Genomic DNA, 203470 nt, shown 5'->3' with positions numbered 1-203470 from the left:
CGGCGGCCCCGCGCCCGCCGCGGCCGCTCTGGCTCCGCGCACGCCCCGCGCTCAGAGCGGCGGCGCCGACGCTCCGGGCCCCGCGCGCACGCGCACCCCGCCCCGCCCCGCCCGTCGCGCGCGCATGCGCGGGTCCCCCCGCCCGCCCCGCGCCGCGCGCGCGGACCTGGCGCGGCGGCAGCGGCGGCGGCGGAGGGCGGGGGGCGAGGGGGGGGGACGGAACGCGACTCACGCGGCGCCAGCGCGCAGGCGCGAAGCCTCTCTTCGCCCTGTCTGGCTCCACCCTTTTCCCCGCCTGGCTCCGCCCGCTTTTCCTGCCTGGCTCCGCCCCTTTCTCGCGCAGGCGCGTGGCTGCCGTCACGTTCCAGGGCGGGAGTAGGGAGGGGTGTGGGAGTGTAGCGCGCGGACACCGGTGACGTAACGACGCAGGGCGGGGAGCGCGCGAGCGCCGGCAGGGGGCGCCCTGCGTGCGGCGCGCGGGGGAGCAGGGGGCGTGGTTTTTCTGTATGACGTCACACAGATGGAGGCCACGCCTCTTAAAGCGGCAGCGCCCCCCCTTAGGGGAGCACGGGGGCTCGAGGGGTCATGGGGGTCCTAGGGGGGTGGAGGTGCACCCCCAATGGGGGCTGCCCGGCCCCGCTGAAGAAGACGCCCATCGCTTCTTCTAAAACACCAGTTCTTTTTATTAATGAAACAACCAAAAGATGGGGAGGGGGCGGTGTCCCCTCCAGACAGGGGGCCGGGGTCACCAGCCCGGGCGGGACGCGGCGGTGGGGTGGGGGGGCATAGCCATGCGCGGTGCCCCTGCCCACCCCGTCACCCCCGGGACGCGCGGGGGAGGACGCGCTGGTGGCGGAGGGGACCCCCCCGGGAGGGCGAAGCAAGCGGGGGGCCGGGAGCACACGCAGCATGCTGGGGGGCACGGGGGGGACACGTCCCTGCGTGGCGGCGGTGGGAGACACGAGGGTGCGGGGGGACCAGCCCTTTGCTGGGGGCGGCGAGGGAGGGCGAGGGTGGGGGGGCACCCACATGGTACCCACATGGCCACTCAAGCCTCTGGCCCACCCCCCGGGGCTTTATCCCCTCCCCGCTGCAGCCCCGGGGAGCCCTGTCCTTACCTGGAGGTCCCCACAGCGCTGCTCCCCCTGCCTGGGTCCCTCCTCCATCGCGGGGGCTGGGGGGGCTGCTGTGCCCCTGCGGGGGAGGTCTGGGGGAAGGGTGGAGCCCCGGGGGGGGCAGAATGGGAGGCGAGGACTCTCATTGGCTCAGGGGGTGGGGGGGGCAGGATGGGGTCCAGGGACCCCCACTGGCTCAGCCTCCCATGAGCCCGGTGTGGGGGGCTGGGTGACAGTGGGGCTCGGACAGACCCCACAGGGGTCTGGGTGGGCTGGAGGTGGCAGGGGGGTGGCCGGTGCCCAGGTGGGTCCTGCCAAGCGCTCGGCTTGAGTCTCCTCGGGAGAGGTGTTCCCGGCCCGTGCCGGGGGCCGGTGGGCACGGGGAGGCCCGGGAGGGGTGGCTGCGGTGCCCAGCTCCACACTGCCCACGCCTAGATGGACACCTCATACTCTCTCGTGTCCTGCAAAGAAAACAGACTGCAAGGGGTTGGACACTCGGCAGCGTGACGGGTGCCTTGGGCAGGGACAGGGCATCTCCCACCCTGTAGGGACCTGGGGGCACATCCCAGACCACAGATGGCCCTGGGGATGCAGGTACCATCCCATGTGTGGTCCCTGGACAGACACTCAATCCCGTGTGTAGTTCCTGGATGGATGTCCAATCTAATGCATAGTCCCTGGGATGAATGTTCCAGCTGATGTGCTGTACATGGTCCCTTGATGGATATCCCAGCTGGATATCCCAGAATGATGTGTGGTGCCTAGATGGACGTCCCATCCTGTGAACAGCCCCTGGATAGGCATTCCATCCCACGTGTTATCCCTGTGCATGGTCCCTGGATGGACATCCCAGCTGATGTGTGGTCTCTGGATGCATGTCTCACCCCATGTGTGGTTCCTAGATTGATGTCCATCCTGTGAATGGTCCTGGGATGGTTGTCCCATCCCATGTGTGGTCCCTGGATGGATGTCCTATCTAATGCACTGTCCCTGGAACACAAGATCCCATCCCACACCTGCCCCACCCCATGCACAGCCCCTGACCCAGGTGCCTGTGAGATGTAGGGTCTCTGGGGTGCCCAGCCCCAGTCAAGGGGTGTGGGGGCCAGTACTTACTCCTGTCTCATAGGTGGGATTGTCGAAAGCTGACTCCACGGTGATATGGTCGTAGGGGTGGGAGCCAGCAAGGGGCAGCTGCAGGGCCGGCTTCCCCTGGAGCCTGTGGGGAGAGAGAGCAGCTGGGGCAGGCAGCAGGGGGGCCACGAGTACCCCACGGGGCGACAGGGGCCAGTGGGCCACTCACTTGGAGAAGTAGAGATAAATGCCCCCGATGAGCAGGGCCACCACCAGCACGGGCAGGAAGACAGCGATGGCAACGTTGGTGCCCTCCAGTGCCGTCCCCGAGGGCACGGCCTTGGCTACAGCTGTGTGGGAAAGTTGGGGGCTCACTGAGGGGACACCCCGCGACGGCTGCACCCCAGGTGCCCCTCTGCACCCCGGCACCCCAACACCCCCTTGCCCTTACCATCCAGGTTGCGGTTGCTGTAAAACTCATCATAAGAGGCTGCAGAGGGTGAAAGAAAGAAAGAAAGAAAGGGTGGAGTGAGAAGTGGGATGCCAAGCAGTGCCAACGGGGCGCTGGGGTGTGTGTGGGGGTCCTCTCACCCGCCTTGCAGATGGGAGGGGGGCCGCTCCAGCGTGAGGGGTGCCCGGGCAGGCAGCGCAGGCTGCCCTCGCCCAGCAGCGCCCGGCCGGCGGTGCAGGAGAAGTGTAAGGTGGCTCCTGCCGGGTACAGCCGCCGCTCCGGGTTCTGCCTCCCGCCCGCCGGCACACCAGGGTTGTGGCAGGGCTCGTATGTCTCTGCTGCAGGGCAGTGGTATGGTGGCATCAGTGCTCGCCATCAGCTTGGGTGACATGCCCAGGGAGGGGGTACCCAACTCACGGATGCACTTGGGGAGACGGTCGCTCCACTTGGGCCCCCCTGCAGCACGGTCATGGCAGGTGAGAGTCCCAGCACCCGCCAGGACATAGCCTTTGTCACAGACGTACTGCACGGTGGCTCCCACAGGGAATTTAGGGTTGGAGACCACCCTGCGGCTGTGCTCGGCATCCCCGGGGTCCCGGCAGGTTGTCACTGCAGGAGGGATTGACCAATGGTGACGGTGGCTGGGGACACACTGCAGGGCAGGGGGAGACTGGCGGGCCACTCACCCCGCTCGCAGGAGGGCAGATCACCGCTCCACGTCAGGTCCCAGTGGCACATCAGGAGGTCAGTGCCGGTCAGCTGGAAGCCAGGGTAGCAATGGAAGGTGACCACAGTGCCATGGAGAAGCTCCGGCTGCGAGGATGTCTTCCAGCCATTGGCAATTTCTGGCAGCTCGGGGCAGGTGTCGTTGCGGGGGACCTCTGTGGGGATGGAGGGGTGAGCAGGGCAGTGGGGACAGCAGGGACACTCATGATACTGTCCTGCCAGTGGGGCTCACCAGAAAAGTGGATGACAAAGCCCTGTCGATAGGCGAAGGGGCCGGCACCGGGGTCAGACTGGAACTGGACGGTGACGTCAGCGGTGGAGGCGTAAAGCTTGAAGCGTCCGCGGGCACCCGTGTACTGACCCAGGATTCGCGCCGTCAGGTCGTCCCCGTCGTAGAAGGTCAGCATGTCCCCCGAGCCAAGCCGCAGCCTGGGGCATTGGGGCCATGAGGGCGGGAGGTGCATGGACCCCTCCATCCCACCATCCCCATCCCAGGCCATCCCCGCACTCACACGCGGACATCCAGCATGATGCGCTTGTCCTCCTCCACGTGCAGCCCCCAGATGCAGTCCTGGCCCTTGCCATATGCCTCTGGCCAGTTGGGTGACAGCACCACACCAGCTGTGTCTGTCAGCTCCCCGCTGCACACCGCTGTGGGCAGACACCAGGCTCGGCACCGCCACGGGGCACCCACCACAGCACCCTCCACCCAGTGCCCACGACCTCCAGCACTTACCATTCCCACTGGCTCCAGCTCAAGCACGCGCCATGATATGGTGGTTCCAGCACCCACTGTAGCTCATCCCTGTCTCCAGCACCCACCATTCCCATTGTCTCCAGCTCCCACCGTGTCCCTCAGCTCCAGCAACAACACAGTGGCTCCAGCATCTCTCATGTCCCATCCTCGGCTCCAGCATCTCTCATGTCCCATCCTCAGCTCCAGTGTCCACAGCAACCCCCAGCACCCGTGGCACCCTCCAGCCCCGACACCCATCAAACCTCCAGTTTCAGCCCCCCTGGCCCCCCAGTCCTGGCACCCACCACGGCAAGCTGGTTCTGTCTCGTTCCACTGGGGGTCACTGGGGTCAACGCACTCGATGATGGTGGAGCCCTGCTCCAGCGTGTAGCCAGGGTCACAGCTGAACTCCACTGTGGTACCCACAGGGTACCGGGGGTCACTGGCCGTGAAGTTCCCATACTTGACGAAGGGCTCATAGCAATGCCCCTGCTCAAAGGCTGTGGGCACAGGAGCAAAGGTTTGCAGGGGCCAGGCAGGCACAGGGATGTTTGGGTGCCCCCCTACGCCCCAGCCCCATACCCTCATAGCGCAGTGCCATGCCCGCAGCAGCCCCGCTGCTGTCGGTGGTGAGCTCCACGAAGAAGTGGCGCCCAGTGCTGAGCAGCCCCTCGATGGGCAGGTACTCCACCTCGTAGGAGTCGTACACTGGTGGTGCCTCCACGTTGTTGCCATTGCGGATGATGAGCCTGCCAAGGCATGACAGGGGCAGGGTGCTGTGGTGGCCATAGCCAACAGCACCATCCTTGGGCATGGTGAATAGCACCCACCCTTGGGCATGGCCAGTGGTATCTTTCTTGAATATGGCCAACAGCACCCGTCCTTGACTGTAGCCAATGGCCAACAGTGGCCACACCTGGCCAACTACAGACATCTTTGAATATGACCAATGGTACCCACCCCTGGTCATGGCTGATGGATTCCATCCCGGGATATGGTCAGTGATACCCATCCACACGCATGACCAGCATCCCCCATCCTTGAATATGGCCAACAACACTCATCCTTGAACACAGCCCTGTGCAGGGCTGCCCCAGAGTGCCCCCACCCCTCAAGCCCCCCAGCCTCAGGGCCAAACCTGTCATCATCCTCTGCCAGCGACACCTTCTCAAAGTGGAGGTGCAGGCGGTGGCCATCGGGCGCCTCCAGTAGCCAGTGGCATGTCAGGTTGTTGCTGTAGTTCCCAGGGAAGCCGGGCGAGACGATGCGTCCCACTGTGGCATTCCGTACTACCCCGCCGCACGCGGCTGTGGGAGAGGGACCATCAGTGGCCAACTGTGCCGTGCCGGCTGTGCCGCGTCCCCACGGTGCCGGTGCTTACCGAGGCAGAGGGGCTCACGGGCGCTCCAGAAGGGGCGAGTGGCGTTGCGGCAGAGCAGCCGGCGGGCACCCTGCAGCTGGTACCCCGTGGTGCAGCGGAAGCGGGCGTCCCCACCGGGGTGCAGGCTGCTGACGGAGACCTCCCCGAAAGCCGGCCGTGCCGGGAAGGGACAGCTCAGCAGGTAGGCTGGGGGCAGGTGGTGATGTTACCAAGGGCAGGGGGGCAACATACCCCTCCAGATCCCAGCACCCACCTCCCCAGCCCCCCACAAAATGCCTGGGTGCTGCAGGACTGGGTGACATGGTGCTATTGCTGCCAGGAATTATGCCAAATGAGCCTGTAATTGCTCACACCAATTAGCTCTCCGTGAGTGTTCTTCACCCGGTCAGTGCCCCCTTAAACCTGCCAGTGGCACAGATAAACTCGTGGTGCATGACCACACTCCAAGTTAGTGCCATGTCAGTAGGGAAGGCCCCCAGGGGGTACAGGAGAGTCTCTGTTCCTATACCTTGGTAGTAAAAGTGGTAGGATCCAGGGCTGGGGGGCCGGGGACTCTGGAAGCGGAGGGTGAGGAGGTTGGCTGGGCTGCGGATGACCTGGCCCCGCAGCAGGAAGGACTCGTTGGCCAGAAGGATGGGCTCCAGGCCCCCTGCACTCTCCACTGTCAGCGTCTCCCCCTCTGCCAGGCTGATGTTCTCCACCTGCAGGGGACACAAGTGTCACCACCACAGCATCACCCCACATCCAGCTCGGAGCTGGTCCTTGAGTGGCTTCTCCATGGTCAATAGTGCACTGGAGCTTGTCTGCACAGGGCAGCACCTTTCAAACATGGTTAGCAGCACCATAAATCATCCTCCATGCCAAGAGAGGCTGGGACCAGCCAGCAGCCCTGCTGGAGCACCATGACACAGCCAGACCCACGCCGACAGCCTCGTCCACAGCCAGGTGTGTGTGTGTTCCAGCCCCTTGGAGCAATTTGCTATTAATGATCTTAATTAAGCTGTGCTGCATGGTGAGGAGCAGCAGCACTGGTGAGTGTGGGCTGGAGTGAGGCTGATGGTGGAGATGCTGCCTTTTGCTCACCACCAGCTTTCAGCAAGCCACAGCATTGCCCTGCGGCACCTTCAGCAGCAGGTCCAGCAGAGACAGGGACACATGGCCACGTGCCGCTGACAGCAGTAGCATGTACCCTCAGCACAGCAGGATTTGCTGTCAGCCTCTGCTCCTGGCAGATGGGCTCTGGGCGTTCCTGGCTCTGCACCACAGCATGGCACCTGCCGGCATTGCTTACACCTTCTCCATCAGGGCTTCGTTAATTAAATCTCACAGCACTTCTTTGTGATGGGTGCCAGCCACGGCAGCTGGTGGGCACGGAGCATCCTGGGGCATCCCATCAACTCATGCACCCACATTTCTGCGCTGGAGCCTGAGGATGGGCAATGCCCTGAGCCACTCTGCTGGCTTAGGGACACAGGAATGGGAACAAGGACATGGACAAGACCATGTGCTTGCTGCACCCTGCACAGCCACACAGCCATGGCAGGGAGCAGGGGACATCCCACACTTGTCTGCAGGCACTCGGCACCCTGTCCCACCCGCAACCCTCAGCTCACCTTGAGCTCCACACCATAGCCAGGGTAAACAGAGATGGTGTAGGTGCAGTCCAGGCTGCCATCATAGGGGACACCAGCTGGCTCCGGGGACACCAACCAACCCTCAGGACCCGCCAGCGTCCGGTTACAGGGAGCTGATGACAGACAAGATCCCGGCTCAGTCGCACTTCACCCCAGTTCCCCCCAACTTCCTCCCCAGTACTCACCTGGCCCCTGCAGCGTGGTGACGGTGGTGGTGGTGATGGTGGAGGTGGTTGTGGTTCCCTCCTCATCCCCAGGCACCACAGCAGCCCCAGTGCGGGGTGCCAGGGATGTGCCAGCAGTGGTGGGTGCCTGGCTGGGGGATGCAGTGCCTGACTCTGACACCCCAGGGGGGTACCATGAAGGATCAGCATCTGGCACAGCCCCCCACGCCTCCCCCCATGGCCCGGAGCGCCCTGCTGGCGTGGTCAGCGGGTCAGTGGGGAAGGCAGGCCGAGGCAGGGCAGGGGTGTGAGGTGAGGGCTTGGGGGCTGGGGGGCCAGGGGCCGGCTGGAGGGCACCAGAGGGGAGGAGGGGGCCAGCACCAGCGGGCAGGAATGGTGCCTGGGCCAGGTAGTCCTTCTTCAGGAAGGCTTCATGCAGCAGGTCCTCCAGCAGCGGGTGGTGGTTGAGGATCTTCAGCGTGGGTGCCGTGCTCACAAAGTGAGCCTCTGTCTCCCGCTCCGCCGGGGTGGGCAGCGCCGTTGGCTCAACTTCAGCACTCTCCCCAGTCTTCCTCGCCAGCCCGTTGAAGCCTGGAGGGAAGAAAGAACATGGGATGCTGGGAACAAGTGGACTGAAGCTGTACTGGGGACTGACAGGGAACGGGGAACTGGTGATGAACTAGGGACTGATGCTTCAGCATGGACCAAGAGTGTGCTCGATGTGACACCTGGGACCAACCCTTGGGCATGGACTGATGCTGTGTCAGGTATGGATGCAGCTCTGGGGACTGGTACCTCACTGGGGAATGATGCTGGGGCAGTATCACAGACCTGTGCTGCACTGGGAACTGATGCTGCACCAGGGATCAACATTTCCCCATGAACTAATCTTTGACCACAGGCCAGTGCCTCTGAGGTTTAATGCTTTCCTGCACACCAATATTCCATCAAAATCAGGATGGCAAGCAAGTACATCAAGCACATGCAGTGGGACACCACCAACCTTCTCCCAGCATACCCTTCACTGGGGCAGTCCTGGCAATTAAGCCCTGGCTAATTAATGCACAGCTGCAGCTTGTATCACGTGAAGGGGTGCACACCCCTGCCATGAGCCAGCTCTTCTGGGGACAGCCCTGGGGTTGGCGTTCCTAGTCACGGATTGTCCTTCTACACAGAGGTGGCCATGCTGTGCCAAGGGCTTCCCAGGACCCCACATCCCTGTGGTGTAGGCACACAGGTGATTAACATGACTGCCATGACCAGCTGCACCAGGAATGTCACTGGAGCCTGGGACCCTGCTCCAGGCCACCAGTGCAATGAGTCTGTGAGAACTCCTCTCCAGCCATGCTGTCTCTGAGTAACGTCAACCTGCAGGGGACCACCTCCACTTACGCTCCCCACCTCTCACCCACAGCCACAGGGATCCCCCCACCACAGCCCCATGTCCCTTCCTGAGCATTAGTCCCTGAGCAAACCCGCAGCGTGCCCAGCCCAGCCGCTTACAGCCTTCAGACCAAAAATTAAAAGGGAATTTCATCAGTCCTAATGAGTCACCCAGCATCTCCCGCTCCTGGATCTGGCACAGCACTATCCCCTCTCCTGCCGGGCACGGCTCCCCAGCCCCTCTGTGCTGCAGCAGGGGGGATGCCACGGTGGCACCCAGCATCCCTCTGAGGCCTGATGCGGGGCACGAGGCCACAGCAGCTTGTGGGCACGTCTCGCTGCCGTGCACAGGCACTGATGACACGATACTGCCAATTACTGGGTAATTATCCCGATCCGTAGCAGGGCAGGGCCCCGTGAAGATTAATTACTCTGCTACTGCTGCTTTTAAGGGACTATTAAGAGACATTATCTTGGGTGTGCAGCGTGGTGGGGAGACGCTGGATGCTGGGAGGCATCCTCACACCCCCCTGTCACCCACCCTGTGTCCCCACTCCCCCCCTGCCATCGCCCTGGGATGGTGATAATGCCCTGGGCACAGCAGGGAAGTGAACACCTGCCCACACTGGTTCTGAAAGGTTCACTTGCCCCCCAGCAAGGCCAGAATTATATTTTAATAGGATCCATTTATTTGAACATAAAAGTTAATGAGTTTATGCTGAAGGGCGCCAAAATCTCCGCTAGGCTTTAATAGCAGATTAGTGCTCAGGGCTGGGCCCTGCGCTGCCACGGCTGCCCCACACAGTGAAGGCTGGGGTAGAGATGCCCATCTCACCTTCCTGGACACCCCTGCCCATGGGCATCTCACCTGCCCGGAGTGCTGGGAGGCACAGTGGTCCCCATTGAGGCTACTGGGTGAGGCCAGACCCCACAGCAAGGATCCTAAAGCAGGTCCCATTTGGATACTGTGCATCCTGGCCTGGGGAGCGTGTAGGCACCAGACACTGCCCTGGGCTTCATGGATTGCTCTGAGTACCATGAGATGGTCCTGGCACCAGGGGATCCTCAGGACCCAGGATTGTCTTGACCCTCAAGGGATGCAGGATGCTCAGCCCTCTGTGGAAGGCACCGGATGCCCAGCTGCTGCCACTCATGCCCCGTGAACACCACAGGATTAGAGCCTCCACCTCCACAGATGTCTCTAAGCAGCTTATCTCCAGTGCCACAACTATGTCCCTCCCACGCCCCCAAGGTGACCAGGGACCTCTGACATGGGACTAGCTATCCATCAGCCACCCCTCCGGCCCCTGGCACCCACAGGAACCCTCCAGAGCTCACAGTGGGCACAGACCCTTGCAAAGGGGCTGTCAGGTCCCCACTGGCCATGTGCCTGCCGGTGTCCCTGGGCACGGCTGCCACGTGCCCATGGCTGCACCCAGGACGGGGTCCTAATCCCTCACATTGGCTTTGCTGGGCGGGAGTTTATTAACAGCAGCCGGGAGATGCCAGAGACTAATCCGGCTGTGGCGGGCGGCTGCCCCCCCAACGGGAATCGATGCTGCCTGCTGTCACAAATAAATAAATAAGGCAGCACGCGGCCGCCTGGGGAGCACCGATCGATGCTGCCCGCCAAGAAAGCAATAACAGAGTGCCCAGCTCGGGGAGGGGACAGGACAGGGCCCTTGGTGGCCCCAGGAGCATCACGGTGCCATGGCATGGTAGTATTCCTTGCCTCAGTTTCCCCTTCTGTAGGAGTGGGCAGGCAGGAGGCATCTTGGGCGCAGTGGGGAGGGCCTCACAGGATTCCAGGTTTATTTTCCAATTTAAAATCCAATCTGGCTTTACCCCCATGGCCAGGGCTGGCAGCCGTGATTAATGAGCTGTCAGGCAGCCAATGCCACGCTCCCCCACCCACAGCCTCCACACTCCGTCACCCACAGCCCCCAGCCCCCTGAACTGCTCCCAGATCCCAAAGCAGCCACAGGAGATGGAACGTGCACTGTTGATGCCAGATCCCCATCTGTCCCATCCTGGTGTCTCTGCAGACCCCTAGCAGGGAGCAAGGCTTGCTTTCAGCGGGAAGGCATGTGGGCAGGAGCAGGCAGGGAATACAGGTGGGTGCAGGTGGTGGTTGGGCAGGTGTAAGCAGCATGGGAATACAGGCAGTGTCAGGATGCAGGCAGGCATGGGCAGGCAGTGTAAGGATGCAGGCAGGGGTGGGTGGGCACAGGCAGGGCTGTGCAGCCAGCTCCCCTGACATCCAGCTGGCACCACTGCCATGCAGCCAAACAACTGGCACCCAGCTTGGTGAGCTGGGAACGCCTTTGGCACCTATGCTGGCATCCATGTCCTGCCACCCTGTGACCACCTCCATCCTGGCACTGCCAGTGACCCCAGATGCCCATGGCCAAGTTGAGACTGTTAGAGCAGCTGGGGAGGCAACCCAAGGGGTGTCCCGGTGGCCGGGGACACTGCCAGCGAGTATGGCCGCCAGCCCTGGCAGCTACCAGAGGAGCTCTGCTTTAATATTCATGGCAGCGCTGGTGGGGAAGCGTTTGACCTTGTATGTTTTGCGATTCTCCTTGAATTGAACAGTCATTTACCCGCTGACACATGTCACGTCACCGCAACCGGTTCCCTGGAGCATCACGGGGGCCGATCGCCGGCTGACACACCGAACACCCCGAGCGTCACCGACACCGGGTGGGCGCGAGGGCAGAGCGGGGCGAGCACCAGGGTGCCCATTCCTGGGGCTTTCCTCCCTCCCCACCCGGCGGATGCCAGTGGTGCCCTCATCCCCTCCCCATCACCCACGGTCCATGTAATCCCAGTTCCCCGCTCTCCCTGTGGAGCTAATGGGTTTGTACAGCAATTTCCCTGCACGGCGGCAGCGGGGATAAATTGTATGTCTGCTGCTATTTCGGACCCAAGCACTGTGTGGTGCCACGTCCCCCCTCTCTGTGCTGATCAGCCCCTCCAGCTCTGCATCAGGATCCCCTGTGACAGAGACCTCACTGCTATGCCACCCCGTAGTGCCCACGGTGTGGACAGGAGTCCCCCATGGGGCTCGGTGCAAGCTCTGAACCCCCCAGTGTCCATTACAGCTCACCCTGCTGCGTGACAGAGGAGCACCTAGCTCTCGGAGCACTCCTGGGTCCTGGAGGTGCCTGCCCAGCATGGGCAGGAATCAGGCAGGGAGAGCAGAGCCACGCTGCCCTCCCAGCTCCTATCTCCCCTTCCCTGCCCGCTGCCAGCAACAGTAATTGAAATCGGTTGCGGGAGGCGAGCGAGAGCTGCTTGTCGGGCTCTGCGTTGGGCTGCTCAGCCATGTCATCCTTCTCGCAGACACCATTCCCTCCCATCGCCGCCTGCTCCCGCTGGAGCCAGCATCCCAGCTGCCTCCAGCACCGGCTCCCTTCCAGTCAACCCCACACCCTGCCCCATCACCACTCTTCCTATAGGATGAACCATCCATTTCTAGAAGCCACCAGGGGCTGATGCCAAGGCCACATTCCCCCTTGCTGCCATCTCCCAGGGCAGCTGGGGACCACCGGAGCCCACCCTGCCTGAGCATCACCCTACACATCGCCCAGCATTGGCTGATCTGGCATTTCAAGCACCTCTCTCCATTTTCACAGGGTCAGAGCAGCGTTCTTGCGGCTGATTAATATTTGATCCCTTCAGCACAGCTCGTTACTGCATTTAAATTATATATGTAATAATTCCTACTGGCACAGTGAGCGTGCGGACTGGCTCCTGACGCTTCTCCTGCAGGCTGGGGATCGAGTGCATCCCCAGCCTTGGCCAGTGGGACCCCCCTGGCACCTTGGAAGATGTAATGAGCAGTGCCAGGTCTCAGCACAGGGCAGGCTGGCAGTAAGCCAGGCAGATAGAGGCATCCCCAGCTGCCTCTGGCAGGTCCAGGCAGCCTCTTCACCCACCCAAGGGTGGTTGTGGTGAGAGCAGTGCTGGTCCTCCGGCTCACCCCATCTCCCTGGCAGCAGGAGGAAGGGATGCTGCTGTTCCCGAGCTCCCTGCCTGCGACTGGAGGGAATCCATTACCTCCCTGGTTATAGGCAGCTTTCAGAGGCAATCTTTCAATTGTGCGCATTTAAAGAATTGATTGGAAGCGAAATTATCCTCTCCCGTCAGAGCCACTGGAGACACAACTTCATCCGCTTCCCCCAGGGGCTGTTGGTGCTCCCGGGGGACCCCGCAGTCAGGGTCAGCCCCAGCCTCCACCCTGGCATGGGGCTCCATATGGGGAAACAGCCCTAGAGAGCCCCATGCCAGCCTGGGGGTCTCACTGGCAGCACAGGGGGGGCATCTCCCCACTGCTCTGCACCAGGCCTGGGGGTGCCCTTGTCACGTCCTTGCCCAAGCTTCTTTGCGCCCCATTTTCCCCCACATTCCTCCTGCCCTGGCTCTGCCTGGCAGCCCTGCCTGGCACAGCACCCTGTGCTGAATTCATTCCCACCACCGCAAACCCACAGACGATCCCTGCGGCAATCAGGCTCCCGGGGGATGGTGGGGGTGGTTGGCTCAGCCTGCGCCCCACATCCCCACGGGACAGCCCTGCCCTCCCGCTCTCTGGCTTAAGAGCATTATCCAGATAATCCTGGCCTGGCGGCACGGCAGCGTGGCGGTGACGAACTCCTCCGAGGCATGCAGGGCACGGGCACACACGCCGTTAATTACTGTAGCAGACGCCTGCCTCCTCCCCCAGCCCCTTCCTCACACCGAGACCCCAGCCTGCACCCACATCCCCAGAGACACCATGTCCCCATAATACATCTTCCCCACGGTGCATCTGGCTGATGTTGGATGCTGTAGCACAGCTAAAGGGGGCACAGCCAGGCCTTGCCCCCTGCCACAACCCACTCTGCTTCTCGTTACCCCCAAGCTACCAGGACCCCAAATTACAAGGAGCTCCCTTCAGTGTGGCTAAGATGACCCCCTCAAAAAATGTCCGGTCTGCCATGGCTTTGGAGAGTTGAGGAGAGGGGCTGCAGTGGGGCAGGGTGAATGGAGACTTGCCTGGCACCACACCACCCAGCTGCAACAGTACTGCGGGGTCCAGAACCCACTCTCTGCTGAGGAAAATCCCTGTGGGCACCAGGGGCTGGTGCTGCCCCATGGCTGGGGGAGGAGAGATGCAGGATCAGATCTGCATTGCCATCACTCAGAGGCCATCACCAAGCCCCCAGCCTGACTGAGGGGTCCAAGATCCCCCGTGCCCGTGTCCTCCAGACCCATGGCTCATCCCCATCATGCACCAGCCCATCAATGCCAAGCCAAGGCCACAGTACCACTGAGCATGGTGGTGCTGCATGGAAATTGGGGTGCTCTGTGGAAGCCCTGCCTGATGAGGGACAGGGAGCTGGGGCCCACAGGCAGCTCCTACTACGTGACAGGGGGCACAGTGTGGACAGGACTCCATGGGTCCCAGCCCTAGGAAAACCTAAGCACCTCCCAGGGTATCCCTACTTCTAAGACACCGGGAAATGCACATGCAGAGTTTAATTAACTTTATTGATATTCAGAAATTAGGGGACTGACTAGAGGTAATTGCTCATTAGAAATCATTAAACTGACACAGTAAGCACCAACCTGCCTTGGGGGAAACCTGCCCTGCCCAGGGCTCTCCCCCCAGGACAGAGCCAGTGACACAGACCCCCTCCAGTCTCACCACCCCTCTGGCAGGGCAGGAGATGGGGGTGCTGTGCCATTGCCTCACTTGCTGCCCGCATTCACCCCCTCTCACAAGGAAGAAGGCTGTGGCAGCAGTCCCAGGCGGCAGAGCGAGCTGGGAATAGCAGCGGGCGCAGGGCCACGGCGCCCTTCCCCGGCTGGGCTCCGCTGCCAGATGGGGAGTTTATGTAACTCCCCGCACGGCTGCTGCCTGCAGCCGGTGCCCGCATCGTGCATCCAGCATCCCGCATCCCACCGGGGCCAGCGGGGCTGGACCATGGACCCGCCCATCGCCCTGTGCATGGCCACAGTGGTCCAGGGAACCCCAATCCCTGACAAGTCTCCCCAAGACTCAGAGGGTCCCCAATTCTATTTTTGGGGCAGTGGAGCCATGAGGCATCGAGGCTGCCGGTGCCCCATGGGTGGCAGAGCCAGGGAGCCGAGCTGGGTGTTGGCTGCTCTCCTTGGGAAGGACCAACACCAGCCATCCCCATGTTCCCCACACCCCTCCCGGAGACGGAGGTGTCACCCCAACAGAAGAAAGGGGGAAGAACCAAATGCCCCCGGTGCCCCGCGATGGGGACTGCACGGAGGGACCGGATCACGGCGCAGACAGACGAAGGGCGGCTCGAGGGGCTCGTTGACCGCGGGCACGGGTCCCGCCGGGCGCTGCCGTGCCTGCCAAGCCCCCGGTGCCGCGGTGCCCTCCCCATCGCCGGTAATACCGGGGGCGGCGTTGCACCAGCCCGGCTGCAAACCGCTCTGCGCGTCCCCGGTGCGGGTGATGGGGCGGATAACGGGAATGGGGGCGGGGGTGGTGGTGGGGGGATGAGATTCTCGGTTCACGGTGGGGGGGGCTCGCGGAGCGCCCCCGCCGCACCGGGGGCGAGCACGAGTTGGCAAAGTTTGGCGGCGACCGAGGTGGATTGAAGCCATCGGTACCGGGGAGGTGGTCGGTGTGTATGGCGGGGGGCGACCGGAGGGGGGGGGGGGTGTCGGCCGGCGCTTACCGTGTGCCGGGGCGCGGAGCAGCGCGGCGAGGAGCGGCAGGAGCAGGGCGGGCGGCGGGCCCATGGCCGGCGGCGGTCGGTCAGCACCGCGGACAGCTCCGCTGCGGGCGCGGCGGCGGCGGCGGCGGCGCCCTGAGCGGCGCCCGCCGATACCGGGGACGGCGGGGCGGCCGTAATGCTCCGAGCGCGGCGCACGCCAATCCCGCCGATGGAGGGGGGGGCTCTCCCCGCCTCTCCCTCACCCCCCCGCCGCCCCGCCGTAGTTCTCCGAGCGCGGCGCACACCAGTCTCGCCGATGGAGGGGGGGGGCTCTTCCTGCCTCTCCCTCAGCCCCCCCCGCCGTAACGCTCCGAGAGCGGCGCTCGCCAATCCCGAGGACAGGGCGGGGGGGCGGCTGTAATGTTCCAAGTGAGGCGCTCGCCAATCTCAGGGACAAGGCGAGGAGCCGGGGGGGCCTCCCCACCTTCCCCCGCCGCCGTAACTCTCCGAGCGCGGCACCCTCCAATCCCACAGGCTGGGAGGGGGGGGGTGCTCCTCCCTGCCACCCCACCCCCACGCCGTAACTCTCCGAGTGCAGCGCCTCAAAATGCTGGAGGATGAAGGATGGGGGAGGGGGACCTCCTACTCCCCCCGACCCCGAATCCCGGGCTGGGAGCCACGGAGGGCTGTGGGAATGGTCCTCGGTGTCCACCCCATCATATCCTGCCTCCCCGCCATGCTACACCCTCCAGGACGCCCATCACAACCCCCCTCAGCTGCTCTTCCCCATCCCTAAATAGCCCAAATTTGGGCTGGGCTCATCATTCCCCCCAAGCAGAGACACCTGGATGCGGGGCAGCCCCCACGGCACAGAGGGGGAACCCTTTTCCTTATGGTGGGGTGCAACACCCCCTCCCCAGCCCCCTGCCTCGAGGACCCGGGGGACAGCCAGCCCTGCGATGGGCAGATGGCATTGGCACCGGCACCAAGCGGCTCCACGCTGGCTGATGGACGGCTCTTGCGGGTGTTAAAAATATGAAAAACCAGCTCTTTGTTTAATAACCCCCCTCCCCATCCCTGCAAAAGCCCAGATGGCTTCGCCTCGCTGGATCCCCCGCAGCCTGGCCAGCCCCGCCGCACACACGGCCCACGCAGCCAGCGCCGGTGCGGGTTTATTTTTAATCCCAGGTCCTGCTTTGCTGACACACATCATTCCTGTCACGGAGAACGGCAAACCACGTGCCACACAGATTGGCATGGGGAGGAAAGGGCAGGGGCCAGGCCCATGGCACGGGCTGTGTGCCGCCAGCCCCACAGCTGCAGTGGGAACAGAACTGGCAGTGATGCCAGGATCCTTCTCATCCCAGGGGTGCTGCTGCCTCTCCCACAAAGCACTTCCAGCTCTAAACCCAAAACTTTGATCCGCCGGTAGCTCCATTAATGTTTAATGCAGCAAAGCCCTGGTAGGGCTCGGAAGACGAGCATTTTGAGGCCAAATTGAAGTTTCTAATATTATGATATTCAAATAATTTTAATCCACCCGATGCTTCCCCAGGCACGTACCCGGACTGCTAATGAGAGGCTTCCTTCAGAGGCTGTTGGTTTTGACAAAAAACAAACAATTCTTTGCAGGTGACATCAAAGCATCAGGAATGGCGAGGACTGGGGAGGAAAACGGGGCCGAAAATGGGGGCAAACGTGCCTGGAGCCAGCATGCTGTGGCCGGGTAGGAAGCATGCCATGGTTCCCTCAGCTCCTTGGGGAATGATGTTGCTCCCTAATTCTTTTTTAAGTGCTGATTTGTGCTTGATAGAGTGAAAGGCCAGCACAGCTGGATGATGGGACTTTGAGAAGCTTCAGCTGCCATTCCAGGATCCACCAGGTGCAATGGGTTCAGTGGGTGCAGAGTCCAGCACCTATCAAGCCACATTCTGACCTTTGCCAAAGTTCCTCATTCCACAGTTCCCCATCTCCACGTGGATCAGGTGGCTCCTGCAGCCTGTGGCAGTTCCCCAAACCCCCATCTCCCCCTCCCCATGCCATTGCCAGTCTCGAGTTTTCCCATCCATCCACCCAGCCCACACAGGGAATATTTCGTTTTTATTGAGCTCTCCTGACCCACACCAGCTGCTTAGGGAAATGGATTTCTTGCTGCCACGAGCACTGCTTCCAGTTAATATAAACACAGGTGAAGAGGACATGGCAGGGAAGATGGAGGCCCTGGCACAGGGCTGGGGGGACACCACAAAAATTCAGGCAAGATGAGGTCATGCAGCTGTTTTTTGGGGTCTGGGGGCACAGATTTCCCTGATGCCTGGGATCAGCCCTGGTTGAGTCACCCATGGAATGAAAGCAATGGCTTGAGGGGTCCCACAGAGCCATGGGGATGGTCGTCAGCACCACATCCATGATCTTCCCAGCTCTGTAGCATCACGAGCGAGGCTTTTCCATCCGTTCTATTAACACACCACTAACGGGAGAGGAGTTCATTTTTACCATTTAACGTTTCACGGATAATTAATTATTCCTCATCTTTCCAGCAAAAAAGCAAGAGCAGGTAGAGGGGCTATTCAAAGCGAATAAAGTGAGCTGAAACCTTGGGAAATTGGTGAATTATTTGTAACATCAAAGGCGAGTGAGGATGTGCTGATTTAACAGCGCCCTGCGCGATGCAGAGCCCTGGGCATTGCGGTGGTGCTGAGACTGGGACACGCTCATTGCAGCAGTGGTTGTAGGCAACAAGGCAGATGAGGGGCCTGGGGGGGACCCCAACCCTTGCCCGTGCTCCCCATCCTCCTCCTCTCACCTGCCCATCTCTGTGAGCTGCCAGTTCTGCCTTTGCATGATGCCTGGGTGTCCCCATAACCTGGTGGGGGCCTCCAGCACTTTCCAAATCTTCATTCATCACCAGAGGCGAGTGGCAAAATAAATAATGATATTTAACGTTTTGTAATAACGACGATTAACCAGTAAATAATGCCTTTTACACCACAGAAGCCAGAGTAAATTAATTCCCCTAATTAGCTGTCAGGCAGCACGGGGCAGTGTCAGCAGCGGACAAAGCTGGCAGTCCTTGCCTGCGTTATCCCTCACCCTGAGGCATCACTGAATGTCCCCAGTCCCAAATCAGACCCTAAAATTTTGCAGACTTGCAAAATCCACCACTGCCAGTGGGACACGAGGCTCTGTGCCACTTCCCAGCAGCTCTGGTGAGCCCTAAATCACTCCTATCTCCTGTTAAAAAACAAAACAAAACAACAAAAGATGGCAACAAAATGGTTTATGGCTGTAATAAATTGTGCTGGGGAAAAAAAAAATCTGTTTGCCTGGAATCAAGCGGGGGGTTTCCCATTGGCACTCAAATGGGAGCGTTACCAAGGCCCACGTCCCACTGCAGCCAGAGCCAGCAGTGACCAGTGGAGAGGGAAAGGAGGATTTATTAGAAGGAATTTTCTATCACATTTATCTCACCCACTTGCTCTGATCAGATGATCTCCCTGCAGTGGTGGGACCAGATGCTGGTGTTGGTGGGGGAATGGGAATGCTTCTGCCTGGCCAGCCCCAAGGGGTGGGAGGGATTTGGGCCCTGTGATCCCATAGGGCTGGAGGGTTGCCCATGGCTCCACCCGCTCGTCCCGGCTGGACTCTGCCCCATTCCTCCCCTTGGATCAACTCCCAGCTGCTGGAGGGGACAGGAACAGGAACAGGAACAGGGACGAGGACAGACATGGCTGCCCCAGGCCAGCCCCAGAAGGCCACCTATGATGCCATTGTCATCGGGGCTGGCATCCAGGGCTCTTTCACTGCCTACCACCTGGCCCAGCGCCACAGGGACACTCTGCTGCTGGAGCAGGTACAGGTGACCCCATTCTGCCACGTCCACAGTCCCCACAGGCGAGTGTGGCTGCCTGCAGACCTGGCTGCCCTCTGGCTGCCCTCTGCCACAGCACAGAGTGGAGCTGCTGCAGGCACCACAGCCCCCAGCGCCAGGACCCCCATGTCCCCACTGCCAAGACCCCCATCTCCTGCTGTTTCCTGGTGCCGTGGATGACAGGACAGCCTGTGTCCCCAGGTTCCCACCGCAGCACAGCACCAGTGCACGTAGGGATGGTGGGGTTGGGGGTGGGGTGGTGTCTGTGGTCACTTCCATGTCCCCTCTCCCCCACAGTTCCTCCTGCCCCACTCCAGGGGCAGCTCGCACGGGCAGAGCCGCATCATCCGCAGTGTCTACCCCGAGGAGTACTACTCCCGCATGATGCCCGACAGCTTCCGCCTCTGGCAGCAGCTGGAGGCTGAGGTCGGCGTCCGCCTCTACAGGTGACAGGGACGGGGACGCAGCCCCCACTGGGCACCATCCCCTCCCTGCTGGACTGGGGTCTGTGGCCACTGGGTGGCATGTGGCCGTCCTGACAGGCAGCTGCCGGCTCTGGGTAATTTATGGGGCTCCATAAAGATAATGTCATTAAGGAAATGAGCTTCCAAATGATCCTCCCGTGCCAGGGCCAGGGCTGATGGCACTCACTGTATTTGAGGGGGGAAGCACGATGCTGGCACCCAGACCCTCCTCATGCGTCACCCCATGCACCCAGCCCATATCTCCCAGCTTCCCACCATGGGGTGCCTCAGCATGTCCCAAGCATCACTGGTGCCACCGTGCCTCAGTTTCCTCCAGGGGCAAAGCAAGCAGGGAGTCTGCACAGGAAGGGGGAGTAGTGGGAGCTGACTTGACTGGTGGGGTGCAGGCAGACGGGACTGGTGGTGCTGGGGCCGGCGGGAAACGAGGAGCTGGAGGCCTGTCGGCGCAGCCTGGGTGACAGTCAAGTCCTTGACACCACGGCGCTGGCCCGGCACTTCCCTGGCTACCGGCTCCAGGCTGGCCAGGTGGCCGTGTTGGACAGCACCGGCGGGGTGCTCTTCGCTGACCGGGCACTGAGGGCAGTGCAGGTGAGTGCTGCCAAAGGGATGGGATGGAATATGTGGGACAGGATGGGCTGGGCTGAGCTGGGCTGGGCTGGGGGTCCCTTGGCTCCATCCCTGCAGCCACCTCCTGTTACCATTCCCATTCAGGAGGTCTTTCGCCGACACGGGGGCACCGTGCGGGATGGGGAGAAGGTGCTGCGCATTGAACCTGGGGCCATGGTCACTGTCACCACCACGGGTGGGGTGTACCAAGCCCCCCGGCTCATCATCACGGCCGGAGCCTGGACAGGTCCCCTTGTGGAACCCCTGGGTCTCCGCCTGCCGCTGCAGGTAAGGGCCGGTGGCAGGGTGGGGTGGCACAGACACAGCCAGAGCTAATGCAGTGACTGCAGCCCCTGCGCATTGACGTGTGCTACTGGAGGGAGAAGGAGCCTAAGAGCACCAACACGGGCAGTGTCAGTCCCTGCTTCCTGACTGTGGGGCTGAGCCAAGCCCCCCACGGCATCTACGGGCTGCCCGCCCTCGAGTACCCAGGGATGGTCAAGGTGAGCGGGTCACAGTGGTGGTTGGGGGGGATCCCTTAACCAGTCCACCCTGACCAGTTGTCCCCCAGCTGTGCCACCACCATGGCAGCCCCACTGACCCTGAGAAGCGGGATCAGGCCCCCTCGGGTGCCGACCGCCCTGACATCAGCCTCCTGAGCAGCTTCATCAGCAGCTATCTGCCTGGGCTGGAGACCCAGCCGGCTGTGATGGAGACCTGCCTCTACACGGTGAGACCCCTCCTAGGGCATGGATCCAAGCCTGTGGGGTCCTGAGCCCACTCCCATCCCAAGGTGGACCTTGCCATCCCTTCACCCCCCACACCTTGGGTCCAGGGTTGGACCCTTGGCCCCTCACCCTCACACTGTGGCTCCCCCAGAACACTCCAGATGAAGACTTCATCCTGGACCGGCACCCCAAGTTCAGCAACATCATCATTGGTGCTGGCTTCTCAGGTAGGCGAGGGCACCCACACCCCCCCGCTCAGCATCCCAGAGGTGAGGGTGGCTATGTCCCCCACCTTCCCTCTCCTTCCCACAGGTCATGGGTTCAAGCTGGCACCAGTGGTGGGGAAGTTGCTGTGTGAGCTGAGCCTGGGCGAGGAGCCATCCCACAACATGGCCCCCTTCGCCATCACCCGCTTCCATGATGTGCTCCAGTCTGTGCTGTAGGTGTGGGGCTCCAGATGTGCCCCCATAGCATCACACCAGACTGCAGCTGTGTCCCTGCATTCCAGTGACCTTATACCTCAGTAGGCCTGCATCAATACCCGTCTCCATCTCCTTGCACCCTGGTGTCCCAACATGCTACACTTCTCCAACTCTAGCTGTCCTTCATCCCCACATCCCTATATTCCACCATCACATCACCCAGTATCCTGGCATCAATCTATGCCAGCAGCCCTCCATCTGTGCATCCCAGCACCACTGCACCGGCACATCCCAGAACCTGGGTATCCCCATGCCCCTGCACCCCTGCTACCTGCATCCCAGCAGCCCTGCATCCCTATACCCTGCCTCCCCACATCCCAGCATCCCTGTCTCCCTGCATCCCAGCATCCCCCATGCCATGCGGTGCCAAGCTGTCTCTACCAAGCACCCGCTCCCTGGGAACAAATTAAGAAGCTTTGTCAGCCTCATGAAGATGGAGCTGGAGCAGCGCAGAGAGACACACTCGCTTAGGAGTCAAGTTAAATGTTTTAATGTTAAATGTGCCATTTTATTATCATTAGATCGCTCCCACTTAATGAAAGCGCATTAGCGCAGCGTGGCTTTATGGCAGCGAGCGCTGAGCTTGGCCCATGTTTTACCAAGAGATACTGGGAAAAGGGATCAAATAACCTGGTTTGCCAAGGTCCCAGGAGTGGGGGTGTCTCAGAGGGTCCCTGGGGCCGGGTTCAGGGGACAGCACATGGCACAGGCCACCAGGTGCCAGGGCCAAGCCATGCAGGCAGCCAGCAATGCACATCATCATCATCTCCTCCGCGTTAAATAATTAACGCCGGCAGGCAGCGGCTCTGTCCCGCTGCTCATCTCCATATTTATGAAGATTGATAAATGATTCAGTGCTGGCACCCACAAGGGCTGTCCCCCCTACCCTCCCCAGCACCCGTGGGTGCAGCAGACTCAGGGAAGGGGCCAGGCTTGGCCCTTCCAAACAGCCCCACATCCTTGCCAGGGCTGGATCCATTCCACCAGACCTTGCCACCATGCAAACACCCCTGCAAAATGGGGAGACCCCCCTGGCACATGGAGCAGGCAGCAGCCGGTGTCACCAGCCAGAAATGACGTTTATTTTCATACTGAAAGTAAAGGGGGTGTGGTGGGATGCACAGCTGGGCTAGTGCAAAACAGCCAGGCAGGAGTGGGGGGCTGGGGAGCTGTTGAAAACCCAGGTGGACACCTGGGACCCCGTCCCCACGTCCCCTTCCCAGCTGCCAGGCGGCTGCTCCCCAGGGCCCGGCCAGCGAGAGACGTCTTTGGCTCAACTAAAAGGGGTGCAAGAGGGGGGGAGTTTAAGTTATAAAATAAGGAGCCAGCAGGCACTGAGGAATGAATCCAGGGTGCCGGAGCAGCCGACTCCACCGCCAAGGACAGACAGGAGGTGGGAAGGTGGGGGGTGCAGCCAGCGAGCCGGCCGGGCTGCTCCCCCCATGGCCGGGGGACGGCCGAGTGTGTCCCCCCCACCCCGCACAGAAGAAATACCGGCTGCCCGGGGTGGCCCCGTGGAGCTGAGTGTTCCTGGGGCGGTGGGAAGTGGTGATGGGGGGCTAGGCAGGGGTCTCAGCAGCCCTGCTCTCCGCCTCGCTGGCACTGGGGGAGCTGCGGGAGGAGCGGCGTGTGCTGTCCCCGGCGTCCTGCTCCTCGTCCCATCTGTCATAGGTGAAGGTGTGCCGGGAGCTCGTGGGGCTGTGGGAGAGAGCAGGGTTAGTGAGGGTCCCGGGGGGCTCCATGGCTCAGCATGGCTCAGCTGCTGAGCACAACTCCCCTCCGGCTGCAGCAGGAGCTGTGGTGAGCCAGCACACTGGCAGCCAGCTGGATGGAGCCCTGATTGCCTCCTTTTTTATTATTTCCGAGATATTTGTGGCATGCTCCACTGCAACCAGCTCCTCGCTGTGCTGAGCTGAGCCCCTGCTCTGAGGTGGGGCTGAGCTGAGCCTGCCCAGGGGCTGCCACTCCCATGGGCACCCAGAACTCTGCACTCAGGAAAAGGGGGGCCCTGGATGCCAACACCAGCACTCATGGACACCCCTGCCTGAGGAACCTGGTTGTACCTGAGCCCAGGGCTGGGTGCTGGGGGTGTTTCTCCCCTTTGCCCCTGTGATGCCTTCCCTAGCCCTGGGAAAGGCAGCCCAATGGCAACCACATTTCCAAAAGGCTTCCTTCCCTTCCTTCAGTCATTCTCCTATTTAAGCCATCAGAAAGGATGGAATCTGCTTGGAAATCGCTGCCAGTGAGCCCCAGCACATCCACTCTTCTACATCAAACAGGGTGTGGAGACCCAAAGTCCTGCAGGCTGAGGCTGTTCACACCCCAAATTCCCATCACAGGCACCTGACAGGACACAGGACAGCAACTCTGAGCTCCAACTGCCCACCCCGGGTCACCTTCCCAGGTGCTGCCTCCCCCCATGATCACACACTGCAGTGGGTGCGTGTTAGTATCCGTCACACTCCTGCCCACTCCCAGGATGAGCGGGATGCTGTGCTGCCCAAAACTCCTTAAATTTCCTGAAGGAATAAATCCAGTTGTGTCCTGGCTGGTGGCTGGGGAGCCAGGAAGGCATTAGCACTTCCCGGTGCCCCACAGCCAATAATCCTGAACACGCTGCGTCCTGGCAGCCTGGGCAGTGCCGGTCCCGCTGCGGCCACGCTGGGAATCTCCCCACAGATGGAGATGAGTTGAGGATGCCCTGCAGCACCCCAAAAGCAGGGCTGCTGCAGGCACAGAGAGGTGCCCCATGCTGGCGGAGGTGGACTCCATGTCCGGAGTCAGGAGAGGGTTAGGGCGAGTGGTTAGTGGCACACAGGGAGGTTCATGCTGCACGGCACACACCGCTCCCACCTCCTGCCTCAGTCGCTCTCGGGCCGGTACAGGTACTTCATCATCAGGCTGTCCACCTGCTTCTTCCGCTGCTTCTCCTCCTTCTTGGCCCGGGCAGGACGTGTCGGCTCCTCGCCCCCCGCCGCCCGTGGGCCCTTCTTGACACTGGAAGTGCTGCGGTAGGAGCTGGTGGAGCCAGAGGAGGACTCGGAGGAGGAACTGGAGTCAGATGATGACTCCTGCTTCTTCTTCTTCTTTTTGGATTTCTTCTTGGATTTCTTGGCGTGCTTCTTGGCGCTCTTCTTCTTCTGCTCCTCCTCTTCCTCAGAGGAGCCCGAGCTGCTGCGGCACCGGCAGGTGTGCCGGCAGAAGTCAAGGGCGGATGCGGAGCGGCGCAGGCTACCAGAGGGGCGATCGGCAGCGCCCAGGGGGGCCGCGCTCCGGACACTCCGCACGCTCCGGCCGTCATCCCCTGAGTCGGCATCGGGGCTGGAGCAGCCCCTGGACCTCAGCGGGCGGTAGCTCAGCACCTCCTGGATGGCGGCTTCCAGGTCGGGGTCAAGGTAGGAGCGGCGCCCCACGGGGCGGGTGTCCCCAGGGCCCTCCTCCTCCGAGGCTGCACTGCGGGGCCGTGGGGGCACAGAGAAGCTGCGCCCCAAGAGGGGCTGCCCGCGGGACCCGTCGTCCGCCTCATCCAGGCGGCTGCGGGCCAGGGAGAGCCGTGATTCGGGACGACTCTCAGGCCCCCCACGCCTGCTCCGCAAGCTCCCGGGGCTGGAGAGGGCGAAGCTCAGCATGGAGCACCCCTCGTCCCCATCATCCCCATCCTCCAGCCCGCGCCAGGAGGTGGAAGAGACTCGGCTCACTGGAGCAGAGGCAACTGAAGCTTTCTCAACGTCGGTGGCCGAGAGGGACCACCGCTTGTCCAGCCCTTGCCGAGCCCGACCGCTGGCGTCGGCGAAGGCGCGGGCGATGACGGCCGCCCGGTCCTCGGGCTCGCCGCCGCGGGCCTTCCTGCGCGCCGGGCGCTCGGGGGACGGCGGCCGCTCGCCCAGAGCGCTGAACAGCGTCTGCTCATCCCCGCGGCCGCCTATGGAATCCTTGAGGCCCGGTCGCTTCCTGTAGCTGAGGGAGCTCAACACTGACACCGGTCGCTCCTCAGCCTCAGGACCGTCCGGGGGGGCTGACCTGTGCAGCGGCACCGCAGCCCCGCACGCACCGGGGAGACAAGAGAGAGAGGAAGATGAGCGGGCGAGGGGGGGACCAGCGAGGCGGCCTCGGCAATTTGCGTCAGCGGGAAATGGCATCGTGGAAAAATGTCATGTAAATGTGGGAATTGTTCTAGCCCAGCACTTTGATTCCCCTTTAAAGTGTTGCCTCCAATTTATTTCATTGTCAGCTACCTGGAGCCACTGCGTTTGATTCCCGACTTCAGAAAAGGTGGAATTATCTCCAATAACAAAATGTTTTACATCTGCACCGCTGAATAAATTAAACCAATTAACAGAAACCAGCTCAGATCTTTCCCCCCTGCTTGGCAGAGGGAGGGAGTCCCTCGGGACTCCTGGAGCCCTGCTAGGAAATTGGGTTTGGATAAAAGCAATCTGTGCTCAGCAGGCAAGCAATTTTCATGGAGAATGGAAGTGGGGATGTGTGCCCCAGCCCCACACTGTGGGGGCACCTGGGCACGTCTCCCACCTCTACTGTCATTTTCTGAGAGGTGTGGGGAGGGATGTGGTGGGGCTGCAGAGGAGGGTAGAATGGAGCAGGGAATCAGTCCTGGAGTGACGGAAGGCTGCAGAGCAATGGAAGGCTGCACAGAGCTAGAGCCCACCACTGTGAGCCCTGGGGAGGCAAATGGGGTGGGAGGTATGGATGCCCTTATGCCTCCAGGATGGGATGAGGGAAGGGGGACCAGAGAGGTCCCCTTAGCTGGGGGGACATGTGTCCCCAGTGGAGATCAAGCTGCTCACCAGCATTAACCCTTCCCTGGCCAACCACACAAGCACCAGGCGGGAACATGGCACCAAGCACCACATCCCACAAATGCCCAGCCACCCCCAGCCATGTCCCAGCACAGCTCATCCCGTCCTCTGCCCCACACCCAGCCCTGCACCCACCTGCTGCCCTTCAGGCTGCCGTCATCAGAGAGTGCTTTGGAGGAGCCTTTGTTCTTGGAGAGCCAAGACTTCACCCCATCCACGCGCTCCTCCAGCTCTGAGTCCACATCTGAGTCACCGTCGCTGCCAGAGGAGCGGGTCAGGGTGGAAGAAAGCAAGAGGTGAGCATGGGGCAGTGAGATTTTGGGTGCTGGAGAGGTGAAAGTGCACTGGAAAGCACCATAGCCCCCCCGGCACCCACTGCCTGGGTACCCTGGCATGAGTGAAACCCCATCCCATGATTCTACTCCATCGCTGGGGTGTAACCTGCATGCACAGAGCTCAGCCTGCATTTTAGGGTCTCCCTGAAGCACCCCCAAACCCCCAAACCACCTCCCTGCCTGCCCAAGGGGCTCCTGCATCCTCTGACCAATGTCCCCCCTCGCCATTGCGTGGGGCTGGAGACAGTTGGGGCAGCAGGCAGGGCACAGCTCCAGAAACCCAGGAGATTTCCAGCTCCGGGACTTGGAAGGAAATAAGTGGGTTCGTTTTATAGGCCGCCGTCGAGTGCAGAATTACAGCGAGGAAGAGCGATGCTGATGGCCCCGGGTAAACAGAAGTTTAGCAGGCGGAACAGGAACGACTCCGGCACGGCGGGCGCAGGAGCGCGGTGGGCAGATTTACAGCCCTGCCGTGCCCGAGAGCCCCTGATTTACGTCCCCGCGTAAAAAAAGTCCTATCTGGCTTAAACCATCTAATTTATAACGACCCTTCGTAACCATATTGATTGCCTTTAGAGAGAAGGTGCTGTCTGCATTGCAAAATCCATTCCTCCACGTTAAAAGCATCCCCGAATAAATCTCCCTTAATACCTCACCGCTCACTGCTTTCATTAGGGTTACGGCGGCACTGGCGGGATCTATACGGAAATCGAAGTGGTGTGGTCCCCTCTCCCCACCCCACTCCCACCAAACGAGGGCTCCCACTGGGCTGCTCCAGGGAAGGGATATATCGTAGGATCTTTAGCGGCCTTTTATCCGCCTGGTTTTGGGCTTATTCCCTGCCTGGTAATGATGGCAAACAGCACAAGGGACAGGCTGGGATAGGCCCTGTATATGAATCCTCCTTGTCAAATTCAAAGCAACGAGCCACACTCCATCCTGCGCATCTCCCTCCCCTGCAATACATCCAGGCAACGCTGGGCTTGGAAAAAAAAAAAAAAACCACAACAAAAAAATCCCACGGAACGACACCAAAAAAAACCCCAACGAGCCCCAGAAACAAGCTCTGGGGGCAGCTAAGGTTTTATAACCAGCAGAATTAAACTCCACATCAAACGCAGTTTATGTCCAGGCGAACGTGCCGTTAGTCAAGCAGGACTCGGGTCGTGGGAACGACCATGGATGGGGATATTAATTAGCAGGGCTCCATCGCTGCCCCATGCTGACACGTTCATCATCAGCCATGGCAGGACATCATTCCCCACCCCATCCCAGGGGCTCATCCCATCCCCCTGCGTGGGACACAGTTATGTGCCGTGCCATGCCGTGCCATGGGTGATGTTAGGGCATGCAGAGGTGGGCCAGTGGCATGCGGGACCCCGGCCCTCGGGGGTGAGGTGGGGGTTAGGGGAGGGGAGGAAGGAAAGAGATGCTCCTCACAGTTTACTCTTTCTTTTCTGATACTTTGCCACCATGTCCTGCAAACTGGGAGGGGTTGGAGGGAGGGTAGGAGGGGGGAGAAACACAACAGAAATCAAATGAAAATTAAAAAAAAAAATAAGACCAAGCGGGTGGAGAACGGATGGGGACAAATTAAATGGAGGGGAAGGGCCAGGGGAGGGAGGTGAGGCTGCCCTGCAACCCTGGAGTGGGGTTGCACCCAGGCTGGATTCCAGCATTCCAGGACGGTTGCCAGAACATGTTCAAAGAAAGGTAACGGAGCTGAGGAAGGGTCTGGAGCACAAGTCTGATAAGGATTGACTGAGGGAGCTGGAGGGGCTCAGCCTGGAGAAAAAGAGGCTCAGGGGCAACACTTTTGTTTTCTACAACTCCCTAGAAGGAGGCTGTAGCCTTTTGGGGGTCAGGCTCTGTTCCCAAGGAACAAGCGATAGGACAAGAGGACATGGCCTCAAAGTTGTGTTTAGATTGGATACTAGGGAAAATTTCTTCACCAAAAGGGTGGTCAGGCATTGGAACAGGCTTCCCAGGGAAGTGGTGGAGTCACCATCCCTGGAAGTGTTCAAAAAACATGTGGATGAGGTACTTGGGACCATGATCTAGTAGTAACATGGCAGTGCTGGGTTAATGGTTGGAGGTGGTGATCTCAGAGGTCTTTCCCAACCTAAACAATTGTAGGGTTCTATAATTCTATCTCTGGGCTGGGCTGGATCCCAGCATCCCAAACCTCCTGCCAGCTTGCGCTGCCCTGGCTCCTGGGGCTCCCTGGGCTGTTTCCAGCCAGCTGACACAGCCCTGAATGCATTTCAGGCAACTCCACAAGCGGGTGAAGCTCCCCGGGGCTGTGGGTGGACAGAGGGATGGATGCAGAGGTGCAGGGACTGATGCCCGTGTGCACAGGTGCCTGATGCACGGATGGCACATACACAGGTGCATGGACAGATGCACAGGTGCACAATGCACGGACAGATGGAGGGACAGCATCCTGCCAGGGCCAGGCAGAGCCGAGGGGTCCCGGTGGCATTTCTGAAGTGGCGAGGGGAAGCAGTGACCTCCGGGGATGTGCCTCGCGTGGGAGCCAGGCTCAGGTGTTCTCACCTGTTGATAAGGTCCTCGTTGCTGTCGCTCTCCATCTCATCCTCAATGGCCGCCTGCAGGTCCCCGATGCGCTTGAAGGCCAGCTTCAGGTCTGACTGCAGACTCTGGTTGGCAGCTTCCAGGCTCTCCAGGTCCATCTCCTGCGGGGAGGGAGTGGGATGAGCCAGGTACCTCAGGGAACACCCCCCTGCTCCCTGCCTGGCCCTATCACAGGTGCCTCACCAGCTCGTGCTTCTTGCGGCTGGCCTCTGCCTCCTTCTTGGCCAGCTCGCCCATCTCCTCCTTGACATCACGGAGCTGTCGCTGCAGCCTCTTGTTCTGCTCCTTCTCCCGGTTCTCGGCGGCTGCGCGCTGATCCCGCTCCTCCGTCAGCTTCTCCATGTTCTCCTTCAGCCGCGTGGCCAGGCTCTGCAGAGCAGTGGGGTCACCCCAGATCCCCCCATGGACCCCTCATCCTACAGGTCCACCCTCATCCTGCAGATCCACCCCAACACCCACCAAGGGCTGATGAGATGACCTCCCCATGACCCTATCCCCATGAATTTACACAAGGAGATGAAGGAGAAACCACCCCCTCCCAGGGCCAGGGAAGGGGCAGAACAACAGCAAGGGCTTTGTTGAATTGGAAAAATAGATTTAACTGTGTGTGAAGTAATTAAAACATGTAACATAAGGAAAAAATAGCTCCTGTTCTCCCCCATCCACTGAGCCAGCCGCTGCATATTTATGGCCCCGGCAGAGAGAGCGGGGAAGGAAATAATAGCTTGGAAAATATGAAGAGGAGAGCTAAGCTGCCGCGCTCCCCGGCAGAGCTGCGGAGGCAGAATATAAAACAGGCTGTGTTCGTGGGGCCGGGAGTCTATAATTTCCCTAAGTCGATGCAGGGAAAGAGCATCACTTTGCCGGGCCGGGTGGTGGATTACTGTTATCGGTGCTTGCAGGGAGCCTTCCCTGCGGAGACAGGGATGGGCTGCCGGAGGGGGAGGGCTGCAGCGTGGGGGGTCCTGGGGAGGGGATGCGCTCAGCAGACCTCTTGGGCAGCTTCATTACGCTCCTGTTGCATCCTTGTCCCAGGCAGATTGGAGGGAGAGCCCGGTGCCTACCTCCAGGCGCTTGACTTGCGTCCGCTCGAACTCCAGCCTGGTCTCCAGCTCGCGGATCTTGGCTTCTTGCCGGCTCACCAGCGACTTGTCCACCATGGATTGCTCCAGGAATTCCAGCTGGCTCTGCAGGCCTTGTAGCTGTGGGGGGTGGTGGGGGCACAGCTTCAGCCTTGACCACGACCTCCCTGCCCCCCTGACACGCCGTCCTGGAGCAGAGCTGCTGGCCATTCTGCTCCAATTCCCCGGGACTGCTCTGTGCCCCCACGGTGTATGGTATGGGCAGCAGGTCTCTGGGTGACCCCCATCCCCCCAGTTTCGCTCGGGGTGCATTCCCTGTCTGATGTTGGTGCTCCCCACCTTCTCCTGCAGCTCCTGCTTCTCCTTGCTGACCTCCTCCAGCTGTGCCTGGAGGTCATTCATCTGTGCCAGGTCTCGGGACGCCTGTGGGACACACCGAGGCCGTCAACAGGGATCCCACTGCGCTGGCTCCAAGAGGGGTGTTTTGGGGGGGTGGAGTGGGCACAGCTGCTGCTCTCCCTCACCTGGGCTACAGCTGCCTTGTGCTTCTTCATCAGCTCATTCATGTCCTCCTGGTCCTCCTCCAGCCGACTCTGCACCTCATTCTTTTCCCGCTGCAGTCGGCTCAGCTGCTCCTCCAGCTGCAGGGAGCAACACCTGTCTCCTGCTGCAGCGCAGGAGTGGGGCACTCACCCCCCCAAAGCACCCCAAACAGCATGGGGTCACCCTGCTGGCACCCTGGGAGCAAGTGGGGCATGGCCCCACCACGGCGCATCGCACCCCAAAACCACTCACCGCTGCCTTGGCCTTGGAGAGGTCGTCGATCTGCAGATGGAGGTCCTCGATCTCCACTTCCATGGATTTGCGGGCCTTGACAGCAGCTGCGCAGGTGAACTCCGACTCCTCCAGCTGCAGGGATAAAGCTCAGCACCTGGCCAGAGGACAGGGACACCCTGTGTCCCTGAAAGGCTGTGGTTTGGAGGGATCTGGATGCACACCTGGTTCTTGAGCTGGGTGATCTCCCTCTTGCTGGGTGCATTGTTCTTCAGGTGGTCCAGCATGATCTGAGCATCAGCCAGCAGTGCCTTCGTTCTCTTCAGGTCCCGGCGCAGGCGCTTTTCTGTCTCGAAGTCCCGCTGGTTGGCCTGTGGCAGGGGGGACCATGCCAGGGCTCTGTGCTGCAGGGGTGCCCACTCACTATGGCCACCTCAGGGTCCCCAAAGAAAGGCACGTGCCCAGTTGCCCTTCACCCCACCTGCTCGCTGACAGCAGATAACTTGCTCTCCAGCTCCCGTTTCTCTCTCAGCACCTTCTGCTTGTCCTCATACTCCTCTTCCAGCTGCACTTCCATCTGCTTCAGCTGTGGGACAGACAGGGGGCAGCTGGTCAGGGAGGCAGGGAGGGGTCATGACCCCCCTCCTTGCATGTCCCCACACACTGGGGACACTGGGTGACCCCACCAGATGAGTGTTTGCGCAACCAGAGGCACAAAGCCCGGCGTGCGCTGGCCCGGGCGGCAGAAGGACTGGTCGGACCCGCCGGGCCGGTGGAGCCGGGCTGTGGTCGGCTGCGTGGGAGCCAGGTGCTGCGTGACGGTGCCCAGCTGGCAGCTCCCGGCACCCAGCCGGGGCATGGGGAGGCATCCCAGGCCCTCCTGGGCAGAGGGGCTGCAGCTGAGCCCTACCTTCTTTTGGCACGACTGCCGGATCTCCTCCACCTCCTCGTCACGGCTCTCCACCTCCTTGGCGTGGGTCTGCCGCAGCCGCTCCATCTCCATCTCCAGCCGCAGCTTCGCCTACAAATGGTGGGGATGTGGTCAGAGTAAAGGGGATGTGGGGACCCCCCATGCCACTCCCCAGGCACCACTCACACAGAAAATGCCCCGGTCCGAGGCCGGCTGGGTCGCTCGCCCCATGGTGACCTGCCAGGCCATGGCACGGAGGGCCAGGAGCCGTGTCAGCCCAACACCGGGCTCAGAGCGACCGCCTCCTCTTCCTGGGCAAGCCCGGCCCAGGTAATAACAGCCCTGCATGAAACCACCCCACCCAGAAACCTCGCCCCTCCCCGCTGTACCTGCTCCAGCATCTGGATGGTCCCAGCCTGCTCATCCAGTTCCTCCTCCTGGTCTTTGACCTTCGCCTCCAGGTCCCTCAGCTGTTTCTTCACCTTGGCCAGGGAGGCTTCATCCTTTGACTCCTGGGAGGAGATGTCCTGCAGCTCTGCCTCCAGTGCCTCCGCCTTCTGCGTCAGCCCTGCGATGTCCGAGTCCTTGTCCTGTGAGAGACAGGGTCACCATGACCCTGGGGCACCTGGTGACTGGGGGACTGGGTCAGGGGCTGGGATCCACTCACCTCCAGCAGCTGCTTGAGGCCGAAGACCTCAGCCACCAGCACATCCTTCTCACGACTCAGCTTCTCCCGCTGCAGCCGTTCCCTCTGTGCCTCCTCATGTGCCTGAGAGAGCTCGCTGTCAAACCTACATGGGGAGAGCAGGGCAAACACTCAGCACCCGGGGGGCCAGTCCTCAGCCCTGTGCTAGGGACACTGTGCCAAGCATCCCCTTCCCATGGCAGCTGGCTTCGGGAAGGGCGGAATGGCGTCCAGTGCTTGTTTGAAACAGCCTGTTGATGAGCCTCTAATTGCTAGCACGGTGGCACGAGTCACTCCGAGAAACTCCTCCCGATGCCTTTACTCAGTGCTAATGAAGAGCACAGTGCCGACCCCGGCAGAACCATCAGCTGCACTGTGGGGCCAGCAGTGGCTGCTAACGGCAGGGGCTTGATACACCGAGGCAGCCAGGGACACCAAACCCTCCAAGCAGGACTCAGAGGGGCTTCAGGACATTGAGGGGTCTCCAGGAGAGACAGGATCTTGCGGCAGCGCAGCTCCCCCAGCTGCATCCCAGCTGCATCCCAGTGCCACGGCCCCACGTGGGATGGCACAGGTCCCATCCCCAGAGCGGACACGAGCCCCTGGAGGGGACACAAACCCCTGGTGGGGGAGTGCTCAGCACAGCCTGTAGCCAGGAAGTGCCGTGGCAGCTCTCCCAGTGCCCCTGGGATGGGATCAGCCGGGTTTGCTCCGAAATCACTGCCTTTGGGGCTTGGAAAACAACCCTATGCTTGAGTTTGTGACCTGAGTTAAACACCTCGGCAGCTAATCCCCGTTTTTCCTCGCGCTGGGTAATAAACAGCTGCATTAGCACAGACACCAATCCACGGAAATTGAAATTAATTAGATTGGATTCTCTCGCTGTATTTGTGTGTGTGATCATTACCATAATGAGATGAAAGCGTCCCTGCTGCTTAATAACGTTAGCAAACTTTGGGGCTGGGAGCGGGGACGGGGTGGCAGCACACGCCGAGCCGAGATGCAGGGCACCAGCAGCCTCCACCATGGGGCACCAGCAGCCTCCACCATGGGGCACGCCCCCATGGAGGGGGGGATCACTCAGCACCAGCTCCCCCAAAAGGGTATGAGGGACCCCCTCACAACTAACACATCCAACCTTGGCAACTCCATCCTGCTGGAGACACCCCAGCCAAGTAGGAGCTGGTGAAGTGCCCAAATCCCTGCTAAAATGGTAATGCCACTTCGCCAGGGGCTTGCTGCGCAGCAAGGATGACCCTCTGGCTCCAGCGTGCAGTCCCCACCTTCTCTGCTTCTTCTCCAGGTCATGGTTGCGTCCCTGCTGTCCCTCGAGGTGCAGCTTGGTGTCCTGTAGCTCAGCAGCCAGGCGCTGGCACTTCTTCTTCAGCTGCTGCAGCGCACGCTGGCTCTCCTCGCTGTCTGCTTGCAGGTCGGCCAGCTGCAGGCAGGAGCAGGCAGGGAGGTGAGGGCTCTGGGATCCCACCACATCCCTACTGTCCTGGCCATGGGCTCCCTCAGCTCCAAGCAGCCCACCCCATGCTGAGGGCACCAGGGGTTCCCCAGGGCTGAGCCCCACTCACCTTCCGCTCCAGCTGCCTCTTGCCCTGCTGCTCCACCTCCAGTTTGTCCTCCAGTTCCTGCTGCATCCGTTTCTTGGTGAAGTCGATCTCCCGCACTGCCCGCTCGTATTTCAGCCGCCATTCGCCGCCTGTGCAGGGAAATGGGGTCACCAAGGGGCTGTGGGGGTGGTGTGGGGCCACTGTGGAGAGGGGGACACTCAGTGTGTGCCAGCAGCCAGCACTGGAGGCAGGACAGTACCTGAATCATCATCATCGAGCTCCCCATTGAGCTCGGCCGCCCGGATGAGCCGAGCCTCCATCACCTCCATCTCCATTGACTCCATCTGCTTCTTCAGGGCATCGTACTTTGCCTGGGAGGGAACATGGCTTTTGTGAGTGCTGGGGGTAGGGGACAGGAAATGCTGTGAGGCCGGGGAGAGGTGCTTTTACCTGCAGGTCCTTCATCTCCTTCTCAGCCCGCAGCCTCTCGGCTGTCTCGGCGTCCAGCAGCTGGGAAGCTGACTCGCCGGTGTTCCGCTCGTCCGTCAGCTCCGATGTCAGCTCTGTGATCTGGGGGCAGCAGGAAAAACAGGATCATGGGCTGGGGCAGGCCAGAAGAGCACCATACCCCATCTTGGCACCAGCAAGGACCTACCCTGCTCTCCAGGCGGTCGCTGTTGAGCCTCAGCTCGTTACGCTCCTTCTCCACCTTCTCGAGTTTGCTCTTCAGCTGCTGGATCTCTTCCTGCAACAGAGCGGGCGGTGAGGGAGGGGGCAGGCGCAGGGAAGAGGTTGGTGGGCAGGAGCTTGGCAGTTCTCCACCCCCCACAGCACCCCCCCAACGCAGGATGGGCAGGGTGGGGGCTCCCCGAGGCCGCTCTCCCCTGCCAAGGGCTGGGCAGGGACTTTCCCCAACCCGCTCCTCCGCCGAGCTGACTCCAACCCCATAAATGGTGTCGAAACACCAGGCAGTCCCAGAAAAGCTGGAGAGGGGTCCCCCCATCCCCTCGGAGGGGGGTGGGAGCAAACCACTCATCAACAGCTCACTGAAGGATTTGGGTGCACCCAGCCCAGGTGAGGATAGAAAGGGCCCACCAGGATGCCTGGGGCCCATCAGCCAATTCTGGGGAGGTGTGTCTGGCTGCCAGCATCTTCCTCTTCTCTCCTCTGGTCCTAGTACAGGCTGGAGGGGGGCAGGAGGGACCCCAAGTGCCCCGCATCCAGGCACCCGTCCTTAGCAGGTCGGGGTGAAAGCTGAGACAGGCAGCGGCTCCGTGCTGAGCGGGCTCGGCGGGTGCACCAGTGTCTGGTTGCCAGCGCGAGCGGAGCCCCTGCATATGCCTCTCGGCACACGGTTTCATTTCCATTCTCCACGCTTGTAATTGGGCTCATGCAACAGCCGGCTCTCGGGATGCTAATGACATGCTGATTCGCAAATTAGGGAGCAATTTGAGCCTGGCGCTGACTGGGTGCAGGCAGACACGGTCCCACATCTCACCCCATCATGGGCTCCTGCATCCCACCCCACTGTGGAGTCCTGTATCCCAATCCACCACAGGATCCTGCATCCCACCCTTCCCTGGGTTCTGCATCCCACCTCACTGCAGAATACTGCCTCCCACCCCGCCACAGGATCCTGCATTCCACCCCACTGTTAGCTCCTGCATCTGACCCCACCATGGGGTCCTGCATCCCACCCCGCTGCGGGGCCCATGGCCAACACTCCCCCAAGCCCTCCCTGCTCCATCCAACATCCCCCAGCACAGATACCCACGTCTTTGCCACGGATCTGGTCCTCGGTGAGCTGCACCTCAATGAGGGGCCGCACAGTGGTGAAGAGCTTCCACCACGGCCAATCCTTCACCCCTTTGTTCTTCTTGATGTTCTTCTGCACGCACCGGATGGCCAAATCCTGGATCTGTGCAGGGCACGGGGTCAGCACAGGGTATGGGGTCAGCACGGGGTGCTGCCAGCAGGGCAAAGTGGGGCGGGTGGGCGCTCAGCACCCCCACCAGCACCCCAGCATGCTCCCCTTCGTTAGCATTTGGGCTAATTGCACCGGTGTATCTTCTGTTTGATCCTCTCCAGCCCCTCTAAGTGCTAATCCCGGGAAGGCGAGGCGCTGCCGAGACGCCTATTTTACGCCTTCTTTAATGATAAAAGTAGGAGCTGATGCGTCACTTCATCCTGCCGTGGCGATGCCCAGCAGCCTCCCTGCCGGCTCCCCCTGGCCCCCCGGTTCCCCCTGGCCCCCCACGGCTCCCGGGGAGGCGGGAGGAGGAGGTGCTGGCCCAGGAGGCGCAGAAAGACTGTGCTGCCCATTTTAGGCGAAATTGTGCAGCAGAGCGGGGAGGGGAGAGTTGCTGGGACGAACCTTTCTCTTCTTGAAGTGCTGCCGTGCCAGGAAGCCCCTGCACGCTGCCTGGAAGAGGGTGATGTTCCTGCTGGTTTGTGTGTCCCGCTGCTCCTCCAGCTTGGCCAGTGATCCAGCCCGGAAAAACACCTGTGGGAGGGGAGGGGGACGGGATGGTGATGGGTGCCGGCATCCCACCAGCCACACCGTGCCACCCGCCTGCTGGTAGGGATGCAGCTCTCCCATCCTGTCCCAGCCACTGGTCCTGTCCTGCCGTGGGGTTTTATTCCCCAGGCACAAGGAATGCCGGGGGTGGGAGCAAACAGTGATGCCCTTGTGCTGTCCCACCGCGCTGTGCCCAGCCATGACGCACACCCCTGCCCACACCCAGCGTCAGGCACCATACCCGGCTCAAGCCCATGTGGTAGCTGCTCTTCTCCAGGTCCAGTGACTCCAGGAGCTCCTCCACTGCCTGTGGGGAGGGAGGAGTGTCAGGACTGGGATGGTGGCACCCTGGGGCGCAGGGGACCTTGGACCACACACTGGCCCTGACACAGGACACGTACCCGCTTCTCATCCACCACAATGTAGTTGCGCCCGTGTTTCTTGGTCAGGTGTGGGGCCAGGACATCGAAGCGCCGCCTGAACTCCGCAAACACCATGTGGTCGGGGTAACCTGGGGGAGCAAGGGAGAATGGGGCTGTGGGGACAGCCAGGATGCCTGGGGGATGGCCAGGGACAGCCTTGTGTGCCCTGACATGCTGAGGCCCAACTTCTGGGAGAGTTGACAGGGTCACCCCACGTGGAACAAGCTCCCCATGGGGCCAAACACAGCTGGAATGCCCTGAGCCTCCCCGGGAGGTTTTCCTTGGCTGGGTCCTCCAGCAATTTTGGCTGGGATCTAGGGAGAAAGTGGCCAGATCCCATCATGGGGGTAGAGCAGGGACACATGTGCTGCCTGTGCAAGTCCTGCTCCGGCTTCACTTTGAGCTGCAGCCAACTCCTGCATCAGGCTCCAGCACTGAGCCTTCACATCTTAATTAACGACGAGGTATTGATGGGAACTCTGACCCCAGCACGGCCGGCTGGCCACAGCCACCAATCCAGGAGGTGTGTGGGTGGCATCGATTTCCAATCACGGCAGGAAGGGTTCGGCCTCCAAGCAATAAACCCTCGGCTGGGCAGCCGGCCATGCGTATCGATAAACGCTTTGCTGAGCACAACTCAGAGGCCCTCGTTCCAGTGGGACAGGGGCTGGATGCCAATGGGATTCCTGCCAGGAACCAGCGGCACCAGTGGAGACACCCAATTAAGGCTATGCCTGTCCCCAGCACAGATAACGGGCCCCCAGGGGAGGGGTGACAGGGACAGGACTGCCGTGGGGAGACAGCTGGAAGGTGCAGGGCTCAGAGCAAGGGCATGTGCTGAATGGGTTACCGAGGGCCTTTGGCTCCCCAGTAAGAAGATACAGCCAGGACCTCTGTGGCATCCTTCCCCTCACCCTGGTGCCGGTGCCACGGCTCACCTTGGCGGTACATGCGGAGGGCGTCGAGCAGGCGGGAGCCGCGGAGCTGTGCGCGCAGGAGGGGCACGTCCAGCTGCATGAGCCCGGCCTCGCAGTGCTCCGCTGGCAGCTCCAGCTCGCTGCCGCTCACCCGCCGGCACGGCAGAGCCTGGGGGTCCCCGCCGCCCCCCGCCGCCTTGGGCAGGAAGCAGTGCACAAAGTGGAGCTTGGACTTCTTGATGCTGTCAATGAGGGCATCCTGTAGACACGGCAGAGCAGGGTGAGTGGTGATGTGCAGCAGTGCCCCAGCCAGATGTGGGGACCTCCACTTGGCACCCTCTCACTCACCACTTGCAGCTTGATCTGGATGCAGAGGGATTTCTTCTTGACGGCGGCCACGCCGGTGGTGAAGGTCTTGCGCATGCTGGTGGCCCGGCGCAAGGCCAGCTGGGAGCCCCCCTCCAGCCCCGCCACCGAGCCCGACAGCACCAGCGCCGACCCACCACGGCCGGCAAAGAGGCTGCTGATCACCTTCCTGCAGGGCACAGAGGGGATGTCACCCCCCAACACCACCTCTTCCTCCCGCCATGCTCCCAACCCAGGACCCCACTCACTTCTGGGACTCCTGTAGCAGGACGGAGGCATTTTGGGAGGCTGGGTTGTGCTTGACATAGTTGAGCCATCCGGTGGCATCGTACTCCACCCAGTTAGTCCCCGAGCTGTGGCCCAGGAGGAAGTGTCGGGGTTTGTCACTGGGGAGCAGAGGGTTGTGCCCTGTGGGAAGACACAGAACCGCTGGGCACAGCCCCAGGGACCGGCACTTCACTGGTGCATGTCACAGAGTCACAGAATGGTAAATGGTTTGGGTTGGAAGGGAGCTTAAAGGTCACCAAGTTCCAACCCTCACTCCACGGGCAAGGACACCTTCCACTAGAAAAGTTGCTCTTGGTCTAGAGGACATATTCCCACAGTGCCAGGCTTCCCCATACCTTTCTTGCCCCCTTCCTGTGGGCCATAGTAGGAGAAGAGCCGCTCCAACAAGGTGTCCTCGTTGCCGCCCGGCTGCAGCGCCTCCTCCTCCAGCAGCCACAGCAGCCCCCGCGCCTCGTCTGTGCGGGCCAGTGACCGGACCTGCAGGGACACCGCACTGGCAGCTGTCCAGCATACCACTGTCCCCCAGAGCAGGGATAAGGGGTGACACAGGGGACCCAGGCCACCCAGGGAGCATGCAACCTCACATCATGCAAGAGGCCTCCTGCTTAATGGAGACCCAGCAGGAAAAGAGCCCATATGGGACACTCCAGCAGCGCATCTCGCTGGGAGATGCAGCGCTCAGGCACCCGAGGGCTGGAGCCACAAGCCCTCCTGGTCTCTGCAGCCACCTCCAAAAGGGACTGGAGGACCTCAGGGCTTAGAGAACCTTGGGAACCTGTGCACCCTGGGGACCTGAGCACCTTGGGGACCAGATCATTCCAGGGATCTCAAGGACTGGAGCACCCCAGGGATCACACACAGTCTCCAGGTCCCCTGCCTGCAGCACAGGCAGCTTCCAGGGCATGCAGGGAAAACCATGCTGGGGGATGCACCAAGGATGTGGGCTGCACACATACTCGCACCCGTGCTTTCACAGCCATTCAGGACAGCCCCTTTCCTTCCCCTCACTACCACCTAAGTGCCAAAATTCCACCCATCCGCTGCCGTGCTGTGGTTGGGAGGAAGCGCAGTGGGTGCTTACCAGTGCCTGGTGTGAGGACTGGTCTACAGCAGCTACGGAGCCAGAGGAGCTGGGCTCAGCATCAGCCAGGGTGAGCTCTATGTTCTCCTGGTGAGGGGGAACAGAGGCAGGTGAATGCCCACACCACGGAGTAGCAGTGATTGGGATCAGGAGCTGGTCAGGGTGTTGGTCTCAACGAGGTTTAGGATGATGTCGCATGCCAAGGGGGGACCAGGACATGTGGAAGGGTCCCCCTAGGCTGTCAGTGCCAAGATGGAGCAGCAGCAGTGATCTCACCACCACCACCACTCACAGCCACCCCATCACCTCCCAGCCCAGCTCTCCTCTGCCATGCTCCACAGCCAAAGAAATCAGAGGGGACACAGAGGAGATGTTCATGTGGGGACAGGAGGGCAGGAAGGGAGGAGGCAATGGTAGCCCTGGGTGTCCCCGATACCTCCTTGTATCGCTCCAGCTCGCGGGCGAAGGTGCGCTGGTGGAAGAGGAGCTGCAGGCGCTCCTGGGCATAGTTGTGGCAGAGCTCCTCGAAGGTGGCCCCCCGGCTCTGCCCTGCCAGCTCAGGGTTCTGCGCCCCGGGGGTGTCCACAACTGTCACCGAGCACACCGAGTGCTGACTCGACTTCAGCGCCCTGGAGGGGACACAAAAGGGACTCAGCGGGGCGAGTGGATGCTGCCACGCACCCCGCAGCTCTGCCCCCAGCCCTCCCAGCACATACCTGTTGAGGAGGGAGATGAGGAGGGTGAAGAGCTCCGAGTACAAACCAGATGCCATGCCCTCCAGGCACTCCAGTGCCGTCAGCTTGGGACCTGGCCAAGGCAACCCTGAGTGTCCCCTGGGGACACTGTCATCCCCTGGGGCCCACCCGCTGTCCCCCCAAACCTCACCCTACCTGTTCCACCATCCCCCAGGGGGGACTCATCGGGGCCCTGCCGGAAGGAGGTGGAGCGCTGCAGGGTGGCCTTGGGCTGGTGCTTGAAGATGGCAGAGGAGAGCTCCTCCAGGCTGCAGCCCAGCAGGTACGCGGCTTTCTGAGCCCACTCGTGACGTGCAAACTGCTTCCTCCCGGCTGGAGGGTGGAGAAGGGGGCTTCAGAGCCAGGCAGGGCATCCCCAAAGACGGGGAGCATTTCCAGACAGGCTTAGATGGTCTCAAGGACCCCCAGAGTATGCTGGGGATGCTGGGCACAGTGGGAGTACATGGCCAGGAAGCATGTTTTGAGGTGTAAGGAGACAGATATGTTTGGGGTGTAGAGGAGATGGGGGTGAATGGCTTCATGCCACTTCAGGGTTGAGCCCACAGCCACACCACGGTGTGTGGAGGTGAGGGTCCCCTTGCCATCACTACCTGGGGACCTCTGGGGCTCTGAGCCACCCTACACACAGGGACATGTCCCTGCTCGATGACACACTGAGCAGCCCAGCTGCAGCACAGCAGGACAGACCGTGGCGGACAGACAAAGACATGGATGCTGATGGAGGTGGGAACAGGTTAATGGTGACATGCAGGGACATGACAGCAGGATGGCGGTGGCACGTGGGAAGGGAAGCCAGAGACACGGGCGGAGAACAAGACTTTACCTTCGTCGGCGTCTGCATTGCAAAGGGCAGCATGCACCATGCGAACAGAGACAGGGGTTAGAAACAACGGCGCGTGACGGCGCGGGGACACGCGGCACGGGGGGCCCTCCTGCCAAAACGCACCGCCACGCCACGCACATGCCAAGCCTGCCCCTCCCCGGGCATTGCTGAAGTGTGTGAGGTCTTTCCTCTGTGAGCCCCCCTGCTCTGTGGGCACTGGTGGGGAGCAGCTCAGCTCTGCCCCAGAGCACAGAGAGCTGCTGTCAGATCCAGCTCGGTGCAAGTGTCAAAAAGATGAGGAAATCGGGAGGGTTGGTGCGACTGAGCTGGCTCTGAGCACCCCCAGTGTCCACGAGGTGCAGGGGAGGCTTCAGCAGCAGCACAGAGCCAGGGTTGGGATGTTCCCCCCCCCAGCAGGATCTGGGATTCCCTTCCAGCAGGGCCCCCGTTATAAAGAGACTCCAGAGCTGCCCGAGCATCCCGCTGTGGTGGCTGCGGCAGGGCCCTGCTGCCCTCTAGTGCCCTGAGAGCACCCCATGGGCCAGGACTGCACGCTGATAGCACGCCATGGGCCAGCACTGCACCCTGAGAGCACCCCATGGGCCAGGATTGCACCCCACTGTGCCCCAAGAGCACCCCACAGGTCAGCACTGCTCCCCACTACACCCCAAGAGCACCACATGCGCCAACCCTGCACCCCAGTGCACACTCAGACCCAACACATCTCTTTCCCCAGGGCTGAAAATTCCCTAAGTGCAGCCACCAGCTCCGGGTGCTCATTTTGGGGTTGCCATGCCCCAGCCCTCCTGCCAGTGTGCAGCACCACTGGGGCTTCCAGCATCGTGGGGAGAAAAGGAAGCCACAGGGGGAGAAGAGCAGCCCCCAAAGCCTAATTTGCCACCCCCAGGGATGGAGAGTGAAGCTGGTGCTGTTGGAGCCAGACCAAGCACCCACGGTGTACTCTGGGTGCCAGGGCAGCTCTGCCCCACACCACCAATATGCTGACAGGACTGGGTTGGGGGTGCTCATGGGCATCAGGAACCAGCTGGGGGTCAGGGTTGGTCCCAGCACACCAGCAGCATCCCAAGCCCCCATTTCAGCCCCAAAACCAGCACCGTGTGGCACCCCCCAAGAGCAGAGCCCTCCCCCCCATTACCGGCTCCATCTGCCAGTGGCTCTGTGAGGAGGATGAAGGGAGAGGTGTTACACTGGGAACGGGGGACACATGCACCCCCCAACTCCCTCAACCCCAGCCAGGCCCCCTCTGATGCACGTTGGTAGAAGCCAACCCAGAGACTGGGGTGTTCAATTCCCACCAGTTAATGGGACCACCCCAGCCATGGGGACAAAGCTGGGTGCCACAGAACACCCAGGGTGGCAGGGTACTGTCCCTGAGCTGACACAGCCCCCCACATACCCCCAGGACTCGGCTGCACTGGGGAGGGCTGTTTGCAAGGTGCCCAGGTGCCAGCAATGGCTCTGGGACCCCTTGCATTCATCAGTCCCAAACCTCCACCCGTTAACGGCTCCCAGCCTGGAGAAGCTCATTACCTTTGGTGGCCCCAGCAGCTCCCAGGTGGTAAATGGCCCCCAGAATGAGCCAGAAGGCTTTCTGCTCATCACCCGAGATGCCCATCACCTTCATGGCTGCCAGGAGCTTGCTGAACTGCTGGGTCGCCTTCTGCTTTTCCTCTGGCTGTGGGAAACAACAGGAGCCATCAGTCTGGGAGCCCGGCTCTGCCTCCCCCTGCACTCAAACGGGTCAGAGACCCCTGTCCCTCCCACAGTCCCCCACGGCAGCAACCTTGGAGGGGGGCACGATGCCGAAGACGTTGTTCTCTGCAAGGTGGTTGAAGTGAAGCTCAGTCCTGCGGGGATAAACACCATGATTGGCTCCATGTGGAAGACCTCAGAGACCCCCATGGGCTGGGGGCTGTGCCCTCGCCCCCCAGCTCACCGCAGGGTGCTGTCGGAGCAGGCCAGCAGGTAGTAGAAGATGTTGAAGGTGGTCTCTTTGGCCGGGCGCCTGGCCACACGCAGCTTCTCCAGCAGCAGTGTCTGGAGGAGGTGGGAGAGATGGGAACTGTCCCCAAGTGCCCCGCTCCCACTGAGACCCTTCAGCCCACCCTGGTCTCATCCTTGCTGCCTCTCCAGGGTCCTCACAGAGATGTGAGGGTCTCCCTCCCACCACAGGGCACCATGTGAATGCAATCATTCAAATAGCTCACAAGCATTTGCTCTCTGGTGAATACTACTATAGTAGCATGGACCAGCTCTCTTGGACTTTAAGGGCTCTGCTGTCATCACACCAGAGAGGCATCTGGAAGACAGCCCCTCCGATTTTGGGACTAACTCACCAGGGACAGGGAGCCCATCTGACCTAGGTGTGAACAAGGACAAGAGAAGGATGCCAGGCTGCTGAGTGCTGCAAGCATGGCTGGGCAGCTGGTGGAGGTCTGCAGCAGAGCTTGCAGCACAGGAAACATCATGAGAATCATAGAGTCCTGGAATGGTTTGGGTTGGAAGGGACCCTAAAGTTCAACAAGTTCCAACCCCCTGCCATGGGCAGGAACACCATCCACTAAACCAGGTTCCTCCACGTCCTGTCCAACCTGGCCTTGAACACTTTCCAGGGGTGACAGGGGCATCCACAGCTTCTTTGGGCAACATCCCGGTGAGGACAGACCGACTCCCACACTGAGGGAAGCCACACTGGTAAGGATGGACTGGCTTCCATGCTGGGGGGAGGCCATCCCAGCCCCCTCACCTGTACGGAGGCAGATGCCACCTGCCCAGCCTGGTCGAAGTCCAGAGAGATGATCTGGGAGAAGCGGGTGGCGTTGCCGTTCATGCTGGTGCTGCTATTGCCAAAAGCCTCCAGGATGGTGTAGAGAGCCTGCCACTTCTCCGCTGCAGGAAGAGAAGCAGGGCGGTGGGGTGCAGGGGCTGTGCGGCGGGCGGGCAGCTGGAGCTGGCACTGCCGGTGCTGCTGCTCCTGTGCCATGCTCCGCACCATGGCAGCCCTCAAGAGTGCGGCAAAGGCACCGGCGTGAGGCAGTGACAGCCCATGTGGTGCGTGTCCAGCCGCTGCCACGTGTGGGGGGCTGTGAGTGCAAAGCAAGGGGCTTGCGCAGGCAGCACACGGGGACCCCGCAACCTGCTGGGGACTCACCGGAGAAGACCTTGCCGGTGCTGCCGGCGATGGTGGCGAGGTACTGGACCAGGTGCTGGCAGTTGGTGGTCTTTCCGCTGCCGCTGGCGCCCAGCAGCACGACGGCCTGGTCCTGGCGGCTCATCAGCATGCTGCGGTACGCGGCCTGGGCCACCGCGTAGATGTGCGGGGACATGTCCTCCCTGCGGCACCCCTTGAACATGTGCATGACCTGGTGGGGACAGGGCAGTGAGGGTCAGCACCCTGCCACCCCACAGCTCCCTCTGCACGATGCCACGGCTCCCAGCTGCCTGTCCCCTCTGGTGTGCCCCCCGCAGCATGGTCACCTTCTCAGAGTACATGGAGGGGGAGCTCAGCGGGTTGATGATGACCATGGTGGGCCCGGCGTAGGTGTGCAGGAGGTTGCCGCCGTAGCGCTGCCGCAGCGTGTGCAGCACGCTGGACTCATTGAGGTAGAGGAGGCTGGCGAGGTCTTCCACGCGGTCACACGATGGGGGGTTCGCCTGGCAGCGAGGTCGAGGGGGGCGTCAGGCTGGGAACGGGGATCTGCCCCACCGTCCCCCCGCCCCGCAGCCCTACCTTCTCCACATCATCCTCCTCCACCTCCAGGATAGCTCCATCGTGGTCCAGTTTCACCTTCACCTTGCCCTCGGGCAGGGGACTGCCCGCCTCCGGCCGCAGCTGGCTGCCTGCAAGGGGCACAGGGCACTCAGTGGGGCCGTGCTGGCAGCCCCCTGGGGACACTGCATGGGGGATGTGCCGCGGGAAGGACAGGGCATGCCACGTCCCAGCAGTGCCCCGACTCACCCAAGGAGAAGCCATCCCTGTGCACCAGCCACACCTTCTCGGTCTCGTACCAGGCCTCCTCAGCCGCTATCTGCTCCTCTGATTTGGCCTGTGGAACAGCAGGATGTGGAGTGGTTGTGGTCACCTGCCCCTGCTCTGTCTTGCCCCCTCCCCACATCCCTGGGGCTGGAGGGAGCAGGCTGACTGGCCACGGGCCCTCATGTGGGCCAGCCACAGCCATTCTTCACAAGTGTTCCCAGCCCCAGTTCCCATTTGCCCACTGTCTCCAGGGACCCCAGTGGGATCGGGGCTGCAGAGACCACCAGGGCCCTGCTACAGCTCAGGGCAGACATAAAGCCAAGTGACCCACAGGCTCATTCACCACAGCCACCTTGGGCAAGCCTGGAGAGCCTGAGCTCCCAAACCACAGCCCTGACACAGGGCACCCATTCCAGCCACGTGTCAGGATGCAGGGACACTGGGTATGCTGTGGGGACATGGGACATGCTTCAGGGACATGCTGTAGGACACAAAGGACACACTGCAGGCACATAACGTGGGGACACAGGACATGGCACAGGACCACAGCATGGAAAATGTTGGGCTGGCGTAGCCGGCACCCGAGAGCAGGATAAGCCCTAAAGCCAAACCTGAGCTGCGGCAGGGACGGGGCCAAGGGGAGCTGCCGGCGCATCGTCCACTGGACCCTGGCAAGGTCGAGAGACAGGGCTGAAGGTGAGAAGGGCTCAGCCCTTCCCCGCAAACAGCACGGAAAGCGGCGAGGGGAGCGAGCAGGGGCAAAGCGCCACCTTGTCACACCCTGTGAGCACTCCTGGTGCCATGGCCACTGCTGTGGACAGCAGGGTGGCATGTCCAGTGCTGTGCTGGAGACACATGGAGCCGGGAAGGATGTTGGCCATGAGGCCATGCTGCCAAAGCCCTGGGGGCTGGGGGTCACTGCACTGACCCGCTCTGAGCTCTGCCAGCACTGCACTGCTTCGCCACAAGCCATGCGTCCTGCCTGTGCCAGTGCTCTGCCCCTGCACATCCTGCTCCATGTCCCTGCCCGCCCCAGCTGTGCCACCTCCACCAAGAGCACCCCCCCAGGATGCCCAGCTTCCCAGCACGGCCCCTCTGGGGAGAGGCACCCAGCCCTGGCTGCCCTGGCACCCTCCAGCCCCATGGGTGCCGTGGCAGCCCACAGAGCAGGGTGGGATGGGAAAGCCTTACGCTCCAGCACGAGGCGCGGGCGCAGACGCCAGCCCAGCGGGACACAGAGGATGGCGGGGGGTCGCTGGTGCAGGCAGAGGGTTCCTGAGGACGGGGGTACAGTACCTGGCTGGGTGCCGAGGCGGAGGCGGCGGGGTCCAGCTAACGGCAGCAAGGAAGCAGGAGAGAAAGAAGAGAAGGGGTGAGAGGCAGAGAGCAGAAGCAGCACCCTGACAGGCCAAAGGCCCTGGCACGGCCAGGATTCATATGGCACCACCAGGACATCATCCGTCCCAGCCACCACAATGTGCCTGGGCTCCCACGGGGATGCCAGCATTTCCCCACCCCCAGGCACACTGGTCTGGGCAGTGATCCCCAAACCCACCAACAGCCCTGGTTATCCATCCCCTGCTGCCACCCAGAGAGGGATCGTGGGGTTGGCAGCCAGGCACAGGGGTACAGTCACCATGTGCAGAGCACACGGCATGCCCAGGGCAGCCACATGCTGCCCATGCCTGCCTATCCTTGGGAAGGCAACACGCAAGCACCAACACCCCTGGAATTACAGAAGTAGTGAAGATCCTCTCCAGTCGGAGCTGCGCTTCCTCAGATGGGCTCAGCTGGGACGCAGGGCTGGGAGCAGCCTGGAGGCAGAGCACATTAGCCCCAGGCCGGCCACCCCACAGCCCCTGCAGCCCTGGCACGTGGGTATCAGCACAGCCATTGCAAAGGCTTCCCCCACCCTGCAGCCCAGCAGGGTGAAGGTGCTGACACTGGCACAGCTGGGGTACCAGCAGGTACCCACAGTGCCTGGGGACCTGGATCCCCGCTCCTACACACCTGCTTGGGGGGCGTCGGGGCAGTTTTCACAGGGGTCGGCCGCTTCTCGCTGGTCTGCTGCTTCTTCTCCATATGAAATGGAGGGGAGACAAGGGCCAGCGTGATGGGGTTGCCACAGCACACACCATTGCCCCAAAAAAGTGACCCCCACCCACACCACACAGCCCAAAAACACTGCAAACCATGCAGGTGAGCTCACACCATGCTGAGCTGGGGGCACAACCCGCTGCCGGGTTAGAGCATCCCCCGCCGTGCACACACCGGTACCTTGTGCCTCTCCAGGGCGGTGGGTTTCAGAGCAGATGCCTTTGCCGGCTCCGCTTTCCCTCCCGAAGGCTGCACCAGCGGCTCCGGCTTGGCTTCACTGCCCAGGGACAGGGACGGCTTCGCGTCCCCACCGGCCGGATCGGGGGACTTCTCCTGCCTGTCCCCCGGCCGGAGCCGCGGCCGGTGCTCCTTGGTTTTGCCCTTCGCCATGAGGGTTTTGAGCCCTGCTGAGATCTCATCCTTGGGTTCCGACTTGGCAGGAGCTGCCGGCACCACAGCAGGGGGAGGTGGTGGTGGGGCCGGGGGAGCCGGGACACCCGCACGGCCTGTCTCCTCCTTCCTGGGGGGTGGCACTGGCTCGGGAGACTTGGCATCTTGCCCTGGCTCCTTGGCACTGCCAGTGTCCTCCCCTGGCAGGACTTTGCGGACCACCTTGCGCACTACCCGAACCACCCTGCGGCGGGACAGGCCCTGGCTGTCGTCCTCCTGTGCCTCGGCAGCCGGGCCCTCCAGCCCGTTCACGGCCGCCCCATTCAGCACCGGCTCTGGGCTCTTCCCTTTTCCAGCAGGTGGCTCAGGGCTCTTCGCAGGCTGAGGTTTTGGGGGTTCAGATTTCGGGGGTTCAGGTTTTGGGGGCTCAGGTTTCGGGGGTGCAGATGCCACATCCTTCGGGCTCTCTGACTGCAGCCACAATGACACCTGTGTGAGTGGAGGTCCAGCCACGGACCCTCTGCTTGGGACATGGTGTGCCCAAAGCTCTGTGCCCTGCCACGGAGCACAGCTCCTGGCCAGACCCCAGTACTGGGGGACACAGCTTCCAGTCCCCTTCCCCAGCCAACCTACAGCTCCCCACCAGACCCCAGAGCAGGGAGCAGTGGTGACCTACCTTCCCCACACACAGGGACCCATCAACCCTCAGGCTGCCAGCATAGGGGTAAAACTCAGTGCTCAGGGCATCACTGAACCCATGACCCTCCATGGTGTCCCCAAGCCCTGGCATGGGGTCTGTTCCCACCAAGGGTGAGCCCCATCCCCAACACAGCTCCACCCTGTCCATGCCCTGCAACACTTACAGGCCCGTCCTCCTTCACGGGTCTTTTCACAGCTAAAGATTTGTCCTCGTCCTTGACCTGAGGGTCAGACAAACAAGAGGAGCACGTTTCAGCCCACTGTGAGGCCTTGCTGCCAGAAAACTCACCAGGACCATCACTCCATGCCAGCCCCAATCTGCAGCCCATTGCAGGGAAAAGGATGCAAAAGCCTCCTTCCAGGCTTCCAATCAGCCAAAAAAGCAGGAGGAAGCGCAGAGATGCGCCCCAGTTATGGCAAACCCCAAAGGTGGGAGAGGTACATGCTCTGCCTGCCTGGCCTGGGCCCTCTCATCACATGCAGTCAGTGAGTGAGCTGGTACAGAGGCCCATTACTGCTCCCACAGGGCTCTGTCCTTCTGCAAGTCACTCCCCAGGCGTCACAGCACATTTTAAGTGTCACCAGCTAATCTCTGCAGCAGACGCACATGGGGTGTGCCAGCTCCCTGCTGAGCGGGGCGACCAGGGGGCTCTGGGGGGTGGATGGTCAAACCCTGTCCTGAGCCGTGTCTCTGAGTGCCAGGACTCGCTTGACACTGCGGTGCATCCCATGGGATTGCCATCACACAGCTCCTGGGTGGCTGGTGGCACCGGGGTGGCTCGTGCCGTGTTAGGGGCTGCACCAGCCACTCGCAAAGCGGTTAGTGATGGTGTTAGTGATCGCATGCGTGGCCGCGTCGGTGACTCCGCTCCAAGCTCCCCATTTGCTCAGCACGGCCCCCGGCACAGCAGCACAGTGAGGCCAGGAGTGCTGCTCCAAACATGGTGCCAGTGCTGGGCAAACTGAGGGAACTAGTCAGCAGCGTAACCCGAATGTGGGGCGCAGGCAAACATGCGAGAGAGACTTCCCTTCTGCTCCCAGAACGCAAACCGGGATGAGAATGCCATGGTGATGTCTCATGGAGCTGCAGCCCTGGCTGGGGAGAGAGGCAGAGGTGAGATGGGCTGGGGACAGCACACAGAAAGCCAAACCATGGCACAGTCTACAGGGATGTGTCCTTCCCCACTTGGGATCCTCAGGAATGGGGGTCTGAGCCCACCTGGCCTTGCTCAGTGTACAAACAGTGCCCACAGGAGGGGCTCTGGGGACAGGCAGGTGACCAGTCTGACACCTGACAAAACTCATTGTGCAAAAAAAGCCCCTTCAGTCAGGCCTCAGGATCATGCCCCCATTCCCCTGAGCAGGCCAGCCTGCTGTAGTAAGCAAATGCCAGGGTGAGGGAAGGGATATTTTCTACCCCAGCTCTCTGCTTGCCCTGACAGTCAGGGTTTATTCTGAGCCTGACCCCGTGCCAATAGCCGGGCAGCCCTGATGGGACCCACTGCCCTGGCTGGCACCCACTCTCCAACCCAAAGGGGTTGTGCCTGGGGCCATCGGGGAGAAATCCCCCTCCCAGGGCCAGGCACCGTGAGGAGGAGCACCCGGTCGCCAAACCAACCCGCCTGTCTGGGCACACACCGCCTTGTCCCTGAGGAATCCCCTGTACCCCATCCCCCTCACCACAGTGATTGATACACCAGTGCCGGGAGCACAGGTTGAACACGGGGGTCCAGAAACCAACCTGCCTATGGGCCAAAGCTCCCAAACCCTCTGCTTCCACTTCCAGGCAGCCTGGCACCCCAAAGATCCCCAGAGAGCACCGGCATTGGAGTCCCCAAAACAAACAACCCCTGGCCACCAAAGAGCCCCGGGGGTGGGTTTGGCCTCGCAGCCCCCAATCCCAGTGCCAGGACTGTCTCCCACGTGCCCCCCTCGTGCTCCCCCAAGCTGTGCTAGCCACACTGGGGGTCCCCACCTTACCAGAGGGAGCCAGGAGCGGGGTTTCCGCCGGGGCGAGCGCGGCACAGCACGGTGGGAGAGGCACTAGCGGGGCGGCAGCCGCAGCACGGGGACAGCTGGGCTGATAGGGCCACCCTAAAAATAGCCGAGGAATGCGAGGGCCCCGCCGGCGCACGCAGCAGCCGGAGGGAGAGCTGGGGGGGACACGCGGGCAGTGGGGCCTCACCACCACCACCGTCACCGCCGCCACTGCCAGAGGAAGTGATGTGGGCTCTGCCGCGGGGGGAACTGCCCAGCCTCCGTCCACTGTCCGCCCGGAGGGAGTGGGGGAAGACACCCCCGGACTGAGTGCAGCTGTGGAACTGGAGGAGCCAGGGAGAGTTCTGTGCCACAAGGGACGGGGTTGCACGCTCCCGCAGCCCGGGGTGCCGTGGCAGGGTGCCCAGTGTAGGAGCAGTGTGCCTGGTGTCGTGCCAGGCGGCGCAGCCCTGACACTTCTTGCTCCTCCTTTGCCTTTCCCATGAACACAACAGCCCCCTCCAAAATGCTGCTGGGGATGGAGAGCACCCCAGCACGGCACGGCAGTCCACGGTAAAGACACTTTCATGGCAAAGCCACCTCTAGAAGTCCAAGGTCTCCCTGGAAAGAGCAGGAGCGGGGCGGTGGGCAAGGGGCCAGGGGTCAGGGGCCTCCCTGCGCGGGGGCTGCCGGGAGGAGGCCGGTGGCAGGGAGCCAGGCACGCCGGCATGGAGGGGCAGTGGTGACCGCTTGGGCACAGGCACAACGGGGACCCCAGCAGGCACTTGAGCAGGTCCAAGACAAACCAAACCGACACAGATGTGCCCTGAGCCAAAAAGCATTCCCTGGAGAAGCAGAAGGTCCTGGTCCAACTGGGACAGCTGTGCCAGTGGCAGGCTGGAAATCCCCATGCTGGGAACACCAGCACTAGGCCACATCCCTCTTGGCCCACAGGACTGGCACCCCGTGCTGCACAAGGGACAGGTCACAGCAAACACCCTTAGTAGGGCTGGCACAGCACAGCTGAGAGTGCCTGTAGTGACACCAGTGTCCCCAGGTAGTGTGGGCAAGGAGGCACCACCAGGGAGGAGCCCATCTCCCACAGGTCACCTCCACCAGGATGCCCAGCCCGGCCATTTGGTGATGAGGCATTTCTACCTGGCCAGCATATTCCTCTCATTCTCCTTCAGGAAGTTTGTCAGAGACGCACTGGCCTATAGATGAGCCCACTGGACACAAGCCCCGTCCCCAGGACCTCTTGGGACCCCCCCACACACTGGGGCACCCAGCAGCACCAACCCCACAGTGCGGACAGAAAACCAGCCAAACCAAGAACTTCCCAAGCATGGAAAAATGGAGACAGAGCCTCTGGCACAATGAGAGTCCCACATCCCCACCCCAGTGCAATATGGGGTACCCAGCCATGCCATAGCAGAGTGGCCTTGCACTCTGGGGACAGCAACCTCCAGGGACCTGGGTGCCCAAGGACAGTGGGCACACATGGTATGCAGGGTCCACCAGTGCAGCCTCTGGATGCCTGTGGTCCTGCTGAAGCACTGGAGTGGTCAGAGGCATTTCTGGAATATTTCTGCTGGGCCGGCGCATGCCTGGGCCCTGCCTGAGGAATTTCGCTGGTAAATAAATAAATACAGGCGTGGAGCTGAGCCAGCCCGGCTCCCCTACACCGGGAGCAAGGCTGGGACATGGAGGGGGTTACACCCGGCACCCAATGTCCAGCCACGCCGTGCCACCAGCTGGCCCCCCCATGCACCTCACAGGACCAACAACCCCCCAAGACACGGTGGGTGCTCCCCTTGGCCAGCCAGGTTCGTGGGGACAAGGGTGACTCAGCACAGACCCAGTGAGGGGGTGAAACCCCCCATGGTACACAGAGAACCCTGCACTGTCCCACTCCAGCCAGGGAGGGGCTTCCACAGCAACGGCCCAAAATATGTCTATAATTTCCTGTTTCAAAAAGGATCATTTTTATTTAAATTAGGACCAGAAACATTCCAGGGAGCTTAGTGGAGACTGGGGGAGAGCTGGGCCTCCCTGTGTGCCGGCACCTTGCATGAGGGACCCCCAACCGTACCCAGCACCCCTGCCTGTGCTCCCCAGCACCGGCAAAGGTGTGGTGCATGACGCAGGAGGAGAACAGCATCCTGCAGCAGGACATGCCCAACCTGCAGTGGCAACCAACGCGTCTCCACAACACAGTCAGTGCCAGCCCTCCAGTCAGCTCCCACCGGCTGATGCCATCAAACCACACCGTGTCCCGGCACAAGGCTGCACACTGCAGCCTCTCCCCTGCAGCCCCAAGGGCACCGGCATCTCCTCTCTCCTTCCCAGCCCAGCACCACACTTCTGGTAGGCACAAGTGCCTCGCCAGCCCCCGTGTGCCGGCATCCAACGCACACCTGCTTCCATGCCAAGGTCTGCAGCACGGGCACAGCCGTGCCCCGCCGGCCCCGCGGGGTTATCCGGCCAGGGGTTATCCCTGCAGCACCGCCGGCACTGGCCGGTGACGCCTGCCGGGCTCCGGGGAGGAGCTGTCAGAAAGCCACTGCTCCAGCTTGGCGCAGACTCCACCCCGCAGTGCCGGCATCTGCTCGAGGAGCACATGGAGCCCCTTGGCCACCCTTACTCCATCCTGGCCACCATCCTGTGGGCACGGGGCCCCGCCATGCTCAGCATAGCCCTCCCCGGTGCGGGCAACCTGCTCCACACCCTCCTACCCTAAGGAAGGCCTAAAAATACACTAAACGAGCCCAGTTACACACACTAAACAATGTCACACTGCTGCACCCCCTGTCACCACAGAGGGGGCTCAGCTTTGCAGGTTGTCGGTGTTTGGGGGCCTCTGCCAGGGTGCTGGCTGGCCGGGACACTGACTAGCCCGCGGCAGGGTCAGCAGTGCCGGGCAGCAGGAGTGAGGGATGTGGGTCACCCAGCCATTAAGTTTCTATTTATACACCACCAGCAGCAGTCGCGCACACAGGGCTGCACTCGCCAGCAGCAGCTCCCGGCCCCTGGCACACTGTGTGCCTGCCCCAGTCCCCAGGGAGGATCCCAGTTGAGGGAGGCCAATGTGGGCAATGGAGCAGGCAGTGTTGTCCTGCAAAGCAGCATTTGGAACTTCCTGGCAGTGAGGAGCAAAGCTCCCTTCCCTGCTGGACAGTGCTTCCTCAGCAAAGAGATGGGGACAGACTTCCCCCGGCAACGCAGAGTAGGGCTTTCCTGCAGCCCCTCTGGCAGGAGAAAGACCAAACCCAACAGCACACTGAGCATTTTGAGGGGCAAAACCCACCAGTGATGGTTTGTAAGACCTGATTAGGCTGCACCCCAGCCACAGCCTCCCACTCCTCTGTGCATTGCTCCCATCCAGAGCAGCCTCAGCACTCACTGGTTCCCACAGCTCCTGCCAACCCAAACACCCCCGCAAGGACGCTGGCACTGGCAGAACCCAGGCCCCAGCAGCACCCACGGCAAGGACAGCGTTACTCACATCCCAGGCAGCACGGCGTGTCCCCTGGCCGCCCCGCAGCCAGCACCGGCTCAGCTCGCTCAGCTCCAGGATGGGCTGCACCTTCAGCTGCACCGTCTCCCCCGACTGCCGGATCATCTCCACGATCTCATCCCGGGATTTGTTCTCCACGTTTAGTCCGTTGATTTCCACCAGACGGTCTCCCGGCACCAATCCCAACGCCAAATCTTTGGTGCCAGCTCCGGGCTCGGCGAAGTGCACGACACGCCGGTACACCTGCCCATCGGGCCCCCGGTCCAGCATGGTGGTGCGGCGCAGGGAGAAGCCAAAATCGCCGGTGTTGCGCCTTTGCAGCTCCAGCTGCCGTGGGGTGGGGGGCTGGGGGGGCACCAAGGCGGGCAGCCGCAGCTCAATGGGGAACCTCTTGCCGATGAGCTCCGGCACCCTGGCACGCAAGGAGGTGGCAGGAGGGGTGCAGGGCAGTCCAGGGGGAACCCCATGCTTGTCAAGTGGGGTCTCCAGCGTGCGCACCTCCACCTGCGGGGAGGGGGCTGCCGAGTGCTCAGAGGGGGTGGAGGTCTCCGAGGTGCTCTCATCTCGGCTTTTCTGGGAGAAAGAGAAGCGTTTGACGATCACCTGGGAGTTCTGCTTGGCCAAGGAGCCAAACTTGGCCGCCCGCTGCAGCACCGAGCCCTTGAAGTTGCCATCGTCCACCTTGAGATCGTCACTGGAGCTGGCCGTGCTCAGGTGGCCCGAGTCCAAGATGACACTGCCCCGGTTGCTGTCGGAGTCGATGTCCGTGAGGTGCAGTTCGGAGCCGCTGGCCACCTTGATGGGGATGGGGTTGGAGATCTCCAGGCGGGTCTTGGAGTCCCGCTTGGAGGCACGGTTAAGGTTGAAGAAGCCCCTGCGCATGCTCATCTCTTCCAGGCTCTTGAGCTCAGCTGCTGACATTCGCTCCTTCTTCTCCTTCTTTTTCTCCTTCCGGGCCCCATCCTTCTCTTTGTCTTTCTTCATCAGGTTGAACATGGTGGAGGGGGGCTTGGGGCACTCTTGCCCCCGTGGCAGGGCGCTGGGTCAGGGTGCTGGTCACGGCACAGCCGCCTGCACAGGACAGAGAGGCAAGGGTGCTATCAGACAGCAGCATGGCCAACACCCACTCACCACCCCTCAATCCACCCCACTGGTCATCCCAGCTGCCATCCCAAGCCCAAGGGGTCATGTCCCAGCATTTCCACCCTCCCTGGGGACAGCAGCACCACAGGGCTGAGACTGCCTCAGTCATTGTGTTCTCACCCCAGCTGGGCACAAAGTCCTAGAGATGCAACAAGGGTGGCCCTGCACCCACAGGGATGTCCCAAAAGAAGCCCAAAAGCCTTGCATCCCTGTGCATGCCCCTGCCAGCACCAGGACTGACTGCAGGTGAGACCCCCGGCATCTCCCGCAGCTCAGGAGCCGTTTCAGAGCTGCACGGGTGAGCAGCAAGGAACACATTCTGATTGCTTTTCCTGCCAGCACGGATACTCCCCAGGGTAAAACCCCCCATCCCAGCCAGCCACAGCACCACCAGCATCCTGCCTGCCGTTCAAAAGCCCCTTGTTGAGGAAACAGAGGCTCCTCTGCTGCTCATCCTGGCCCTGGCCACCGCAAACCGCAAGGGAGAGCCGCGGGCAGGGAGGGAGCCGGAAACATGGCCTGGAGCGAAGGTTGCTCTAATAAACAGGAACCTGTAAAATCACATCCCTCCCAACACTGATAAGTGTCTAATTTTAGCCAGGGCGACGTAGAAACTTGTGACGCCGACGGCGACCTCCAGGAACAGTCGCTCTTTCATTTGGGCATCCCGCACAGGGCGGGGGGAGCACCCAGCCAGTGGGAAAACTGTGGTTGGGCAGAAAACCCAGCTCCTTCCTGGAAAACCCCACATGCACCCAGTGCCTGGGAGCACCCACAGCCTCACCCCACACAGGGTGCTATGGGACCCGTCTGCCCCTGGGGTAACTGATAGCCCCTCCCTCCCCCAGCCTCCATCGAGTGCTCGGGATGAGGATAAACAATTCCAAAGTGAAGCAAGCGGCTGGCAGCGCCCACGGGATGGGCTGACAGCTATATATAACGGGTCAGGAAGCCGCACAGGAACTTAACCTCAGCACAAAGGACAACAGGAAAACTCCCCACGTTTGAAGCATCTGCTTTACAGCTCTCTGACGGGTGTGGGGGTGAGGTTTGGGTGGCCACAGGGATGGGTAGCACTGCCCATCATGTCAGCCCAGGCTCTGCAGGCATCCTGGGGTGCATGGATGTGCTGTGCCGTGCCAAGCTGCACCTTGGCTCCAGCACAGCATCAGTACTGCATCACCATCACTGCCTGGACCATCTCCCTGCAAGAGCACACAGTCCCCATTGCCCTTGAATGCACCCAGTGGGACACTGGGGAACTCAGTTTCCCCTTGGTAAAGCCACACGGGGATGGCAGGAAACTGCCTGAACACTGCTGCTCCTCAGGGCTGGGGCAGGAGCACACAAGCTCAGGAGAGGCCTGGCCACAGGGCAGGTGAAGACAGAGCTCTGCAAGCCATGGCACAGTGCTGGCCCCGAGCATGTGATGCCGCCGAGGCAGTGAGGGGAAGCAGCCGGAGGGACAAAGTCGGGTATGTAGCTCTGAGGCTCCTGGCCATGTCCAGAGCAGCTGCCATGACACCACCCAGCCCTGGGGCTCTGATTGCTCTGCCCTCCCTGCAGCACCTGGGGCTTTACCCAGACAAACAGCAGGACCTGGCCAGAGCAGGACCACAAAATTCATAAAAACAACCCAGTTCCTTTCTCCTCTCCCAGAACTGCTGGCTGCGAGGTGACCACTGACCCGAGTCAGGGGATAGCACAACTCCTTCCCATGACCCACAACAGGTGCTGCTGTGAAGGGCCCTGTGGCTCTGCCATCACAGGGGCTGCTCCCCACCAGCTCCTCCATGGCTCTGCCAGGGCCTCAGGGCAAACAATGGCAGGGAGGGAACCACCTGTGCCTGTCCCTGTCCCCACACATGCCACTGGTGCCACAGTTGCCTGGACATCCCTGAAGCTGTAGAAAGGGCTGTACCCCCAGGAGCACCCTGAGCTCACCCCATGGCAGGGAGGGGGCTGCTGGGACCCTTCCCGAGGATCCCCTGGGAGCAGAGCTGCTCACCAGGCAGGTGCTGCTTAGAGCTGAGGCACTGGGAGACAGGCGGCCAGCGCGCTCTTTGTCCTCGGCGGTTTCTCTCCCGGCACACACGCTGCCTCCCAGCCTTTGTACGCTCAACAAAAAGGGGGAACAGCCTTCCCAGCCGCATCACTAATCAGGCAGCACCGGCAGCTGCTGGTGCAGCCACGTGTGCCCCACACAGGGCCACAATGGGCAGGAGCAGGGCAAGGGGGACAGGAACCCCGGCACCCCCCCTGCACTGGTCCCCCAGTCCATGTAGAATGCCCTTGTGGTTTGTCCCCTTTTCCCCAAGGAGGCTCCCGCCATGGGGATGCTGGATGGGTGCAGCCCAATCCCACGAGCAGGAGGCGGCTGCTGAGCTTCTCCTTGCTCCTGATTCAGACCCAACACACCTTCCCTGACTCAGCCCAGGCTCACTCTGGGACTCTTCATGGCCAGGCGTGTTTGGGGTAGCGTGTATGAGCCATGACAGGGGAGGGAGAGGCACCCGCCGGCGCCAGCTGTGCTCTGGGATCGCACGCGAGGATGCTGCTGTGACACCCAGACTGGCAAGTGATTCTGGATGTCACTTCGGAAGGGCCAAGAGGCGAAAAAGAAGACCCAGCTTGAGGTTTCCCAACCCAGTAGCCCTCCCTGAGCCTCTCAAGCAGAAGCTCGGGGGGGATGCACCTTCTCCCTTGTCCCCCCATCATGACCATGAGCCCCCACATCCCTGCCAGGGCGCCGGGGAGTTCCAGGCAGGGAGGAAGGCGTTCACTGAAACTCCAGGCCACTCCTTCCCTCCCCGAGACGCAATCTCATCCGACACGCTCCCGCGCAGGGACCTGCACTGCAAGTTTCACAGTCGCCTGCCCTCCCCGCTCTGCTCCCCGACACAGCGTTGGCTGTAGGGCCCTGCTCACCCACGGCTTCAGCACAGGAGCTGGTGGCCATCACCTCCTTGGACACACCATGTTGGGGTGTCCCACATCCCCACTGTGCCCGGCTGGGCAGGGACAATGCTGTGCCAGGGAGCAGGAGCTGCTGGCATCGCTGCCAAGCAGCCAGGCCAGCTCCCACACAGAGGAAAGGGGGCTGATCTGCGTGATGGCTCCTTGCTGGACACAAGTTTTCCACAGAATAAGGAAATTTAGGGAGTTTCCAAATCCCTCTGCACTGCCTGCCCTTACAGACAACGCTGGGATGTGTCAGGAGGAAAACAATACCAGATATACATGAGTCACAGCCAGGATGTGCCACCAGGCTGTCACCAAAGCGGGATATTGGGTCCTCCTGCCACAGGAACCACATGTCCAACAGCAAAGGGGACCCAGACTGGCTGTGAGGTGTCCCCATGGGCCAGGAGGGTGCACAGGGTGTGTGAGGGGGGTTCAAGCACCCGCCTTGCCCTGAAGCTGGGCAATGACACAGCTCAAGAGGCCTTACAGGGCAAAGGTGGTGGGGCAGGATCCCAGCTGTGCTGACAGGTGGGAGACAGTTCAAAGAGCAGCCGGGGGTTAGGTGGGTTAGCTGCCCCCACACTATCTTGCACAGGTCTCCCCCACCACCTGTTTCTGGCCCCAAATTCACAGCCTGACACCCAGCACAGCCCAGCCCACAGCAAAGGTGAAGGGCTGAGCCCCGGCTCGTCGGCGGGCAAAGTCCAGGGCTGGTGCAAGCGCTATGGGAATGCTCGGCTCCCAAGAGGGATGGGGCGGTGAGTGGGGATCCCCCAGTGCCAGGGCCAGCCTTGGGGTGCAGGAACACACTGCCCTGAGCCCACACTTTCCTGTAATTGACCTAAGTTTAGCTTTGGCACTCATTGACCAGACAATTTGCATCTCACAGGCCAGCTGGAAACCACACAATTTAGGGATACGTGTCCTAGCCCTCACCCGACGCTCCATATATTCCTCTCTGGGAAAATTAACAGGCACTGGGGTGGCCACAGACCTGTGAGCCCCCCCTGTCCTCAGCACAGCAGTCTGCTGAGGGGCCACCCACCCCTGTCACCCCAAAAAGGTGCCCAGGTGCCAGTGCCTGCAGCCCCAGCACTGATGTGGTTAACGGTGAGCTGCGTTAATGGCTTTGGATACAATTCCCTGGCGTGTGGGAAAGGCCCTGGCCAGCGGGTTCTGCCTGGAAGCAGGACTGGCCCTGGGGAGCCCTACAGAGGGTGCTGAGGTCTCCCAACATGAGGCACCTGACATGAATAATCCTGCAGGGACAGGCTGGCTGTACCCACGGAGGGTCCCTGCCCACTCTGGAGGGGCACAGCTGCCCCCACGGCACCCACAGCTGGGTGCACACACCTCCAGCACCCCCGGCACGGGTGGGACACGCACAGGTGCCGCAAAACAACGAGGGGGTGGGCCTGTGGGCATGGGGACACAGAGGGACACAACACACAAAACACGCCCCACAGCGCAGCGGGGGCACACACAAGGTGACACACACATGCAGACACGCACACGCGTGACTCCGGGGGCTGCACACCCACAGGCGCTGCACGACAAGTGCGGGCCATGCGCACACCCGCACCCCGCAACCGGAGGGGGTGACACCGGGGAGCCCGCACACACACACACACACACACACACACACACACACGGTGGTTCTGCAACGCCGCGGAGGCGCGGGCGCGGGCACGAGCAGCGGGCACGAGCACGGTGCACGGCCCGGCCCGGCCCGGCCCGCCGCGGGGGGCGATGCAGCCGCGGCCCGCCCCGCGCCGGGAGGTGCGCGCCGGTGCCCCGGCCGCGGTGCCGGCCCTCGGTCCCCGCTCCCCGGTTCCCAGTCCCGGTGGGATGGCGGAGGTTACTCACCCAGCGGCGGCGGCGGAGCGGGGCCCGGTGCTGGCGGCGGCGGTGCCGGGCCCCGGCGGCGGCAGCGCGGGGCGGGGCGGGGCGGGGCGGCCCCGCACCGGGGCGGGCACTGCCGGCTGTGCGCGCGCCGCCCGCCGCGCCGGGCGCGGCTCCGGTCGGCTCGGAACGACGGCCCTGCCCACCCGCGAACCTGCGGGCGCTCAGCCCCGGTGCGCCCCGCACCGCCCCCACGGCGATATAACCACCGTACGGACCGGTGCCCGCAGGCCGGTGCGCGCCCGGGACCGGTGCAACCCCCGCGCCGCACACCCGTAACCTGCCCACGAAGCGGGGTGACCCCGCACCCCCCCGCGCACGCACAGCCCGTGTGCACCGGGGCACACGCGGTGTGCGCACACCCTGGTGTGACACGATGAGACACCGGCCGCCCGCACACCCTGCACGCACACGCACACCGGTCCTCGCCGTGCAACACACACACGCTGGGAAACGCACAGGTCGTGTGCTCACACTGCTGCAAGCACAGCTCCGAGCATCGCACCGGTGCACACAAACGAACTGCTGGGATTCCCCTTTGCGGAAGGATCTCATCAGGAGCAACACCGGATCCGGCACAGGGAAGGTTCCGGGATGCCGGGTGGAGCCGGAGCGTAGGGAATACAAAGCTGGACGTGCAGAGTTGCCCGCAGAGCCGTTTTGCAGCTGGTGCTTCTCCCCCTGCACCTGTCCCCAGGGAGGGCTGTCAGCCTGCAGGGACTGACTGTGAGGGCAGTGCCCGGCTGTGAGGAGGCAGCCTGTGGTTAATAATAAGCATTTTCCAGCACACCCAGCAGCAAAAGCCGCACAGCCTTTGTTCACCCTTTCCACTGTGTCCAGCTTTGAGACGTCACGCCAGAGTTGGTCACATATAGTTAGAATCCTGGGACAGATGGTTTCGGGACAAGCCCCACCATCTCTGTGCTGGGTCAGCCTTCACTGGCCATCAGGTGTGGGAGCAACTGGGTCCAGCACTTCACAGGACATGGGTGGCTTAGGGAACAGGGACCGTGGGGAGATACATCCAGAGTTCTTTCCAAAAGCATTTTTCAGGGAGAGCTCCATCTCTGCTGGGAAGCTCAGGACAGACAGAGGGATGACAAGGACAGGGGTCTGCCCCCAGCACCATCCCTTCATCCTCCAACGGCTCCTGTCCTGTCCCAAGGTACCCCAGAGGACTCACTCCAAACCTCTGCTACCATCCACTACAGGCTGAACTGCGTGGTCTTGTCTCTCCTGCCATCGGCCTGTGAGCCTGTCTCTTGGGACACACCTGCCTGGATGTCACAAGCCCTGCTCCCTCACAACAATAAGGCTGGCTGTGATTTCCAGCCCATGGCACGTGCCCAGGACACAGTCCCACCGCAGCAGCAGAGCAGGACACGTATGGGGCATGGTGGGAGCGAGCTGACAGCCAAGCAAGGAGCCCTGCGCTGGACCCTGGCCCGAGGGATGGGGCAGTGGAGGAGATGCAGCCCTTGCAGTGGCGGAGGACGGCGGCAGCGAGCGCAGCCGCCTGCTTTTGTCGCACTCTCCTTTGTCCCAGGCACGTGGCACCAAGCACAGGGAGCCACAGCCATCTGAAGAGCTGGGATGGAGACGGGTGAGCTGGAAGGGTGGCGAAGCCCCATCTCAGCTACCAGGCAGGTTTTCCGGATGCGGTGGCGAGGGGCCACGTTGTGTGACTGTACCTCTGCCCTGCTCCCCAGCACAGGTGGGTGAACAGCCAGTTACAGCCTGTGGCAGCTCCTGCTTCCTTATCGCACTGAGCAGGCGGCTGTGGGCTGATGCTGGTTGGAACCGCCAAGCTGTGGGACAGCGCAGGCTCCCCGGTGTCACACAGCTCTGCCACCAGCTACCCAGTGGGGCCACCTCCTGCCACCTCCCCAGGGATAAACACCCCGTGCTTCCCAGCGAGACAGCCAGCTGCTCATGTCCACATGATCCTGTCTGGCCTTGCCAGTCACAGGTTAGGCTGCCTTGAGCAGATCTCCCTGGCAGGTGGTTCCCCAGGCACCAGCAAATCCCACATCCAAGGGAAGTCTCTGTGTTGCCCGAAGTTTTCTATGGAGAAGCGGGACAGAGCTCCGGTGCCACTGGCATTTCGGGTGCTCCTGGCAGACGCAGATGGCTGGCCAGAGCCAGTGCCTGGAGCCGGGCTGGGAGGAGAAGCATCTGTTTTGCAGCACCGCGGGGTTCCCTAAATAGGTCACTGCGTTTTTATAGTCTCTTGGATCTAGAAAAACCAGTTGTTCCGGACAACCTGTGGACCTGCCAGCATCGTCGCAGCGGTGGCTCCCTGGGTGCTCCCCGTCGTGCCCCCAGGTCCTCACAGGGGGGGAGGACACCTGCCCCACCAGCATTGTGAGCAGGGGGAGGGGCTGGGGAGCTCGCAGCAGCCTGAGCTGTGCTGGAGGTCCTGTTGTATGCTGAGGGTGACCCGTCCCTGGCTGTGCCCAGTGTGGAGTCTGCAGGGGGGGCTTTCCTCCTCCCACCCTGCCCCTGGCTTGGGGTGGCTGCCAGCTCCAGGCTTTGCCCTGGGGTGGTTTCCAGCCAGAGCCAGTGTTTTCCCTTCGCAAGGAGAGGCAGGTGCCTGTGCGGGGGCAGGGGGGGTGCAGAGCCGCACACCCACCGTGCACCCGCATGCGCCGGAGGTGTCCCAGCCTGCTCGGGCTGAGCTCTCCCTCTAGTGGCACCAGACTCTTGGCAGAGCCTCCATACACATGGGGTGGCAGGAGCCGCGGCCAGGGCATGTCCGAGGGGCTGGACCGAGCTGGAGGGCGAACTCCAACCTGACCTCCTCCCTCAGCCCGGGTGCCCGTGGCAGGTGCACAGGGAGGGCTTCACAGGAGCGTCCCACCTCCAGACCCCTGTTCTGGGGCGAGTGCAGGGGGCAAGTGGTCCTGCTTTTCTCATTGTCTGACCCCACATTTGCTGGGATGTGGCAGTACGATCAGCCAGCGCGCCCCAGGAGCCAGCGTCAGGCCTTGGGGGTGCAGTCCCACAGCTCCGTGTCACAATGATCCCCATCAGGGCGACACCGTCCCCATCCCTGTCCTTATCCCACAGCAGCCAGCGAGGGGAAGGGCCCCCGCAAGCCCCAGCTTTCCCCTCGTCATGGCAGTGCCCTGCCCGCAGGAGGGGTCCCGCAGGACCGCGCTGAGCCCCCCGAGGCCCGTCTGGTCGGGTGCCACCCCGCCGCGCGTCCCCGCAGGGTCCCCCGGGCCGGGCGCCAGGCCCATGCCGCAGGCAGCGCTGACGGGGCGCTTTGTTTTGTGCGGCCGCGGCTGCCCAGCGGGGAGACAAAAGGGGCAGTCAGACGCGGGCATTGTGCCGGCAGCCATGCGCTGAGGCAGCAGCCCGCGCCGCCACGCTCGCCTCGTGACCCCCGACGGCCCGGGCTGTGCCCGCCATGGCGCCCCGGGGCCCGCGGGGCCTGCCCCACAGGAGCCCCACACGGGAAGAGGCCGCGGGGCTGGTGGCTGTGGTTGCCACAGGGATGAGGCCTCCCCAGACCCGTGTCGGGTCCCCCAGTGCGGGGCCGTGGCGGTGGCAGCGCTGTGTGGAGCGCTGTGGCTCTGTGTGCCCGTGGGGACATGTCTGCCAGGCCCACAGCAGCCCTCACCTCCAGCCCCCCTTGCCCGCCATGGGAGGAGGGTGTCTGCACTGACACGGTGAACAGAACCCACCTTGGCTGGAGGAGCAAGGTGACTGTGCCTGGTAGACACCCAGCCGAGCCCACCACCCGCAGGGTCTCACGGGGAGGTGTCCCCACTGTCCCCACGGTGCCAACTGGCGCCAGGGCCAGGCCAGCCCCCAGGCTCGCCCCGTGACGGCGCGGTGCATTGGCCCTGGAAAATGCCAGCGCGGTCAAATCGTTGAGTCATTTGTGACCAAGATTATCTGTGCAAACAGCCGCCCTGATTATTTTTTTTTTTTATTATCAAATTTTTTTCTTTTTCCCTAAGAATGTGGCTCAGACCATGGGGATGAGCAGCTGAAATCTCCGGGGATCAGCAGGACAATGCCAGAGCAAGCATTGTGCTGACGGCTCTGCAAACGCTGGCACCGGTTCCCGGCCAGCAGCACCCTATAAAAGCTGAGCCGCTGAAGTAGGCAAACATTACATGGGCGAAGCAGCAGTAACCGCCTGAGCTAGGTGAGTCCTGGGACCGATGCGCACCTCTCCCACCTCGCCCCTGCTCACCCCTTTGCTGCCAGCTGGCCAGGCAGACACCCTTCCTCTTGCCTGGTAGCAAAAGACACCCAGAGGGACCATCGCCATTTCCCGTGGCATAAGACAGGCTCACACATCCCCGCTGGCAGCCGGAGGGGCTGAGAGCCCCTCTACCGCAGGGCACCCCACTCCTGGCACCCACCGGCACGGCACACTGGTTGGCATCTCCCACCATTAGCCTGGGCCGTCCATGGGAACCCACTGCACCTCCCAAAGGAGGCAAGGCTGGGGCACCGGGCAGGGAAAGGGGAGCAGGCGGGTCTGTTGGACACCGCCAGGCACAGGGCAGCCTGTGCCCCCTGCTGCAGTTCCCGGCTCCGGGGTGTTTTTCCTAGCGATGGTCTGGCCCCAGGGAAGGAGAAAGGGGAATCGGGCACCATGCCCTGGCGGACGCGCAGGCTCTGTGCCATGGCCGGGAGGAGGGAAGGGGCACTGCAGCGGTGAGACGGGAGCACCTTGCTTTAGATGTGCCCCACAGCCCCCCTGCTGTGCCTCCTACCCCATCCTGTGGCCGGCAAGAGGGTTTCATTGTGACTGGTATGGCTTGTCCCCAGCAGTGGGGACAAGCTGTCCTCCAACAGGCACTGTGGGTGGTGGGCACAGAGCTGTCTCCCAGCCTTGTGAGCAGGCAGCAAGGATGCACAGGGACGCGCTGCAGTAAAAACGTCTTTTTCTTCCTTCTCCAGACACCGATCCAGCAGCAAAGATGGCTCAGACAAACCCTCTGCCTGTCCCCATGGGCCCGTGGAAGGTACGTCCTCACACCTCCTGTATCTCGCCTTTCCCTGCGTGTAGGTGGGAGACAGGGAGAAGGGCAAAGTGTGTCCTCCGGGGCCAGGAAAGCTGCACAGCAGGCAGTGAGGCAGGGACAAGCACAGGAAACAGTCACTCCTGTCCTCTACCCATGAGAATGTGACTCCTGCCTGTTCAAAAACCTCCCAGGTGTTTTTCATAAGGGTCTTCACAGCATCCTGGCCCAGCCATGCCCTGCTCTTACCAGCTGTCCCATGCCAGGCAGTCACAGAGTCCCTGAAAGCCACAGGCTGTTGTTTGCCCTACCCTGTCCATGCAGACAGGGTGAGCAGGGGCCATGGGCACTGTGGAGCAAGGTGGGGAGCAGCCCCAAAGGGTCTGGCAGTAGCTCCAGGGCCACAGGTCTAGGAGGGAGCTGAGAGGGAGAGGAGAAACACGTGCACGAGAGAGAGGCACATCCCGTCGAAGCCTGGAGCTGTCACGGGAGATTCCGTCAACCGCAGCCCCCCAGGGAGGTCCCGCTCGCCCTTTCCCCCGTTAATCCTCTTTGCCCTAGAGCGTTCGGAGCAGAGGCCGGGAGAACCGCCAGCCACAGCCCTGCCACCCGCCCGTCCCAGAACGGCTCCGCTCCTCTCTCCGGACGGCACCGCTGCCCCGGGAACTGATCTCCGCAGGGGTGAGCAGGAGAGTGGAGCGGGGGCCAGCCTGCGGCTCCCCCGACACCAAGGCAGGGCGTCGCGGGGCCAGCAGTGCAGGGACGCGGAGGCGTGTGCGGGGCTGTGTCCCAGCCCAGAGGGGTGCCTGGTGCAGCCTCCGCTGGCTCTCCCTGACGGAGTGTGACCCTCCGTCTCCAAGAGGCGCTGAATCGCCTGGGGCCACAGCTGGGCAGTTTCCAACTCGGCAGCTCACTCTCCGTTCCAGATCACCGTGTACGACCAAGAAAACTTCCAGGGCAAGAGGATGGAGTTCACTTCGGCCTGTCCAAACATCATGGAATGTGGCTTCGACAACATTCGCTCCCTGAAGGTGGAATGTGGCGCGTGAGTACCCAGCTGCCAGTGGCGGGGATGCTTTCCCAAGGCAGGCTGGCTGGGTGAGGGGTGCCCAAGTGTGGAGCAGGACCGGCTGTCCTTGCTCCGCTTGGCTGGAGCCAAGGAACACAGCCAGGGGAAGCCAGGCATGGGGGAATCCCACCCTGCCAGGGTAGAGCAGCCAGCCCTGGGCAGCACTGACACAGAGAGAGGGCCAGAGAACAGTGAGAATGCCTTTGGCATCATTCAAAACTGCCTCCCACGGTATTGGAGCAGCCAGGTTTGGAGCAGGGTTGCTGCCCAAGGATGTAGTGAGGATCGGTGCTCAGTGAGTAGCTCTTGAGCTCAGCCTGCTCTCCATCCTGCCTGTGTAACCCTGTGAAACACCACTAGAGAGCCACCTCTCTTGCCCTAGGGCCCAGCCCTGCTCTGCCTCAGGCTTTCCCTGCACTGCACAGCTCCCCAGGGCCGAGGCAGAACCTTCTCACAGCCTCCCCAGTCCTGAGAGGGTTAGGGAGTGGAGTCAGGCTACTCCCTGCACACGGGAATCTTCCCTGGCACACGCGAGGCATCTCCCGAGCAGCTCAGAAAGAGTGTGTCAGGATCGGTCCCCACAGCGAGCATCCCGCTGGGGCCAGCAGCAGACGAGATAGATTTGTGCTGCTATATTTAGGATGTGTAATGCTAATGGGATTACAGCAGCGTGCGTGCTCACGCCGTAATCAGCTCGCTGCTCCAGTTGACGTGTTCCTAATCAGTCTGTTCACCTTGCACAGGGTGGGCTGACTGCAGGACATGGGTTTGGGGCCCAGTTTAGGTCAGTGACTGGAAGCCCTTGACCCCCCCCCCCAGCTCAGCGTGCCCCTCAGCACCCTGCATACCCCATCAGCAGGAGCTCCATGGACTGCACAGCCTGTGGCACCCACCTTCCTGCCCTCAGCCCTGGCCTCCCTGTTCCACTGCAGCTGTCTCGTCCCCAGTCTCTTTAAGGGGATGTTCCCAGATGTCCCCACCCTGGGGACAGGCAGGTGCCATGTGGGCAGTACCAGGGCTTGCCAAATGTGTCCTACAGGGTGGAGGCATCCCACTCACCTCTCCTTGTTTTTAGTGAAGAGGGACACCCAGAGAGGGGAAAGGCCACAGCTCCCTGCCCTGCCCAGAGCCAGATGGGCGCTGCCTGCTTTGGGCATCAGGAATTCAGGTCTTTCCAGCCGTGTCAGGTTGTAATTGGGAAACAAGTAAGAAATGAGGCCTTTGGGAGAGAAGGGCAGTCAGGGCATCTGGAAGCGATGTTGGTCTGTATAGATAACGACAGAGCAGCCAGGGGGAAGAGCCACCTGTGCAGGATGGGCCCCTGGAGGGGGGACCCCATCTCCCACCACAGCTGGGCGGGTGCCTCCCCAGCACCAGATGTGGTCACACACTCCCCAGGTTCTCTGCCCACATCCAGCACCAGTTCTCTCCCCACATCCATCATCGCTTCCTCTCCTCCTGACCTGTGGGCAGCCCCCAACCTCCTCCTGGCACCTACATCCTGCCCCGGTGCCAGCTCCAAGCAGGAGGCCCTGAGTTGCCGCAGGAAGCCCTGGCAGCCCTCGCTCTGTTTTTGCAGCTGGGTCGGTTATGAGCACACCGGCTTCTGCGGGCAGCAGTTCATCCTGGAGAGGGGAGAGTACCCGCGCTGGGACGCCTGGAGCGGCAGCAACGCCTACCACATCGAGCGCCTGATGTCCTTCCGCCCCGTCTGCTCCGCTGTGAGTGTCCCGCCTCCCGCTCTGATCCCGGTAAAGCGTCCCAAGCTACAGCAGTGAGATTACGAAGGGCAAACACAGCTATGCTCAGCTCTTCTCCCCCGCTCCCAGCAGGATTTGCTCTGTCCTGTTTTTTAAAGCTTTTATGGGAACTTCCAGGCCAGATGTACCTGGCCAGAGCTGGGGGACAGCCAGCCTGAGACAGTAGTTGTGGCACAGCTGTCTCCAACACCTCCCACCGCCCCCAAAATAAAAACCCAGAGAGGGTCTGAACATCTCCCTCTCCGGGAAACCCTCCCAGCAATGCCATTAGGTAGGGACATTACCACCCATGCTGGGGAGGGAGCACTGCCTCCCCCTCAGCCCCTGCTCTCCCCTCCCAGAATCACAAGGAATCCAAGATCACCATTTTCGAGAAAGACAACTTCATTGGCCGCCAGTGGGAGATCAGTGACGACTACCCCTCGCTGCAGGCCATGGGCTGGGCCAACAATGAAGTGGGCTCCATGAAGATCCAGTGCGGCGCGTAAGTGATGGGCAAAGGACCGGGAGCAGCAGGGACAATCCGCTGCCACTGCTGTGCTACCACAGCAGGGGAGGGGGACACACCCTGTAAACCCCCTGCTTACCTCTTGTCCTTTTCTTCCAGCTGGGTGTGCTACCAGTATCCCGGGTACCGTGGCTACCAGTACGTCCTGGAGGCTGACCACCACGGTGGAGACTACAAGCACTGGAGAGAGTGGGGTTCACACGCCCAGACCTCCCAGATCCAATCCATCAGGCGTGTCCAGCAGTAGCTCCCCACCTTCCATCTCTGCAAGGTTTCAAAAGCTCACCGGCTCCCTCTTGGTGCTAATACTCCCCTCCCGAAATAACCACCCCCTCTCGTACTGCCACTGCTTATGGAACAACACTCCCAAACGGTACCGACTGCCACAATTGCCAATAAATGTGACTGAAAGAAAAAGATAAACCAGCTTGGTGTGTGTTTGCTCTTGGGTGTTTGGGGCTGAGGTTGCACATCCCCATGTGAGCAGGGGCCAGACTCTTTCCTGCCCATTTTAAGCAGGGCTGAAGCCCAGTGGGGCTCACATCGAGAGAGGTTCGTTGCCCCACTGTCTCACACACACAAACCCCTGGTTGCTGCAGCTCTGCAGCCACGTGGCTTCCTTCCCTCTCCTTCCCCTGACAAAGTAAAGGACATCTGGACCCCCACCCAACGGAGCCATGCTGGCACCTGGTACCCACGTACTCACAGCTCGTGGGCTCTGCAGCTGGCACTGCCAGGCCTTGGGGACCAAAACCCAAGCAGCATCCCTGGGGACAAGGGCTGCTCCCCGAAAACGCAAAGAAGAAAGTCACACTGACACCCACAAACTTTAAAATTTTTATTCAACAATTTACATCACTTATTGTCTGTCTTAACGTATTCGATCTACACAAATTTTTTCTTTTTTTCCTGATAAAATAATAAAATTTGGATAAATTTTGAAGACCTGTTGGTGCAGAATAAACAAAATTTCATTTTTTTTCTTTTTTTTTCCTTTTTTTAAACATTTAGTGTGAATTATGACATCATTGGTAAAGATACATCATGCCATTACAGCTCATGGACATTACCTATCCTTACAGTCCGTGACATCACCCACACCAGCGCAAGGGGCTGCGCCAGACACAGCTACAGCAGGTTTTACACTAACTCCTCTAGCCACCCTCTCACCACCAGGAAAACGCCTACGCTTTTCCAGCTGGGCACACAGAGTGCATTAACCTAATCAGAAATCACCGGGGAGGGGAGAAGGAAACAAAGACTACCTTTACCGATCGGTGTGGTCGCACACTACAACATCGACACCAAAGAGGGGCTGCCCCTCTCTGCAGGTCAGAGGTAATTCAGCTTCTGAGCAGGTAGAGCACAACCCCTCGCAGCGATTTTAATACAAACCAGGAACAAAATGAGAACTTATCGACGGGGAAGGGGGGGCAGGAGAGGAGACGCCCCGGCGGCTCCGCCTGCAGGGATCTCTCCAGCCCCAGCTCGCAGTCGAAGCACGCGGTTGTTTCGCACCGCCCTTAACACTGAAATATTCAGGGAAGGGGGAGAGAGGGGCATCCATCCCCCCAGTAAACAAGTCGAGGACCTTCAGAGGCTGGGAAGCCGCTGAAGGTGTGTAAGTACACGTGTGATGGTAGATAGAAAAGCAGCCCTGTTCTGTATGAAAAAAAGCTGTCAAGTTAGTACAAATTTCTGCCACGGCGAAGGGAACAGGAGGAGAAAGCTGTCAGGGCCCTTCTCCCGTCACCAAATCCTGACTCTCCCGCACACAGGCTCTGGGCTAAGCAACATGTTTCCAAAGGTGGTACCTGCAACCCAACGCATGAAAACAAAACCAAAATAAAGCTCTCACCCCCAAGGCCGAAGGGAGCCCACCCTTTGCTCCAGCCCTGCAGCAGGATAGTGAGGAAGGCTGTCCCTCCCGCCTCACAGTGGGAATACACAGCAGTAGGGTTCCTCTTGGTTTATTTTGTCATTAGAAGCTTCAAGTTTGCCCACACCACCAGCCTGCAGCGCAGTGGACTGGTCTCCACTCCCTCCCCAAAGCTGCTTTGCGTGGGGCCGAGCCCGCACTCCCTGTCCCCATGGGGACACCGGCAGGTACCACACCACGCTCTCACCAGAAACAAAAAGGGCACTGGTTCATCTGAGAGTACAAAGTGTATCTGAAACACAAGCCAGCACACCCCGCTCCCTCCGATTCAATTACTAAAGTAGGCTCTTTAAAATAAAAAAATAATATATATATTTATATAGCTATACAGAGAGATACAGAGAAAGCAAAGGAGAGAGAGAAAGAGAGAGAGGCTACTAAAATAATCAAGAAGCGCCAGTTTTCTGCTATAGCTGTCAGCAAAGAACTGTCACCTTACATCATACCCTCCAAGATGGTGAAGAGAATGCAGGCAATGACAGCACAGGAATGCAAAAGAGGGCAGATAAGTCACTTCTGGTAATGAGACACAAATTAAACTTTCAAAACATGTGCATAGCTTTATTCATCTGCTTCAAACTAACCTTTTCACGGAGCTTCAGCGAAACTCGAGTGTGCAAAATGCATTTCTAAAAAATAATGCAAGCAAGCTTTCACATTTACTGTGGCAGAAGTACAGAAAGACTCGGACAGAATCACACGCTGGGGCGGGAGATGGAGAACCCAGAATTGCACAGCTTGGAGTTCTGAGTCACTGACTGCAAACACAAGCATTTCGATTTTGCGAACTTTAAGCAAGCTGTGTTTACTTCTCCTTTACAAAAAAACTCAAAAACCCCACAGAAACAAGAGCCACAACCTGGTAGGGAATAAATCCCTTGGATAATGGGATCCTGGTGCTGCAGAGGCTGAACTCCAGCAAAGCTGGTTCCAGACCTTGGCTTGTTTTGGCTCTGCAGGCAAACCACGGCAATGCTGATTTTTGTCCACAGGAGAAGAGCGAAGCAGCTTCTCTTTCTCTCCCTCCCACTCGCCTCCAAAGTCACAGGTGCCACCCCACAGGACACCATCCCAAAACTCTAAGACAGCCACTAACACAGGCTGGATTCCAGGTCTCATTTCGATCCAGAGGGTCGCTGGGACACTAAGGAACCTGTTGATGGGGTGCGGCCATCGCGCTGCCAGCGGGAGCCCGGCCCTCCCAGCCACGTCCCCCCAGCTCACACACCACCAAATCTCTTCAGAAAGACTAAGCACACATGCAAGGCACATTGAGTCAGATGTACACACACACATGGGTGTGTAAAAGAGCAAACGCTGGCCAAAAAAATAAAAAATTGATGCTGAACAAAGTACTTAAACAGGCAGAGAGCTCTGGCCTATGTATTTATAGACTATTTTCCAGGCAGTTGTAATCCCCAGGTGTTTTTCCTACACGACTTCAGACCTTCCTTACTCTTCCCTCACTTTTATTTTCCTAAAGGATCTTCTATAAATAGTCAAGTAAATTCCCTTTTTTTCCCCTTCAGTAAACTCTTCCTTCAGGGTACACATGCCCCCTGTGGTCCAGGTGTGACCCATGCTAAGAAGAGGTTGTGGACCTGCCTGTGCCCCACAGCAGTGCCTTGATGGAGCGAGACCTCCCTCCACTACTCCCTAAGCCTTTTGCTGACAGGTTTTGGCTGGGTGGATGCCTTCACTTTGCTTTTTTCTTGGAAAACATCCGATCCCAAGTGCTCTCCAGCACCCAAGGGCAGCTGGAGAAGGAATTGGGGGTGCAGACAGGATGGAGGCAATGCAATCTTTAATACTGCTGGTTAACTTCACATTGAGATAAAGCATTCAAAAGATCTTTTCGTAGAGATGAGCAATTTCCTTCTAAAGATAAATTCAAATAGAAAACAAATATATTAAAACCGGAGACAAGAGCTGACTGAGATTTTTCTACCTTACAAGTTACTCAGGCACCTTTCCTGCACCACCAGCCACGGAGGAAGAAGTTGAAAACCTCAGGGATTTGCACTACCCTTCCAATAGCAGCTTGAGAAAAGGAAGGAGGGGGGAGGGGGAGGAAAAAAAAAAAAACCAAACCAAAAAAATGCACAGTGTTCTCTCAAGTTAAAAGAGTTCTCCTTTGCTTGCGTTTGCATAGAAATTCCCGTAGGTCAGCACCAAGATCAGGTACACCCCTGTCCTACACCCCAGCTCCCCCAGGTCCAACACTCCCCGCAGTCAGTGGCTGTGTTACAGGAGGGTTCAACTATCCGCAGAGGAACTACATGGTCATGTTAAAAAAAACAAAACAAAACAAAACAAAACAACAAAAACGAAAACAAAAGTGCATCACACATTCTTGATTTTCAGGGTTATACTTATAGCAGCAGCAGCATTAATCCAAGACAATGAACAGTTGTAGATTCGTTCTTAAAATGCAGCAACACTCAATGAAATGTCTTCGGGGAAGGGCATAAGAGGGTCCTTCTCAAAAGGATAAAAAATGAAAATTAGACTATTCAATGTGGACAAAAAGGAGATACAACAAAAATTAAAGACACAATCTTATTTACATTAAAAAAACCCCCAAACATTCTTGTTAAAATATCTTTACAACACCTAAGCAAAAAAATATGTATTTTAAGAATAAAGCAGAAACTCCTAAAGCAGTATCCATTTTTGGAACCCTTATTTAGCACCTGAGGAAAGACCGTATGGAAAGCAGACAGGTTGGGTTTTTTTGTTGTTTTTTTTTTTTTGTTTGTTTGTTTTTTAAGAAAACTGTAAATTGTCTTTTTACTAAACAGAAATTTGCAGTACACGAGTTTCATACCACAGAAAGAAATGAGCAATTTTTGTTGTTGTTTTCTTTTTAAAGATACTCTACTCATTAATAAGGCTGTAGAAAAGGGACACTGCTATCTTACAAAATGGCTTTAGAGCTCTGGACACGTTATATGAAGCTTTCTCATTAACAGTCAAGACAAATCCAGCTCAGCATCCCCCGGTGAGGGCACAGGCAGGACTCCTGCTCCTGTCCCGGGACAGGGAGCAGGCTCATGCCCTGGACATGAGGCCACCACAGGGTTCTTGTATCTCCCCAGACATCCATGGCTCTGCAATGCCACTTTTGAGGATCTCGGACAGGACAGAGGCAGCCAGCCTGACCCTTGGGTGTAACATGCACTGGGCAAACCTCTAAAGCTCTGTAATCCCTGGGAGGCAGCACATCCACAGTGCACACCGAGATCTCCTCCTTCCCACCAGCCCAGGTTCCTGCTTTCCAATTGCTTCCACTAGGGCTTTTCCACATGGAAAAATGCTCTGGTGGTGGCCAAAGCTAGAATTACTCTGGCTTTTTCAGCTACTCCATGACACCAGCCCTTTTCCTGCCTTCCTCACCACTGTGAAAATGTGTAGAAGCTTTAAATTGGGTGAATCCTTGCTCTCTTCCCTCCTGACCTCGACCATCTCCCTTGTAAACAGCCTCTGTAAGGAAAACAAATCACAACGGATGGATGGAAGAAAAATCTTCTAGGGATGAGAGGAATAAGACTCCTGAAAGCTTGGGACACCATAGCAATTTACTGAAGATGCTGAATCAAGATCAGAAACAATGCACAGGAAAACTACCAGCAGTTCTGAAACACGGCTGCGAATGCCATCGCTCCCAGATGTCCCCAGGGTCACCCACTGGCCACTTGGGAAAGGATGTGATGGTGCTACAGTGTGAAAGCACTAATTACAAGCACAACTGGGAGGACAACTTCCATCTCTCTTTCTTTCTTTCTTTTTCCTAGCAGGAAGCAATTTTCCTTTCCCTTTAGCTGGCTGGTTCACCCATCACCGCTCCCAGCCACCAAACAGTGGATTTGCAACCTAATGAGAATTGGGGTTTCTTTCCACATTTTGGAGAAGGTCACAGCAGCTACTGAAGGCAAACAGTGGGATTTAATGGTTCTGAAAGGTTCGAAGTGGGTTAGTGGCAGAATCCATGCCCTGAAGCTACCCACTGGTCAAAGAGAAGAGAGATTTCTAACAGGTTTCACAGAGGATCGTGGTGGGTTTAAACCAAAACCAAACTCCAACCAAACCTTGAAAGAAAACACACTGCCAATCTACCAGATGGGTGAAGTGGGAGAGGGCAGAGGCTGAAGGCCCCAAACCACTGTCACCAGGAACAGAGAGCAATTTTTAAATTACCTCTTGGAGCAGATGAAATGCCCCCTGCTCCACCAAAGAGCACACAGATTCCGAGCTGGATCTGGCTGGCACTTCAGCCTCTGTTACACAAGACCCTGTACAGGAAACGCCCAGAAGAACCTGCTGGTGGAGGAGGAATGGTGGGGAATGAATGACCAGAGGAGAAAGGAGACAGCCCCTGTCCTCACAGGAATCCTCACTCCAGTAAACACACAGCTTGCCAAGGAAACTCACAACAGGAACAGAAATGAGAGAGAATTCTTAACCTGAATTAGTATCTTCATAGCTAATAAAAAAATAGGTCATGATCTCACCCTTAGTGCCACTTTCCAATACTACACATACTTAGGAGGGTTTTGTTTTAAAACTTACTTTACTCAGTGTAATGAAAACAATGGCACAAATAAATACACGCTCGCTCTCCTTACACATCAGATGCTCACACGCACCGCCGGCTCCTCGCCCCCACAGACACCCTCGGGTGCAGACCCAGGACAGGAGGCTGCTGCTTCCCTTCCCAGGCTGTATTTGGTTTATGCTACAGTACTAATACTCTGAGTCAAACAAAAACAAAACATGAGACTTATCGGTAACACCTTATCGTTATTTCAATGTGCTAAATTAGTCACAGCTCAATTTCAGGTTTTTTTCTTTTTTCTTTTTTTTTTTTTTTTATAAGTTTACACAAAAATAATCAGAAAACAGATTAAATCTTAAGATATTTTTAATAAGTGCTCAGTTAAGAATTGTGTGAGGACTTGGGGAGGACTGCAGACAGCACAGGGCGAGTTACACGACAGCACGAGGAAGTTCCTTCCACGGTCCTGCCTGGCTCTAGGCAATAGTCTATCCCAGAAATCCTGGGGAGCCGGAGCTACAGGAGCTGAGAGAGAGGAATTCCTAACTGCTTAGCGCTGAGCACACACCATGGAGCTCACGGAGACAGAAGGACAGACGTCTGAACAGAGGATGGTCAGAAATACAGCAGAGAAGGTGCTGCCGAGGGTGTTTCTGGATGGGTCCCGCTGGCGAGGGGCCACGCACAGCGAGGCAAAGCCACAGGGATGAGCATCAGGGATAAACCAAGCCAACCCATTGCTTGAACCATGTTTCTCTCAGCATTTCTTTTGCTAGTTAAATGAAAGACTGGACTAGGTCAAGATGAGAGTCCTCCAATATTCAGCAAGACTCAGACCATTCTAAAGGCGCGGGGTCCTCAGCACTAGTTAGTGCTGCTCAGCTCCTGCATCCCCCCGGCCCCCAGTGCAGATCTGGGATAGGAGTACAGGACAGCACAGACCCCAGGGAAGCAAAACAGGGTGTTTTTGTAATTTTTTTCTTTTTTTTTTTTTTTTTTTTTTATGGAACCTAGCCCTTAAGGCGACAAGTGACTACACAAGGCAAATAAAATACACAGCAGAGCCTTAAAGCCAGTAAAACAAACTGGAAACTTTGCTACTAGCCTTCAACTTTTTGAAAATAATAATAAAAAGGAAAAAGAACACTTCTTCCACCTTAATATTCCCAGTCCCCACCATCCAGTTTGTTCAACACTTTAAAGCTCAGGAATGCCCCAGCTCTTCGGCGGCGGAGCCGGAGGCAATTCCGACTTTTGGCAAGCAGTTGGGAGACTCAACAGAATTAAAACAGGGATGTCGGAGGACTAGATGTTGGGCACATCTGTAAACATGTTATACATCTCAAAGTTACACACACCTGTAAAGGTGGTACAGTTTATAGGTGAAACAGAACTATTTGCGACTGGCCAACCACACGTTTCTGAACCTGGACTGATACAATACATGATGACTATATAGTATCACACTCAGTATTATACTATATAGTGGTTGATACATCAAATGGAGTAGGCAATCCATAGTCATACGTTTAAAACTAAGTGTGGCAGAAAGCTAAGCGTCTTACACAAGGTACAGAACTCAGTTTCACCGTCCCACCATGAACCCAAGTGTCTCATTCAGGAACAATCTTATCAAAAGTATAAAAACAATTAAAAAAACACATGCTACATACTCCTAATTAACAAAACAAAACAAAAAAGCAGATCATAGAATCATCAAATATGCTGAGTTGGAAAAGACCCATCAGGACCAGTGATTCTAACTCCTGGCCCTGCACAGGACAGTCCAACAATCCCACCATGTGCCCGAGAGCGTTGTCCAGATGTTTCCTGAACTCAGGTTTGGTGCTGTGATCACTTCCCTGGGGAGCCTGTTCCAGTCCTCAACCACCCTCTGGGTGAAAAACCTTCTCCTGATATCCATCCTAAACCTCCCCTGACTCAGCTTCAGGCCCTCTCCTTGGGTCCTGTCACTGGTAACAAGAGTGAAGAGATCAGTGCTTGCCCTTCTTCTGCCTCTATGAGGAGAGCAAAGACCACAGTGAGCTTTTCCCTGTGTCCTCCAGGTTGAACAAACCAAGTGATCGCAGCTGCTCCTCATATGGCTTCCCCTCCAGACCCTTCCCCATCCTCATGGCCTCCTTTGGATGCTCTCTAACAACTTAATATCTTTTTTATATTGTGGTGCCCAAAACTGTCCCCAGGACTCAAGGTGAGGCTGCCCCAGGGCAGAGCAGAGCAGGACAATCCCCTCCCTCACCAGGCCAGCAATGCTGGGCCTGATGCCCCCCAGGACACAGTTGGCCCTCCTGGCTGCCAGGGCACTGCTGACTCATGGCCAACTGGCCATGGACCAGCACCCCCAGGTCCCTTTCCACAGTGCTGCTTTCCAGCATCTCATTCCCCAGTCTAGACACACAGCCAGGGTTGCCCCGTCCCAGGTGCAGAATTCAGCACTTGCCCTTGCTAAACTCCATATAGTTGGTGACTGCCCATCTCTCTGATTTATCCAGGTCTCTCTGCAGGGCCTCTGTGCCCTTGAGAGGTGACAGATCCTCCCACTTTAGTGTGGTCAGCAAACTCACTTAGTATCCCTTCGAGTCCTGTGTCCAGGTTGTTAATGAAGACTTTGGAGAGAGCTGGGCCAAGGATGGAGGAGCCCTGTGGAACCCCACTAGTGACCAGACACCAGCCTGATGGATAAATCTAAGCACAAGGGGTATGCAAAAGTTTTGGGGTTATCTGCTTACTGTAATGCCCCACAGGGTCCAGACTAATTTTAGGACACACCAACTGCTGCTGACCTTGATAACCAGGAGCCAGGATTCAGCCACAGACACCCACAATGAGCACTGGGCATATGTGGAGCTGGGGTTGGTCAGCAAACCCATTTCTGCTTTATTCACTTCTCACTCTTGCACTGGACCCTGTGACCGTTCCATCTTTAAAAAAAAAAACCCAGAAAAACTACCCAACCCCCAGATGATTTGGACACTCGACACAAGCTGCAATGGGACAGAGTGGGTTACACAGTTGGAGCCTGCACTCTGCTCAGCCTTCCCTACCACTGCTAGGAAGCCTTCCTTTCCCTGGGATTTTTTTTTAATTATTTTTTAAATTATTATTTTCATTCCTAAGTCCTCCATTTTTTGTAATAAAATATATTTTTATTAAGAGATAATTAGAAGCAGAGCCCAGAAATACACAGACTGCATTAAAATATAAAAGAGCATTTCCAAGGGGCAGGAAGCCCAGCCATTGGCGTTCTATGGACAAATTGAAAAGGATTCAAATTCCCATTTTTCTTTTTTTTTTTTTTTTTAAAACTTTTTTCTTTTTTTTGTTATTTTTAAATTTTTTTTTTTTTAAGAGAAAAAATAATTCAAGAAGGATGAAAGTTAGCAGAACTCAATTCCTCTTCAGTTTTCCATTGAAAATGGGAAAAAAATCCAGCACATTTAGTGTTAGGAGACAGACAGAGCAAATATGAAGCACCTACAGTTGAAAGCAGAAGATACTTTTTTTTTTGTCTTTTTTTTTTTTCTCGCTCCCAGTAATACAATGGCATTAAACTGTGGGAACAGCAGGGGTTTTTGTTGTGGGTTTTTTTTTTTTTTCATATTAAATGCCTAAACAGATTGCTTATTTTTCCACGTTGTCTTTTAAAATGAAATAACTCTTCAGCTGCAATAGTCCAATGTGTAACAGGAGCCAGGTCAACTGTGTGACTTCACCATGCATCCTAGAACTGCAGTATTACCATCTTTCCCTCAGCAGAACGAGCTGTTTTAGACAATATCCCCCGCATAGGATTGCTGCTTTACTCCTGGCAAAACATGCGGCTTATAATTCTCTGGAAAAAAAAAGAAACTCTGCAAACTTCAAGGTGTTTCTCCAGCATTCAATGGAAAACAAACCAGAAAAAAAAAAAAAAAGAAACTAAATGGGGGAGGTGAAAGGGAAAGGGGAGATGAAGGATGGTGAATCATCCTGATTTCCCTGTGATTAGTGTGTCACTACAGTCACAGAACAAGAAACAGAAACCTTGTCAAGTGGAAATGCCTCTCCAGTGGGTTGCTGTTGCCCATGTAGACGACAGCAGGAACTTTGAAACCGGGCTTGTAATTGAGTCTGTATTCCTTAATCACTTGCATTCACTCTTTAAACAAAAACAAAACAAAACAAAAATGAAAAAAAAAAAATCTATTCAGTACCGGAGATTAAATAATCACGTGTGTAGTCTCGTTGAAATAAATTTTCAGATTCCTTAAGAAGTCTAATTACTTTCAGTTGCCACTTTTAAATAACTATATATATATTTGTATATATTATCCTGTGATTCTAGTTATGGTTCCTCTGCTGCACTGAAGATTTAGAAGGAGCATAAAAGCCTTTTTGTCCCCCACGAACAGCACAAATGCTGCAGAAAGGTTATAACAGGCAGTCTTGTCTTGCTACCTTCATTGATCCGGGCGATCCATGGCTTCATCATAAGTGATTATCCTTTTGGGATCTGGAAAGAAAGCAGAATTCTAAGTTTTTGACAAGCTGAAGATAAACACAAGAGATCTGCATGGTACTTGTACCTTGACAGACTTTTCCTTTGGACCCCCCTCCTGCCAACGCACCCCAAGCCTGGGCTGGCTCCCCCAGAGCAGCCACATGAGTCTCCATATGCAGCTCTTCCCACACAGAACCTCTTCTCAGGTGATTTGTGGGGATACACCAGAATAAAAGTTATTACTAGATGTGACACCCAGCACCAGAAATAGAAAGCAATTTTGTATACACATAGGGAAGAGTCATTAAATCTAATTCTGGTTTTATTGCTCTTGTAGAGTCTCTGCTTCTCTCTGAACACCCCACCATTATGGCACAGCTTACTGTCCTGAATTTTAGTGACATGAAACACGGATAAATCCAGACTACAAACTGCAGGCACTGAAGAACTGAACTCAGGCAACTCCAGACACGCAGACAATCCACTCTCATTCATCCCCCATCCCAACTGACAGAGCAGGACAGTGCAATTTGGTTTATTTATTCTTTCCAACACCCTTACCTTGCTTCTGCAAATTCCAAACCGCTTCCATTTCTGTGAAGGCAAAAGGAGAAGATCACTGTTATTATGCAGATTGATGTTACCATTAGAGACAACTTTAAACACACTTTAATTTCCCAAGTGTGGCACAACACGGCTGCAGCTGTGCCAAGGCTTTCAGACAGAGCCCACCCCATCCAGTCCAGCAGCACAGCTCCAGCCCATCCCGAATTTGACACGAATAATCCAACAACAAAAGGCAAAGGGATGGCTGTAACATGGTCTTAAGGGTCAGAGGGCCAAGTTGAGCACCAGAAATGTCACCACTGTTCCCCAGTCCTACAAATCACAATCTGACTTCAGGCTTTACTAATCCGACTCTAACGCTGCTTCGCGTGTTACAGCCTCAACAAGGAGCCTGAAGAAATGATTTTTTACGAGTTGATGTTTAGTGTGTGTGAAACCAGAACCGCAGGACATGGCAAGTTTCACATGGCTCACAGTGTGCATGTGCTGAAGCACACCAGGCAAGGACTGCTGTGCCAACATCACTGCAAAGCTGCTGCCAACACACCACCCGAGAGCAAGGTGTGATGCTCAGACACCCGGCTGCCTGCTTGGCTTGAGGTTCTTTCCCCAGTTTACCTCTACAACATGTTTGCAGGCTGAATACAAATCCTCCCCGGTTCTCCCTGAAAAAGCACATGCTTTTGTTTACCTCAGAAATAAAAAAGTTAAACGCTCTTTTCATCCACACTGAGAAACAGAAGGCTCTTCCCTTTAAAATGTCCCACAAATCAAGTCACATCTTTAGAGAGCCATTCAAAATAACCTCATTTAGCCACTACGGAGATGGAATTTTGTGAGCTAGAATATTTATGAAGGCACACTAACTGTACCCTGCGTCCAAGTTTAAGAGACAAAATTTTTAAAGAAGGAGCATTTAGTAGGAACACAACCTGCAAGAACCACCTTTCAAGTCTCCCTTCTGCCACAAAGGAGGGTGACAGGACCTTGGTGGGGGTTGGAACAGGGAATAGCACGGGATTATCAGGCTACATGGGATGTGCAGTAAAGCACAAAACAAGGCAATAAGTGAACTATCCGGCATGGGAAAGGAAGAAGAAAAAGCCCTACAAAACTCATGGCCTCAGCACGATGTGTGCCAAGTGTCACCTCCATCAATCGCGTCCCTTTTCCAACCCTTCATCTGTCCTTTGTCCTCTACAATCTCCAGCTCCCCAGGGCAGGAAATTGCATGCAAATAAATATTGCCAGCCCTCCCTGCACAATTAAGCCTTTTGTAAGGAAGGCCCCGGCAAAATTTTACGAGGTCTGTTATTTTTGCGTCACGACAACAACGGCAACATTTTGCACTTTCATGGGGGGGGGGAACCTTAAGTGCTTTGGGAACAGTAGCCAGCCTCTAACACCCCCAGGGATATAAGCAGCCTGGTGAGGGACTGCCTCCCTCATCTGCCAGATGCAGATTCCCCCGAAGTAAAATGAACCAGCTACTAAAATTACCTCCTGCAGAGCGAGTTTTCCATTCAGCGCAGTTAGATGCATCATTTTCTAACAGCTAAAGAGCATCTCCTATTTTAACAGCTTTCCCCAAAGGCTGGGGACAAAAAACTACTCTTGAGTTGTTGGTTGCTCCACATTAGAGCAGTGTTTGAGCATCAAATACAAGGCAGAGCTGAAGCATTGCCCCACTACTGTATCCCACATATAGACCACACCTTCTTGTGCTGTTCATTTGGTTGTAACTTCCCTGGACACCACAAGGATGTGAACTGTTTGTATTAAGACACGTCTGACAATAAGACAGATGGTGAGATACTATTAAGGACACACCAAAAAACTTTTAAGTTGTCAAAATTCTGTTTAGATAAAAAAAACTAACAAACCAACAACTAAATTCTCCAACCTTTTCAGTCTCCAATTTTCCTTCTCCTTCCTCAGAAAGAGAGGGTGCTGTAGAGTGTCCTGTAAATCCCAGATACCTGGACACACTGGCTGGCAGATGCTCAATCTCATAAAGCTACAAAATCAAAGACCATGGGGAAACAATGCAGTAATAGCTCTTTTTGAATATCATCTGCCATCAGCAGACCAATGTGCTCCCTTTCACATGTCCAGCAGCACAGGGACACAGGATAGTACAGGCTGACCAACTGAAACAACTTCACAGAGGAAAAAAAAAAATAAGACTTAGGTTAACTGCAATGCCAAACTAGGGAAAAAAGGGGTTTTCTTCCATCTTAAAATGAAATTTAATGATTTATTCTGCTTTACTTGGTAATACACTAGCATGTGTTTTCCTCCCAGTTCCAGGCTGTGGTCACCTACAACTGACACAAGGTGCTGTGACAAGTGCCATGGCCACTGTCACAGAGGTTGGACTGACCTGGGGGACAGGCAGCTCAGCAGAGCCACCACTGCCCAATGCCTGGGTCCAGCCAAGCAGAGCAGTGAGCTCAGGGATGCAGAGTGGAATAAAAGACCATACCCATGAGCTGGGCATGCAAGAGGCCCTAAGCCTGCTTTCAGTCCTCCTTCCTTGGGCTCAAAGAGCCCTTTTCTTGAGCCTGTCTTCCCTGGGTAAAGCTTTCAGAGCAGGTTTAAGCAAAGGACTCTTACAGTTGCTCACCCTGCATGGGAAAAGGCACCATCAGCCCAAGCCCACCTCTCTCTGATACTGACCCCAAACCCACTGTTGCCCTTTCCAAAGACCTGACCAACAGACAAGAGCCACCATTCCCAAAACAGGGAAATGGCACACTTCCCTCTCAGTGGACTCCAACCCAGCTGGATAAAATGCCACCAATAAACCCTTGCACAACCCAGCATCAAAGCCAGCCCTGCTCCAAGCCAGGGGCAGAACTAGGTCACCTCCTGCACCCCTTCCAACCTCCGGTTTTCCAGGATTTTTTACAATTAGCTGGCCTCTCCACAGCCCTCTGGTCAGGTTTCCTGAGGAACTCCCCAGGGCAGACAGCCCCAGTCACAGACAGCCCCAGTCACATCCACCTAAACCACTTTTTCTGGGGACTATCACTGAAACAAAGGGGTGGTGGAGGAAGGCTTTGATGTCAGGAACAGACTAAGGCACAGTCCAGTGAATTGTGCTGGGATTCCTCATAGGTCAATAAACTTTATAGCAGGACTGGTACATAATCTTGGAGGGGAAAGAAGTGATAACTTGTTAAGACAGGCACTTTTACACACTTTTTCCTTGCTAGAGAGGCAGCCCCTGCAAACAGAAGTGTCTGCACAATGCCACGGAACTAGTTCTTTGTTCTTATAAATCTCACTATTGTCTCTAAAATAAAACACTAAAAACATAACAAAAAGGGACCATTCTCATCTGATTTTTCTGCTTCTACCTGCAGGACATAATGATTAAGTTTAGGGGATTGCTCAAGAAATGAAGCAAAGATTAAAAATTCCATGCTGTGGAGACTCATGGCTGTACTGAATACACTGTACTCATCCTGACAACTGGAAAGAGCAGAGACTCAAAGGAGAATTAAATCAGCTTTTGCCCCACAGCTCAGGCCCTACAAGGCAATAAACAACAGAGTGAGACCTAACCCCTTCCCACCAATGGGGATGGAAAACCAAGGCTCTTCCCACCCCCTCCCCGATGTAAAGGATGAAAATTGCTGAATTCACAGCTCTGCTATTTCTTCTGACCCAGTTCACCATTCCAGTGAACGCCACTCCTGGCTGGCCCACGCTGCCTTGCTCTATTTTCCACGCTGCTCTTCTGCTTCTTCACGCGAGCAGAGATGCTGAGAAGGAACAAAGCAGCAGCACAGGCAGAAACTCAGGGGCAAGTCAGAAGAGGGAAACACTGCAGCTTCCTCTCCTCCACCCATGTGGTCTTTGCTGCTGTGCAGCTGAGCTGGAGGCCTCAATTATTTGCTTTTTAGCTCAGGACAAGCAAATTATTGAGCTTCCCACCACAAAGCTTGCCATCTAGAGCCCAGTGTCAGTGACAGCCTGGCCTGGAAGACTGCAACTGCCCAAACGTGACAGAACTCTGCACAGCGTTGACAATTATTCTGATACGAACCCTTTCTTCCAGCTGTCTCTAAAAGCAGTATAAATAAAGCAGTAAGAAGATGCTGGTTTCAACAGAAGTAAAGCTGAGATACAACCAGCCTCCTCTTCTGAAGGACCAAAAAAATCTGCAAGGACCAGTTTTACCTCAAAAAGATAAGGATTTTGGTAATGCCACACCAAGGCAGAAGTTCAACTCTAACCTAGATAGGGACATTGACCGCAAGCCAGAGCATCACTTCTTCCTGGTCCTTCTAGTCTGCCATACTAAGCTACTGTCTCTGTCTCCAAGCACATCCACAGCAGACCCACAAGTGCTCAGCTAAATCAGATCTCCCTTGGCAAATCAGATTTGTCACCTGCGAGTGTTTCAAGGCACCGTCACAAACCCCGAGCGGCACGGGCTGTCAGTGAAGGCAGCCACATTGAGGGATCGTGTTTTACACTCAAGCAGATCAGATGATCAAGGGAGTCTTTCTGCCCTTTAAACAGAGGGAAAAAAAAAAAAAGAAGCAGGGGCACAAGGAAACCAACAGGAAAAGCTTCCAAGAGAACAAGAAGAAGGTGCACCATCAGCCTTGCCTGAACGTTCCCAGCGCTTTGACTTCTGGGGAAAAAGCAATCCAGACACATGCAAAGGAGCACAGGAATCCTCCACTAAGACCTCACTGTGCTCTGCAATCACCAAGTCTCACACCCCAGTGGAGCCTCGCCAGCACCCAGGGTGCTGTGGTGGGGTAAATGGGATCCCTGCACCAGAGCCAGTCCTCCCTGTGTGCTACCTCCTCCATCCATCTTCCTACAAGGAAGCTGTGAAGCAATTACAATCCATAATGTCCCATGCAGTCACTGGGCAAATCACACATAGGAAAGCCTGGTTTGCTGGAACAAAGCTACTGAGTAAGCTGGAGACTTTCCCATAGCCTATTTACAGTTCAGGATGAGGATCCACACAACGTGGTCACAGTTACAGGCACAAACAGTGCACATTTGTGACAGACAGGTCAAAGCACACTACCACTCACATTACAGCCCATCCCTCACTGCAGCACCCAGAGCTTCATCCTTGCACTGAACTACTGCACTTGGAGGAGCTCAGTGCAGGAAGACACCGGGACCCCACCAGTGCTCCACATTCACTCCTGTCCTTGCCCCATGATCGTTTTTCTTTGTGTTCATAACCCCAGGGGGAGGGCAGATGTGAAGATCAAACTATCGAGACTTTGCTCAAAAGCAAACAGATCAATCCAAGAGGGAGAAGTTCACCCTCCTCTCGAAATCAAAACCAAACAACACGAGGACCCAACTGCCCGGGATGCCCTAACACTGACCCAGGCAAACCCACACACTCTCCCAAGCAGGGAGGAGGGGAAGGCAGTTTGCAAAAAGCAACTGAGTGAAATCATTCCTTTCCTACTGCAGGGGAACTGGTTGGCTTGGAGTAGGACCTCAGGAAAAAAGCCCAAGATAAACGGAGCAAACGGTGTGGGAATTAACCACCGCACTGCTGTCCTGCAAACACACCCTGGCAGCTCTGGGTTGGAGGCATTTCCCAGCACACTCTGGGCTCTGGCTGTAGGACCACGGCCATGAAGAGGAGACAGGAGGCACCGTTCCTCCAAATACTCCTTAACCAAACTCACCCCAAAAGTGAATGAAATGCAACACCCAGCATCATCAGAAGTACTAAGAACTGGATTGATCTCCTGCTTTGTGAACCAGCAATCAGGTTTGGGGACTAAATAGCAGAAAGACAAGCCTAAGCTCTTTGGAGCACCCCATCACTGCATTAATGACAACACTGAGTAGAAACATTCATAGTCTTTTACCCCCAAAGAAATCAGCAGAGAGGAGTGGTGGGGCAGGAACCCCAGGTTGTTTGTTCTGGATGCTCAAAGCAAGATGCTTCAGAGCAACAGCTCTAGAAGAAGAGCTTCACATGCAGAAGAGCAGAGAACAGTATTTCACGGGTACTTCAGGTGGTCATTCCTGCCATTAAATGTAATTAATTCCTGTGTTTAGAAGAGCTAAACACAGCCAGGCTTTGAAGTTAACACCTCCTTGAGAGGACATGGGAAGGGAGTGTACTTTATTTTCCTGTTGTTGCTATTGTTTTACTGGGATCTGTCTTCCACAGCAAGTGAGAAAGGGAGAGCTGATCAGCCTTGCTGGCTGTGAACAGTTGCTTTTCTACAAGTTCAGGCTGACAAAAACAAAGGGACAAACCGAAGTGAAGGAAATATTTGCAAACTTAAGATCACCTAGGATTTCTCTCCATGCTATGCTTCCTGGCACCCCTGTTTTCTGATAGGAAATTGGGATTTAAGCTGCAGGCAGACATAAGAATGAAAACAGAAAGCCTGCTTTAATGCTAGCATAGACTGAGCTGAAAGGAGAGGACCCAGATAAAATCAATTGATGAATGCTGTTCTCAAGAATACTAGAGCTTGAAATGTTAACATTATAAGAGGGAGATGACCTGAAAAAAATATTTGGAGTTATTATTTTTAAATGATTGGGCTTGTTATTACTAAAGGCAGGCATCTGAGTTTGCAAACTGGTAACTTAAGAACTTTGCAGTGGGTCAAAACACAGCAAATTTGCCAAAGCCAGGCAAATACCAACCCTCTGCAGAGGGGAGGAAGACATTATCCACATTTGTATGTGGAACAGTAAACAAAAAATGGATTATCACCTTGTTCCCTTCAGAGGGAGAGGGAAGGGGGTCAAATAAAAAAAGGAATTGCCCCTGTGTTGGTCAGGGGTGGGTAAGTAATGCCATCCCAAAAGGGAACACACAACCAGGCTCCTGTCAACACTGAGCCAGCACCAGAAGCCAAGAACTGCCACAAGACCTCAGAGCTTCTGAGGCTGAGGCTAAAGTAGAAAGCAAGCCATCCCACAGGCTTCCCTCTCCTCGTTCCCATTTTAAAGTGTCTGTATCATGTTTGAGTCATTTCAATCTCAAAAAAAACAGGGAGGAAAAAAAAGGAGCTGGACTACAAAGGACTCCATGAAAGCAACAAAATCACCTGAAAGATGTGGCTTACAAAGACAAGGAGAGAATTCAATCTGCAGCTTATAGAGGAGCTGATAAGAAAAGATTGGTCTTGCTGTTGCTGTAATATTCAAGAAGGGCAGGGGAAAAGTGTGTGCGGGTCACGCTTAGAAAAATAAATCACACCTAGGGCCGTAGGAATAATTTTTTCTTCCTTCAAAGCCATGATTTCATGGTCTGATCTGCCCAGGGGAGAAGCTGCAACACTTTGGTGGTAGAGGTGTGAGCACAGACTATGAAGCTTTTCCAGTGACAGAATATCACCTGGTAAAGCTGGAACAGAGCGGGTGAACCTACACATTTAACTCCTTCCAATGCCGAGAGGCTTAGGAGGGCCTGCTAAGTACCATCCCTATCAACATCACTCATGCTTGTCCACGGGAACAGGGAAACAAATACCCCTTAACATTAATTAAACAATGGTTTGCGTAGCTTCCCAAACCGTTATAGCCATGAGAGATATGCAAGCAAAAAAGAAAAGCTCATTTTTAAAATAATCAGAATTGCTGGAAGGAACATATCACGTTAGAATATTGCACTTATAAAAACAAAAGTAAAAAAAAAAAAAAAGAAAAGAATGCCCTTAGGGAGCAAGTTAAGTCATTACCTTTAGTGTGATATAGAATAGCAGCCCACAGGTCAAAAGAACCCCAGCTATCTTTCCTTTCTAGGCCTCTCTGGTACCTCTGTTCTTTGGCGGAGGATAGCAAATTGTTCGTAGGAGAGGCCAGAGGATTCTCTACTTCATAGTCTTTTGAAAGAAACACTAAAGCACCTTGGCTACCGGTGTCTGCCTTTTGTAGGTCACCTGTGTGATGCGACTCCAAAGCTAAGACACCACCCTCAACAGCAGTCCCAGGCTTAAGAATAGCACTAAGAATTTGAGGGCTAGTCCGTTTATCCAGCTCATAAGCCTTAGGAAACACAGGTTGTTCAGTTCCTGAGGGAGTGATTTCAGCACACTGTGAAACCAAAGTGGCAGGATATTCCCCTTGAAATGTCACTTCCATTAACTGATTATCGGCAGATTTCCCCACAACAGTTTCGGGTCCAGCACTGGGCTCGTTTATGAAAGACAAGCCCCACTGATTCTGGAAGATATCGCCCAGGTTCTGCTGATTCGTCTGCGAAGGGAAATCGACTTGCGCTGCACCCAGGAGCACAGTTTGCATATTTGAAGGGTAGATAAAAAGGCCAGATTTCTTTTGTTCTAGAGCTGTCGAAGTTGTACTCGTGTCCTGGGCTACTGACTCGGAGGAGGTCGATGGTACAGTACTAGCAGCAGTTGAGAGCAGTGGCTGGGTCCCTGGGGAATACACACTTCCATCGGTGCCCGCGAGGATCGGCCCATTTGAGAAGCTGGCAGAGGTGACAGATTTCATAGCAGACATGGGGACCTGGGACAGTCGACTCGATGTTTGGGCCTGAGCTTCCCCGGCAGATGACGAAGATGACGAAGACGACGAAGTGGATGGGGTTTGAGCTGCTTTGTTGAGGTTTTCTTTAACTTTACTTGCATAACTAATTTTGGGAACAATTTTAGCACTGCTATTGTCCACTGGAAAAACTGGGGGTGGTTTAAATAAGGTCCATGAGTCCTCTTTAGATGTAGCCGACGATGCGTGCTTCCCTTTGGGCCGGTCATCAAACTTCTTGCTGCTAATCCCAGGTTTGGCATCAGAGTTTTTCCGGGGTACATCCCCGAGCCCAGGCTTTCCCCGGCCTGCTCCACCAGCCCCAGCCTCGTACTTCCAAACAGGCTTAGTATTTTCAGTTCGGTTCCCCTTTTGTTCACTATAATCAGGCTTGAAACTCTCAAGTTCCTGTTTCAAGGTTGGTGCACTGACCTCCTGCTGCATTATTTTGTCCTGTACTAGATTCAGGTTCTCACAACCCTTGGCACTGTTGCGCCTGCCTTTCCTTTTTTTAGGCGTAGTATATCCACTCTCGGAGCCACTACCATCGTTATCGGCCCCTTTGCCTACGTAGCCATTGGTGATATAGCTGGAATTATTGGTTACCACGCCGTTTGGAATAGACACTCCCTCGGGCTTGTCCGAGGACTGGCCTTCTCTAAGTTTATTTTCATAGGACTTCTCATTCTTTTTGTCCATGCTATTTTTCTGAACGAAGTTCTTGGTTTTGATTCCAGCTTTCCCCAAAGCACTGGCCTTCACAGTCTGCTTTGGGGGGACATTAGAATCTACGAGCTGCTGGCTGCCATTGGGTACCCTGGATCCTGGGGCGGTGGCTTCATCAGAGCACAGGCCCTTCAGTGACACTTCTCTTTCTCCTGCGTTACCATTTAGCTCTCCATAGCCTAGAAAAAAGCCAGAATGTGAAATGTTAAACTCTTTGTTGCACAAAGCTGTAATCAGTCCCAAACATATCGTTTCCTCAAGCAGACATTTTAAAATAGGAAAACATCCAGTCTCTGATGTACATCAGCATGAACTTATTTGCTGGAACCCACGGCAAAAAGGGTTAAGCAGAAAGTACCAGCAGTGACTGACTCTCACATAACTGGGTGACATATAGATACTATAACAAAGCAAAAGAAAATACAGATACTATTTCAGGAAAATATACTGTACTAAAGATCTCTGGTAGGCTGGAGAGCTATTTCATCAGCTACTATTTCCAGGTCACAGAAAGGAAAAAAATTAATTCCCAGGATGCTTTGAGACAGAGGGATCCACTGACAAGGTCTGTGGAGGTTCAGAATCCACACTGTGAACAAGGGACAACTCCTGCCATCTCCATCAGCTCTCGGGCCTGCAACACCAGCAGCCCTCATTCCCACCCTTGTCCCAAATGCCATCCCATAAATGGGGGGGTGGGGGGAAGAAAAATAAAAAAGCAGGTTTTCAAAAGGGACATTGTACAAGTCCATTTGAAAGGTGGAGGGAGAGTGTGACTGCATCTTCTCTCTGCGTTTCAAGATAGCAACCAACACCTCCCTACATGTGCTCTTCAGCATTGAAAAGGTGATAAAACTGGGAGGAAATGCATCCCTGCAAGAGCCTTTCTGCTGCTACCAGCAATTGGTCTCTTGTCCACTGAAAACCTGGTATTTCAGAGTCCCTGGGAGAGATAGTATGAGCTTGAGACCCAAGAAATAAAGTATTTGCTGAGGGCTCCAACTGATCATACCACAAGATTATACTGCACACTCAGCTTTCCTTTTTCCTTCTGAAGGTCAGTTTTAGGCCTCGTGGTTGTGAAATGAATCTTGGAAGTGCAATTCAAGCAAAGCTGGAAGCTCAGGACAGTCCACACTGAGCCACCTCATCTTCCTCTTTGTTTTTTTTCCTTTTTAAAAATCCCTGGCCAGAGGCCTGTTGCTTTCGAGGACCCTGGCTACAACGCCCCAAGAGAATCCCTGGAGCCCCGCTGGGAGACAGGGAGAGCACACTGTGCCCAGCTCAACAAAGCCAGTCCAGCTGTGGACTGAGCAGAGGGATCCCTCCTACTGCACCCGCTCCTCCTCTGACTCATCCGTCCTCCTTCCCGAGGCTGGAAAGCCTTACACCTCCTGCAACCACTGACCCACCTAAGGCTCCATCTGCAGCCACGGTGGCACGGAGTCAGCACAGCGAGGGAGTCCCTCAACAACAGGAGCAGGCAAGACTCCAGCTTGAAAAAGAATGTTTTTGTTGTTGCTGATGTTGTTGAAATTAACTGCTATAACTGAAAATCATTGTTACTCTCACATCCTGGAGCCTCAGATGTCTGGCAGATGTAACTGCTCAAGCTCTCTGTGAGCCTGGAACACAAGAATCCTTGTAGGAATCTTTACAGAAATTCCACAACTAAGTTTGCCAAGGGGGATCAAAAAGGATTTTACTACGTGCAAGTATCTGCAACCACCACAACTTCCACTATAACTTTCTAATATGCTGTTAAAAAAAATTAACCATAAATACTTCATCTCAGAGAACTGGTAGGGTGGGATTCTCAGCTGAGCCAACAACTAAAAATTAAGCATTTCAGAATAACATGGAGAGGAAGCCTTCTCAAGAGCAGCGTGTTACAGCTGACCTTGTATGACTCAAGACTTCTGACACCACTTGTTAATGAAACAAAACAATAAGAGTGGTCATAAGACCATTGCAGATGAGGAGTAAAAGAATAAAATGAAGAACAAAATCCATTTCAGTAAGTCAGTGTGTCAGCAGTTTCTAGTTCCAATTCTCAAGTATTCACAGCTCAGCTGCCTGAGTTTTCTCCAAATCAACATTTAGCACAGCTGGCCCTTGCCTGGACACTGAGGTGCAGCAACCAAAATTTAGGGGAGAGGGAAAAAAAAATCCACAGGATAGTAAGACGAACAGGTGAAGAGAATTCAGCAACCTCACAAACCATTTCGGAGCCGGGAAGGGAGGGGTGCCAGCCTAAGCGCATATTAAAACCCTGGGCACGCTGCAAACAGTGAAATGACTACTCAACTTATTTTTGCTCAGTAACTTATTTTAGCGTGTGCCGGATCAGGTCCCTCCCCGTCTGCCCGGGCAGCACACGGGGCACCGCCGACCCCGCTCCGCTGCTGCCAGGCCCCCTCCCACCTCCCGCCTCGTTATGTAAAAGGGAGTTTCAAGGGGAAAAAAAAAATAAATGCACGCGGTATTCCTTCCGGGCTGGTGACCACGCACTGGCTCTGACCCCACACAAGCCCCCCAAAATGGGGAGCCGGGGAGCCCCCCAGGAGCGCGGCGGGGGCTCCGGCCCTGCCCGGGAGTGGCCCCCCCACTCCGCCCCAGTGCCCGGCCACCGCCTCTGCGGCGCTGCCGCCCGGCCCGCGGGGCTCGGCCCGGCCCGGCCCGGGCACCGCAACCCCGGACCCGGCGGGGAGGAGGCGACCGAGGGCCCCGGGCTGGGCCGGGCTGGGCCTCACCGCCTCCCGCCGCCACCGGCGGGGCCGGGCCGGGCCGCTCCGCCCGATGTGACTCATTGATCTTGGCGCTCATCAATCGCTCGCCCGCCCCCCGCGCCCCCCGCGGCCCCGGCCCCGGCGCGGCGGGGGCAGCGGCCCGGCCCCACGTGCCGGCGGGCGGCGGAGCCGGCGGGCCCGCGGCTCCCGCAGCCCCAACATGGCGGACAGGAAGCGGCCCCAGCGCGGCGGAGAAGCTTCGAGCCGGGCCGGGGGAGGCGGCGGCGGCGGAGGAGGAGGGGAAGGGGGGGCCCCGCCGCCGCCCCGCGAAGGTCACAGGCCCCGTCCCGCCGCCCGCCCCGACCTGGTCTCCGCTTCGGCGCCTCCGTGTGCTGCGGGCCGCCGTGCTTGTGCTCGTGGCGAAGCGGCGGCTTGGGCTGGGCTCGGCCGTCGGGCGGCGGCAGGTAGGCGCTCTGCGGGTGGTGGTGGTGGTGGCCGTAGTAGTAGTAATGGTGGTGGTGATGGTGGTGGTGGGGCTGCTCCTCCATGGGGGGCGGCTGGCGGGGCCGGGCCGGGCTGGGCGCTCGCTGCTGGGCCGTGCGGCTCCGGCGCGGGGACGCGGCTGGCGCGGGGGAGGCGGCGGACTGGCAGCGCCCGCCCTGCAATCAGCGAGCGGCGCCGCCGCGACCGCCCCCCGCCCCGCCCCGCCGCGCCGCGGCCGAGGGAGAGCCGGCCCGGCCAGCGCGGACCCGCCCGGCCCGGCCGCCCCCCGCCCGGGGCCGCGGCAGGTGAGGCTGTCAGGGATGGGGTTGTTTCGAGGCGGCCGCGCTTCGCCCCCTCCCCGTGCGAGCGCGGCCAAGCCGGAGCGAGGGGCCGCGGCGGAGATGCCTCTGTCCCTCGCCGCTGGGCCACCCCCGCGTCCCCCGGTGTTCCATGAGCGCCGTGCGGCCCCAGGGGGGTTTCACCGCGGGGTCACCGGGAGGAGGACGGCCCGGGAGGCAGCAAAGCCGCGTTTTACCGCCAAGGAGCGGGTGAACCGCGCCCCGCGGCAGGAGGGGGAGGTTGGAACAGCCGCAGCCAGGGCCACGCGGAGGGGATCTGGGCAGGGATGTGAACACCGTGAGCTGCCGGGCTCCCAGCCGCGGAGAGCCGGAGCGGCAGCAGCAGCGCCCCGGAACGCCGCCGGGCTGAGCTGCAGCGCTCCCGCAGCAGCAGGAGCCCGCCCGGCTCCAGGGCTCCACCCGCAGCCGCCCGGGCGGACCCGCCGCTCCCCGGGCGTGCTCGGCACCCACCCTAAGAGGGAAAGGTCGCTACAACAGACGCTCCTGCCCGCTTCCGAGAAGCACCGGAGGTTTAAGTGATGCTTAACAAAAAAACACAGGTTGTTTGGGAAGCCCGAGAATGGAAAGAGGAGATCTCATTTGCAACAGATTTTATACCATTTCAAATCTCTGATTATCCCCGCTAAATGACCTGAATTATCCAGCTAAATGACCTGAACTTCTGCCCCTGCTCTGACCAGGCTCCACTGTAGGAAGGAAAGGCCAGCAAGACTTTCCCCTTCGACTGCTGCTCCAGGTTCCCTGCTCAGTACCAAGGCCCAATTCTGCACAGACAGCATGATTTCAAAACAAACGGTTTCAAAACAAACATGGTTTGAATGCAGAGCAGCAAGGAACTGAGGCAGGAGTTAATTAGGAATGTAGGAAAAGACAGAGAGGATGGGGAGACCTGAGATCGACACAGGCTGAAGTTGGAGGCAGAATTCTGCTCCAAGTTATTCGCTGCTCTGCTGTGATTAATTACCTCCAAATACTCGTGACAGTGTGCACTGCAGCAAACAGGGAGGAAAAGTGACAAAATCTGATCATGTAATTAAAGACTGTTATAATTAACATACACAAAAAGAATAAGCAGGCTGCACACATAATCTTCAAAATAGTATTGACTCGCTTGTCAGGGTTGTCCTTGCAGCTTAATGCTCTGCTGTATTTTTCAGTATTTTAATAGAGAAAATTAATAAAGTTCCTGTGTCTAGAAAGCCCTATCAGCCTTTGGCACTGTACAAAGGACAGAGCTCTTGCCCAGAGATTTTACAGTTCCCAAGTTTTATTTCAACAGCACACAGTTTAAAGTTTATGCCTCAAACACAGCTTCCCACTCCACCTTCCTCTTTACTACATAGGAGGTAAAGCTTTTCCTACCAGAAATACCAAGTTCTACATTAATACAAAGAGGTTTTTTCAAGACTTGAGGTGCCTGAAATATCACAAGTTCTGTGCCAAACCATTCCTGCAGTTTGCATTTCTTTCAGCACAATGCAAAGCAATTTAAAACACGATGAAACCATTTAAGCAAGCAACCATGAACTTTGGGCTTTATCCATGTTCTCAGGAATAACGGTCCTTTCAAATGCTGACTCATGGAGTGACCTCACGGTTCTTAGGAGACAAGTCTTAAAATGAGGAGTCAGGCTTTAATCACAGTTGACATTTTATTGGTGGCTTGGAAGAATTTATTTTTAATATGAGGAACTGGCTTTAAGATTTAAACTTCAAAAGACTGAAGAAAGCAAACAATTATGGACAAGTCAGCTCTGCACACACACAGACCAGAAATCTGAATACAGAGGGAGATGGGTCGTCTCTTTGTGAAAGACAAACTATTTCAAACTATTTCACTGCTTAGAAGTGTCATGTTGTCAGTATTATTTTATCTGAAGCTTGCAAAAACAGATTAAAAAAATCTAAATACAGCTTGGAGTCCTCCACCCTCAGAAGCACAGCCGGCACACAAAGCACAGGTATCCCACACCTTCCCCACTTCCCACTAACTCCACATGGCATCCACGGCGATGCATTTTAAAGGTATGAGCAGTTCCAGCAGGCACTTTTGCCCTGTGGCCTTGTGTCTCCTCCCTGCCACGCTGGAACATGTCCCCTCCAGAGGCTGTACTTTGTGTTAATCCCAGCATTAGCCCAGCGTTGCACCGGTTACACTGCGCGTTAATATTCAGCAGTTGTCCAGGCTGTGTTCTCTGGAAAAGGGAAACCGGAGATTTCCGTGTCTTCCCAGCTGCAGCAGTTTTCCTTCTGACTGCTCTTTGGCAAGCTGGCAAAGGAAAGAGGTAATTTTCCTTGGAATTCCACACCCAGTGCCAAATATTCCCACATCCAGGCACAAAGCTGGGCACAGCCAGTATAATTTCTAGCTCAGTAATTTATTTAAAGCTCTATTTTATGAAGCTTTGAAGTGGATGGCTTTGGAGAGAACCTGCCATTTAAAGCTGCAAAATTAAGGCAGCAAGGAATGAAACAACTGCTACAGGAATCACAAGAAAGTTTTCCTGGAGAGTCTGACCCGGGATGAGTTTTGTGTTCATATTAAAATCCAGTTAAACTGAGAAGCTATTGAAGTGATTTTTAAAGAATAATTTCCTTTCAAAGGCAATTCTCTTTAAGATGCTACATTTAGTTTCCACTAAGTGTTTTCAGTTAAGTGGAAACTGAAACTATAAAACTAATCCAGGATAAGAAAAATGCTGTCTTTGTAATAGACAGTGTCTCGTGTCTGTCCCCTGTTTAAAATTCAAAATTGGGAAACATCAAAATTACCATATTTATAGATATTGGGAAGGGCTCTTATACAAAGTATGTATGGCATTTATTTACATTTTTTTGCCACAGTGTTTTCATTTTTAGCAAGGGTTCAGACTTGCGAAATTCTCCATATTCCAACACATCCAACCTAACAAAGCGCTCAAGCAGACCTTTAGTTCCAAGTAGGATTATAACCACGCTGTTCAAAACCTTGCCACGTTTGGCCCCTGAAATCTTATGTATTTCAGTACAATGCAGTCGTGATTTACCAGTGAGTATTCAAGTGTTGGAAATCTCAGATCTCAGCAGCAGTTTAGTCAAGATGGATGACGGGGCGAGAGTGCTCCTTGCAGCCTCCTGCCTGACCACAGCCATCCTCACGGAGCTGTCGCAACCACGGTCAGGTAAGGAGGAGCCTCTCCTTGGCTCCATTTTTGTACTCTGCCGTGTACATTATTTATAGGTACAAAGCTGGTCTCTTTAAAGGCTTCTCTCTCTAGAGGCAGCCTGATAGTAGACATTGGGTTAGAGGTCTTAAAAAGCAGCAAAGCCAGAAAAATTAAAAAGGATTTAACCCCTAACTGAATTGTAGGAATGGATACCATGGACATCCGTCTTTCCAATCCCTAACAATTTAAGCATTTGCACCTGAGCACATGCTGAATTATGATTTTTTTTCCTAAAAACTTAGTTTCCAAATGCCATAAGCACACTATGTTAATCCTTCACTCACTCTCCAGAAAATTAAGGCAGTCCAGCACCAAAAATAACTGTAGGGCATAGTTTTGTGAGGCAGCAAAACTGACGTAATGGCTGCACCCAAAAGGGAAGGTCATCTCTCTCCCTCTGCCCTGCCCTCACAGCAGCACTGCTGCTCCTCGGAGCCCATTTGAGAAATTAACTAAAAGACAATTCTTCAGATGAAAAAGTGCACATTTTTATTCTGGTTAGGCTTCCTGAACTGTTTCACAGAGGAGCCAGACAAATATTAACGCCCTTAAGAATGGGCTGTCAGTACAGCAGCTCAGGAGTTGCCTTCCACAGTCAGCCTGGCTGCAGGGATGACCTTCTGGGAATTGGGCAGTGGGGCACAGCTGGGGTTGCAGCCACTTAAGCCATCTAATTTTATTTTGCTCATATTTTCATATTTGTGAGTCAATCCCCTCGAGTGCCTGAAGAGGGATGGCGTGACCATCCTTCAAAGGGTTTTGAGCAAGCTGTAATGGAATGGCTGTTACCAGTGGGACTTCTGGTGGGTACATGCATTGTTTAACAGCACTGGATCTGAGGATCATCCCTGTTGTAAAGACATTGAAGTGTTCACACAGGCATGAGTAACATCTGCTGCCCATATCTGCATGAAAAATTGTTTACTAGAGTGCAATTGTATAAAGTGGAGGCAGCTTCTTGGACACATATGAGAAGCAGCACGGGAGGCAGGCTAGCAGGATGGCCTCAGCCAAATCTCTCATCATTACTTCTCTGGGATTGCAAAGAATCCTGGCTCTGGCCTTTCAGACAGTTCTGGATCTCCTCCTGTTCCCTAGGACCATCATAGGGACACAGAGAAATCTTCACAAACACCTTCCAAAGTGCTCTTGCACAAACCACCCTGCAGTTAGGACCTGAGGCACAGGCAGTCCAGCCTGACTTACACGGGGGATTGTATCGGTCACTGCTTGCAGTAGACTTTGACCTCTAGAAGACAAATGAGAAAAAGCTCAATCCACAAATCCCAAGCACTTTTTATCTTGTTATACAACACAACAGTCACAAGGCCGCTAGTCACCTTTCATTCTCATTCCATTTGGATACCGAGCAGTTATTTTGAAACAGGGAATTTTTTTAATTATTAGTTTTTAAATGTGTGTTGGGTATGTCTGCATTTGGCACGTGGGGGCTCCATTGCTTGTTTGCACTCAGAGTCTCCAACCTAACAATACCCAGCACTGACAACCAAAATCTGGAGGGGTTATTATTTGAGTTATTACTGTGATTGCTGTTTCATTGTGTGACACAGGGCAATGATGGTTGACTCCAAGATTAGGGATTGAGAAGAACCCTTGTCTGAAGGAAATTTAAAAAGACTGTGACCATTCACCTCTAAGGGAGTGAATCAGAAAGTCCACAGTGAAGGTATTAGAGAATTCATAACCTAGAGATAACAGGTGGGAGAACTTTTGTTAACCTTATCTCAAAACATAGGAACACAAGAACACAAAGGGGAAAAAAAAAGTAAATGAAAAGATAAGCAACCACCTTTAAATGCTTTGCATAAAATATATATGGGATTCACTGATAGGCCACATTGTGAAGAGCAAAGTATTATTGGTTTTCTCAATGAATGGGCATAATTCAGCTGAAAGTAAATATTTGACAACTAAAATAGAGATTTTGGAAGGATTGCTATTCTTTGGAGCACAGGTGAGCCTCTACCTCATGGGATTTAAAAGGCTATTTCTGCCAGGTATCCAGCACCTGGGGAGCTCAAACAGAAGCAGGGGGAAGAAGTTACTTCTTTAAAACCATCTCCTCCGAAGAACTCATGCGCTGAGTACAAATGATACAGCTGATGGCTTTAGTTAGGGAGGAAAACATGAGGCACCGGAGACCGGGACTCGCTGGCACGGCAAGGAATGGGCACTGTGCAGCAGATGCCTGCTAACATCTACATTCCACAGAGGAGTTCCTGCACCCTCAAATTACTGGATCTGTGCTCCAATTTATGTAATTCAGGTATTTTTGTTACTAAGTGACGACAGTGCAGAAGTCAAAGGCTAATCCTCGCCCCGTCTTTAGCCCTACTTCCTTATCTTGGAATCTGGTCCACAGTGCCACTCTCGTTCTCCCACACAGTTTCTGTACTTCACTGCTTACCTACTCATGAGGACTGAATTCCAGGACAAAGGCTATTGTTTGCAGCAAAGGGTTTGTGGAACAGCTATTCTGGCATAGCTCCCCAGGTGGAGATACAGTTCATATAGGCAAAAGAACTCACTAAACCATCTCCTTAAAAGGCAAACTACACCATCAGAATAAGTCATCTCCACATCTTTGCTTTTTGCATGCCATCATTGCTGCAGGGTTAAGTCTGGGATTTTTACATTCCAACCTGCATAACTATTCTGGCAAGACTAGTAGTTCCTTGACCAGGAAAGACAAGATGCAGCAGGAAACAAAACAAAACAAGAACAAAAAAACCAACAACACAAACAAACAAACCAAACCCACCAATAAAAAAGATCCTGCCTTATTTTCTTAACTGCTTCTTTTATCTTGATATTGAAATGAATGAAGGAAGGAGCTATGAGCTCTGGCTCTGCTAACAACAGGAAGGGGAACTGTGTCCAAAAGTCACCTCTGGGGTGGAGAACAGCAGCTGAACAGCAGTGCAACCCTTACAAAAGAATTTATTTACTACATGTATGAAACAAAAACATGATGTCCTAATATAGCAAAGCTATAGCAAAACACAAGTAAAATCTAAAGACATAACATAAACAACTCCTCTAGAATTGAACCAGAATTCTAGATATAAGACCCCCACTGAATGAATAGGAATTCATTCACCAAGTCTAATTAAGAATATTCATTCTTCATTATCATCTTTGCACTGCAACAGACCTCATGTCAGTCCCAGGAAAGGATATGAGTCAATCCCTGACTAAATGCCTCTGATTCAATAAGGAACCAACATATATAAAATCACTTAAGATAAAAAAATGCTAAGGTTTGCCTCTCTGATAATTTATCTAATGGCTGCTAAGACTGGAATAATGGGAGAAAGATGAGAGAGAACAGCACTATATCGCTATGGAAACTAGAATTTTCAAAATAAATACCTTTGCAGAAGTGACGTTGAAGATCTAAAATATGTACTGGTTTTGGTGTCACCTCCCTTTGCCATGAAATTCAGCCAGGCTGACCAGACAGGCATAGGGAAAAATCTTGCGTGTGGTGACAGAAGATATCCCATGACTGATGTTCCTTATTCCAGTTCAGGTGTAGGCTCTGAATGGAAACCTCAGTGTTTGGTCTGTTACCTGTAAGCTTTTGGGGGTCTTCCTGCCCCACAGCCCATCTGGCCAGGCCAGTGCAAAATGAATCCATAACCACTGCAGACGGGAAGTGTTACCTTTACCCCACTATTCTGATCATCACAAATATTTGCGTTGTCCTTACTATGACAATACAAAATATACAGCTTTGTAAAGTACCAATTCCCTTACTCATACTAGCAAACTCCTTACCCTGCAAATGGCTCCACTGCAGTTACTGTTCAGTCCTTTGCTTCCCATTAGTCACATCTTGGAAATACAGTTGGTACCTTCCCCATTTGTGCCTGGGCTAAGGGTTTCTCCTTTTAGACACATACACCCCACCTACCTTGTACCATCTCACTGATTGCTGCTATAAACAAGTCAAGGCTCTAGAAATGCTGACTCACAGTGCTAAGACTATGGAAAATATTTAGAGTTGCTAAAGAAGCAAAGCCCAGCAGGTTTCCTGCCCTTCTTATCTGCAAGCCCCTTGCCACAACAGGCTGTAATGAAGGACCTTGCTTCCTGAGAGGAGGCAAAGAGTAGGTACTTGCTTCCTAAAGATATCCCAGATTCCTTTGAATTCTCAGTTGCTAGCTAGTAATTGCAGACAGGGGAAGACAACCCCCAGTGCTTACAACCGCAGGGCTACAGATGTTGAGAGATTAATGGCTCCTGGGTAGGTTTTCTTGCCCACTGCAGCACTGCTCACTTCAGTGCACTTCCTGGGACAGAGAGAAGTTCCTCTAAAATGCCTCAGTATCTTCTATGGAAGGCGGTTCCTTAGCTATGGACTTACTGCACAGCTGAGTCAGTGCAGACAGGCAAATCACTATTTGCTTTGGGAGGATTGACACCAATAAAGACACAGGCAAGCAGCACTGGGTGCAAATTCTGGTTCCCTGTGGGCATGTCAGTGCAGGCAGGGACGGGACTGGTGCTCACACTGAACCAGGGGCCGTGGACAGCAGTGTGGGGAGAGCGGCACTATCCCGACGGGAGCCAGTCTGGGTGCATTCTGCCTGTGTTAGCACAGTGCTGCGCCCAAACTAATCGGCCCTGGATTTTATCCAAACTACAAGCTGAGCGCCTACCACATCAACAGCCTGTTTTTCCCCACTGGGAAATGACCTCCTGTTGCAAAAGGCAGAGCATTTAAGGAAACAGCAAAGTTTTATAGGCACACGGTTCACGTGGCAAATAACTTCAGAAAGCCTAAGGAGCACAGAGCATTTATGACTGGCTGGGATGGGCAGGTTGCAGTGGGATTGCCTCCTCCTCCCCTTACCTACACAGCTCATTTGCAAAGAAGCAGAGGGTGATGAGCTACATTTACAAGCTGGGCAGGGCAGACCAGAGAGCAGCTCTCACTGAAGGAAAGGAGCAGGCAGTGGTGAGAGCTGTATTGCAGTGCTCAGAAATGACTGTGCTAAATGGTCATGGTGGTGGTATTGAGTTGATTTTACCTATAACCTATTCTAACTGCAGTCTGCAATCAACATGGCCTGTGGCTTCTAAATGCACTAGAAGCACACAAGTAGGGATGCAGAGCTTCCTTTTTTATTGGCAGCTGATTTTCAGCTGCACATCAAATGAAATCCTTAGCAAGCTGATCATGTGCATAATTCTCTCTATAGCTGTCAATATGTAGATGCATTTGGCTGAAGTCTCCCTCTTCTGAGGCAACAGGAGCCATTTTACACAGGTGGGGACAGAGGCTGGCCCTACAAGGCTCTCATGCTAGTTTCAGAGAACAGTAACTATGGTGCTCTTGCCCTCAAAGCAAACCTGAGGTCGTGTCAGTCCTTCTTCTCCGGTAACTGCTATGACAGTGGAGGTGCTCAGTGTGAAGATGGCCCTGTACGAAGAATAGATTGGATCATAAAAGCAGAACAGCTGCTTAAGCAGAACGCAAGGAACAGAAGCAATGATGTTGCTGGGCAGAGAAAAGCATTGCAAGAGCTCACAGATAGCCTCCTTTCTCCAAAGGCACATGCGCACTGCTCTCACTCAGCCACATTTCTCTCAAGCTTCCTGGTAGCAGCATCAGCAAGTGTGTTCTGTCACATCTGCCTGGCTACAGGACTCTGTCCTCACCTGACAGTAATGACCTAGCCTTGATTTTTCACATTCTTGTTGCCTCCTTCCCCTTCCAGCACCATAAAAGCACTAGGCATGAAACCTGCAGCACAAAGGAAATTCTCACTAGCACAGCCTGCTGCAGTACACTTACCTCAGCAGCACAGGGGCTGCAGGCATGGCAAACCTCACATAACCTACATTAGATTCCTGCAACGTTCCAAATCAGGCACTTAACTCCTAGACTTGGCTGAGACTCATCTCCATGGCCAGACTTAGTATACACAACAGAGACTAAAACTCCGAGGATCATGACGAACAGCTTTGCTCCTTTGGTAAAATTTAATGCTCTACAAAAACAGACAGTTCAACCCCACAAAAACAGTCTATTTTTGGCCCAAGAACAAATACTGAAATCCCCCTAGAATGAAGGGCCATCCAGATTTCTCCACATGCAAATTGCACTGTAAAAGATCAACTCTCTGGTTGAATGGCTACAGCAAAACACACTTGACATTGCCATGGCCTGGCCTCTGATCTGCCACTGGCCAGAGGTGATGTCATGGGCTGTGTTCACTGTCTGGAAATGAGGAGCAAGAAACACGCTGTGCTGGCTGGCCAGCCAGTCCAGTGACACATCCTGACACAGGCCACAAGGAGACAGGAACAGACTGATAACTCTTAAACATCATGGAAACAAAACCCAGGGAGAAGTTGTTTGTGTATAAGCACACTAACTTGGCCAGTGGCAGCGGGTCTAACCACACCTTTAACGCTTTAGTCCATCTCTCCACTGCACCTCCTTAGTCCTTTCTTACTCCTTCTCTCTCTTTCCTCAAGGCTACTTAGCTAATTAAACTGCTGCTGTCCCTGCTTTGTTTACCCCAGTTCTACCTGCACCCAACAGCAGCAAGAGTGCTCTCCCCCTGATGTCACCACTACCTTTGAGAAAAAAGCTGACCTGCAAGCTATTTTTAGCCACATTGTAAAGTTGTGAAGCTATTTTGGTCACATCTCTGTATGAAAGCTGCAGGACGCTGACAGGCTCTGTGTTTGCCTAGGGCAACAGGGGCTTTAACTGGAATGGCTTGTGACTTTGCATTAAGGCTTCTCTGCCCTGCCCATGCCATAGGACTCTTTACACCAAGATTTGATTTCTCCTCCTTTTAGGAAAGAGTAATACACCTTCCTGAATTCTGCTGGATACTAGAGGCTCTGTTAAGGCCTCTGCAGAAGGTGCTGTTTATTCTGTTGGCTCCCTCACTCCCATTTGCCTCACTCCCTAGGAGGAGGCAGGTGCAATTACGAGTGCACGAAAACACCGGACAAGATTTTATCAATCTTCCTTTGCATCAGAACTTTGTAAAAGATCAATAAACATTAGTTGAGTGCCTGCTGAGAAGTTGGGTGCACATATCTCTGTGGAAGTAAAAGGAAGAGCAGAGAGGAACCATTTGCATAGCAACATGTTGTTCCGAATGCAGAGTAATGCCTGGGAGCTCTGGGGTACATCCAGGGCATTGAGCAGAAGGTGCCTGGTCTAGACAGTTGTTTTCTCTGGAGTGCCCAAGGGTTGGTTGCCAAGTTCGCTGGGGTTCTGTAGCAGGTGCAAAGCACAGGCAGAGTAGAAGCCAAAGCAACTGGATTTAACAGAATTAAGCCCAGAGATACAAAAAGAAGCTTGAAGGATATGAAATACAAGGTAAATGATAGGAGAGAAGAGAAAATACTGAAACTGCTGTATTTAGGACAGATGAGTCAGATCTATAAAGGAGGAACAAGTATGAAAGTTTTTTAGCAGCTGTCAGCCAACCCACCCCAGAAAAGTCCCCTTAGGACTACTGCTGTCTTCAGCTACAGTGCATGTTTTCCCAAGACCCTTCAGGCAGTGGTATTAACAGCTGTGCACCTATTTCATTTGGAACAAGCCCCTGATGCAACAAGAAGAATCAGAATTTCATCAAGTCAGGCTTCAGAGTGTCTCATATATTTTCCCCTCCACCTTTCTTCTAAAGGTGGTTCTTTAACAGTTCTTACACCAAAACCTACATCCCGCTTCTAAGGTGAGACACTTCTTATTTCACTGATGCAACTTGCACCTGCTTTCGTGAGTCAGCACGAGCCACATATCTCCTCCATAGCAGGATCAGTGCCTGCTAACAGGATGGACTGTCCCAGGCAAACACTGGTGACCTGTTGTAAACAAAGATTTGATTTGCAGAGCATCTCTGTATTTCACTGTATTTCATCTCTGTGTTTCAGCAGAAGGAGCTGCTTCAACTCATTTGGTCCCAGGCAAGCATTAATCTGTGTTATATACTTTACAATCTTCATGCCAGGGAAATCAGCTGACCATTAACTAATATTTTATGATATGAAAATTAAAACTAGCTTAGTAAGAATTTAACTTTTTAGTCAATAGGTGGAAACAGCACGGACAGAAAGTATTGTTTAATATGTTGTTATTTTAGCAGGACAGAATGGAACTGTCGCAGTTCAGATCAGACACAGAGACATGTCCAGCAGCAATATGTCAAGACCTGTTGGATCAAAAAGCTCAATGAAGTGCTTTGTGTTTCAGCTTCCCCCAGAGCCATGAACAACACTAGCATCAAGCATTACATGGTGAAAATGTTTTGGTCAGATCAAATAACAAAGCAACATGTTGCATTATTTCCCTGCTGAGCTTCAGCAGCCTTTCTTTGGGATGCTGCACAAGCACGATAACAAACACAGCACGACAAGGGTGGCTGACAGATAACCTGTTGGCTCCTGCATGGTGGACCCATGTTCCTGCTAGCAGAGCTTTGCCAGTGTAGGGAGTAACTACTTCACCTTTCATCACCTCTCTAGATTCTTAGTTTTCATCCACTTTCACACAATTTATCTTACTGTGAGACCGGTCTTCACCAATTATTTAATGAAGACATTCTATCACCATCTCCACAACGTAGATATTTTACTAGTAAATATAAAGAAACTGATTTATTTTAATATGCCTACACCTGTTCTGTTTTCCACTATGGAAACATCAGGCTTACAGTAACAAATCACAGGCAGCTCACCCCATAGACGTAGTCAGGGGTTGTCCACCAATTGTGTGGTTCCTGACAAGTGCACACACCACGCTGGAGCTGACAACTGCAATTGTTCCCAATCTCCTCTAGGGAGTGCAGTCGGAAAGGAAGAGACGGAACTGCAGCGCACATGCCAGCTGGGAATCGGTGACTCAGGATATTCAGTCATAAATGGTGTCCGTCCCTTTCCAGCTGAACGCAGGGAGCAGCAGTGAGGTTTGAGCTTGACGTAAGAGCAGGATTCTACTCGAACCCGAGGTATGCCTTAGTATGTGAAGGACAGGTCTGCCAAGATACTAAAATTCAAGGTGTAAATCAAGGATGTAAATGTAAATAGGGCTTCAAATACTGGATCAATCGTTTAAGCCAACGCCCCCACAGCTGAATGGAGCATGGGCAGCACTTGGGGCTTCCATCTCTTTCACCCGAGTATAGCATGATGCACATCCATCAGATCATCCAGGGAAGGCATGCTCAGTCTCAAAACATCATCTAGGCCTTGGTCTCTGTGCAAAGAACATCAGAGACGTTAATTCTAGAACTAGATGTATTTTGAGTGTATGTGCACAGTGTACTAGAAACTGGGCAGAGCCATCAACTTATTTCACCCTGGATTCACAAAACAGCCAAGCAAATAGTATCTGGCTGATCTCCATGGTAAGGAATCATGGATGAAAAGGCATAAGGTTGCCTATTTTCTCCTTACAAATCACATGCGTGCCTTGATTCTATGACCTTCTACACCTTCTTTAAAGAAGAATCAGAACACAAAATGAACATAAAACCGGATCTTTGCCCTCTTCCCCCACCCCCCAAAAATAATAATAATCCATGTTCCCAGTCTCAAGAAAAAAAATATTAAGGAATGCAGAAGTCATAATATCTACCTAAGGCAAAGGGTAAGAGAACAAATTTGTCAGGTAAGAGTTTGGACAGAAAAGCAGGTCTGCAGGAGGGACATACCTACATTCAGAGAGGTGCCAAGGTTGATCCACAGCAGAGGATGCAGTGACTTCTGCAAAGTTACTGATACTTTGTGACAAAGCAGGTCTGTGGAACCAGTGAAGAGCTGCAGCTTTGAGGACAGTGGGGTTGGGAAACCAAGAGACAATAACCACTGCTGCTTATGGACAAAGCTGCCAGGCTGACACAGACAACTTGCCACATACAGAAATCACCTACAGCAAAACAGGAACAGACATTCACATATCCTAAGGACAGCAACCAGACCAGCAGCCAGGGACTTCACTTTCAGCTAGGCATTTAAGTGGCAGCAGATACCAGTGGGACAAAGCCAGTCTTGTGATTTTAGAGACTAAAAGTTCCCTCAGTAGCAGGTGAGAAGACAAGAGCTTCTGTTTCTAGATGTGGGCTCTGCAATTAAACTGCCAGCAGCTGGCTCAGTTTAGAATGAGCAGCATTGCTTGTATCTGCTAGTGTGTGACAACCCAGGGGAAGGAGGTACAGGCACTGAGCACAAGCTTCATGTTTACTCAGCAAGCACCAGCTGAAGAGAACCATCTGATTTCTAAACTCCTGTTGCCTCCCACTTTTTCTCTCATCATCACACTACATATCTAAGCCACATATAAGATATCACAAACTAATTTGCTCATACGCTCCCTTTATTACAGCCCCTGTTGCTCTTTGTTCACCTGTCTCCCTCAAGCACCATACCAGAAGCCCCCCCCGTACTGACACAGGAGGAAAAGAAAGAGAAAAAGCCTGTAGAAACTGATAAATAAAAAAGAATCATCAGCTCTTTCTTGCCCTTGCAAACGACAGAGCATCTTCTTCCTGACCTGTCCCATCCACTCTTAAACTTTTCCACCAGCATTAATTTCTATTGCTATCTTGAGTTACAGGTATTTTTTTAGTAGAAGCAAGGTAAGGCAGGCTTAGCATCAAGAGACCCTCAGAAATCTGTAAGAATATTTTTGGTGAGGGCATAATTGATTTCTAGGGGGATGTTTATGATGTATGCATTATCACACTCTCAGAACTTCATTCTCCACCTATTTAGGATTCCCACACTGGATTTTACAACCTGCCTTCGCATATGAGATGTTGAAGCTTTCAATGAGGTCACGCCAGACACTGACAAGCACTGATGGGTGAGTCATGCTGCAGTAGCCAGAGATACTAGCAACAGATTTGTTAATCTGTATGCAGTCTAACCCTTTTTCTGGTCTAGGATCTTATTCAAGGGTGACATACAATGTCTCGGAGATAGGTGACTGCAGAATTGCTCAAGAGCAAGGCCACATTTTCACAACTATTTTACAGATTATAATAAGAATCAGTTCCTGGGAGCGTGTTTACAATAATGTAAAATGTTGGTTTGGCTATAAAATCTATAAAACAGGAGATCAAGATCCAGATGGGGCCAACAATGTTCATTGCAGATCACTGGAAAAGCCACCATGCTAATATGGAATCTAAGTTCCACCTGCTCTTGCTCCAGGAGTTCCAATCATCATCTCCAGCAAACTGCTCTTCCAGTACCAGGGAGAGCAGGTGTAAATACACATCCATACACCAGCCAGTCTAGGACAAAGGCCAGTGCAGTCACAGCACTGTTAGGCTGTGCTGTCTGAGCTAAGACATCCAGCCCTAACCCAGCAGGGTCAGGCAGAGAGCAAACTCTCTTCTGCTGGCTCTGCTGTGGGGGGAAACCTGTGGAGAAGGATTAGACCAGACCATTTCCTGATCTGCCACAAGAAAATTCTCCATGGAAGCTTTGGAAGTGTGGCAAGGACAGAGAAAACCATGGAACAAGTGAGATATGGGGACTGAGTGCATGACAGCAGAAAAAAGTTTCATAATCTTGGCTGAACTACTGAACAGTCAGAGAAAGAACCAACAATAAAGGGAAGAGGCAAAGTAAATCTAAAAGAAATTCTGCAGACAGACAACAAAGAAATGAGGTGCTGTTGTATTTTCATTGCTGCAAAGCTAAATTAAGCTTCCTAAGTCAAGCAGAGAAATAAGTGTTTTAGACTTCTATTCAGAAAACAGCATGAGCAGCAATTGCCAGTGGACAACTAACAAAAGGTGTCTTCTCTCAGAGAAAGAAAGCCACCAGCACATTGCATAATTGTAATGAGTTTCCTCCCAGTTTCACATTATTAGTCACCTTTCACCCTTCTCTGCCAAAGGCCTCTTCTTACCCATCCATCCAAGGACCAGAGCCAAGGCACAAGCCTTTCCTGTGCTACTTCTTTCCATCAGCCATTCTTCAAGGTCAAGGCCTCCACAATACTGATCACTGTGCCCATTCCAGGCATTCTGAACCAATGCCAGAGTAAAACCCCCTTCGGCCCTGCTGTCGGGAAAAGATTCGAGACACCTGAATAGACCTTCCTTATACTCATTTGTCATGGCCTGGAAAAGCAGTTAGTCCTGAAATTGTGCAAATATTTAAAAGCAAAACCATTGCAAAGATTCATCGAAGAGCCTTCACCAGCAGAAGACATCCTACCTAGAGTCCCTTGGAAACCTGTTTGACTCAAGTGGAAATGACCTACTGGCATTTATTTGTAATTGCCCAGCATGGCAGTGGCTGAGGAAGGAAAAGCTATTGAGTCACACTGCAAGCCACTTTTCCACTTCTGTCTGGTTGCCCAGAGGGTAGAGTGGGACAGTCAGAAGGCTGAGATTTTGTTTATGTCTCTGAAACTGATTATCCATGTGACCTTGCACGTACTTCTTGTGCCACCATTTTCCCACTTCTTAATACCTAAAACCACTCGACTCATGGGTCAGTCAGAAGTGCCCAGCAAGGAGCATGTTTGTTCCTCTAATAAAAGGTAAGAGAAGAGCGAAGTGGTATTATTGTTGTCATACAATACAAAAGCAGTTACGTAATAACATCAGCATTGCTTCATTTTTGTCATTACAACACAAACTGTCAGAGGGACACTGCCTGACATGATATCTTCATCCCAGTGGATGTACCCAAGTGTTTACTTCATTGATACAAAACCAGATTACAACAATCTGGAAGACTCTACCTCGTTTATTTTGACCATCTAGAACATGTTTTTCCTGTATAACCTCATAACCCATAATAATGGCCCAAACTGCACTACAGGAATGATGGCAGGTTTCATGAGCTAGTAAAAGGAGAACAATTCCTCACTTGTGCATTGCACAACTGCTCACACACTAAAGCACACAAGTGCTTCTCTTCTTTGTGAGCAGACAACAACCTGAAAGTTAGTTTCTAAACCTGCACATCATACACACACAGAATACTTTTTTAAAAAATCTCAGTGCCAAGAAAGAATTAAAGAACTCCCTAATTTGCCTAAATTACATTCTACTTGTCTGATGACAAATTTCCTAAAAAAAAGCATTGACAAATGCTGTTCATAACTGCTCTATAATTAATAAACAAATTTCTTTGCTTCAAGTTCTGTGACTTATTCTAAAATTTAAAATCCTTTGCTTAAAAATGGTCAGATTCAAGCAGCATGTGGACTGAAGGCTGAGGAAGGCATGGCTGTGATTACAGCAGCTGAAACTGTGCCCTAATCACACTCTTATCTTTCTTATCTACTGCAAGTATTTATAAAGCAATGATTACTGTACTAGGCCACATCACTGCTCTGAGTTTGTTCTGAACCAGCACCTTCGTGTTGCTGTAAGAAGTTCACACTGCTAGAGCTGGTGTCATTTTGCTGAGACAGAAAGCCAAGCTTCTCATCACTTAAAGTCATTAAAAAAAAATAAACTATGACACCTCTAAAGGAGTAGGGGTGTTAACCCCAATGTCCTGGCCAAACTCCCAGCTTGAGTAATTACAGCGTGCCTTGAATAAATTCTTGCCACAGTTTCCTTTGGACACAGTATTGTTCTCTACTTCCTCTCCTACAATATTATGGAGTGCTGATGCATGCTCTTAAAGGTCCTGTCCGTGCTGGAATGTCCTACAGGTCTACCCCAGGACCAGCTCTGCAGCAGCACATTGGGAACAATGTGTTGAAACCAGTTCTGCCTGTCAGCTGAACCGCTAGGCAATTTGTAATATTTATTTATTGATGTTCTGGCACGTCCTCCAGATGGAATTAACTTTGAGTATGGCTAACTGATAGATAGACTGGTGCAAATCCCAGATACAGACATACTCTTTTATGTAATAAAGTTCTTTAAATGGACCAAATTTGCATCAGGAAATTAGCAAATGAAGCTAAACTAACTTTCTAGGTGCCTGCTATGGTCATCTGAGAAGGCAGCAAGAACATGCCTCATGCACAGGACTAGGAAAGCTAAATGTGCTGTTTAGTTTAGCTGACAACAATCAAGGTAGTTTTCACACTGGCTGTTCCTTCAGAATTTCAGTGGACTTTTTTTCTAAACTGTCCGTTCACAGAGGATGCTGTATGTTTCTGAAGCAGTCACTGAATTCGTACCAAATACAGATCTAGTATTTTAAGTAAAATAGTTGACTGTTAATGCAAAAGCATTATTCACATTTTTCTGCAGCCACTGTTAGACTCTAAGGATTTTTACCTAGTGCTCTCATTATCTTTTTATGTGTGTAACACAAAGAGCTGAGGCCCAGACTCTCTGCTGGCATTTGCCGGGTTAGCTCCACAGACCTTGCTAACTCTCATAATTCATGAGCTTTAAAGGCAATTTGTCTGCAGGAAGAAGTACAAGATCAAGATTCAGAAGAATCCAATTTTCAATTCTACCTTATGACCCCGTGGGCGGATCACTCCCTCACTGCTCCATTTTGTTCTCCCACCTCCAAAAGCAAATGATACCCACTAATTTGACAAAACAAGTACAAAATCAAATTTATACTGACAGGCCATGCTGAGCGGTTTTGCCTTAAACACCATTGTTCTAACATTTGAAAATACAAATATTTACCTTTCAAGCATGTCCCTAATTTCCCCAGAAGCATGTCTCCAAATCCATTTTATTTTAGAAGACAGAAACCGTATTTTCAGAAAGTGAATGGTTTTATTTTTCTGTCATTACAAAAATGCCTTTTAACTTGTCAAATGATACACTACAAATATCTTTGGCAGATGAATGAATCCAAGTTTCCTGTCATAGCTGCCAACTTCGAGGTTGAGATAATCAGATAAACCTTTAGTTTGCTTCTCCCAATACCTAAACTACATGTGTTTGAAGTGATCCACATCTGTCTTACTTTTCCTATTGGGATTTGAAAAGGCAAAGTGTCAGACCACCATGTGCCAAGTTCACAAAACTCTAGGTGTGGTCCACAGTTGTTTCAGCCAATCTCTGGTCTCAACTTTCCCCCATCCCAGGTTGAATAGTCCCCAGTAGCTCTGCTTGTCTAAAGGTAAATGCCAAGTTTACATACATAGTATCCAGCATCACCCTCAAACGCCTGCTGGATACAAAGCCTTATGATACAAAATACCTATTAGATTATGGGAAAACAGGAAGGAAGTTTGTTTCGCTTGTTTTATTTCAGCAGGAGCAGTAATACTGGATTTACGGAATTGGATTATTTCATACTGGGGACACTTCAAAACTGAATATTTGCAGGGTACTTTATAACCGAGTGCACTGTCCCTTCAGTATAAGCCTGAATTCAAAAGTGGAAGCCATCCCTACAAACACACCTTTGACAAAGTTTGTGTCTTATGTAACTGTTTCTATTCATTTATTATCAGGATGTCAGTACGAATTGTTATTTTGATGATTCCTTGCCCCCATACTTCTGAAAGGGAAAGCAACTGTAAACACAAGGGAGACTGACCTCAGTGATTTCCTCTGTTCAGACAGGAGCACAATGCGCTCAAACACCAAGACGAGGAGAAGTGGACTGTTTAGAATTCCTCCAGCTGTAATCTATAGTAAAAACAAATAAACAAATACGTGACTACAAGATGCGATAATTAATCCCTGCATGAAGCCAACTGTTATCTCTGCTTCATAGATGGAGATACCAAAGCACACAAAGGCTCAACAACCTACCAAGTTCAACACCAAGACTGAGAGCCAAGACTACAGCTTGGGAGGCCATGTGCTCAGTCCATGAGATTTTTTTTTTTTTCCCTTTTGTGATCATAAACCAGACACAGTTTGGCCAAGGGCAGGCTGAAATGTACCCACTTGGTGAGGGTAGTTGCACAAGAGTTAGCACCTACCACCTCCTGGGATCGTCACTGCTGGTAGCTGAGCTGCTCCTGACTGGAGAGGCAGCTCCACTCAGCCTTACCCCAGCCAACCTGCCCCCAAACCACCCTACTCTCCCACACCTGCCCCTCTAAAGCTCCCACGTGCCCCAGGCCTCTCCACTGCCCTCATACTTCATCTCCCCACCAATGTCCAGGTCCCATCAACCCCATCGCTGAGTCTCCCTTCTCTCTGCTCCCTCACAGAGCCCCCAGCCAAGCTGCCCCACGCCTTTGCTCAGTTTCCCCATTCCCCCTCATGCCTGCTGTCCCCCCACAACCCTGCTGAGCTCCTACGGCCTCAGCAGCAGCCCACCATCATCAGGCCCCTCTCCCCCCTCAGGGTCCCCACAGCCCTCTCCCCAAAACTCCCCTCATCACCCCCAGGTGCCGGTTCCCTCCTGCCCCTCAGTGACTCCTCACCCTAATTACCCCTCACACTGCCCAACCTGCCCCCTCAAACTGCCCCTCACACCAACACCCCCGTCAGAGTCCTCCCACACCAACAGCCCCTGACACCGACGCCCCCTCCCCACACAACCTCTCACAGCCGGCTGTCCCCCTCCTCACAGACCCCTCACAACAACGACCTCTTACATCAACGACCCCTCACAAGAACACCCCCCCTCACGATCCCCTCACACCGAAAGCCCCTGGCAACCCCTCCCTCCCCACAGAGCCCCTCACAGCCGGCTGCCCCCTTCTCAGTGACCCCTCGCACCAACCCCAACAGCCCCTCCCGCCCCCGCGCCACAACTGCCCCTCCGCCGCCCGGCCCGGCCCCGCCCCTGCCCCCCCCGCCGCCCCCCGCCCCTCCCGGCGGCCGCGGCGGTGCTGGTGGGGGGGGAGAGGGCGGCGAAGTCTCGCGAGAGGGGCGGGCGGGGGCCGCTGGCTGCGGGCAGCGCGGAGCGGCGGCGGCGGCGCAGCCGGAGCCCGGGCGGCGCTGAGGGGAGGCGGCGGCGGCGGGGCGGCGGCAGCGATCGCGGCCCGGCACACGGACCCGCTCCGCCGCGGCGGCCCGGCCGGAGCCGCCCGCCCTCCCGCACGCCGCGCCTCCGCGGCGCGGCCTGGCCGCGGCTCGGCGAGCGGGGCCCAGGCGGTGGCGGCGGCGGTGGTGGCGGTGGCTGAGCGCTCCGCCGCGCCCGCCCTGCCATCTTAGGTGCCGTGCCCCGCCGCCTTTGTGCCCGCCGCGCCCGGGCACCCGCGGGGGCCGGGCCCGACGCCCCTCCGGGGGCGCCTCCCCCCGCGGGGCCGCCGCCCCTTGCCCCGCTCCTCCTCCTTCTTCTCCTCCTCCTCCTCCTCGTCCTCCTCCTCCTCCGCGGGGGGCCGACCGGCGCTCCCAGCCCGGCTGCGGCGGAGGGTAAGGCGGGCGGCTCGGCCGGGGCGGCCCCGGGGAGGGTGAGGGAGGAGGTTGATGGTGGTTGGGGGGGGCGGCCCGGTGGGGCCGGCGCCTCCCCCGCCGCGCTCTGCGGCACTGCCGCAGGGTCGGGGCCGCGGCCGCCGCCGAGCACCGGCGGGGGAGCGGGCGGCGAAATGGCGCTTCCCGCGGAGGGGCGGCCGCGGGCGGAGGGGTGTTCCCCGCTGTCAGGGCCGCCGGAGGCCCAGGGCTGGGGCCGGGGCCAGGCGTGCCCAGAGCCGCGGCCCTTTTTGTCTGCGGCCCCCACCCCCCCACCCCACCACAGGGGGCTTCGCCGGCAGAGCCCGGAACCCCCGGGGGGCTTGGGGGTCCCTGGGAGACCCGCGTGGATTCCTGATTCTTGCCCTTTATTTTTTTCCCCCTTTTTATTTTTTTTCCTCCCTGCCCCTCGCTCCTCCCCAAGCGGTGAGTTTTCAGTGTATATACCATTTTGTTCGGTGCTGGTGTGGGATTTGGCTGAAAGTGACCTATTTTAAAGACCTTTTATTGCTCCCCCCCATCAGCAATGCATGTGGCGGCCGATTCCGTTACCCAAATAGCGTTTCCCAACCATTTTAATTTGTCAGATTAAAACATCTCATGGAGGCTGGATTTCTGTAACCCGCGTGTGGGTATGTCTTTAGAAATATCTTTCACCCTGCTTTGCTGCAAGCATCTTCGGAGCATCGGAGTTCACCTTTGTCACTGTGAAAGCAGAAATAAATATCGAGGCGATACCTGGGAGATGCAGTTGTACCATTGTGTTGGGCGCGGTACAAGAAATGGGGTGGGGGGTGCAGAAGAATCAGGGATTAAAATGGTTGTTGTCAACTGTAGATCCGTACATATCTTCGGGAAAAAATAAAACAAGACAACGGTATCAGCACTGAGGACTTTTAATTTATTTTGTTAGAAAAACGTTTTGTGTTTATCACGCTTGTCTCTGCTGCTTATCATGGTAGGGAGTATTTCGTTAGGTGGCATTTTAGTGGCTGTGTTGGTTAAATAGCAGTTGCATTAACTAGTTGAACAAATTGTATCCTTCGCCTTTGACTGTTGCATTTTGAGAGCCCTTACAGCAGTGTGCCCATGCATGCCAAGGGCGGATTAATAAGATGTTACCTAAAGGTTTGGATGCTATTGATTCCTTACTATTAATGCTATTTATAGTGCATTTGACATGGCTCTTGTTTTATGTATTTGGATAAAGGTTATCAGCTTGAAGTGCTTTGGGTGAAATGTTCCCAAAATACCACCCCTGACACGCACACACATATACATATGTATTATTGAACAATATAACTCAGGTCTTCAGTGTCTGAAAAACAGCTTTAGCAGATAGCCCGTAATGGTGAAAACAGTGAAAATATCATACATTTTGACACTAGTGAAGGTTTGTTTTCCTATTTCAGGATTACAGAATAACAAATTCTGTAGCAATAAATACAATTTTGGGTACATTTTTCTTGACCCTACTTTGGGGCCTACATTTTCCTTGTCTTTGTGCCTGCTCATAGTGAGCATGTCATAGTTTTTGCTACTTATGTCCAAGGGCAAACCTAATCAACGGTTGGTTTGAGCCTTCATATTAGATTCTCCACAACATTGGCCTAGTTCTGACTGGTATGTTTGCCATTTTTAGGACTCCTCTTCCTTTTACCCATGGACTGAAATACATTGATAAACTTGAACCTTAATTTGTCCTTTGAACTTGAGAGAATGTTTTTCTCCTCTGTTAAGAATACCTCACTGAAGAGAAAGTGATTCTGGTAGAACAGCTTAATTTAAGTTTAATCCAGTTGAAACACAGCTGCCTGAAGTAAAAACTCCTTGGATAGTTTGATATTATTTTTCTTTTTAACTAGACTGAATTAAGTGTTGCCTGTACAGGGCCAGATGTTGGCATTAAAATTATGTACAGATAAGTTGGCTTAGGCCTCAAGTTAGACTATTTGAAAAAGTTATCTGTGCCCTGCTGTTAAATTCTGGTGTAACCTAAGCTGGAAAACTTTAAATGTTTACTTCCAGCTAAATAACATTTCCATTTGTGTGGTTTTCATCTCTGTCCATATTCATCAGGTTTTGTCACCAGAATAACATATTTTTAATGAGTTGTAAGACAGCCTCAGGTTTTAATGCTTGGTGAGATACATTGGAGGAGAAGCAAATATCACAGTAATAATTACATCTTCAGATGTATCCTAGTAGTGGATTTCCTGTAATGAGGATGTTTTGTAGAGAACAATAGATATGGCAGCAAATTCAGAGATTTGTTTTAAAGATGTTGTAGGTAGCTGACTCTGCAGTAGTGAGTTCCACTTTGACACAACCCTTGCATGCTCAACAGGAACATTAGATGGTTTCCAGGTACTTCTTTTTCAGGTGTAATTCTCTTTCTAGCAAAGACAGACTGGATGTACAACTGCTGTTACTTCTCATGTCTGTTGCTTCTGCAAGGATATACTTTTGATCTAACTTAGTAGAGACTAAGATTGTTTACAAAATATGCCTCATAGAAGTTATTTGATGCTATAGATGTTTTTTGAAATAAGAAAATATTTAGGGTTGATTTGGTTCTCTCTGTGATCCAGAAGTGGTGAGAAAGCTATGGTAAATACCACTTGTCTTATTCCATTCTTAGTGTATTTTGGGGAACACTTGCATAATCACTAAGATCCTATCTTAGAAGCATTTTCTGTTTTGTTCCTGTTCATATTAAAATCATGTAAACAACATACTGTTACACTGAAGCCACACTAGAAACTATAAAAACCTTTGGTGTTATCAGGAGTGACCCAGGCTCTTGTCTTCTGAATGACTGCTTCTGCAAGGCCATTACATTCTTCCTGTCCAAGTATGCTGTGTAGTGTGAAGGATTTCAGTTTTATTTCCTTTTGTGAACCTGGACAAAGGGAAGAGCTGAACTTCAACCCTGGGCTAGAATCATGACTGAATTGGAAAGTCTTCTGGGTCTGACAGCAGGGTTTCAGTTCTGGGTGACACACGTCCTCCCTTGGCTAACTATGTTTGGGAGAAGCTTGCCTACAACACCACAGAGAGGGGTGATTTAATACCTTCTGAGACCGACATCTGCCCTTTCTTTTATAGCTCTAGAATGTGTCTTACTCTTCTTACATTCTCCATCATTCTTGACGGACATGGTACAGGATGAAATCCTGGTCTGTGCAGTCTGGTGCTCTCTGGCAAGTTCCTCTTACTCTAGAAGTTTATTGAGGTGTGTGATGTGTCCTCCACCTGCTTCTCCTTGCATGTCATCCCATTGGCTCTGGTCTTTGCTCCTGCACCAGCAGGAGCTAAGCTATTTTCACTAAGCTAAGTGAAAATACAGAGAGTTTTGTGTCAACTTGGTGATCTGAAATGGCTCAGTGCAGTTAGGTGAGGCTGGAGACAGCCCCAGGGACTGGGCTGTGCCACCACAGCCAGCGATGAGACTGGGAGACAGAGGTTGGTGGCACTTTTTGCTATATTTGTAGTGGTTAGGTTTCAGGATTCTTTGTTTTTATTGTCCTTTAACATGCTGAGGAGTTGCTGAAAATACATTGATTTCTCCATGGAGAAGGGACTGAAAAAAATCCAATGGATAAAGGGTCAGAAAACTACTAATCCCCTCCTGTGAAGTTCCAGAGGGAGAGTCCTTCCTGTGAAAAAAGAACTTAAAATATGAAAACATGAAATCAGAGGTGAAGTGCAAAGTGTCTGAGGGAAAGAAGTGCGCACAAAACAGGAGGAAAGGATGGAGAGCTGTTTAAAAGCAGAGTTGGCTTTTACACACTGTATGCTCTCCTTGTCTAAGTGCTCATTTACAGTACAGAACATGGAGGAGGGAATACTTTCTGCAGGCCCTTAGAAACACAATGGACATTAGCCAGCACAATGGGGGCTCCAAACCTGGCTTCTTAAGGCTGTTTTTAAACAAATATTTGGTGATCACTGGAATTACAGTATTTTTTTTTAATTACCGAAGGGAAGCCATTGGGAACTTTTAATACCTGGTCAGAAATCAGTGCATTGTTACTCTAGATTTCTTTTATTATTAATTTGTTGATTTTTTTTTTTTTTTTACATCCTGCTATATCTTGGTTACTTTGCCAGAAGAAAAGGCAAGGTAGCCACTGTAAACATAGCATGAAATTGCCAAAGCAGCAGTAAGTTTTGCCTAAACAGAGAAGTTTCTCCAGATTAATCAGAGCTTGCTGAGCCCAGATCTGCACCTACACTGCAGTTTTGAGATGAGGTTTTCCTTTTCTTAGGGTTTGGTGAGGACAGTCCAACATGGGTTCAAGTGATGATGGCTTCTTAATACAAGTGGACAGTAGCTTGTAGTTTTGCCTGTTGTATTGCTTGGCTAGAAACAGTTTTGATTTTTCTCTAGGGGTCAGGATGGGGTGACAGCATGAGATTTACATATTGAATACTGTCCTTAGAATAGAAAAGGCTAGAAATATTTTGTATGGGGGAAAAGTTATATCTTGAGGAAAGAAGTGAGAATCATGGAACTCTAAAGCTGGCAGGCTCTGCATTTTTCTGTGCCTGTGATCTTCCACTGACCCTTATTACACTCCTGGCTACAGCCATGCAAATATTTTCTTTAGAGTGAGGTGTAATTTTATAAAAACAGTTTTCTCCTACGCTCATTGAGTGCAGCATGTTTACAGGGCAGTCTCCTATCAGAATGTGGGGGAGCAGTACCTGTGAGTTTTATTGGAAGCTTTTGCTGTGTGTCACTTGTGTCAATCCATATCTGAAAAGGAAATTTTGATGTTTAATGTTAATCTTGGAGATTTTTGCTTATAGCCAATGTCTATTACACCTGAATTCTTTAAATGTGAATAAAGTTGCTTTCAGCCTTTCACTTAGTTCATCTGAACTTTAAAACCTCTTTTTCTTTAGCCTGCTGCCATTGACTGAGCATCACTAGACACAGATTTTGAGGGGTTCAGTCCTTTATGATCAGTCCTTGCCTTTGCATTGCTGGTTCAGCTTCAGTTTGCTCTAGTCTGGCTGATTTCTAACCTGTGGAAAGCTTTGGGATCCAGGAGCATGGGAAAGTGGAATATGCAAGTGCAAGTATGTTGAAAGGGTAGGGAACATTTCTTATAACAGTTTTTGGCTTGTTCCCCATCCATGTGTTCAGTCTGTTTTCCAAGCATCCAGCAATCCTTCCTCTTCCCTGACGTACCACTGCTCAAGGCCAATAACAGACCCATGAGCCCATGCCCAGAGAAATGTTGTACTGAGATTTCTTGGAAAGAATCTCATGTGCTGTTGCACATGTTTGTTATTTTTGCTTCCCTCCCCCTTCTTAATATGCAATTCTCATTTCCTACCAGAGTCCCCTTTTAATTGGTGACTGTCCCTCCCTCCCCAGCCGAGATGAGAGGAGAGGTTATTTTTGCTAGTGCTATTTCTCAAATAGGCCACGGGTATCCAGTAAGTAGTGCAGTAACTTTCTCCATCAGTTATGAGGATTTCTCAAGCTGTGTAGCAGTGGCGGTGCAACATGTTTCTCCTTTAGCTCTCACTTGCAGTTGTCACTAACATTAACTCCTCCCAGTTCCCACTTCCTTGTAACCCAATCTGAATAAAGATCATGGGATTTGAATGTGCTGTGCTTTGCTGCTGCTGCTGCTCTGGATGTTTGGGTTGTCTCTGTGCTTTTCATAAACTGTATACTGTGATCTTCTTTTTGGCTTTGCCTGGTCCAAGGAGCAGTTGAGAGTTGTTAGAATCAGTTCTGGGCCAGCCGTGATTTGATGCGATTCAACTGTGTTAAATGTGTTCCAGAACTGTTTCCTGGCCTAGATAGCAAACTAGTTAAACCCTGGGTTTGGAATCTGTTTTGCTGTGATTTGGCCCTGTACCCCTAGGTAAGCTGCCTACCTCTTCAGGGTCAAATGGAACATGGGGTCTGTGCACAGCACATGATCTTCTGCCTCTAAATCCACCGCCCTCCCACATTTCCTTGGGGTTTTTTTATTACTCGGTGCATATTAAAGTCTTGTCTTGAGAATTATGTACTGGACTAACTGAAGTAATGTGGCTTCACCACCCATAAAGACTGTGATGCAGTGATATGATTTTCCTTGGCATCAGCTGAGCAGGTACAAACCCCACTTTATGCTTGCTCAGTACATCCCAGTATGCAGCCAGGCTCACAGATTGGGGTTCTTATGAAGGTTTGCAACTTTGTTAAAAAAGAGGGTAACCTAGGCCTTGACAAAAATTCCTGCTGGCTCCTAGAAGTGCATATCAAAGTTGGGAAGGAAATAATGATATGTTTCAGAAGCAATGCCTTGCTAAGAATGCCAAGCTCCATTTTTATTATAGGTTAATTGCCATATAGGCAAACCTCGAACTCTTACCTGTGCTTTTGGCTTAATTTTCCTTCTTCCCTTTCCACACAAACCCCCCTCTAACCCATGCTTTGAAGTATTTAAAACTAGGTTAGTCTCTGGCTGGAGGTGTGCGGTGGAACCTCCTGTTAATTCTTGCTGGGACCTGCCCGTTTTGCAGCAAGAATGCAGGCGAACCCATCTGAATGCTGATCATCTGTCCTTTGTGAATGATGGAAGATTATTTTTCCCTTCATTTGACACAATATGTGGGCAAAGGAATCCTATAACATCTCCATTCCAAAAGCCACCTTGGATGGCCAGAGCTGTACAAGCTGGAGTGCCCATAGAGGTGGGAGAAGAGGGCTTAATGAGGCTGAGTTTAGATGTTTGCATGACAATCACTGGAGATATTTCCTTCCCCCACTCTTAGAAGATGTTGCTGTGAGCTGCTAGCTCAGAAGTTGACCACACTCTCACCAGATCAACCTACTCAGCAGTCCTGAACTGACCAGAGTCTTCAAAATTTCTCTCTTGCTGACTGGGAGGACAGAGTGCAGGGACCCAAACACAGATTATTTTAATCTGTACTAAAGAAGAGGTCCATATATATGCTTTTTTATCCAAAGTGTTGTGGCAGAAGGAAGTCCTCACCTTCACCATTACCTTTGATTTCATTGCAATACTGCTGATGTAAATTTATTTGCAAAAACAAGACTGGGCAAAAGATTCATTCCTGATTTGACAATAACAAGCAGAGTGCTTTGAATACTAGACTAACGTGAAAATAGTTTACGTATAAAGAACATGTTTTATCTTCAGTGGCTCATAATTAGTCACAAAAACATAAAGAACATTTAAAGATTATTTGCTAATCCGTTGAAAAAAATTTACATGGAATTTTCGATGCACAATTTTAAAAAATATTTTGGAAAACCCCCTGAATTTTCCAAAATATTTCAGTGATAGGTTCTTTTTCTTAAATATCCTCTATCTCTTGAAAGTATTAATTCACACATTATTTTAGGTCTCTCGTTTTCCCATGCTGCAGGAATTGGTGATTGTGGGCCACTGTGCAGGTGGGCTGTCACATGGGGCTCTGGAATCTCTGCAGTGGCTGGTCCAGCACCAGGGTGTGTCATCCTCATTTGAATAGTCTTCCCATTGCACTCTGGTATTGAAAATTAATTACTGTAGTGACTATAAATTGGTATAATCAGTGTTTTTTGTAGGTATTACAAATATTTTATGTTTAAATAGAAATAACTGTAATTAATATTAATGTGATGAGAAATGAAATATTAATACACAAATAAAAATCTAAGCTATAACAAAGAAAGATTATCTTACATACGTGATGGTTTTATACTTTTCTCTGAATTGGCAGGATAATAATAGTAATTCCCTGTTCTGAATTTCATCCATAAATCTCAAGGTATTTTAAATGGATGATAAATGTGTATTTTTTTTCACATTTATAAAGTGGGGATACTGAAGTACAGGTGGAGAAGTGAGCAATTTGCCCAGTGTAGCTGGTGGTGGGGTAGAAGAATTTGTCTTCTTGGTCCCCAGTTAACTTCAGGACTGCAGGTTGTAAGGGAGAAGCAGAAGTGTAGGAGATGCTGCACTGCCTGTAGGGTGTGGTGGAGCAGCACAGACCTCAAAGTTCAGCAGCACCACTGTCCCAGATCTCCTTCTGAAAGTCTGCCTGACCTACTGATAATGCAGGGGATGGCTTTTCTCGTTTTATCATACTGTGTAGAGTTTTCTTATCATAATGGCAATTTAATGCTGGTCATGAATGAGCTGGCTAAAGCTTGAATTCTGTAATATTCTGTGGTTTTATGTGTTTTCTGTGACTTTTTGCTGATTTTTATCTTTATATAAATCTGAAAAGGGCTTTTAATGCATTGTAAATCAGTCCCTGAACTTGATAAATAACAAACTAAGTTGTTTCATTTTGGGAGTTGGTCACGCACAAGGATAACTGGGAACTGCCCATCTAAGTGAAAAATATGCCTGTGCATATAAAATTGCAATACTTGGGTATTGTCTGGATATTTTTATGGAGATCTGTGGAGGCAGAGGGTATCTTTTCATTCTGTTTATGCAGTGCCTACTACAGCTGAATCTCACATCTTCTTCAGGGCCTAATTATTGTGTAATGCAAGTGCACACTGCTGTAAAAAGTTGAGAGTGTTCTCACCTGATACCCTGGGAAGGAGGAAGACCTTCAAGCCCTTGTGCCTTCTGGGAATCTGTGAGCTCCATGATGAGCCATTGCTCAGCTCATCACAAGTAACTCTCATCTGTTCTAGATTCTGCTATAACTGTCTCTGCAGAGAGGTTTCCAGTGTGGGTATTCATTTCAAGCATACCTATGTGGTAAAATAGCTGGGGCTTACTTGGAAATGATAAAACTAAGAATTCTGTTGCTTCAGTCATTCTTTTAAACTATAAGAACCCAAAAAAACATAAAAGCCTTGTAATCTGAGTACCTGTGTGAAAGTGCTCAATATTTTGTTTTTCTGAGGGATTTCTGTTTGATGTTGCCACAGAGTATGAAATTTAGCAAGTTTTCTCCAAGAATTGCTTTCAGCTTCGGAACTAATGTTACCTGTGCTGGTTTGAGGTAGTTCCTACCTGTTTATCATGCCTGTTGCAAAATCTACCTCCCTATTTACATAGGTGTTGGGGAAACAGGGATGATATGGAGCAGCATGAGTGGAAGGAGAGGATGGTGTGAGTTGTGATTCTACTTGTCTGCTTATTTTCTGGTTTGGAGGCACCGAGCACCTGCTGATTTAGGGGTTTTCTGTGTGTGATTTCATGCCTGTGATTAGCATTTCTAAGGACATGACACATACGGTCTCACCACTAAAATACATTCTGTAAATATGTAAAGAGAAAATTACAGAGATGGTCACTGTCTGACTGTCCTGACTGGTCTCCAGTCAACTTGGAGTTGACCAACCCAGCAGGACTCGGCACGCTCCGCTGGGCCCATCCGAGACAACAGATCTTGAACTTCAGACCTACAAGTAGAATTCCTTCTTGTATTGAACCTACCACCTGCCTTTGATGCTTCCTTAATAGCAGTTGCTTGTCTCATTTTCCTTCTTTTTAATCACTGGGGCAGGAGATTGAGATCTTTAGATAGTGCGTTCCACTGTCTTATTGTTTAACTGTTTAAAGTCAAACTCCATGGAAAATGTCAGCTGCGTCACAGAAATCTGTGATTGCATTTGATCTGAAATCAACCATTTGTTGTGCTGGAATTTCCCAAGGTACATGATCACAGAATCACAGAATATTCTGAGTTGGAAAGGACCCTCAAGAATTATCAAAGTCCAGCTCCTGGCCCTGCACAGGACAGCCCCAAGAATCCCACCACGTACCTGAGAGTGTTGTCCAAACACTTCTTCAACTCTGTCAGGCTTGGGGCTGTGACCACTTCCCTGGGGAGCCTGTTCCAGTGCCCAAACACCCTCTGGGGGAAGAACCTTTTTCTCATATCTAATGAATAGTAATAACGGACTTGTAAGTTCTGGGGAGAAGTGGGAGATTCTCTGGGATGGCATATTTTAAAAATACTTTTTCTGGACTAAATCTGAGAATGATACCTAGTTAGTTGATGTTCCTGTTGGAACATTGTCCCTAAGTTAATAACAAGGCTAAGTTTGTTTTACTGCTTTGAGAAATTATTAGTATTTTGTCTGAATTGAGCTTGTGAATAAGGTGGAGGTGTCAGTCTGCCTAATTTCATATTTAACTACTGAGAAATCACAGCAAAAGGCTATCAAATGTTTTGTCACCACTGTGCCGTTCAATAGCTATCACTGGAACCATGTGACCACTGGATGTTTAATATCTTACATTTCTGTAATTCCCTTTTTGTTTCTTTCTTGGTTTTTGTTGTTGCTGTGTAAAATTAACTCATAAATTGTTAGGAGCAAGGAAACTGTTTGTGTGCCATCTAGTTTGGTGTCTTGCCAAAGATTTGTGAGCTTGCCAGTCATGTCAGTGTGTTGAGTTCAGGTGTTATATGAAGGGTAAATCTCCTTGTGACGTAGAGTAGTCAGTGCACATGTTGTAGCACGGGCCTCTTCCGAGTTTTAATAAATACAGACGAGGTATGAACACCTCTTCCCTGCAAGAGGTGTGTCTCTTCCCTCTACAGGTGCTGCACTCTGCATGCATACACACCTAGCAGTTCCTCTGTCCCCAGTGTAGTACAGCTTCTTGCTCTGCAGCAAAGATGCTGCTCAGAACATTTACCTCATATGGAAGAAATAAGTTTGTAAAGCCTTTCAGTAAGAGCAGTTTCCAATTTACAGTGATTAAACATGCTGTACTTTGCTTTGTTTCATGGTGGTAAAAGCCTCTTGCCTGTATAACTCCAAACCAACAATGAAACAGGCATAAACAAGCATAAAACAATGTAGCGTTCAAGGTATTTCTAAAGGGGAACAGTAACTAAACACCTTTTAACTTAATTCTGCCTGGCCTGGAAAGCAGCAAGACTGTTGCATTCCCCATTTTGATGTGCTGCTGCCATGGGTCAGGGTCTGAAGGGAATATTCCATCACCCCTGGACACACTGAGTTTTGAGTTGCCCAGAAGGTACCAGCCAGAAGCAGAGGTGCTGTTCTGAGCTCTCGTTGGAGGGAGAGCTGCTTCCCTCCTGTTTGGGTTTTGGTTTTTTTGTGGGTGTGATGTCATCATTCTGCGAGGTCTGCGCCGCCGCGTCCTCCAGGAAAACAAAACAGGGCGACAAGACCTGAATGTCAAATGCAAAAAACAAGCAGATCTGATTCTTCCTCTCCTCCCTCCCCCCTTTCTTTGAAAGGAGCTTTCAAGCTGACTTTATACAACAGGAATTAGCTTAATAGAAAAAAAGAGAGTGAGAGAAGCACAGTTATTTCTTTTCAGTTCTTACTATCAAGTTCTCAAAAATAACTCTTTCCTGCCTGGTTGGAGAATGGGATGTGTGTTGTGTGCCAGAAGCAAATACAGGGTGTTTTATAAATATCCAAGGGGTTTTTTTATCTTTTAATGTAACCTTTTTCAGTTTTTGATTGTTTTGGAGATATTTAAATGAGCACTGCACAGTGTCTTCTTGGCATGCTTGTATTGGTTTCTACCAGAGAACTGTCCCATACACTTCAGGTGTTTGTATATATGTCATGGCAGTACCAGCAGCAACCTTCCACCAAGATTACCTTTGGGCCATGGCCAGGGTCAGGGGAGTAGCCAAAACCAACTGCTGTGCTGATATAACCAGACTGATTTTTATTCAAGCCTTTGAAATTATTATTAGTATAGGAATGTATTGGAGTTCTTCTTTCTGGGAGCCCTTTTGTGGCTTGGCAGCAACTGGCTCTCATGCAGCTCGTTGGCTATACTGAGCAATATGGTTCATGTAAACATGGGCAGGTTTATTCTTTTTCAGGCCAGAGCTTTAGATATTCCCTCATTCAGAATGACTTTGCAAAATAATCTGCAGAGGGGCATTTGGAGGCTCTAAACTGAGTATTGGTAGTGAGAGGTTGAGCTGGTGGTCTCTGAGAAGCTGTCCGGATGTACTAAAAACTTCTTGGAGTTGACCAACACTGGAGCTGATATTCTTTGCCCTGTTGTGTTCAGGAACCTTAATTACGTCTTGGTTGCTCTTTATAGCTTGTGTCCAAAAAGTAAATAGTGTTTTCTGGCATGGCTTGTTGAGCTCTCAGTAGCTCCCTGTCCAGCTGGGCTGCTCGGGTGAGCTGCATGCATGATGAGTGAGCAGTTCTTGCTTTTTGCTGGTCGGTTGTTAGGGGTGTATCTGCCCAAGGTATCAGGAGGTCGTCCTACTTTCCCAGCTCAAAAATCCAAGATCCTTAGAATTTTTAAAACGGACACCTGTTGTTCCCTTTGTTTGTTAGCCAACAGGAGCAGGCAGCAAATAGATCTTCTTTTAGTACAGGAACTGTTGCTTGAAACTTTGCATTTGGGGTTTTTTTTCCCCTCTCTATTTGCCTGTTCCTACTGACAAACAAAAGGCATAATCCATTATTCCAAACTGCTGAAAAAGAGGCTTCAAATTGCCAGGTATGAAATTATGCTGCTTGTTCCGTTACCAGTAGGAAACGGCGTGTGAGATGTTTCAAAACCTACAAAGGAGAAAGTTCTTTGTATGTGTGAATTTAGTATTCACAAAAGGTGTCAGATTGACAGCAGTGGAGATTGTGGAGATTGGAATTTTATTTATCCCTAGAGTAGGTGCAGTGCAGACTGCAGTAGTGCAAAAATTTCCTGTATTATTCTGCTGTTGCACCCTGCTCGTGCCCTTCACAGGCAGCCTCTTGGGGCGAGGAGCTCCTCCTCCTCTGCTCCCCTTCAAAAGGCTGGCTGCCAAAAGGATGTGAGGGTGGTTTTTCTGTATGTGATGTGGAGATGCTTGTCTCCTGAAATCTAAGCAGATGTGAAAGGAATTTGATAACATCTACCTCCAAACAGCCACTGGAGCAGAAACAGCCTTCAGCCCCCATGTTCTCCAGCTCTGTGCAGGCTGGTAGTCTTGAGGCAGAAGATGTTGGTGGTCATGATTCTGTTACTCACTGACTTAGCTGTTCTTCTGCAAAGGTTTAAAACTCCAGTATTGAAACTAAGGCAGTCAACTTGTCCTGCTTTGTCTAAAAATGTTTGGTAAACTCTCCAGGGAAATGGGAGGGTCTCTGGGAGGTGTCACCTACAAAAAGTGCTATGTTCTTTTGTGAGTCTTCCATTTGCTGAAATGAATATGGAGAGAGAATACCAAGCCCTGCTTCTGGAAAAAAGAGCAAAGAGCACAAACCCAACACCAAAACAAACCAGCAGGTGATTGATTTTTGAAAATTTCTGATGTCCCCGTGCCAACTCCCTTCTGCCACTGCTCTTTTGGACTGTTCTTGTGCCTGTCCTCATTCCCTGGTGTTTTACTTCATGTCCTGATGGAGCCGGGCCCCTGTGTCACGTACTTCCAGACCACCTTAAGGAAGCCCTTCAGACCATAGAGCTCGGTCCTGCTCCAGCTGTGCCATGTGGTTACAGCTCTGAGTAGTAGCTTTAATCATCTCCCATTCCCATCCTTCATTAGATGGCATGACTGAGTGCTTTTAGTTTTGCTTTGACCAAATCACTGATTGCCTTCAGATCAGCGACTCGCTGCCATCCAGCATGGTGCAGGCCAAGACACAGGCCTTCGAGCTCAGTCCCTGCCAGCGTGACTGCTTAAGGAGAAAAATAAGATTAATTTAATTGGCTTTTTCTTTGCAACGCTATTCCTTTACTACGCCTCCCGAAGATCAGATCAATCTTGGAAAAGTCACCTGTTGGCAGCTCCCGGCCTCACCTCATGCAAAAGCTGAGGCCAGGGCCCTTGAAACAGGCAGGACAACCTTGTTTTCAGAAAGCCCAAGTGTGAAAGCACGTTCTCTCAAATAACCTCTTTAAAGGCACAGGAAATAGTTTTGTCTATCGACTGAAGCAGTCAAATTATTGTCCCCCTCAGCCAAAGGGTAGGAGTGGAAATGGTTGCTGATTATTTCTTTTTCGTTCATTTGCTTTTGTGAATGATTGCTGAGAACAGCTGGATTAAATGGCTTTGTGTGTGAGCACACAAAGAACTCATGAAATATAAAGGTGTTTGGATCTGTGCTGTTGGAATAGACCAATTTCTGATTACAGTTTTCTGTCAAATTCAGGATGGATGTGTTCCTACTTGAGTTGAAATTGCTGTTTCAGCCTTAAAGTGCTGTAATGCTTACTAGGTACCTTCAAGCAACTTAAGCTCTTTCCTCATCTCTTCAGGCCAGAAGAAAGTGCTGTATTTCTTGCTTGGGAGCTGAAAAGTTGGTGTACATGAAAAAAAATGTTTAACTACTCCCAGTAAGAGTTAAGCCAGGTAGGATGGAGCTTGAGCATTAAACCTGCTTTGTGGGCCTTCTTTCTGAGTTCCAAGTATTAGCTTTAGGTACAGATGCTGACCTATCTCTTTCATCCCTTATGTTAAGGACAATTAGTAATACTGCCAAAACCAGAAAAGAGCCAGATAATTTTTTAAAGCAGTGTCTTGGAGAAGAGATGTAGTTGTTTACCTTCTGTGTGTGTAGAATCCTTGGAGAGCAGCAGAAGATGCTCCAGCCCTGGACTATGGGAAATCAGAAGAACTTTTCCGTTTCCAGTTCCTAGAATATCTGTCCTGTGTTCAGTGAATCATTCCTGGAGAGCACTCAGGCAGTGTGGAGGAGAAAAATGCCTGGTGTGAATACAGGGGGTATAAAAGTCAGATGAGAGGGGAGAGATAGGAATATGTCAGGACAGAAGTACAGTGAAACTGGAACTGTGGAAGGGTTGGAGAGGAAGGAGCTATAGCTGATGGAGAACTGGAGCTGGAGGTTTGCAGGAGAGGTGACTTGGGAGCCTGGGAGATGGGGAGGGAGGCAGCAAGAGAAGATGGGTTGGCAAGGGAGATGGCAGTCTGAATTCTGACACTTTCTAATTTTGGAGTGCTTGCCTTTGTAACCTTAATAATTTTGTTCTAATACACTAGATACAAAAATTGCATTATATGTTCTGAGGAATTTGGTTACTATGGTAATGGGTATATAAGTACATAAGAGATGAGATGTCAGCAGTCGGAACAGCTGTAATGTAGCACACAAACCTGTGACTGCCGGAATTTGGGAAGCAGGCCCTCACAAACTTCTCCTGCTTCAGTCTCATTTCTCACTGCCGGGAATGTCTGTTGTTGTGTGAAAGTGACGTCAGAGCTTCTACAATAAATCCTTGGGGTTTATGGAATTTCAGCAGACGAGCCTGAAATCTCTGGGTAAACAGACCATGTACCTCCCTCCTGTGCCAGGACTAGAAGGTCTCTGTTCCCACCCAGCTGCTGGAAGTGCAGGACTGGTGCTGACTGGACAGACCACGAGTGTGCAGGATGGGAGTGGGCTGCTGCTGTTGCCTTCTGCTCTGGCACCTGCCTCCCTCCTTGCTCAGAGGCCAGGGCTGCCTGAGCCATGACTCATTCCCAGGGTCACACAACCAGTTTCCCCCTCCCCACTATTGGTGTCCCTGTCTAGGTGGATTTGGGGTAGTGCAGCTGCTGCCTGTTACAGTCCTTGCCAGAAGCCACTATGTTTGTTACGGCGGTTTGGTGATGGCGAGGTCCTGCCCAGCCGGAGCAGTTGGGGAAGGTGATGGGGAGCAAGGGAGTGCTCCTGGGGAGTGTGAGGCAGGAATGTGGGCAGCTGTTGGTACAGGAGTGGAAAGGATGACTTTGCATACTTTTTATCCCTTCCCTTGCCCCATCTGCAGCAAGGATATGTTTTGTATGCCCACCCCTACCTTCTAATTTGAAAACCACTTGCACAGTGTTGTTGGGGGGATTATCCTCAACAGGAGGGGGTTGCTGGAGAGCTGATGGAGCAAGCAGTGTCCAGGCTGGAGCAGCACTGCAAGTACAGTTCATCCCACCAAAGTGAGGGTCAGTAGAGCACGTGTTGGAGATTGCCTAGAGCCAAGTGTGGTGTAATGGTGTAATGATGAGTTAGTGCTGTGAGGACGTGTGGGCTGGAGAGAAGCTGGCGGCAAGTTTTCAAGAACCAATCTAGAGACAATTTAAAATGGTGGTTTGGTCTTGATGTACTTATGAAAGGACTGCCTTAATGGAATCTGCTGGGGCAATCTGGGGGACATTGTCAATACAGGGGAGGACTCAAGTCTCTCTGGAAGGACTGAATGAGCTGGAGGATTTGCAATACGGATACCTAAATGAGACAGTACAGAGTGCATGGTCATGCAGTAACAACAAATATACAGTTAACACATAGTATCTATAAAGATATATTATTATATATTAAGTACATATGAGATATAAAAGTATGGTTTATCAGTTAGAAATGGAAAAATGTGAAAGACTTGAGTATATCACTTGATACCATGGTGATTTTAAAACTTGAGTGCTGTATATCTAGGGAATAAGCAGATGTGGAGAATTCTGGTCAGGGATACTTTAAAAAAAAAAAAAAGCTTATTTTGGGACAGATGTGAGGAAGGGCTGGTAGGATGGTCTGGGAGGTCAGTTCTCTTTCCTACGTCATAAAGGGAGGAAAAAATGGCTTTTTTCAGTTAACAGGCTAAGGCGACAGTATTATATCTACGTGTGCTTATCTCTCAGTATTGAAAAGGGAAGAAAACTGTTTAAATGCTAAGGCTAGTGAGGGAAAAAGAGTAAGTCAGTGTAAACTTAAAATAATAAATCTGTAAATCAGTCTTAACTAGCTCTTAATCTTAATTGGTTCCTAATCAAAATATGAGAGGGGTTCTGGAGCAGCCTTGTAATCAGAGTAGTGGCTTTGAGAAGTTCTCAGGAGTTGGTTATTATTTGATGATTGGATTCTATTATAAAGTTGCTTAAAATAGCAGCAACAGGACTTAATTGGACCTTCAGTCCTGTGATTGTAACAATCCAATTGAGACATATTCTGTATATCTGAGCCACTGCTACACAAATTATTTTGTGTATTGGTTGAAATGAGCATTTTCCCCATGAAAGCAGATAAAACTCATCAAATTAAAAGGTTGTGCTTGTTATCTTAATACATACTGAAAATATTTTTTGCTTCAAGTGAAAAACATAAAGGGAAGGGATCTAGACCTTGCAGAAACCACTGGAGAAGCATTTCTTTAAGTAGGTAGAACAGTGAAAAAGGTGGTTTTTAATTTGTTGTTGTTTGTTTTTGGTTGTTTGCCTCCTCCCTTTGTTGTGTGCTGTTTAAAAATGATTCTGCTCAGTCATGTGGAAACCGGAAGAATAAATACTCAACCTGAGCTGGAGTAAAACTGGACAAATTGCCATGACTTTGGGGAATTCCAGCAGGAAGGGAGGTGCTCGTGGGCTCTGGAAACGTGTGACATAATTACTGACCAAAGCTACCCCATTTATTGGTACAGATAATCTGGTAGAACAAAGTTAACAGTTATAAAAGGTTTTAAACTCTTTTGATGCTGAAATATGTTTGAACCCCTTTTTGAACCTGCTTTAAGTTACAAACTTGTGCAAGCAGCTGTAGACCCTCATTGTACTGCCAGTAACCCTGTGTGCTCTGATGGGTTGGTCACTCCTAAAGAACAGAATAATCTTTCACTGGTTATCTGTTGGGAAATGAGCTTCTCTGCCAGTGCTGAAGGGCCAGCACATACATGCACCTTGCTAGGACCTAGTAAGGAACTCTCCTTATTTCCCTGCAGCCTTTCAATAAACCTTTTTGCTGTTCATGATAGTAGTCCTGTATTTAATAAACTCCTGTGTTAAACAAAAATGACCTTTTTCATAACAAGATGTGTTTGATGATGCCTGTTTGACACTGGAGGAGTAGCAATATAAAAATTGCCATCCAGGTTCTCATACCTCGCCTGTCTGGTCCTGTGTGCTGTCTCTGGCAGTGGTGACACCTGGATGCTTCAGAATGGTGCCAAGAGCATCCAGGGATACCTTACCTGACCTGGCTGGGGATGTTCTTACTCGTGTAGATGTCTGGTTTAAAAAGCAGTGTTTTTATCTCTTGGGCTCGATGACTCACAGTCATTTCTGCAGGTTAATTTTGTTGTTTATGCCTTGATTGGTCAAATTCCTTCACTCTGTCATAAACATGCTTCTCTTATATTTGGTGGCCTCTCCCCTTGTTTTTGAAGTCTGAGCACTTGTCAGAGCCTTATTATGTATGATTTTTAACTCTTGCACCTTTTCTCCTCAAGCTTAGTTTGTCTTCTTGGGGATTTACGACCTCCCATTTCTGAGGCCTTTTTTGTACTGTATTTCTGTTTTATTGCTAGATGTGAATGAAGAATAATCTCCAGGAGCAAACCATGGCAGAGACTTCTTAATATATTGTCAGGAATTCTGTATTATTTTTCTGATTGATTCTTCATGTTGGTTTTTTTTAAAGAAAAAACCAGTCTGACGTCGTCTTTGGCATAATTGTGCAATTATTTTCATTGAGCTGTCTGAGCTCCTGAGTTATGTTTAGTTTGAGTGGATATGTGCTTGATGGTTCTTTACTTTTTGACCTTTCATCTCCTGCCTTGTTGCTCATTCATACTTTTTTAAGGTTCCTGTGTACTTTTTGATGCTGTCAGCTACTCTAAATAAAACTTGTCATGTACCTTTCCCTCCCATTCCAGATCTTAAATGCAAATATTATGCTGGATCTGCACAGTATCTGTGGCCACTCTGGTGGCAAGAGCCTTTTCCCTTGCTCAAAATATGTAATTACGTATCTGACCTCTTGCTTTTTTTTTGAGTTCTGTGTCAGTTCAGACATGATGTTTCTGTTCTACACCTGTGATTAATTCTCACAATAATTTTGTGTAGAAGACTATTGCCACTTCTTTGTGAATATCCTTTTGAGTTCTCTTAATGACATATAGTCTAGTGCATAAATGGCTGGCTTGCTAGTTCTTAGTGTATCACAGCCACCAAGTGATTAGCACGTTGCTCCCACTAATTAATAGTTCAATTATTCTTCTGTTCAGTTTGGCTGCAGCCGTTGTTGGGAGCTTCTCTGGAGTGGCAGCTGCTGGAAGGGGACAGCAGTTGTGACAAAAGTGTTCGTCACTCTGGAGCTACGTCAGACTTTAGTGCAGCTGCTTACTCGTCTGCATAGGTCAGTAATGTTTAATTTACATGATTATGGAAGGACCAGCTGTCCTGGTCTGTGAGAGCACCTTACCTTATACCCAGTCCTCTTCTTTGTGCAGGTGATTTACCATCTCTCCTGTTCCCTTGTTCTCCCGGGTGGCTTTTTTCCCAGCCTGGTAGTGGGTCAGGTTGGATGACCGCCCGAGGCTTCTCGCTGTCACAGCTTGGTTTGTAGGATTATTCCTACAGAATCTCACGGGTTTCTCTTGGATTTTTCTGTTTGTGTTTGACTTCGTTTTCTACCTTAGGTCCTTCCTGCTGGCTTCAGTTTTGCCAGGTTCATACTTGCTCAAATAAGAGTCTGACCTGCGAACTGGGAGGTTGGACACAGCCTCTGGCTGGAGTGGGAGTGCCCTGGAGTTCTGTACTCCAGGGAATTCAATTGCAAGCTCAATTTAAACATTTTCTCTTTTTTCTTTATTTACTGATTGACCAGAAAGACTTTGAACTGCTTCCTTTCAGGCCTCTTTTCTAAAACTATGGGTGATACTGCTACTTTTTAATTACTTCTTTTCTCAAGGGTAATTATCTATGTTGTGAGCTTTAGTAGCTTATTTCTGAGTTATTTATGCTGAATCCAAAATAGCTAATTTGCTTACGTTTACTCTATTTATTGTTCTGGTGCAAAATTGCTTAGGGGTCAAGAAAAGGTTTCTTTAAACTCAAGTCCCATTAGGATATCTGACTAATTTTTTTTTATGGGCAGCTGGAGTTTCCCAGTATTTTTGCCTCTAGACTTAATTGACTCTCATCAGCTGGCTGCTTACTAACCTCTTCCTGGCCAGTGTGCTGCCAGCACAGCATCTCCACACTGGAATTGTTATAACATGTGCTCCTTGTTCCAAGAGAGGTGGCCATGGAGAGTTGGCTGTAGGTGATGCACTCACAGGATGTTCACTTCACGTAGTAAAGGAGAAGAGTTGGCAAGGACTGTGAACTTAATGAATTGCAAAAGAAGGGGGACAGAAGATTTCATTTTTTCCAGTTGCCTTCCTCATAGCTTTGCTAGCCTAAGGAATCACTAAATTTAGAACTGACCTTCTTAATAAATGTACCAGAACTATCACAAGCAAAGACATCCAGGAGATGTTCATGTTGAATATGTCAGGGAATGGTGAGCACTTTTTGAACTTTCATGGCATTGGTCTTTGAAAAATTAATGTAGGCTATTCTTCAGCTGTTCTGTAAGTCTAATTTTTGATCCCATGGAATCTTTTATTTTAAATAGGAGAAAAAAATACAAGATGCTTTTTTTTTGCATTAATTTTTTTCAACTGCATCAGTAATGTCTTTTATTTATGTTATTGAAGTGGTAGATTTGGTGTGAGTGACATTGTAAAAATTACCAGTGAGCAAAACTAGTCTTTTCAGGAGTACTGATATTTTAGGTATATTTGTGTTTGCTTATAACTGCCATATATAACCTGTCAAAATAGATATAGTTTGTTCAGAATATCTGTCTTTAACACAGAAACAGGCTTCCCCAGTTAGTTATCTTTTGCACTACTTAGAAAACTCAAAAGATTGTGGAAATAATTAGAAATACAGAAAACTGTTTCCATTCTGTTTGAAGTGGAAAGCACATGATGATTACTGCACTGCTGGCTTTGCTGCTGGTGTGGATCATCCTAACAAATATTTACATCCAAGCAAGAAACACAGATCCTGGGCTTGTCAGTGGAGGTTTGGGAAATGCAACTTTCTGACCCTCTTGCTAGTGACATTCCTGGAAAGTAAACACCCGAGCAGAACAGCTCAGCCGGATCAGAAAGTGTGCTGGGGTAAGTAATTCAAGGAGTTGATGATGGACATTTTAGTGTCAGAATCTTGAGAGGAAATCAAAGTAAGGCACAGAGTCTACAAGTGCACGTATAAGAGAAATGCAAGCAGTGCTCGAACATAAAAGTGTCTTCCTGAGGCTATTCTGTGAAGAAGTATAATACAAGAAAAAAGAGGTAGGGAAGCAGAGAGAGAAAGGAAAAAATATCTGCAAAGAGGTTTTTTCAGGATAGAACCATTCCTCAAAAATCTTTTAAAAAGAAATTGAATAAGGAATACTGGAATGGTAGGCTTGCTCCTTGTCAGATGAAGAAAGATGTACTGAGTTGGGAAGAAAAGCCTGTTTGAACATAAGCGCTCACACAGACAAAAAAACCTGCCAGAATTCACCATAATATCCAGGTACAGATTCATCTTCTCATTATAATCTATTCCTTCTAGAAATACATAGATGAGGGAAAACGAAAGATATGAAGGGGTCAGCATTTCATGACTGTTCTTGCTGTGAACTCCTTCTACAGAGGAGGATCTCAGTTCCTGTGCAGGGAGCAGAACTGTTGTTCCACAGGTGTATGTGGGGTCAGAGACCACGTGAAGTGCCCTCACTGCCATAAGGCAGGTTATAAAAGTATCCAGCATGGCTGTAAGATCAGCCTTTGGCAGCAGAAGGAACTCCTGACTCCTGAGGTGGAGTAATCATGTCTTTTCCCTTCCTCTGGGGACTGGCAGAAAGCATTTGTACATGAGCTTGGTCTGAAAAACAAGGTGGAAAAGAGCAGGGTCTCAGTGGGGCTTCCCATGGTCCACAGGTACCTTCCACAATCCAGTTTGCTCAACTCATTCCAGGTGGTTTTGTTCTGCTAGTAGTTGGCACTATTTCAGGGTGGTTCTTTTTTTGATCAGTTTTGTGATAGTATTTTTGATTTTTTTTTTTCCTATTTAACTTTTTTCCTCTAACAGTTTCTTGTAGAATGTCATTCATCTGCACCTCCCTTTTCCTTAATGACAGACAGTCCTGGTGGATTCAGTGTGGAGAATAAATGTACTGAAAAGAATGATTTTAAGATCATTAGGAGAAAGGCAAGTTCATTACTTTGTCAGCAGTTTTTCCTCTGAGCTGCAGCTCACTGCTAAGTGGTAAAAGTAAGTTAGGAGGATCCCGAGGGAGATGTTCCTGAGTGCCCCTTGCCCCTTTTGCAGGGCATGGGAGAAGCTAAATGCTACTTGCTGCATCTTCAGGCTTTCCTTGCTTCATTTCTGGGATTTTTCTTCTTCCTTAATTGCCACTCTAGGAAGATTTCCAAACTGCAGAAGTAGGATGAGAAGAAGTAACCTGTAGTTAGTTTGTTGGGGGAAGCCTACAGAGGGGTTTGTTGTACGGGGTTTCACCTGAGTCCAGGGGCTACAATTGCTGTCCATTCTGAGAGGCTTGGATATGCTGATAGACTTTTTATCATGTCAGTCACCTGGAACACAACTGTCTTGATACCATCTGCCATGGGGTCATGGAGCATGGACAGGAAGCTCATTTTTAGCTGTTCAGGGAAACAGCCCCTTTCTGCTGTGAGCACAGTAACTCTTCTTCCACATGTTCAGAGCATGGTAAGGCACTTGAGGGCTGCTCTGCTTTTGTCAGAACAGGAAAAAGAGAGTCGACTGGATGGACCAGAGCCTAGGTTAAAAGAGGTTTGAAGAAATGGAAAGCAATAAAAACCATTATATATAGTTTTCACAGACTTGCTGGAAGGAGAAATCAAGAATCATGGAGGACCTGATAACTGTGTGTCCCTATGTTTGCTGAGATGTGCAGAAGAGTGGATAGAAGACAGTCCTGAATCTGACAGTATCACAATGGCTGCAGATCCCTTGAATTTCAGAGAAGCCAACAGAATTCCTTCTGTCTGTGCCCTTATGGAAAGGCCTCACCATTGCAGGCTGGCTGGGACCTGGTTTTTGGGAACAGCAGATAAAGTTACAGGACCTGTAGTGGGTAATATCTGCCTTTTGTCTTTCTGGATAAGGTAACTCCATGCATAGAATTTGTCAGGCTAAAATTTTAAAGGCTGATTTATATGCAGATCACAAAATTAAGTCAAGGGTAGTAGCATCATTCCTAAGATCACATATATCAGCACTGCCTGATGTGACAAATGTTCATTTCTTCTGATGCTGGACCTTCATCAGCTTTTCTGCTGTGTCCCCATGAGTTGTACAGCCCTTCCACTTCCCATTCCAGGTTAGTCTTTTCTGAGAGTGCTTACTTCTTTTTACCTTTTATCAGGTCTTTTATTGAGAGTTTATAAAAATGGGGATTTGTCTGCTACTTCAAAAAAATCCTCACAACTATGCTTTCAGGTCAAGTGTTCAGTGCTACACTGATATTTAAAAAAATTTTATGCATTATTACCATATAATCATTCTGTAGACATTCTTACCATCTAACTCTTACTTTAGACATAATTGTAAGTAAAAGAAAAAAATTGGGAAGTCAGTTCTTTCAGTAATTCCAGTTCATCATATTTATTGTAGTTGTGGAGATTTTCAGTGTCAGCTGGAAACCATTCAGGAAATTTTTAATAGTGTGTTGAGAGGATAATTTAGTCTCAGCTTCATACACTCCCCAGATCTGACCCATATGCAAGTAAGAGAAAATCCCTTTTCCCATTTTTGACAGTTGCATGATGACACTCCTTCCCCATCTATTTGATGTTTTTGCATTAGACCCTGCCAGAGGAAATTACACTAAAATTTAGCAACAGTTTGCACTGCATGCAATGCAGATGCTTAAAAAAAAAAAGTCTAAATATCTGTTTCCAAATGAAGTTATGCTGTGGTGGGATGCTGGTTTTTTGTTGGTTGTTTTATTACTTTGAGTAAGAAGATCTACAAAGGACCAGTAGTTTTCTGTACTGAATATTCACTTTATAGTGTGTCAGCTCTAAAGAGCATAGGGGCTATAACTGATCTCCTGTTTGTTTTTAAAGTGTCGTGTGTATTCACTCTACCAGGCAAAAATACACAGTTGGAGCTGTGTTTGATGCTAAACATAAGTTTTTATAGATGTTACTATGCTCAGTGTATAGGCTAGCAGATGGCTATAACATAAAACATGTCTCAAATTGCAAATAACTTTATTTGTAACTCAGTAAAGGAGGACAACTCTCCTGTCAGGCTCCCTGGCCATCGTTGGAGGCCGCGTGTTGTGTCCCTCTTGTGCCCGGTGAAATGGGGAGGCACAGGGTGATGGATGCAGAAATCCATTTGTTGTTTCCATTTTGGGCTCACATGGTATTTGTTTAGCTCTGGCTCTAATGTTCTTGTGTATAGAAGCTGAAGGATGCTGGGTATGTTAATTCCTTGAAACGTCATCTGTATGGACAAAGGGTGCTGCTTTTTACTGCTAATCATCTACAAGCGAGTCTGTGGGGTAATTCGATTTCTACAAACTTTTGAACCACATTAAGGGACTACAAGTGCTTTGCTGCGTGTCATGGTTGGTGTAACTGAGCACCTCACTCTCACTGAGTTGGTCTGTGTGGGAACTTGAGAAATAATATGATGGACAGGTGAAAATCTCAGCAAGTAGGTTCCCTTCTCCTCTGCAGGGAAGGCCAGGCACATTCTCCTCTTAGTGCATTGGTTTATTACATGAAAACAGTTATCTGTGACACCGACAGCCGTCAGAGTTCAAGTGTAGTGTGGACAGATTTTAATGTCTCTGAGGTCTCTGCAGCATAAGACCTAAATATGCACTTTAAATATGGCAACTGACCATTTTGAGCTTTGCTTGTTCTGCTCTGCAGCATCCCAGGGGATCTTAGTCACAGGGGTGGGTCTTACTTCAGCTTGAGCAGGAGGCAGAAAACTCCACAGAGAACAGGTCTTATCCCGTCCTCATCTTCAGCTTCCTTATGCCAGAGGTTCAAGGGGTGTGTGTGTACATTTAATATAGCCATAATTACAGGGATGAAACATCTTATCGATTCACAGACTTTTGTGGATGTGTGCGTGCGGTTTCTGCTAACTGATAGTTGTTCAGATGAAAGTAATTTGATAAAACATTTTGGCCTGTAGTCAGTGTCATTTACACCAGTAATGGATGCCACTAACTAAACACAGTGAGTTCAGCCTACTGTGTGGAAATAGAGTTGGGCCAGTCCTGTATCTTGGTCATTCTGTGGTTTGCTTTGAATCTTTCTCATGTTCCTACATCACCTTGTTGGTTAGGAGTGGAGTTGATCTAAGTACCAGTAGTTGTGATTATGCAATACAATATTCTGTTTTTGTATGACTGACAACTAGGAAAAAATGTGAATTTATTTATCTAATTTTAGCAGCCTGCAAAGTGGCTTGGAGTTAGAGATAGGCACAGTCAGAGGGTGCCGTATCCTGTTTGCAGTGCCTGTCTTTTGGCCAGGGCAGGATCCACCTGATCTGAGCTGCCTAAGGTGAGATGACCAGTCTCATCCACTGGCAACAAGTGTGTTTGATGGTATAGCTCCACCAATCCAGAAAACCTGTAGTGAAGAGACTGCACTGGTGGAAGAATGTAAAATACCCAAGTGCAACTTGACTGTACTTTAAAAAACCAGCTGCCTGCTGATATGTGATTTAATTTTCAGTGCAGCTTAGTTGTAGGGTTGATTTTTTTCTTTTTTATCTTAAGACTCATCTGTATTTTTAATGCACTTAAAATAATGCAGTAACTGTTTGCACGTCACTTCTGCCTTCCCTTCCATTTCCCCACAGCGTTCAGGTGTCACTACTGCAAGGCAGGAGGCAGAGCTCAGCTCCTGGCACTGCTGGGCTTTGGCAGGCAGTGCCTGTTGTTTGGCTAAAACGAAGACTCAGGGAATTTAATATTGTAGCATCCAAAAAAATGAGAGCACTTAATATTAGGTGAGACTGTGTAAAGCTTTCTTATGGATGGAATTTACATGAATGCATTTTATTTTTCCATCTAAGCAGATCAAATGATAAGCACAGTGTCATGTACACGTTTGTGACTACTCTGTTAAATAGATTTTAATACTTAATATTTTTGTTCTCATGCATTTCAAAGCAGCAATTATTTCCAAGAATAAAGGTAATGAGATTTGTCTTGATGCTCTCAGGATTAAAAAGGGAAAAAAGGCTATATTTTAAGGTGTACCACAGTAGCTGAGAACTTCTGCTCTGTCCTGTCCCACGTCTGTGTGTGTTGTCAGTGGGCCTGGTCGGAGTTTTAGCTGCAGTAAGAAGTGTTCCTGTTGATGACATTTCAGAGGCATGCTCAGAAAGGACGCCAAGAAGGAGTCTGGTGGCTGGTTTGGCATCGGGGGTCGGTGGGGAGGGGGAAAAGCTGTAATCCATGTCAGCTGTGAGCGCAGGGTTTTCCCCTCGCGCTGGCTCTCACACGCTCGCTCGCGGGGACATGTGACTTTTGGCCATATTAGCAGGTTTATCCAAGCCTAGCCCCTCTGACTAACAGATGTAGGGAAAAGGGCATTCTGGGATTGCAGCAGTTGCTTTTGAACAACAATGTCCTTTTTGTAAGAATCTGATGCTTCTTAAAAGATGGAACATGACATCATTACCGTCGATCCAAGAAACATTCCTTCAATAATACTGAGTGTGCTCTGGTTATCAGCTCCCTTCCCCCAGCTCCTTTCTCTTGCTTTTCTGACATGCTTTTTGTCTATTGTTTCGTCGGGGGCTGTAAATGTGAAACAGTTGTCTTTCAGTGTTATGTGCTTGTTAGAGCTGGAATCAAGTGGAATATTGTTGACTTATAAGAAAGAAGGAAAGAAAAATACCAAAAATCCCACTTTTCCTCCAGCTTTCATAAATGTAGTGTGCTTCAGGTACGGGCTGAGCTGGAGCTAATTATTTCCCTTCCCACACGGTATTAGTTACTGCATTATGCAAGGGAAGGTGGAAGGGAAGGTTCCTGTGCATCCCACTCGGCCTCATTGGCAGTTGGATATGTTGTGTGCGGGTACCGGCTGCTTCCAAGGCTCCTGCAGTGATCCTGCATCCATAGGAAATCTGTGTGTGCTCACCAGTGCAGTGTGGCAGAGTTGTGAGCCAGCTGCAGATTTTCTGTGTGTATGTGTGTGTATATATATATATATATATTTATATATATATGTTTTTATACTTGGTCCACCACTGGGATTTGAGTGCCGGGTTTTCCTTAGCCCCTGAGAACCAGCTATCACAGAAACACCTTCTGGGTTGCATCGTAAAGCCTTTTGAATGCTGATTGCTTGGAGGAAAACTATGGAAAAGCTGGATTTTGCTTCCCTTCCCTGTGTTCTCTCTCCCACGCATGTCTTCATCCTAAAAACTAAACACTCTTGTGGAGTTTACAACTAGGTACATCCTGGCTGTGTCTCACAGCCCTGCTCTCTGTGCAGCAACGCTGGCAGGTCTCTGAACTAACAAGGAGCAGGCAGAGTTTGGCACTTTCACGTGCTGCAACTGTCTAGAGAAGAGAACCACTGATCACAAACATGAAGGAGTATGTCTTTTTCCATCCCTGTAGAAATTGCTCTGCAGGGAGTGGAAAACAAATGATTCATTGATGGTCTAGAGGCTTGGAGAAAGGTGGAGTTTATAACATCCAGAAATGGAGGAGAAATGGACAGGGATAGGGCTTTCTGATATGTTGGTTAAACTCAGGTTTGTTGTCTTTTACATCTTCATAGTGGAAAGAAAACCCCAACTTTTTCAAAAAACAAATTTGAGATACAAAATATGAATAAAAAAAGCACAAGTCTTGACCAGACAGGGATTTTTGGAAAGAAGTGAGATGTGTGATTGACTGTTTGCCAGTAACAGAATTGTTTTTATTGGTGACAATTTAAAGGGATTTGAGAGGAAATCCAAATACCTTCCTTAAATAGAAAAAAAAAAGTGCATTTTACTTGTAGTGGTTGTTTGGCATCACCTGTTGTTAAGAGACAGTATGAGTTTAGCAAAACTCGACAGTATACTTTTATTCTGGATAGATTCCAAGGTATAAAACTTGGAGTAAGTGAAAGCAAACTTATAGTGCAGACAGAAGGGATTTCATACATTCCCAGTTGTGTCTGAAGTTACAAGTTCCTCTGAAGAAAGCGTTTGCCAGTGCACTGTTGTCCATTGTCTCATGTGCTATCACAATGAAAATGTGCTGCCACAATTACAATGTGTGTTTGCCTCTGCTGAAGCAGAGCAGAAGGACGTGCGTTGTGTGTGGAACTGGGTATCTCCCGTCCTGGATGCTGTTCCTCTGAAGAAGGGAGTTGCATGTAAGCCTCAGAAGAACAGGCAATTTGTGATAGACATCACAAGGTCCTGACAATTCTCTAAGACACAGTGGGTGTAACTCTTCAGAGGGAGGGTGTTACAGTAATATGGGCTCTCTAGTGACAAACTGCTTATTGCTGTAGGTCAGAGATTCTGTGGCTGCTCTGCAGGTGATTGAGCAGATGCTGGAGCATGGAATGAGTCCTGTTTTGTGTTTTGGTTTTAATTTGTGTTCTGGAGAAATGCTTGACTGGTGTCACAGTGGGGCTGTGACATTATCTGGGCACACAGGTTGTGTTGCTTCACTCACCAGGGCTGCTTGCTCTGGAGGAAGTGGAAGCTGCTTTGCTGTGTAGCTCGTTTCGGGCTCTTTGAGGAGAGGATAATCAGTGAAGGATTGCAATCTTTTTCTTGCAGTAATCCATGCTGAAGAGGCTCCATTCATACAGATGAGCCAAGGGTTGAAGCAGCACTTTAAACCCAGATAGTCGGTCGGCTCACTGCCCAGCAGGATGCCATCAACCAGCCGAGCGGGCAGCCTGAAGGACCCCGAAATTGCAGAGCTCTTCTTCAAAGAAGATCCAGAAAAGCTCTTCACAGATCTCCGAGAGATTGGCCATGGAAGCTTCGGAGCAGTTTATTTTGTAAGTAGCTCCATGACTTGTGAATTTTAGCTGTGTCTCTTTTTAAACTGCTGTGACTCCTTTTATATGATGTTTGGGGCTTGGAAGGCATTTGCATACAAACTGAAAAGAAAACCTGGAAATGTGGTCCTTGCCTGGTGCTTTTACGTGTATTGTTATGTTACAAGCAGGGATTTAACTGCAAATAGAAAGCATGGACTTCTGCTCCATCAATTCTGACTGGCAATGCAGTTCTCTTAGTCTGATCACCTCCTTATCACCTCTTGTTCCTTGAGAGAAATTGAGTTCTCTCTCCCTTCATTCATCCCCCCAGGCTCCCTTACAGCCATTCTTTGTGTTTGACACCTGAGTGTCGGTGCTTTTATTGTCATTTGTCCTGTCACATCCTTTCCTACTGCAGGCAAGAATCCCAATATCCATCTGCATAAAACTTACTTGACATGAACGTCTGGACAGCAGAATTTTTCCCAGGCTGCTTGTGTAGCTCAACCAGCAGTGGGATCCTCTTGGTAACCTCCATGCAGGTCGCTGTGTGTTAACCAAATACCGTGAGGCCTTCATGAAAAAAACATTTTCCTCAGAAAACCTTTTCAAATTTATAATTGTAGGAGGTGTGGCCAAACCTGCCAGTTTTCCTTCAGAAAGCCATTTGTGTCACTATTTTTTGAGATGCCTATTCAGTGTTAATAATTGCAGCAGACCATGTTGGGAACCTTCCAGCACAAATTTAATGCAGCACAGATGAACTAATTAGGAAAAGCTTCTTAATTTTGTTCCCGGCTTAAAACTATGAGCCACCACTGTCTGGGAACAGATCTGGGGGAGGAACTGTTTTCTAATGAAACAGAACTCACCTGCAGCCTTAAATTCACCTCGTTTACTCCGTGTGGTTAAAGAGTGAATATAAAAGGAGGGAACTGACAAATATGTCTTCCTGCTCTGTGGAAATACTGTTAAAGAAATATTACTGAAGTTTTTTGGGAACACTATGTTAGAGAGGAAACCCATAACACACCTGTGAGCTGGATGCAAACAGCATTCCCAAACACCAACAAGAAGGCATTTGTAGCTGCTTGAGCTTTGTTGTTTTGATAAGAGCTGATGGCCCATTACCAGCTCCTTCTACAAAGAGATTGAAAATCAGAGGCCATTAATTTCTAGCCCCTTCTTTCTCTTTTTCCCCCCACCATTTAAAATTATCGGTTCATTGTAAGTCAGTATTTACTCACTGTTGAGTCCAATTACTTCCTGGTATTAGGACTGTGCTTCTTTGACAGAAAGTATGTCTGATTTGGCACTCGAAAAAAGACAAGTGTAAGCCTGCATCACACAACTCCAGCCCATTTTGGGGCTTTATTTTTGTCAAGAGAATGTTTCTGATAAAGACACGTTCTTGCTAGTTTTGTGTTAGGAAGTTTTAACCTATAAGTCTTGTCTTGCACTTTTTTTTACTGCTAGCAGTTCTGAGATTTTGAACATTAAACTGTTTCTTGCAATGTACCCCATATCTCAAACTGAAGCCAAAGACATGAGAAAGACAACATGGAGAGGGAAATTCCGTGTGAATTAATTAAGCATGAAGAAGGAAAACGTAGGGGAGTCTATGTGTTGGGTACTTTATTCCTCTAAAGTTTCTTTAACAAGATTTTGGTTCTGCTACTGCAAACAATTAAACTTTCTCTAATTAATATAATATTGGATTGTAGTTAATAACTGCTTAAAAGGGTATTACTGAGGCCGGTGAAATATTCTACTTTTTCTTTGTGCGTGTTTCAGTGCTGAAGTTACTCTGGTCACCAGATGTTGGTCCTTTGTGTGGAGGTCTTGGAGGAAAGCAGGATATATATGTGCATACATGCCTGCCATGAAACAAGCCTTGTTCATTTGGATGGTTTAAGTGAACTGACCTTGTACATCTTCCTGGCTTTTGTCTGGGAACAGTCTTTTCTCGATTGTTCAGGATCACATGGAAACTAAAAAAGCAAATGAAACTCCGTTATTTTAATGTTCCCGAGGTGTCAGCTGGGATGGTTCTCCCTCTCTCAGCCTTGTAGGACTGTAGGTGTTCTGGAAATAGAGTTGCTTACTTGGGTTTTCTGGTGCACAGCACCCTTTCACCAGGCTGCTTTCATTGCATACAGCCTGCACCAAAAAATGCTGTTGATAAATAATGTGTGGGTAATTAACAAATAGAAAAATCCATACAATACTGAAATCTCCCCTGCCTTTTTTAAAATACATTTTAGTGTTTCATTGTTAGTTGTACCTACCTTCCTTCCCTTTCAGCAGTCATCCCAACAAGGGGTGATACATTTATCTTACCTGATAATTGGCTGAGTGTTTACTTGTGTCTCTTCCTTTGTTTCAGTTGCATCCTGCAATGGCAGAAAGTTTCTTTTTTTTTTTTTTTCTTTCATAATTGAAATGAATTTTGCTGGTTCACCTCATGGTTTTAGTTTCTTAGAAACTGCAAGTCTGGCACCTCTGAATCATTTTTGGTATTATCCTTACCCTACTCCCTGCTTTGCAGTGTAATAATAGCTTTTGCTTGACACAGGAAACCTACTACACTGGAACACTGCAGATGGAGCAGAAGAATAACCCACTCTCTTTTGTTAGAGCTGGGTTCCTTCTGCTCTACTCTAGTATTTTGCTTGCCTGTTTTATTGCAGTTCTTCACTGATTTAAATGTTTCAGTGATTGTCTCTAATTAGTAAAGATCTAGGAGTAAGAATTTTGTTCTTCCCTTTTTTGTCTCAAACAACAAAAACAGTCACCCCCAGCCCAACTTCACAGGTAATGTCAGAGGATCCTCTGAAACAGAAAGAAAATTAAAAATAGTATTGGTTCAAGCTTATCATAACTGTTTGAAATAAAGACTGACAGGGAATTCTGGGAATCTCTTTTAATGAATAGCAGAATTAAAACATGACTAAAAAATCTTTTTACAAAAGGCAGAGCCCTGATACTTTATTAATCCATGTTCTGATAGGCTGTGCTTGATAGTACAAACATATTAAAAATCAGCATTTTCATCAGTCATTAATGGATGCTGAGGTGCACATTACTCTGATTTATATCATTTGGCTTCATGTCCAAGTCGATTATTCTTATCAGGGAGACTCTGAGGTCTTTTCCTCCACCACCCTCCTATACTGCTGAAATCCTTAACAGAGGAAATCTGGGGTCTTGTCTGGAGCCATCCTTCCTGTGAGATGCTGCCTCTTCTCCTGCCAGGGGGAATGAATCCTTGCTTTGGTGCTGAATTAAAAAAAAAAAAACTTCCTGTCTGGTTGTTACGTTGGATTGTTGCTGTCTGAAGTCATGAAGTTTGCCTTTGAAGTGCAAAAAACCACATACATTTATTGTGCAGTGTAAATAACAGTAATGTGGGACGGAGAAAGTGAAAGTCCAGTCTGAAGATGGGTCACTTAGATCACTGCCATCTTTCTCTATATCGTGTGCATTCCTCTAAGACACAAAAGCTAATATTGGGGAGCACTGGGGAGAAAGCCAGCACTGTCTGGAGCAAGTATCTCCTGTGCATCCTGAGACATCTTTCCTTATGGTTTGAATGGAACACGGGGGCTGAGCCTTGCTTCTGTTTTGTTTGTAATGGACCTGAGCAGGGAGGGAAGTTGATTTAGGGAAAATCCCTTCTACTTGAATCAGAGCTGCTTTTGTAAAGCTGTGATTTTTAGTTTAGAAGTCACAGTGCTCGACTCCCGCAGAGACTTGCTGGATTGCTGAGCATGGAGAAATGTCATACCTTGTCTCACAGACAGGAAAGAAATTTCCAATAGATGCAGCAGTCACACCCCTTGGAAGATATTTTAGTTTAACTCTCTGCAAAAGTTAGCTGAGGGATAAAGATGGTTTTTTATGTGTACGTTTGGTTTGCATCTTATGGGAAATGGGGACCTGAAGAAACTGATGCACCGTGTTTTCCTGTTCCAGGCACGTGATGTGCGCACCAATGAAGTGGTGGCCATCAAGAAAATGTCATATAGTGGGAAGCAGTCCAATGAGGTACGTAGAGCATGTTGTACATTAAACCTTGACCATTGCAAATACTTATTATATGGGATGATTTTAATTGTCTTGGGTTCCTGTAGAGAAATCTCTTCTATAACTGTAAAGGTGATTGAGGGTACTGTGTAAACAAAACAAATCAGTTTGCTGTTCTCAGTTTATTTCTGCCTAACCTGCTCCTGGAAAAGATGGGTAGGACTCTCTTCTTCCAGGCCCCTTTGGGACCAAATAAATGTGTAGAAAGGAAAAAAGAAAATTAAAAATGATGGGGTTGTATGTTAGTGTCTTATTGCCCCTAAACGTTTCATTTTAAATACCTTAAAAAAAAACATGTTGCTTCCTGGACAAAGGAATAATAGCACTGGATGCAGCACTGAGAATTTCAGAGGGAGCCTTGCTTGTACAAAGTAGTGAGGCAGAACACATCCTTCCTTGGAATGACTGTGTTCATGAGCAGCTGAAACAAAGGCAAAACAGCAGTGAATGAATGAGTGTGAAAATCTGAACAGCAGCATAATTCTGGAAGAACTGCCAGAGCCAGGGATTAAGGCACTCTTTGCAGAGAGGTCTGCAAAAGTGGGCCTCTGAGATTTAGACATTGTGTTTTTATGGCCACCCCAGATGTGTCTCTTTTCCCTAGGACATTTAGTAGAGATAGTTGATTTTATACTTGAAATGTTTAAGTGCTAATACAGATTCTTGAAAAGCCCAACATGACATGAGCAGCTGATTTGGTATTATTTCTGGTAAATAACATGTATCAAATCGTGGCATGATTTTTCAACAGAAGTATTTATTGTAAGCATGTTGTTCCAGGCATTTATGGTTCCCTCCCTCCGTTCTCTGTATTCCAATCTTAGAAGCAGCTTTGCTCCGATGAGTTTGACTAACAGCTCATTGCTTTCTGTGCCTTTTGTGTATTGATCATCTGCACTCCCAGGAGCTGAACTATTCCTTCCTCTCTGTGTGTGTATGTCTGTGTAGGAGGTAGAGGTGGCAGTGTCTCTCCAGCAGTCCTGAATTCCAGCTTCATAGTTAAATTTGCTATGCCTGTTTCTGTTTTGTCACTGCGGTGACTTGTTTAACTGTGTACTGATGAAAGAATAATTTGTACTTGCTACTTGTCCTACTGTTTTAATTACTGTGAGCTATAAATACTCTATTCACATGAATGAAACAAACTGTGCATGCTTCAGAAATAGCTTTTGTTTGTCTTCAATGCGTATGTTTCTTTATTTTGAAGAAAGTAATAAGAGGAGGATTAAAACTTTCTATTTTACTTCCATATTTATTTGTTTTGTTCAGAAGTTTGCTGGAGTATCCAGCCTATGTAAAGAAAATTGATTAAGGGAATTCTGGTATCATTTGTATTTACTTTGGTTTCATAGTAAGATTTTATCATTGCTGGGAACAATAATTCCCTGAAATAAATTCATATTTTATACTAAAAATAAGTTTAAAACCTTTGAAAAATGTATTACTGTGCTCTTAATGTGATCTTGGGGCTTTTTTTATGCAGGAAATCGTGACTACTTCTTGACTAGTATATCACCTCTCTCTCCCGATGTAGAAGTGCTTTCTTGATTTGGCTTTTATTGCTTAGTACCTCAAAGCCTTTGAGGCTGAAGGTAAAAGGCAGCGAGGTCATTCCAGTGTCAGTGAGAGAGTTTATGTTAGTATAACTGCATTGTGTCATTCTCATGACGTTTCTGGTGTTGAGAAATGCTTAACTTAGTCAATCAGCTGCCTCAGTTGTGGCTTCCACGTTCCCTGGTTTCGTGCGTTTCTCTAACCCTAAAATTTTTATTGAGGAGGATTTGGGTTTTGCACATGTTTTCCAAAGCATTAGGGTAGATGAACCCTCTGTCCCTCTGTGAATCCCAGCCATATACCTGTGCCTGAGGTAGAGTGTGCTGAGAGATTAACAGGACCTGGAAAACAGCTTTTGAACTTTTGGATGTTAGGTAAGGTTTTTCTACCTCTGGTTAACTTCAGAACTGATACTCTTGCTCAAAAACATTTGCAGTGTCAACACTCTTGTGTTGACTCCTGCATACTTAAATGGTTTCAGCTACTGCATTTGGTTTTGAAAATCTTTCCTGGTAGTTGTAGTTTTGCTGTTGCACTCACAAGCTTTTGCCTTCCTTGCCTGAGGAGATGTGGATGTGCAGCAAGTGGGAGAACTTGGAGGTCTCTGAGGGGAGCAGTGGCAGTGTCAAGGCAGACATTGGAACTTGACATTTAGGTCTTCTCTACTTCTAACTTGCACTGGCAGAGCTCCCCTTATTATAAGCCTGGGCCTTGTTTTATCTGTTTGGTTTTTTTTTCCCTGAAGAACCAATCCCTTGTCTAGTAGGTAACTCATTTCAAATTGGTCCTTGTAAAAACTAAACTAGTAATAGAGAAACGTTATCAAGAACATGATCAGATATTTGGTGGCTGATAAATGGGACCTCATCTAGTGTAATATAGTGACTAGTAGGGGTAGGTCTTTGTAGTTACAAGAGTTAAGAGGGAGACAGCTGATCCTGCTGGAGGACACTTATCACCCACATCTCTTTCAGATTGGAGTGTACGTTTGATTTGACAACTGAAATGGTATCTGTTTAAAGAGGATCTCTTCTTTTTTGAGGACTTGCTCAGATATTAAGTGTTTACCAGTATATCGTGTGCACACATAAAATATAAAGTATTGCACTGATGAGAGATCCTTGCATACAGCCTAATTAATCAACAACTTGTTTTGTAGGTCTACTGAGGAGTTAAACAGTGAACATCACAGTGTTGATGCAAATTTATTTTGATTTGAAACCTTGAGATAGTTTTGCCTCTTAAAATAATTAAGTGACATAATAACAACAACCAAAAAAACCAAAGGTAACAGTTGTATAAAGTCATTCTATTCGTTTTATTCCCTACAGAAATGGCAGGATATTATTAAGGAAGTCAAGTTCCTCCAAAGAATAAAACACCCTAACAGTATAGAATACAAAGGCTGCTATCTGCGGGAGCATACAGCATGGGTAAGCATCTGCTGCTCTGCACTTCTCTTGCCTTGGTTAAGGAAGCTTTAAAATCTCTCCAGCTGGCTTTTGGGAGCCACCTGAGCCACTGGCATTGCACAGACTCAGAGGGGCTTACAGGTGATCAGTAAAACTGAATGTAGTTTTTGGAATTCATCTAGGGAAACTTTCACTTACAGAATAAGGTGAATGTACTGCTGTTCTAGTGTATTTAGCTTCATGTAAATGAGTATTTAAAACAATGCACACCCATCATTGACCAAGTTTTGCAGTACAATATACTAAAGAAATCATATTGTTGAACTAATAGTTTAAGTTGTAAGTACTGTTCATGTATTAGCTACAATAAATCTGTAGGACAAAGTTTTAGTTTCTCTTTTGCAAATCTGACTGGAACAGAATCTTAAGTAAATCCCTAAATAGCCCTTTAATACTCTGATAAGCTTGTTAAGTGCAATTTAAGGTTCCTGTTAAGTATGTGCATATAAAATACGATATGTAATACAATACATAACTGGTTATGAATGTGCTTTTGCTTTCCCCACAAGTGTTGTTGCTTGGTATCTTACACAGGAGGGTTATGCTAATGCCAGTTAGAGCTGTGCTTATGGGAGGGGCCAGTGTGACAGTGCTGGGATGGGGCTTATGTTCCAAGCAATACTTGCTTTGTAATGGCAGTTTGCACTGTGTGCTCCAAGGGTCAGTTCCAGATTTCTCCATAGAAGTCTAGAAAATGTACATTTACTGTTAGAGATTTTCTAACAACTACTTTGATTTCTTCCCATACAGCTTGTTATGGAATATTGTTTAGGATCAGCATCAGACTTACTAGAAGGTATGTCACGCGTGTTTGTTTGGTGGAAAGTCAGAAGTATAGTGCTGAAGTAGGAGGTTACAGCATCACAGAATTGTCCTTGAGTATATAGTTTTATCTGGGGACAGAGGGTGTCTGAACAGGCACAGCCTGTCCAATTTTTGCATGTCTGTAGTGGGTTTTCTGTAGAATATTGGCTTTCCTAGGTGCTCTGTTTTCTCCTTGGTTCGTGTTAAAGTTGTCAGTCAGCTATTTGTTTTCTTCTGAGTTTTAGGTTCTCCTGTCATGACAATTCAAGATTTATTCCTGAAAACCCTTGCTGTTGATCCTAGTGCTTACAAACAACTGTAGGCCTGTTGACTAAAATAGCACTGCAGCAGTATTAGGGTTTTGCTTGATGAGGCCGTTTGTTAAATGGTCGTTTTTCTACCAGGCTTCTTGTAGTGAACTTTCTTTGAAGATATATATTTGGCCAGTAAGTTGTTCAGCTACTTTCCTTGCCAGAAGCATTTCAGGACAAAAGGCTGAGCTGCCAGAGTCTCATCTGTATTGCTACAGTTTATTTGCGTGTGAATTGTTGTAAAGGTCTAGGGTTTAGGGTTTAGCTTCATTAATGGAAAACTGGATACCGAGTCTCAAATAGTTACTTGGGAGAATGGTCACAGAACTGACAGGAATGTAGTTTATGGTTGCAGAGTAGTCTCTTTGGTAGTAAATAGCTGCTGTTTTACAGTTGGAAGATTACATCTGATTATAGATTGTGAACTAATTTTACATTGGCTTCTCATGCTGAACCTAGTGAAAATAAACTTTTAGTATTTCTGTTGACATTGTTAAGAGTACTCAGTTGCATGCTGCAAACTGTATTGTTTTCTGTAATATTGAATTTCACATAAATTCTTTCCTTAAGTTCATAAAAAGCCATTGCAAGAAGTGGAAATAGCAGCAATTACCCATGGTGCTCTCCAGGGATTAGCATACTTGCATTCTCACAATATGATCCATAGGTAAGTGGTTATACTTTTGCTGTCTCACACACTTACAGGTAATTTATTTTATTGATTGTATTGCCTTCATCCCAAATTTAATATTGTAAGCAGAGATCTTCTTTTCACAGTGTCCATATGCTCCCAAACAAGTGATTTACAGCAGTCTAAACAGTAGCAAGCTGTGTATCTGCACATGCACTGTGTCTTACAGCTGGTGTTCATAATTTCTGTAGAATTCCTTTGAATCTGCTAAGCTTTTCAATCCTTGATCCAATGCTGATTGTCCCTGAAGCAGTGCAAGTCGGGCTGAGTTCACCCAAATAACTCATAGGAACTGCAAGGCCAAGATTGCTGGGGTGGGGGGAGCACTAATTCTTGAAAAATTAGTTTTACATGAACATGTTGAGTAGCACACAGTAAGTTTGGGATGCAGATGTTCTTTGTGTTTAACATGCTGCATTTTAGTGGGATGAAGAATTTGAATAGTTACATTATTAGGTCTTTTTGAAAATCATTGATAATATATTTGATTTAGAAGATTTTGCTGAACTGTATGTGAAGTTTATCCTGGTGTGCCGTTTTAAGTTGATTTTTAAGACAAACGTTAAGACTAACATTTAAGACAAAAGATTCCAAAATCAGGGGCCACATTAAACAATTAACCTAATGATTAAAGACTTTGTATTTGGAAGAAAAATGGGTATTTTGTGGCTTTTGGAGGAAATGTGGGTGTTTTACAGCTTGAACATGTGAATACTGGTGTGTTTTGTAGTCTATCCAATAGAAAGTTTTCTTCTTTGGAGAGGAGTAATACTGACACTTGTATTCTATAACCAGAGATATCAAGGCAGGAAACATCCTGCTGACAGAGCCAGGACAGGTGAAACTTGCTGACTTTGGGTCTGCTTCCATAGCATCTCCTGCCAACTCATTTGTGGGGACGCCATATTGGTAAGCCAAGAGTTTGACTTATTTCTGGCTTTGTGAAGTGAAAAGATCATTTACTGGCTATTTAATGTATTTGGGCTTAGTGGAGCTAGCTTTGTAATCTTCTGGTTGCGGTAGTGATAAAATGTACTTTGTACCAAAAAAAAAAAAAAAAATTAAATAGTAACTGGGCTCTGGGTGCCAAGAAATTGTGAATCCTTGTATTTGTAGTTCACGAAAAGTAATAGAAATGTTTTGTTGTTCTTCTTACACTGACCTTAAGTGGTAGAGGTGGGATTGAATCATCTGTAATATATTTTAATCACTCCCCCCAGTGGCTTAAACAATTCCTATGTTCTCACCGCGTCTGGTTGTTGAAATAACTGAAGTGTTTTTTCTTTCATAGGAAAGGCCAGGTTCATTGAACAAACCCCTTTGCAGATCCCTTGTATGCTTTTGATCTCTTACACCTAATCTGTGGTGTTTACACAACTGCATGCTATAATTATTTCACCAGAGTTGGTCAGCCAGCTAAACTATTGGAAATGTGGGAGGGTGAGAAGGTGGTGATACTCAGAAATGGAGAGCTGGGCAAAGCACAGAACATCGTGCAGCCTCTGCAGGCGTGCACTAGTGTGGGTGCCTGGTCTTTGTTCCCAGTATCCCATGGTCATGCCTGATGGCTTGGGGAATGATTTGTTTATGGTAGCTGAAATCAGTGAAATAGCCTGTTTCACACTGATGAAGATAAGGTGTTCCATTGCCCATTTATGAGAACCAATTTCCTATTTTAGGATGGCCCCAGAAGTGATTTTAGCCATGGATGAAGGGCAGTATGATGGCAAAGTAGATGTTTGGTCTCTTGGAATTACCTGTATTGAGTTAGGTAAGTTATTTCCTTTGACAAATAGTAAAATGTAGATATTTAATACCTAGAACTAATTCAGCTGAATCACAGTGCAGAAGATCTGTGCTTCTTTCATTGTCCTGGTTTTTCTGGGACTTGAGTTTTGGAGAAAAGAGCTAAATGTGCTCTCTAGAATTCAAGACAAGTCTCCAATTTAATGTTTATTGAGCTGGTGTTTTCATTACCTGAAGAAAAAGAGTTATATAGACAAAGACAGTAGCCAAGTGATATCACTAAGGGTGTTCACGTTCTGTGGGAGAGGCAGTTAACTTCTGAACTGAAAAACTGCTGAACAGCTTTAGAAATGAACCATTAAAACTACCAGTGTGGAAATGTGTTTAATGCTGTAAGTTGATAACTGTTTGCATGAAAATTTAAGATGCATTAACAAGTCCCGCAGTAATGAAGTTTTGGGTAAGTTGGCACTTTCAAAGCTATATGCAGTGTATGTTGTCACTTGTGAATAGATTTATTTTCTTTTCTTTAGACAGAAAGATAGGGAATAATCCAATTTTGAAGTGGTAACTTGTAAGTCAAAGCCTAAAGAAAGGATGGCATTGCCGTTACAACAGAGTCTTTAAAGCAGAATGTCAGTTTAAAAGGACATTGTTAGTATGGCATTCTATTTCAATTTAACCGTAATGTTTTCTTGGAACAAAAATACCCTCACTGAAGCACAACACCGTGCACACTACTGCAGTGCACCTGGGGCTGTCCTCCCATCCTTGTCAGATCTGATTGCTCAGACTCCAACCCGACCTCAGTTGGAGGAGCAGCCCAGCCGGGCAGTGAGAGCTCTCAGGAACACACTAATCCATGTGAACTGCACAGTTTAGCTAAAAATGCTGTCTGGCATTCCAAACTGTCAGCTTCATTTTCTTCCAGGACATGAAATAGATTCTTTCTTCAGAGCAGAGTTGTTGTGTGGTTTTTTTGGTTTTTTTTTTTTGGTTGCCAATATAAAGCAAGTTTAAGGGGTGTGACTGTCATGACAGAACCCTGCTCCGAGTGGAGTAAGGAGACTTGGCTGGCTGCAGGGCTCCAGGAATGTAGTGAGCTCATGGCCACCACACCCCCGGGAGCCTCCTGCACGCCGCGTTCTTGCGGGATGAAGCGTTTGGCTTCGTCGTCGGCTGCTGGCGTGGTGGGAGGTGAGACTAGGTCAGGACAGCAGAGTGTTGTAGGCTGGGCCAGTGTGGCTGGCTCGGTTGTGTTGGTTTGAGTAAGCCTGGGAAGGCAGCAGAAAAACGGCATGTCTAGTAGTCTTCTCAAATTATCACTTAAGTCTTAAAAATGGCCTCATTGAGGGCTCAGTTTCAGGGTTTCCTGAAGATTTCTACTCATTCAGGTGAGTTAAGAGCAAAAAAGCTACAGAGAACAGTCAGTTAAAATAGTTTAATGAATAAGCAGTCTGATCGTTGATAGCAGCAGCTAGTTATCTGACAGATCAGGGAAGGTAAAGTGCTACATTTGAGGAAAGACTTAGCTCCTCAATTTTCTCATTCTGAGGAATTTGTAGAGCTTAGTCCATCCTGCCATAGTCATGGATGAACTATGATCTCTGATTCATACCTCACTGCTACTATTTGACTCAAAACTGAGGAGCAGAATAAGAAAACCAGCATTATTTTTTTTCCTTGTTTGTTTGTTTGGGTTTTTTGGGTTTTTTTGGGGTTTTTTGAGGAAGGAAAGTTTTCTGTTGCATTTTGACTGGTGTAGGAACGTCCTCGTGGCCTGACCACCTTCTCTGGAATGTTTATGGTGAGGCTGAGCTTTATAAGTTTACCCCATAAGCATTCTGGTGAAGCTTCAATTTTGTTGTTACAGTGAGATCATCTCCTTCCTCATTAAGCTTTCATGCTGTGTCAGTCTATAAGAGTAACACAGGCTTGAAAGAGAGAAGAGCCAAAGAGAATGCAACTCTCAAAATAGTATAAAGAGTTGGCCTGTTGCTGACTTCCTGCCCATGTGCTTAGTCAGTTAAGTGTGATTTGATGGTTCTTGTAACCAGCCTTTTCTTCATCACTGCTGTCCTGCTAGAAATAAATATTTCTTAGCTTTTTAGCAACTGTAGATTAAAAAAATAAAGAAGGGAGGAGTGTATGAAACCAAGAATGCTTAGTGGCTAAACACCGAGTACAGAGCTTACTGTTAACTTATTCCTATTTTAGTACATTACAGTGAGTCAGAGAACTCAACTATGATAAACCACGTAATTTAAAAGCTTGAGAGGACAAGGCATTTGATCTTCAAAGGGCTTTCATCTTCTGCAATGGCACAGGACTTATGCCAACATATCTGTCTGATTGCAGGGTAGGGTTGGTTTGGGGTTCCATGTTCAGGCAGTAGGGATTTTGCTGATGTGGTTTTCAGTTTAGAGGGATGTAAACTAAAAAAAACCTCTGAGCAAAACCATGGGACTATCTCCCTGTATAAAACTTCTTTTCTCTTGTGTGCAGCGGAAAGGAAGCCTCCTTTGTTTAACATGAACGCAATGAGTGCCTTATATCACATAGCGCAGAATGAATCCCCTACACTACAGTCTAATGAATGGTGAGTATTGCTGAGGGAGGAATGTTGTAGGGGATTGCTGTAAATGGAGTGCTTTGTCATGCTGAGTTCTTGAAATGGCTGGATTCCTGTTGGGAGGATGTGAGCTGGAAGGTTCTCGTTAGATTCACTATACATTTTATATACAAAGTTGACCAATTACTAAATATACATTTGAGACTCCGCAGTGTAGTAGAAACAGGACATGCTTCTGGAAGAACATAAGATCCTGTAAAAAACTCCGTTCATGGGTCAGTAAACTTCTGAAGCTCCCAAGCCTGCCAAAACTGTGGTTTTTAGTGTTTTTTTAATCACAAACCACACTGTCAATTCCTAAATCTTGTTTTGTTGAAGTGTTGCTCTGCAAGATGAAGACACAGCTTGTGTGTGGCAAGTGTCTGTTGCATAAACTTCAGAAGAATAAAGCACAGTAGTAACATTTTGTGCCTTCCAGCCTCAACAACTGTCTTTTGAAACAGCAAACACAGTCAACTAATTTCAAAAGTTAAAAACTTCCTAACTGTGGTTTACTGAGCCATAGTACTAGGCCTCCAACATAATACATTGTCCCTTGTTTTCAGAAATATTTTTCTACTTTTGAGATTTTTCTGGTTAAGCTATTTCATGCCCTGGTGATTGACTAAACATTCAAATTTCTTTATGCATTTTTCTGACCAAAAAAGTGCAGTAATTTAATTTACTGAAAATTTGCAGTAGCAAACCCTCCCATTACATGATGGGATGGGGGGAGTAATGAGGGTGGAAAGAAATAAAGCCTGTTCAACTGATGTACTGCTGTTTTTGAGGTATAATCCTGACCTTCTGACAACCTGTGTTCAAAGAAAGAAGGGGCAAAATACAGAGTTTTAGCTTACAGAAGGAGAGAAGTTACTTAACAAATCCTGACTTTAATTCTTACTGGTGACAGATTGCACAATAGTGTAAAGTCATGTCAGAGGGGCCACAGGCATTTCAGGAATCGTACTTCAATGCTGTTTTTGGATAAAACACCTGTGCAGAGGTGGAATGGGACAGGGGCTCTGATTAGAGCTTGAGAATTTGTGCAGTGTAGAACTTGACAGAGTTGATGCTCACACTGAACTATTTGGGTGTCTGCTTTTATATAGAACTCTCCTTCCTCTTGAATTGGGCCATAGTTTTGCATTCTTAAGCCAAAACATTCTGTCTGTAAGTTAAAGGGATCTACCTACTCATAGTGGTGGGCTTTGGCTTGACTAGAGATGTCAGAGGCTGTAGGGTGAAGTACTGGGTCTGTGTGGTTTCTCCCCACTTTTTCTGCTGAGAGCACCCAAATGTGAGTACCTTGATTGCTTAATGAATTAAACTGGGTCGTTAACTCAGATGGATTTTTTTCTTTCCTCTCCTTGACACAGGTCTGATTATTTTCGAAACTTCGTAGATTCTTGCCTCCAGAAAATTCCTCAAGACAGGCCTACATCAGAGGAGCTTCTGAAGGTTGGCTTGCTTGTCCTTTTTGCTTTCCATATGGTATTAAAAGGGGCCGTGCCCTGTGATGGTGTTCTTTCTCATCTACTGTACAAGGTTATGGTTTAGTGATGCTCTCTCTGCCTGAACACCTTTGAGCTGGGAGTGCTCTGGGGTGTACTGAGCTGGCAGTCCCAGCTTTATTGCCTCTCTGCAGTGTCCCAGTGTTCTCAGCTGACTCTCCTAGACAGCCTTGGAGTTCTCACCATGAAAGGTCACTCCATCAGGTGACAGTGGGTGACCATCAACTTGTCGAGAGTTTGTTTCTTGAACTCGGTCTGTCATTGCAGTGATTATAATTAATCCCAACAGAGCTGCCATGCATTAGCTAACAAATACATTTTGTTACTTCCCTCTTTATTCTCTTCTGTATACACCCCAAGGCTTTGTAGCCTCTCCCATCACCTGTGTGCTTTGCAGAGACCTGAAATCTGCTGTTCTAATAGTATCCCTGGGGGAAAGGGGGCAGAGGAAAGCAGTTTTTCCTCACCATATTTTTCCTTGATATGAAGAAGCATTAGCAATCTGCAGGTTTTCTTTTGCTTTATTTCTTAGATTTTTTTTTATTTCATTTGTGCTCCTGAGTGCTGCAGGTACTTGGCTTTCCTCATTCTGGTCTGGAGACAAAGCCAGTGGGGTAGATTGTTGCAAAAAGCTGACGTGTTCCTGAGTGAACAGAACTCGTATAGAAGTTGGGTGTTAGAGCTGCTTTATTGGGTGACTTTGGTGGATTTCCTTTGTGGCATCAGGTGGCATTCAGAATTTTGCTAACTTGTCATTCTCTTTACAGTGCTCGTGACATTTTGGGTTTCTTTTTATCCTGGCCCTTTTTCTGCTAAACAGTGTTTTTCCAAATTTTTTGCATTGCAGGGAAATAGATGCTATTTATGAAGGTTTTATCAGCACCTTTTTGAATGGTTTTACCTAAAAATGGCTCGGAGGACTTGTGCCTCTTTGAAAACTGTCTATTCAGAAAGTAAATGCAATTATCCAGGAAAGGTTTCGGTGTGGGTGTGTAGTCCTGCCATTTCAGAATTCTGCAGATTGGTTTTATTTTGAGCAATGTGCTGCAATTAAAGAGAACATTGATGGAAATGAAACGTTTGGGAATGTATTCCTTCCATATCTATAGTCTGAAACAGCTGCAATGCCACTTCACAGGGACAGGTAGGGAATGTGACATGTTGGAAACAGCAATGCAGTTCTCCAAAGGAACAAAATGAAAGTAGCGGTGGTGTTAATAATGACTCATGCTTGCACAGCACATTGCATCTGGAGACTGCAAAAGCTGCTTCTGACATACATAGACAGGACTTGTTTTACCTATTGGCAAAATGTAGCCACCTTTGCAGAGACATGGGGTGATTATCTCCCCCCCCCCCAAAAAAAAGAGCAGAACATGGTGAGCTGTTCAAGAACTGGGCTCTAAGGTTCACGGCCTATTTTATGACTCAGAGTTGTATGATGAGTATTTGATTCTCAGGCTTTTCTAAACAAGGAAAAGGGTTTTATAGTGAGGGTTAGCTCATGAGTTAATTAACATTTGGTTAAAGATACTAGCCAGCCTTGCATCTTAAGCTTTTACATGATGTTTGTTGCTCTTCCCTCACTAAACCACAAGCAGATAACGTCTCTAAAGTCTAGGTATATACTGAGCACGTTTTCGTGGTATGTGAAATACCATTTTCAGGTTTTTTGCATCTTTATTTTTTGGTGGAAGTCTGCCTTCAGAAAGCAATTATTCTGAAATCTATCTGGATCATGAAGTCTCAAAAACAGTGCCAGCGTGAGGTAGGAAGGTGTTCTTCTCCTGTGCAGGGAAGAGGGCTAATAAGCCCAACTACAGCTCATCATTGTATCCTCAAAGCCTATGTGTTAGAGGCACCAGAGGTCACTCACCTGTTTGTGTGTTCTACAGCACATGTTTGTTCTTCGAGAGCGGCCCGAAACAGTGTTAATAGACCTGATTCAGAGAACAAAGGATGCAGTGAGAGAACTGGACAACCTGCAGTATCGTAAAATGAAGAAGCTCCTCTTCCAAGAGGCCCACAATGGCCCTGCAGTGGAAACACAGGAGGAGGAGGAGGTGAGAGAAATGTTGGATTTCATCACTGAACCAGAGAAAATGAGGCTGTCATTTAAATAACCACAACTCAGATACTGCTAAAACAAAGGGAGGCTGTTTACACACCTGGCTGTGATGCTGTCTCTCCCCTTTGTGCTTGGAATAAAGCTACCTCAAGGCACAAACAAGGACAAACAAGGTAGATGCCTAGTGCTGGCAAGAAGCTGTGCCATGTGTTCATGCTTGAACAGTCAGCTTCCAGTTCTGTAAATCCTCGCTTTCTTTGCCTGTTTATGAGGCTTCATGAGGACTCTTTAGCAATTGCAGTTAACCTCTATTTAACCATATCTCCAAGGCCTTGAAAATCTTATAGTTTTGTCTGAGAATGCTGTTCTAAGACATAGAAATTTGTACTTGATTTATTTTAAAAAAAAAAGTCATCAAGGAAATTAATTTATCTTTTTTGGGTTGAGTGCTGCAGTCACCATGCAGTGATGGAGACTCTGGATTGCAGTTTTCCAGTACTGAAGTTCTGCAGTACAGAAAGAAGCCTGTGAGGTGCAGGGTCCCAGCTGAGCACTCGGGTGATGCTGGTGTCAGAACAGTTTCTGGTGACACACTGTAGCTGATACATGATAGAGTTCAGCTTGTTAACAGGCTTGCTGTTGAAAAGGATCTGACATCAGCCAGTTAATCTTGACAAGGCTGATTCCTTCCTCTCCCCAACATCCCACAAGAAAAACGTTTGATGGCAGTGCCTGGAGGGTGGAAGCTGCCATGACATGACAGGTGGATGCCTTTAGAAAGAAATGGAATGAATGTTCCATTTGGTAATGTCCACAGATACAACTGGGATGGGTCTGAATTTTCATAATAATTCCTTTCTCCCAGGAACAAGATCATGGTGTCGGCAGGACGGGAACGGTGAATAGTGTCGGAAGTAATCAGTCCATTCCTAGTATGTCTATCAGTGCCAGTAGCCAAAGCAGTAGTGTTAACAGTCTTCCAGATGCCTCGGATGATAAGAGCGAGCTGGATATGATGGAGGGGGACCACACCGTGATGTCAAATAGCTCTGTCATTCATTTAAAGCCGGTAAGCTCCGGATTTTTACCAGTGAACTTTGAAGGTGTAAAACGGGAGAGGATTTGGTTGGCACAACAGCAAAAAGTCAACTGCTTCCAATCCCGAGTCATTATCTGCAGGTTCTATTATTGTGCCCCAAATGTATGAATGTGCACTGGAAACTTGGGAAGGTTGCTGTGAAAGTCGCTTATTTTTGTTAATTCACTAAGATTATTTTACTAATTGAATTGTTTTGAAAGCAGTTTGCTTTATTGGGAGTTGGAATGGCAGGTTGTAAATAGGCTTGTTTAGTGGATGCCCTTAATTAGCAGAGCACTGTTTTGTCAGACAACAGGATGTGAGAGTTCCACCTTCTTACCTCCTCGTTAGTGAATTTTTAAATTCAAGACCCACAATAGTAGCTGAAATCTGTTCTGCAGCTTCCCAGCACTTGATTTGAATATTTGGTTAGTGAATAAAGGTGCATGGAAAAAGAAATGAAGTGGAAACCACTTCCCTGCTTTCCCTCTGCCTGATGAAGGGTGAGCTGGGCTAGAGTTCCTCAGAGCCATGCTGCCATGGAGGGGTTACCACTCGTTAACTCAAAGCACCACCATTTCCCTGGCTAATGATAGGTGTGGTTACAATGTCTTGTTCTTTGCCCAGATATGCAACAAAGACACAGGTATTTCCTCGGGGAGTTAATTAGTGTATCATATCTAACTAGTAATCGCGCTGTGATGAATGACAAACTCAAAATAAGAATGTGGAATACACCATGACAAATTCTAAAATTTGCTTTGAGGTGTTTCTGCAGTGGGTGTAATGAAAATCTTCTGTCTTTCAGAGTTACAAAGATGTTGGTTTTGTCTTTCAGACTTGATAAAATCTACTTTATACTTTTCATGTTTTGTTGAAGTAAACCGTTTAACTCGTCTTTCAGTTTTCCATTTATTTTTCTCATTTTCAGCTCTAATTAGTAATTTTCCTCTTAGTAATAAAAATTCACAATGAAATTTCCAAGAGCGAAGATCCTAGATCAGAGCTCTTGTCGCAGTACATTCCTTCACCCATCTTACTGGCAGGAGGATGTTTCAGGGCTGATGAATGTAAAATGTTTTTCCTTCCTTTTGTAATGTGTTTCGGAAAAAAAAAACCCTAAATCTTTAGTAACACAGATTCTTTTTATTCCCTGACGTTCATATTTGCTGATAAGGAGGAAGAAAACTACAGAGAGGAGTCGGATCCTCGAACAAGGGCATCAGAACCCCAGTCTCCTCCCCAAGTATCTCGCCACAAGTCTCATTATCGCAACCGAGAGCACTTTGCTACCATACGCACAGCATCGCTGGTACGTGGGGGTTTCATTTTGATGGAGTTGTGTAGGGAGGGATGCTTTGAACCACAGCTCTGTGCAACTACTTAGAGCTTGCAGGATTTCATCAGAATGTGAGCTATCCTCGTTGACTGAGATACTATCACTGAAATAGTTTAGTGTCAGCTAATAAAGCATAAATGAGACACCTTGGCCAGTGTAATTTGTGTATATTAAATAGTTTCAAACCCAATGTGCCCAGTACAATGTAGGAAAGCATTTATAATAATAAGCTGGCTTTTATTTTCATATACGTATTATGAATATTTGTGTGTGTCTATATATCCACCCTCATTGCATTAGGCTAAAAGGCCATTATTTAGTACCAGCTTTATAACAATTGTACTGTTTTTCTGCTGGAGCCCATGTGAGCTTATCTTCTACAGCAGAATTGAGTTTTTAATCTGCTCTGCTGCCATTAGGATGTGTGCTTTTCTTTACAACAAAATCATATTTCTTTACTGAATCGTTTTCTTTTGTGGTTTGAAGACTGCTGAAAAGCAGATTAGGCAGCATTAACTTCCTTTGGCCCGATGTGGTTATCTTCCTAGGTGACAAGGCAAATGCAGGAACATGAACAAGACTCTGAGCTCCGAGAACAGATGTCTGGCTATAAACGTATGAGACGGCAGCACCAGAAGCAACTGATGGCATTAGAGAATAAACTGAAGGCAGAGATGGACGAGCATCGCCTCAGGTTGGACAAAGATCTTGAAACACAGCGTAACAATTTTGCTGCAGAAATGGAAAAGCTAATTAAAAAGCACCAAGCAGCCATGGAGAAAGAGGTAGGAGGTTACTGCTTATCAGACCAGCCTGTGTTTGTCAGTTATGTTGAATTGTCCACTTCCCCTCACCAGTGATGGCAGTGAGCAAAGTCTCTTACATGTCTTGTGTTCAGGAGCCAAGCAAATGCTAATTAGAAAAAGGCTAATAAATCACCTCCTTACACTAAGGGGTGATGTAACTAGAGGACAGGTATGTCCTTTGCCACAGTGTGTTAACACTGAATATTAGAATACTGACCCCAGAAAAAACACTGTGAGGGTTTTCCCCTCCCTTGCCATGGATGTGCTGTCAATAACTGACTCCATCGAGTGTTGTGGAGGCAGATTAGCCTGCGGAGAAATGTGCCAGCTACACTTAAATGTTCACTGTCTAGTTGTGTATGGATATGGGAGTTTTATGCTTTTAAATAATTGATAATGAAGTGGTGCTGCCTACAGCGGTTATTATTGATTCTTTTTTCATCTCGGGTCTCTCAGTGGAGGGCTGAGGATATAGTTTATCATAAGGTGTTGACTTCGTTAGACAAGACTAGCTGAACAATAGGGCTGAGGGAATGAGGCACTGGAAAGGGACTCTGCTGGGTGCTTTGGTGGGATGGGGAATGAGGAGAGAGTGAGGGCAAGCTCCTGGGATTTTCACTTATCCAGAGTCATCGTGAGTATCATGCTGACTGTACCATGAATTCTGGGTCTTGGTGCTGAAATGGAAAGCAAGCTGTAATCCATTGGGACTCAGACTGATCTGCTGCTGGCTTTGTTGTAGGCTAAAGTGATGGCCAATGAAGAAAAGAAGTTTCAACAGCATATTCAGGCCCAACAGAAAAAAGAATTGAACAGTTTCCTGGAGTCCCAGAAGAGAGAATATAAACTTCGTAAAGAGCAACTGAAAGAGGTAACTCATCTGTAATGACAAATGTGAATATAGTGCAGCGTGTGATACAGTGTGAGAGTGGTGAACATTCAGAAATAAAGGTGACACTGTGCACCAGAGATCTTTCACAGGATTGCAGCAAGTTCTGCATTTCACAAGCAGAGTCTTGTTCATACTATATTTGTTTCATATCTTTGACTTTAGAATAAGAGAGTTTATTTATTTATTGGCACTTACATGTTTATCATGAAAGTACTTACCTCTCCATTGTTTAATGTTGCTTTTTAGCCCAAAACATGCAAATTTGGCAGTCTTAAGGAATAAAAGGATGTAGTCTATGAAAGGTCATGAGCATTTTTCTCATACCTTGTTGCTACAGATAGGGGTCATGCACTGCAGCAGTTCGTGGTTTCTTATGACTTAATGATATTTCTGTACAGGATCAAGAGAACAGAACACTAAACATGACCTGCATTTTTTTTAGGGAAAATACCTGACAAACACTATTTAATGTAGAAAGTTGTGTAATTATTTAACAATCACTGCATTGTAGTGAAAATCAATATCTCTGTGAAATGAAGAGAAACTGTAGAATCAAACTTCCTGATTCTTTTTGTGGACTAAAACTGTAAGGACTATAAATAATTTTTTTGAAAGAACCATTTAGTGCTCAACCATCAACTTGTGTGATGCAACTTTGGAACTTGCTCCAAAGGGGAACATTCCCAAACATAGACATTTTCCAGGAGAAAAAAAAGGCTAAAGAGCAGCAGAGCCAAGAAAGATCTAACAAAAACTATAGTAGCGTGGGCTCTTTATAATAACATAGAATCTTTTTCTAAGTGGGCAGTAGATCACAGAGCACCAAGAAACACTGAAGAAATACAGAGGAGTTCTGTCTCATACTTCAGTTGAAATGTATCACAACAAGTCTTAATTACTGCATGGGTATCTCTAGTATGCAATTCAAGCAAGCAGAGTCTTTTGCCAAAGATACTTTAAGCTATGTACTGAGTGCAGTACAAATGTGGAGTTTCACCTGTGAACTTCATTATATTGTTTTCGTAAGTTATGGCATCTCAGTGAGTGTCTCTGCCTCAGTGAGTTACTGTAAAATGGATATGTGTTCTGATCAAGCAAGACAAATTTTCAGATCTGCTTCATGTGGCTGGAGTTATGTTTGAACAACAGGATGTCAACGCTTTCCTCCTCCTTTAAGTCCTTTGGGAGCCTGTAAAAATGTCTGTCGGGCAGTATGGCAGGACCTCCAAGTGTTTTCAGTGGCAAGCCATCATTTGGATGTTTTGAGCTAATATATATGCCTGGAGACTGTGGATACGAACCAGCATTTTTGCCAGTTAAAATGACCAGTGCAAAAAAAAAAGTCGTAGTTTAAATTTGCTTCTCTGTGAATTGTCTCCTGGAACACCCTTAGAATGTGATATGAAGCATTTTGTAGAGGCTGGGATGTTTCTCCAACCAGCCTTGGAGAAGAGAGGGTAGAACAGCTTTGAGACATTGTTTATTTGTCAGGTCTGTCCAGTTGCTCATGGCCAAGGAGGTTTGTGTGACTGTTTCACAATTGATTCTCTTGCTGTTATCAGGAGCTGAATGAAAACCAGAGCACTCCAAAGAAGGAGAAGCAGGAGTGGCTCTCCAAGCAGAAGGAGAACATCCAGCATTTCCAGGCAGAGGAAGAGGCCAACTTACTGAGGCGTCAGAGGCAATACTTGGAGCTGGAGTGTCGCCGCTTCAAGAGACGGATGCTCCTTGGCCGCCATAACCTGGAGCAGGACCTGGTTCGGGAGGTAAGAGAACAGGCAGAGATGAGACCTGGAATCATGTGTGTGAAGTGCATCTCACAGGAGCACCTGCAGTCCAGCTCCAATCAAACGCAAGTGTTAGTTACCACATCCAAAGTGTTTTGGTAAAACAATGGTTCGATGCTTTGAAATGCCATCTGGTAATCCCTGTGACATTTAGGGATCATGCGGCATCAAATGTTAAGATTAGTGCCCTACTGCAGGAGAATTGTTAGATCAAAAAAGTTATCAGACACAACAGTTACAGTCCTTTCCAGAAAATGCTTACTGTGAATCCTGTTGAGCATCTAGAACAGGAAGAAGAAAAGTGAAATGAGGAAGGAAAAATTACCGGTGGCGTTGCTGTCTGCTGCTGATAAGATGAAGAAACTCTGTGCTCTGTCCTCAAATGCCTTGGAAAGAGAGAAATGCCCTTGTGAACAAAGCAAAATGTCACTTTGTGAACGGAAATCCAAGTAAGTACAAAGAATCTAATAATTCCCTCTGTCCTCCTGTTAGGAGCTAAACAAAAGGCAGACACAGAAGGACCTGGAGCACGCCATGCTGCTGCGTCAGCACGAGTCCATGCAGGAGCTGGAGTTCCGCCATCTCAGTACCATCCAGAAGATGCGCTGTGAGCTGATCCGACTCCAGCACCAGACCGAGCTCACCAACCAGCTGGAATACAACAAGCGCCGGGAGCGGGAGCTGAGGCGTAAGCACGTCATGGAGGTCCGGCAGCAGCCCAAGAGCCTGAAGGTACTAAGGGATGTGGGAACTCTGGGTGCGAGCTGGTGGTGGTGGAAGAGGGGTCTGTTACAGCTCAGTTCTTGTTTGCACTGTGGGCAGGGCCAAGGTACTTGGAAGCTGGTTAATTTGAAAGGTGTCTGCAAGCACCAAGCAGGGGTGGTCAGGGTTGCAGTGTATTGCAGGCAGGCCACGGCAGCACTATTCCCTCCTTTTATTTGGAAAGCTCTTCTCAGCAATGTCCCTCCCTTTTTGGGGTATTTAAAATGCATTTAATCTTTGCAGTACCCTTCCCCCCCCCTTTCTTTTTCCTACACCATTTTCTGATCCTCTTCTCCCCCACAGATGAGAATAAAATCTATTTTTCTGTAATGAAGCACTATAATTTAAAAACCAAAACCAAAAGCTTTTGTGTTGCTGTGTGCATCAAAATGAACTGCACTATCAGGCTTGGCTAACTCACCTGGTTACTGTTTTTATATTAAGGCTGACATAGTAGGGGAGGGGGAAGAGAGAGACACCGGCCAAGTGCAGTGTCCTCAGGAAGCTCCTGGCACTGACCTTTGCTGTGTTGTCTCTCCTGGGTTTCTCATGCTGCCCTTGTAGCTGTGGTGGCTGACCAGAACTATGAGGCCTCTGTAATTGAGGCTTTTAGTGTTTTCATTGTAAGCCTTCACTTCATCCAAAGAAGTCCAGTGGTTTATTCTGAAGTGTCTGAGAAGGGAGTATAAGGCCTTTCACAAAGCTGCCTGGTACATTCCTTTGAGGAGGCAGACTTCTTCTCTCCACCCAGTGTTCAGCTGTGCCAGTAAAAAAACGAGTGTATGGCATACTGAGCATGGGGTTTCTTTTTTGTTCTAGGTCTTTCCTCTTCATATTTCCCATCTGATTTAGTTTTTCACCACCTGCAAATTACCTTTTTACAGAGAAAATAACCAACTTGAAAATAAAACTTCAGAAAATAAAAAAATACACCTGATTTGTCAATATTAGAATAATATTAAATAGTGAAAACCTGGCTTGTGAGAACAAGGGACCATCTGATCGCTGTTGAGAATCTCCAAGGATATAGTGTATAAATAGCTGATGACTTCACAGGGAAGCTGTGCTGCACTCTGAGCTGAATAAAACTGAAGCAGCTGTATTAGGTTGATCCTTCTGAGATTAGCATGAATGAGTTCTGCCTCCCAAAGGTGATGTGGTGCAAACACGAGTGGGCAGCATGTCCGTTCTCCTTCCCTGGACAGCAGGATCCGTGGTCTCTCTGGGCTGCAGGGACTTGGCTGCCCTCTCACCTCTGCAGACTCTCCAACCCCTTCCCTTTTCCAGGGAGGACAGGGCTGGAGCGTTTTGCAGGGAGCATGGAAAGCTTGCACTTTGCTTTGCATGGCTGTTCTGTGATTAGTGAAGGATTTCAGGCTTGAGCTGTCAATCCTGCACCTTTGCGTACACACAGTGCTAATAATGCAGCCTGTGGACAACCGTTGGGTTTGTAGCACAATCCCCTCTTTATTGAGGCTGTTCTCTAGCATTAACTCCTTCTCCTGCTTCTGACTAATGCAGGCAAGTATTCTTAATTGAATAGATAATTTGACCATTTGTTCAGTTTCTCTCTCCAGCAACGTTTTCCCTCAAGGGCACGTTTCAGGCTTTCCCTTTGTTATTTAGTGAGGCCCTTTGTCCTGGAAGCAGGTTTTTAACGGTCAGTGTCTGTTCTGTGACAGCACCAGAAGGACCCATAGCTAGAATTCACCCTTCAGTGAAAACGGCTGTTATTGTTTTGAGTGTGTTAATTGTGATGCAAATACCCTCTTGCTGGTATTTCACAATAATAGGTCAAAATGATCTTGTCAGAAGTCTGACTGGAAATCTTACCCCTCCCTTCTGTTTCCTGTTGTTAAAGCCTTTGGATTGGAAGCCTGTAAACAGAGTCTGGTGTCCAAGCAAGACTTCACAGAAAATGAGGACAAAATAGGTTGATAGTGTTTTGCTGTGACCAGGTCCCTGATGGGAATGTGTAACCTGCTGACACTTCCCTTAAGGGCAGGGAGAAATAACCTTAAAGGTTTCCTGGAGGGAAATAACTTCCTGTGAAATTTAGAAAGGTTAAAAGCAGTGCATTCCTCTCTGTGATACATGTTTTGGTTTGAATGAAACCCGTGTCTGTCCTGTTTTCTGCATCAGGTTAGCAAAATGTTATTGTTCTTTTATGCAGCAAAGTGTGCTGGTATCTAAATTGGGCTGGATACCTTTCGAGGTGGCTTCAAGTGCTGTGCTTTCCACCTGCCCTGCTGAGTCTTGCGTTAATGCCAGGAGGAGCAGTGGAGGAGCTGATGTGAGGCATGCACAGGTTCATATCCCAGAACTCCTCCAGCTTACTTGAAGGACAGGAATCTGGTTGTGTATTCTGTTCCTGTCTCCAGTGCTTCAGGATTTGGCCATGGTGGCTAAGGGGAAGGCCCATAGTGTATACTGACTGCCTGGTGTCTGATTTTAGTAATTGGGGTTTATTTATTTATTTATTTATTCTTACCATGGTGAACTTGACCATCTGTCAGTTAACCACCATTGCTCATCACTTCTGGGTTTTGCTTAGTTAGAAGTATCCTTGCCAGCCCTCCTGCAGAAACATACAGAGAACCCCAGAACACCCTCCTTTCCAGGGTCTTAAAATCTTAGTAGATGTTAACCCTCACGAGCTCTCTGGAGGCAGGTAAAAGAAGAAAAGTAATTAATTTCCTCAAGGTCCTACAGCAAAATCAGATCCTGATACCTTTTCCAGGACTGGTGTTTGTGTGCAATCACAGTTAAATCTCTAAACAATACAGAGATGGTAGCAAGTGCAAAGGGAGGAAAACTGCATCTCCAGTGGGACTGGGGAATTGTTTTGTTTGCTAGACTCACACAATACTAATGTTCTTGTGGTGTACATTTTTAAGCATCTAATATTTCCCAGCCGTTTTTGAGTTTCTTTATGAAAACCAGGCTCTTAATATCAAGGGTTAGAATACATCTTAATTTCATCAAACCCTCAGTGGAAAAAGTGTCATTCTTTTTCCCTGTCCCTTCCCATGCACCGGATCTGCTGCTTTTCATAACATTAAGTGCTGTTCATATATATGTGCCATACAAGCACAGTCATGTGTAAGTATGGCTTTTGGTGCTAATAAATATTAGTCCTGTCCCTCAAGAACTTTTCTTGAAAAGCAACACCCAGGACTGGATCCAGTCCAGTGACAAATGTGAGGCTCTTTGTGCAGAGACAGCTGTATTTAGGCTGGAGCTTTGTTATAAAAGTGTCTGTATTGTAATTGTTTCTCACAGTAGCAATGTCAAAGCAGCTGCAGCAATAGTCATTGCCTCTTGTGTATTTTGCTTCCCTCCTTGCACTGTAGATGTTAATATACATTTGTGGATTCTTGAACTCATATCCTTAATGTAATCCTAAATATCCATTTGAATGGATATTTCACTCATTTGAAACATGCTGGTTTTTTCTTTGTGTCCCCTCCATCTTTCCAGTCAAAAGAACTACAGATAAAGAAGCAGTTTCAGGATACATGCAAGATCCAAACCAGACAGTACAAAGCACTGAGAAACCATCTGCTGGAGACCACGCCAAAGAGTGAACATAAAGCTGTCCTCAAACGGCTCAAGGAGGAGCAGACCCGGAAGCTGGCTATCCTGGCTGAGCAGTATGATCACAGCATTAATGAAATGCTCTCTACACAAGCTGTGAGTCGCCTCCGAGGGACCCAGGGTTCCTCAGCCAAAGAGGGATGTTTGCATTTTAACGGCTCTGTATCCTGACAGCAGGCTTTCTGCTTCCTTGCTGCACATGCCATACCCTGCACAGTCCTTCCTCTGTGTTTAAAAAGCAGCATTCAAATGCAGAGGAAAGACACACTACCCTCCCCAGGCAGGCTGAAGCTGAAGCTGCTGTTACAGAGATGCAAAGTGATGCATCTGTGTGGCCAGAGGACTGCTTTTGCATGAAATGTGGCAACATAAACATCCCTGTTAGAGCATCATTAAATAGTGTGCATCTGGCTGTCATAAGTCATTTAGCTTTTGATTTGTTGATATTACCAACCAAAACATGTCCCACTGGTGGAAGATGCTCATTGTGAGTCATGGAGGAGTCCAGAGTTTTGGCTGTAAATCTGAGGGCAAAATGTTGTGAAAGTTCTGTGATTCCTTCTTTAAGGAATGACCACATGAGCAATGCTTCAAGTCCTTGCTACAACTTAATGTGCACTTTTCTTTGCACTTCCTGCATATTGCATCCTGCTCACACTGCTTTCTACATCAATTTGATGCTGTGAGGCAGGGTAGCTGGCTTCATTTATGATGGGAAGGTTAAAAGTTCAGTGTCCTATTGCTTTTAGGTTTATTTCATTATATTCTTTTGCCCAAGTCCTGCATTGGCGGGACTGTGGTCTTAAGTCTCCTGTGTACAGGTAATTGGTTAATCCGGTTGAACAGAGCAAGAGAGCTTCTCTTTGCCTCTAGCAAAAGGAGAGCTGAGGATGTTTGCACCTCCAGCAGTCTGGTCTCTGCAGTGTGGATCGCGGTTCCTGAGGCGCCACTGCTCATCAGCATCACTTGCATCAGTGCTGTGGGCTCACTGTCACCAGTCTTTGTCACTATAGGTCCTCTGTTCAGCGAAGCGAAGTACAATAGAGACCAATTGTATTGCTGAGAAAACAATGTCCCATCCCATTCTCCCCCTCCCCGCGGTCCTTCCCTGGAGTGTCAGCAGTGGTTACCCCATGGTGAAACGTCTCTATTGTCTGTCCTTCCCAGCTGCGTTTGGATGAGGCGCAGGAAGCAGAGTGCCAGGTTTTGAAGATGCAGCTGCAGCAAGAATTGGAGCTGCTGAACGCATATCAGAGTAAAATCAAGATGCAGGCAGAAGCCCAGCATGATCGGGAGCTGCGTGATCTTGAACAGAGGGTATCCCTCCGTCGGGCCCTCCTTGAGCAGAAGGTAAAATGGGCATGTGAGCATCCTTACCATGCTCCATATTTCAGATCTTAAATTGCACTTATCAGTGAGAGAGAAACTGCTTTTGCCTTGCTGTATATAGTAACACAGATCATTTGGGTATTTGTCTCTCTGGGGTGAAAGCTCAGTGACACACAGACTAAACTTTTTGCCAGCTCAGCCCTCCTTTGTGAGCAGCTTCTGGCTGGGATAGAACTGCCTGAAGTGTGCCAGAGGGAGCTGTGCCTCTCTGGGCAGAAGGGAAAGTGAACTGTTCTCTCTGAGCTGCAGATTAGCTTCCCTGGCTCAACAGAGAACAGACAGTAACAACCTAAAGCTGGGGTGGGGTCTTTGGGAATTAGCATGGTATCAGTAGTAGGTCTTTGAGGAGAGGAAAAAAAAGCTTAAATGTATTTGAGACTGTGTGTTTTGTGGTAATAATATTTTACTGCAGATCTACTCCATTTGTCAGTCTGTGGAGACCAGGCTGCAGCTTCCCTATGAAATTTTGTGTCTCTGGAGCAAACTGAAGCAGCCAGAACCACAAGCGTGGGGGACAGTTGCTCCTTGTTGAAGTTTGTTTTTCTATGCAGTGTCAGACATGTGGTGTGTATGGAAGTGTAAGTGGCCTAGACAAACCAAGGGAAGGGAAATGCATCAGTCAGTGAAAGGAAATACACAATCACCCTTCCTCCTGCAGTTCCTTTCCCCTTGGATTTGCCCTGTGGGTGCCAGCCATCACCATTCACACTACAGTTCCCAAGTTTGTTGACCAGCGATTATTAAATTAGGGCAATTACTCTGTGGCCTCGAGGTTCTTTACACTTCAGTTCTCCCAGAGGCTAATGGATGGGTACTGGGGTAGTCCACATAACACTGCTCCACCTCATGGCCAGCCGAGGGAGCATCCCTGAGGATACAGCACAGTCCTGTTCAGCTTTGGTCTCCTGCAAGTGGACACGACTCTGAAAACAGCTGAATTTGTGAAAGAAGAGTTCCCGTGCGACACTGACGTGTGCAATAGCTGTCTTTAGACACCATCACTAGTTATTTTGGTCCCAGCTCCCGTCACAGCCTGGCATTTGAGCGTGTATTTATGCTGGAGGTGCATTGCCCTCTGGTGGCATGAGCTGCTCTGGGAAAGAAGTGTGCCACAGTGAGCCAGTGCTTGTTCTGTGGGAGCAGCATGTGTTGCAGATAGTGTTATGTTAAAAGTTGCAGTGAGGCCAGTGACTTAAGGAAACTCACATCAGCCAGTAATAAAGTTGTAAGACGTCTTTCATTGTGGACCAGGATTGAAATCTCTGTGCATGGAAAGCCCCTGTGGAGCATTTGGCATCAGTAATGGTGGTAGGAAGCTTGGCAATGCTATTGCATAGAGAGGAAAAAAAGGATAAAAATAAGACCTAGCACGATCTTTTGTGTGTTTGTATTCCCGTATTGCCTTAGAGTAGCAAAAAATTTGATGGGGCTTCAACTTCCATAGGTTCATTTGGCAGTACATGCAGTCCTGGCACATGCAAATCACAAAGTCATGGACTAACAGTGAGACCTTGGTGGGGTTACAGTCACTTGGCAGCAACTCAGGGGAAAACATGTGGGTGCAAAGGCAGACACATCCTTCTTTTACAGGGGTGTTTTTTGGGAGGAGAGGTGGTGTTCTGTTTTTGTAAGAATTAAGAATTGAGAGTATTCTGGTGTGGGTCCCTCAGCGATGTCACCTGGTATTTGCTGGCATGTGCTAACTGAAGCTGGCAGCCAGAGAAAGGGCAGGTATGTGCACAAGATGAGTGTCTGCATTTATATGCGCAAATAAATGTGTAGCCTGTGGCAAAGTCAGTCCCTGGTGTTCAATAATAAACCAGATTCCAGAAGTTAGTGTGTGCATAGGACTCTGCTTCTTTCTCAGCAGACTACTCTTAATTTTTAGTGGTGCCCATCTCCATAACTCACCAGAGCATAAGTGTCCAGGCCTGGAATAAAGAGGGAGTAGCCAAGCCCCATCCATGTGCAGCCTCCGAGTGCCAGAGGCTGAGGCACTGTACAAGCCATACCCTGATGCATCGTTGTTTGTGTTGCACCAGTAATGAGCATGTCCCAAGAGTGTCTTTAAAAGACTTCAGATTTACTCATTTCCTTCCCACATGCCTCAGACACTTCATCTTCAGAGTCCTGCATCCCGAGGCCATTTGAGGGATGTCATTTTAACGCAGTGTCAGGCCTTTCAGTGAAGTTCAGTTGCACCAAGTCCTGTGTGTTACCCTGTCACAGAGCCTGAAAACAGTGACATGCTGAAGACATTGAAAAAGGAGAATTCTGCTTAGATAGCAGGAGTGGGAAAAAAACAAGTGGAGCATTTTAAAGAACTAATGTTAGAGAAGGCACCTTCTTCCTCTTCTGCCTTCATGGCTTTCAGCGGGAATAGTGAGCAAGGCTGCTCCATGCAGAGTCTGTCATTCACCTAGAGCTAAGAAACAGGCAAGTGGAGAAGGAGTTTCTGAAAGCCCCAAATGGCTCAGGAGATGACTCATGCTGGAGCAGATTGTTTCCGAAATTCCAGATGAAATCACTTTGCATATTCCCTGACTCAGGCAAGAGAGCGCTTACAAGTACAAGGCTCTGCCCAGTACCTTCAGCACAGACCAAGATAACACCTCTTGGCCACATTGCTGCTGACAGCAGGGAGATGCCAGTGAGCTGTGCTGAAAGTCTTGGCTGCTGCTTTTTACCCATTTGGTCTTTTTCAACAAGGCCAAAAGTAGCTTTTTCAGTGCTGGCAAGAAGATAATGGTTCTTTGGTTTTCCACCTGACTGCAAAACTTCTAATAAGAAAGGCTTTCATCCCTGTCTGGTGGGTGTCAAGAGGCCGTAGCCCCGTGTTTTTGGTACTTAGAGTGCTGATGCCAGTGCTTCTACCAAAGTACTCTTGGAAACCGATTTGGAACAGTGTTATGGGGAAGAAATTGGAGTTGCCAGCTTGCATATCATCTAGCTAATAACCTGCCACACAACTCAAACAGCACTGCCTACGTCCTTCAGCCACACACCCTGGAGAAAGTACCAGGGTAGTGAAGTATGAGAAACCAAATTAGGAAAGGGGTGGATAGGAGGTGATAAATACATGAGCTAAGAAAATCTGGCCAGTGAACATGAGAGAGGAAGCTGAACGTGGGCTTGTGCATTGAATCCTGGAGAAAACAGTAGTCATCATCATCAGATTCAGCTACAAATGGTGAAGGTCACATTAGGGCATTGGCAAGTGTTTGGCTGCACCTGAAGGTGCTTTCCCAGTAGGCTTTTATGGAAGCTGTAGACTTTGCTGTATCTTAAACGATTAATCTATGTCAAGCTGTTGGTATGAGCGCAAACTTTGGATTCACCTCCCTAAAACTTGTATATTCACCAGGGAATGGAGACCAACACCCTCCAACTGGTGTTCAACATGCTTTGGGCTGTGCAGGTCTGTGGGACTGAACCCTTTTGTGTTCAGAACGGGTCGCATGCCCATGGACATCTGATCTAGAGCCAGTCTCAATGACAAACACAGGGAGAAGGTCCCTCAGTAGCTGTTACAGGTCCTCCAGAGGCTGTGCCTGTCCTGCTGCTACAGACTGTCTCTTTTTTTCCTTCCTAGATTGAGGAGGAGATGCTGGCATTGCAGAACGAGCGTACTGAGCGGATACGAAGCCTGCTGGAGCGTCAAGCTCGCGAGATCGAAGCCTTTGACTCAGAAAGCATGAGGCTAGGTTTTAGTAATATGGTTCTTTCTAATCTCTCCCCCGAGGCGTTCAGCCACAGCTACCCGGGAGCTTCTGGCTGGTCCCACAATCCTACTGGGGGTGCAGGACCTCACTGGGGTCATCCCATGGGTGGCCCACCACAAGCTTGGGGCCATCCAATGCAAGGTGGACCCCAGCCATGGGGTCACCCCTCGGGGCCCATGCAGGGGGTACCTCGAAGTAGTGCTATAGGGGTCCGCAACAGCCCCCAGGCTCTGAGGCGGACAGCTTCTGGGGGACGGACGGAGCAGGGCATGAGCAGGAGCACAAGTGTTACTTCACAAATATCCAATGGTTCACACATGTCTTATACATAACTTAAACAATAACTGAGGGTGGCAATTCCACTGGAGCTGTCTGCCAACAGAAACTGCCTACAGACACCAGCCCAGCAGCCTCCTCAGTGCGGTGCTGACGTGTGGAAGCTGGGTGCACATGGAATATTGTATTCATTTTGTAAAGCATTACGTTTTGTGTTTACTAACTGGGATGTCATAGTATTTGGCTGCAGGGTTTGGGGGGGTGGTTTTTGGTTTTTTTGTTTTGTTGTTGTTTTTTTTTACTTTTTGGAGGGGTCTTGGGAGGGCATCTGAGAAATATATGCAATTAGTCAGAAGAGTTGGCTGGTGGTCGTCACACTGACAGGACAGAAGGGCCTCAGACTGCCCTCATCATGCCATCCATGTAGGAAGTCTGAGGGAGAATGGAGACCTCCTCCCATGTCCATAAATTTCGAACTGCCACCCTGCAAAAACCAGGCGAGCTGCCTTTAAACCAACATCCAGGGGAGGAACAGCTGGATCTTCTGTTCCATTTTTATTTGTCATTGAATTGGATAAATTTCTAGGGTATTGCCTCTGCCAGGAGGCATTTTTAAAGAATTGTAGATGAGGAAGAAGGGTGAGAAGAGAGGCCAAGAGACATCAGGGCTCATCAGGGCCCTTCTACCCAAGTGCCCGCTCGGTGTCATGAAAGAAGTGATGTTCTCTCAGAAGGCACTGGTCAGCTTCCCGAGAACTCTGTAGGTAAACCTGTCTGGAGGGAACAGGCTAGGAATGTTTGAAACTGTAAATCTGCTTTGGCACTCCCTGACTGTGCTGCTGGTAGCTCAGATGAGGTTGGGCAGAGGAGCGTAAGTAATGCACTTGTACAGCTAATACTGTGACATCTCATTTTAGCTAAGCATCAGAATAATTCTTGGAGCCCAGCATAGTCCTTTTTGCTCCATTCAGAAATGTTTAGACTTTCAGCCAATCAGTCTCAAATGCCAGAGGTATTTTGAAGGATGCCATAGTCACAAAATGCCATTGATCGGGTTTTTCATTATTACACTACATCCACCAATTTATTACCTTTTTGGCTTGTTGCAATTTCCTGTTTACATGTGGTGTGTAGCCAACTGTTGAAATGTTTAGTTGCCACGGCGTACCAGGAGGAGCTGAGCCAATGACTCTTTCCCAGCTGATGACTAACCCACATCACCACTGTAGATCTTGCTGCATGTGAGGCTCCTTTTTATTATTTTCATTGCTGCAATACTTCACAACTTTTACAGTCCCTTGAGATGCTGTGATATTTTGGCAGCGTATCACACCATGTGAGAAGGCACTACTTCCAGAGGGCTTGTTGGAGCTGCTGTACTACTGAAAGGAAGCAAAGGAGGTTGTGAAATCCACACAGCGATAAGGGGTCAGGGAGTCTCATAACTGAATGACTTTGTGACATCGTGTCATCCCTTCGTGCTGGGAACCAGAGATGCCCCCATGCTCTCGTGCCAGTGCCAGGGCGGTCTGGGTCAGATAGGACTGTGGGAAGAGCAGGTAGATGAAATTTGGCTTGGGGCAAAGATTTCCGTCTTGGGGACTGACCAGCCAGGGTTCTTTGTAAATGTTTTTCCTTGCACACTAATCATCTTGAAGAAAACACTAGCTGCTAACTCTAGGATTTGCCTTTAATATGTTTATAGGGCTCAAAAGCGAGGTTTTCCGAATGTGTTTGTCCATGTGACATATTTATATAGTAAATACTCCGGTGTCTCGCTGCTGTTCAGTACTCGACAGGGCGACGTTCTTTCGTTAGCTGAGTTGCCATCCACTCCCAATCCTTAACTCTCTGCCAGTGTCCGGTGAATCCAGCTGGGATTTCTAGCATCTTGACGTAGCATATCACTCTAACTGAAGATGGAAAGTCTACCAAGATGTTTGAGCAGCCCCTTGGTAAGGAACTCTGTAGTACTAACAGTTGATGGAAGCCTGGGATGAGGCAGGAGTTCCATGGAGGTACCCTCTGGTCGCCCCCTAGGGCAAGTGGTGGCTGTGAATTGTCCTGTCCTTTCCTCTGCTATGTTTTTATGTGGAATTGGATGTTTTGGGGTCATTCTTTTGCATTGCAGTGTTGTTGAAATGCAGCAAAACTGATTTAGGAAAGGTACCTGTGTTTTCCTGGTGTTAGAAAGACAGACAGAACCGAAATGAAAGGCCAAAACTGTTTTGGGGTTCACTGTGTGAGTGTGGAGGGTGTGCCCAGAGCATGGTGCTAACACAGCATTTTGAGTTCAGCTCCTCTATCCCAAACAGCAGCAGCAACAGCGGGGACAGGCTATACCTGCAAGTTCAGTGGATTCATTCTTGCTTCTGTTATGGTTTGAATTTGGTCAAAGTCTCTGGCTTAAATTGAGCTACTTAACAGAATTCTCTCAACCCATCTCTTTGTGTAATGTCAAGCATGACTGAATGCTGAATCCAAATGATGGCTATCCCATATTGGCTTTTTTGTATTCAAAAAGAAATGTGTAGTAACCATTTTTACATGTATATCATGTGCAGACCTGGACTATTCCAACAAGTTAAGATTTTAATTAAAATAGTTTGCAAAAACTGATTCAGATCAACTGGTCTAAATGTGTGTGTCCCTGTGTGTACGTGGGGGAAGAAAAGCTGTCCAAAAAAAAAAGCCTGATCTCAAGAGAAAACACCCCATTACATAGCTGTAGCCAGAGGGACTCAGGGTCAGGCTGTGCCTTGAAGGTATTTGAGGAGGCCCTTGGTGTTGAAATTTTAGTGTATCTCGGGCTTATTTCTGAGATACATGAACAACTGTGCACTAGAGAAATGCAAACACTCTGAATCAGTTTGCAAACTCTATTTTTAAAAGTAAGACCAATTACTCCATATTATACTTGTTGCAGTCATGCCCTAACTTTGGTTTTAAAATTACTGTAATCTGTAAATTGTGGAAGCTACTCCAGTACCTCAGCAAAGATGTTCTCTTGCATCTTTTATGTTTGTATTTAACACTGGGGAAACTCTTCTGTGTGGACTACTTTGCAAACTTTATTGCAGTATTTTCAAATCACCAGCTTGACCCCTGAAATCTCTTTCCTGTGGTTATTTTTCTCTCCCCTTTGCAAAGATCTAAAGTTCTGGTGTAGTTTAGCCCAGAGATGGAAAAAACAGAGCAGCCAGCATTTTTACCTCTTTTCTGATTTGAATTTTCTTTGATTTTATCTAAAATCAGTGAAAGGGACCACATTTTTCCTTGTTCTCCATGGTCCCAGGGAGCCAGCAGCCACCTCTCCCTTCCATGTTGAACGTTACGTGCTTTCTTCCTCGGATGCAGCACTGAAATGGAGGCCACAGCCCTGTTTCACCTGCATTCCCTCCAAGCCTGTGAGCTTCAAAGAGGTTGAAGAACTAAATGTGGTGTGATACCAAACTTTCCACAGAAAAATTCCCTGCAGCCATTCCTTGCCTGGCTTGGGGCCAGGCTGGCATCGCTCTGTGTCCCACCCAGCCCTCCCACGCCGGAAGAACGTGCGTTGCACACTCGCTGTGACCTGCACGGGGGTGCAGCCTGGGCGATCCCGGGGTGATGCTGTGTTGTTTTAACCCCCCCAGGGCCCCTCTCATCCAGGCTCCCCACCCCTCGACCCTGCTTACGTGCCATTTCTTGAGAGGCAATAAATCCTATCGTACCACTGTCTACCATTACTCTGTTGAATACGCACATCTCTCTGGATATATATATGGTATCTCATTTGTATATATTTATATACTCTGTACGTACGTGTGTGTGGGTATAGGTGCACACACACCTCATGCTGTGCATTTCTGTCAGGGCACTTCAGTTCTGCTGTTCCTTAGCGCTCCTGTTCGTGAGCAAAAGCAACCCCTCAGCAGGGCTCTCAGGGCGAGGGCACCGACATGTGCAGAGGCCGTGCTGGGGCTGAGCACAGGCGAGCACCCTCGCTGAGATACAGCCCTGCTAATTGCAGCTTGCTTTTTTCTGGGGCGCGGGAGGGTAGGTGGCTGCTGCGGGTGTGCTGTGAAGGAGAGGAGGGAGCTCCCAGAGGGTACCAGAAAGTCAGAAGGCAGCAGAGAAAAAAACAAGAGGGTTTAGCGATAGGCAAGCAGTGGAGGCACTGTACGGATCTGCTGGGGAGGCGGCGAGTGGGCCGGTGAAGTGCTCAGCAGGCTGAGCTCAGAGTCCCCAGCTGCGTCTCGCCATGAAAGATCACAAGCCCGGCACGGTCTTGGCACACTGCACCGGCACTGGCTTTTGGCATTCCTGAGTTCGAGCCGCCGCCAGCTCTGAACACCGTCTACCTTTGCCTGTGTCTGATACTTAGAGGTTGTTTGGTTATGTGGAGGGGCAAAAGAGAAGCTAAATTGGAAGATTTAAAATACATCTGTGTGTACAATATGCACGTGCATATATAGACACACAGATGCTCTTGGTCCGTTCTTTATTCTGCTTAGGCCTGCGTGCTTTGTCACTTGAGTCCAGCCAGCAGTGGATGGCCTTGTTCCTCTCTTGGGTGCTTGCTCTGCAGTTCTAGTAAATCTTGGCTCTGGTCTTTCTTATAGTAGAGGGGTGAGTGCCATGCTGGACACCACCAGCTCCTCAAGCTGTGAAGACCCTTCTGACCCTCTCCTTTGTCCTCTGCAGACCCCATCTTAGGGAGGCATCTGGCAGTTTGCAGGATAGGTGGTTCTTGCAGGTGTCAGGTCACGTATTTACCCCCAGGGATGCCCTGCCAGCTCAGCAACATGCCAACCCCGGGCTCTCTTTGTGCTACCAGAAAATTTGGAGCAATTTTCCCCTCTGTCCCTTCTGGAAGGTCTCTTGCGAGTTTTTTAGGAGAGGCTCAGGTTTGGTTGGGCCAACCTTACGCTTTTCCAAGAAGTAGTGTTGTCTTTAGCTGTGCTCCTGCCTGTGGGATGTTCCCACCCCTGTGCTGGCCGGCAACGAGCCCAGAGCCACGTGCCAAGGATGGAGGAGCACTGGATGCCCCGACAGGGATGCCGGTTGCTGTCCCTCTGCTGTGTTTGTTTCAGTTTGCACTTTTACGAGTCGATTGAGCTGGAGTCCGGAGTCTGTTGAGAAATACGTGCAAGGCGCCTTGGAGGGTTGTGGATCACTGTTTACAGCCAGAAAATAAAAAAATCTGATAGATCTAGTGATTCTAGTAAACATCACCCCACCGGGGAGTGATGGTGGCAGATAACCTGGGTTCCTGTTGCACAACACAGTTCAGCCAGCTGAGCTGTGATGATGCTGCCTGCTGCATCCCTGCCCCCTTCTCTGGGGGAAGGAGAGCTTTTTGCAGCTAGAGAGGGACTTATTAAATCGGATTTGCCGGCAAACAAGCACCTTAACCACCAAGCTGTGGGTCTTGATACTTGCACTTCACCTAAAGGCTCCCCGGGGGGAGGAAGGCAGTTTGGTACGTGACCATTGGCTCTGCACCTGCCTGGCATCCTCAAAACATCCTAAAGCCATGTCCTAGGGAAAACAGACCCCAACGTCAGCTCCTGCTCTCCTTGCTTTCTCTGAGTACACACACTGAGTCCAGGAACCAGTAACTAGGAGGGCTGAGCGTTGCCCCCACGGATGTGAACAAACCCAGGGGGATCTTCCCCCCACCTCGCCCCTCCGGCCCCTGCCCCGCTCCCCACCCTTGAGTACGGGTACCTCAGAACATGCACAGTTTGAATTTTCACTGACAATTAGTTTAATTATTGTCAGTGAAAAGAATTGTAATTATCTGTAAATATGTAGTTAACAAATTGACCTAGTTTCTGTATTTTTTAAGTTTTTGTACTAAAATTTATAGATACAGTATGTGCCAGCTAGCAGAAAGCTACTGTAATTGCCAGTCGTAGTTCAGCATGCACCTAATCCCCGAGACTTGTCCAGTGATGCTGTAAGGAATTTGTGCTTAAATATTTCGAGCTGGGGAGGCCAACAGCCAGGGCTTTCGGCTTCCATGTTGGCTGTGTGGAATCTCCTTCCCTTGGGCGTCATGTGCCGTACGGAGGGCAGTGCGAGGGACAGAGCGGTGGCTTGGAGCTTGCTCTGGAGCTGAACTCAATAGGAACCGAGTTCAGGTTCTTTGCTGCAGTTTAATACCGGCTTGTTGACTATATTTTTCAATCTCTCTAGAAATGATCTGTTTTCCCCTTCCGACTGCTTTTGTCTTTAACCCGAGTTCATCTAAGTCTACTGGAGGAAAAAAAAACAAAACAAAAAAAGACTTTAATTTGAGATCGTTGCCTGCTTTTAGTGCCAGTATCACACATTTCTATGGCAACTCTGAGCTCAGCAGAGTGCAGAAATCAGTGCAGGGTTGTTGATGAGCTGAAGTCAGTGGCCGCTGCCTCTGCACAGCTCTGTCAGAGCCCAACTGTGGCCGGTGGCAGCCACCAAGGGCAAGTTTGGGGGTGCAGCGCCGTGGCTTGTGGGGGTCCCGATGTCCCTGCCCTGCTGCAGTTGGCTTACACTGCAAGAGCTGCTGCTGAGTGAGGGGTGGGCTCCTAGAAATGGTCAGGACCTGTGCTCTGTGTCAGGTAGCAGAGGCAAGCCTGTGAGTTGAGAATAGCTGTGCTGAACATCCCAGGAAGCTGCGAGCAGAGGAGTTTGAGCGCCGGTGAGGCCGTGCTCTCTGGGTCTGGTTGTCCTGGAGGTTGTAGGGGACAGGAGCTTGTAAGGATTCAAGGATCAGAGAAGGAGAGGCAGACGTGCATGTACGGGTTTGGCTTCTGGCAAGCAAACCACCCGCTTCCTTTCTTCAGCTTTTCTTCCCTCCTAACCCCCCACAGCTCTTCCCCCTGCTTGCTTGGAACAGGATCTTTTTTTTTTACCTGCCTAGAAACAGCTAAAAGATGGGGGGCAGCCCTGATTGTAAATAATTAACGTTACAAAGTGAAGTGTGTATAACATAAAAAGTCTACAGCCCTTTGGTGACTTGTAAATGCTTGAGAAGGTTGTGGTAAAGATGTGGAGGGGCCAAGGACCTGCCCGGCCCTGCAGCCATTGCTGCCCCACCGCCACCGCGGGGCCGGCAGGATGGGATGGGGGGACCACCCTGTGCCCCTCGGCCATGGGACCCCCCCTCGGTGTAGTGGATGGGAGGGTAGCGTAACGTGTGTAATACGGATAGGAGAAGCTGTGTGAGGTGTGTATAGTGTATATTTTTTAAAAATAGCTTGCTTGTATTGTGAAGATTTTAAAGACAAACTTGAGAATTCTAGCCTAACTATTAACACAAGTTTAACATCAGTTACCCCACTGGGTTCAGAGCCTCTTGAATGTATATTCCTTTTTGTAACCTAAATGACCTATTCTTCTACCAGTCAGCCAGACATCCTATTTATATTTTTAATTTTATATATTACTTTCCATTTGTTTTCATTATTTCCAGCATGTTTCTGGGTTTGGGTTTTTTGTTTGTTTGGGGGGGAGTTGTTTCTTTTTGCACAAGCATTGTGTGAAGTCAATGAAATGTTAACTCTAACCTGGTATTTTCCGACCTGTTCCCCCCTCCCTTTCCTCTCCTCCACCCCTGTTGTGTTTTTTTTTTTTCCTTTCTTCCGCCAACAGTTTGGGATTTTTCTGGGCTAGGATGCAGCGGGTGGGAGGAGGGGATGGCTCTTTTCCATTTGCAGCTTTTGTGCAAATGCCAGGTCTTTTTGCCAGTCAACTAAAAAAAAAAAAAAAAGCTTCACTTGCTGATTGCTTTAAAAAGAAAAAAAATAAAATAAAAAACACAAAAATGTAACCTTATCAGTGCGTTGTAGACCCCGGCAGGAGGAGGGGAAGTGCACACCTGTAGCCACACACCTCTGGCTTTGGCTGCAAAACAAAAGCAAACCTTTCCTGGCGAGGAGGTGACCACAGGGCAGCTCCTGCCTGACCCCGTGGAGGGTTTGCCGGGCACGAGCTCCGTGTGCGGCCGGGCTCGGAGCCGTGCCGGGGAGCGCCGTGCCTTGGGCTTGCTCTTCCCCCCTCGGCGCCCGCCTGTCCATGTGCACAAACCCAAGAGCTGCCTGCTGATGACAGCAAAGCTGTTGCTGCTTTTCCTCTCCTCCTCCTCCTCCTCTCCCTCTCCCCTCCCTAAGGAGGTCCAGCTCCCCGACAAGAGCTCGCCCAGCGCCCGGCCCCAGCGCCGTGGCCGTCTGCTCTGGGGCATCATCCAGGTATGGCCAAGGCCATGCCGGGGGAAGGCGCCCGGCCCCGCCGTGCTGTGCCACAGAGCATTAGTTAGAAAAAACACACACATATCTGCTGTTTTACTATGAACACTGGTCTGAGGTTTCCATGCCCAGCACCACGGTGATGGGCCACAAAGGATTTAACCAGGGGAATTAAAACTCCTTCCTGCTTCCGTGTCTGGTAGCACCAGCTGGTATGAGTGAATCTACAGGTGTGCGTTTTCCTTCTTGTAGAAAATGCCACGAGCACTAACTGGTAAGGCTTAATGTACAGTATATTGTCAGTATTCTGGTATTCTTCTGGTTCAACATACATTATAGCTCATATATAACCTGTATTAATTGTATAGATTGTGCATTTAAAGCTGTTACCAAGTTGTCAGAAAATAAGAGAAGAGAAAAAAAAAATAAGGTCATATGTAATATTTTGTTTGTAAGTATCCTTTGTATCATAGCAAAGGAAATGTTAAAAAAAAAAAAATCAACTGTAATAAAGTAATTTTAGTACACGGAGTGTCTGCCTGCCTTTCTGAGCCCCCCGGGGAAGGGGGGCTACCGCGTGTAGGACCTCTGCCAGGTGAACACGGGGGGCTCGACGGCGGGGCCCCCCCACCTGCGGGGCCGCGGCTGCCCCTTCCTGCGCTCCTCCGTCCGGAGGAACTCGGCCATGGCCCTGAAATACTCCAGCACGGCCTCGTGGCCCCAGCAGCGCCCCGGTGCCCGGCGGGGGAAGCCGCAGTGCCCCCCGCGCGGGGTCAGCAGCAGGAAGAAGTAGGGGCTGCTGCGGAAGAGCTCCATGGGCAGGCTGCGGGCCGGGGGGCCGCGCACGGGGTCGTCGGCGCTGCACAGGCACAGCACCGGCACGGCCGCCTCGTCCGCGTCGCGCAGGGGCTCGTTGCGTTCCCAGTAGACCTCCCAGCTCGTGGGGCGGCTCCGGGTCCGGCAGAAGAGGGATTCCTCCAGCTCCCGCAGCGAGTGGCTGCCCAGCAGCCTGTCCATGTCCACCGCTTCGGCCAGGGACCCCGCGTACCTGCGGGGACGGGGCGGCCGCCGTGGGCTGGGGGCTGAGGGGATGCCGTGGGGGACTGCGGGGATGTTGCCGTGGGCTGGGGGGACACGGGGATGCCGCAGGGGCTGGCTGACACTGCTGAGGGCCCCAGGGATGCACCCGGGGGCTGGGAGCTGCGGGGGTGCTGCCATGGGCTGTGCGCCAGCCGCGGCCCCGCACATAGGAACTGGGGGTGATCTCAAGCACGCCCCACCACCCCCTACCCCAGAGGTGGTTTGGGGGTCCCATTCCGGCACCTTGCCGAGGATGCTGGAGGGTCCCCACAGCGCAGCCCGGGTGCCATGGCAACGGGAGACAGCCAGCACTCTGCTCCGTTGCCGTGACAGCAGCATTTGCAATGGGTATTGGGAAATGGGGAGGGGGGGCAGACACCCTACTGCCCACCCCCCAATACTCCATCCCCGCAGTAAACACTGTGCCTTCTTCACCCATCTGAGCCTTGCCACAGCTTGACTTGCCACCTGTTTGCCCCAACGTTTCAGGGTTTACCTGCATTTTTTTTGGCTCCCATTTGCCCACCAGCAGGGCCCCGTTGCCCCCACAAAGGTCTCAGCACCGCCCAGGGAGGTGCCACTTGCTCAAGGCCTTGGCCCAGGGTGGTGTGTCTCCCGTCCTTGGGCTGCTCCAGCCTGGCTGTGTTGGGCAACAGGGGACCTAGATGCCTTAGGAAGGGAGGGCAGCAGTCACAGCCCCCTATCCAGCTGTGGGTTGACATCACGGTCCCTCCCAAAGCCCTGCAGGGCCAATAAGGCGGTGTCAGTTGCTGGGGAGAAGTGACAGTGCAGGGAGAGTGGCCAGCCCCACTCAATCCCTCGGGGTCCAGCACCACACAGGGGCTTCACCACCCCCCACAGGGGTGACAGATTTCCCAGCCCAGGGACGCTGAGATGCTGCCTCAGCCTCAGAAGGGCTGGGAACACACGTGGTGGCCCGGTTGGCCCCATGGCAGCTGGCTCCAGGCTGGTGTTCATTAACCAGCACGTTTTGCTGCCCTCAGCACCTCTGCCCCAGTGCTGGGGCTCTGGGTGCTGAACTGCACGCACACCCTCAAAGATAAATGAGGGGTTCCCAGGATACCCCCCTCCACCTTCCCAAGCCCAAGGGACCTCACTGACCTGCTTAATCCCTGCTTGAGGTGGAGGAGCAGCGGCCACTCGTAGAGCCAGGGCATCGCAGCCTCAAACCAGTCCCGGCCACGGAAGATGGGGGAGAGGCAGGCGGCGGCAGCCAAGCGGCTGGAGGAGCCACTCTCCCCCAGGTAGGCGAGCAGCAGCCCCGAGCCTGAGCCCTCGCTGACAGCCAGCAGCGAGGCAGTGGGGTGCCGGCACCGCAGGTAGGTCACGGCCTCCCGCAGGTCCCCGGGGTCTCCAAAGGGCTGGAGCCGGGGGGTGGTGAGGGGGCAGCCGTTGTGGCCCCGGCGGTTGAAGATGACGGGGATAAAGCCCCGCTCCAGTGCCCGCAGCCCCAGCTGCAACAGCCCCCCTGTCACCTTCCCAGCAGCGTTGGGGATTAGTAGCAGCACCGGGCTGGAGACCCCCCCACTGCCACCCACAGCCCCCCACGGTCCCACCAGCCAGTCCAGGGCCACCAGCCCAGCATCAGAGAGCTGCAGGAGCTCCCGGGCCACCACTGGCTCCAGCTCAGGCGGCTGCAGGAGTTGCTGCAGCATCTGGAGCTGAGGCCAGCGTGGCCACGGCCACCGTCCCCCCCGCAGCGCCGCCGACCGCCCCAAGCTCCGCACCAGGTGCTGGGCCAGAGCCGAGGGCTTGCACAGCAGCCGGCAGCGCCCTGAGCCCTCCTCGGCCATGAAGGGGATCCCCTCCTCTTCCTCCTCCTCCTCTGCCAAGTCTCCAGGCACCTCCAGCCTCCCTTCCCAAAGGCACCAAGCCAGGAGGCCCAGTACCACGAGCACTGTGGCTGCGGCCACCAAACCCTCTGGGGACAGCATGGAGGCAGCAGAGCCCCAGCCGGCAGCCCCGGTGCTCTGCGGCTTCGCAGAGCGATGGCAGGGCCGTGCTGGGAAAGCCCAGCCCCGGGGCTGGGCAAACAGCAGGGCTGTGCTGGGGATGGCGTGAGCAGCCGCCAGCGGGGCCAAGGGGACTGGGTGAAACGGGAGGGACACGTGGCCAAGTCTGCCTGGCGCCGGGGAGGGGTGAACCCACGGTCCAGGGGGACTGGACCCTCCATGGGCACGGGAGCGGGGCAGGGGGCCCGTGCAATGCTCACAACTTTATTGATACAAATTTACAAGGACACATCTTACAGTGGGGAGCACAGCCCCGGTGAGGGGCAGGACACCCAGGGAGGGGTTCAGGACGCCCGGGAAGGGGGGGCCCACGGGCGTCCCAGTCCAGTGTAATGCCGTGGGTGGCCCCGGGGGTACCGGCCACCCAGAGAGGGGCTTTGTGGGGGGTGGGGGTACAAGGCCACCGCCGCCATAGACAGCTACACAGGCTATGTACTGTACAGGATAAGTTAGGCGCGTGCCACGGGGCGGGCAGGGGGCTGTACAGGGGGACACAGGCACCTACCCCGCAGGCCGAGCACCAGCTCCTTTGACAGCGCAGGGGGCATGGGCAGCTCGCCCCGTGCCCCAGCTCCCCAAAAAGGCCACTTGCAGCCACGCTCGCCCCAGGTGGTGGCTGCTGCCAGAGGGAAGGGAGAGACAGAGAGCGTGGGGGCCGGGGGACACGCGGCGGGGAGGCGCGGGCTGGCGCTCACTGCTTCTTCTCACGAGTGGTGATGGTGACCAGCTGCTTGGCGGCCTTGGCGATGTCGTAGGCACACTGGATGACCTGCTGGGTCAGGAGCTGGTAGTCCACGGTGGCGCCTGGCTCGGGGGGCACGGTCTTGCGGCACTCGCTCTGCAGCCGGTAGGCGCTGGCGTTGAGCAGCCGCAGGGAGCTCCGCACTGTCTCCAGAGCCGGCTTCTGCAGCAGGGCACAGGACCAGCATCAGAACCCATGCCCAGGAAGCTGACAGTGTCTGGGTGGGGACCATCCCCAACCCAGGGACACACCGACCCTCTTACCTTAGGGAATAGCGATGCCATCTCTGTCACAGCTGAGTGGATCTTCTCTGAGCAGGGCACGAAACTGGGGGCAAGGAGAAAGGGTAAGCAGTGAGCATTGCAGGAGACCATGGCTCCCGACCATAGAGGGTGCCAGGAATGGCCCTGTGTGACCACAGCCCCTTGGTCTGGGGGTCCAGAGGGACCCCAAGGCTGTGCACCAGTCTCACCTGTCATGTTTGGACTCCTGCGCCGCCCGCAGCAGCTCCTGGATGTTCTTGGTGACCTGCTCAGTTTTGAGGATGACGTCCTCTGTGCTGGGCAGTCCAGGGTCCAGCTCCCCGTCCAGCGGGTCCAGCTCATGGGGGAAGTCCTCATCCTTGCTCAGCTCCACAAACCGCTTGCCCTCCATGCTGCAGGGACCGACCAACCCCCTGGGGTCAGTGTCAACTGCATTTCCGTGTGTCCCCACATTCCCTGGCGCAGCCCCCAGCCCCAGCACTGACCTGATCAGGACCTCACCCCCCTGCGTGTTGTCGTAGTCGCTGTCAGTGCCACTGCCGTGCCGGTCTAGCTTGCTCTGCAGGGCAGAGGAACAGTGTCAAGCCCTGCCCAGCCCAAACCCACGCAAGGGCCAGGGGTCTCCCCACCCCAAGAGTTACCCCCCTCCCCAGTACATCACCATGTGCCGGGCACCATCCGGTTGGCAGGAGAGCAGCGGGGAGGATGGGGGAAAGGGCACCGAGGAGGCAGATGGACCTTTCCGGATCTGGAGGGGGAACAGAGGGGAAGCCGGTGCTGAACAGGGTGCAGAAGGGTTTGGAGCCGACCTCGGTGATGTGCAGGGGAGGACGAGCACAGGGGACACCGCCACCCTGCATGCAGGAACATCCCACAGCCGCCGTCCCTTGGGGAGGTCCCCGGCCTGACCCAGCAGGGTTCAGGGCGGTGGGGGGACAGGACATCCCAAAGGCCACATCCTGGGCAGGCGACAGCCACCACATCCCATGCAGGAGCCGCCCCCGCTGCGGCCCCCTTACCCGGTACACGCTGGCCGGGATGTGCATGGAGTACAGAGCCTCGTCCTCCACCTCCTGGTGACACATGAAAGGTTACGGCCCCGCGGGGACAGGACCCAGCACCCTGCAGGGCTGGGGAGGTGGCTGCACCCCAAACCCACCCGCCCGCCTGCCCCAGCACACTCACACCAGGGCCGAAGGGCAGCCGTGTCACCAGCTCCTCCACCGGCTGCCCGAAGGGCTTCAGCGCCGAGCCCGGCTCGTACATGGAGAAGGCCTGGCGGTCCCGGCGGTGTGTGGGGGCCGTGCCAGGGGGGTGCCCGTGCTCTGGCCGCTCGCTGGGGGCCGGGGTTGGGTGTGCGGGACCACTCTGCTGCCGGATCTGCGTGTTCTCTGCCTGCAGCTTGTGGATCTGCAGCCAGGAGGAGCGGGGGGAGGCTTCAGCAAGGAGTGGAATACAATGAAGGGGGGGTCCTGCCGGCCCCACACCCACCTCACGCTGCAGCCGGCGCAGCTCATCGCTCAGGCTGTTGTTCACCTTCATCAGCTGCTGCACCTTGGCTTCAGAGGCAGCCAGAGCCTTCTTCACCTCCAGGTATTCCTGCAGCGTGATGGGGCCGTCCGACAGGTCGGAGGAGTCCATGCTCTGTGGGGAAAGGGGCTCAGCATCGGGATCCCACAGCCGGGGTAGAGGTCCAGGTGGGGTCCAGGGCTCACCCTGGCACGGTTGTTGCGTGAGGCGTTGCGCAGCAGCTCCTGGTCCGTGTCCTCGTCGGACGCGACGCTGTCGTAGTCGTGCTGGTCGTCCAGGTCACTCTGGCTCCGCAGCGAGTAGTCGAGGGCGTCTGGGGGAAGGCAAGGGGGTGCTGAGCACAGGGTGGGGAGGGATGCTCAGCTCCCTCTCGTTGCCCTCTGTCCCTCACCTGTGGGGCTCAACAGACTCTTCCCTTGCTGCCGGCGCTTGGCTTCCCCAAGGATGTCAATGAGCAAGGTGGCAAACTCCCTGGCATTGAACCTGGCCAGCTTCTGCCGGCCCTGGGGGTAGGAGGCAGGGAAAAGGGGGTAAGCAGAGGTCTGGGTGCACGGGGGGGTGGTCACAAGGCCTTGTGGGGGGGAACCCTGAGGCCTGGGGGGAAGGGTTCACCTGGTTTCGTGTGGCCGAGTACTCAGGGTTGACAGGGAGGAAGGGGACGGCACTGCGCTCTGTCACCAGCGTGCTGTGGTTCTGCGTCGTCAGCCAGACTGCAGGAAGGCACCTGGTGTCAGACTCCGGGGGGCTACAGGGGCTGGACCCCCCTGGACGAGCAGGCTGCGGGGCCTGAGCTGGCAGGACGCAGGCGCAGGCGCGGGGCCAGCCTGCTGGGGCTGGGAGCGGAGCCCAGCCGGGCTGACAGGAATTGCCTCTCTCAGCCACCCCGCAGAGCTGGGGTCCCCCCTGCGCCCCCCAGCAGGGACCCCCTGCTCCTCACTCCTTGGGGCACCAGCTCGCCACCCCAAGCCAGTGGGGAGAGGGTTTGTCATTTCTGTTGGCACCCACCTCGCCATGGAAACGGGGTGGCCCCCCCACCATCCCCCAGACCAAGGGCACCCCTCCAGGCTGAGTTCCCATCCCTGGGGGTCCCAGCACCCACCTCCGGCAGCACCCCAGCCCCAGCACCCAGCGGCGGCCCCTCGCGCTGAGCAAACCTCCCCGGCCAGAGGAATGAAGAAGGAGGGGCCTGCGGTCCCGGCGGACGCATCCAGGGAGGGGGGGGAGCGAAGGGCTCAGCCACGGCCCCGCCGGCTGCTCCTCCCCGCGCCAGTGACGCCCGCCCCAGCCCTGGGGGGCTGCACCCCCCACCCGCCGCTCACCCGCGTCGTTCTCCCGACGGTCCACCTCGTCGTAGACGTCCATGGCCAGCTCCTCAAAGAGGCGGTTGCTGAGCTGCAGCAGGACAGAGGACGGTGTCAGGCAGGATGGGGGGAGCAGGCGGGACCCCCAGCCCTGCCCCAGCCCCCACTCACCGCCTGCAGCTTCTTCTTGGCTGCCTTGGCCAGCTCAGAGAGGTCCAGGCTGGGGGGTGCAGGGAGGGGGGGAGAGACGAAGTGGGGGTTATTCCTGTCCCATTCCCACCAAAACAGTCCCCAGCTGTACCCCACCAGGACAGGGACCCCCCCTCAGGCACTGGGGGCTTCACCAAGCAGGGCTGGCGGGCAGGCACAGGGGGACAAGGTGGCAGAAGGCGAGCGGGACCCCCCTCCCCGAGTGCCCCCCAGGTGCTGGGCTGGGCCGAGCGGCCGGGGCTGCAGGGGGGGCCCATGCCAGTGGCATGGGGGGCCCCCGGAGCCAAGAGCCGAGCGGACAATACCTCTGTGCCATGCACTTTGGGCGCACCCTGCGCTCCGGAGAAGGCAGCGGAGGGAAGAACAGGATAAAGGCGGACGTTAAACGCGCGGGCACGCTGACCCCCCCCACCCCACCAGGGATGCTCCAGTGACAGGGGTCCCCCCCTCAGCCCAGCGGGGACGCCGGGGGGGACATGGGACAGGGTGGCAGGGCCACGGGCACCAGACACTCACCTGTCAGCCATCTGCGGGATGATGTAGTGCCCATTCTTGTGGTCTGTGCAAAGACAGGGGTGTTGAGCAGGGCCTCATGCCCCCCTTGCCCCCAGGGTAACCTCCCCACCCCAGGACTCGCACACTCACCTGGCTTCCTGCCGCAGAGGTAGAAGGCCAGCCGGTCGGTCAGCTCGTACTGGCACTCCACCAGCCGCTCTGCCAGCTCGTGCTGGGCTGCCTGCCTGTGGGAGGGCGGGCAGGGGTAATGCCCACCCTAGGTGGGGGTGCAGGCAGGGGTGACCCCCCTTCCCCGCCCTCACCTGGCATAGTCAATGGGGGTCCGGCCGTTCACGTCGGGTGCCCCGGGGTCGGCGCCGTAGACCACCAGCAGCTCTGCCTGCAGGATCTGCCCGGCCTTGGCGGCCACATGCAGTGGTGTGGTGCCCTTCTCCTGTGGGCATGGGCAGCCTCAGACCCACAGCCTGCCTGTGGGACAGGGCTCTGGGGACCCCTAAGCCCTGCACCGCCCCCAGAGCCTCCAAGCCCCACCAGCACTCACCGGGTGGAAGAAGTTGGCCTGGGCGCCCAGCGAGAGCAGGCGCAGGCAGGTCTCCAGGTTGCCCGTCCGCACGCTTGAGTGCAATTGCTGTGGAGGAGAGAGCTGGTAACGGGGTAATCTATCCTCCCGGCCAAGGGGGAGGTCCCTGAGCCCCCACCCCACCTTGCTGAGGTCCTTGGCAGTGACACCGTCGTCATCCCGGCAGGGCAGCTTGTGGACAAAGGCCAGCATCTGGTACTTGGCACGAATGAACTCCGACTTGGTGGGGCTGAGGGGGGCAGCAGGTTTTAAGGTGAGGAGTGGGGTCCCAGACAGTGCTGACCCCCTCCCCACAGTACAGGGGGCACTCACTGCACTTTGTCCTGGGGGTTTGCCTTCCGGCGCCCGCTCTGCACCTGCGCTGGATCCAGCAGCGAGTGCTCCCAGATGGAGTTGGCCCCATTGCTCGCCAAGGTGTGCACCATCTGCGGGGGACAGGCAGGGCCCAGTGGGCACGGGGGGTCCCACTGTGCATCTCCCCACGTTCCTGTGTCCCCAGAACCCACCTGGAGAAGGGTGGCAGGCCAGGGGCTGTGGCGCAGGTGCTTGACGATGGAGATGTGGCGGCCCAGGCTGCGGTGCACGCTGCAGCACTCGTCACAGATGAGCACCCCGCGGTTGATCGACGCCCAGCCAGGGTCTGAGGGTGGCATGGGGTGTCAGCGGGTGTCCCCTCCCCAAGCAGTCCCCTCCCCATCCATCCATCCCGCAGGGGGGATGTGTTGCCACAGCAACCATTTCCCCGCAGATGGAGAGGGGCTCAGCCCATCACCAGGGGAAACCCACAGGTTTCCCATAGCAACCACCAGCCAAAAGGGGGGCAGGGTTTGGCCCCCCACCATCAGGAGGGCGGCCAGTGGCAGGGACGATGCCAGCATACCCTGAGCAGGGGCCCTCTGGCTCACTGCGATGCCATGCACCCCTGAGCCCCTGGCTGGGTGTTTGGGGGGTCCTGGACGGGGGCAGTGTGCCTCCCCAGTAGGTGGGCACCCCCAGTTTGTGGGTTCCCACATAGGGTGGTCACCGAATCTCAAACCTCGGCGCCCCAGTGCAGATCAGCCCCCCAGGGCACCCTGGCTCCGGGGCAGGTGCCACGGCCCCCCACACTGCCATGCCACCTCAGCCCCGCCGCTGGCCCCGGCCGGACTGGAGCCCTTTGTGTCCCCGCCGGGAACAAAGGACCGTTTGAGCAGCCGCGCTGGCCCCGCGCTGGCACCAACCCCGGCACTCGCGGGGGCACTGCTCCCAGCCAGGCAGCAGCTCCTCACACCCACACCCCAAAAATGGGTCCTGGGGACTGTGGGGTCTTACCCCATGGGGTGGCTGTGGAGCTGCAGCTGTCCACAACAGCATGAGGGCAGGATCTGGGGACCCCTGCGTTGGGTCACAGCACTCCCCTCCCGTGAAACGCAGCCAGGCACGGGGTGATGATGCCGAACCGCTCCCGGGTGTCCCCTCTGCGGGGCACCACGGGGGAGCCCTGAAACCCACTGCCCAGCTCCACCACCCCTTGTTTCTGTAGGTCCTACACAAACACCATGCTACCCCATAGGAGGGAGATGCCCCAAGCCCGGGGGGTACAGGGCCTGGGGGGGGTGGCAGCAGTGGCCGGTGCGATGGCCCTGAGGGGTGACAGCGGCCCCACGACCCCCCAGAGGAAGGCAGGCAGGCAGGCAGGCAGCCAAGCCTCCTCCACTTCCTTCCTCCCTGCGGAGTCCTGGACCCCTCCCCACACACCCCCCAGAGCCCTGAGGACACCGTTTTAGGGGGGCACGGCACCCTGCCATGCTGCAGTGCCCCGGGGCCAGGGTGGGGTGGCCGGGGGAGGGGAGTGGTGGCCCCCCCAGCCTGGCAGCCCCGTGCACACAGATGGCAGCGCCTTGGCAGCCGGTGCGGCGGCATCTGTGCCTTCACACCCGCTGCCCACGGGCACCGCCGGGAACAGGACGCTCTGTGCGGGGGGAACCAGCCCGCGGCCCCCATCCGGGCGGGTCCAGAGCACCCCTGGGGCAACAGCCCCTCCCGCTCTGGGGTGGGATGTGGGTGGGCATTGCAGCAGCTGGGGGAGCACTGGCATGGGGACACCCCAAACCCTGGGGAGATCCTGGAGTTGAAGGGAGCTCCTGGCACCTCCACCCCTGCACTGCAATGTGGACTGACACTGGGACCCCCAGCACTCAGCCCCGCAGTGATGATGGTAGGGCTGGGGCCAGGCAGCATCCCTGCATGGGGCCAAGGGAGCTCAGGCACAGGGATCAGGGCACCCCACGGGCACCCCACCATGCAGGGCAGGGCAGCACATCCCTGGCAGTGACAGCGGGTGCTCCCGGTGTGGTAGGAAACGGCCTCTGGACTTTATAACTCATTTCCTCCCATGGCTGCCAGGCGATAAGAGATTGGAAGAAACTGGTTTCCATTTCCCCTCAGCCGCGGCAGGGAGCCCCGGCACCGCCCCGGGAACCCCTTGCCCCCCGCTTGCCCGCCGGCACGGGGGACGCCCGGAGGCAGGGCAGCCTCGTGCCCACGCGTGCCGACAGCTCTCCTGGCAGGATCCGGCCATTGGCACGTGGCCGGAATAATTTCGGCACAGCCTTGGCCCGCGGGCAGCTTTCCGGGGCCGGCTCAGAGACCCGTTCATTCATTGCCGTGGGGGCCACCTGCACTGGCCACGGGCAGGTTTGGGGTCCAGCCCTACCGCGGGCAGGGTTTGCGGGGGGGCCAACCCCGCCGTGACGCCCGCGGGCGCGTGCCCAGCGTGGGGGCTGCGGGCACCGGCACCGCCGGGGAATGGGAATGGTCTTGCCCAGGCTCGGCTCTGGCTTGCAGCGCGGCGGCCGCCCGGCTCATCCAGCCAGCACCGCCAAGTCCGGATCCAGCTGGGGTGGGTGCTGGCTGCGGGGTGCTGGGGGGAGTAGGAGAGTTTCCCCCTCTCATCCTGCCGTTTTCAGGGTCATCGGTGCCTCTAGCACCGACCGGCGCGTCTCCAGCCTGTGCCAGCAGCCCCCGCGCTGGGGTGTGAGCGCTGTGGGTGGTGCAGGGGGGCGGTGGGTGAACGCGGGGTGCACTGGAGCGGCACGGAGGAGGGCATTGGGGGGCATCGGGGTCATGTTTGGGGCGTACTAGGAGATTCCAAAGGAGTAAAGGGGGTGCACCAAGGGGGTCACGGGCTTCGGCAGGGCGTTGCACTGGGGGCACATCAGAGGGTTCCTGGGGGGCAGAGCAGGGGCTCCATGGGGGTCCCTTAGATGTGCAGCGCGGGGTGCAGAGGGGGATCACCGGGGAGGGTCCTGGGGGCACCCAGGGGGGCACAAAGGGCCTTCGATGTGGGGTGCAGAAGGTGAGGCAAAAGGGTTCATGGGGAGCAGACAGGGGGAAAGCACCTCGGGGCGCACAGGGGGCTGACCGGGCTGCGGGGACGCACCGGGGGGTGCCTTGGGGCGCAGAGGGGGCTCACGAGGGTGAGGGGAATGCACCGTGGGGGCGCAGGGCAGGCTCCGGGAGGGTGCAGCAGGAGGCGCGGGGGGGCTGGCGGGGCCGGTGCGGGGGGGCCCTTACCTGGGGCGCTGCAGTCGGCGCACACCTCTGCCCGCGGCGCCTTCCGGGACATCCTCAGCGGCGAGGCGGGCCCGGGCCCGGGCCTCTGCGCCAGCGTGGGGCGGCGGCGGCGCCCCCGGGCCCGCCGGGGGAGCGGCGGCGGGGAGGGGGGGGGGCCGGGCGGCGGGGCGGGGCGGGGACGGCGGGGCCCGGGGGGGGGGGGCCGGGGGCTGCCGGCTGCTCCCAGCGCCCGGCGGCTCCGCAGGAAGCGGCGCAGGCCCGGCCCCGGCGGAGGAGGGGCCGCACCGCCCCCGCCCCGCCACCGGCAGCGCCGCCGCGGCCGCCCCGCACCGGCACCGGCACCGCCCCGCACCCGGATCCGCACCCGAACCCGCACCGGCGCCGCCCCGCAGCCAGACCCGCACCCGAACCTGCACTCGCAATCGCGCCCGGAGCCCGCACCCGAATCCACACGGTCACCGGCACCGCTCCGCACCGGCACCGCCCCCGCCCCGCACCCGCACCTGCGTACGCCCCCAGGACAGCCCGCTCCCGGGCACACTACACCTGCTGCTGGGCATCACCCTGGTCCTGTTTCTGGTCCCGGGCGTCCATTAGTCCTGACGCCAATCCCCGTCCTCAGTGCCTTCCCGCTCCCCTTTTCAGTCCAGGGCACTGCCCTGGTCCTGCTCCCAGCCCTGGTCCTGTTCATCCCGGATGGATGGTTCTGGTTCTGGTCCTAGTCCTAGTCCGGGTCCTGTGCACTCCAGTCTCAGCCCTGGGCCCCCTCCCACTTGCTTCAGTCCTGCTCTGGGCACTCGTCCTAGACTCAGCACAGCCCTGGGCACCTCCAGCCCATTCCCAAAGCCACCTCTGGCACTGCGCACCTAATCCTGTGCACCCTCCTTCCTTGTTGCCCCATCCCGGATACACCCCGGGGTGCAACATGGGCAGCCAGGGGCAGACCAGGGGTCCCAGAACACGGGGGTTACCTGCGTGCTCCCCAGGACACTGCAGTGGGGATGTGTGGGTTGGTCCACAGCCCTGGGCTGTTCAGCAGGGGATTTTGGGGGTGGGGGTGGGAACTGGGGACCATTTGGGGTCTGTTCCCTAACTGTGACCCTATAAGCACTTGGAGCAGGGGGGACACCCCAGTACCATGGGGGCCCTCCAAACAGGTGTGTGGGGGTCAGAGCCCTGCGGGAGCCAGGGGAGTGGGGTCAGATCCTGCCCCCCAGCACGGTGGGGCAGGCGGGGTGACCTCACCGTGGGTGACCGAGGAGATGGCTCATGACGTCATGGGGCAGCGGGGCTGGCAGGGGGTGGGGGATGCTGTGCGGGGACCGGGGGTGGGGGGACGCGACCACTGCCACCGCCGTGGCAGAACCGAGAATAATGATGTCGAGGGGGGTTCCCCCCGTGGGAGGGTGGGGAGCAGCGGGTCGGGGGGGCCGGGAGCGTGGCGCCGGCGGAGGCTGAGGCGGCCGCGGAGGCCCAGCCTCGCATTGTTCTCGGGCGGCAGCCGGAAAACGCGACGCCCGCCCGGGAGAGACGCAGGCGGAAAAGGAAACGGGGCTGGGGGCCCGTACCTGGTGCTGCGGGGGCGAGAATCGGGGTCCCCCCACGACCCCCACCTGGTCCCCACCTGCCGCCTTCGCCCCTATCCCACCATGTGCTCGTGCCCGCTGCCCCACGGGGCGAGTGCGGGTCAGCTGGGACAGGGAAGATCAGCCTGGGAAGCGGGGGAATTTGGGGAGGATGCTGATTGCCAGCGGGGTGTCCCTTTGCAGCCCCTCTGCGGGGTCGGAGGCCGCGGTGATGGGCTGAGCGGTGCGGGAGAGGGGCCACAAAGGAGGAGGATGAAGATGAGGAAGAAGAAGGGGGCGATGCCGGGCAGGGCGACTACAAGTCCCATGAGGCCGGGCGGTGCGGGGGGGCCGGGGAAGCACCGGGCGGGAGGTGGCGGCCCGCCCCGCCCCGCGCCCCCCCCGCCCCGCGCCGCCCCGCACCGCGCCCGCCGCGCCGCTCCAGCATGCACGGAGGATGCTCGCGTCTTGCTCGGGCAGGAAGGGGCCGGAGGGCAGGTACCCGCTGCACTACCTCGTCTGGCACAACCGCGCCCGTGACCTGGACCGAGAGCTCAGCGCCAAGCAGGTGGGGCGGCGCGGGGACACTCCCGGCACGGCCCGGCACGGCCCGGCTCCGCTCGGCTCGGGCTGATGCAATGCTCGGAGCCGGGATGAGGATGAGGATGGAGATGAGGGGGGGTGATAGGGATGGCGTCGCTCTCTGCGCTGGCAGAGCTCCGGGAGTGTGGGGTGTGTCCCCACCTGCACCCCGCGACTGTGTCTGCTGCCCCCGGGGCTGGCACGGAGCAGTGGGTACCACCCGCGGCTCCCCTGCATCCTCCGGCACACGCAGCCCCGAGCATCCCTCCACACGTGTCCCCAGCTCCCTGCTAGGCCTCTGCAAACCCCTGAACCCCAACCCGCACCCCACTTCTCAGGGTACTGCCGCCTCCCTGGGGTGCAGTCACCAGCTTGCCACCGTCAGGTTGAGCCCCTCTGAGGGGGGGGACAAGGACCCTGATGCTGCTGGGGTGCAGCCCCCCATCCCCACGAGGCCAGGCAGGCTCTTCTCAGCGTGAGGGGACCCACTGTGTCCCTCAGCCGGGAACCTCCCAGCCGCCTGGTCATGGAGCAGGGTGCGGGTGCATCCCCGGCAGGTTCCCAGCCTTCCTCTCCCCCATGGCGTTGCAATTCAGGTAATTAAAACCCAACCCTGAAGATGCAGGAAACCGCAGGCGCTGGAGGGAGGCTGGCGGCGGGCTGTGCTGAGCATCCCCACTCCCTCGGCCCAGGTCCTTGCACCCCAAGGCACTGAGGGCCATGCTGGGTGGACTCTGGTGGTGCAGGAAACGGGGGTCATTGTGCTGCGATGCTCCCGCCGGGATGCAGGCGATGCCTCCCGCCACACCCGCCTCCATTGTGGGGTCCAGCCAGAGGCTGCGCCAGCATCACCCCGGTCCCCCACCCCATGGCCAGTGGTTTCATTTCCGTGGTAATGCGGGGTCAGTTTTCCCAGGAGCCCGGCGCGGCAGAGATCAAAGCTGGGCTCGGCAGATGCGGGGAGATGGAGGGGCTGCGAGGGGGGCTCTGACCTGCTCACCTGCAGAGAGGCTCTCTAACCCCCCAGCCTGGCCAGTGGAGGGGCTCTGCCATGGCCCCCGTTGGCATTTGCAGGGGCAGAGCAAAGCCAGCCCCGTGTGCACTGCAGGGGTGCACGGGGGGGCCATGGGTGCTGCAGGCCAGACTCTGTGGCAGGTGGGGGCTTGGGGGACGGAGGTGGGGGCCAGCCCAGGCCCCCTGCTCTCTCCAGGGCATCCAGGGACACAGCTCAGCCCTTCTTACTGCCAGAGCATCCCCTGGGAAAGTGGTTGGGGCTGGGGCTGTTTGTGATCCTGGGGGCTGGAGGTCCCCCTGTCTTAGAGCTCTGCCCTTCTCTGCCACCCCAGAGACCCACGCGGGGTAGTGGCTCCACATCCCCCCAGTCAAAGTGCAGGTGTTTGGGGTTGGGAAGCACTGGGGCAGCATTGCTCCTCTCTTCCCATAAGAGCCCTGTGTGGGTCACCCCCAAATTGTCACCATGAGCTCCCATCCACAGTTTCCTCCACCAGGGAGAGAGGGTCAGCAGGTCTCCAGGGCAGGGACATCACGAGGATGTGGCAGGCAGTGACACAGAGCCTGTTGTGTCAGGACACCCCACGCCACAGCCTGCCCCATAATGCATGACAGGGACCCGAAGCTGCACAGGGACAGCAGTGCCTGGCACCACCTCCCCATGCTGGCCCATGTCCCTCACTCTCACCCAGGAGTAGGCACTGGGGTCCTCCAATCCAGGGACAACCCCAGCAGATGGGATGTGCAGTGCCCCGTGCCCAGCTGGCACAGGAGGAGTGGCCAAGCTGCCATCCTGTGCTGCTCCGCTGCCACCCCAAAGCCACCGACATCCCTGTCCTCATCCCCAGGGGGTGTCACACCCCCATGATGGGCAGCACCTGGAGGTCTGTGCCACAGCCCCCAAGCTGGAGCCACCCCAGCACCAGGACCCAGGACTGAGCTCTTGCTGGCAAAAACTGGGTCACACTGTGTCCCCTGGGGTGGCTCCAGCACCGTGTCCCCAGAGTGGGGACCCTCATCCCACCCGGCGCTGGGGCCAGGCTGCAGCTGGGGAGCCCTGCTGAGCCCGCAGCACCCGCCCCCAGCTGGGGGGCGATAGCTTTAATTAGAGTCATTTCATTAGCACAATTAAGAAGCAGCAGTCGCCTGGAGAGTGATGGAGCAGCACATTGACTCCCGGGAAACTGGGGGGCTGTTCTGCTCTGGCAGTGTGGACACACTAGGGGGTCCCCCTGCCTGGTGAGTCCCTGGGGATGCAGCCCATGGGAATGCCCAGCGTGGACAGGGATGGGGACATCCCTGGGACAGCAGGACTGCAGGACACGCCTGGAGAGAGGCAGGGACATGCTGCGGATGAGACCCTGGGCACCGGGGAGCCCACACTCCATCTCTGCCCATGCCAAAACGCTTCTGTCTGCCCAGTCTCAGCTGGCCTCTTTGGGTCCTGCACCCCCAGTTTGTTCTCCTGGAGGTGGCCTCCCCAAAACCCATGATTTGGGGTTTGTCTCACAACCTCCCGCCCTGGCAGCATCGGAGTGCCCCTCTCTGGGCACAAGGCTTCTACGCCAGCTGGGTGCTGGGGACGCAGAGGGTGGGCCAGGCCCCCCTGAGCTGTGTCCCCTGCCCTAGGCACGGGTGTGATGCTGCTCCTCACATGGGGAGCGGGGCCCGTGGGTGTTGGGGGTGCCCACCGCCACCGCTCAAGGGATTCCTCGGGGCTGGCTGGGTGCCAGGCTCCGGGTTTGGCACAAACAACGGCAGCCCCAGCGGCGGCTCCCCAGGGCCCTGGGGATCCTCCGAGCAGCCGCTCCACTCCCGCAGCCGCCCGCCCCCGGCTCAGGCTCAGGCAGGGGAACACGTGCGCCCGCCGCAGCCCACGTCGCCCGCCGCGCTCCCGGCCCCGGTGGAGGGGGGCTGCCGGCAGCTGCTGCCTGGCAACTGGGCACAGCCCCCCCCAAATCCCAGAGGTGCGGGCTTTTCCCGAGCTTGCAGCTGCATCAAGATGTGCAGAGCTGTGTGCACTGCGCCGGGGCATCCGTGCCCCTGCTGCCATGCCATGCCCCTGCTCCGTGCCTGCGTCGGGGGTGCAGTCCAGCCTGACCGTGCCGAGCTGTGCTGGGTGCTGGCAGCCACCACCGTATGGCAGTGGCTGCAGGGAGCAGGAAGAGCCTTTTGAGGTGCATCTCCTGGGGGGAGATCAGGGGTGGGGATGTTCTCTGGGATAGCGTCAAATGTTGGCTGCTTTCTCTGTCTGGGAGCTGCACATCTGTGGGAGGCTGCTGGGAGCAAGGTGTGGCCACCCTGGTGATCCCAGAGCCCCATTCCCTCCCGGCAGGCCGACATCGAGCAGCTGGACCCCCGAGGACGCACCCCACTGCATCTGGCCACCACACTGGGCCACCTTGAGTGTGCCAGGGTGCTGCTGAAGCATGGAGCCGACGTGGGCAAGGAGAACCGCAGCGGATGGACAGGTACGCAGGTGGCTCATTGTTTCTGTCCTCCCTCAGGCTCCCCTGGCACAGGCACAGAAATGGGCATAGGGACAGACATGGGCATGGACATGGGCACAAGCACAGGCACAGGCATGGTCATGCTCACCTTGGTGCTGCAGCTCCCCAGGGGACCGTTCACATGGTGGTCTGTGCCTGTGGCTCCTGTGCAGTGCCCAGCTCTGCAGTGCCATGTGTGCCATGCCATGGCCCTGGGCACTGCCCTTGTGCCCCACAGTCCTGCAGGAGGCCGTGAGCACCCGTGACCTGGAGCTGGTGCAGCTGGTCCTGCGCTACCGCGACTACCAGAGAGCCATCAAGCGCCTGGCCGGGATCCCCGTCCTGCTGGAGAAGCTGCGCAAGGTACCTCCCTCCTCCCGCAGGGGCTGCGGGGGGGCTGCCAGCCACAGGCTCCTCCCGACCCCTCTGTGTGCTCCACAGGCCCAGGACTTCTACGTGGAGATGAAGTGGGAGTTCACCAGCTGGGGTGAGCTCAGGGCAGAGCGTGGCTGTGGGAGGAGTGGGAGTTTCCCAGCAGAGTCCCCCAGCCCTGGCACCCATCCCCAGGTCAGGGGTTACCTGCTCCTTTACCCCTAGACACCCCAAGCTTGCAGACCCCCATCCTGCCAAGGCGTTGGGTTCCCCAGGTGCATCCACCACCCAGCTAAGTGCTGGCAGCCCACTCGGGGGTGCAGGTGGCCCCATCCCTGGCTGGGCTATTGGCATCTCTCCCCAGTGCCTCTGGTGTCCAAGATCTGCCCCAGTGACACCTACAAGGTGTGGAAGAGCGGCCAGAACCTGCGGGTGGACACCACGCTGCTGGGCTTTGACCATATGACCTGGCAGCGGGGCAACCGCAGCTTTGTCTTCCGAGGACAAGGTGAGGTGGCCCCAGGGCGTCCCCCCACCCTCAGCAGGGAGCGCTGGCAGAGTCTCGTGGTGCTGCAACGGGGCCAGGTAATGTGGTGGAGACCGTGGTTGTCCTGACCCTGCTCCCTGCAGACACCAGCGCGGTGGTGATGGAGATTGACCACGACCGGCGGGTGGTCTACTCGGAGACGCTGGCCCTGGCCGGCCACGACCAGGAGGTGCTGCTGGCTGCTGTGCAGCCCACGGAGGAGCAGGTGATGGGGCGGCTGACAGCCCCCGTTGTCACCACCCAGCTCGACACCAAGAACATCGCCTTCGAGAGGTGGGCAGGGGTGGCACCAAGCCCACCCCCAGGGGTGCGGAGCACCCTGGGCTGTCCAAGCAAGCCCATCCATTGCTCACGGTGCTGTGTCGCTCCAGGAACAAGTCCGGGATCCTGGGCTGGAGGAGCGAGAAGACAGAAATGGTGAATGGGTACGAGGCCAAGGTGAGGGGCAGTGGGTGTTGAGCCGCCCAGAGGGGTATGGCCAGTTGCAGGTGGGGGTTACCCACCCCTGCCATTCCCCTCCTCATCCAGGTCTATGGCGCATCCAACGTGGAGCTGATCACACGGACGCGGACTGAGCACCTCTCGGACCAGCACAAGGGCAAGAGCAAAGGTGCAGCTGGCACGGGCTGGGTGGGCAGGGCCCCCCTGGCTCTGCCCTCACCCCCTCCTGTCCCGCAGGCTGTAAGACCCCCCTGCAGTCCTTCCTGGGCATCGCTGAGCAGCACGTGGGGCCCAACAATGGGGTGAGTGTCCCAGAGGTCTGGGAGGTCGCCCTGCAGTCAGACCTCCCCTCCTCACCCAACCGGGCTGTTCCCCCACGCAGACACTGATCACGCAGACGCTGAGCCACGCCAACCCCACCGCCATCACCCCTGAGGAATATTTCAACCCCAACTTCGAGCTGGGCAACCGGGACATGGGACGGCCCATGGAGCTCACCACCAAGACACAGAAGTGAGAGGGGAAGGAGCAGATGGGGACCCCCTTGTGTCCCCACCCCCAGGGAGACAGGCAGGGATCTGCAGCCCAACGCCTGTGCCCGTCAGGTTCAAGGCGAAGCTGTGGCTGTGCGAGGACCACCCACTGTCCCTCTGCGAGCAGGTTGCCCCCATCATCGACCTCATGGCAATAAGCAACGCGCTCTTCGCCAAACTGCGGGACTTCATCACCCTGCGCCTCCCGCCCGGCTTCCCCGTCAAGATCGGTATGGGGGGGAACTCTGCTGCTGGCTCAGCTGGCACAGCCAGCTTCCCTCCCTGCTTTTTTTTCTTCCCCTTCCTGCAGAAATCCCCATCTTCCATATCCTCAACGCCCGCATCACCTTTGGCAACCTCAATGGGTGTGACGAGCCTGTCAGTTCCCTGCGGCACAGCCCCAGCAGTGAGGCACCCTCACCCAGCAGCGACTCCTCCAGCGTCAGCAGCTCCAGCTCCCTCAGTATGTGGGGTGAGAGGGAGGGGTCCCAGCAGGATGAGTCAGACGTGGTTGGTGAGGCGGGGTGGGAACGGGTCCCAGCGGGGTCAGGGGGACACGGCTGGTTGAGAGGGAAGAGGTCCCAGTGAGATGAAGGGACCACGGCTGGTGGGGCAGGAGTGGGTCACAGCAGGGTGAGGGACACGTGACTGCTGGGGTGGGAGGGGGTCCCTTGGAGTGCCCAGCCATGCCAGCTCCTGTCTCCCCACAGCCTCGTGCCGAGCGTGCGAGATGGACCCGGCGCTGTTCGAGGTGCCGCGGGGGTACAGCGTGGTGGGCACCCACCAGGATGCCCTGAGGGAGGATGAGGATGACCTGCTGCAGTTTGCCATCCAGCAGAGCCTGCTGGAAGCCGGCAGCGAGTACGACCAGGTGGGCACTGTCACCCCCCTGCCTCCTCCTGCCTGCCTTGGCTGGAGGACTCTGTTGCTCATCCCATCCTGGTGTTGCCCAGGGTGTTCACCCCACATTTCCCCATCCCTGGTGGTGGGGTCAGAGCTCATCCTAGGGGGCTGAGTTTTGGGGTGCCACTCTCCAAGCACCCTCTGCCGCTGACCACAGGTGACCATTTGGGAAGCACTGACCAACAGCAAGCCGGGCACCCACCCCATGTCGCACGAAGGCCGCCGGGGAGACAGGTTGGTAAGGTCCGGCCAGTCCCCCTGGGGGAAGTGGGAGTGGGCACCAGCTCCACAGGGACCCCCGCTGAGCTCCTGCCGCCCCCCAGGACTCCCCAGCACACGGCGGCCCCCCGGCCCCCTGTCACCCCGTCCCCGGGGGGGGGCAGGGGGCCCAGCGCCCTGTTCCCCAGCT

The 203470-nt window shown here is 52.6% G+C and overlaps 9 protein-coding genes and 1 long non-coding RNA gene across 19 annotated transcripts; 5 read left to right on the top strand and 5 right to left on the bottom strand.

Annotated features, from left to right (window-relative positions):
* Nucleotides 1-750: 750 nt before the first annotated feature.
* Nucleotides 751-15429, bottom strand: SEZ6 (seizure related 6 homolog). Its single transcript, XM_017832459.1, has 17 exons — nucleotides 15366-15429; nucleotides 7303-7872; nucleotides 7097-7230; nucleotides 5992-6184; nucleotides 5484-5669; nucleotides 5241-5409; nucleotides 4685-4851; nucleotides 4408-4602; nucleotides 3879-4017; nucleotides 3599-3795; nucleotides 3327-3521; nucleotides 3058-3249; nucleotides 2781-2978; nucleotides 2641-2679; nucleotides 2419-2539; nucleotides 2232-2334; nucleotides 751-1592 (listed from the first exon to the last, which is right to left on the bottom strand). The coding sequence occupies exons 1-17, from the start codon at nucleotides 15427-15429 to the stop codon at nucleotides 1560-1562; spliced, it is 2895 nt and encodes a 964-aa protein (XP_017687948.1). The 3' UTR covers nucleotides 751-1559.
* A 3589-nt stretch (nucleotides 15430-19018) lies between these two features.
* Nucleotides 19019-22057, top strand: PIPOX (pipecolic acid and sarcosine oxidase). The gene is made up of 8 exons (XM_017832597.1): nucleotides 19019-19197; nucleotides 19513-19661; nucleotides 20087-20288; nucleotides 20412-20594; nucleotides 20657-20809; nucleotides 20878-21036; nucleotides 21186-21261; nucleotides 21347-22057. The coding sequence occupies exons 1-8, from the start codon at nucleotides 19072-19074 to the stop codon at nucleotides 21475-21477; spliced, it is 1179 nt and encodes a 392-aa protein (XP_017688086.1). The 5' UTR covers nucleotides 19019-19071; the 3' UTR covers nucleotides 21478-22057.
* Nucleotides 22058-23110: 1053 nt separating this feature from the next.
* Nucleotides 23111-55191, bottom strand: MYO18A (myosin XVIIIA). The gene is given in 48 exon segments (XM_017832596.1): nucleotides 23111-23214; nucleotides 24370-25536; nucleotides 26469-26591; nucleotides 28109-28153; nucleotides 29225-29364; nucleotides 29447-29632; nucleotides 30328-30465; nucleotides 30685-30768; nucleotides 30870-30986; nucleotides 31141-31254; nucleotides 31344-31490; nucleotides 31601-31705; nucleotides 32030-32140; nucleotides 32419-32619; nucleotides 32697-32820; nucleotides 33998-34152; nucleotides 34295-34422; nucleotides 34533-34644; nucleotides 34724-34843; nucleotides 34929-35018; nucleotides 36048-36191; nucleotides 36648-36776; nucleotides 37033-37098; nucleotides 37193-37302; nucleotides 38152-38389; nucleotides 38479-38665; nucleotides 38745-38904; nucleotides 39120-39261; nucleotides 39866-39952; nucleotides 40302-40494; nucleotides 40582-40696; nucleotides 40699-40932; nucleotides 41444-41455; nucleotides 42995-43139; nucleotides 43248-43311; nucleotides 43401-43501; nucleotides 44211-44353; nucleotides 44616-44826; nucleotides 44942-45118; nucleotides 45195-45304; nucleotides 45423-45510; nucleotides 46052-46108; nucleotides 46737-46772; nucleotides 47177-47254; nucleotides 47451-47513; nucleotides 47718-48398; nucleotides 48791-48847; nucleotides 54109-55191. Coding segments are annotated over 47 exon segments (8235 nt in total). The 5' UTR covers nucleotides 55117-55191; the 3' UTR covers nucleotides 23111-23214; nucleotides 24370-24377.
* An 8468-nt stretch (nucleotides 55192-63659) lies between these two features.
* CRYBA1 (crystallin beta A1) lies at nucleotides 63660-68850 on the top strand. The gene is given in 9 exon segments (XM_017832598.1): nucleotides 63660-63836; nucleotides 64098-64274; nucleotides 64276-64288; nucleotides 65053-65117; nucleotides 65676-65795; nucleotides 66041-66159; nucleotides 67763-67904; nucleotides 68285-68427; nucleotides 68551-68850. Coding segments are annotated over 8 exon segments (768 nt in total). The 5' UTR covers nucleotides 63660-63836; nucleotides 64098-64256; the 3' UTR covers nucleotides 68699-68850.
* Nucleotides 68851-77894: 9044 nt separating this feature from the next.
* Nucleotides 77895-92544, bottom strand: NUFIP2 (NUFIP2, FMR1 interacting protein 2). 3 transcript variants are annotated; one of them, XM_017832600.1, is made up of 5 exons: nucleotides 92347-92544; nucleotides 87720-89432; nucleotides 80008-80040; nucleotides 79404-79458; nucleotides 77895-79104 (listed from the first exon to the last, which is right to left on the bottom strand). In XM_017832600.1, exons 1-4 carry the CDS (start codon nucleotides 92528-92530, stop codon nucleotides 79406-79408), a joined length of 1983 nt encoding a protein of 660 aa, XP_017688089.1. In that variant the 5' UTR covers nucleotides 92531-92544; the 3' UTR covers nucleotides 77895-79104; nucleotides 79404-79405. The 3 variants fall into 3 exon arrangements, with proteins under 3 accessions (XP_017688089.1, XP_017688090.1, XP_017688088.1); XM_017832601.1 differs by having other exon boundaries at nucleotides 77895-78798; XM_017832599.1 differs by having other exon boundaries at nucleotides 77895-79458.
* On the top strand, nucleotides 92368-109805 carry LOC108506018. The gene is made up of 3 exons (XR_001877652.1): nucleotides 92368-92446; nucleotides 104868-105035; nucleotides 106801-109805. It is a non-coding gene; the product is annotated as an uncharacterized LOC108506018 (long non-coding RNA).
* Nucleotides 109806-113207: 3402 nt separating this feature from the next.
* Nucleotides 113208-183216, top strand: TAOK1 (TAO kinase 1). Of its 4 annotated transcripts, none has more exons than XM_017832552.1 (20): nucleotides 113208-113300; nucleotides 141882-142108; nucleotides 146066-146137; nucleotides 149062-149163; nucleotides 149953-149998; nucleotides 150888-150984; nucleotides 151804-151917; nucleotides 152688-152779; nucleotides 155260-155353; nucleotides 156745-156826; nucleotides 158775-158942; nucleotides 159813-160016; nucleotides 161203-161337; nucleotides 161913-162149; nucleotides 162913-163041; nucleotides 164625-164828; nucleotides 165342-165581; nucleotides 169092-169304; nucleotides 170376-170558; nucleotides 174190-183216. In XM_017832552.1, exons 2-20 carry the CDS (start codon nucleotides 141977-141979, stop codon nucleotides 174649-174651), a joined length of 3006 nt encoding a protein of 1001 aa, XP_017688041.1. In that variant the 5' UTR covers nucleotides 113208-113300; nucleotides 141882-141976; the 3' UTR covers nucleotides 174652-183216. The 4 variants fall into 4 exon arrangements, with proteins under 4 accessions (XP_017688041.1, XP_017688044.1, XP_017688042.1 ...); XM_017832553.1 differs by lacking the exon at nucleotides 113208-113300 and adding an exon at nucleotides 132257-132378; XM_017832554.1 differs by lacking the exon at nucleotides 113208-113300 and adding an exon at nucleotides 141398-141466.
* Nucleotides 183205-185906, bottom strand: ABHD15 (abhydrolase domain containing 15). 2 transcript variants are annotated; one of them, XM_017832561.1, is made up of 2 exons: nucleotides 185011-185906; nucleotides 183205-183856 (listed from the first exon to the last, which is right to left on the bottom strand). In XM_017832561.1, exons 1-2 carry the CDS (start codon nucleotides 185841-185843, stop codon nucleotides 183379-183381), a joined length of 1311 nt encoding a protein of 436 aa, XP_017688050.1. In that variant the 5' UTR covers nucleotides 185844-185906; the 3' UTR covers nucleotides 183205-183378. The 2 variants fall into 2 exon arrangements, with proteins under 2 accessions (XP_017688050.1, XP_017688051.1); XM_017832562.1 differs by lacking the exon at nucleotides 183205-183856 and adding an exon at nucleotides 183914-184629.
* Nucleotides 185907-186111: 205 nt separating this feature from the next.
* On the bottom strand, nucleotides 186112-194714 carry GIT1 (GIT ArfGAP 1). Of its 4 annotated transcripts, XM_017832556.1 has the most exons (22): nucleotides 194619-194714; nucleotides 191570-191703; nucleotides 191376-191488; nucleotides 191187-191292; nucleotides 191025-191111; nucleotides 190786-190916; nucleotides 190613-190707; nucleotides 190484-190526; nucleotides 190273-190299; nucleotides 189929-189977; nucleotides 189776-189848; nucleotides 189069-189166; nucleotides 188848-188959; nucleotides 188642-188769; nucleotides 188418-188570; nucleotides 188112-188336; nucleotides 187946-187999; nucleotides 187588-187674; nucleotides 187412-187485; nucleotides 187136-187318; nucleotides 186927-186990; nucleotides 186112-186825 (listed from the first exon to the last, which is right to left on the bottom strand). In XM_017832556.1, the coding sequence occupies exons 1-22, from the start codon at nucleotides 194668-194670 to the stop codon at nucleotides 186613-186615; spliced, it is 2301 nt and encodes a 766-aa protein (XP_017688045.1). In that variant the 5' UTR covers nucleotides 194671-194714; the 3' UTR covers nucleotides 186112-186612. The 4 variants fall into 4 exon arrangements, with proteins under 4 accessions (XP_017688045.1, XP_017688048.1, XP_017688047.1 ...); XM_017832559.1 differs by lacking the exon at nucleotides 187946-187999; XM_017832558.1 differs by lacking the exon at nucleotides 190273-190299.
* Nucleotides 194715-196625: 1911 nt separating this feature from the next.
* Nucleotides 196626-203466, top strand: LOC108505946 (ankyrin repeat domain-containing protein 13B-like; the record flags this gene model as incomplete). Its single annotated transcript, XM_017832465.1, has 15 exons — nucleotides 196626-196751; nucleotides 200112-200247; nucleotides 200504-200628; nucleotides 200707-200752; nucleotides 201002-201145; nucleotides 201268-201457; nucleotides 201556-201622; nucleotides 201713-201794; nucleotides 201863-201927; nucleotides 202008-202138; nucleotides 202231-202388; nucleotides 202469-202630; nucleotides 202869-203029; nucleotides 203219-203295; nucleotides 203385-203466. Coding segments are annotated over exons 1-15 (1737 nt in total), but the record flags the coding sequence as incomplete, so codon positions are not given.
* Between the last annotated feature and the right edge of the window lie 4 nt (nucleotides 203467-203470).

The sequence above is a fragment of the Lepidothrix coronata genome, unplaced genomic scaffold, assembly GCF_001604755.1.
Source record: "Lepidothrix coronata isolate B3197 unplaced genomic scaffold, Lepidothrix_coronata-1.0 Scaffold203, whole genome shotgun sequence".
Classification (NCBI taxonomy): Eukaryota; Metazoa; Chordata; class Aves; order Passeriformes; family Pipridae; genus Lepidothrix; species Lepidothrix coronata.
This window is presented reverse-complemented; position numbering and strand designations above follow the sequence as displayed.

Coding starts and splice junctions, on each gene's coding strand:
- SEZ6 (XM_017832459.1), bottom strand. CDS start 15,429: ATGGGCCCGCCGCCCGCCCTGCTCCTGCCGCTCCTCGCCGCGCTGCTC. Junction 6,185..7,096: donor GCTATGGTGTGGAGCTCAAG/GTGAGCTGAGGG, acceptor TGTCCCCTGCAG/GTGGAGAACATCAGCCTGGC. Junction 5,410..5,483: donor CCGTGAGCCCCTCTGCCTCG/GTAAGCACCGGC, acceptor CCTCTCCCACAG/CCGCGTGCGGCGGGGTAGTA.
- PIPOX (XM_017832597.1), top strand. CDS start 19,072: ATGGCTGCCCCAGGCCAGCCCCAGAAGGCCACCTATGATGCCATTGTC. Junction 19,662..20,086: donor GTCGGCGTCCGCCTCTACAG/GTGACAGGGACG, acceptor GGTGGGGTGCAG/GCAGACGGGACTGGTGGTGC. Junction 20,810..20,877: donor AGTACCCAGGGATGGTCAAG/GTGAGCGGGTCA, acceptor GTTGTCCCCCAG/CTGTGCCACCACCATGGCAG.
- NUFIP2 (XM_017832599.1), bottom strand. CDS start 92,530: ATGGAGGAGCAGCCCCACCACCACCATCACCACCACCATTACTACTAC. Junction 80,041..87,719: donor TATTCTATATCACACTAAAG/GTAATGACTTAA, acceptor TTGCCTTCACAG/AAATGGAAGCGGTTTGGAAT. Junction 79,459..80,007: donor TTGGAATTTGCAGAAGCAAG/GTAAGGGTGTTG, acceptor CTTTCTTTCCAG/ATCCCAAAAGGATAATCACT.
- TAOK1 (XM_017832552.1), top strand. CDS start 141,977: ATGCCATCAACCAGCCGAGCGGGCAGCCTGAAGGACCCCGAAATTGCA. Junction 151,918..152,687: donor TTTGTGGGGACGCCATATTG/GTAAGCCAAGAG, acceptor TTCCTATTTTAG/GATGGCCCCAGAAGTGATTT. Junction 162,150..162,912: donor AAGCAGCCATGGAGAAAGAG/GTAGGAGGTTAC, acceptor GCTTTGTTGTAG/GCTAAAGTGATGGCCAATGA.
- ABHD15 (XM_017832561.1), bottom strand. CDS start 185,843: ATGCTGTCCCCAGAGGGTTTGGTGGCCGCAGCCACAGTGCTCGTGGTA. Junction 183,857..185,010: donor CTCAAGCAGGGATTAAGCAG/GTCAGTGAGGTC, acceptor CCGTCCCCGCAG/GTACGCGGGGTCCCTGGCCG.
- GIT1 (XM_017832556.1), bottom strand. CDS start 194,670: ATGTCCCGGAAGGCGCCGCGGGCAGAGGTGTGCGCCGACTGCAGCGCC. Junction 187,319..187,411: donor GGGGGTGAGGTCCTGATCAG/GTCAGTGCTGGG, acceptor CGGTCCCTGCAG/CATGGAGGGCAAGCGGTTTG. Junction 186,991..187,135: donor CAGGAGTCCAAACATGACAG/GTGAGACTGGTG, acceptor CCTTGCCCCCAG/TTTCGTGCCCTGCTCAGAGA.